The following is a 288,358-nucleotide window of genomic DNA, read 5'->3' on the forward strand; positions in this document are numbered from 1 at the left end:
TCCAAACTCATTGCGGAGAAGCTTGGAATTCCGTACAATCCCCATTGCAGAAGCTGTGGGGATCCTAAAGAAAAAGAGACTGTGGAACAGTTTCTCTGCAAATGTCCGGCTCTGGCGGCTAGGCGCTTGAGATTCCTTAGCGTGTCCTTTAGAGTTGGCTTGAGGGAATTCTCCAGACGAGATCCCTTTTCTCTCCACCACTGGATGGCTCTAGATGGTTTTCTCTTCCTTTAATTTTTCGCAGGTAGTGATCCACATTTTGGTATCAAAACGGCACGTAAGTGCTACTTGAAGTGTACCTGTGGTACTTTTGCCATTTAACCTACCTACCTAGCTGATTTCATTTATATCTAAAAATCTAGAGTCCTTATTGACAAACCCTCTATTTAGGCAGTGTCACAACTCTCTTAGCAACTTTCACCACATATTGTCGTTGAGCATTTCTTTCATTTAGACGCTAGCTTTTAATTTCATGTTTGGCCTTCCTTATTCTTCGATGGGCAACATGAGCCCAATTAAATTAACATCTAATTAACATTTGAATAATTCATAGCCTTTTTAAATACATATTTGCCTTGGCAGAAGAGCCCGTTAACAGTCGCCATGGACGGATGAGGCAATGGAAATAACCAACAAGTTGGCAAACAAACAAACACGGAATTGAGTACACGCACAAATCACAAAGGACATTCGTGAGCTGTAGTTTGAAGGTAGCAGCAAAGCAGCCAGCCAACAGGCGAACGCAAATACGGCGATGTGTACTTGCATGCAGGCAGGCCAAGGCAATTATAATTAACTTGTCGAGTGCATGCAATAGACTAATGTTTTAGGGCTAATTTATTTATGCCATAAGCATGACAGCAAATAATGTACTTGACACATTAGAATATGGTTTCGATTGTAGCCCACCAGGCGAAATGTATGAGTATTATGCGGGAAGCGTATAACGGATAATTATGAGGGAAGACTACGGGCCACAGGAAGACGAGCACCAAAAAACTGCCAGCCACAGATATGTACCGTGCAACACATTAAAGCGCAAGCACATGCCAAGTACAACAACAATTCGAAGTAGGAGTCAAATAAATTTAATGAGCAGCAGTCAAACGCCAAAGGACAACACACAAAAGCGTCAACAAAATGAAAAAAATTGAGGTGAAAAACTGAGATAAAAAAAATGTATAATAAAATCAAACAATTCTGGGTACATGTAATGAAACGGCAACAGAAGTGGGGGGAATAAAAAAAAACGTACGAGAAAAGTGAAAAATCGTGTTTAAAGCATTCATCTTCTGCAACATCCATCATAAAAATGTAAGATGAAGTGAAAAAAAAACGATATGATATCTACAATCAACGCCATAATAACATAGCAGGTCTCGCCCTTATTTCGGCAGCAACAGCAGCAAGAAAATAATTTTTGCGAGCAGATAACAAGCAATAGAAGCATTAAGTTGGGGGAGCGGGGGAAACAAACTCGAACGGGAAAACTTTTCGCCAACTGTAATAATAAAATGAGATTATGCAGCTCGTACAAAACAACGCCGTCCAAGTACAGTGGGAGAGAAAAAGGAAAAGCCCAGGAAAAGTACTATTGATCATCAACGCGAAGGGAAAGGAAAAGTAACTTAATAACGATTTATTTTTGTCGGGACTAACTAGCGACTACAGCACTCAGACAACATTAAGTCCATTTTTTTCCCCGTGAGGAGTCTCCTGATCTCCCATCGGACGTGTCCCAGGAGGTGGATAGGGAAGCCCTGGCATCACACGAGTGGCCTTCCTTGATGCGGTAGGTTCAACACTCGTGTGGCACAGAATCAGGGTGGAGTCCAGAATAAAAACCTTCCTCGGGAATGGACAACGGAAAGGGTAATACTCCAGGTGGAACCCACACAAGTGGCCATCCGCCCGCTTCGGCGGCAGGGGCATGGATTCTGGAGGCCCCAACCATTACGCAAGTCACTCAGATATATGAGCGAGAACTCATCCTGGCGGAGACGGGGGTTGCTATCGCAATCGCATCTTCTTCAGAGACTGAAAAACGTTTCCCAGTTTCGGAGGGTCTGAGTTGTGAAGGCACTTCGGTAGCGTTATGACCTCCCAAAGAAGCCGGGAAATCGAAGAGCGTGGCAAGGCGGGAAAGAAGAAAGCGGCAAGCAAGGACCATGCGGCAGAAATCCTCATGTGGCTCTGCCGGCCCTTCTGCGTTTGTGTCCTCTAAAAATTCTCGGTCGGCGGAAGTGACACCCACGGAAACTACCGAGTCCTCGGTATGCACGGATGCTCCCAAATTGTCTTGCTCTCGAGGTATGCGAAGAAGGACGGTAGCTGATGGCCGAGGTACCATGGTAGGTTGGGTCAACCTCCGAAGAAATCTCTGAAGAAATCTGAGTAGATGTGATGGTGCCAAGGAGCTTAGGTGTTGGCTTCTTAACACATCAGTGCCAAAGACCTCAAGTCTGATTCGAGCGAAGGCCAGGCAGACGCACAGAAAGTGGTCCGCCGTCTCATCCTCTTCTCCACATGCTGGTCAGAGTACACTGCCTACCTTTTCCCTGTGCTTTGGCCATGAAAAGTGGCCGTCATCAGTCCAACCAGCTACCTACACGGTCTTCTGCTTAATAATAGGAGAATCTGCGACAATCGATCGGACATGACAGGTAACATCAGTTTTGTCCATCTGCAGCCTCGCTCAGTCTACCAAGATCGCTTGTGGGTTGAAGTAACCCGTTCGTCTCAGTGCCCATACTAGCTAAAGAGCAGAGATCTCGTTACCCGCGATACCCACGTGCCCCGGGCCCCATGTTAGCATCAGGATATGATGTCTACCGACGTAGTTCAGCCTGGATTCAGAGAACGCAACAACCCAGGACTCAACTACGGATAACTAAATCCGATGAAACGACGCTTGGAGTGTTTGAGATAAAGATTCTGCGCAAGATTTTTGGACAATTGCTCGTTTGCAATGACGAATATCGCAGGCGATGGAACGAGGAGCTGTATAAGCTTTACGACGACATAGACATAGCGAAGCGCATAATGATCCAGCGGCTACGTTGGCTGGGTCATGTCGCTGCGGATATAGATACCAACGCTCCGGCTTTGAAAGTATTCGATGCGGTACCCGCTGGTGGTGGCAGAGGAAGAGGAAGGCCTCCTTTTCGTTGGAAAGATCAGATGGAGAAGGACTTGGCTTCACTTGGTGTGTCCAGCTGGTATCGGTTAGCACTAGAAAGAAACGCCTGGAGCGCTTTGTTAAACTCGGCCAAAATCGCGTAAGCATTAATTGCGCCAATTAAGAAGAAGAAGAAGAAGAACCATCCTTGAAGTGGTTGAGGGGCTGCCTAAGGTCATGAGCGTAGCTGCAGACACCTACAAACCTACCTCTCCATCTGTTTTCCATTTTTATAATATAATTTGAAAATAAGTACATAAAGAACACTCCTTATTGGGAGCCTGGCCGAACTCTTCCTACTATTTGTGGTGCCTGTCTTTATATTTTTCAACAAATAGAAAGATCTATGAGCTTTTTCTGTCAGAAATACTCTCGGAGGTTTGCCATTGCCTTCCGAGGGGCGAGCGCTATACGAAAAACCTTTTCTATCAGTTGATGTTTCATGTCCGGAGACTCGCACCTGGGCACTTCCAAATAATAATCACGCACTAACCCATTCGGTTATGGAGGACGCCATATAAAGATCGTAACCGTTGATGTGATATGTCCGCGATCAGACCACGCCACAAAAAGAAAATGTGTAAAAGTAATCGACGTACATGAGTACTCTGGGATTATGGTCCAATATCTGATAAAGTGTTTAATCTGAACTTAATCGGTAAATGGTCAAAGCTAACTATTTTCTCAATTTGCGAGATTAGTTCGAATTAAGTTTATTAGAAGATGACCCTAGCTTCTTATCAAAGCTAAGTTGAGAACTAACAGCAGAGAACTGAAATTAAAAATACGTTTTTCTTCATTTTCCACTTTCGGTCAAATGAGCGCAAGATCAAAATATGATCTCAATGGAGCGTAACAACTCAGAGGAACTGGAACACAAAAAGTACCATTTCTTGCCCGAAAAAACAGTTTAAGATATTTGTTGTTATTTACCTGGATTTTTTTTCCTTTTAATAGATTTAGAGAGAGGGAGATAATGACCGAACGATTGCTGAATTACGCACGTGTCAACACTTTAAGCTACTGATGAAATTCATTAGGGCTGTGTTATCTAAACTTGCTATATCCGCAGCTGTAGCAAAACAGCAAAAGCCAAGAAGCCTTAAACTCAGCTTAGCGTGAGCAGGACAACTCTCGACAGCAGGACAGCCAGAAAGTACTCGTAACAATACCCAGTCTCACCGCAGGGAGGGTCCTAACGGACAATGTGCAGGAAGGAAAGCCAAAAAACTCGAGAGGTGAGCCTTTGCTAGCCTTAGAAGTACGATTGAGTGTATTCGATCAACCTGAGCACTTAACCAGCGGTCGCTGAGCTGGCAGGGAGTCAACCTTACCAGAAGCCCACCACAAGTTTTTAGGGAACCCCAATTCTCTAATTTTAGCGCGAAACAATCTCGGTGGTCCCCTGTGTAGCTACGACCCCACCTAGAAGTTTCTCACCACATTCTTGTAGCCGGGGATCCGAATGAGTCTAATATCGAAGTATTCGGATGTAGTCAAGAAAGAAGTCAGACATTCCCTAACTAATTTCGACTACACTAACAATCAGCCTAGAGCCCTAATTTATGCTGGACTGTCAGGGTGAATGTTTGTTTTCCTGACAGTAGGTACACAAGTAAGCAATCAATCAACTGCTTCTTTGATCGCGACTACTCGCGCTCGGAAAACACTGCAGTGGTCGAGTAGACTAAATTTTAGCTTCTTGGGGAGCTCCTCGCTGAATACTCTGAAGTTTACCATGCCCTATCTCCAAATGCTGTACCCTGCCCGCTCCGTCCTGTACCCTGACCGCTTCCTTCCGTCCTGCTCGGAACCAGCGAGAATTGGCATTGATCAATCAGCATGGGGATAAACCCAAAGTTTATAAAAGATACCAGAGTGTCCAATGCCAATGCCTAGTATCGAAATTCAATGTGCTATAAAACTGCATACTTGAAATTTTTCTAAAATTTTTGATTAAATAATGTGAAATTTTGATGAAAATTTGTTGAATTTTTTTGATTTCCCTAAAGTTTAAAACTTCGATTTATATGGTTTGTGTAGAAGAGTGAACTGTAATATCATAAAAAATTATTAAAATTAAATAAGAAACAAATAAATTGTTCAAAACTTGTCAAAAGTTGAGATTCTAACTGTGCCACCCTTTACGAGATCTGAACCACTGTGCGTTGCCAAGGACGCGGCAAGGCCAACATATTCCGGTCGTAAGATTTCCGCTTGCCGCAAACCACGTGCACTATGAAATTGGAGCTGAGCTGTGTATGCACGATAAACTTTAACAAAACTTCACGTCGTACGACCGCAGCCAGCAGCTTCTTAACTGGCATTTACCTTGAATACGTTCGACGCCACTTCACCACTTCATTGCTGCTATTTTGACATTTACTTCAACACGTTGCTGTCTATACTTTTCGTGCTTTACAAAGCGACTGTCGGTGACAAAGTTTCAGCTTAACAAATTCATCATTTGCTGTTTAAATACTGCCATCTATACATTTAGTTATTAATTAAATTGAGCCTTCAGCTGCCGATTGGACAGTTAGTCTTTGTAGATGTTACCTATGTATTTTTTTCTTTGTCTTTTACCCAAGGGCGTAGTCAGTATTTCGAATAGCCAGGAGCCAAATGTCGGTAATGCATTCTAATTTTATATTTCTAATTTTCTTCTCAGGGTGATTTAGGACCAATTTATTTTCACACCGACAGCTTTGTCGTACCCGAAATCTTGGCCGTCTGGCAAAGTCATACTCGACGGAACTAATCGCCTAACGCATTGAAAAATATCAGTGCTTCCTGTAGGGTGTTCTGAAAAGTTGATCCTATGCAGCAGTGCGGAACTGCTGAAAGTGAATATCGTCCGCGCCAGTCAGGAGATAAAGCCGCGAGCTGTCAAAAGGTTATTAAAAATTGGGTTACAGAATGCGCTGCTGCAAAGTTAGTAGATGCAGCTACATGAATGAAAATATATTCCATAAATAATGGACCCAATATAGACTCAATGCAACAGCAATGCCGTGATTCCAATGGCTTTGTTCTGGTATGCCAATCGTTGAAGATGAGGATAAAATCATGGAAATTCTCGAGGCGGTCCGACACGTGTGCCCAGAGTTTGATGATTAGTCAGAAAACTGTTTGGAATAATTAGTATACTGATCATTTTGACTACATAGATTAATTTCACCGCCGATTTCATGATTTCGAGGTTGTAAGCGTCTACGCATATCTAAGAACCAGGATTAACACCGATAATAATGTCAGCCTTGAAATCCAACGGAGAATCTCTCTAGCCAACAAGTGATACTTTGTAGGCAACTACTACTTAAGTAGACAACGGAGTAGTAAAACCCTCTCTCGACGACGATATCAATATCCGATGAGGCGTCCCTTGGGGTGTTATGTGGGAGATTTCCGGACCTTTGGCAACGGCGAATATCACAGGCAAGGGATCAATGAGCTGTATGAGCTTTACGACGTCATAGACATAGCGCAGCGAGTAAAGATCCAGCGGCTACGTTGGCTGGGTCATGCCATCCGAATGGATACAAACGGTTCGGCTCTGAAAAAATTCTATGCGGTACCAGCTGGTGGTAGCAGAGAAAGAGGAAGGCTTCCTTTGCGTTGGAAAGATCAGGTGGAGGGAACTTGGTTTCATTTGGTGGCTCTGCCTTGCGCCGGTTAGCACGAGAAAGAACTGACTGGCGCGCTTTTTTTAAATTCGGCCAAAATCGCTGAAACAGTTATCGCGCCAATCAAGAAGAAGAAGAATTTCATCTCCCAAATAAGGCGAAAAACTTTGAGAATTTTTTAACTCGCCTGACATGCAGTGTTTGTCAGGTTGAATTGATGGCAATAATGAAAGTCGTGGCACTGAAACAGTGTGAGACTGGATACAGGAAAATAATAGCTACATTTTCACTGATAGCCAGGCGGCGATCGAAACGCCCACAAAGCAGTCGGCAACACCGAAGGTAGCCATGAAATGCCGCACATCTCTCAAAGAGATAACTGAGTAATTTCGTCCAAATGAGACATGTGTTCCCTGGCTATTGTGCGGCTGATGTGAAATGTAGGGCCGACGAGATATCGAAACATTTCCTAACAAGAATATTAGCTTGATCAAAAAGTTCCCGGAATGTATGAGGAAAATTCAAAATACAAGTTTATTCCCCAATTTATCGCCTTCAAGGTGCTCCCCAGAGCATTTGATCCAGCTCTGAAAACATTTCTGGAACTCTATTTTCGATATAGCCATCAGAGCCGACTTCGATTTTTCCATTACAATCTTCCGACTCTTAAAAAAACACGTGCACCGAATGGTTTTTTGACCCCATCAAACAGAAAAAAAATTTAAGGGAGCCATATCAGGTGAATCGATGGTTGTTAGAAGCTCTCCACTCACTTGTTTGATATTTAGATTTCTAAATTGCGTACCGTACTCATAAACATAGACATGATGTGTTTGATGAAATTCGGATCATTAGGGACCAACTTTGCAGCGAACTTAAATCCTTACTTATAATCTTCTGAATGGATACATTAGTAATGTTCTAGTCCTCTGCCAGGTCTTTGATGGTTAATTTGTGGTTTTTGATCAACTTTTTCAACTTTCCATTTATTGATGTTTTCATCAGTTTTCGATGTCGACGGGCAGACACTCGAGCGTGATCCTCAATGGACTCACGATCTCTTCTGAAGCGTTCCTCGTAATGGTCTGCTTTTTTTAGTGTATCATTAACGAATCAGTTTCCCAACATTTCTAAGGTTTTCGCACCATTGAATCCATTTTTGGCGCAAAATTTAATCAAATTCATTGTTGCGAATTCAAATCCATTTTTTAAACCGTAAAAAATCGGAAACACATACAGGGGTACATAAATCTCAGTGCTACTGAAATCAGAGATCTTCTAAAACTGTTGAAAAGTTCACTTTTTTTTAGAGAGCCCAGTAGAAGTTAGCCGGTATACGGTGTCACAATGGATTATGAGCCTAAGTGTGTCTCATAGAGGGCAGCCGCTACAATCTAACAACCAAACTTACCTCGTTTAATATACTGAAACAAATCTTATATATAAAAATGGAGACGTTTTTTTGTGTTCGTTAGTCGCCGATTCACGCCTAAACGCATTCACCGATTTCAATCAAACTTTCACAGATCATTGGTATTGGCCCATAGATGGTTTATGTGAAGTTTTAAAGAAATCGGTAAAAGTATGCGTGCGTTGTGTAAGTGTGAAAAATACAATATTTGCGTGTTTCCCTTATACGGACATTACGTATACGGAATGAGAATACACGCAAATGAATAGAATATACACAGACATGAATAACATTGTTTCGATGTCAAGTGACGTATGCGACTGTATTATTCGTAACGCAATAGTTGTCCTCTCTTTTCTTTCCTTTTTATGCATGCATGACACGGCATCAAAAATATTTTGAGCTTCATTTGAACGTTTTATGATTTAGATAAAATAAAAATTCGTTAAATATATTTGATTCCATTAATAACCATAAGCATGTATTCAAGTTCAAAGTATCGAAGTTCAAAGTTTTTGGACAAATATTGAAACCTTTACTTAAACTAAATGTTAAATACATATATGTATATAAATGCGCAAATATATTATAAAAGTTTAGATGGATTTAAAATATACGAAGTTATTCAGCGGTTGAATCCGTACATTTTTTGAAATCCATGAATATGGATCGACAGTCGCCATAAATGTTCTTTTAAAAAATAAAATGTGTTAATTTGATGGTAGCTCGAGTATTAAGATCAGGTTTCTATTAGTATAACTTTGATCATAGGTTTGCGTAATTTTTTTGTGGTGAAAGTCTAAAACCAAGAAAAGAAAACGCGAAAGCCGACGAGCAAGTGTAAAAAATGAATCCTCCTGTATGTATATATACTCGAAAAAGTTATGCTAACACTTTTTTCATGCATTTAGGTAGACAATTTTATATGGGCAAACGTACGTTTACGAGATAAATGCCTAAAAGCAGGTATAACTAAAATAGCGCTCTCAGGGATTTCTGTTACAATACTTCTGTAAATTTCATGCTCCAAGTGTTCGAGCATTGGTATAGCGCTGAAGACAAATGCTCAGGATGTAATACAAAAATGCATATTAAAAGAGAACAAGTTTGTATTAGGTAATAATTAAATAATGCAACCTTATGTGCTGCTTTGACGAGTGGAAAACCCAAAATAAATAATTATATTTGTATATTATGTGTGTTTAAAAGAGTTGGATTATTTTGTGAGTGTAAGCAGTTTAAAAGCCAAAGAATAGTTGCAACATTAAAAAATACCTGAAACACATTTTCATTTAACAACTAAAATAGCAAATATGAGCAAAATATGTACTTTCTTCAATTTTCTTCTATTGGCAACTTTCTGAAAAACGTGAATTCACCGCGATGCGATATAGAAACAAAAAGACAGCGCGCAGAGGGTTTTGAGCAATAATATAAATTTGTATCAAACAACGCATTAAATAGTCATTTTAGTATACTTTTAGTCTTTGCTTATTCAAGTAAATGCATGTATTAGTTTTTCTTTAAGAATTTTCTCTAAAATTTGCAACTTTTTTTATGATTTCTAAAGATTACTTTATTTTTGCCAAAGAGCAACCTTGCGTACAGAAAATTGTGTTGTACTTAAAACTTCACCACTATAAACTTGGTCCTTATAAAGGACTTTCACCACAGTTTGTTTACTGGATATACTGAGGTCAACATAATCAGCTGTATCAAAACCATTTGGTGAGTGGTCAACAATTTTAAAGTGTGTTTTTCATTGTTGTTGTTTTTTTTTTTGGGAAAAAATTTATGAAAATAAAATATATTGTGCGTAAAATTTTAATAATCAGTGAAAATAAAAAAACGGTGGCTTCGTTGTTGTTGTCAGCGATTGTAATGCACATTGTAAGTTTTTCATATTTTTTTTATTAAATTCATTACTTTTCAATTATTTTGTTTTAACTTATTTGAAATCAACTTATATGGCCAAAAGAATTAGAAATTTAATTTCAACAATAGAAAAAAGAAAATTATATTACTTATATTTTCATCGCTGTATTTTAGAAATGCCTCGCCCGCGAAGAAATGATATTGGTCGTCGGTCGCGTAGAACGCAAAATAGATCAAATGAAAGGCAAAATCAATCACAAGAAGAGCGAGAAATTCAAAACCAAAATCAAAGGGAACGTATGGCCAGATCACGTTCAGGCCATTCACCTGAAAAACGTATACAACGTAATGAGCAAGATAAATTAAAACAAACACAATAAACAAAGCACAAGGACAATCGCTGGAATTATGCGGAATTGACTTAGAATATCCATGCTACTCCCACGGCAATTATATGTATCATGCTCACGTGTAGGAAAGCCATCAGTTCTGTTTATTTATACCACAACTCAGGGCAAAACAAAAAATGTAGTTTACGAAAAGGCTTTGCGTTAGTTTAAGTTTAAAATTAACATTAATTTTATATTGTAAAAAAAGAATAAATACACATGAGTGAATTTAAATCGAGTGTTCATTACTCATTTCTAATTTTGATATGCCTAGCGAAGCAGGCATAGGGTCCGCTAGTATATTATACAAGGTGAAGTCTAAAGTAAACAAAACTGGCGTCATAAAAATGTTTTTGATGACGCCATCTTTTTAATGAGTTAGTGTGTTGGAAGTTACATCCTTAGCTGACTTCCAGTGAAAGCTTGGTGACACTCGCTTCAGTGGAAGCGAAGTTTTTGCGTCTAAAGTGTCAGTATATTTGTGTCATCGGTACAAAAATGATTTTCAAATAAAGAGAATTCTGGAGTGGTTTACAGGTTTCAGAGATGATTGCGAGGACACAAATGAGAACCAAAAATTGCTCAGAATTCAACATTCGAAAGACTTCATTATAGAGGCGAGAAAAGACGAGAACGAAACGTGTTTCCAAAATGAACCTGAAAAAAAGTCAAAGAGCCGAATGGAAGGCCCCAGACGAGGCACCAAATAAAAAATCGCATTTGGAGAAGTCAAAAATCAAGTCGATGCGCATTTGTTTTTACGATTCCTAGGGAATTGTCTACAAAAAGTTCATGGCAATGGGCCAAACCGCCAATGCAATTTTCTATCTTGGCATTTTGAAGCGTTTGTTTCATCGCATTCGTCGAATTCGCCCTGAATAACGCGAAGGAGGAACCTGGTGCTTATTGCATGATAAATCACCATCTCATCGATCAACTTTTGTGACTGATTTTTTGACTAGAAATCGCATTTTAACCATCAATCACTGACCGCATTCGCCTCACTGGTTCCCTGTGACTTCTATATTTGGCCATGAAAGGAAAACGGTTTGCGTACGTAGATGCCAAAACAGTGTATCGTGGCCACAGGGGACTATTTTGATTAAAAAAACTCGAAGTTATCAGAACAAATCTGCTGTCGTTTCTATTTCGGCTCAGTCTTCTTTATTTTGAACTTCATCTTGTATGCCTTAATTTATTTTATTTTTGAACAACAGAATTAAATTGTAACCATAGATACAAGCTAAATCCAACTTTTAACGATGCTTGCAGGAAATGTAATGAGCCGGGAGCAAGAGAAACCTTGGATCATCTTCTATGCTACGCTCCGGCCTTCTCGGAAACTAGACTATGCTACGTGGGTGCTTACAGCTTTGAAAGGCTAGAATCTATCCCTGAACTGGAGCACGAGCGACTTTTAAAATTCGCGAACAGTAAGCGCATCTTGAGTGATTTGTACTCTCGCTAAAACAAAGGCCAAATTGGTTTCTGCATGGCTTCGGCCAGCCAGTACAACCTATTGACACTTCTAATAAACTAATCGAAATAAGAGTCAAACATCGTGAATCCGCGAATCGTCCTTAACCATATTTCTTCACCCAGCCTTCTTACCCTAGCGACGCCCTTTACTCTGCCTCATCTGCAGTTTCGTGTTTCGTCAATTCCCGTTGCATGCCCATACATTTACTGTATTTACTATAGATGGAACGGGTATGTAGATATAAATACTACACCGATGTCTACGAGCACAGGGAATGCGTGTTAATAAGGCGTTTGGTGTTGATTGTGACAAAAAGTTGAAATTCTAGTCGTGCATGTGTCGTGCGTGAATGTGAATAGCAAATTGCTGGCTACTTATGCTCGTATACATCAAATTACGTTAAATACGTGTCATGGCTAGAATCAAAGCAAAATACGTGTACAACAAAAAAAAAAAATACTTAATGAATTTCAAGAAATTTCGTAGATGCTTCTCACATTGCGAGAAACTTGGATAAACTGAAGATTGTTGTGACTGTAATTACAAGAAAATATAATTATTTTGTGCTCCGTGGCTGCTTCGCTGTCACATTCGATGCTTTGCAATTTCAAACAAACTCTGGCAGGAATTCAGTATAATTCAGGCAGGAATTCAGTATATGGCAAGGCTGAATAAGAATCTGGCTTTAAGTGAAAGGCTAAAGGCCTTTTTAAGGCAAGTTTGTCGCCACTAAACGTCTTAGAAACCCCTTCAACCTCTTCAAAAAATTTTCAGGAATGCAAGTTGAAGTTGAACTCTATTGCAAGGCGGAGTGAGCCGAATGGGTTGCTGCGTAACTATCATTCGGAAGTGCATAGGTTCAAATCTCCATGCATGAACATCAAATAAAATAATAGTTTTTTGTGATAGTGGTCGCCCCTCTGACATGAAAAAGCTCCTCATAATAAATCATTTGCCAAGCGGAGTAGGCTTAAAACACAGCCCAGAACCGATTAGCATAAAAGATGCCATTTTGATACGCCATGTAAAGGGTTTTCCAATAAGAGGTGTTCTTCTGATATTCAAAGAAAAATGATATTTTTTATTATAAATGATCGGATGTTTATTTCATTATAAAGAGGAGGGTATGCCGGTAATAGTGGAAAATAACCACCACGATCACGCTTACAGGACAATATCCTTTTCATAAAATTTTCCATTACCGAATTGCAAAGTGGCTGCCCTATGTCCTCGATAGCCTCACGAATTCCATCTTTGAGGTCTTGAATCGACCCTGGGCTGTTGGCATAGACCTTCTCTTTCACTTGGCCCCAAGGAAAAAAGTCACAAGGTGTTAAATCACAAGATCTCGGTGGCCAATTGTGATCACCTCTTCGAAAGATAACACGGTTCGGAAACTTTTCCCGTAAAAGATCAATGGTTTCGTTGCTTGTGTGACACATAGCGCCGTCTTGTTGAAAATAAACGTTGTCCAGATCAATATCATCCAATTCCGGGCATAAAAAATCGTTAATCATCTCTCGATAGCGCAATCCATTTACCTGTCACACCTATTATTGGAAAACCTTTTAGAACCACTGTGTTTTATTAGTCGAACAATCCTGATTTGACTATGAATCTGCCCTGTCATCTATTTTATTTTGTTTTCTGCAATTGCAAGTTAACCATCGAGAATTTCCCCAGCGTTCTATATTGTATAGCACCTGTTTCTTTGGATTCTTCTTGCAGCTTCTGCATCTATCGTTGTACGGCCATCCCCTCCTCCCGTCATGGTCTCCCAAAGGCCAGTGGCTGGTTTTTGTTGGTGTAATTCGAAATACGTCTGCTCGTGGATTTCTTAACAACTCGTAAATTCGGGATTTGTTGAAATTGGGCCACGTTTATTTAGTTAATTTGCAGGTATCCGCGTTAGTCCATCTGTAAACGGCCTGCTTCTGGAATAGCACTAAAGTGTTAATCTCTTCTTTACTTTGTCTGACTATTAATGTATGAGTCATTTACATCTATCATATAGCGGAAGCAGTTGGTGCGTTAAAGCTCAGTAATAAGTCCCATGAGAACCGTTGGTGCAGTACTGACACCTGCAGAACTACCGAGTGCTTCCTGAAAGGGCCTCGCAGAGTGGAAACAACGTTCCTTCTCAGACAGAGGAGGAGCGAGCTACAAACCCTGATAGGATTAATTACGCGGAACAATTCATGGGTGCGACATACATTCTGTCAAAAAAGTACCGGGAATTGTTCACTTAAAAAACGCGCGTTTCAAATATGTCGAAATTTTCATTTTGTTAACTTGTTGGTACAACTGTCCTCTATAGTGTCGTAGAGTTAGAGCCTGGTCTGTCAATTAGCTTGTTTTTGGCCATTAAGTATATCAGTAAAGCAGGTGTGCTCTGCGATTTTTACCATGGATAAAAACATCGATCAAAGAATTTGTCCTAAATTTTGTGTTTTGAACGGAATTTCGTGTGCCGAATCGTTGAAAATGTTGCAGAAAGCCGAGTGGCGAATGTGCTTTATCAAAAACACGGATCTACGAGTGGTATAAGGATTTTGCAGAGGACCGAGAAGTCGTGACAGATTTGCACCGATCTGGTCGCCCATCAACGTCTTCAACGGATGAAAATGTCGACAAAGTCAAGGAAATGGTACTGGAAAACCATCATTTAAGTTTGAGGGAGGTAGCTCGTGACCTTAACGTGTCTCACGAATCAATTCGCAACATTTTACACACTCAATTGGGCATGAGGCGCGTGTCTGCTCGACTCGTTCCAAAAGAGAGTTGAATGGCTGAAGACATGCATGAGGAAGGGAATTCGGACCCAACGTTTATCCTGCGCATCAGCGCATCATAACAGGTGATGAGATGTGGGTATATGAGTTTGACATGCAAACCAGTCAACAGTCAACAGGCGGCTGAATGGCGCTATCCACATGTGCCGAAACCCAAGAACCCAGGTCAAAGTCGGTCAAAAGAGAAAGTCATGCTAATCGTTTTCTGTGATTATCAGGGTGTTGTGCACTCAAAATTCGTTCCAATTGGTTCTACGGTAATTAAAGAATATTATTTGGAAGTTCGGCCGCCGTAGCCGAATGGGTTGGTGCGTGATTACTATTCGGAGTTCACAGAGAGGTCGTTGGTTCGACTCTCGGTGAAGGCAAAATTAATAAAAAAACATTTTTCTAATAGCGGTCGCCCCTCGGCAGGCAATGGCAAACCTCCGAGTGATTTTTGCCATGAAAAAGCTCCTCATAAAAATATCTGCCGTTCGGAGTCGGCTTGAAACTGTAGGTCCCTCCATTTGTGGAACAACATCAAGACGCACAGCACAAATAGGAGGAGGAGCTGGGCCAAACACCTAACTGAAGTGTATGCGCCAATTATTTATTTTTATTTTTTATTTGGAAGTTATGTGACGTTTGAGAGAGAATGTGCGTAGGAAAAGGTCCAATTGTGGAAAGAACTTTTAGATTATGCACCATGATAACGCACAGTCTGACAAGGCTCATATTGTGAACACTTTTTTGACCAAAAACTAGACAGATATCATCGAACAACCACCGTATTCACCGGATTTAGCCCCCTTTTCCTTTTCCCAAAACTTAAATAGCCACTCCGCGGACGCCGATGCCGCTTTGAGTCGATAGAGGCTATTCAGGAGAATTCGCTGAAGGAGCTGAAGAAGATCTCTTCAAACGCATTTAAAAGGTGCTTTGATGACTGGACAAATCGTTGGCATTTGTATATTGCTTGGAGCCTATTTTGAAGGCGACAAAATAAATTTTGATGATTAAATAATTATTTTGCATTTTATTGAACAATTCCCGGTACTTTTCTGACAGAATCTATGGCCACCATAGGCATCATCGACAATCCATGGAGCACATCTTGCTTGGAGAATGAGGATCGTACGAAGCATTTTCTGTGCCGCCATCCGGCTATCACTAGACTTAAGCTCAAAGTAGAGGTGCCATACGATAATGCCATAATCTTAACAGTGGTATTATCATAACTATATTTATGTCATCAATTATTGGAGTCATATCCATAAGCAGCTGATATTGGCGTTATATATCTCAATGCAGCAAATCAAAATGCAACTGGTTATGGCTGACAGCGAAACACCAACACTCAATTGGCCTATACGCTTATGGTTATGACTGCGGAATTATGTCATGTCATCTCTAATCGATTACAGTGTTGCCCATCTATCGGCTCGATCTGCAAATTTATGGCGTTATGGTTATGGCACCAAGCAGTCAGCAAGGTTAGACGGTGGTCTAGCGTAAGTGCATTAGACTGCCATCCCAGAGGTTGTGGGTTCGAGTCCCACGTAAAGCACGGTCCTCGCACTTTCCCAAACTTAACTGCTTTCCTAGTTTCTAAAAAACCAACAAAAAAATTTTCATTCCTCAACCCAAAAAACCTTACCCCGCCAATCCTTACTCCCGCACGAAAGTCAGTGCATTACTTGCATTGTGGGTGCTAAAACAAAGAAAAAGACACAGTTACACAGCAAGAGGAAGCGGGAAATCGCGGTAATAGCGCATACACACCAAAATTTAGCGAAGTCCTCAACCATCTTTGTGATCCTTCTGGCAGAGAGATGTGGAACACAGATGGCGCTCTAAACAGTTAGATGGCGTTGTTCCTAAGCAACGAGAGTTGGGCATTCCCACTATTTAGGACTGGTAGCGGCAGACTAATCACCTACCCTGCCAGAAAACAAAATAGATTAACGAAACCAACGTAATACTGAGTCTTGTCGAGGCCCTATGCACCCGAGTGGAGTGAACAACAAAAAAAAAAATGGTTATGGCACCTCTACTTTTGACTTTAGATAGTACATTTTTGGATCGGATGCATTGACAGTGAATGCGCTACACTATCTTCCCTCGGCAAACTGCTAAGATTCGTAAAAGAAATCTGGTAAGTTTGCTGAGGAGTAATGAGCCCCCAACTCACCTGCCCCTCTCTATCCCATCTTATCTCTTGGTCGTAAGTGTAAGGTGCAATATTGCCTTAGCGGTTAAGAGAAACATTTCCACCTTTCTAAAATTCCATGCTATTCCATTTCTTAGTTTGCCTAAGGTTCCTTATTTAAAAATATAAGGCAAATAAAATACATCTCTTCAGAATTAATTGGCTTATCTGCTTAATTGGCTAAATCTAACAAAATTCGTAAGATTAATGGGATAAAAACCTAAATGCTGGAATAGCTCAAAATCATACCAAAACGTGCATGGCGAAAGTGCTTCGTATAATTCGCTACGACTGATGGGATGAGTGCGTGAATACATTTGAAATGATCGTGCAGACTTCGGGTGCCGAATACCCTGTGGCGTGACAGCTGAAGCCTCCCTCATTATTTCGTTTTTCGCCATGGTTATTGGACAAACCTACCCTTTGAGAATGAGTTCCAAATTCACTGACCCTTACACTCGTAAATTCTGTAAATAATCTTACAAAAATCTATTTTTTTTTCTTAAATAGGCTCTACGTTCATTGAGCTTTGTTGAGCTAATTCCTTTCCACAAACCTCGTTTCCGTTTGATCAACCTAAAATTTTGGAAGTAAAGATCGATCCTCCTGCTTTCACTTATTTATAACCTCATCAATGGCAGTATTGACTGCTCCTTTCTTTTGGAAATAATTAATTTCAATATACCGCAAGGTGGCCGCCGGGGTTAGTGCGGAATTCACAGAGAAAACGTTGGTTGGAATCTCGGTGAAACACCAAAATTAAGAAAAACATGTTTCTAATAGCGATCGCTCCTCAGCAGGCAATGGCAAACCTCCGAGTGTATTTCTGCCATGAAAAAGCTCCTCGTAAAAAATATCTGCCGTTCGGAGTCGGCTTGACGCCGTAGGTCCTTCCATTTGTGGAACAACATCAAGACGCACACCACAAATAGGAGGAGAAGCTCGGCCAAACACCCAAAAAGGGTGTACGCGCCAATTATATATACATATATATATACCACAGTGTAATCTTCGCAACTCTTACCTCACTATGGGGCTAAAAGTAAAACGGAGTATCTGCGCAATGCTCCTCTTGTTCGAGCTTTAAGTGGATTTATTGGGTTGGGGAATAAGTTTTTAATAATTTAAAATAATTTTTATAATTTCTTTTATTTTTTACGACTTGTTTGGCAAAGGTTAAGTATTCATTCGATAGAACTCTTTCTGCTCTACAAGACTATGTTAATTATATTTTTGAGTTATTTAGTTTTTTATTAGTTTTGAGGCTTATAAATTGAATACCCAGGAGGCAAAATTCAACAATTTCGACACCTGCTCTTCTTTCCTTTTCATTGAGGTCAAAAAGCTGCCGAAACAGCCAAGGATATTTGCAATGTGTATGGAGAAAGTGTCAGAGACGAGTCTATGGGAAATGGTTGGCAAAGTTCAAGAATGGCGACTTTGACGTCAATGACACGTCTCGCAGCGGAAAGCTTTCTGAATTCGATGAAGAACGTCTCAAATCAATATTGAAGAAGAACGGTCGCCAAACCAGTCGTGTATTGGCGGAAAAAATGAACTGCGATCATAAAACGATTATCAATCACCTTCATTCAATGGAATTTACCTTCAGGAATTGGGAGCCAGGGTGCCTCACGAGCTCAACAAAAAAAAAAAAACAAATAAAGTGGACTTCAAATTGCTTCTTAGCATCTCGCCCGCCATCGAGCAACTCGCGGTCATAAACAACGCTTTTTCTACCGAATCGTCACGGAAGATGAGAAATGGTGTCTAAACATCAATATGAAGCAAAGTAAGGAGTGAGCGGTTCCAGAAGATACGCCACAATGAAGAGTTAAGCGGGATCTCCATTCAAAGAAGGTCATGATATGTATTTGGTGGAACTGGGAGTGCATGGTGCACTAGAAAATGCTCCAAAAGAATGCCATGGTCAACAAGGAGCTTAGCTACACCGCTTGAATGAAGCTGTTCGGGGGAAAAGAGCTGATCGACATGGCCAAACCATACTCCTTCACGACAACGCCAGGCTCCATGCTGCACAAATCGTTAAAGCCGCACTCCAAGAACTCGAATGAGAGGTCCTTCAGCATCCGCCGTATACACCGGACCTTGCACCTACCGATTACCATCTTTTCCGCTCTCTGTTAACTGAATTAAGGGCGTTACCTTCGATAACAAAGAGGTCCTTAAAAGCTGGCTCAACAACCAGGCGATGTTTGGCGGAACGGCATCAAGAAATTGATCGAGAGGGGGGACGAAGTTATAGCAGCAAGGACGAATATTTTGTTTTCCTTGTTCACTCCTCTCGGGAGCATAGGGCCTCGACAAGACCCTTTCATCGTACACGGTTCTGTGCTGTTGTTTTTGCGTCCCGAGATGTCGGCATCTGCTAGTTCGCAACATCTCCAAATGTATTTTGGTCGACAGCGACCTCTTTTCCAGTGCGTCCAGTGCCATGCTCGAGATGCTATCTGGTGTTTTTCTCAACGTGTGACCTATCCATCGCCACTTTCTGCGTTTGATTTGCCTAAGAATGGGTTCCTCGTTCATTAATCTTCACAGTGCTTCGTTACTGATGGTGTTTGGTCAGAATATTTTGCAGATGTGTAAGGCATCGCCCTCGATGACGTCATGAGCCAACTGATCTTGCATAAAAAAGGCATCGTAGGGAGTTTCACCGGACATCTTGAGGACCTGCACATCGCCGATGACATCTGTCGCCTCCTCTCTCACAACCTCACTGACATGCAAGCGAAGGCGGACAGACTAGTCGCGCTGCACGCGCTGTCGAACTGGAGGTCAACATCGCCAAGACCAAGGATATGAGAGTTAACCACAATAACGCAAGGCAGATATTGGTTGATGGATGCCCGGTGAAATTTGTCGAAAGCTTCTGCTACCTCGGTTGCATCATCACGCAGATGGTGGAGCAGATGTAGATGTCAACTGCAGGCTAAACAAAGCAAGGGCGGCATTAGGGCCAATGGGGGAGTTCGCAAATTTCCAGGCGCTCTTAGCAACGATGAATATATAATTGATGGACTTATTGATATAATTATTGTTTTTTGTTTAAATAAAATTCTGCGGTCAAAACGCCACGAACTTATTCCCCAACTTAGATGTTTATCTCCGATTTCGTTATAATTTATTTGTAAGTTGCTTGTGTTCATAGACCAACTAATAGGTTAGGTTAGGTTAGTATGGTTGCCCAGGGAGTGGGCACACTTGGACGAAGAAAGGTTCGTCCTTTGTAGACCAACTAAAAATAAATAAATAAAATAAATAAAAAAAAATATATGGGATGCTTAGTGATCGAATATTAATATTAAAAATTCCAATTCCTATTGCACTATTTTTTATCTCATAAAAGCAACCTTTTGTATTCGTGATTTCATACTAAGAGTCGCTTATAAAGAACGCGACCTTTTAAAGATTAATAGAAATCAGTCACCCAGAAAAGAAGTGGTAATATGCAGTGCATATGTGTTGGTGAATTGGTTTAAAACAAACAGTTAATGGTCTATGGGTTAAGAGCGAATAATAGAAAACACTGTTATCCTTCACTTCACTACATTCCAAGCCAGATTACAAACAACTGTTATTTACTCAGCAAAAAACTGTTCAATCAGCAAACTTTTCGATTTATGGTAATTCCATCAGCTACTAGTAATTTAACTACATTTGCATAAGTTCATTCTGAATACAGTAACTTACATTGGTGCCGACCTAAATACACTCATACGTATGCATGTATGCATGTATGTGTGTATGTATGAATGTATGTAGGGCTAGTCAAATTCTCTAGTGTATTTACAAATTCCACTTTGGTAATCGCATAAGCGCGCTGCTCCAACACAATCTGAATGAAATTGCAGTATTTTTTCATTGATAAATTTTCTATCCCTGAATACTCATAGAGAATACTAATGAAATTGTAGGATTAGTTGAAAGTGAATTGCATTCATTGAAGAGAGGCAAATAGTAACGCACGCTCACGGATGAGTTGTCTAAAAACACGAAAGCCGGGTGTGCACAAACATACATTCATACCTGTATGTATGCACTTATAGTACGCATGGCCCTGCAGGAAAAATTTGAAGTTGTGAAGTAAATTTCTGGTTCAGAGAATAGATACCAAATAGATTCTGGATAGAGTTAACACAGGAAATGATGACTGCGGCATAAGTTGCTGGCATGAAAGGGGCTTTCAATTTTTTTTTATTTTTTTTATATTAACACATTTAAAATTATAAATTGAAGCACGGTGAGCTAAAAATTACCTTGAAAAAGATTTGAAGTCACATCTATTGTAGTTCATATTCCCAGATATCCAAGGGACTTTCACGGCATCATCTAAACAGATTTTCTCTTTAAGGGGACAGATACCTGTAAACGGCCATATTTTCCCTGATTTTGATTAAAATTATTTAAAATGAAAAAGTCAATATATTTTTCCCTAAATTGGCATACAGTTTATTTATACATTAAAATAATATAAAAAAGTTTTTGAAGTGAAACTTCTTTAGGCGCGTCGGGGGCCCCAAGGCAGATTGAAAATAGGCGAGTGAAACGGTAAGTTCGGAGCGTTACCGAAATCCGTCAAATGGGCGGGGCCAAGGAGCAGCTGCTCCTTCCCACTCTCGCCTATTCGCTCTCTCTCATTAATTTGTATATGCATGTTATGTTCCGCAATTATCTCTTTTATATACAAGTAAATAGCGTGTGGAGACTATAATAGAGGATTTTCGCTTTAAAAATTAGTTTGACACTGGTATTTGAACAAATTTCTATTGAAGAATACTTAGTTACACAACGAAATACTTCGTCTGGCCTTTTTCTTCTAGAAGATAAACCAGTGCAAAAGTCTCTAGCACACCCTGTAGCGAATAATTTCGAAATAATATGAACTGAAATGTATATAGCACACAAGTAAGCATTGAAGTAGACTGGCGACATGCAGGCAACCGACAATCGACAACCGACAACGGGTATTATAGATAGCCATAGCCCATGCAAATGAGTGCTGTGTGTGAGTATCAGATAAAGCGCCGATTAAATGTGTGTAAGCGGGAAAGCAATAAGAAACTGCTGTGAAGTAAATAGATGGTAGGTATGGAGGAGACGAAGCGATACAATGAGTGCGTTTGCCAAACGAGTGACGATAGTTGAAGTAGAAGGTTGTAAAATGACATTTCAACCGTTTCGGTGATCAAAGCAAATTGATTAACGCGCCAAAAGTAGGCAAAAAATACCATTGGAAGTGCAAAAAAATGTCAGCGTCAAGTGCAACACTGCACCCAAGTGTCAAATTTGAAGCTAATAAGGACAAAAATAAATAGTACAAATTTATGTGGAGTGATATAGAAAAAAAAATATGAAAACCTGAATTTAACACGAGAGAGGGGGGAGAGATCTAAACCGGGGCTCCCATGCATGGAACAACCAACTTAGAAGTTTCACTTCTACCGTGCGTGAGTCTGACAGACTCTAGTTTTTTTTTTTGAAGTGAAAACTTCTTTAGAATCGTTGGGAGTGATTTGAGACTCGATGAAACGAAAAAGCGACACCAAAAAGAAGAAGAAAAAAGATATACGTACATATATGTATGTATAGAAAATGCTTCTTTACCAGGCACACAGAAGGATGTCATAAGCAAATTTAAATTTGTGAATTTATATATGTATGTATATATGCGGGTATATGTATATATGTTGTGTGTATGTACGTACATATGTGCCTCGCCACAGCAAAACATACGGTAAAATTTCTCAAGAAATCCAGCGCGCATTCATAGGCACAGTGCACATTCATAGGCACAGCATTGCATGTACAGTAGGGCGGGTCGATTTAAAAATCGCTCATTGCTCTATGAAAATCGTATTCTAGGGATCAAAATAAGAAACTTTGCCGAAGGAACCATGCCTCTAAAACAAATTCTGATGTCCCCCAATTTCAAAATATCACCATTTTTGGCCTTTACATGAAAAAATCAGCTAAATGGCTATGTTTTTTCTTTATTTTTATTTATTTATACTATAATATTATCTATTTTTTCTCTTAAGAAATTTATTTAGTCAGAACATATGTAAATGAATGAATGTGAGTTATAGAAAAGAAACTAAAAAGTTCGACCCATATTGGGGGACATCAGAAATCGTTTTAGAGGTATGGTTCCTTCGGCAAAATTTCTTATTCTGATCCCTAGAATATGATTTTCACAGAGCAATGGGCGATTTTTTTGCCTTCCCACAAATCGACCCGGCCTAATGTACAGTAACCTTGAACAGGCAGCTGCGGTTGTCGAGCATTTAGAAACATATATTTACATACATATATGGGTGCAAACATATTTACGGAGCCGCGGGCACTCGACTTGACAAAAATTGAATATTGGCAAATAATTCTACGCGAAATATTCCAATATTGATTATTTTCGAATTGTCGAGAAAATTAGCATATGGGTGGCTCGTTTTATGAATGAAAGTACTTGCTCTTAGAACTATGAGCTCGAATTTATAAATCAATTTTTTGATGATGAGTTTTTGTTGCACAGTACAATAGTTGAAACTGTTCGGCGGCGCCGCGACTGTTCAGCGCTATGGCAACTAGGATGATGGCCGCTACGCCTGCGCCTATTAATGCATTTTGTTCTTGTAGTCGCTAGGCATAGAATTTTAGCTTTGGACGACATACGCATTTACAGGAATAAAGTGAGTGGCCTGTGTGTGCGGTTGTATGTAGATGCATATGTGTATATTAATAAGCATTGTTTTGCTGGAAGTTCAGAACACAAATATGTATGTACGTACATAGGCTAGGCCATAGTATAGCATACATACATATGTATAAAAAAATACCAGTCTAACGGTTAGACGCGATAGAAGTGAAACCTTCCGTAAAACAAACTGAGAGAGAATGAGACGAGAGCAGCATTAGGAGCGGGATAATTATAGGTTCATTGTAATATTGCTATAAAGTTCATATTTTATTTTCTTCATTTTATTATTATTCATCCTCAATGTTTTCAATTTCAACAAATGATACGAGTGGCTTATGATAGCTAAAATATGATACAAATGCTTTGGTTTCGATGTTGTCAACATATCTTTGAAATACCGCGTCAATTGTTGTTTTTGATCTCATTCTCTCTCAGTTTGTTTTACGGAAGGTTTCACTTCTATCGCGTCTAACCGTTAGACTGGTATTTTTTTTTCATTTTAATCATTTAAAATGGCGGATGTACACTCAATATTTCCAGAAAGGTCGCAGCGGGGCACACTGGGGATTTTTGTACAGAGATGCGGAAAAAAGTATACATCCCAAAAAATATTTACATTTTTACTACTAACGAAGTTGTATATATTTGTGTATGAAAAGAACATGTTTAAAAACTATTTTTTTTTTTAATTTTAAAAAACAATGTTTTTTAAAATTCATAAATTTTAATTTTTTTTTTATTAATATAAGCCAGCAAATATTTACGCACAGGATACATGTAAGTTCATAATTCTGAATTACACTCAAAATGTCGAAACAAAATTAAAAGTGTTTCGTTATCATTATGCACACACTAGAAAGCGTTTAGTTATTATCATTGCCAAAAAATAATCAGTGGCGCCTGGTGGCACCTGCAATTGATTAAAACTGAAAGAGACGCTATTAAGCAACACGTTGATACTAGTTTCTGACCGTAGGTAAATGTAGCTCAACTTGCAGATCCAAGAATATGAAGGAATATGATTTTTTTTTTTTTCGTAAAATTAATTATAAATAGATAATCAAATGCTTCACAGCCTTTGTTCTTCCGGCTAAAATATATAAAAATATCGTACCCTAAATGAAAAATAAAAAATTGGAAGTCGGCTCAAGCAAAAGGAAAAAAAAACCACCTTGGGCTTTGAAGTTGTTTCTTATTTATAGTTTATAGAAGTTTTTTCTAAATTATACTCTTGGCATATCTATAAAAAAAAACTGTAAGTTGGAGTTTAGTAATTCTTTTTGATTTTATTGTTGGTTCTATTCTGGAATTTAGAAATATCATTAAACATTGACTTTCTTCCGCTAAATCCCCAGTGTGCGGGGCTTCTCAATCGGCGGGCATTGTAGCTTCGGCGTCAGTGACCTGAATACAAAAAGCCAAAATTTTTTTTCTTTATTAATGTCATAATTTCCATATGAATTAAACAAAAATGGAAAAACAAAACAATTCGCGGAATAAAATACATCATAAACAAAAAAAACATGAGTTTTGGGGCGAATTTTCCTACTATTTTTGCTTCGAAAATATTATTTTTTCGAAAAATTTTCGGAAACTTGTATATTCACTTAGAAATTAATATCATAAAACAGATGTGTGCAAAATTTCAGGGAGATCGGTCAATAACTTTTCGAGTTATCGTGTGCACCAATTCGAAAAATATAGTTTTGAGAAAAACGCGTCTAAAGTTTGAATACAACGTAACTATACCTCCCCCAGAGCTCGAACGCAAAGAATAGAGTCGTCACGGTTGACGATCTATAATATAAGAAATACCTAAATTTACCTGCTAACATTTTTTTGACATATTCTTAAATGATTATATTATCATTTCATGAAAAAAAAAAATATTTTTTCGAAATTTGACAGGTATCTGTCCCCTTAAAAGAGTCTCCTATACCTCAGTTGCTGGCAAAAAAAGCTGTATTGGGTACCTGGTCACTGTGAGGTCGTCTATGACCTGAAAAGAAAAGGCTCATCAGCTATTGCGGTAGAACCGGAATCATTTTGTGGTATAAATGATTCACTGCTCGAAAACTGCTTTGAGAAGAAAATGAGAAGTATTTACTAGAACTTTCATGAGCACCTTGAAGACCTTGCCTATGCTAATGATATCTGCCTTCTTTCCATCAAAACACAAATTGACGATTTATTCTCAGCATCACTAAGTGAAAATTTAAATATAAACCGCGAGAAAACGAAAGCTATGAAAATTAGGTGTAGGAACAGCTACCCATTCCTCTTAAATTGTGATCAAATTGAGAACGCAGGCACCATTGTTTCCCTGGGTAGTATCATTGCCGCTGAAGATAGTGCGAAATTAGAGTCTATGCCCAGAATAAACAAAGCGATCGCACAACTCCAACCTATAAAGTACTCGAGTATTTTCAGCGTGCTTACAAAATTAAGAATTTCCAAGTCTAGTGTTCTATCGGTGCTCTTGTAGGGATAGGAAACCTGGCTCACTTACAATTGGATTGTAAACAAAATTCAAAACTGTGTCAACAGTTGTTTGCGTAGGATATTAAAGATTTAGTGGGCCAACACTAAAGGTAACGACGATCTATACAAAATATGCCAAACTCAATCGATACACATTTGTTAAAGCTGCGAAAGTAGAGATGAACTGGGCAATAACGCAAATGAAATCTGTCATCAAGCCCTGGATTGGAACACGCAAGGTGCTCGGAAGGTTTGTCGCCCCAAAATATCGTGGACCAGAATGGTTCACAAAGCAGTCAGAGCACCAGCAAAGACTTGGACCGAAATTAAGCTGCTTGCAAGAACAGAACCAGATGGAGATGTTTTATTGGGACGCTATACTCCGTCCCGAGAAATAGGAACCGATGATCATGACTAAATTACTTTAAGGGCTTCCTGGATATTCATAGAGAATACCCATGAAATTGCAGAATTAATGTAAAGTTTTTACTGTGCATGGTATACTCAGAGCACGGTATGGTAGGTAGGTAGAAGTGGCGTCGGTCTCTAAACCAACTCACTTAGACCGTCGCCGATCCATTGAGACACCACAGTAGCAATTTATCTGTTACTCCTCGTTAAATCATTTTGTTTGGCACTTAACTCGCATTGGCCTGACTCGCACTTTTTTTTTGGTGGGTAAGGTAGGGTTCAAAATGACTTCGCACTTAAGCGACCGTCGTCTACTGCGTCGTGTGGTGTGGCCACTAAAACGATCCCTCCTCTCCTAAGGTTATCTGTATCATTTACTAACGATGTGCCAAAGTATCTAAACCTAGTCGCATGCCACGCAGGACACTGACAGAGAAGCTGTCTGACAGACTCTTCCTCCTTCTATCAGCTTCTGCAATAGCCGAAATGAGGTGCATTCAAACTACGAGGGTCCAACACCTAAATTGCGCCATGGATTAGTTGCGGCGCAGTTAACACTGGATAGCTTTGAACAGCCTTAGACAAGCAAACCTCTTTCGATACACCCTCCAAAAAGAAGGTCGCAACTTGTTTGGGTAGAACCCTCTTAGAATTGCTTCCAAGTTACCTCATCAGCCATAATCGACTACGTAGGTATTCGCGCTGGATTCGTGCTGCCTACTGAGGCAAAGTGTACAATGATGTACGAGTATGTACAAATTTAGATTATTTCAGGCTTCACTATTTTTATTCAAAATATGGCTCTTAAAAAAAAAACTAGGGTCTGTCAGACTCACGCACGGTAAAAGTGAAACTTCTAAGTTGGTTGTTCCATGCATGGGAGCCCCGGTTCAGATCTCTCCCCCCTCTCTCGTGTTAAATTCAGGTTTTCATATTTTTTTTTCTATATCACTCCACATAAATTTGTACTATTTATTTTTGTCCTTATTAGCTTCAAATTTGACACTTGGGTGCAGTGTTGCACTTGACGCTGACATTTCTTTGCACTTCCAATGGTATTTTTTGCCTACTTTTGGCGCGTTAATCAATTTGCTTTGATTACCGAAACGGTTGAAATGTCATTTTACAACCTTCTACTTCAACTATCGTCACTCGTTTGGCAAACGCACTCATTGTATCGCTTCGTCTCCTCCATACCTACCATATATTTACTTCACAGCAGTTAAATCGGCGCTTTATCTGATACTCACACACAGCACTCATTTGCACGGGCTATGGCTATCTATAATACCCGTTGTCGGTTGCCTGCATGTCGCCAGTCTACTTCAATGCTTACTTGTGTGCTATATACATTTCGTTCAGCGCTTGCGATGCGAGAGAGCGACAGAGAGAGCGAATAGGCGAGAGTGGGAAGGAGCAGCTGCTCCTTGGCCCCGCCCATTTGACGGATTTCGGTAACGCTCCGAACTTACCGTTTCACTCGCCTATTTTCAATCTGCCTTGGGGCCCCCGACTCGCCTAAAGAAGTTTCACTTCAATTATATGTGAAATGTGATTTCATTAAATGCACACCATGAGCACGGCTACAGGTAACATCTGCCAAACAGTCGATTCGAATGCTTAACTGTTGAGAACGTTGAGAACTCCAAAATATCGGATATCGATGTCGAAGGTTGTTCAGCCACACTTTGCGCTACAGCAGCAACATTCTGAACATAACGCCCAGCTTTTGGTTCGCCAGGCAGTCCTTTTAGTATTCTCGACAGAAGCAGTTTCTTGAAATTTTTTCACCAACCTTTGAATTGTCGATTCATTCGGACGTTTATTTCCATCAAAAAAATTCACAAAGATCCACCATTTTCGTGATAAATTTTAGTAGCTTCAACACGTTATTCTATCGTATAAAATTGTGCATACGAGTACATCTGTCTACGTGACAAATTTTCACAGATGATATAAAGAAAGGCCCTTTATACAGGACCACGAAATGTCTCAAAATAAGTTTTTGTGAATGTCCGAACTTGGCTAGATTGTTTCCAATATCCTAGTACTGTTAGAAGGAATCCAGCAATCAAAGACCTTAAGCCGTCATTAAGGAGCCTGAAATTGCCTTAGGGATTTAAAATTAGGGACGTAAGTTGGGGATACAACTGATTTTGGGGCGTCAGTAACTCTCCGTTCTCTATTTATGTAAGTAAAAATCGAAGATTTTATTATATAAAAAGTTAAAAAAAAAAGTTAAACTAAAACGGCAAATGCTTTACGCCATATCGGCCATTACGACGGTGGCAGCAAAACTGGGGCCGCACTATCGAAAAAGGGAAGCAAAAAGAGGCAACTGATACTTTCTGCAACATTCACCCCATGCTTGTATGGAAAACAAAATAAATATAAACCAAACATGGATTTAAAATCGAATTCAGTCGAAGCGAAAAACTACGACGCTGGTGGATTTTCCTGCAGGGTGTTTGCTACCTTGTAGCATCTACTCGTATTGTGGATATTTAGAGCAGCTTGGTGCAAATCTTATTCCCTTTTTCGTAACTGTAATAAATAGAATTAGTGTTAAGCAAGCTAGATAATGCAGGCTGTATGTATGCTTGTGTGGCATTACGTGTACCTATGTACTCACACATATGCGCTTACTTAATACTTATGTGTGCCGGGTGTCTATACATAAGAGTGAGTCAATGCAAAGGATATATATGTAAGTATGTATACGAGTATACATATGTATAATTCAATGAATTGGGAAAGTGCATGCACTCTTGATGTCGCATATATTTGTGTGAATACTCGTAAATATAGGAAATGTTTATGCAGAGCTAAGTTGTATCGAATTTACAAAGCGAAAATCTTACTTTCACAGTCACATTAAAATGTGCTTTGATTTTTTCAATTATTCCACAAGTAAGATCTCAGTGAGAGTATGCAGAATAACAAATAGAGCTACGATAATACGGCCATTGCTTTATGCCATTTATACAGTGTTGAGTATTTGGCGATCACGCATCATCGCGTCTCAATTCGGCGCACGATTTAATTCTAAATGGAAACTATTTGTTTCGTTAAAGAACTTAAAGGGTGAAAAGGAATATGTACAAGAAATTGGGATTAGCTTGATTTTAGGTCAATGGGATGAGAGTAGGGTATAGTCCACATTTAAATAACTTTCGACGATTTTCTTAATGTAAGAGCCTGGCTGAAACGGTTCTGGATTTTTATTCGCTGCGCTGTGCTGCGGCCGCCGTAGCCGAATGGGTTGGTGCGTGACTACCATTCGGAATTCAGAGTGAACGTAGGTTTGAATCTCGATGAAAGACCAAAATGAAGAAAATGTTTTTTTCTAATAGCGGTCGCCCCTCGGCAGGCAATGGCAAACCTTCGAGTCTATTTCTGCTGTTCGGAATCGGCTTCAAACTGTAGGTCCCTCCATTTGTGGAACAACATCAATACGCACGCCACAAATAGGAGGAGGAGCTCGGCCAAACACATAAAAAGGGCAACTAAGTAATTTCGGATTTCACTCATAGATGGCTTCAGTTGAGTAGTACAAATGTAAAACACATTTTATTATTTGATAGTTGGCAATTCAGCTGTCAACCAATAAAAAAGTTTTTTGATCGGTTGCGTAGTTTTCGTTTGGCGTTCGTTGAAAAATGGAAGATCAAAAGAAATATTTTCGTGATGTTTTGCTTTTTTATTTCTGCAAAGGGAAAACCGCATCGCAAGCTCATAAAATGTTATGTGCTGTTTATGGTAACGAATCCTTAAAAGAACGGTAGTGTCAAAATTGGTTTGCCAAATTTCGTTCTGGTGATTTTTCACTCAAAGATGAAAAACGCTTTGGTCGTCCAGTTGAAGTTGATGACGCACTAATCAAAGCAATAATCGATTCGGGTCATCAAACAACTTGGCTATGTTCAAAAACTCGATATGTACATGGGCTGCTCACGAGCTGAAAGAAACGCATTAACAGCTGCAAATTTGCTAAAGAAACTTAATGAAAAGGATCCATTTTTAAAACGTCTGATAGCTGAAGATGAAAAATGGGTTGTTTACAACAAGCGGAAAAGATCATGGAGCAGGCCAGGTCAACGAGCTCAAACAACATCAATAGCTGATATTCATCAAAAGAAGGTTTTGTTTTCAGTTTGGTGGGATTACAAAGGAATTGCCTACTTTGAACTCTTACCACCCAACCGAACGAACAATTCTGATACTAATGAAATTCTGACAACTAATGAAATTAAAAAATGCAGTTGAATAAAGCGGCCCGAACTGACAAATCGAAAATCGCCATCATGACAATGCAAAGCCACACACATCTTTGGCCATTCGGCAAAAAGTATTGGAGCTTCGTTGGGATGTTTTGCCAAATCCACCCAGACCCGACGAGAGGGGGGAGGGGGGATCGGTCACTTTTTACCCCGGGCCCGGAGTTCTCAGAGGGGCCCGGACTCGAGAGTAATTCGAATTATATGTATTAGACATAATTGGAAAGGGCGCGCATATGCAATTTTCCCCCAGGGCCCGGATATGCTCTCTACGGCCCTGTATCCACCATATAGTCCTGACCTTGCACCATCTGATTACTTTTTGTTTCGATCTTTACAAAACTCCTTGAATGGTAAAAATTTCAATAACAATGATGATGTCAAATTGTAGGTACTTGATTCAGTTTTTTGCTAACAAAAACCAGAAGTTTTATAAACGTGGGACTATGATGCTGCCTGAAAGATGGCAAAAGGTCATTGATCAGAATGGGCAATACGTTACAGACTAAATTTATGCCGTTCCATGAACAAATTGTCTTTGATTTTATAAAAAAAAATCCGCAATTACTTAGTTGCCAACCCAATATTTATATGTCTATGTCGCCGTAAAGCTCATACTGCTCATTGTTCCACCGCCTACGATACTCGCCGTCACCAACGTGCAAAGGTCCAAAAATCTTCCGAAGAATCTTTCTCTCAAACCCCTCAAGGGACACCTCATCGGATATTGTCATCGCCAAGCTTCTGCGCCATACGTTAGGACGGGTACGTTGAGAGACTTGTTGATTGTTAGCTTTGGTCGCCGCGAGAGAACTTTACTACTCAATTGCCTATTTAGTCCAAAGCAGCAAGAGAGATCCTCCATTGGATTTCAAGGCTAACATTGTAATCGGTATTAATGCTGGTTCCTAACTACATGAAGCCCCTTACAGCCTCGAAATCACAACTGTCAACGGTGACGTGGGTGCCGATACGCGAGTGCGCCGACTGTTTGTTTGATGACAGGAGGTACTTCGTTTTGTCCTCGTTCACCATTAGACCTGTCCCTTCCCCCCACTTTGGCTAATTGCTATTGACGAAGTTCTAAAAATGCTAAATAAGGGTGAGGTTAAGGTAGTAGCGTACGCCGATGGCTTGGTCCTAATGGTACCGTTTTCCTCAGCCATGGCTGAGATTTTGGAAAGTTCACTGGCTGTACTCAGTCGCTGGGCTACCCCTTGCGGCCTCCGAGTCAACTCTGACAAAACGGAGCTGGTGCTTTTTACCAGAAAATATAAACCTCACCCTTTCGACTTCTCAAATTAAACAACCACGTTCTCCCGTGGTTCACTTCATCGGAAATTAGGTATATTGGAGTGATACTTGACTCCAGGCTCGATTGGAAGCTCTACATTGAAAATCGGGTAAAGAAGGCCAGTATAGCCTTCTACTCCTGCAAATCTATATTCATTAAAAATGGGGACTCAAGCCACAAGTCATACTGTGAATGTACAACGCAGTGGTTTTGCCAATTTTAACGTATGGATGTCTAGTTTGGTGAGAAGCTTTTCGAAAAGGCTACAATATCTCTAAACTGGGGAGGCTGCATGCATTGGCATCACCGGAGCATGCAAAACTTCGTTTTGCACTTACTTCCCATCGACTTTTACGTTATTTCCATCGCAACTCAAAGTGCAATCAGGTTAAAAGAGGTTGGCCTCTGGAGGCAGTCTCTCAAGGGACATGCTAGCAACTTCTGGCAGTTAACACCGTATTTCTCCGAACTTCGAACAGATCTCTCTATCCGCAAAAGAGAGCTTGAGGGTCGTGTTGGGGAAATCCTTCCAAATAGGCAGGTTTGGATCGAGGGAAAAATCTGCACCGAAGCTTGTTCCTCTCTCTTCACTGACGGTTTCAAGATGGAGTCGAGAGTCGGAGCAGGGGTTTTCTCTAAATTAGCCAATTTAACTATCTCCTTTAAACTGACGAATACTGCTAGTGTATTTCAGGCAGAAGTCTTTGCGACCTTGCAGGCTATAAAATGCTTAGAGAACGTGGGAGCGAGGGAGATATTAACATTTTCTCCGATAGTCAAGCCGCGAACGAAATTAGTAAACTCCTGTAAGGAGGAGATCAAATCTCTTGAGTGTGCAGGTAACATCTCTCTGATCTGGGTCCCAGGACATACATAGGAACAGAGAGGGAAATGAAATTGCTGATGAGCTTGCCAGGAAGGGGACTGAATTGACCTCAGAGACCTGCCACCCGGTCATCGGCATCCGCCTGACAGTTGTTAAAGGGGAACTGCACTTATTATTTCTCAGGAAAGTGTAGAAAAGATGGAGCCCATTTCTTCATGTGCTATTTCGAAAACCCTTTAGCCCCAATACGATATACGAACGACTCAGAAAGTCCTTTGGACTCCTCGCCATTCAATTTTCAAACTCGTAGCTGTGTTTACCGGCCACTGGACGATTCCCACACACGCGGAAAAGCGAGGTTTATCATTTAACCCCCAGCTGTGAAGAAGCTGTGGGGTCCTTTTTGAGAAGGACATTGTTGAACACTTTCTCTGTAAATGTCCGGGTTTGGCAGCTAGACGACTAAGATCACTGGGAGCTCATTTCTTCTACAGCCTGCGGCAGTGCGCCAACCTAAATCCGATCAATCTTCTCCATTATTTCAACAGCTCTGGCTGGCTGTAGATATCTACCTGTTGGAGGTCTCATAATAGTATCAAAACGGACGGCGCTTCATTGCTACGTGAGGAGTGCCAACTATTTTACCTACCTATCTACCTACCTACCTGCGTTGCAGCTTTAAAATCGACCAAAATATGTTTCGTGCCGATTATCCTTTCATGGATCTTTTCCAATACAGCGCAACCTGGAGAGTAATATTTACATAATAAGTAACCTATATCCTGCTTGAAAAACTGCCCAACCTATCTGTCAATCATTACCCCAACTCTTTCGTGGGAGAATACCCAACTATAATGACAGTAAAATTGCATATTACAACAAAAGTCACAAGTTCAGTTCTAATCAATTCACAACAGCATTGCTCTGATGCACTCTTAAGTGGACTAAGAAGAAATGCACAAGCGCAAACACCATAGTACAATAAGTTGTGGTTGAAATCACAATCGATGCGACATTTTCTCAGAGCAGCCATTCAGCACAGATGTTGGTCACCAGGGAGTCGTTGTCATGTGCCCTGCGTCAAGTTGCATATGGAACCATTTATTGTTAACCCACATACAGATGTACATATGCGTGTACATAATCGGAATTTCTGCAATGAAAAGTGGTTATTTATATTCACTTGTATTCATATAACGGTAAATGTGTGTGTGTGTGTGAACTCTGTTACGTGGATGTGTGCCAGAAATTGCATTTTGGTCGTTGTTATACAATTTTACTTTCTATCAAGAACTATCAATCCCAACAACAATTGTGTGCAATAAACCCCATGAATGCATACTCATATGTTTGTATGTACATTGAAAAGAGTCCATTTGTGTATGCACCACAACGCTTTGGTACGCCATTTGTGCAAAAGTTCAATTGCATTAAATCAATAAGTTACTAGAACATTTCGAAATGGCACATACGAATATGAAAATTCGCATTGCAAAACCAAGTAAAATATTATGGTGGACATCCACAATAGCTTCAAACGCATGGTGGCCTAGTTGAGAGAGGCTGAGAGTTTTTGACTAGTTGTGGCCTGCTCTTTAAAAGAGCACAGAACATGGACACTGGCTTACGGGTAGATTAAAGGCGGCCTATCAAACTAGTAACATTCGTTAGTGACAGTGAAGAGGATTCTTGACAAAATTGATGACAGGTGCATGAGACAAGGTCTTTCCGTTAATCCGAACAAAACAACCATCATCAGTCTTGTTTACGAGAAAACGGAAATTGGATGGACTCAGTCTTCCAACACTGAAAAGTGTGACACTTGGTCTTTCCGATGAAGTTAAATATCTAGGAGTAATCTTGTATAAGAAGCTGACTTGGGAGACACACGTTTCACTGAAGGTGAATCGCGCATTGAGGATTTTTCAGCAGAGCCTTTGGCAAAACCTGGGGTCTGAAACCTGCTGTGGTTCTATGAATATACACAGCACTTATCAGACCAATCGTCACTTACGCTTCTGTGGTATGGAACATGGTTAAGTCCACAATCCGGGAACTATACAGGCTACAAAGAAGTGTATGTTTATGCATCACGGGTGCCAACCTCTGGTGATGCCCTAAATGTTATGCCTGATTTGCTCCCCCTGGATCTTAAGATACAACAGGAAGTAATAAAAGCAATGTGTAGACTCCATAAATATGGTTTCTGGCACGAAGACGGAACTTCGGGACACAGAGAAATCTTTAGGTTGCTATCTGAGCGGTATCCACTATTTTTGGCACCTAAAGATGACCTGATACCCACAGTTTCATTTGGAAGGAAATTTGATGTCAGATTTCCATTGCGCGAGCAATGGAGCAATCCAGGAGGCATGCAGGGAGGTTTGACGGATATTTTCTTTACCGATGGGTCCAAGAATGAAATAGGGTCTGGAGCCGGATGGTACTTAAAGGATAGTAATAAGTAGATATGACTATGCTATGGGGGAAATGGCAACTGTTTTCCAAACGGAAGTTTTTGCCATCCTGAAAGTAGCCGAATGGATAATCGAGAGGAGATGGAGCAAGAAACAAATTGGAGTTCTCAGTGACAGTCAGGCTGCACTGAAGGCGCTGGAGAACGCGAAGCAACCCTCAAAGATTGTTGAAGAATGTAAGAAGAAGCTCAATTCTGTCACAAGACGAAACAGGCTTGTACTTATATGGGTTCCGGGACACTCCGGTGTTCAAGGTAACGAAATCGCCAACGAATTGGCCAACCGTGGATCAGCGGTGCCCACACAGGGGCCAGAGCCAATAATCGGAATCATTTTCGCAGGAATCATGAACTGGATCAGCGATTATGTAGGCAATCTGTATACAGAGCGATGGTCCGGTCTAGAACGCTGCAGAACTGCAAAGTGTTTTGTGACAAATCCGAACAGAAAACTGTCAAACTTTCTACTAAAACTTAGAAGACATTCGGTTGATGGTCAGTATCATTACAGAACACAACCCATGAGGTCAGCATATGACCACCATAGGAATCATTGAGGACCCGGTGTGCCTGTCATCCTTGGAGGAGGGGGATAGCACTGAGCACTTTCTCTGTGAGTGTCCTGCCTTTGCTAGAGCACGGCTACGAGTTTTGGGTTCCGATGTCATGAGAATGAGTAATATTCGTTCTCTAAAGCTGGAGGATATTTACAGATTTGTCAAAGCATCTGGAAAATTCTCACAGTACTAACTATCTCTATCTCTGTCTCTATTCTTTCCTGTCTTTTTCTCTGATACTTTTCTCCTTCCCTCCTTGACTATCCACCCACTTTCCTGAGCTTTAAATACAAAGGGCTTTTCAGCCTGAGTGGTTTAGGAGCCACCAAATCTCCTGGTGCTCCTTGGCTCGATCTTTTCAAATTTCAATTTCAATTTTTCGATAGTGATCTTAGCAGAACAATGGGCATTGCGAATAAAAACGTAGTACCAACAAATACCAGAAAATTTGGCGCTGAGGTGGATACCTACAAATTTGTTGCTTTTATGCATTTTTTCCAGCGTTGACTTAAAAAATGTGCAAAAAAAATCATTGTGCAGATCCATAAGTAAAAAACTCTCAATTGGTCGCCAGAAAATACCCACAACTCATATCACTTGATTCCAAACGATCTTTTATGTAAAACAGTTGATTAAAAAATTATTGAATTGCATACAAAAAAAGTATTAAAAAGTTTAAAAAATGTCGTACAAAGTTATATATTTCTCAATAAAGAAACATTATTATAGCTATGAAATATAATCAAAATATTTGTTATTGTACATTTTTCAAGTCATAATATATGTAAGTCATATTTGAATCTTTTTGGTCGATATTCTATTGATTTTAATGTAACCATAAAAATTCTAATTTGGCATCGCAACCCCACCAACACGCTCTAGCAAACAGACCAAGCACTCACCTGGGTGCCTGCCAAAAAAAGAGGAAGTAGTAGAGTGTTTTTACTTCCTATTTTGTACAATGATAAGGACCAAGGCACATTCAGTAAAGGTAGTAGCACTAGAACAACAACAATGTTTTGTACGTTTGATTGTCAAAATAAAGTAATGGGTAAGTAGAATACAAAGTATTAACCCATTCCCGCCGGCTGTACTTTATAAAGTACAGCAAATTGGGATTTTTTCCGAGATTTTTGTAGGACACACTGTAATCGATTTCGATCAAGTTGGCAATTCTGTGGTTAGTTGATAGCCTAATCTAAACCGTTAATTTTTTTTACCGTTATTGGACTGACATTGTGTCATTTGTGATGTGTCAAAGTCACTCAGTTACAAAAAGTTTTGATCTTTTAAGAGGTATGTGTCTGTGAAGTGAGAAAAAAGTAAACTGTGACTATTTAAATATATTTATTTATTAAAAACGTGTATAGAAAAGCATTAGAAAGAATACTACAAACAAGATTTTTGCGGTAAATTCAATTTTATACAATATATTTTTCTACCCCCCAAAGTTTGGGGTACTTTAAAAAGTACAGCCGGCGTATATGGTATACATTTTTTGTTTTTTCTCCACCGAATTTAGAAATGACTTTCCGCGGCAATAATAGCTTCCGAGGTCTTCAGGAAGTAGTTAATGCTCTTTTGTGTGATATCATTCCGGATTTGGTCATCATTCCTTCTGAGCTAGACCAACTAACTGACACGGAAGAGTTTGATGCAGATAATTTAGACGACAATATGATACCGACAGATGTGCCCGGACATATTAAACTAGACATTGTTGAGGGTATGATTGATTGCAATAAATCGACAGCCTCTGCATCAGCTGCAGTGATAGACTCAACACTAGATGGACCATCAACTTCTGCGGCTGCATCGCGACAGAACTCAATTTCAGAGAAATAATTTCGAATACGACAGTGTTTATGTTGAAACATTTGAGACATCAAAGGAAAGTTTTGATGAGTACACACCAGATACGATTTTTAAAGAGTTTTTTATATGCACGCTCCGATAAAAACGATCGAAACTTTACAATTGACGTAGAGGAGATGAGAATATTTATACGTATCTTGTTTTTAACCGGTTACCATGAGATACCAACTGAGCGTTCGTACTGGTCACTTGACGAGGATCTTGGACTCAATATTGTTTCAGAAGCCATGTCAAGAGATCCCTTTCTCGAAATAAAAAAATATCTACATCTTGCAGAAAACAATGAAATAAATAATTCTGCAGACAAAATGTTTAAGGTTAGACCACTAATGACTATGTTGATTGCACGCTTTCAGCAATTCGGTTATTTTCACTCGAATTTATCAATTGATGAATCAATGATAAAGTACTTCGGCAAGCACTCAGCAAAACAATTTATAAGAGGTAAACCCATACGTTTTGGTTACAAGGCATGGATGCTAGCTAGCTCTTCCGGGTATTGTTATGATTTGGATGTTTATTGTCGAAAAACTACGTCCGAAGCTCGAAATATTCCGCTAGGCGCAAGCGTTGTATTGAACTTTGTGGAGAGGATTCCCAATCTCGAGAGACATGCAATTTTTTCGACAACTATTTTACCACCCATTCCCTGATGAGACAGCTAGCAAACATGAAGTTCAAAGCAACTGGTACCGTTCGCGAAAACATAATTTCAAATTGCAAGCTTGATTTCAACAAGATTTTCAAAAAGCGTTCCCGTGGAACTTACGATTATCGTTACGATACTTCCAACGATATCCTCGCAGTTAAGTGGGTAGACAATAGCGTTTGCTCGATGCTCACCAACTTTGATACAATAACACCTGTGAATTATGTTAAGCGCTGGTCTCGCGGGAGTCAAAGCAAGATCAACGTTACACAACCAAATTTATATGCCACTTACAATAAACATATGGGTGGCGTCGATAATATAGACCAAAATGTAAATGCCTATCGTATAGCACTAAAGGGAAAGAAATGGTGGTGGGTAATTTTCACTTATCTCCTTGATTTGACCATGACAAATGCTTGGAAGTTTTATATATCACTCAATAACAAAAACGATTTATTTAATACACAACTGCAATTCAGACGTGCAATTGTTCGGAAATATTTGATAGAAGGCAAATCACGGGTCTCTAGGAAAAGGCGTGCACCTTCTTCATCTGCTGAAAGACACACCCATGGCCATATTCCACAAAAAAATGACTCGCAATTGCGTTGCGTCGTATGCCATCAACGCACAATTTGGTCATGCACCATATGCAGAAAAACCCTTTGCATAAAAAGAGATTGTTTCGCTCAATACCACACATAATATCTAAAACTATTTCTTTTTTCCTTTATTTATGAGATTTTCAATGTTAATAAACAGATATGGACTAGTAAGTGTAAGCACATTCTGTAAATTTATGTTTTAATGAAAATAAAACCGTTTGTTTGGCAAATCCCATTTTTAGTTTTTGAAATGAAAAAATGTATATACTAACGCCGGCTGTACTTTAAAAAGTACAGGCTGGGAAATGGGCGTGGCATGAAAAAAAAATTTTTTAAATCATTTTTTGCATCTAAACGTCAAAAGTAACTGGAGTATGAAAAATCATGACAATCGGGCCACGGGTTCTGTACCCCGGCGTTAATGGGTTAATCAAGGCGAATCTGTTACAGGTGGTGTTGGTAAATCAGCTGATTTGTTTCTATTTTCTTTCGCTCTGTCCATGTGGCTTGTATGCATAAAAAAGGGAATTCCTCTAAATTTGTGATATGAACATATTTCGCAAAAATTTAATTTGACAAAAAAAAATTAAGCACAAAAAATTTTAAATCGTGCTAAATGGAACCATGTAAAAAAAGACCGTGCAAAAACAGAATGAGGTGTAGTCTAAAGTTAAAAATACCCGTATTAACCCTTAGCGGTCGTATGCCTACTCTCAGCCCCCAGAGCAAGGAATCATATTAATTTAAACTGTATTTGCTTATAGAATTAATAAATATTGTTTATTCTTCATAATCCTGCATGTTTTTGTGTTTCTGCTCTTTCAACGGAAACTAATTCCGATCAGAATGACAGCCAAGCCCAAATGTAAAACGACTGAAAATGGTTAAATGCGCGTCACTTGCTGTGAATGCTGTGAACTGAACATTGAACTTTAATAAACATGAACTGTGTTTCGAATAAGGAAAAGCTAAATTAGTAAATTAAGTTCTTATATCTCAACGTCCAACTTCACATACAGTTTAAATGAAATGAAATGAATTAAGGGGTTAGGGGTAGTCAGAATTTTAAAAAAATTTTGATGTGAAACATCTATTGGCTCACTTGTAAACCGAATCGTTGCGATAATTTGGATTCTCGTGAGTGCTTAGTAAATGTTGGTGCGTTATGTGTTTTTGAATGTGTTCGGTAATTTGCTATGTAGGTAATAGGAATTCGATTACAGAGAATTCATGGGAAACTGGAAGGCTGGCTAGAGTGGGCACCTTTGAGGCGCGCTCTCTGTGCGAAGAAATGACGAAGGTCAGTGTTTGAGTTGAAAAATATCAACAGGTCACAGAAAGCAGAGCCACAGCAGAAAGAAGTTTCATTACTCAATTATTTAAACCAAGTGGAACTATTTTGCAATGCCAAATTTATTGCTTTATTAATTCGAAATGAAAAGTGCAAACTTAATATATTTAATAGCAAATTCGAGATATGCCAGCTCGTAATGAGCAAAAGTTGAAATTGAATAAAAAGTTTAAGCCTATGGAGGAAGGCATATTTTAAAGACACATTTTGATTATCATACAAAGTGACACAAAATTAATCATGCTATCGGATTGTTTATATTTTTTACAAATAGTGCAGTACGTCAATCATAATTGAAATTTGTGAAGTGTAGAGCTGCTGTATAAAAACAGACAAACAATGGCGGGCGTAAAGGTCAAAAGTCATCACTCAATATAATTTCTTTAGTTATTATTTTTTTAATTTTATTTAATAATTTTCAAATACAAATCTGGATGATTAATTTTGCGCCACCTGAAAATTCAAAAATTCCATCACCCAAATAAATTTTTTTATTTAATTTTTTTTTAATTTATTTAACAATTTTCATATACAAAACTGGATGATTAATTTTGCGCCACCTGAAAATTCAAAAAATTTCATCACTCAAAGTCATTTTTTTATTTAATTTTTTTTTAATTTTATTTAATAATTTTCAAATACAAAACTGGATGAATAATTTTGCGCCACCTGAAAATTCAAAAAATTTCAGCACTCAAAGCACACTTCAAAAAGAATTTCAATTGCAAATCAACAACAATCCAAGAGAATCTACTACCAAATATGCAACAACAATAGATGCTGTATTTGTGAGATATCTTGATAGAATTTCATCCAATACTTTTGTAACGTACTTTAGTTATCATCGACCAATCGTCACAGTAATACCGGCAGAGGAAACATCGAATATAACTATTACTGAAGTCACAGATGAAAATATTTAAATTGTGGCTTGATATTAATATCGAATTTTGATATCACATGTAAATAAATGTTTATTAAATAAAGTTACCATTTTCTGTAAGAAATTCGTAATACTTCATTTTTTCATTAGGCTATATTTGATTCCTGTAATAATATTATCTTTTATTCATATTACTTGTACACCCACGATGTTTCACATCTGCCAGGCGTCCCATGACGGCTCGCATTTTTTTTTATTTTTATGTATATTTTAGGTTCGGGACCAAAAATAAAGTCTACAGAATAATAATCTCTTTGAAGTTTATGTTTTTTGCATTTTACTATAGTACAAAATACGACAAGTACTTTTTGATTACTCGGTTATACCAGCTAAAATTAAAATGCCACACGTTATTAATTTTTGTAATTAAATATTTTAGTAATTTTTATTCCTTAACGAAAATAAAATTAAGTAATAATCTCGCTCATAATTTTCTGATCTCATCAAACAAGTTTTGCATACTAATTAACATGTCTTCATTATCACTTCGTTCAATAATAAATATTTCATCGCATTTCATGCACAGTCACTAGTGAGCTACTTCACTTTTAACGTTCTCTGCTGCCACATTCAACACATCCCTGATTCCTCAATTTAAAAATGCCAAAAATCCACCAGTGGCAGCTCGGCACGATCAGCTGTTTGTGTAGTTGCGAAATTGGCGCGCGCATATGTCAGTTCACGTGCGAATTTGAGTTTGTTTACATCAAACAAAACAATCGGGAGTTTTGTGGATGAGAATAGACGTGTACGTCGGTATAAAGTGTTAATTCGTGTAAATAAAGCGTTATTTCGTTAAATTAAAGTGAAAATTTGTCGTTCGTTTGTTGCGCGATGTCGATTTTGTTGGCGGATATCGATGCCACTTGTGCGGCGCTTGGCTACTACGACAACGATCGTTATCTGGCTGAGCCGGACGCACTGCAGGGTTTACGGGTATGCATTTACATTGAGCTTTAATTTCTAATCTCTCTTTAACAATTTCTCATTTCATTCAACATTTCGATTACAGCATTTGATATGGATTTTGCGACGTGATTTAGAAAATCATGAATATCGCCGTCATTTGGGCCACGCCAAAGTATTGCAAACAGATTTGGTGCATATGCTGCATGATTATGTGGAGAATGAAGAGTATGCAGATGCGCTTGTACGTTTGTTGGTCATCTTAACAAACCCAACATTGCTGTTGTATCGCGATGGACCACCAAAAGATTTTCATAGTCGAAAAGTTTTTATGGAACTAATTGAAATTCTGCAGGGCTATAAGAGTGCATTCACGCAAGCCAAAGTTTGGGTGCCACTCTATGGCATCATAAAAAAAGGATTGGAAATCGTAAGTAGCCAGCTGTTCTGCAGTGTACGAGTATGTGTTGTGTGTGCATATCGGAATATATGTAAATAAATGGGGGTTGAAGTGTTTGCTCGCCTCAAAAGCGCTAAGGACAGCAAAACTAGTTTTGAAATCAAATATGAGAAAGCTCGAAAACCAATGAACCGCAAAAAGGCGGTTAAATACTAGTTTTGAAAAAGAGATGTTGCTAACCGATGCGTCACTAAAGTTTAAGTGCAGTGTCTAGTTGCATTTTTTTTGTATGTACATGTACACACAAGCGTATGTACGTCATAGCCTTCCTGCGCTTTTTGCTCATTTCATCAGTATTTGTTTTTAAGCTTAAATAACAATAGAATTGTTAAATATACGCGGCGCTAGCAACGGAAGCTTTCAGCTGGCTGGTGAAAAATTCCAGTTTATAAACATATGTATGTGTCGTAGAAGATCAGAGTCCTTCAGAAATTTATAGATTTTGAAAATGTTGTAATTGGAAGGGTTAATTAGTAGCGATAGTGCATCATGACCGTCAAAATTCTAATTTCTTGGTCTATCTAGTCCAGGGCAAAATACAAATAAGTGCAGCCGACTGACTGGAGTATTACAAAATGGACACAGGCTTGGTTGCCCCCCTTGTAGTAGATAGGCATTAGTGATTAAACTGTCACCAATGCCTAGGCGAGTGTATGGCGTTAGTAGTAGTTAGATGGGAGGGATGATGGTTTTATCACGATAAGGATTAATCCTGAAGTAGTAATGTCTATAGTGAAATCAGTGAGCTACTGGTTTGGTTTGCCTATGCTGCTCTATAAGTCGATAAACATCATTTTTACATATAAGGTTTGTTGTGATAGTAGGAGTAATGCTCATATCCTTGTCGGTAGTATCAGCGATTGACAGGACATGCATATGATGTAGATATTTCCCCTTGGATTTTGACGAATACTGCATGGCGTAGAGAACAGCTGTTGCTTCAGCGGTGAAAATTGAGCTAAACAGAAGTAGTAGTCCATACGATATAGCCTATCCATTCTCTTTCACGACAGCAAAGGAAGTGTAATTCGCTTTGGAACCATCGGTGAAGTAATCGTCAGCCAAGACTGTTCACTAGACAGGGCTAGTTTACTGGTCGGGAAAAACCCGAGTCATTCCGGTAACGTAGAACCAGCTGCCATGGTAATGGTTCTCTTACTGTTACAACAACAACAACATTAGCTGCCAACTACAGCTTTTCAGGCGAGATGAAATTTCTAAAAAATGTGCGCAATACTCTGCCGATGTCGTATTAGATTTTTGCATTTAACTTAAGTCGCTTATAAAAGATGATTTTTTCAGCACCCATGGCGGGTGATGTCCATGTCTCGTGGATAATAATCTTAAGGGCAGTCCATTGTCTTTTGTAAGAGAGGCGCATTTGTAAATTGACGTAGCTATCTTAGGAATCCGTGTACGCACAGCTGCCGAATGAAAGAATTTTTATAGAAAATCTTTAGAAGTGAGAGCGAGTTTAGGATAAAGTTTCCTTATATTGTCCTCCATTAGTGATGGTAGATCTGATTCTGCTAACATGTTTTTTATTGGCGAAGTAGGGAATGCACGTAAAGATCGTTGGGCAGCAGTACGATAAGGAGACGCTAGCAGCTTGAGTTAATTTTTAGCATGTTGGCCATATAGTTCGACTTCACAGCTGATAGAGGATAAAAGAAGCACTTTTGTAATGTTGACCTCAGAAAACTAAGACGGCAATCAAATATCGAAGATAGAGTAAAAAGAGCAACTATAGCACTCTACTCTTGTAAGCAACTATAAGGACTAAATTGGTGTCTTTCCCCATCTATCCTATATTGGCTTTATACAGCAATTGCCAGACCAATCCGAACATACGGTATACTAGTATAGTGGCCGGCTTTAGATAAGTTATATATTAAAAAAACCATGGTAAATGTACAAAGAATGGCCAGTCTTTTCAACTGCGGTGGCCTTAGGACCACACCCATAGAGGCATTAAATTTTACGTTTAACCTATTACCAATAGAGCAATTCGGTAAGCAAACAGTTGCCAAGGCAGCTCTCAGATTAAGAGAAATCGGTCTACTCAGAATAAACCAGAGAGGGCACTCTTCAATTTTAGAAAAATTCCCCAGCATTCCTGGTACAACGGATTTCTGTAAGACCAAGGATATCAACTTGAATAAATCCTTCGTCACAGTATTTCCTTCCAAAGAGGACAAATAATATAAACACCTATACAGATGGCTCAAAACTAGACAACAGGGTAGGTGGAGGGGTTTACTCCGATAAACTCGGAGCTGGCCAATTATTTCGCCTACCTGATCATTGCAGTGTATTTCAGGTAGAAATCACTACCATAAAAGGCGGACTTACCCCAATAAAAACGAGAGTATTATCCACAAATGAAGTCTTCATACACCCGGACAGTCGAGCGGCAATAAAAGCGCTAGAATCTAAAAGACACTCGTCAAAAACAGTTATAGGATGTTTCAAACTTCTAAAGGACGTATCAAAATACTACAAAATACACCTTATTTGAGTGTCAGGCCACAGAAATATAGCAGGGAACTGCAAAGCAGATGAACTTCCTCGAATTTGTGCAACGCTTGAGCTCCAAGCGGATAATCCGCATGCTTTAGCCACTTGTAAGCTACTGATAGATAGGGAAACCATCAATACGGTAAATACAAGTTCGCAAAACCTCTCGAAATGCGAATTAAGCAGACAGACATGGCCGAAATGGAACAGTGGTCGATCAAAAAGCTTGTTAAGATTTAACAGAGAAACTATGGGATAAATGGTAGGGGTATTAACTGGTCATTGTCTGATAGGCAGCCACGTTAGAAGGTTAGGACTCCCGTACTTAGATTTCTGTAGAAGCTGTCTAAATACAGAAGAAGAGCAAACAGTCAGACACCTTTTATGTGAGTGTGAAAGCTTATCGACAAGGAGGCTCCGCACTCTTGACATGGCATTTTTAATCGATGTAGCGGACATAGCGCATCTAAAACTAACGAAGCTTTGCTCGTTTATTAAAGCTACCGGATGGTTTGAAAAGGAACCCATAGGGTAAGGATAAGTTCCAGTGGTATCACAATGGGCCTATGAAAGCTCTAAGTGTGTCATTGCGACAGCCACCCCGCCTACCTACCAACGTTGACCAGCAATTCAGTAATACACTCAAATTGCTTTGCCAGTAAATTGACGATGCTTGCAGCTAAAATTTTGTATTATCATCATCAACAAATTCAAAAATGGGAATTCAAAAATGTTAAATTCATACATATACCGTTTCAGGCTCTGCAAGCTACACTAAATTTTCTAAATACTGCACGCAAATTATCGTGAAAAGCTCATCCACGGGCATTTACGGCCTACACCTGCAGGCCAGCATTTACCGAACAATTACTTAAGCACACAAATGAAAAGAAAAGAAATAAATTCAAACATAATGCATAAAAAAGAATAATAAAAATGCGTTTTAACTTCGTTTTTAAATAAACAACCGAATAAAAACCCAAAGACTTGGAATACAAATCATTAGCTTTTATTGCTAACAAAAACCTACAAGATGCGGGGGGGGGAAATTTTGCAAAATAAAAATATAAAAATTACACGAATAAGTAGCGGCGCTTGCAAGCAAAGGCAAAAAATGAGGAAACTAAGAAAAAAAAAAAAGGAATGGAATGACCAACACAGTTGAGACCTTGCGGACGCGCGTTAAAAATGAGGGATAAAAGGAGCGCAGCATTTCGCTTTCAGTCGTCTTTGTGCAAGACCTGGCATGGCAAAAGTTTTTGCCTTCAACTTTGTACGCTTTCAACCAGCCAACCGACCAGAGATTCATTAGAATTAAGAAAAGAATTTCGCGCACACCGATTTGAATGGGTTCCTTTTCTTGTTGTTGTTGTTGTTGCTGAAAGGAATAGGGGGAAGTGAAATGTAAAAAGGCGCGAAATTCAACATGAAAAAAAACATGAGTAAATCTAGAGGGTATGCAGAAAAAAATAGCTGGCAGACTTTAGCCAACAAATTAAGTAAATGAAAGAGGTAAACTAGCAAGCGCAAAGCTGGGAGCGAGAAATTAAAAAAAAAAAACAAAACAGAGTACAAAAGAAAACAAGCGCGCGAAAGTGCATACAAAAAAAATAAACAAACTCACAATCAAAACTATATCTACGCAAACTTCGTTATCTTATCGTTGAGGAACAAATGCACTATGCTCCCAAACTGAAAAAAGATGAGCTGGCTGGCTGGTGCGTCTGCATCTCACTCAAATTAGTTATATACTTACTTTCCATTTATTTACTGCGCTGCTCGGTGGTAAAAACTAAAGAGAGAAAAAAATGTGTGAATACAGCAGCAAAAGTTAAGCTGTGCAATCTAATTTATGGACTTAATAGAACTCTGGAATTTTCGGTGCCCCCACAGACCCATTCGTGTGCTGCTTATGCACAACGTCATTTTCCAGCATGGCCGCCAACGCTTGACATTAAGTCAAGGATTACTAAATAGTTTTATAGCCGACAGTGCGCGCATTAGCAAATGTAAGCGAATTAATGCGCTAGAAAAAGTCGAGAGATACAAGGAAAAAAAAAAAAACCATGAAAGCAGGCATCTGCAATGAATAAGTTTTAAGTTTTTAATGATTTTTATGTGCTTCCTTTTATTTTAGCATTTTGTTGAATAGCAATATTGTGCTCGGGTTTTTTTTTTTTAATGCATAGATGCATAGAAAAAATGGCCATTTGATGTCATTAACAGGATTAATTAAAGAGTCGACCACGTACAGTTCGCTCGGCGTCTGATGCGCAGCACGATCTGACGGGTATCACTTCATAGAGTACACCAGCATGCAGTGACCCATTACTACGCTGACTGCGCACAGCTTAAAAGTTGGCATTTTAATTTTTCTATTTTTTTTTTATATTCACTCCTCTTTGCTGCTACTGATTTAACTTTGTTTTTTTTTGCATACCGTTCGAATACTTTGAATTGCGTTAACTGCCCTTGCGCTAAATACCGCGTATGCGGGCTCGTGAATGCCCCCTTGAAGTAGCATCAACGTTTTTTTTTTTTGTTTTTTCTGCGAGCCTGACGTTTTAATTGCATTCTGTGTGTGTAAAAATCACGGCCAACGACATCACTTGATAACGATGGCTGATAAAAAGTTAAAATTGCCACAGGATAAATTAGAAATGCGATTTTTATGCGCTCCAGCTGCACTAAAACTTCTGCTACAGTGGGCAGACGGACAGACAGGCAGTTGGGCGCAATGGTATTGAATGTGGCGCAGATATGGCAAAGTATGGGCATAAAATGTTATCGCAGTTGGAAATGTGTTGATGTGCAGACACTTAACAGTGCATTACACATACATATATATGTATGTATGCATGCATATGTATGTAAATTAATATTTAAATTTTCAAACAAAAAGATGTTTTTAGATATGAATGCCTTCCGATTGTGCCGTGCGTATTGACAGAGTTTAATTTTTCAACTCAAAAACTGCCACTAATTGTTGAAAATATTTCAAATAAATGCAGTGACCATCACTTTTGTAGTTGGCTTTTTTTTTTTGAACATATGCGAAACATAACATTAGAGCTGTAAAAGTGTGAAATCATTTCTACTTCGAAATCACTAATTATGATTTATTATCTTTTCGCTTTGTTTTTGTTCGTTAGCGAATGAGTTTTACTATATTTTAAATATGAATTAATACGTCAGCGTATTGAATGCAATAATGGAAAATAAAGAGTGCTGGAAAAAAAATGTTTAAGGCTGCATGGGCGGGCAAACAGATGAATGCCATCTTTGCAGTCGCGCATTCATTAATTCAGCGCAAATGTTTTGAAACCGCGATTGCATTGTTCTTAAAAAAGAAGATATTTTCCTAACTTATAAATTTAATTATACTTTTTTTAGTAGCAATTCCTTATTTATTTATAAATATTGCATCTTACATTTCAATAATTTATATAATAATTCATTTAAGGGGGAAGTCTACTGTGACAAGGGAAAAAACAGGCTTATTTTCCGGATTTTATTTCTAACAAAATATTGCTCGTACATAAAATCTATTTAAGTTTTGAAAAAAAAATTTTAAGTCAAAATATTCAAAATGGCCGCTGTGGCACTTCTACAAGCGCAGGTCCGCTTTTCTTAGGTGCCCAAACGGTGTACATGAAATCTTACGTTTCGGTGATCTAAAACAAAAAAACAAAATATTGTTATCATATACATAGTATTGACTCTCGTCTGACGTAGGATTATGTCGATAAAAAATTTTGGCTTTGAAAAAAAAATTCTTGAAATTTTTTTCTTTTTTTTTGCCTAAAATTGATGTTACTATTGTTTATAACAATTTAACAAATAACGATATCAAAAAAATCCTATGTCAGACGAGAGACACTATTACAGAGAATATATAATTAAATTTTTAAGCTGATTCATTTATCAGAACTCGAGATATCGTGTACACCGTATACAAAAACTTAATATAGTTTCGAGAAAAATGCGTTTAAAGTTTCAGTTTTCAGCGTTTAAAGCTTTGGAGCGCTTCGGGAAAAGGTCGAAATTTCCACGAAGAAAAATTTAGCCAGCTGTAACACATATTGTACCTTATTTAAGAGGGTTCAAAGTATTTTTTAAGCTAATAAAAAAAAATCGATTTTTTGAAAAATTCACAGTAGACTTCCCCCTTAAATATATAAGTTCATGCGTTTGTCGTGGTGAAATACAACTTTACGCCTATCCACTAAAGACGGTCGATTTTTGTTAAGTGCCTCATTCGGGTTTGATAGCTGGTGGGAATAATAATCAGCAAATCAGCAGTTATCGTCTGGTTTGGTTCCAGAAGTTCATAATAAACATATTCCACCAAATAGACAGGAGAATCTTCTTGGGGTGAAGGCCATCTCCAGGGGTTGGTTCATCTTTATTTAACCATTGGCGTTTGCAAACAGGATTATTGTAAAGGATCCATTTTTCATCACCAGTAACGATACGGTTCAAAAAACTTTCATTTTCAAGCCGTTGCAGCAGCTGAGAACACACATTAACTCTCTGCTTAAGGTTGGCGACGGAAAGTTTATGCGGAACGCATTTTCCCAGCTTTGAAACCTTTCCCAACTGAACCAGGTGCCTGTGAACTGTTCCATGCGATGAATTTAACCTCAGAGCTATCATATCGACTGTCAAATTTGGCTCAGCTTCCACGCGCTCAAGCAAGGAAAATTAAGTATCTATTTCTATCATCTATATCTATCATCTATTACTTCTGCTTCATTTAGCTTCGCTGCGTTTAGGTATCTTGTTCTGATCTCCTTCTGTACCGGACATCTTCCTAAGAAGTGCTGCATATCTTCTTTCCCGTTTAAATTGCAGAGGGTGCAAATTTTCTGGGTATTTCCATACGTGGCTGCATTTAGCTCTAGTAAACTACATTTTGCTCTGAAAATTGTTGTAATGCCAGCTAGTCGCACATCTTCTTTAATATGTGATTCCCCTTTTGCGTAGTCTAAATGTTTATAAATTTGCGTCTCGCGTAACTGTGCTTTTTGCCTTGCTATATGGATATCTTTTATTTTCATTTTGGTAAGAAGTTGCACACAGCGATTTTGCCAGTCTGTAGCGGTGATGTTTTTTTCAAACTTCAGATCGAACTTCATTCCCATGTCGTTCAGATGCTTTAGCCAAAACATATTTTTACTAAAGGGGACAGATACCTGCAAACGGCCATATTTTCTCTGATGTTCATTAAAATTATTTAAAATGAGGAAGTCAATATATTTTTTTTTTTCAAAATTGGCATACAGTTTATTCATACATTAGAATAATATAAAATTTTTCTTTTATTTTAATCATTTAAAATGGCGGATGTACACTCAATTCTTCCAGAAAGGTCGCAGCGGGGCTTCTGAATCGTCGGGCATTGTAGCATCGGCGTCAGTGACCTGAATACAAAAAAGCCAAAACTTTTTTGCTTATTAATGTCTCAATATCTATATGAATTAAATAGAAATGAAAATAAAATCGCGGAATAAAATGCTTAAAAAAAATAAATTTTGGGGCGAATTTTCCTAGTATGTCTGATTCGAAAAATTTTCGAAAACTTGTATTCACATAGAAAGTAATAGCATAAAAAAGATGTGTGCAAAATTTCAGGGATATCGATCAATAACTTTTCGAGTTATCGTGTACGCCAATTCAAAAAATATAGTTTTGAGAAAAACGCGTCTAAAGTTTGAATACAACGTAACTGTGCCTCTCCCAGTGCTCGAACACAAAGAATAAAGTCGTCACGTTGACGATCTATAATGTAAGAACTACTTATATTTACGTTGTAAAAATTTTTTTTACACATTCCCAAAGGATTATATTAACATTTTATGAAAAAAAAAAAAAAATTTCGAAATTTTACAGGTATCTGGCTCCTTAATGAATAAAAAAATAGTTTTTGAAAAAACACAAAATTCGCGATATTTTTTGAACACACCTCGTATATGGTAAGCAACTAGCTGCATTGAGGCTCAGTCAAGTCAGTTTGAGGCTTTGGGAGCTCGCTCTCCTAAAAACATTCAATAAAGGTCATTGGACTATATTAGACAAAATTTATACTATTCCAACTACTACAGATTTCTGTGGCCGTGTAGATCTTAATTTTAATAAACTCTAAACAGTGCTATGGAGGGGTTTACTCTGAATGGCTGGGCATCAGTTCATCCTTTCGCCGCCCTCATCACTAAGGTGCCTTTCAGGCAAAAGTTATCGCCATAAGAGAGGGCTTATTGATCTATGAAAAAAGAGCTCCCTAACGACGAGTGAAGTATATCCTAGTAGACGATATTCAGGCAACTCTGAAATCGTTAGAGCCAGCAAAACACTTGTCAAAAACGGTAGTTTAATGCCGCAATTTATTATGCAAAGCAATATTTTAAAATATAACTGACCTGGGTGCTGGGCCATAGAAATATAGAAGGTAATGGCAAAGCAGATGAGCTTGCAAGGGAAGGTATAAAGCGAGATATTCATCCAGATAATGTATCATACTAACACCGATTCCCTTAGCTCCGTTCAAATTATTAATAGACAAAACAGACCCCATATCAATGCTACGGGTATCCAACAGGAAAATATTCCAATAACTGTTCCTGTGTCTTCAGAAGTGCCTCCAGTGAGTTTGGGTGTGAGCTCAAGAATTTGTTGGAAGTTTTCAAACCACCTTTTAAGTTGCTCACTTAGATCAGTTAGAATCAGTTAGATCAGTTAAAAATCTTATTGTATTTAAAACTCTAGAAAGTAAAAGGGTGGATAGTCAAGGAGGGACGGGGAGAGTAATAGAAAGAAAGAGATATAGAGGTAGCTAGACCTGTGAGAATTTTCCCGTTTTCTGTTGTAGGTTTTTCTTTGGCAAATCTGAAAATATCCTTCAGTTTAAAAGAACGAATATTACTCATTCTCATGACATCGCAACCCAAAATTCGTAGCCTTGCTCTGGCAAGGGCCGGACATTCACAGACGAAATGCTCAGTGCTATCCGCCTCCTCTAAGCAAGACAGGCAAAACGGGTCCTCAATGATTCCAATGGTGGTCATATGCTGACCCCATAGATTGTGTCTTTTAATAATACCGACCATCAGCCGAACGTATTTTCGTACAGGTTTTAAAAGAAAGTTTCACAGTTTTCTGTTCGAGCTTGTCACAAAACTCTTTGTAGTTCTGCAGCGTTCTAGACCGGACCATCGCTCTTTATGTAATTTTCACACATAATCGCTGATTCAGTTCCTGATTTCTGCGGAACTGATTCTGATTATTGGCTCTGGTCCCTGTGGTTGCCCACTGATCCGCAGTTGGCCATTCATATCCATTTGTTTGCCAGACGTTTTCGGAGAATTAAGGAAAACCGACCGCCTAAGAAGAATCATCCTTCACCCAGACAATGCGGGCTCTCACGTATCGGCACTCACAAGAGAGTTTTTCAGCACCTAAAAGATTGAGTTAATGGGTCCTCTGCCTTACAGCCCTGATTTGGCGGCTAATGATTTCTGTTTTGTTCCCGAACATAAAAAAAAGCGAGATCAATGTTTTTCATTGAGCTCTCGTTAAAGATATATCCACTTCTGTGTAGCAAAAGTGCTTTGAAAATTAGTTCTAGCGATAAATATATACCAAGGCGCATTCATTACAGGTGGTGGCATTAGACCAACAACAATGTTCTGTACGTTTGATTGTCAAAGCAAAGTATTGAGAAACTAGAAAACAAATAATGAATTCGCCTTGTTTCATTCTGAGCTGACAGCCACAAGGACACAGCGAAAGAAAAAATAAATAAATCAGCTGATTTACCAACACCACCTTTAATATATTTGCCTTGAGTATACATCTCACGAAAAACGTATAAGTCCAATTACATTTCTCAAATTTTTATTATCAATTGAAGGCTAACGATTTATGTTTTAATATTTAAACTTTTAATAATAACCAGAAATAAGCACACATTCCTCGAAACTTAAATTAATTATTAAGAAATGTAAAATCTATAGTACCTGAGGCATCAATTTGATAAAGTTTTTATAATATTTTTATAAATTTTTAACCATTCCACATTAATCGCACTTTTAAGCAGCCTGCTAGCGCTATTAAGCTGTCTTTAAATTGGGTTAAGGCGGATACTGCAGGTAGGTCATTCTAGTTTTTCGCTGCCAAAATCTCTTTTCGTGCTTTCGAAGCATGAACAGTTACGTTGTCATGTGCGAAAATCCACTCCTCATCGAAATTATCATTAAAAAACGTATTAAGTATCTCGTCTAGAAATTATATTCTATTAATTTTTGATGGATATGAAACATGCAAACGTTTTGTCTTTGGCACTAATGGCTGCCCAAACCATGACAGAACCCCCTCCGAAATTGCGAACCATTCTCTCCTGCTTCCGTTTATCATGCCATGGAAACCATCTTGGACAGAGAAGATTGGATTTTTTTTCATCGGAAAAAATTCAGTTTTTCATTCCTCTTCCTAAAATTGGTACTGATATGAGTACTGTGTATCAGTTTCCATCATTCAATTCTTGCAGGGTGGTTAGTAAGAAAAAAGAAATATGTAAGCAAACGTCTAAAGTGACGTCAGCTCAATAAACGAGTCTGTCAAATTCACTGCAATTCACAACCATTTAGCGGTACCGCATTATTTGCAACCTCTGAACCGTTGAACCGCCATTCTAAAGATGGAATCCTATGAATTTACTATTCTTTTATTTCGGATCACCGAAAATTCAAAGGCAACTCTACTCATTTTGTACTTCAAAGCACATACACACATATATACATACTTACATATACCTGACATACTTATATTTTTAAAATCTTGCTCTATTTTTTGCAATCACCAAAATTACTTTCCAAGCGTGTGCACTGAATAATAAATGAAACGAAATTTCACCACCCAATTCAAACTCATCTACACCCGAATGCCTACCTATACACACACACACGCACACACACACACACACCGTAAATCAACTCATTTGTGGCCATAATAATTTACAAACTTTTCACATCGAAAATGAGAACTTTTGTCGCTTTGAATGCTAAATCGTTTACAGCTCAAAGTAAGTGGAAAGAAAACAAGTATTAAGGCACTCAGATATGACGTACATACACACGTATGGTTCTATGTGTGCACGAGCATAGTAGGCTCTAAAACTTATTAACAACCACAAGCTGCAAAAACAAATTTAATTTACAAAAAATTAAATCTCTACGCATGCACAAATAAATGTAGAAAAGCCGTCCTTATACGCGACTACAAAAGCGTCACACCACCTACGCAGATTTAAACCACAAATCCCTGCTCTATGCGCAGATTAAATTAAGCATAGCAAAGAAAAAAAACCAAAATCAACAAAGGCCGAATTCACACAATGTGGCCACAGTAAGCAGACGGGAATATTACACGGCGTTTTTTTTCTAGATAAGTGCTAAAGTCACCCAGCTGATTTTGGCTATTTGGCCTTTTCACAAAAAAGAAGCGATAAATGGTTGACGCCACAGCTGCTTCACTCGTAGTTTGGTTCAGAGAGCTTTCGCTTTTCGGAAGTGTTTGAAAGCATAATAGCAAAACAAAGAAAAAAAGAAGAGAAGCAGTGAATTCCAATTTGTCGTCCTAAGTGGCAGTGCAGCCGCAGCAGTAGCAGACCTGTGGTCACAAACCAGTTGCTATTCATAGCGCAGCGCCATGGCAGCAGAGTTTTTTAATGAAGGAGTCACAAATAAGCATCACAGTAGAAGATGTGCTCCACCATACTCATATTTATTAAATTTTATCTATCAGTAATCATTTTATAAGCTCAATTATTTAGAAAAGCAACATGCGGCCATCCATCCATGACTTCCGTTGTCAAGTTTATGCGTTCGATGCTGTAATTATAGCAAGAGGAAAATTTGAGAATACCTTTTCGATACATTGCAAAAAGTACTGAAACTGACAAAGACCTGGGGATGGTCTCAATGTAAAACACCTACCTAAACAGCCATCATCCCTTTCATCCCTAAAATACTCTTATCAGATATGAGAAAAATTACTGTGAACGGAGTCGAAGTTGACATACCCAGGCCTTAGCAGGTTAAACTCCTACCTATGCAGAATCGACCCCAATATTCTCAATATACATACATACGTCCGGCATGTGAAGGTACACCGCGCCCAATACTAACCTCCTATTCACATGTCCTTTTAATAAACCCACTCACATAACAGCCTTCTTCCCAACCTGTCGAAAAAGCACGTCTGCTGGACCTACCGTTAGGTGAGTTAGAAAATCAATGTCGTTCGGTGAATACACCACACTTGCAGGGCCTAGTGAAGTGCTACAAAAACAACAAGGCAGACCAGAGAGTTTCTTCTACTTTACCGAAAGCACCCAGATTTATACTAGGCCAGGGAATGTCACTGCCACAACAACCTAGGCTTGCTCTTGGACGCCAAGCTAAAATAAGAAAAATTTATTAATGCGATCCCATTTAAAACAACCAATGGAAAATGGTGTGTCTGGCCGAAAAATTCTGGGACTGCACCTCGAACCTATCCTGCGATGGATTTATACCATGACAATCAGACCAAACGTCTTTGCTTTTTTTCAGAGTAACATGTCGAGTCGAACATGTCAGAATCATGATCAAAGGTATGTGTCACACCAGTGGCATGCTCCAACTAACACTACAACATTGCTCCCTCTCGGCTGATTCCCCCCTGGGACTGCTAAAACTATTTCATCAAGGTGGAGCCGCGTTTGTGCTGTTTAGACAGCCCAGGTAGCGAGTTGCGTATGGGGGTTATACGCTATCAATAGCCTCCTCAATAGCCCTCTATTACGAATTTGTGACCAATGAATAAATGCATCGGAAAGTTGCAATATCTTTGCTTGATATCGATTTGTCATCTGTTTGGGTTCGTCTTGATGCTTACCTCAGGCGCTCGTGCTTGTCTTGCGAACTGCGCTGTCGATAGTTCTGGCAGCTTTGGCTAAGCTTCTGCGTTTAGTATAGTTGTGATGTGACGTGCCAAGTCGCGTGATCCTTCTGGCCACTGGTAGATCGGGGGCGCGCGAGGGAACTTCTGAGGCTAGCAAAGCCGCAGCTCTCGAATTTTGTATCCATGCGCTGAGACTTGGGATTGCTTAAGTCCTTTCTGCAGAAGCTATATGGGGGATGAGGTGGAATCATCTGAGCATCTTCTGCTCTGCTGTCCTGCTTTCGTTGGGCTAAGATTCCGACATCTAAATCCCTTCATACAAATGTAATTGGCTACCGTTGGTCGTCATGCAATCCAAAGAAATATAAAAACTTTTAGCTTGCAGCTCCAGCTAGCCAAATTCCTTAAAGGTGATATCATCAGTTTTAAAAAAAGTGCCTGATTAAATTAAACAACAAAAGAAAATTGAGCACCCATGGCCTTAAAAGAAAACTACAGACGGCTCGAAAACGCCGGCCCCAGGCATAGGCGCTGGAATATTTGTCGTTGTCAATGTGCAGTTTTCCAAGTCTCTTCCATTCGGACGTGTGTATGCCATTTGTATATGTAAAAAATTGAACTTCCGCAAATAGCGGATAGCCATTTTAAGCGGTAGCCAACCTGCATTCAAAGCTTTATTATCGTTTGAGTGCAAATCCGCTGTAGCTATTGAGTATAAAGAGAGACTTAATTCATTAGGGCAATTCAATGGCATAAAGCTTATAGAGGTCCTTGGTCAGCAGTGTATAACTGATAATGTGGTATCTGATGCATTGACTGGAGGGACTGCGGACTTGGAACTAATAGGACCTGAGCCTATTCAGACGGTGGGACAACACTTTAGAGGTAAAAAGTAAAGGCTACAGAACTCAAGTTGACGCCACACTGTTGGGTCACGTTAAGCATTGCTTGTACTGGGAAGTTACAATCAAGAAAAGATTCAAGCATCTTATAAACCTCTTCGAAGGTGTGTGTGCTATCGCTGTTGTTATTCAACTTAGGTCTGAACCAAGTAATGCGACGAGCTTTTGCGGAAAGTAGGGATATATCCTGTGGTCTGCCAACGATATCTGTTTCATGGCGCATAAACACTCGCATATATCAGCGAAGATTTTACAACCTAGACGACCTGAAAATCAACATAGCGGAGACAAAGTTAATGTGCATAAATACCACCGAAATGCAAGCTATCCATATTGCCACCGCTCACCTAGATGAAGTAGACGAGTTTTGTTATCTTGGCAGCATCATTACAAAAAAATGGCGAGTCAGCAACAGCCATACAGGACAGCAAAAGGACGAGCTGCCTTTGGCATGCTGAATAAAGTTTGGAGATCTGTGCGCATATCCAGACGTAAGAAGTTAAGAGTTTTCGATACCAACAAAAAGTCAGATGCAAGATAATGCGGATATTCTGGCTCAACGTGATAAGCAACGCCGACCCTTGGACAGCAACTAAGCAAACACCTATCGACCCTGAAGTACGGCGTCGTAAATGGAATTGGATCGGCCATACGTTGCCTAAACCCCAAGAGGATATTATAGGAGCTGCGTTAGACTGGAATCCACAAGCAAGCCGTAGGCGCGGAAGACCAGCCAACACTTGGAGACGACAGGTGAAGCAGAAGCACAGAAAGCCTCTTTAAGAACCAACTGAGCCTGTGAACATTTTTACAGCCTGCGAAGCCATCAGCACAAGATAAGGATATGGTCTATGATGATTTCCGTTGGTTCTGATACCTGCCATAGAGATATCATCATACTTGTTTCTCGAACACAATGTCATGCCCAGGAGATGTAGTAAACACCTCGGTCTGTTACAGCCGAAGGAGAGATACATAAGCTCAACTTCGCACAGTACCAGCCTGCGTTTATTGAAAGAACTGGGTCTGGATGAGGTATTGTGAACAGAGATCTCTGCTTCATTCACTTCACATGTTGAGACGATTTAAAGAGTGTCGAATTTAGAGGTATCGAATTTTAAATTGAAACAGAACAACGAAATCTCAAATTCATTGGGTAATCTTTAATAATTTTCTGTAGAACTATTCATGACATTTAAAGATTTTCCCTTTCAAATGTTGGCTACAACCGCGCCGTAATTCCGGCCGTCTGCAAACACCAATTTTGTAAATCTTGCTGGTGAATTTCGGTCGATTTTTCTTGAATAACTTTAGTTGGCTAAATTTGGACTTCCAATGCCTCAATCGAAGCTGGTTTATCCACAGACAAAAGTCCAAATGTGTGATATCACGCGATTTTGGTGTCTAACGCACTGGTCCAAGACGAGAGATAAATTGCTCACCGAAACCACGGCACAGTAAATCAATTGCTTCTGTACGGCACGGGCTGTATGGCAAATAGCGCCGTCCACCGTCTTGTTTGGGGAACCAAATGTTGTGGAGATAACGGGCTTCAATTTCCGGTATCAAAAAGTGGTTTATCATGACGCGATAGCTTTCGCCATTCACTGTTACATTGGCGTCAGCCTCGTCTTTGAAGAAATATGTGCCGATGATTCCTTCTGCACATAGGCCGCACCAAACGGTTGTTTGGTGATTTTCAACAGATGTCATGGCTGTTCTTGAATGACGTCAGGTTGCTCTTCAGCCCAAATATAGCAATTTTGCTAGCCATTAATCCGAAAATGGGCCTCATCGCTGAACAACCGTAAGTTGGCCTGAGCGCGCGATGAACACTTTTCACAGAGCGTCGATTTTCGTAATACAATTCTAAGGTTTTTAAACGTTGTCAGTGAACACTGAAAAAAAAACTATGTATTTAGTTTGCCGGTAGTCACGCGAGATCTGTTGAAAAACCCCAATTGGAAAAAGTACCTCCAATCTGATCACCTTTTGTATGGGAAGCACACATTTAGGCCCACAATAGCGCCAAGCGCCTACTTGCATTCCATCATGAAATTGATGGCCTCCTCCGCCCGTATAGTACAAAGCGAAAATGTTCAAAGAAATAGGAAGCCTAAAAAATTTAAAACAAATAAAAATAGAATAGAAAACTACCGCCCTTCTGCGCTTTACACACCCTTGCACCTGCCTTCGAACGATATTGTGAATATTGGCTCCCAGCTTTTTTTGTTGTTGTTGACTCCTTCTTTTTCTGTATATGATTTTTGTACTTCGCTTTAATTCGCCAAAAAGGCTCTGCGACTCTGCAATTTTTGCTACTTATTTACCAGTATTTTTGCTGCGTACCACCACGGCACTTCCTCACTCACTCCATTCGCTTGCCCCATTCGAATTACCAAGTGTAGAATGTTGTTTTTTTTTTTTTTTTTTGCGGTGGCCACTTGCTGCATTCAACGCACTTCAAAAGTCTGTTGCTCCTCTTGCAGCTGCGTTATTGGATGGCTGTTTATTTAGTCCAAGCCACACACAGGCGTCTGGCTCCTCTGGCTGCTTTCGCTGGACGAACTTACATATTTACTGGGGCATGCAAATATTAATAATTTTCAAAGAAATTGAGAGAAATTAAGTAGCGCGAATTTCGCAAAATTAAATATAGATTTGCATGTGGCACACACTGAATGTAGCCACTTAACGAAATAATGAAAGCGAGAAGACCTTGGCACTCATTTTTCGAGTGGGCATTTAAATTATGAATGCTTGGCTAATGCGAAAAAGTTGAGCGCTTCAATTGGATTTCGCAACAAAAAGTTTAATTGAAATTCTTTAAGATTCATGCGCCTACGCTGCCACCTAAAAGCACCTTGGACATATAAAGTTTTATTGTGCCTCCACTCCAACCTAGGTATAACAGTTTTTAAAAAACTTATTTAAATTTACTCTTCACATCTCCCCACTTTCGTTTTCTATGCGTATATATAGTAGGAGGCTGCAATAAATATTTTTAAACTCATTTTTGCTTAGCCTCTGCTGCCAATTTACACGCTGACCTCCAATCCATAAATTCATTTGGAGCCGATTGCCGTGACAGTCATATCACTCCAGGGAGCAATACAAAGGGATTTTCCACTTTTCCATTCTGCATGCTGTTATCTTTCATTTGGGTCTGTTTTGAGTTTACCACTTTTTTCTTCTTAATTTTGTTTTCTTTCTTCTTCTTTGACCTCCGAATGTTGTATCGCTGCGTGTTTCGTTCTTCGTTTTCCAGCTGCCTTATCGTATTGTCACATCCGCTTCGGCGTTAGTGTTGCTTTTGTCTGGCTGTAAGTTCTTTTTCATATATGCCAGTAGGAAAGTGGAAGCAAATATTTACTATTTTAAATTTGATTTTGAACTACAGAAACTCGGTAAAAAAGGCATGTTTTAAAGGTTTCTTTTTGCGATACATTTAGTGGTAGGTTATTCAGCCAATCTCCAATATGCCACATACAGATGCTGACGGTCTTTCAGCTATCTTGTTCAAGCCTTGTACGACGTTTTCAGACATCGGTGTCCCCTTGGCCGTCGTTAAAGGGAAACTACACAATTTCTTTCTTGAAAAAGCGCAAGACAGATGGAGGTATGTCTCATCGTGCGCTATTTCGAAAACACTATGGCCTCGATACGACAGAAACAGAACACTTGAGGTGCTGGGAATCACCCGCCATTCAACTTCCAAACTCATTGTGGTGTTCACTGGTCACTGGGTGATCGGTAGGCTCATGCGGAGAAGCTTGGAGTTCCATACAACCCCTATTGCAGAAGCTGCAGGGAAAGATACTGTTGAGCACTTTCTCTGCAAATGTGCGGCTCTGACAGCTAGGCGCTTGAGATTAGTTAGCGTGCCCTTTGGGGATGGCTTGAAGAAATTTTCCAGCCTAGATCCCTTTTCTCTCTTCCACTACATCAACAGCACTGGATGGCTGTAGACGGTTTTTTTCTTTTAATCTTTTCACAGGTGGTGGTCCACATTATGGTATCAAAACGTCACGTAAGTGCTACTTGAAGTGTACCTGTGGTACTCTTGCCATCATATCTACCTACCTACGACGTTGGCAATTCCCCTTGATATTTTCTTTAACAAATCTTTATATAAAGGCACTTTCTTACATCAATAAAAATTTACAATCATCACTTTTTGTTTTTAAAGCGGAAGAAAAAATTATGCTCGCAATTATAGGCCGATTTCCAAGCTATCAAACATCTCTAAACTGTTGGAATGCAGTGTAAAGAACAAAATTTATTTTGCGGTTAAGTCTTTGGTTAACCCAAACCAACATGGTTTTGTACTGACCGCTGGTTTTTAGTTTTCCCAAGTGATCCAAATTGATTGCATTTATACACCTGTTCTCTAAAACATTTGACAAAGTGTCGCACAAGATTCCAATAAATTTGCTTCTTGGGTTTTCAGTTCACCTTTCTGTTCGCAACCTAAAAAAAAAATGCTCACCGGCAAGAAACTTCGCTCGAATGAAGAGGTTATCGCGGAAACTGAGGCCACTTTTGAGGCGAAAGATAAATCGTTCCACAAAAATGCTATTGAAATGTTAGAGCGGCACTGAAATTATTGCGTTGTTTTTGATGGAAATCACGTTTATAAATAAATCAGCACCAACACCGATTACAATGTCAGCCTTGAAATCCAACGTAGAATCTCTCTTGCCAACAACTGCTGCTTTGGACTAAGTAGGCAATTAAGTAGTGAAGTCCTCTCTCAACGAACAAAACTAACTCTATAAAGCTCTCACCATGCCCATCCTAAAGTATGGCTCAGAAGCTTGGACGATCACAACACCCGATGAAGCGTCCCTTGGAGTGTTTGAAAGAAAGATTCTGCGTTAGCGACGGAGAATATCACAGGCAATGGATCAACAAGTTGTTTGAGCTTTACGACGACATAGACATAGCGCAGCGAATACAGGGTTTGATTGAAAAGTAATGAGCCTTCACGCGCGGAGCGTCTGCCAAGCGATCAACCGAATCAGCTGGTGGGGGAAAATGATCGTTGGACCTTCCCCTTCCACTAGAAACCGGTCCCAGTTCGCTGGCAACAGCGGTGCAGTCAACATCGCTCCGCGCGTGAAAGCTGCCGCGTTTCCAGTGCTTCCATGAGGTATAAACTCCTTGTGGACGATGCCTCGAGAGTCGAAAAAGATGATAAGCATTGGTTTTGACCTTGGATTTCGACATGCACGACGGTCAATGTTCAAAAATTCACGAACCCGGTTCACATCTTCGTCTGTTTGCGTCGTCGAAGGCCTTCCAGATCGCTGTTCGTCTTCCCGGCCTTCCTTGAACAACTTATGCCACCGTTATACCTGGGCACTGGACAGAGATTGGTCCCCGTAAGCCTCCTTGAGTAGCCCAATGGTTTCGGTACTCGTTTTGTTTAGCTTTACGCAAAATTTGATCGAGTAACGTTGCTCCAACGACCGCTGCTTTTTCGCCACTGCAAAATCCTAACACACTTGTAAAACAGCGCGGGAAGGCTCATTACTTTTCAATCAAACCCTGTAAAGATCCAGTGGCTTCGTTGGCTAGGTCATGTCGTCCGAATGGATACAAACGCTCAGGCTCTGAAAGTATTCGATGCGGTACCAGCTGGTGGTAAAAGAGTAAGAGGAAGGACTCCTTAGCATTGGAAAATCAGGTGGAGAAGGACTTGGTTTTACTTGGTGAATCCAACTAGCGCCGGTTAGTACGCGAAAGAAACGATTGACGCGCTTTGTTAAACTCGGCCAAAATCGCGTATGTGGTTATCGCGCCAATCAGCAAGAAGAAGAAGAATATTAATTACTCGAGAATCTCCAGAAAATAGAAGGGCAGTCCTTTCACTTTCATTTATTTTTAATGTTGTTAGTGGCATCGTTGACTGTCCAGTTCTACTTGAGCGGATAAGCTGTAATGTTCCATTACTTACATTCTTTGTTGGTTTTTTGACGAGCTCATCTTCTTTTTAGTAGTGGGCGTCTTGATATGGTTCCACATATGGGGGGATCTACAGTTTTAAGGAGTTTTACTAGGAGCATGACAGAAATACACTCGGAGGTTTGCCATTGCCTGATCACTGCTGGACGCGTGTTCTATCATTTTACGTGCCCACAGCTAGTTTCGAACCCGAAAACTACAGAGTGGTAGACGCGCTCCAATCAAATCGGCTACACCGGGTTTCATATAGTAATCCATTAATTGATGAATATTTTCCCAAATTTTCATTTTAATTGAATTAAAAGTTGAGCGATGACAGTAAATCTCCGGAGGCGTTTCGAAAACAGGTCCTTTTGCGGTGTATGTCAACTCACAACAGAAACATCGGAATCAAAAAGCTCAGAATGCATTTTTTAAATAAGTGATATTCCTGGCAGCATTTTTTTTCAGTTTTCAAATTTTTAGTAACTGCCAAAACACCGATTTTCGGCAAGTTTGTTACTGGGAAAAATTTCTCAACCTGCGACCCGGTACATAGATTATGGGAGTAGAGTTATGGTGCATTTTTTTAGTTTTTATTTATCAAGTAATCTAAACATTTAGATGACATTGCCAATTGAAAATAAACAAACTATTTAAGAAAAACATCATAATAAGAAAAACATCATTATATTGCGCCTAGTCGGAACATGGGCGGAAATAAATGTTCTCCAACGATTTCTGTAAGTCGCTTTGTGTCTGATTGGGTTTCAGGTGGCGGTGCAAGGACTCTCGTGGGAGTTTGTGCGTAACCAAGTTTGACCTGGTGAATTCCATTGAAAATCCATTTTGGCAACTTAATCGTCTTCTCTACGGGGAGTAGGTCCAATACAATTCCATTTTCGTTCTTTTCTTGGAGATTGTTCTCGGCCAAAAGCTAAGTAGTTCTAAGGCATTTGTTCACAAACGTTTGAAGACGTCGACTTATGTGGTCCGACACAAGCCAGGTCTTCAGAACCACATAGGAGGCCCGAATTATGGCGTATATGGATTTCAAAGTTGAGAAATTTCAGGAAAATGCTTTAAAGTCGCACAAAAACCCGACCCGGAGCAAAGGGCGCTTAAATAGTTATAACTTCGACAATTTATCTCGCAACGACTTGAAATGTTGACACAATAATCTCGAGAACATTATGTTTTCGTTAAAAAATGTAATATAGAAAAAGTATAATTATCTTAGTCGCTCCTCTTTAAATACAAAATTAAGCATCCAATATTGCTTTTGAAGAACTTTTACTAAATGAATTAAAAAAAAAAGGGTTTTAAATGATAGAAATCTTTGTTTTGACCCTTATGCGCAGTTTTGTTTGTCTGTTTGTCCACTGCAGCTGTCCAATTCACAAGTGTCAAATATGATTGTCGGACGACGCCATTTTCAATAATTGTGAGTCTTCCGAAAGGGTGATTAATTTTACGCCACCTTGTATATTGTTTAGCGGGTTGTTTGTTTCACTCTGAATTTAATTGAAAGCTTGCTGTACTCGATGAGCCAACTTGGCTAATCAGTAGCTAAATTTATGTTCGACGTCATTTTTGTTCTCTATGTTCTCCAGTTCCGAGAGGGTTATCCACGTATTTTATTACGAAATTTTAACTTCATTACTTTAACTGTACTCCTAGTCTGCAGTCCGAAATAACAGTAATACATTAGTAGCATAGATAACAAGAATCTGAATCCGAGTTGGTGAACGTCTTCTAGTAGGTGTACGAGTATGGGCGACGTGATGTGTTGGTGTGAGAAAATACGCACCCCTATGGGTGTGCGTATCATTGACCGCTTTGGAAGGCATTTCACTTTCTGAACTAAAGTAATCGCCATAACTAACAAATGTGTTATTAACTTTTTCGCAACTCGAGCTACTTAAATACATACATACATTTGCTTACATCCGTGCTCGAAATAATAGCAGCGTGAGATAGTGCAGAGAATTGACTATTTAAATATTATTTTACATATATATTACAAAATTTTACATCTATATTATAAAAAACAGATTTTTCTATTTCTTTTATTATTTTTATTTTTTTTATTCTTTTTATTTTTTTTATTCTTTTTTATTATTTTTTATTTTTTATATTTTTAATTTTTTTATGCTTCTCTAATTTTTATTATTATTATTTTGTTTTTTAATTTTTTTTATTTTATCTTTTTTTTAAATTTTTTTATTTTATCTTATTTTTTATCTTATTTTTTTTTTTTAATTTTTTTTATGTTTTTGTATACAAGTATAGTTCGTACTGCGACAAAAACTATATAACTCAAAGTTTCAAACTTTGCTCAGATTATATTAAAAAACTTTAACAAATTGTCAAAAAAAATTTCAGAATTTTTATTAGTCAGAACTTATTTTGTTGTCAGAACTTTTTTGGAGTTTGGTTATGCAGTTTTATAGCGCACTGAAGTTTGGTATTATAACAAATGCTTCAAATTTACATTTTATTCTATCAAAACTCATTGGCCTATTAACCTACAAACTCTAAATTTTTCTACAAACTCTCATTAAAAAACTTGAAATTTTCGAAGTTTTTTAAATTTTGTACTAAGTTTGAAACCTTGAACTATAAATTTTGCCTCCATCGACCTAAATATACTCCTGGTTGTCATCTTCTAGATATGTGGATCTATCGGGGTAACGTGTGTCAGTGCATTAAGAGTCTTCCAATGTTACGAACGGAATGTACCCACCGTTATTGCACAGTCTGATCTTTGTATTCTGCCAAGTAATTTTTTTATTGTAATTTCTTCCTAGAGTTTTCCGCCAAAAAACTGATCCGTATGATAAAATTAGTGGCCTAATCGCCTTATACTTACAGCCATAAAGTATACTTACGTTGAAGACCTACGTCTATGCCTGCAAGCCGCTTTCCATATCGGCTCTTCAATCTTCAGTTTCTAACTAAGTTTGGAGTCCAAGATTACTCTTACGAACTGTGCGCTAGACGAAATAGGGAAAGTTTGCCCGTTAGTTAGTGGTAAAGTAATATTGGGTACTTTGTATTTGGTGGTAAAAACCATGAGTTCTGTTTTACGTAGTTTCAAAGACTCCACCTCTCGTAGCCAAAGAGTCGAGCCCACCTCACAAGTGTTAGGACACAGTCTTGATGCCAATACCCCCGCAGCATCAGCGTACGCCACCCCTTTAACTCCACCTCTATTAAGTTTATTCATTTTCACGGATGGCTCCACGACCCAGCACGGTTCCGGCTCTGGTGTCTACGTGAAGTCCAGCCGGACAAAACTACACTTTGCTCTTGAAATGCACGCACCTGTGTTTCAAGCAGAGTTGCGCTATTCAAGAAGTAATGAACTTTGTTCCAGGGAACAGATGAAGAGGCAAATCTGTAGGTGTCTGCAGCGACAGCAAAGCTGCGCTCATGACCTGAGACAAACCTCCAACCACTTCAAGGGTAGTTGAGTCCTATAAGTCCAAGCTGAACTATGTTGGTAGACATAATATCCTGATACTAACACGGGGCCCGTGACACGTGGGTATCGCGCGTAACGAGACCTTTGACTCTTTAGCTGGGAGAGCCCTTCCTGAGGCCAATTTCTTTGGCCCGCAGCCCGTTCCACCTCTCCCTTCTGCAGGTATCAAAGCCACGGTTGGCAAACAGGTTACTTCAACCCAAAAGCGAGCTTGGTAAGCTGAGAGAGAGGCTGCAGATGGACAAAACTGATGTTACCTATCATGTCCGACCGACTGTCGCAGATCCTCTTGTCATTAGCAGAAGAGACTGTAGGCAGCTAAGTGGACTGATGACAGGCCACTTTCTATGGGCAAAGCACATGGACAAGGTAGGCATCATATTAGACAGTGCATTCTGCGCAGCATGTGGAGAGTAGGATGAGACGGCGGACCAGTTTCTGTGCACTTTTCTGCGGCATGGATGTGTTAAGAGTCACCTTAGCTCCTTGTCACCACAAGATCTACTCAAATTTCTTCGGAGGTCGAGTAGATTTAAAGAAAATTAAAAAGGAAATCCGAGTGCAATACAATGGACTTAATGTTGCTTGGGTGCTGTACTTGCTAGTTTGTCCCGACAAAAAAAAAAGTTTAATCAAGATTTTGTTTATCACGTATAACCAAATAAGTGGAGATAATGCCCCTCCCTCGTAGTTATGTTGACATTTTCCATATTAGCTTTGATGATCCTGGTTTCTAGCGTAGAAATGACCCAACTCCTAACGTAATTGTCCACCTTTAAGTCTATCAACGCCCGAAGGATGGCATCAGTACTAACGTTATTAAAGGCGCCTTCGAAGAATGCTGCCTATCGAAGAATATCGCCATGGTATGTTGTTGTTTTCTTAATGAGCCCTCCATTGTTCGAATTACCTCGTGAGGCGCTGTCGTCGTAGATTTGACTTTGAGGTATACCAGAATTCTCCATAGAACTTCTAAGTTGTATGTTCACAGCTCACAAAAAAAATTCTACCCAAATTTTTTTTCTCAATTTTGACTATTTTTCATCGAAATCTCACACTTTTTAATAAGAATTAAAAAAATGGATACGCAGGCTTATAACCCATTAAATTCTACTGAAACGTAGTACAAGTTTGCAGTTACTACAAATTTCCGTCAATTTTTAATAATTTTTTTTCCCTTGGCAATGTTGCGCATTTTCTCCACATAAAGAATAAACCACACTTTTTTTTTGAATGGAGAAAATGCGCATTACCGTCCGGGGAAGAAATTTATTAAAAATCATGGAGAATTTTCAGCCACGTAAAACTTGCACTTTATTATACTAAAATTTAATGGACTGTAAAACTGCATGCTCAATTTTTTTTTTTTCAAAATACTGAATAAAAATTTTGATGAAAATTGCTCTATCTTTTATAAATCTTGTACAAAATTTGAAACTTGTTTCCATGTGGTTTTTATTTTAGCATGAACTATGATTTTATAAAAAATGATTGAAATTAAATAATAAGTAAATAAAATAAGAAAACTTGTCAAAAGATTTAGATGCTAAATTTTTTTCGCGTGCTGTATCATTCCATTTTTTTTTTCTTGCGCTTTGCCGAACTTACTTCATTTGGTAGTACTTTCGGCTGCCGTACAGCTCATATATGAGTTCATTTTATAGTTAACAGAAAGCGCAACTTCTTTGCGAGCAAAAATCGGACTTCGCATCGTTTTTATTTTGCTTCAATGTATTTTAATTTTCCACCACCCGCTGTCATTTTGGTGCTGAGCGGCTTTGTTGTCCCCTTCGCCTAGGCGGAGGTAAATTGATTTCGACTTTAGATTTATAACGATTGCCTAACTAATGATAGCACATTCGTTCTGCCTGACAACAGCTTAATGGCCTAACGACAACAAAGTAGGCAGCTGCCGCCCATCTCCTTTTATTTTTACTTTTTTTCCTGTGCTTTTGCAAAAACACTTAAAATAAATTTCCATGTTTCTTACTTAATTTTATGTAGCTACTTAATTCATGGGATTTGCATAGAAACCAGACCGCTTTGTTGGACTGCTCAGAACAAAAAAAAAATATACTTCTTGCAAAATTTTAATTCCACACTTCTGTTTTATTTCGCATTTTATTTGCCATTGTATTTATAAACCATTTTTATTGCTGTTTACTTTTTTTTTTTTATATTTTCATTTTGATTTTAATTTTCAGGATTGGGCGATACGCAGTGAGGAGCAAAGTTTGATGATTGAACGCGTCCTTGTGCTGATACGAAACGTGCTTCAAGTACCAGCCAACCCGGAGGCGGAATGTCGTGCCGATAACGATGCCAGTCTGCATGACCAGGTTATCTGGGCGCTGCATCAATCGGGCCTCCTGGATTTGGTGTTGTTCGTGGTGTCATCGCCGGATGAGCATCAGTTTCATTTGCACGGCTTAGAGATTTTGTGTCTGCTTTATCGCGAACAAGTGAGTATGCCATGAGGAGGTTAAAATGAAGTTGAAAGATTGTTGCGTTGTTCGATGACAGTCACTAAGGGGTAGACGGTGTATGGAGTCGTGCAAAGAGTTTGACACTAAAGAGTTGCAAATAACAAAAGAAGTTGGGTGAAGCCAGGTAACGAGAGTGGTGCAGATGCTGAGTGATGTGGATACTGAGTGTGGCGGAGATATTGAGACTAGTGGGGATATGGAAGTTGGGGTAGAAATTGAGAATGGCTGGAAATCATTTAATAATGTTGAAGTACGGCGAGTGTTGTCATAAAATATGCTGGCTGTGCAGTTTTTCATCTTCAAGTCAAATTAAATTCCGAACTAAATAAGACTTAAAATGCTTAGAAACGAAGTTAAGCCTTAAGTAGCAACAGTATAAGTGAAGTGAGTGGTACTGTTATGCTAGGGTCACCACATATTGATAAGTGCTGACAATTTTTTTTTTTCGAATTTATTTGCTTTCTTTATAACAAAAACCATTTTTTTTTGTTATTGATTTGCTGTTTTTGCACTGCGACCTGAAGAGATCTATTGTGCAGCCATGTAGCCTACTCAAACAGTTTTAGGCTGTTAATAAATCCTAAAACTGCTGTAGGCTTAATTTCTACCAGGAGGTTTGTAGCTATAGCCCCATTTCCCAGGTAATTTGGTGTGCGTCGTGCCACTGCGGGCAGTCGCATAGAACGTGTTCTGCTGTTTCTTGTGCCTCTTTGCAGAGTCTACAAGAATTGCCCTCTATCGCACCTATCTTTTTCATGTGGCAATTAAGTTTACAGTGTCCTGTTAGTAGTTCAGTGTAAAGTTGTATGCCCTTTCGGCTTAGGTTAAGTATTGCTTCTGCCTTTATCCTTTCTCGATCTATGAGACTTTTCGACTGCCGCATGCCTGATTGGGCTCTCCAGTAGTCGATTAGGCCTCGTTGTTCCTGTTCTCGTAGAAAGCCACTTCTGATGCTGTTATTTACACCGCAGAATGGTTCAGGCCCTATGAAGAGAGTGTCTGCCCCCTTTTGCGCTAAAGTGACCGCAATTTCATTCCTTCGTGGCCCTTATGTCCCGGAACCCACACCAAGGTAACTGCGGAACCCACATCAAGGTAACAGAGTTTATTGGTGATAGGATGTTGAGGGTTTTAAAGCATTCCCAGACCAACCTTGATTGGAATGAAAAGCTATCCAGCGATTTTAGAGCTGCTTGACTTTCAGAGAGAATGTTAATATTGGCATCGTGCGTGCCTCTCCGTAGACATTCTCTGGCACACAGCTCTAAGACGTGGACCTCCACCTGGAAAATGGAAGTGGTTTTTCTCATTGCCATTGATTTTTTGAAATGTGGTCCGACAATTCCAGCGCCGGCACTACCGTCCTCCATTTTGAACCCATCAGTAAACCACACCTGTGCGCTCTGTTTTAGGGATATTTCATTGTTTCTCCACGCTGAGCGGTCACTAATGACCACTTTGAATTTCTTGTAGAATTCTAGTTTCACTTCCATCTTGTCGTGGACTGTCAGGCACGGAGAGTTCAGGATTGAACCCAGAATGTCAGACATGTCTTGTAAGATTGCCTTCTTTCAGATGGAATAGATTAGGAAGCCTTAGAGCTGCACTGACTGCCGACCCTTTGGCTACAAGATAGAGTGGAATGAGTCCAGTTACCATTCCTAAAACCGCTGTGGGGCATGTTCGCATTGCTTCCGTTAAGCTCAGACAGTCTATTGTGTATAACTTGTCAATTGTTATCTGAGTCCTAGTTTGGTCTACTTTTGGCCACCATACCAGAGGAGATCGTTGTCTATTATTGTCTTCAAAGACCGTGCCATCATCTTTGACCGCAGTTTTGTTTTGTATAAGCCTTGAGGCGGAAAAATTATCAAAATTCTACGAAAATTTTGTGTCATCTCAAACTTGCACTTTATTAGACTAAAATTTAGAGGGCTACAAAACCGTGTACTCAATTTTTTTTTTCAGAAATTCTGATTAAAAAATTTGAAATATTGATGGAAATGGGTAGATTTCTTTTTTCTATGGCTTTTGTAATAAAAAAAATAATTAAAATTAATTTAAAAACTCTCACTTTATGTCTCTTTAAGTACCAAAATGAGCAATGCACAGAAGGTTAGGTTAGGTTAGCCAGGTTGTTTGACTAAGACAAGACTCGTGTTGGTCCTAAGACTCATTGTGATACCTGCAATTGATTTCCATCCTTTAACTAAGTTGTTTAATCCACTTAGATCTGTTTAAGTAGGTAAATAGTCCCTCCCATGGAGACGCTGCAAATTTCCCAGGTGCTCAAGGACTTAATCGCCAATATATTTGTTTTAAAGTCCACGACATTTAAGATTCAGTTTTTGCCAGATGGCTTTGGAGATCCTACAGTTCGTAGTCAGAGACTAGCTTCTATTGGTTTCCGCGATTATGCTCAAGTCAGAGTTCGTTTAGAGGAATGCTAATGTTCTATATCCCTCGCTGAAGGTTAAGCGCAGAGCTTTTCCTTGCACACTCATCCGCTCTTTCATTCCCCTCCACTCCAGAATGCGCGGAGACCCAACAAAATGGGGTGTGCGTTGAGAAAACTTGTGTGCGGTCATCGGCTTTGGGAAAACTCTGTTATTTTTCTGATTTTCCATACGTAACCCTTTTGCATCACCGCTCGAAATGCGCGATGTAATTGAAATACCTTGCGTTCATAATACCTTCCGTTGGCTTTTACTTAAGACTTTTACTCCTTGTTCTAAAGAAAAAGAATGTTACAAAATTAGCAAAATTAATATATTTATTTTCTTCAAACTTCAACGAAAAAATGATTCATTCCGGATTATTCCGTTCATGGTGATAAGAGAGAGTTTTTATTCGCGGATTATTTCGTCGAATGATGCAAAAGGGTTAAGGGATAATGAAAAATTACTGTCATCTAATACGGACAGATTTGCCCTGTTTTTACAAATTTTTGGACGCGCAAGCAATGAAGTATCAGTGATCCTAAAATCCCGGTTGATATTTTCTTTCAATAGAAGCTTTCGTACAAGTACTCAAAAAATACTATTGTACAAAAACTAAAAGTTTATGCAGGTTTGAAGTAAACAAAAATTAAGGAAATGTTCTTCCAAAATTCGACGTTTTTTTTATCAAAAGCCGAGCGAAAACCAACCTGAACTGAACTTTTGTGGCGGTAGCCGAAAATTGGTCATTCTTTATGAATTATTACTCGATGTTGGTTCAAGGTTTTGAGTACTGATTTACCAAACATCAAATATTTAAATAATTATTTACTAAGTAACTCCACAATTGCGCATACTTGTTCACTTTGTCATGGCCTATCCAGGGCCACTTTAAAAGTCTCATTACCTAAAAATTTGCTTCAATTAATTTAAGCACTTTTTCATTTGCACCGCAACATTTCCGCTTGCAGCTGCTGACCATCAGCATGCGGCATCCTTTATCATTAGCTAATTCCACTTTGTGGCGCGCTAAAACACCTCGTCCAGCCATCACGAATTCCTAAACTATATGCATTTCCAAAGTTATCCGCGTCGTCGTGTTGTGATCGCTCTTAAACCGTTTCAGCCATCAACTTTTCAATTAAATCCTGCTGAGCGACGCATAACTTTGCACACTGATAGCTTTAACACTAACCAGTAAAACGCGTCTGCACCTCATGCGTTGCCAGCTGCATATAATTGCGAACGTAACGCAGATTTCTTGCTGCAGCTTGAAACCATCACACTTACGCAGCATCAACTAAGCTGCCACCTCGTACCTTTACACTATCCTGCAGCTGCATGGTGCGTGTGTCTTATTGTATATACAATATTTGTATATTTTTCCCTATTTTCCTGCACCTCCTCCAGCTCCTCTTCCTTCGCCTTCTCAACTCTTATGACTGCACATAGCTGCCATAAAATACTGCGTGTGCAACTGACGTTAATTTCCTATTTAACAGACAGCCGAATCCCTGGCGGATGCATCGTTACAACGCAGCATCACCGAGAAGCAACGCGATGAACAGGAATTGTTGGCAGCCCGCCGTCGTGAACGTCAACGGTATCAAACAAAACCGCCTACAGTGCGCCATTCACGTTTCGGCGGCACGTATGTAATACGGAATATGAAATCCGTGTCGGATCGCGACATCATTTGCCATCAGCCGTTGGAACGTGTTATGTCGATTGATTTTGATCGTGAGAAGAATCAGCAGAAGCGTTCATTTCGCCACGTTAAGGAGGAGATAGAGCTGACACGCCGCAGTGCATTCTCAGTGCGGTGAGTAAAAAATACAAACAAAAAACAAAAAATCCAAACAAGAAAAATTAAAACGGTAGAAATGAATAAGCGCCGCAAAACGACAGAAAATTCAATTAAGTGCGCTCTTATATTGCCACAAATGTATTTGAATAGCAATTTTTGTTTTTTTGCGGTGAAATTTTTCTTCCTAGTTTGTAAAAGGTGTTTCGTTTTAGAGGCGTGAGAAGCGAAATATCAATACATTGTTACTAAATAACTCCTACCATATAAAGACTACTTTGGCTGTGTCTTAGGAAGGCCGTTCAAGCGTCTTGATGTACTTCTACAAATAGAGGGAGCTACAGTTTTAGGCCACCACCGAACGGCAGATAGTTTTAAGTGGGAATCTTTTTCAAGGCAGAAATACTACTTGTAGACTTGCCATTGTTTGTCGAATAGCCGTCGCTTTAAAAAAAAATACTTTTTCTATCAATTGGTGCTTCGTGCTCGGGGTATCAAACCCTTGCGCTTCAGAATGACAGTCACACATTAATTCATTCGGCTACGGCGGCCACACAAAAGTTAGTACTTAGCAGTGAAATCAATTCATATAGAGGACATACCCATATCTTGAGAACATACCGAAATTTCGTCCTAACAGAGTTATGGTGTTGTGGGTTGAACTGTCATATCGGAAATAATTCAACAATTGGGCGATTGCTCGTGACGTGTGAGACCAACAGATCGCTGGTCGTTTGCCCTTAGCACTCCTTTTAAAGATGCAATTAGTTCGGTTCCCAGTTTTGAAAAGGTTGAACGAATGATGCTTGCAGCATGCAAACCACGCCAAAAAGTGATGCTGAGATGCTATGAGGACTCGAGTGTCGCGTGAAGATTATTTTCACTCCAAATACAAAAAGTTTGTTTATTTATTTATCCCATTCTTGTAGGTATTTATCCGATAAGTCAGAAGGAGAATTCAACCGGCCATATAATGACTACTGAAATGTTATTGATGATTTTTATTAACTGACATACCCTTTAACTAAAAACAAACAAAAAAATCGAAACCTTATTCCAGGTTAGGTTAGGTTAGGTTTGGTTATGGCAGTTGCCACTCTCCATGAGAATGTAGAGGGGCCACTAGTCTAAGTTCCCCTCTCTAATTCCCACTCTGTTGTAATCATTTGCTCCTCGGATAAATGATGAAATATTGGACAAAACTGATGTTACCTGTCATATACGACCGACTGTCGCAGTTACCCCTGTCACGAAGCAGAGGGGACTGTACTATAGGAGGCTGTTTGGACTGATGACGGGCCACTTTATATGATGACAAAGATGGGCATCTCAGACAGTGCACTCTGCCCAGCATGTGCAAAGGAGGATGAGACGGCGGACCACTTTCTGTGCGTCTGCCCGGCGTTCGCTCCAAGGTCTAGCTATCTTTGTCTCTGTTTCTACTCTATCCTATCTCTTTCTCTCTGTCACTTCTCACCTTTCCTCCTTGACTATCAACTCTATTACTTTCCAGCGCTTTGAATACAATGGACTTTTTAGCCAGTGGGTTTAGGAGTTATCAAATCTCCTCTGCTTCTTGGCTCGACTTTCTTGCAAACTATATTTTTATAAAAAAATAATTCAAATTACAAAATAAATTAATAAGTACGAGTATCAATGGGTGGTGCATACTTTATTTTCACGCTGACTGTATACTATATATCTGGCGTCCTTACTAGGTTTACCACATGTTGTAGTCTTCAGCTATGCAGAAGCGAGAGCTTAAACTTTTTTTGTATAAATAGTGGGCATCTGTTTTCATACTTTTATTATCAAGTGGATCACAAATATCAAGTGCTTAGGAGACATACAGGAAAGGCAATTAAGACTCATCAAATAGGCGAGTTGAGGCTCAGTTGAAGTGATTCTGTCTTTAATACCGATTTCAGTTGATTTTGTCAAAATTGAAAAAAGAAAAAATATTGCAGCGCCTTCACGATGGCGCCTTAAGTAAGGATCTGAGTTAAACTTGTCTTGATCTGGCCAACGTGGGTACCATTTTTTCAGAGGAATACGAAACTAATGTGAATAGTTTAGCAAAGGCGACTAGTTTAGTAATAATTGCATTATTTTTGCTCTTACGGTATGGTGGACAAACACTACTTATGAAGTGGCTCCGGTTTAGAACATTATATAAGTAGATAAAATAGTTAAAACGCTAGTTGAAAACCTGTCACAGCACACTGATTTTCCAACACAATGCGGCACCGTATCACAGAGTTGCCACTGATTTTAACAACATTAATTTTCGTGCCAAATTTACACGATTCTTTTTTCGTATGTACTTTGATCTTCGACAGCGGCCGCCGCAGCCGAATGGGTTGGTGTGTGACTACCATTTGGAAGTGCGTAGGTTCGAATCTCCGCGCATGAACACCCAAGAATAGAAAAAGTTTTTACTAATAACTAGTGGTCGCTCCTAGGCAGGTGTGTGAAAACCATGAAAAAGCTCCTCATAAAAAAAAATTGTTTATTTCTGGTTAATTTTTTATTTTGATTTTTTATTTTTTATTTTGATTTTTGAAGATTGAAAAATTTGAAATCTTCGAAAAAATTTTTTTTTTGTTTTTTTTTCAAACACAGATTTTTTTATCGTTGTTCGAAGATTTCAATCATCAAACATCAAAATAAAAAATAAAAAAAATTTTTTTTTTTGTTTTTTTTTTTAGTTTTTGTTTAGTTTTTTTTAGCTTTTTTTAGTTTTTTTTATTTGAAAAAATCTTGTTTGTTTTTTTCTTATTTTTATTTTTTTATTTGAAAACAAAAAAAAATTTTTTTTTAAATTTATTTTTTTATTTGAAAAACATTTTTTTTAACGAGCTGGCACTAGTTCTTTCCTATGTATTTCAATCTTCGATCAACGATAAAAAAATTTGTGTTGAAAAAAAAAATAAAAATAAATTTTTTTGTTTTTTTCTAGTTTATTTTTTATTTTATTTTAATCTTCCAACAACGATACAAAATCTGTGTTTGAAAAAACAAAAAAATAAAAACACTTTTTATTCGTTGTTTTAGTTTATTTTTTATTCGAAAAAAAAGAAAAAAATGCAAGAAAAATTTTTTATTTTTTTTTTATTTTTGGGCTAGTCCCTTACATGTTCATTTTGAGCTGGCGTTTTTTATTTTTATGTAAAGGATGGTTAAATTTCAAGGGCCGATGTTGAATGTGAACCACACCTAAACGTCAATGACGCCGTTGGACTTCTTTCTTTGGGGCTATTTGAAAGAAAGGTGTACGCCGATAAGTCAGCTACAATTCAAGAGCTAAAGGATGAGATAATTCGGCACATTAACGGCATAGAACCTCAATTATGCCTCAGCGGCAACGAAAATTTGGACCATCGGATGAAGGTGTGCCGCCAAGGCCCCGGCGGCCATTTGGCCGATATTTTGTTCCATACGTAATTGAGCCATACCAATATTATCATAATAAAGAGAAATGACAATAGTTTCCTAAAAAATTTGTATTTTATTCAAAATCAACAGCGGCCCTTGAAACTTAACCACCCTTTATATCCACCTCCAAACAAAAATAATTTCTTTTTTCTAGAATAAATTTGTATATTTATTTTGTTTCCTCCTTATTCATCCTTTGTTTAATTTAAACCCGGCTTCTTATTATTCTATTATGTGTCCTTTAAAAATATTCAATTGTATGAGCTTAAAGTGGCGCAAAATTAATCATCCAATTTTATTCTTGGATAACTTTTACTAAATAAAAACTATGATTTTGAGCTTTACGCACTTCATTGCTTGTCTGTTTGTTTATTTGTATACCGCAGCTGTCTAATTCAAAAGTGTCACATATGATTGACTTATGACGCCATTTGTTAAATTATAAATATTTCGCCAAATTTGCGCCGACTTGTCTCAAACATTGTTTGTTCCTTTTTGTATTATTTCTTTTTTTTTTGATTTAAAATTAAATATTAAATTTTCATCTCAAACTGCCACCTTTTTCTGCTTATGCACTACTTCAATCTCCGAACCACAAAAATAAATACAAAACTTTTTGCATTGTTTTATTTTTTTTATTTCCTAGTGTAATTAATTGCATTAGTCTTGTTATTATTTTTTATTTAAAAATGTTTACTTCAAATTGATTCAAAATTATAACAAAGAATTCTATCACAAATTCTACATGCCTAGAAGAAACACCCGTTACATGTTTACACAGAGTTTACTATTTACATGCGCCTTCGTGTTGCACATTTTTCGTTTGCTTTGTAAATTAGCTTCATTTCAAATTCAATCAAATCAACGAAAAGTATTCAATTACTTTTGCTGTGGACAAATTCCCGTTTTCGCTACCTTCGTTTCAAATTACGATTCTACCTGACTTTTGCCGGCAGCTGCCAACAGCAAAGCAATTCGATTGAATTAATCCTGCAAAACTCAAAACTTAAAGGTAAATGCCCTCAATAAGCCGCAATCAGGCTTGGCATAGGGCATGCCCATATTTCGATGTTTTTTGTTGAAATGAGTGCAAGCCACTGCATATCCGAATTGCGATGCTTGGATAAACGTCGAGCATTTTTATTGGAAGAGTACCTCGTAAAAAAAATGGTGATTTAGTGAGTGATAGAGAAGAAGTGCTAAATATCTGGAAAGAACATTTTAATGAGCTCTTAAATCGTAATGAAGATGGCGCGTATTTTGATACTGTATACACAGTAGAAAATAGGCTAGAAGACCCCGACCGTAGTGACATGAAAAGAGCAAAAGAGAAGCTGAAAAACTACATGCCTGGTGATGAAGACTGCATGCAGAGCTCATAAAATATGGCGGAGAAGAGTTGATAAGACAGATATCTCATGTGAATACTTCAAATTTGGAGAGCAGAAAACAAGTCTGAAGAATGGTATAAAAAACTAAAATTGTGTAATTAGCTTTTCTCAACGTGAGCTACAAAATTCTATGAAACGTACTGTATGAGGAACTAAATCTGTATTCAGAAGAGATCGTGGGACATTATCAATGCGGTTTTAGAATCGGACGCTCGACAACAGATGCATTTTTTATTATGTCGCAGATATTCGAAAAATGTTATGAGTTCAACATTAATCTTCACTGGCTCTTTATAGACATTCAGCAAGCGTTTGATGAGGTAGATAGGTGAAATGGTTGAAGTGCCGGTCTGGCACTCCTCAAGTAGCACTGAAGCGACGTTTTGATACCGTTATAAGACCTCCAATAGGCAGAGATCTACAGCCAGTCAAAGCTGTTGATATAATGGAGAAGATTTATGGGACTTAGGTTGGCGGACTGACCCAAGCTGCCGAATAAAGGAATGCCCAGTGACCTAAGTCGTCTAGCTGCCAAACCCGGACATTTACAGAGAAAATGCTCTACAGTCTCCTTCTCTGAAAGATCTCCACAGCTTTTGCAATGGGAGTTAAATGGTAACCCTAGCTTTTCCGCGTGTATGGCGATCGTCCAATGACCGGTAAATACAGCTACGAGTTTGGAAATTGAATGGCGAGGAGTCCATAGGACTTTCTGAATCCTTCGTATATCGTATAGGGACCAGAGGAGGCTTCTATGCAAGCACTTTTTTCATATAAAAGAAAAACTTAAACCATGAAATTTTTGGGAAAATATCTTGAACAAGGTTCACCATGCAGTATGCATAACCCAGGCGAATGACCACACGGAACTCGTACTCACATTTATAAAGAGATACAAGATTATCTTCCCGTCAAGGGAAGAGTGGAACACTAACCCAACTTGGCTAAATGATGACACACGAAAATTGTACACAGATGGTTCGAAAAAGGCCCAAGGAGTAGGAGCAGGAATAGTGGAGCCTAGAGCACACAAATCGCTAACACTAAGTACAGATACCACCATTGTCCATGCGGAGCTCTTCGCCATAATGGAAGCAGTGGAAATCGTATCCGAAATAGGGTTCGCAGAAGTAGAAATTAAAATACTTACGGACAGCCAATCGGTTCTCAAAGCCTTGAATAGCTTCACATTCAAGTCAAAAATCCTATAAGAGTGTAACAACATACTCAATAAACTGGTCACTCATAATCAGGTCTCACTGATTTGGGTACTAGGACATGAGGGACACGAAGGAAACGAGAAGGCAGACTTCGGTGGCAAAAAAGGAGCAAAAGGGCTATTTATTGGACCAACCCCATTTTCGGCTTTAACAAAAATAATATAAAACAGGAAACCTAAAAATGGATCGAAACTAAAATCAGGGAACACTGGAATAGCACAAGCGGCCTTAATCACTCCAAAAAGTTTTTGAACTTCAATGCCAGCAGAGCAAAATCTGCTCTAACCCTAGATAAAAAGGACCTCAGATTACTCTGTGGAGCACTTACAGGTCACTTTGCTTGTAATAAACACTTTAACACAACAGGGCTATCTGATACAAGATCATGCAGGTTCCTACTAGAAGAGGAATACCTACAATTGCTCCCTCCTAAGGAGCAAACTCTGAAGGATTAAGAAGGAGAGACTGACCAAGGAGACGGTGGTTGCAAAACGTAGAATACGACATACGAAAGATGAGAAGCTCACAGCATAGAGCGAAAGCGAACTGTCGAGAAGAATGAAGGCGTACTGTAGAGGAAGCAATGGTCAATCTCGGACTGCAATGCCAAGAAGATGATGGTACCTCCTATTTTCGGAGCATTTCGACATTTTATTCATTTTATTTGCTACTTCACATTTCATGAAATACTCGCGCCTCACAATAATTAATGATGTTTTGAGGCTGGGTATACTTTTTGATTCAAAATTCCCATTTCTGAGTCATTTAAATTAAACAGTGTTTGAGTCATATACAACACAAGCATGCAGTTTGTGCTCCATGGTATATTAGGACGCAAGACCTAGAACGTGACCTCAATATTGATTCGGTTACGGCAATCATAAAGAAATTTGCAAAGTCGCACGCAGAGCGACTAAGCAAGCATGTGAACAATGAAGCCTTAATTCTTAACGATAATACAAAATGGAAACAAAGGCTCAAACGTAAAAAACCTCTAGATTTAAACTAATAAATAAATAAAAATCAGTTAAAGTATATTATGAATTGTATTTTGCTGAGGATTAACTTATATTATTTGTTGTAACAAAACTACACAAAAATTGCTCATTAGTATATATATGTAATGTTATACTAGTTGCAATGAAAATACTAATAATAAAAAAAAAAAGAAAAAAAATACAAAATACAACACTTGCCGTTATCCGGTAATGTGGTTCAGACTTTATTGCTCCGTATACCCCACAGTTTACTATTTAATTCACGTGTACGATCAACATTGGAATGCTGTCTTTATATGGTGGTCGCCTCACACTTGTCATATTAATAGACTGGAACGAACTCGAAAGAATTTTCTTCATTTCGCTCCCAGATCGCTTAATTTTGTTGATCCATTGCCTTCGTATGACGCAAGATGCGACTTAATAAATTTGAAGTCGTTACAGAATAGAAGAAATATTCTTTGTTATCATCAGTGGTGCAGTTGACTTTCCTCTTCCTTTAGAGCGTATTTATTTTTACATTCCACAAACAAACCTGCGGAGTAATGATTTATTCTTTCTGGAGCGGCATAGAATGGCTGATGACTCTTATGCTGCATTGAATGAATGAAAGAATTCAGTAAGACTTACAAATCTTTGGCTTTTGATTTTTCATCTTCTAAGCAATGTATATTGTCAGCGATTAAATATGAATGAAAACTTAGCAAACTAAAATTGAAAATGGCTTTACAGATCAGACAAATTCGCTTTGATAATTGTTCGAGAGCAGCCCACATTTGTTTTCCTTCGAGTTTTTGCATAACTCTTGCCCAAACATTTTCAACAGGTTTGGCATCAGGCGCCTCTGAAGGTCAATCCCATTTTACTGCTTCCGCTCTACACAGCTTAGGCTTTGATGCTAGGGATCGTTATCCTCTAGTAAAACCCACGGTTGGCTACTTCTTCCAAACATCTTCGCAGCTGACAGTAGTAACACTTTTTGATAAATTTCATTCATCAAAAGTGAATTTGGCCAAATTCTTTTTCGGAGAAGCAACTCCAAACATAAACCTTAACTCCTTAATTGGATGCTTAAGAGTACGTTGAAGTTATTGATGATCAGCAATGCAGCAGAACCGACGTATGCAACCATTCGCCCAAAAAGAAGATTCATCCGTGAGCATTTCGTTTGCTCAATTTCGTTCTGATTTTTCCTTAGCCCATGCAAGTCTTAGTTCAATGCGCTGCGGAATTTGAGTTCTTCAGCACATAAACAACCTCGAGTCCTGACTTTGGATACATTAACGCCACTTTTTATTAAAACTGCCACAACTTCACTCGACAATAAGTTCACCTTTGTCATAAAGAAATCAATTCTCTGATCTTTCTTTGGAGAGACAATTTTTTGTGGACCTCGTCTAGGGCAGTTCTAAACGTTTTTAACTTCACCCACCGTCGACTTTTTCAAATATTTTGCTACAGATGCACGTGACATTTTTGGACCTTTAAGGTGGTTTGTTATCTCTTAAACTCTTAAATACTTGATTCAAAGAGAACTAGAGAGCGGTAGAACTAAAAAAAAACAGGTTGCTTAAACCAGAGAAGATATCGTCCACTGACACTTGACGTTTCTGCGAACAATCCCAGCAGACTCCAATGCACCTTCTCCATGAATGCAACTCCATAGCGCGGAGAAATTTGAGACACACGCTCAGCTCAACCCAGCACTATCTTAAATTAAATAAGGGAACTGGGTCTGGGTGAGGTACAGTGATGAGTAGAGGCACATAGAACCATGAGTTTGAAGTGCAAACCTGCAATAAATCGAAATCTAATCTAACCAGAGAAGATACAGCACGCATTGAATTCGTGTTGCTTATGGATAGTTTTGCTTTTAAGGATGGATTGTTTTTGAATAACTGTTTAACTAAATAAAAACAAAATGATTTTGATTGATGAAAATCTTTATTCCAACCTTTACGCGCTCCCACACGAGCGGCCTCGGTAGTCTAGCGTAAGTGCACTAGCCTGCCATCCAGAGGTTGTGGATCCGAATCCCACGTAAAGCACGGTCCTCGTACTTTTACAAATTTACCTACATTCTCTGTTGCTAAAAAAAAAACCATCCCATTATTCAAACCCAAAAACTTATGCTTTCCATCCTTACTTCCGCACAATAGTCAGCGCATTTTTTGCATTGTGGCTGCTGAAACACGCTGAAACAAAGAAACACATAGTTACACATTGCATCAGTGGCGCCAGCAAGAGGAAGAGGTCGACCGCGGTAATAGCGCAGACACTCCAAATTTAGCGATGCCCCCAACCATCTGTGTGATTCTTCCGGAAGAAAAATGTGACGCACAGATGGCGCTCCATGCAGTAAGAAGGCGTTGTACCTAAGCAACGGCAGGTAGGCATTTCCACTATTTAGGACTGGTACCGGGAGGCTAATAACCTACCCTGTCAGACATCAAAATATATTAACGAAACCAGAAACTATGCTCCCGAGAGGAGTGAATAAGGCAAAAAAAAAAACGTGATCCCTTCATTGCCCGTTTGAATGGTGCAGCTGTCCACTCCACAAGGGTGATTCATTTTGCACCAGCTATAAGAATTTTTGCCTATATAAGGAAATTGTTTGTTAAACAACCAATTTTTTAACTCCGTTTGGGTTGTGCTAAATGGATAAACTCCTTGCGGGCGGGGCTGCGGGTGACATCTGAAAATAGAAATTAGAAAATAAATCCTATTTCCTTAGAATGATGCCGCAAATTTTACCCATCACTGTATTTATTCGTTTGCGTACAAGACACATTTTTTATCCCCTTTCTTTTTCCACAAATCACTGCATTGTAGAGACACAAACAAAAAGAAAAACAAAATTACTGTGTGAACGTGGGGAAATAGAAAATATAAGAGCTTCCACAAAACACGTGACTTTGATGAACCTTAGCGATGTGACTGCCTGACTGGTAGCTGGTGTTGTTGTACATGTTGTTGATATGCATCAGCTAAAGTGCGGAGCACACAAAACACGGGTTGGCTTAACCGCAGCTATTATTAGCTGGCAAAGCGCAAACATACGGCTATTATTCGAGAGGTTCCACATACGCCCTGGTGGCTAGCAGCAACAGTGATTGAGCTTTATTTGCCGGGTTATTTGTGTTGGCAGAGAGGTGTGAATAGAAAAAGTATACAGAATTTTACAATTTCGAAATGATTATGGAGGAGTTATAAATGGGATTACTACGCTAATGAAATAAATGCTTTGATATTTAAAAGTGTAAATGATTACACGCACGCAAGTATCGATATTTTTCCTTTCGCTTTTGTGAGGAAATGTTAAACAAATGTGTATACTAAATTTTTTAGGGGTTTTTATATTCGTATTTAGTTTTGGATTCTATTTTATCTCTTTCGCAAGTATTTCCTTATTACCCTCGTTTTTTTTCCCACTCACTGCCTTTTATCGGCATTTTATTGTTGTAGTTCTGGTAGTTACCACATTGCAATATCTGCAAGTGAAACGTGCGTCCGCATAATAAGCGTATAAGAATACCAAGAGAAAAGTCAAGTAAAGCTAATCGAAGCGATCCATTGCAAATGACAAGCAATACAACATAGCAGCATAAAATCCTTAACAACGATAATAACAATAACGTTGACCATGAAACGCCACATCGCATGGCAATAAAAATAGCCACAAGTAATAATAAAATGGCACAAATAATTTTCTTTCATTTTGTAGCACAACTCTCGTTCGCCTCAATTGCTTTGAACCCACCTTGAACCGTGATGATGGGCAATATGCAGCTGTCGCTTGCAGTTGTGTGCGGCAGCAGGCTACACCAGAGCAAATCACAACAATGCAACAACTTCAAACACAAGCAACGCTACTGATATGAGAGCAGCTAGGATAAAAAAGGACGATGAAAAAAAAATAATAAAAAAATAGTAGAAAAAAAACTGCTAAGATAAAATCAAACAATAAGTATTTGAGAGAGTTCTCTATATACGCAAACACACATACACACATACTAGTACACAAGTGACAAAGAGTCCCTTCCTTTCTTCACCGTTAAATCAATACTCTAATTGAGTACTTTTCTGCCTTTACTCCAGCGTGCCAAAGCCGTTGTGCCGCCCTTGCAACCCACGGGTGTGCTGAGTTGCGCTTACGTGTTGAGGATAAAGGAGCCATAAAACAAGTTGCAGCACGCCTTACATGCCGGGTCGTGATAAAGCAGCAACAACAATAAGATTCGAGAGTAATTGCTGCAAAAATAGATTACTTGGTGAGCAACTGCAAATTTATTTAGTTGCTTTGAAGATGAAATCGCTTGTAACTGCCTTAGAGTTTGCACATAAATACCAGCCTGCTTTTTGTACCTACGCCCATCCCAAAAAAACCCACATTTCTTGTGATTATAAATTTTAAAATTAAAATTTTTTTAGTTTAAATTTAATTGATTTACAATTAATATTGAGTGCATTCCCTAATAAAAATCATTCGAATCAAAATTTTAAACTTTGTACGAAATTGGAAAAATTCAACAAATTATTATAAAAATTTCCAGCTTTTCAATCAGAATTTTTAGAAAACTATAAAAAAGTGTAAAATTTTTTTGTGTATTAAGTTTTCATCTAATGAATCTACTTGAATTTTGAATTATTGCAAAAACCAAAAAAATAAAAAGAAAAAGAAAAAAAGGAAACAAAAAAAAAAAAAATCTTTGAGTACACAGTTTTATAGCCCATTCTTAGTGAAGGTTTTAAGTGCCTCAAAAATCTCGTTCATTTCTGACAGTTTTTTTTGCTCACGGTGTTGAATTTTTCTTCCAAATAAAAAATGTGTTTTATAAGGCAGAAAATTCACAATGTCATCACCAAAGAAAAAAAAAGAAAACCATTGTTAAAAATCTACGCGTTTTTAGAGGCCCTTCAAACTATCAGTGCACTAGAGAACTGTCTCTAATTTTTTTTTTTTTTTTTTTTCAAAATTTTCAAAATCAACGCAGCTTTTGAACTTCTTTAAATTTGCAATTTATTGCACCAAAATTTTATACACCATAAAACTGTATACTCAAATGTTTTCTAAAATTCTGTTTAAGAAGTGAGAAATTATAATGAAAATTTGTTCATTAAGTTTTGCGGTTCGCTAAGAAAAGCACAATTTTATGGCTTGAATACACTTTAATATTCAGTCTAGTCGCCCTGAACATCAATACACTTGTTCCAACAAGATTCCAATTTATGAATTCCATTCCTGAAGCGAGAATGTGGAAGTGCTGCAAAATACGCTTCCACAGCTGTTATGACCTCATCATTTGATGAAAAACGTTTTCCACGCATGAAAATTTTTAAGTCTATCAACAGATGGAAGTCGCTAGGGGCCAACTCTAGTAAATACGGGGGCCAAAATAGTGAATGCTCCTGCGAAGCGGTCTATCTTGAGCTGTTGCTTCGTAGTTAAGTATCCCCAGCTTCTTAAGATCGTGTTCCACTGCGTCTATCCAACCCTCTTTAGCCTCTTCTTTTTGTTTGGGATCATGGTGATAGACCCAAGTCTCATTCAAGGTGGTGAATCGACGCACAAAATCCACTTTTCCCTTTTGAAAACGCTCTAAATCTTGCTGAGAAAATCGCTTTCAAATGTATTTTTGTTCCATTGCTAGCGAATGCGGCATCCATTGCGCATCCATAGGTCCGAGACCTAATACCTCAGTCAAATTATTGCTTACGCTGCCCGATGAAATGCCTATGGCTTATACTATCGTCCTTTTCTGAAAATAAGTAGTATTCTGTTAAGAGAAGATGCTGGATCTCCATATGGTTTGTAAATGGCCTGTTTGCATGCTTCTCTGATCGCTAAAAGTTTTGCCTGGAAAACGCTGGCATAGTCAGGAAGTCGAATTGACTGAAATAGGTTGAGCGGCTCCGAATGGAAGCCAGCTCCCACACAACAGTTCATCTTAGAAACGTCTGTGTAGATTTCAATATCGAATCTTCAATCACCTTCAATTCGCCCCATTCGGCTCTCGGTGGAAAACATACCGTAAAGGCTTTCTTGAAGTTAAGGTCGGGGAGTGTGTAGTCTGATCTGTTTTTGAGCAGCGAGGGTCCTTGTAGGAGTATCTTGCTGTGAGCGTACGATCTTGTTGACCAGCTTCCAATGTCTCTGAAACTCACGCGAGTTATGTGGAATGGCCCCGCTCCCACACATAAAGTTATGAAAAAGAAAACAATCATATTTTAATAGAAATTTATGATTGTAAAAGGTTTCCTCATAATTGGAAACATAACTCGCGCGTGGCGATTGGTTTTATATGTAAGTTCAATGGAAATGGATGAGTTAGTACAATACATTGAGCGCTCCTGTGCTTAAGACACACGCTGTTCTTTGTATCTTGTTCAGCTTAGTTTTATTGTATTTATTTTCTGTTGCAGGCCACTAAACTAGTGCCGCATATGTTAGTATTGGCCTTACAATGGCTGTGTAGGACCAATTGGTTAGTTTTGGTTGGATACCCCATTTTTTACCTTACATCAGATCTCTTACACGTGTAAAGTGCTATATTCGGGGTCTAGGGTCTAGGATAACACCTAGTCATTTTGTCTGTTGGGCTAACGTAAGACTAACGCCGTTTAGTTTTGGGAGACTAAAGTTTGGTATCTTGGTTTTCTTAGTGAATATCATCTCTTCAGTTTTGCTTGGGTTTACACTTAAACCACAGTCTGTGGCCCAATTGCTGAGTAATACCAGAGCTCCTTCCATAATCTCACTGATTATTGTTGGAAACATTCCTGAAACCATAAGCACTATGACATCCGCATACGTCACTACTTTAATGCCCTTTCGGTTGAATTTGGTAGGGATATTGTTGACAAGTAGTAACCACAGCAAAGGGGATAAGATCCCTTGCTGAGGGGTTCGCCTGTTGACAGAGTATTTTACCGTGCTGCTGCCGTCATTATTTTTTAATTAAACAAATAGCCGATGTAAGCAAATTTTTCTAATTTTACTCAATATCACCTCATAAGAGCATAGACTTCCGATGCTTAATGCAGACATACACATATAAATATATCTAAATATGTATACATACAAGTACGTATATGTTACTTGCTCTTATAACTACTTCGCTCTGCGTTATGGATCATTTAATTTGTAATGGTTTTTTTTTATTTTTTTTTATTGTAATGGATGCAGTTGCCCGTCGGCAACGCACACTCGCAAACACATACGAATCTCCTTGGTTTAACCTCTTATTGCACAACAAAAGAAAATACTCAACTCACTTTTACTTGTATTTATTATTTATTTAATTTGTATCTTCTTCAAGTAAAATCTCCGTAGCTCTTTAACTTCCGCCACATGTGTGGCTGCTCATACGTGGGAGAAGAATGTTGATAACTTTAGTGTTAAGGGGTATGTCCTAAAGATTTGGATAAATTGTTTTCAAATATTTTTGAAGGATAGTGTCGAATGTCTAAAAGGAGGATGGTTCTATATGTAGAAGTCCATGCAAGTGGGGACTGTCACTCTGGTTATGATTCACTTGGGAGTGGCCAGGACAATTCTTCTACATACCGTCCAAGCAGCTCACAACACTAATCCGCATCAAAGCGAGATTTTTCAACCACACAACAAAAAAACATTAATAGGCATTTTTATAACCCATTAATTTTACTGTAATAAAGAAAAGTTTGAAGTGCCTCAAAACCGCATTGGCTGTAGAAATTTTTGTTCTGCTTACAGTGATAAAATTTTCTTGCTTATAAAGAAGTGCTTTTTAAGAAAAAAATTGAAAACTAATGCAACAAAAAAATCGTTAGAAATCTACGCGACTTTTGAGGCACTTCAAACTGTCAGTGCAATATAAAACTGCCAAGGCGAATCTATTAAAGGAGGTGTTGGTAAATCAGCTGAGTTGTTTTTTTTTCTTTCGCCGTGTCCATGTGGCTGTCAGCTTAGAATGAAACAAGGCGAATTTATTATTAGCCTTCTAGTTTCCCAATATTTTACTTTGACAATCAAACCTACTGAAAAGTGTTGTTGGTATAGAGCCACCACCTTTAATGAATGCGCCTTGAAAACCGCCTATTAAATTTTTTTTTCGAAAATTCAAAATTTTAAAATCAACGCATTTTTGGAAGTACTTGAAACTTGCACTTAACTTTTTCAAAATTTAATGCACCATAAAATTGTATAATCAAAAGTTTTCTAAAAATTAGGGAAAACAAAATATCTCACCTTAACATTTTAACATGTTTGCTTACTTAATTATTTATTTGTTTATTTAAATAATTGTGTTGTATAAAAATATTATGCATTAGGTTAGATTGAAGCGATTCCGAGAGATTGAAGCGGTTAGAGTAACCCTTCAGAAGAGTTCGCCTACCATGCCGAAATTGGATGCCACCTCGTCGTCTGTGTGATTGTCTAACGCAACCGTGATCTCCGTCGCAGATGAGGTCCTGTTTCTTGCGGAGTCGCTTTTACTGGCCACATCCTGTCTGTAGACATAGAGTGTCAGTGATTGAAAGCCGTAATTTACCTTCCATTTCTGGTTGGCTAGTGGATCCAGTGATTCCTCATTCAAGATGATCACCGCTAGCTTTCTCTTGCCATCCACTTCAGCAATCTTTGCTACTTTCCAATCGCTGGTAGGTAGCTCAGGGTTGCCTAGTATGAGCACTTCGAACACTTCCTCTGGGTCGGTGTGGAAGTCTGGTATCCAGGCTCTGGATCTTGGCCGATTGGCGATGACTTCTCGGAGGACCACATCGAGGCGGGCCCCCAGCCAAGGCTCCCCTATGCGCTTTATTGCAATTGATCGTTGATCAGTGCAACTAATTAATTTGACGCGTGTTTGAAGCCAACCCACATCCGAGAAACTGGGTAGGAGTCCTGGATTTTCTTACGGGATGTCTCTGTAAACTTTCCCGAGACTGCTGTATATCAGGCCCCAGTTTGCTTGCGTGATCGCATCGTTATGGGAATTGCGAGCAATCACCACCCTTATGTGGCTTTCTTTTGCTATTTCCGCAAAAGATTTCTTCAACGTGGTGTTAGGTGTCTGAGTGGTGAACACCTTAGTTTTTTAGGCTTCAGCCGAGGTCCCCTCACTCGATCTTTTCCGCTTCCCTTTCGAATTTCCATTTCCATTTAAGCCTTCTCCCGATCTTCGGCCGGCTTCAGCCCACGTCTCGGAGTCTGACTATTCCTCCGTCAGATCTTCTAATTTGATATTCTGCAGTCGCTCCCGGATCCCTAAGACTGAACACTTGGTGGGATAGTACCTTTCTGAAGCACTAATTTGCTTTCGGGGGTGGGTACTACCGGGGGCTGTGATTGTGTCAGGAGGGCGAGCTCCAGTAACCATTGGATGTGCTATGTGGTCCGATGCCGCCGACGTTGTTAGGGGTGTTACTCCTTCTGGAGTTCCCGTGTCACCTGGAATGACGGAGACAGCAAGCCCAGCTTGTCTTAAGTTTTTGGTTTCCGAGAGTTTAGTTGCGAGGGGGGGTCTGCTTCTGGCACCAGACGTGGATGGAATGTCTTGAAATAGAGTTGGGATGGTGACCAGTAATGGGCCTCCCTGCCACGGAGGCAGCCCCTGAAGAGACGGAGTGAGAGCTGGGCCTTGGCTTAGTTACAGTCTTGGCACCACTCGTGTGTGTGGTCTTTCCTATCGAAAAACCTGACCTTCCTGTAGTATTGGGTCTTGTCTTAATTCTGCCTTTATCTGAGGCTACGATTTTCTTAAACACTATGCATTTCATGATCGCCCGTGCTGCTCGACATGGCAAGCGTGGCGGACTAAACTTTTTAGGGGGCGAAAGGGTAAACGTCGACCATGGCAGTGCCCTCTACCATGACAAGGTCATTCTACCTCCAGAGGTGACCCAGTTTCAGATGAGCGCTGTTATAATACAGCTGGATACCCTTGACTGTAAATCATCCAGTGGGCACGGTAACGCATAACAACCTGAATTAGGGGGGGCGCAGGGGAAGGATACGATGGGATGCCAGGGTTAGGAACAACTAGGGAGAGTATCACTATGGTGATCTCCTCATGGGGATTGGAGCCAATTCCGGCGTTCCAAGTATGAATGGCTAGCCAATCCCCATATGGAGCTTCCCTCTTAGCTCTTGGTGAGTTAGCCTTCATGATATGGGGGTTAAATCGTCACTTAAGCCTCATCCCCGCTACAAGGAGGCCAACATAATCATAAGATTTATAAAAATTCGACAACTATTAATCAATATTTCAAAATTTTTAATCAGAAGCTCTAAAAAACTTGCAGTACCCAGTTCGCATTCCATCAAATTTTAGTCTAATAAAGTGAAAATTTGAAGCGGCTGAAAATTCTCGTTGAGTTGTGATAAACCAAAATTTCGTGGGTTTGTTATATCGAGAAAATACGCACGACCATCAAGAAAAAAAGCTGTAAAAAATCGACGGGATTTTGTAGCAACTTCAAACTCACATTTTATTATATTGAATTTAATTGGGCTATAAAACTGCGTACCCAATTTTGTTTTATTCTGATTAAAAATTTGAAATTTTGATGTCAATTTGCTGAATATTTCTAATTTTGGTGAGAAACAAAAAATTACCATTAAAAAAGAAGAAAACTGGTCAAAACTGTTCGAAGTGCGAGTTGCTATAGCTTCCATGCGATCTGTATTTTTATGCGTACCATTTATTAATTTAACTGTTCGCAGTGAAGAAACGCCTTACAGGATCCACTAAATAGTTGGAAAATAAAAGCATATTGAAAATAAACAATATTAAAAAAACGCAATCATATTTTTATTTTACCCCAAATTTAGAGTTTAGCTCTCCGAAGTCAGTCACACCCCTTACGCGTATACTCTGGCGCCGTATTGGTTTGCACACATCTCTACACTACGGCATACGAACAAATTATAACTGCACATGTGCGCTTGAAGTATTTGAAGCTACTCGTATCATAAATAAGCGTTTGCCCTTGCCGCGTCCGCTCGGCGAAACGTTTTCGTTTTCATTTTCCTTTCTAATGCATTTTTAAGCATTTTGAAAATATTGCACTCTGCCAGTGGCTGAAAATAAAGCACTCGTAAGTCTTAAGTTGACCTTGTGGCATTTATCATTTCAGTTGAAATATTAAGTGTGCCATTTGAAATTCAGAATTCAATCAGAGCTGCGAATAAGTTTTGATTAGTTGGTGTGAGTTAAAAGGTCAGTGTTATGTTTTAAGTAATTTTTCAACATTTAGCTATGAGAAATTATTAAAAAAAATGTATATGAATAACACTAAATAAGAACTTAATGAAAGCAAGCTTGAAGATGCTTAATAACAGACAGGGTGGACCATATACATGTAATTTATTTGAAAATTTTAAGAAAACGACGACTAGATTTTTTCTTTGTATTGGAGAAAGAAGTAATGGAAAATATGGTAATTTTTTATGGTGACGAAGCTGCTAATACTCCAGCCGAGGCCGCTAGTGTCTTTGCTGAGTTCTTTTTTGTCTTGGATCAAATCATATTTGTCCAACAGACACTGCGTTGTAGCCGTCGATAATACGACATCCCGTGCATTTATTGCATCCTCCGGTGTCCCACAGGGAAGTATTCTAGGACCCCTCCTCTTTATACTCTTTATTAACGATATTGGTTCTTGCTTTTCATTTGCAGAACACTTGTTGTATGCTGATGATCTTAAAATATTTGCGGTGATTAACAGTGTTAGGGACTCTGAAAAGTTGCAAACCGACTTGCACAATGTCCGGAACTGGTGCTATTTAAACCATCTGTCACTAAATATTAGCAAATGCTTTCACGTAAAATATGCTAAATCAAACAACACTTTGCATACTTCGTATAATATTGCTGGCTTACCCTTGCAATCCGTTGAGGAAATTAAAGACTTAGGCGTTATTTTCGACTCTAAGCTGAATTTCACCAGCCATGTTAACCACGTCATAAGACGATCATATGCGATGCTAGCATTCGTTCGCCGAAATTGTTCTGCATTTACCAACCCACACACTCTCAAAACATTGTATTGTGCTTTTGTTAGATCAAGATTAGAGTATGCCGCTATTATTTGGAGACCGTACCAAATAGGTCTGTCTAATCGGATTGAGAGAGTGCAGAAAGTCTTTCTTCGTTTTGCGCTCCGATCTTTAAACTTTTCTGAACCTGTACCATCGTACCGCTCTCGATGTTTACTAATTGACTTAAAACCACTTGACAGCAGACGGTCTATTCTATCGTGCTCATTTATTATTCGTATTATTTCTGGATCTATTGATTGTCCTTCCCTCTTAAGTAAAATTCAATTTAACATACCCAATATGAGGCTCCGACAGTACGAAACCTTTAAAATTGGCTTCTCGAGAACCAACTATGGGATGAATGCTCCGATTCCTAGGGCATGTTCAGATTTAAATATGTTTTTCAATTCTTCTGGTGCTGATTTTACATGGCCGTATGGCATCTTAGTCAATCATCTTAAATCGTTCTTTTCTTAGTAACTAATAAACTATTGTACATTAGCTTAATATAGTCTGTAAGAATGTATCCATTCAAAGACAATAAATAAATAAATAAATAAAATAAATTTTGCATCGGCCTCTGACAGTGAGGCAAATGTTTTCTTCGATATACCTACAGCCACCTATTGACTTCGGCAAGCTAGTATTGTCCACTGAAGATGTCTTCAGAGGTATTACTCGTCTTAAATCTTCTTCAAACACTGATTTTGATGGTTTGTCTGCGGTGTTATTCAAGCAGTGTGACTCTTTGCTTTACTCTTTATTGTTAATATTTAACAAATCACTAACTTCGGGTACTTTTATTGGTGCCTGGAAATTGATTTTCGTTTCAGCCATTTTCAAGAGTGGTAATGAAAACGATATTAGTAACTAGAGGCCACTGCAACGCTTTTTGAATGCATCATCCAGGACAAATTGCTTTTTGCTGTCAGGAAACATGGTGCGTTCGGAGCAGTATGACTTCTTTCCGGGCCCTTCAACAGTGTCTAATTTAGCTGTATTTTCGGATGATTGTATCGCTGCCTTCCAATCAGGGCACCAGGTTGCCACCGCTTATACCGACTTCTTTAAGGCATTTGATTCCCCACATATTACTAATAAAAGAATTATCCTATATTGACTTCCACTCAGCCTTCTTAAGTTGGATCTCATCTTAATTGCAGAATCGCCATTGTTTGGGCGTCATCGACAACGTTAGATCTCTTCCCTTCGTTGCTTGCTGTGGGGTTCCGCAAGATAGTATTCTGTGCCCGCTTCTTTTTGCTCTGTTTATCAACGATATTTACTCTTGCTTTTCGTCAGCTTTCGTCTTTTTCGGATGTAAATCTGTCTTAGCAGTTCTTCGTGTCCGTTTATTCGGAGAGAGCCACAGCCTTTTGCGTTTGAGACTATCACACAGGACCCATTTTTCATCTTCAGTGATAAAGCAATCAAAAAACCAGTCCGGTATTGTACAGGCGGCCGCCGTAGCCAAATGGATTGGTGCGCGACTACCTGAAGTGCGTAGATTCGAATCTCCATTCAAATAGCGATCGCCTCTCGGCAGGCAATGGCAACCTCCAAATGTACTTCTGACATAAAGAAACTTCTCATAAAAATCATATGTCGGTCGGAATCCGCTTAAAACTATGGTTTCCTCCATTTTGTGGAACAATGTCAAGAAGCACGACACAAATAGGAGGAGGAGCTCGGCCAAACTCCTAATTTTATTAATACTAATTATTTTTCATGTAGCCACTGAGCCAAAAATTGGGTCTCGCTTATTTGACGAAAATCCGGATTCATAGTTTAATGCTAGTTTCCGGGTTTAGTATTTCTGTATAGCTGAGCCTAAGTTTCGCATATACAAGGAGGCGCAAAATTAATCATCCAATTTTGTTTTTGAACAACGGTTTTACTAAATAAAAAAATAATAATTTTGGATGATGGAAATCTTCCTTTGACGTAAATCCCTTCATATTTTGTCTGCTTGTATGCAGCAGCTGTCTAGTTCACAAGTGTCAAATATGATTGATACACGACGCCATTTGTAAAAATTATAAATCCTCCGATAGGGTGATTAATTTTGCGCCACCTTATATTTGGTGCTTGATAATTTACAGTCTTTTGGAAGCCGTGAAACGACACCTGATCGCATTGCAAGCCTCATTGTAGGTATATCTTGCCATCCGGATGTCATTGATAAATTTAACGGCTGTTAAAATCTAACAATAAGAAAAATTGTCATTATTTTCTTACCACTATTTACGATATGCCCAATTTTATATAAGATTACAAGTTTTTAATAGAACATTACCTGTACTTATTAAAGGATTTCGGATAGAAGAAGTGAGAATTCCGGATTGGAAGGTGTCAGCATTAACAGAGGGCACTCTCCTTCTTCTAGATTGGCGCGATAACCGCTTAAGCGATTTTTGTCGAGTTTAACAGCGTGCCAGTCTTTTCTTTCGCGTGCTAATCGGCGCCAGTTGGACACACCAAGTGAAATCAAGTCCTTCTCCATCTGATCTTTCCAACGCAAATGAGTCCTTCCTCTTCCTCTGCTACCATCATCAGCTGGTACTGCATCGAATACTTTCAGAGCCGGAGCGTTTGTATCCATTCGGGCATGGCCAATAAAGCCACTGGATTTTTATTTGCTGCGCTATGTCTATTTCTTCGTAAAGCTCATACAGCTCATTGTACAACGGACCGAAAATCTTCCGCAGAAACACTCCAAGGGACGCTTCATCGGGTGTTGTGATCGTCCAAGCTTCTGAGCCATACGATAGGATGGGCAGGATGAGAGACTTATAGAGAGTTAGTTTTGTTCGTCGCTAGAGGAATTTACTACTCAATTACCTTTTTTTGCCTTGTTCACTCCTCTCGGGAGATGTCCGGTTCGCGCAACATCGACCTATTTTTTGGTCGAACGCGACCTTTGCTCCCTTGCGGGTTCCAGTCCAGTCCGATTGCTGTGATGCTATCTGGTGGGTTTCTAAGCCTCTTATTCGTTAATCTCCACAGCGCGTCGTTGCTGATGGTGTTTGCCCATAATATTCTACAGATGATGCGGAGGCATTTGTCGACGAAAGATTCTAGCCTCTGTGTGATGGTGTTAGAGACCAGCCATGTTTCGCTACGGTACAACAATACGGACTTCACGCATGAGCCGAATATTCGTAGTTAAGTGCGCCTGGAGATTTGCGAATTCCCCCATTTATTATTATTATTAGAAGGCCATTACGTACTGCGACCAGAGCTGATCTATTGTGAAAAGCATATTTTGATAACCCCAAAGTTTTATCCTTTTTAAAAATTTTAGCACAATTTTGGGTTTGTTGTTCCAAAGATTGCATGGAGATACTACGATACCACCAAGGTGATGAAGTCTCTGTCTGCCCAACGCAGGACATTCACAAAGCACATGTTCTGAGCTTTCTGTGTTCATTTCGCAAAACCGGCAGACATTGGTCTTGGATAGACCAATATTATTTAGATGATACCTCAGGCTGCAGTGATCTGTAAGGTATCCTGTTAAAAGACGCAGATCTACTCTGTTTAGTGAGAGAAGTTTGTCAGATATTCCTTTGTTGGGACTTCGGAATAGTTTGGCTTGACGCTGACCGGCACAGTTTAGCCAGTGTGCAGCAAATTTTCTTTCTTCCCATTTCCTAAGGAATTTATTAATGTGGCCTTTTGTGAGTCCACAGAAAGGCTCAGGACCAGTAAGTTGCATACTTGCTCCTTATTTTGCAAGGTCATCAGCCATTTCATTTCCTTCATGTCCTTCATGTTCCGGAATCCAGCCTAGTGTTACTATGTTGAGGTTTCCTAACGTGTTGAGAAGGTTTAGGCAATCATTTCTTCAACTCTCCCATATTGAATGCATTCGCCCGAATGCCGTCCTTGCTTTGTTTAGCCTGCAGTTGACATCTTTATCTGCTCCACGATCTGACGTGATGATGCAGCCGGGAATTGCCTATTTAGTCCAAAGTAGCACCGTTGGATTTCAATGCTGAATAGCGGGCACTGAAAATTGGAACGATATGCATTTGCCTTCAATTTAGCCAAAACTATCCTGTGTTCCATATAAGAAGTTTAATCATATTGCAATCTTTTATGATTAAATAAAGTTTATTCAACAATTTGTTATAAAATAAAATTAGAGCAGTTAAGTAGAACATAGAATTGTTCTTGTATGGTTACGTGGTTATTCACTACCTCCGTACAGATACTACAAATAGTAAATACGACAGCGTAATTGCACAGACTCTCCATTACTTACATATACAAATAAAGCAATTTATTTTTCCTATTCCCCCACAAATGTAAATACCTTCTGCCATTTAATCCATAATTCATGCTAAACATTCATTTATTTATATCATTTATACCTTCGCATTCCTTTCATATGCCACGGCGGATGTGGCAGTTTCATCACAAATCGCAAACCTCAGCGACCTGCTGCGATACAATCCCATTTAAGCACGCCTTCGTGCCTTCAATTTAGTTCATTCTTATTCATACTTATTTGTGCCTTTATTCTTTATCCCATTGTATTTGCTTTTTTCCAATTTTATTTCTCTTGCAATCTATTTATGCTCTGCTTCTTTTTTTTGCAGTTTGTGTCTGCGCGAGTTCTGCATTGAAGTCCTGCGTTCGGCTTACAATACATTGGTGCGTCAGGTCAGGCGAGTGTTGGAACGCAATGCTGGTACGGGCAATCATGATGATTCGTACCTTTTGTGGGCGATACGATTCTTCATGGAATTCAATCGGCTGAGCGGAATGCAACTGGAGCTGGTGAGGTGAGTAGAAAAGCCGCAGAAATACGAGTAAAAATATATTGGCTAAAATAGTTGAGTTGGAATACTGATGGACGCCAGTTTAGATGAAAGCTGGTTTGTTTGACAGGCATATGAATTGTTGTTGCCCGCCCGAGAAAGGGCGTTGAGGGCAGTCAAGTCTGTATTGTAGTCAAGTGTAAGTCAGCTGGAATCAGCTTATTGACCACTGGTTGCTATTCTACGTCGTAAAATGGACGTACTTCGAAATAATGAAATGCAGAAAAATTCTGCAAATTCTGCGAATTTTCCTCGGAGCTAAAGTTAAGTTTTCTATTTCTTTTATTTTTTCTAGCGAGTTTTCACAAGCAGACGTGTAAAATGCATTTGAGTGATTTAGTATTGTTTTGAGTTGCACTTTTCATGTACTTTCTCGCCGGTATTGTTGTGTTGGTGCAAGTCGTTAAATTCTGTTTTTATGACTTAACCTCAAAGAACGCATTAAATTTTTAAGTGCTCCATTTTGTGCATTCTTTCTAGTTTGTCATATCTTTTTTCAGTTTGGTTTGGGTCGCAAAGTGTATTTCTCTTGACAACGTTGCGGCAAATATTTTTTCATTGCATTAACAGTGTGTAGAAAAAGTAAGTGAATTACACGAGAATGAGAGTGAACTTTTTGTGAGTGACTTAGGAGAAGTCGTAGATTTGGGCGAGGAATTCGCAAAAATGTGTTTGAATATTTTCCAACTCTCTGAAATTCTTCACTTATTCATAAAAACCAATGCAACAAAAAAAATGCAACCGAGGGCGGACAGACAACATCGCCAAGACGAATACCACGAAAAAGCAAGACATGCAATAATTGACGAGGTGATGTGGAGATCAACGCATAAGGAACCCCTCCTGGGGTAAAATAAATGCAGAAAGTGGCGATGAATAGGTCACACATTGAGAAAACTACCAGCTAGCATCACTGGAACCCGCAAGGGAGCAGAGGTTGCGGTTGACCAAAGATTCCTTGGGTAATGTCGATGTTGCACGAGCTTGCAGATGCCGACATGCTATGGGACGGCGCAAATACAACAGCTCAGAACCGTTTTTTAAAAAGAGTGGAATAAAAAAATTTTAACTGCAATTGAGAATGTCGGTTTCAGTGCAAGTTTTGGAGAAAATGAAGAATGAACTGTTAATAGTGCCATTTACATTATGTCAAAAAAGTATCGGGAAAATTAATTTTGTCGTCTTGAAAATAGGCTGCATTCGATTCAAAACGATTAGTCCAATCATCAAAGCAGCTTTTAAACTTGTTTGAAGAGATCTTCTTTAGCTCCTTCAGCGAATTCTCCTTAATGGCCTCTATTGACCCAAAGGAAAAAGTAACAGCGGACTAAATCCGGTGGTTGTTCGATGATATTTGTCGAGTTTTTGGTCAAAAAAGTGTTCATAATATGAGCCTTGTGCGACGGTGCGTTTCCAAACGGGGCTCTTTCACACGCACATTCTCTCTCAAACGTCGCACAACTTCCAAATAATATTCTTTATTTACCGTAGAACCATTTGGAACGAATTTCGAGTGCACAATACCCTGATAATCACAGAAAATGAGTAGCATGACTTTTACTTTTGACCGACTTCGACGTGGTTTTTTGGGTTTCGGCACATGTGGATAGCGCCATTCAGCCGCTTGTTGACTGGTTTGCATGTGAAACTCATATACCAACGTCTAATCACCTGTGATGATGCGCTCATGCGCTGGATTAGCGTTGGGTCCGAATCCACTTGCTCAAGCATGTCTTCAGCCAACTTCTTCCGATGAATTTTTTGAAAGAAATTCAACTCTCTTGGAACGAGTCGAACAGCCACGTGTCTTGGCGTCTCATGCCCAATTGATGGTGTAAAATGTTGCGAATTGATTCGTGGGACATGCTAGGTCACGAACTACCTGCCTCAAACTGAAATTATGGTTTTCCAGCACGATTTCCTTGACTTTGTCGACGTGTTGAAGACTTTGATGGGCGACCAGATCGGGGCAAAGATTCCGCGACTTCTCGGCCTTCTGCAAAAGTCGTATACCATTCGTAGACCTGTGTTTTTGATAAAGACACTCGCCATAGGCTTTCTGCAACATTTTGAACGATTCGGCACATGAAAACCCGTTCGAAATACAAAATTTAAGACAAATTATTTTTTTTTTTGGAGTTTGGCCGAGCTCCTCCTCCAATTTGTGGTGCGTCTTGGTGTTGTTCCGCAAATGGAGGGACCTATAGGACTATGAATAAGTTCGTGCGGTTTTTTTTCGAAATTTGAAACTTTATTGACGTAAAATGGTTACAAATTTAATATTCAAAATATTGTCCATCGCTTACTACTACTTTTTCCCATCTTTCTGGCAATTCACGGATTCCCTTTGTGAAAAATTCGGTCGGTTTTGCCGCAATCCACGAATCGATCCATTTTTTGACTTCATCGTAATTACGGAAGTGCTGGTCAGCCAGGCCATGTTGCATCGATCGGAAGAGATAGTAATCGGATGGCGCAAGGTCTGGACTATACGGCGGGTGGGGTAGGACATCCCATTTGAGCGTTTCTAAGTATGTTTTGACCACTTGTGCAACATGTGGCCGAGCATTGTCATGTTGCAAAATAACTTTGTCGTGTCTATCGGCGTATTGCGGCCGTTTTTCTCGCAGTGCTCGGCTCAAACGCATCAATTGTCGTCGGTAGACATCCCCCGTAATCGTTTCATTCGGTTTCAGTAGCTCATAATACACAACACCCAGCTGGTCCCACCAGATACACAGCATAACCTTCAGGCCATGAATATTCTGCGCCGACGTCGATGTTGAAGCATGGCCAGGGTATCCATACGTTGCCCGACGTTTTGGATTGTCGTAATGGACCCACTTTTCATCGCCAGTCACAATTCGATGCAAAAAACCCTTTCTTTTGTGCCGTTGAAGCAGTTGTTCGCATGCCATAAAACGGCGTTCAACGTCTCTTGGCTTCAATTCATACGGCACCCAATGGCCTACCTTTCGGATCATTCCCATGGCTTTTAAACGTTTGGAAATGGTTGATTGATCAACTCCCAAAGTTTTTGCAACCTCTTCTTGCGTTTGAGCCGGATCTTGATCGAGCAATTCCTCCAATTCGGTATCCATGAACTTTGGCGGCGCACCCTCGCGTTCTTCGTCTTCCAAGCCAAAATCACCACTTTTCAAGCGTGCAAACCACTTCTGGCACGTTCGCTCAGATAGAGCATGCTCACCATAAACTTCCACCAAGATACGATGACTTTCGGCTGCTTTTTTCTTCATATTAAAATAATGAAGAAGAATTCCCCGCAAAAACACATTATTTGGCACGAAATTCGACATTTTCAAGTGTGGTAAAAATATTGTTGTTTACGCTTCAAATAAAAAACTTATACTGACGTTTGTGCCTTACGACAGTAGCTCTCCAATGAATGTTTGGAAATGTGGATCGATGGAATAATAATCAAGTTACGCCATCTGTTGTAAAACCGAAACGAACTTATTCATAGTCCTATTACAATTCTAGGCTGATTCCGAACGGCAGATATTTTTTATGAGAAGCCTTTTCGGGGCAGGAATACACTCGGCGGTTTGCCATTGTCTGCCAAGGGGCGACCAATATTAGGAAAGCTTTTTCTATTATTTTGGTGTTTCATGCACGCAGATTCGAATCTACGTACACCGAATGGTATTCACGCAAGGCGAATTGAGTATCTAAAGCGACGCCTTTGAAAAACAGTTACCTTATTTTTCGTGATTTTGACAAGTCTGACGTCAGCTCCTTTCGCAATACAAAACAAACGGAAGTAGGAGAAATTTCATGTTTGTGAAAATTCAGTGAATGGCTTGGTGGGATTGTGATTTGTGAGATTTGAGCTAATCACACTAATGAAAACGAAATGCCGTGTGTTAAAATGGGAACCACAAATTTATATAAAGCCCCCGAATGCAGTTTATTTGTGCTTTTATGCGGTAGACGCCTTGGCAAGAAAGTATGTCTGTGTGCGTGTAATTTCATGTGATTGGTTTTTTCCATTGTGACACTACCCATGTCTCCAGGCTTTATGCTTTATGGCGCAGAAGCATGGGTAGTGTCACAAAGCGATGCAGCCGCTCTTGGGGTGTTCGAGAGAAAAGTTCTTCGCAAGATCTTCGGTCCTGTGCGCGTTGGCGAAGACTACCGTTCAAGAATGAACCACGAGCTGTATGAGCTCTACGCCGACATTGACGTAGTTCAACGCATCGCCATCCAACGCCTGCGTTGGCTAGGGCATGTCGTGCGTATGGACGAAGAAGCTCCAGCAAAGAAGGTGTTCGAGGGCGAAGTCCAAGGGAGCCGACGCAGAGGAAGACCATTGCTCCGGTGGAAAGACCAGGTAGAGTAAACCCTATGCTCGCTTGGTGTACAGAGTTGGAGAAGGCGCGCGCGGAACAAAGGCGCCTGGAGAGAGCTAGTGAGTTCGGCCGTAACTCGGTAACGGGTTGTTATGGCCACCTAAGTAAGTAAATAAGGTTGTTTCCATTGCTTTCGCCTAATTTTTTTCTTCATAAACAAGTAATTCATGAGATTCATTGAGATTCAGAATCCGATAAATTCTTCTCTTGGGGCCATTTTTTGAAGAGCGAGGTACGAACTAAAAGATTCACTAGTCTCGAGGCGCGGAAAAAATTCATTGTCCTTGAGTGGGCCAAAATACCTGCAAGTCACATTCGGGCAGCTTGGGATTCGTTTCTGGGCCGTCTCAAGGCCATAGTCAAGGCAAAAAGGGGTCATATCGAGGAAAAAAAAGTTGATTTTTAAATTTGTACTTTTACATTTTTTACTTTGAATTGAATAAAAGTAATTTCACAAACTAAATTTATGCCCCTTTTTAATTGGTTACACTTCGAGTGCCGGACTCTATGTACTTCTCTTGGATAATACAAGATTCACTTGTTTAGCTTAATTTTTTAGATCAATTTGGCTCGCTTCATAAGTTTACATCAATCCACGGTGCAGCTACTTCAGAGCCATTTTTTCTAACGAAATATAAACTTCCAATTGCACTTTCATTAAATCCTTCACACCTCTACTTTTAAGAGTTACTGTACATTGAAAATTACAGTCGCTCTTGGTCAAACCAATAAAATGAAAAAAAAAAAAATAAATAAAAAAATTTCGCTTCTACTTTAACAGCCAGAAGAAAGCTTGTTGGTTTTTTTTTTTTTTTTGCCCACACTTTAACGATCTCAATGTACTTCTTGGTCAAATTTTATTGTCTGCTGCTACATTAAATTTATTTAGTGCGCGCGCGGAAGTTTCTGACAAAATGCTTTCACTCACATCCGATTTTCAGCCCAACCACAATACTGTCTAGACCCTTGTCCCCCAACTCGCTCCGCACTGCTGAACTGTTTCATGATTCTTTGTGTTTGGTAGGGGGTAGAACAACAATCGGAAGTGGTCGAAAGTTGGTGAATGTATTTTTTTTGTTTTTATTCTCTTCCGCTTGAAACTACAAAGATTCTATTGTTTCAGTGCTTCACTTGCGCATAGACGAATAGGCGACCAGGCAGGCAGGCCAAGCGCAATTGGACGGCCGTTGGTGTTGCACTTCATTGCTCAGCATGCCCCTTGCGACGGCAGCTGTTTGCTGTTTTGTTCAGCTTTCTACTACGAGTAGGATTGTCCATTGTAGTTGTCGCTTTGTGTGGCATTGTCCATTCATAACTAACGAAATTTCGCAAATTTCTTTATACTCTAGTATTTTGTTGTCTTCATCGTCCTACGTTGTGTTCATCACAACATCGTTGTCGTCCTTGCCATCGCTCATTGGTGCGCTTGCATATGGTCCAGGCGCTATCCGTTAGCTGGCAGACAATTTACTTGGTTCACTGCAATTTCTCTTCGTGAGATTTTTTTGTATACCCTTTTTGTGTGCACCCTTCGTACGTGCATTTTGCTGGTTGTTGGTATAACAAAAATTTCTTTAAAATTGTTTTGGTTACTTCCAAATTAGTTTCTGCATACCAACAATGGCGCTTTATAAAAATGTTGTCATTTGTTGCTCTCACCCGCTCACCCGCTCATTCACTTATTTATCCATTCTTTAATTTGTGCATTGTTGCTGTGCATTGCGTCGCTCAACTGTGCCAAATAGTTATGAAGTCTAAGCTGGGCAGTCTTCTGGTAGGCCACTTCTGGCAGAAGTCTTGTGGACAGCCGCCAGTTGCTTGTTGCTTGTAGTTTGCTAAACTTTGCATGTCGCCGTTAATACAATTTGTTTAGGGGTTTGCCCCAAGTTCCTCTACTGTACCAGAGTATTCTTATTTTGTGATGTTTTTAAAAGTTTCTCTTGGAGAATTTTCAACAAAAATTTAAGTTAAAGAAATGTTTGTGTACAACAATGCGCCAATTTGTTTTGTACACTATTCAATTGTGTTGCTAACTACAGCCGTGTGATGGAGTATTATTTTGAAAAACTTAGCTCAAATTATGCTTACATACATACATACGTCTATGACAATAGTTGTGTACCAACGGTCAGTGATCGGTTAGGTTAGAGTAGGTTGTACTTGGCTGATCCTGTAGATCGCACTTAGGCCAGAAACTGATTCATAGGGACACCAAGTGTTTGTATAGAGATTTTAAGAACTTTATATTTTGCCCTTACAGGGTCCGGCACTCGAAGTGTAACCAATTATATACATATATCGATGGTTTTTGAGAAAAGCGACACAACTCAAAATTAACTCAAATTCGGAGTTTTGCCGTTAAAAGCAAAAATCAACTACAGTGTTTATATATTTTTATCTGGAAAAGCTTCTTAAGCGAATCTTGAAGCAATGCTGAGAGATGGCGTTGGTGTCGTTTTGTCAGGTGATTGAATTGGCGTGTAACTTATCTAGAAAACTGACCCAACTCAGTATTTTGTATTTTTGAATTATGTCACTTTTCTCGAAAACCATCGATATATATATAATTGGCGCGAACACCCTTTTTGGGTGTTTGGCCGAGCTCCTCCTCCTATTTGTGGTGTGCGTCTTGATGTTGTTCCACAAATGGAGGGACCTACAGTTTCAAACCGACTCCGAACGGCAAATATTTTTTATGAGGAGCTTTTTCATGGCAGAAATACACTCGGAGGTTGGCCAATGCCTGCCGAGGGGCGACCGCGATTAGAAAAATGTTTTTCTGAATTTTGGTGTTTCACCGAGATTCGAACCAACGTTCTCTCTGTGAATTCCGAATGGTAATCACGCACCAACCCATTCGGCTACGGCGGCCGCCTGTAACCAATTAAAAAGGGCAATAAATTTAGTTTGGAAAATTACTTTTATTCAATTCAAAGTAAAAAATGTGTAAAAATAATTTAAAATTAAGAATCAATTTGCTTTTGCTCGATATGCCCACCTTTTGCCTTGACCATGGCCTTGAGACGGTCGAGAAACGAATCGCAACCTGCCTGAATATAACTTGCAGGTATTTTGGTCCATTTGCGGACAATGGATGCTTTCAGCGCCTCGAGACTGGTGAATCTTTTAGTTTGGACCTTCCTCTCCAAAATGGCATAAAGAGAATAATACATCGCCTTCGCGTCCGGTGAATTTGGGAGCCATTGTGTGGACTTTATGAAGTTCGGAACGTTGTTTTTTAGCCATTCTTGGTTCACTCGAACTTTGTGAGACGGTGTCGAGTCCTGTTGAAACGTCCATGGTCTGCTACCAAAATCTTCGTCTTCAAAGCAACCTCCAGAATACTTTCCCGATAATATTTTGCATTGGAATTGACGCCAGGCTCGATGAAAAAGATTGGATAGCGCCCATCTGCGGTTACAGCGGCCCAAACCATTACCTGTGGCGGGTGCTGCCGTTTGGTGGCCAATCGATGACTCAAATTCTCATCGGGCGGTTAAATAAACCCTGCCGTTTTGAGAGTTTACGAATTGCTTAATGCGAAAAATTTTCTCGTCAGAAAACACAATGTTCGAAAATTGGCCGCTTTCGGTCAAGCAAAGCCACTTCTTCGCTCTCTCAAGTCAGACTTGTTGCTGCTTTGGTGTGAGTTCATGCGCCTTTTGGAGCTTGTAAGGCTTGCCTTTGAGATCATTGAACCATTTCACGTGGCATGGCAGTCTTTTGATGCCCGCCTTCATGACGTTTCGCAATGCTACCGGTATCATTGTAACGAGTAATGGCGCGATAAAAAAAAACTTTATTTACTTTAAAGTGCTCGAGCTCACGAACAATTGCTGGTTGTGAGTTTCCAGCGAAATATAATGCGAGCGGTCTGTAGTTGGTTACGCTTGAGTGTGCGGGACCTTGTAAGATTTGCGATTGCTTTGGCTGTACCTTGTGCGCTGGAACCTAGTAGATTGTGGCTTGTTTCTCAGTTCCTAGGTCATCCGCCCTGTTCCGTCGTATGCAGTGTGAGTTTGTCATTACAGCTGCTATTGCTTTGATGGCTGATTGACTGTTAATGTAAAAGTTTATTTGAGATATAAACGCCGCTTGATTAGAGACCGCTGATGCGAACTTCGCGGGGTCCTAACCAGTTAAGGTGCAGGATGGCGCAACATTGATCACCCTCTCCTTAGATTATTTTTTTTTGTAAATGTCGTCGTAGTCCATCATATTTGATGAGTGAAGCGCACAAAAATGAAAATAAAGGTTTTTATCACACAAAATCTTTTTTTATGATTTATTTAAAAAGTTATTCGAAAACAAAACTGTATGATTAATTTTACCGCTCCTTGTATTTTCTTCTTCGGCAATCGACTCCTGCGCCAGACAGTGTGTGCCTATTTCTCTTAGTGATGACTGAAAAGTGCCGAGGTGCCAGCTATACCATCTTATTCAAGTAAATGCTTAAGATTCTACCCTTTTTTGAAACCTAATATTACATTTCTCTTTTAACTATTTGCATTTGGTTGCGATTAGAGTTGGATAAACCATTTAAGTAATTACCACAAGCGAATGAGAACTGTTTCCAGTCTCAACTCATTTTCACATAATAGCAACTACGAAAGTTCCTCAACTTACCTACATTCATTTACCGTATGCCGCGTTTCCTCGGAACTTACGTGGCTGCAACTTCAAGTACTTACACGCAGTTTTACATACGTAACTGTCTGTAATTTCGTTAATGTCGTCAGCTACAATTCGCCAATACTACTGCCACATACACTGGGACGGTTCCATACAAGAAAGTGCTCAAAAGGCGATTTTTAAATATTTACTTCATTAAAAATAGCGCTATAATTTCTTTAAAATGGATGTAATTCGCAATAGCGCTTTGGAAATGTCGAAGGTGATTATTTTTTAATTTTTTTTTGGTGGTAAAAATTCGAGAGAACTTGAAGCGCATCACATCCAGTACTTATACATTCGACTATTTCTATTTCCTTTAGCAATAAAACGCCTTATGGGAATCTTCTATTATCCGAAGTAGAACTAAAAGTCTTCTTCTGTAAGTTTCATCATTACTTGTGCCGCTTTCTGTTTCACGCCTTCACTGCCTTAATTTCTTCCATTTAAAGGAAATTTAACCTCAAGAAACAAAAAGACATCGCACGCCACAATTCGCGAATTCGGCAAATAAAGGGGACCTCAGGGACTCTGTTCCTCTTGAACGCGTATACAATCTTTTGTCCCTTGTCATACCGTTGTGAGCGCAAAAGAGAGAAGGAAAGAAAGGATTGGGAAAAGAAGTTATGTTGAAAGGTTATGAAGAAGAAAATCGAACGATTGCTATGATATTTATTTGTGTTAACCGCTTCGAACTGCTGTTCAAATTCATCAGGTGTGTAGTATATTCGTAGGCGTAACAAAAAAGTGATAGCTATGGTGTCTGAAACTCAGCCCGGCAAAAGCAGGATAGCAGAGGAGAAGGTAGTGAGATGATTCCACCTCACCCTCCTGACAGTTGCTGCAGCAAACATTCGAAGCAATACCCAGTCTCACCGTGTCTATACCTAATAGACAATGCTTAGAAAATACATTCACAAAATTCGAGAGCTGTGGCTTTGTAAGACTTAGAAGTTCACTCGAGTGATCTCGATGTACCCGTGGCCAGAAGGATCTTGAAGCTTGGCACGGTTGTTCACTAATCCAGCGCTCGCTAAGTTAACGTGAAGCCCATCTTTCCAGGAACAGATCATAGCCTTTCAAGGGTACCTGAGTCCTTTCGATACGCGGAGAAATAATCTCGAAGCTCCCTTGTTTAGCTGGTGCATCCGCCCTGCAGTTTTCCGTTATGTCCTTGTTAAGGCGAACCCAAATCAACCTAATATAGGATATAGTTGAAGGAAATGTCTGGCATTTTCCGACTAATTTCGTGGACACCAATAATGAGCCCGGGACTCTATCTGACGCTTGGTTGTTGGTTTAAGTCAGTCATTTGTCCTGTCTCCAAATTCTACACCCTGCCCACCCTTCTCTTAAGGGAATATGGGTGGAAAATGTCCCGCTCGGACGCAGACATGATGCACCCTTGAGCAGTAATCATATGAAGAACTTAAAGTTTCTCAAAGTATACTAAAATGACCATAGCTTAAATCTAACTTGTGGTCAGAGCACCTTCATCTGGTTGCGGCATTTTGCCTGTGTTGTCCAAGAACACCACATGCAACATTGCGTCAAGTGCTAGAGTAAGGGTGGTCCGAAGCACCCCACATATTCCAATGCGTGCAGATCTTTAGACTCTCTCCGGCTTCTTAAAAAACAACGTCTTCTCCAGCGAGTTCCACGAGACGAGGACTTCATACAACAAAATTGTCTTTTTCCAAATTTAACATTTTATCGGTGAAGTAAAGAAGGAAAATTCTAATGCAAATGAAGGCAATGACTATACTGATTTGCTTACTCCACAGCTGGTGGTTGTTGGCGGTTGCCGTATGAGTTAGGTTAGGTTAGGTTATGGTGGTAGTCGGTCTGCACGACCAACTCACTTAGACCTTACAGGTCCGTTGTGATACCACTGTGCTACACGGGAACCTCATTTATCTTCCTTCGTGGAACCATTTCGTGGCTCTTATGAAGCGTAGTATTGATGCCAACCCCACGCCAGACAGTTCTGTAAGAGAATTAAAAAAGTATTTACCTAGACAACCTGCTCTGATTTTAGCTAGGGCTGGACAATTGCAAAGGAAGTGCTCAACTGTTTCTTCCTCTTCCTCATCTCTGCAGCTTCTGCAATATTCATGGGAGAAAACTCCTAGTCTCGAGGAATGCCTGCCAAATAGCCAGTGACCGGTTAAACAAGCCACGACCTTCGATATATTGTCTCTTGAGAGACTAAGCAGTTCCTTTGTTCTTTTCTTGTTTATTTGCGGCCATAGTAGCCTAGCTGTTAGACACGTATCTTCATTTCTCCATGACCTATTGGCCTCTTGGATAAAGTGGTTTTTTATTATTAGTTTACTCGTGGCCATGGGTATTCCAATGGTACTTTTATCACTCAGCAGTTGGAGAGCGGTACCCTTTCTGGCTAGCTCATCTGCTTTACAGTTTCCCTCAATATCTCTATGTCCCGGAACCCAAATAAGGCTGACCTTGAATACGTCACTAATATCATTTAGAGCTGCCCGGCATTCCTGTGCAACCTTCGATCTTAGTAAAGCCGCATTCATTGATTTGATGGCCGCCTGGCTATCCGAGAATATATTTATAATCGTTTTTGTTACGGCGTGCGTGTTTAGGTATGTAGCCACTTCTTTTATAGCTGGTACCTCTGCCTGATAGACGCTGCAGTGGTCTGGTAGTCGAACGGATAGTTCCAGTCCTAATTCCTTCGAGAAAACTCCGTAGCCAACCTTATCGTCTAGCTTGGAGCCATCTGTATAAAAGTTTAATTCTCCCCTTCTCCATGGCCTTGTTGTATGCCACTCCCTTCTTGACGGTATACTCGTCTTGAAGAGCCTTTCGAAGGTGAGTCTAGGGATAGAGTAGTCTATTTCTTGTTTGTGACTATTCAGAGAGTGTAAAATGGAAGCGTGGCCAAAGCACCGGTTTGCCGTATGAGTACTTCGCACATATTTTTATCAACGAAATTATCAACTTCATTTAATGATTAAAAATATGTTCTAACACCTCAACACTTGACTCAATGTAGCTTTTTAGGGTGCTAAGTAATGAAGTTGCCTCCTTTGAATATGGAATTTTTAAAATGGTTTCGATTTTAGCACCATTCGCAAAAAGTGCCTTGATACCTCGATGCTCTCGTGTTTGCTCTCCGACATAAAGTTTAGAAAGTAGGATTTAGAACGGATAACTTCATAAACAACTCGACGGTTAAGACCGTTAGAAACATTAAGTTCCCTCGCGAGGGTTGTCATTGGCTTTGATTCGCGTCAATGATCGCTTGCACTTGTTGAATAAATTCTGCAGCTCGGATAATGTCAGAACGTTCTACGTGTTTTTTATGTTTTGGAATCGCCACCTGATGTTTCTAAAAAAAAACACTGGTTGGTTGAAGAGTAAGGAAGCAGAAGAAAAAAATGTGAATTATTAAGTGAACTACTTTTTTCATCCGATGTAATCTCTCTTCAATTTCAATACACTTACACTTACCTATTAAAATGATCCTCTACTGATTTTATACCACTTCTGATTTTCCGAAAGCTCTGCAGATTTTTATTGATTTGTTCATTAATCTGAAATGCATTTGGTATCAGAAATCCCACGCTTAATCAAACTAGGAGTTTTAAATGATTTTTGGTGTTATTGCACTCTTTGAACGCCTTGTTTTCACTTCACGATACAAAGTTGGTAATGACTAGCAGATTCATTTCGTATTTTCAAAATTTTCTACGAGTTTCTGTTGATTTAATAAATCTACCAAAATAAAACATTTTATCACTACAATTTTTCCTTTACATTGACACGTCAACTTCGAATGGCGTGTAAGCGACAAATAAATTCGCAGATCAAAAAAAATTTGTTTGTGCGTTCTATTGAATGAAGGTGAAGTCCAAAATAGACAAAACTGGCGTCATACAAATGTTTTTGATGGTCCCATCTTTTTAAAGAGTTAGTGCGTTGGAACTTACATTCTTAGCTGACTTCCAGTGAAAGCTTGATGGCATTCGGTTCAGTGGAAGCGAAGTTATTGCGTCTAAAGTGTCAGTATATTTGTGTCATCGGTACAAAAATGAGTTTCGAACAATCCTTTTGAATTGGTTAAACGTTTACGAATCCTTTGAATTGATGAAAAAAGTCCATGGCGATGATTGTCTATTTCGTACCAGAGTTCATGAGTGGTTTACACGTTTCAGAGATGGTTGAGAGGGCATAAATGACAATGAAAAAAGTCAGTAATCACTGAAAACTCCATCGAACCGAAATAATCGTTGAAATTCATGGACTCGGAGTTGAGTATCTCCAAAATGTCGATTTATCGCATTTTAAATGATCATTTGGGTTTAAGAAAGGTCTGTGCGCGTTTCATTCCGCGCAGGTTAACTGAGAACCAAAAATTGCTGAGAATTCAACATTCATTAAAGAGGCAAAAATAGACGAGAACTTCCTTTACAACGTTGTAACGGGTGATGAAATGTAGTGCTTCCAACATGAACTTGAAACGAAGCGTCAAAGTGCCAAATGGAAGGCCCCAGACGAGCCACAACCCAAGAAATCGCGCTTGGAGGAATCCAAAATCAATTCGATGCTCATTCGTTTTTACGATTCTAAGGGAGTTGTCCACAAGGAGTTCGTGCCAACGGGCCAAACCGTCAATGCAATTTTCTATCTTCGTCCAATTCGCCCTTAATACCACGAAGGAGAAAGTAGGCGCCTGTTGAACGATAATGCATCATCTCATCCATCCACTCTTGTGACTGATTTTTTGACTACAAATCGCATTTTAACCATCAATCACTCACCATATTCGCCTAATATGACTCCCTGTGACATTTGCCTATTTGGAAAATTGCATTTGGCCATGAAAGGAGAAAGGCTGGTACCGACATCCTGAAGGACATTACCGTTAATGACCTGAAACACTCTTTCGAAAAGCTTTTAGAGGGGACTATATATAATAAATAAACTCGAAGTTATGAGTATAAAGCTTCTGTCGTTTCTATATTAGCTCAGTCTTGTTTACTTTGGTCTTCACTTTATACCTATTAAAATGGCGTCTACATTTTGATTCCTCTTCACTATCAATACTTTTCAACCAATCTGTAAGTACAAGTACGTGTTTACTATATTGTTGGTTAGTACCAATACTTTTTTTTAATATAATATTTTTTTTTAATATAATATTTTTTTTTAATATAATATTTTTTTTAATATAATTTTTTTGTTTGAAATAATATTTTTTTAATATACTATTTTTGTTTAATATAATATTTTTTTAATATAATTTTTTTGTTTTAAATAATATTTTTTTTAATATAATAATTTTTTAATGTAATATAATATATTTTTTTAATATATATTTTTTTTTAATATAATATTTTTTAATATAATAATTTTTTTTAATATAATATTTTTTTAATATAATAATTTTTTATTTTTTTATTTAATACGTATTTTTTTAATATACATTTTATTTAATATTATATAATTTTTTAATATAATATTTTTTTTAATATAATCGTTTTTTTTTAATATAATATATTTTTGATGTAATATTTTTTTAATATATATTTTTTTTTTATTTAATTTTTTTTTTTAATATTATATAATATTTTTTTGTAATATATTTTTTAACATATTATTGTTTTAATTGCTTGCATGTGTTTGAAAATTTTTAGTTAAACCTCTCATTCACATTTTTTTACTTTTGAGCATCGAATTTTATGCAGCGGTCCCAATGTGCGCCGCATTTCCGCGTTTTACAGCGCAGCGACTGAGGAGTTCTAGTTTTTCACAAAGACTCCACTTCCTTTCACTTGTTCTTTTTGTTCTTTTTGTCCTTTTTGTTCTTTTTGTCCTTTTTGTTGTATTTGAATTTTAATTTCTTAACACTTAAACTCATCATTTGCACGCTATGCTTTTACACCGCCTTATGTATGTAGGAGCATCTCCTTTGTGCATTTTCCGCACTTCTTAATACGTTTTTATGTATGTTTGGATAATAACGTTTTTTTTCTTTCTTTGCTATTTCAGTGAGTCGCTGAGTGTGCAATGCTTCCACTGGGTGTTAACGCGCATGCAACACGATATGGATATGATAATCAGCGACAAGAAGCAAGCGCGCGTCTGGTCGAAGCGCTTGCATGTCGCACTACAGGTGAGTATCTGCAAGTACTTGAAAATGCTTATTTACATATCTACGTATGCGACTGCAAATTTACTTACCTACTATGAATATAACCGGTTGCACTTTTCGCTGTAGCACAGTTGGAGATTTGGCTGCAGTGGCGTGTCTAAAAACTTCTAAGTGAAGACGCACAGAGCTTGTGATTTATTAGCTAGCAAAAAATTAGTTTAAGCGAGTTGTGCTTAGTATTTTTATTGCTGCTGAGTATGTTATTCTTGGCCCGGAAGATTGACCTAGAAGATTGCCCGGAAAAATTGGCTTAAGACGTTTTTGATAAGTTTTAGAACATCACTCGAGCTTGATTGGTTACTGGTCTCACATCCACCATAATAACTTTGTACGAAATATGCTACTATTAATAGCGAATTCCTATGTTTGAACTACTGGTTCAGTTTTTTGCTGATTAAGATCAGAAGCTTTACTAGCGCGATTAGAAGTTCTAAGAGGCCGAGCGTGCTTAACTATTTTACTAAAGATGATTACTGAACTGTTAGAACTTGTCGTGGCGACAAAATTGTACTGTGTCTTAAATCAAACATGTCTACGGATGACTAGACGGAGGGAAGAGTTGGTGGGGGACTATTCTGTAAGAAGCTCCTCATAAAGTCCAAATTTAGCTTTCCGGACCGCTGTAGTGTTTTCCAAGCGGAGGTAGCTGCAATTAAGCAAGCATTGGATTGGTTGCTTACTTCTGTAATAACTGTAAAGAATTTAAACATCTACTCCGACAGCCAAGAGGCAATTAGGGCTTTGTGCTCGTTGTTTGTGCCTTCGAAATTAGTCGAATGAAGTGTCAGGCTTCTCTCTCGACTGCATCTGAATACTTCGTGATTAAGCTCATCTCGGTTTCCGGCCACAGCGGCATAGAGGGAAACTATTGGGCTGATGAGCTGGCTAGACAAGGACCCTGGAGACGGTTTCATCGCCAAATGAGAGGATTAGGGTTCCTCTGAGGACCTGTGGTCTACTCCCGGAGAGATGGGCCTCGCGCCAACTCAGCAAGCGCTGGAATAGTGCGCAAACGTGCAAAGTCGCGAGATCTTACTAGCCATGGGTGGATCGGGGCGCTCGAGGGAACTTCTAGGCCCAACAAAGCCGGAGATCTCAAATTTGGTGGGTATCCTTACCGGTCGTTGCCTGTTAAGTGTCCATGCGCTGAGACTTGGGACTGCTTGAAGCCATTTCTGCAGAAGTTGTCTGGAGCATGAGGTGGAATCATCTCAGCATCCTTTTTTTGACTGACATCTCGCCTCTCATTTTTTTGCTGAGCTTGCGGTTGTTGCGGGTTTAAATATCATGTGCCAGGTGAATTTCATCTGTAGCTTGAAGCAGTTAATTAAAAAGTAATTAGCCACTGTTGGTCGTCATCCTTCTTTTTTCCACCTGTTTGGTTCTTTTCCCCCTTCTTTATTTTTCCACTTTTTTGGTTCTTTTCCCTTTGTTTTTTTCCGCTCCTGTGTTGTATTTTCCCCTAAGGTATTACAAGAAATGCATTTCGATTCTTTGTCCAAGTAGGCCTCCTCGCACGGGCACCCATTTATCCTATTCTAAATCAGTCACTGAAGGGCAGATCATCATAACCATTTACACCGGAAATCGGATCAAATAAGGGCAATAGTAATCCCAAAATCGGTAAAAGTATGGAACACTTACCTGATGATCTTTATATCCATAAGTTTCTCGCAACTTTAGCTCAAGGCTCTGTAACGCATATGAGAGTCCCCAATCATCAGAAATGAAGACGAGCATTTACTCTGTCGTTGTCTGGCTTTCGCTAGACTTACATTTTTGGGTCGGAGCATGGACGAGCTACATTCTCTTTCCTTCGACAAACTGCTAAGATTCTTAAAAACTCTGGGAAGTTTGCTGAGGATTGAATTTGAAAAGGTCGAGCCAAGGAGCACCAGGAGATTTGGTGGCTCCTAAAACACTCAGGCTAAAAAAGCCCATTGTATTTAAAGCTCTGGAAAGGGGGTAGATAGTCAAGGAGGGAGGGAGAAAAGTATCATAGAAAGAGATAGGAAAGAATAGAGACAGAGATAGAGATAGTTAGTCCTGTGAGAATTTTCCAGATTCTTTGACAAATTTGTAAATATCCTCCAGTTTTAGAGAACGAATAATACTCATTCTCATGACATTGGAACCCAATACTCGTAGTCGCGCTCTAGCAAAGGCAGGACACTCACAGAGAAAGTGCTCAGTGCTATCCGCCTCCTCCAAGCACGACAGGCATACCGGGTCCTCGATGATTCCAATGGTGGCCATATGCTGACCCCATGGGTTGTGTCCTGTAATGATGCCGACCATCAACCGAATGTCTTTCCTTCTAAGTTTTAGTAGAAAGTTTGACAGTTTTCTGTTCGGACTCGTCACAAAACACTTTGCAGTTCTGCAGCGTTCTAGACCGGACCATCGCTCTTTATGTAGATTGCCTACATAATCGTTGATCCAGTTCTTGATTCCTGCGGGACTGATTCCGATTATTGGCTCTGGCCCCTGTGGAGGCACCGCTGATCCACGGTTGGCCAATTCGTCGGCAATTTCGTTTCCTTGAACACCGGAGTGTCCTGGAACCCATATAAGTACAAGCCTGTTCTGTTTTGCGACAGAATTAAGCTTCTTCTTACATTCTTGAACAATCTTTGAGGTTTGCTTCGCGTTCTCCAGGGCCTTCAATGCAGCCTGATTGTCACTGAAGACTCCAATCTGTTTCCCGCTCCATCTCCTCTCGATTATCCATTCGGCTACTTTTAGGATGGCAAAAACTTCTGTTTGGAAGACAGTTGCCATTCCCCCCATAGCGTAGTGATACTTATTACTATCGTTTAAGTACCATCCGGCTCCAGACCCTATTTCAGTCTTGGACCCATCGGTAAAGAAAATATCCGTCAAACCTCCCTGCATGCCTCCTGGATTGCTCCATTGCTCACGCAATGGAAATCTGACATCAAATTTCCTTCCGAATGAAACTGTGGGTATCAGGTCATCTTTAGGTGCCAAAAACAGTGGATACTGCTCCGACAGCAACTTAAAGATTTCTCTGTGTCCCGAAGCTCCATCTTCGTGCCAGAAACCATATTTATGGAGTCTACACATAGCTTTTATTGCTTCCTGTTGTATCTTAAGATCCAGGGGGAGCAAATCAAGCATAGCATTTAGGGCATCTCCAGAGGTTGTACTCATGGCACCCGTGATGCATAAACATACACTTCTTTGCAGCGTGTATAGTTCCCGGATTGTGGACTTAACCATGCTCCGTCGCCACCAGACCACAGAAGCGTAAGTGATGATTGGTCTGATAAGTGCCGTGTATATCCATAGGACCACAGCAGGTTTCAGACCCCAAGTTTTGCCAAAGGCTCTACGGCATTGCTGAAAAATCTTCAATGCACGATTCACCTTCAGTGAAACGTGTGTCTCCCAAGTCAGCTTCTTATCCAAGATTACTCCTAGATATTTAACTTCGTTGGAAAGACCAAGTGTCACACCTTTCAGTGTTGGAAGACTGAGTCCCTCCAATTTCCGTTTTCTCGTAAACAAGACTATAGTTGTTTTGTTCGGATTAACGGAAAGACCTTGTCTCATGCACCAATCATCGATTTTGTCAAGAATCCTCTGCACTTTCGTGCAAAGCCTCCTTAAGGATTTATCCGATGTTAGCGCACAGACGTCGTCCGCATATGCTTGGACGTGAAAGCCGAGTTCCTGCATCTCCACTAATAGGGAGTCTACGACGAAGCACCACAGCAGCGGAGAAAGAAGGATTAAAGAATCACCACCCCACCTGCCCATCCTTATTCTTCGAGATTGTGTCTCTTAGTCTTAAGTGCAATGGGCAAGAGTGCTTTTCGGCCATCCACAATTCCATTCAAATATATATCAAATCATAATAAACACTTTTCTAGGGATCCGTGAAGTGATTACCACGCGAAATGAAAATATTAATTACCTGTGATCTGCTACTGGAAGGAGGGGTTTCGCGTCAACTTAGCGATTTGCAAATTCGCCATATTCTTCTGTCCACAGGTGCATGGGAGACTCCTGAAGGAACTTCTAGGGATAAGAAAGCTTTAGTTTTCGAATTTTGTCGGTAGCCTTTCAACACACTATCCGTGGGGCATCTACGCAGTGAGACTCGGCATTAGTTTACAGCAGCTAGCTGGAGGATGACGAGTAATCATCTTGACACCTTTTCCTCAGCTGTCCTATCCTTGTGCCGATAAGGTTTTAGCATAATGACTCTCTCTTTTACGCTACATCTGCGCTTATAGTAGGTTTAGATACCTATTAACCATCTGATGATGGTTTTGCCACTCCCTTCTGCGGCCATCACAGCCACGGTTAGCAAATGGGTAACTACCACCCACAAGCGAGCTTGGCAGGCTGACAGAGGCTGCAGATGGACTAAACTGATGTTACCTGTCATGCCCGATCGACTGTCGCAAACCCTTCTGTCATTAAGCAGACTTGGACTTGGACTGATGACGGGCCACTTTCTGTGGGCAAAGCTCATAGAAAGGTTGGGCATCTCAGACAGTGTACTCTGCCCAGCTTGTGAAGAGGAGGATGAGACGGGGGACTACTTCCTGTGCGTCTGCCCCGCCTTCGCTCGAATCAGGTTTGAGGTCTTTGGCACTGATGTGTTAAGAAGCGACCATCTTGGCTCCTTGGCACCACAAGATCTACTCAGATTTCTTCGGAGATCGGGTAGATTTAAAGAAAATTAAAAGGGAATCCAAGTGTAGTACAAAGGAGTTAATTAATGTCTGAGTGCTGCATTTGCTAGTTGTCCCGACAAAAAAAAACCATCTGATGAATTTTATCAAATGTACGAAGTGATTAGCTTAAATAAATATCCATCGTTCCGACTTTTTCATAACCTACCTAACCTTTTTTTTTCTTGATTCCTCTCCCTTTTCAGCCTTGCAATGGTATCGCAAAGGTCGTGTGCCCTTGCATGGCTAACCATTTGACCTAATATAAGCATGTCTCGTTATTTTATGGCTATACCTCGTATGTTCGTATCCTTTCCAAAACTCAGCCTTTAGATATTTACTTTTATTTCGATAGAAAATTTATCCAGTTTAAAGCCACACTGTCACTAAAAAGGTCTTTGACACAATACCCTCAATAGAAACCCGCATTGACAGTTGGCTAAGATTGCAGAATCAACTTTGGGGTGAACTATCATACTCTCAAACCCCAGCATACCGACACGCAATCGACCACATAGCGCATTCAGGTTTCAATAGCGCCGCTAAAGTATTTGAATAGTTCAATATTAAATTCGCAAGATTGCGTAGCATAGTTGTTTTCTGGGCCTAAGTTTCTTGCCATACCCAGCTTGTGGAGTATGGATTCCGTCGCCAGTGATGGTGCTTTTCGTAGGTTTCACTGCAGCCACCATTTCAGCAAAGTGGAAAAGTGCTGCTACTTCGACCTTCTTATTACAAAAAAAAAACAAAAAAACATACTTCACTCTTGTTTTCGAGCTCCTAATAACTCCATTAAGTAGCTCGCATGGTAGCTGGCTTCAAACCCGTTCTTTCTTTCAAATACCGACTAGTTTTTTGGAGATGAAGAGTTAAAAATATTTTGGAGCTTACCAATTATATTTCTGAAGCAGCTATGGAAAAAGAAAACACCCCTAAAAAGAATTGCATTTGGCTTAGGCGGAGAGATGGAGAGCGGGAGGCTCTAAACCCCTTTACCTAAGCTCTTTTTTTGTGATTTCTGGCCCCGCACGCAACTTTGCAACATTTTGTGCTATCTTATCTACTTTGTTAGGCTTCTACTAGAGCTACTGCCTTCAACTTATAACACAGCTGATGCAATTTTGGTGGTACTTCAAAATACGCGTCCCTTAGGGTAAACTTACGCATCGCCATCTATGCATGCATACAACTTTGAATGCCTGCTGGCCTCCCCCTGTTTGCAAAGAGCGATTCACTTGTCAGATTCATTTCGATGTTGCTCTTTCTCATTATTTTATCCAGCCTTTGTTCCCTTTTCCTCTACTCAACTTCCTGTATCCTATATCTCCTGTTGATGCAGCCTGCCACAAATTTGCTTGCATATCTCTGTCTTCAAGAGGAGTGGAGTGTACAGCAGGCGCATGCGAGTTGAAATACCGGCAAATTGGAGTCTTGCCAACCAACATCAGCAGCAGTGACTTATCACATTTTACGGTTATTAGGTGAAAGCGCAGAGGTTTGGGTTTACCCTGAAATCAAAAGTTACAAAGAAAAAAACGAAAAAATTGCCAGCAACACAGAAAAATTCACTATTCAAAGAAGTCAAAGTGGGAAAAATTCAAGAAGAAGAAGCGGCGAGGCAAGCACTAGCTGGTTGGCTGATTGGCGGCTGGCTGGAAGAAAACTAAAATAGCAAAGGTAGCAAATACGTAGACGAAGCGATACGAAGATCCAGTAACTAGCAGCAAGAGAAAATGTCAAGTATTTGCTAAGGCATAGTCACGTGTGGCATTTTACAGGAAGATTATTTTGCAGGAAAAGCTGCTTTTGCAGTTCATTGCATTTACGTGCCACAATGCCGTTCCCGCTGCCGTCGTGGCCGTTGTAGCTGCCACTACAACTATTGCTGCCACTATCTCTGCGTCTGTGCTTGCCTCTACACTCGTTGCTTCTCTTACTTACTTGCCTGTAGTACTTAGAATCTGGTGTCGATAGCTGCTGTTGATGTTATCAAGTTTGTTGAAGGATTCACTCGCCGGCTTGCCGCTTTTATTGCCACAGCTGGTTCATTAACACGAATCGAATTCAGTGCATGTCTTGGGCTGGAGCTGGCGTTAATTAATACTATCGCCGCCACCACCACCACGACCACCACCACCACCAACACTTTGGCCTCTCAAGATAGCTGGCTGGCTCACCAACATTTGCATTACTCGTTATGTGTCCTGTGCTTCGTCTTGCGCGCTTGCCATTCAGTTAAGTACTAAAAAGTGCCAAAGGATCGTGTTAAATAACTTAAACTCACATCCTCGGTCTATGCGCACACCTGATTGTGAATGAGTGATTCATATCTACCTACACTTGGTATGACGCCACACTCCTTGGCGGCGCTTGACTTGTCAAGTCTAAGTTGGCGCTCATTAGAAATGCACGAGAATGCCCATATACTTTTATTGTTGCTTCCGCTTCTTTAGCCACGTTTTGCTTAATTAGATGTTTTGTAAGAGAGCTTCATTGTGTAGAACTTAAGTGAGTTCGATGTCTAGATAGTTGGTGCGCTGTCTTGTAAGTGAAAGAGGTGAAAAGAAAAGGAACAGGTATTTTCGTATTTCACTTAGTTAAGTTAATTGAAGAATGCATTCAACTTAAATGAAGTATTTGCATGGATGTTGTTGAAAAGGTCCTTAAGAGAAAATAAAAAAATCTATCTACATTTTTTCTATTGTTCTATACTAATCTTACCCTTTCCAATAAATGGTATTTGGGAAGTTTTGCAAAATGCGAGACTTCTAAACGAAATACTATGAAATAGAGAAAATAACGGTTGGCCCATATAGTGTTTTTGTTTTTTAATCATGTGTTATTTTGATAGTGTCAGGTCTTTCCTTGAAATCTTGACAGAAAGTATCATATCTGCGCGGTTGGAATTGAATCGCTTTACGTTTGAAAAATGTTGCAATCAAACCCCAAAGAAATCCATTCTCATCTCGACGGCTATGTTAACAAGCAAAACTACCGCCTTTGGAGATCCGAAAATGCGCACGTGATCATCGAGAAACCAATGCATACTCAGTCTTTGACCATTTGGTGCTGATTTTGAGCGGTGGCATCATTGGCCAATTTTGTTTCTTTGAAACTCCATTTCGGTCAACGGAGCTGTGAAGGATCGCTGTTCTTTGAATAATCCATTAACGTTTCATGCCCTTAAGGCGCCATAAATACAATAGTTATCAATATTTTAGAAAACTTAGAAAACTGCGTTAACAGAGCGTGTTACTACGGCGTCAACCGAATCCGCCACATGAATGAAGTGATGTTTCATCACAAGTTACTGAGCGTCAACTTGAACTCCAGTTTGCGATGCACCCCCAAATACCACCTACGTAGCGAGGTGTGTATGAAACCTGACGTGATGAGTCATCTCTACCAACAATTTTATTTAATGTGGAAAACTTTTGTAAAGTATTTTTTTAAGGCAAATTTTCTTTGATTTTTTTTTTATTTTTTAGATATTATATTAAATACTTAAAACTTTTTTTTTCTTTGAAAAATTTAATATTTTTTCGAAACATATTTAATGTTTTTTTTAAATTATTAATCTTTTTTAATTTTTTTTTGTGGGATTTTTATTTTTTAAGACAAAATATACTTAAAACAATATTTTTTTCCCAATAAATGTTTTTTTAAAGGATATATATTTTATCCTAAAAAATAAAAAACAGAAAAAAAATTTAATTTTTAGAAAAAAATTAAGAAACAGAAAAAAAATTAAATTTTTTTCTAAAAATTTTGTTTTTACATATTTTATTAAATTTTGTTTCGCTTTTTTTTAAGTATATTTTATCCTACAAAATAAAACATAAACATTTTTAGAAAATTTATTTTGTTTCTAATAATTTTTCGAAAAATACTTATTTTTTTAATTTTGAAAAAAAAAAACTTTTGATTTTCTTAATTTTTTAGAAGAAAATATGTATTTTTTTAAGTACAATATATATATTTTCCTATAAAATAAGAAAACGAAAAAAGTAAAATTTTTTTCTTAAATTTTTTTTTTTAACAATATCTTTTATTAAATTTTTTTCAATTTTTTTAAGTATGTTTTAACCTAATTTAAAAAAAAATAAAATTTTTTCTTATTTAAAAAAAAAATTTTTTTTCTAAGAAATTTTCCACATAAACTTATTTTTTTTTTAATTTAAAAAAAAAAATTGTTTGACTCTTAATTTTCAAAAAAATTTTGTTTGGCGTTCTTAATTTTGTAGAAAAAAATATATATATTTTTAATGTATATGGGCATTTTCACAAAAAGGTCAACCACGAGTGCAAAAGTCAAACTGTTCCTGAAAACTTTTTGTTGATGAATAATAAATCTCAAATGTGTTTACTTTATAAATATAAAAGAATTTTTCTTTTCTTTTAATTTTGAGCCGAAATATACAACGAATATACAAAATTTACAAAAATCTAACTCTTTTGACCAAATATACCAACTTTTTTCCTTGTAATATTCCCTTATTCAAAGCAATACTATGATGTTTTTATAATTTAAAAATCTTCTACTGATAGTAACGTAATGTTTAACAAGCAGAGAGACTTAGTGGAGATCGATTAACGGTAGTTTTTTTTTGATTACTTCTGCTTATATTCGTATGTCGCGTCCGTTACCGAAAAATAGCATTTATTGTTCTCATTAGTGCAAAAAGTGTTGAAGTATAAAATGCTTTCAGACTTTAAGTAAATAACTTATTTCACTTAGGAAAAGTAGCCATTGACTCTCGATAAAAACGATTAATAAAATTTATTGGTGTTTGAAATTTGTCGCGTCCGTTACCGCGAACCTTAAATTTTAAATAAAGTCGTAGAAATTGCACAAGATTAAAATTTTATAGATGGCAAAAACGGCAAAAGAAACAAGAAAAGCAATAACAACGAAATATAGAGAGAAAATGAAAGAAGACGTCGAGAAATGGCAGGAATACAAGAAGAAAGAAGCTAAACGAAAGCAAGAGTATCGAAAAAGATTATCGCAAAAAATGAAAAGTGATAGCAATTTATTAGAAAAGAAGAAAGAAAAGGACCGTGTTAGGCAGCAAGTTTTGCGTCAAAAAAAAAACGTAAATAATATTGATAGTTTGAATTGCGATATTTACAGCTGTAAGCAAACGATGGGAAAAGCAATAAAAAAAGTTGAGCGTGCGTTACCTAAAAACCTGAATAGAAAAATAGCTATCCTCAAATCTTTATGCAATAAATATCTTAGGCCAACAGAAACGATGGATGAAAATACTACCAAGTCATCAAAAAGCCTGATGCGTGAAAATTAATTGAAAAATTATTTTTGCAAGATGGAATCAGCGTTCAAGCTCCTGGGAGAAAGGATACAATGCTAATCAATGGGAAAGTAGTCTCAAAACGTTTTATGCTTATGACCTTAGCAGAAGCATATCAACTCTTCAAAGCCGAATATACCGAGGAAAAAGTCTGCAAAACTATTTTTATTCGTTCTAAGCCGACTTACATTCAGTTAATCAATAATTTACGACACAATATGTGTATCTGTAAGTACCATGCAAATTTTATTTTCTTACTAGAAGGCTGTGCAAAGATTATACCGCAGATTCCTGCCAAAGCTGATTTATTTCTTACAAGAGTTTGCTGCGACGTTATGAATGAAAAGTGCATGGCTAATACTTGTGACAGCTGTGTACGCGATATTAAAGACGATCTAGTTCCAATACAGCTTATTAATCAATTTGATACGCAAATCAAATGGAAACAGTGGAGAAAAGTAGACGATCGCATAACTTTAAACTACACTATAGGTCCTTTAAGCGACTTAATTTATGATGTAGAGATGCAGCTACCAGCTTTTAAAATGCATTGTTTTATTAAACGTCACCAACAAAATTACTTTGAAATTAAAAAGAAAAATTTAGCAGCTAATGAAATTGTTATTCAAGTTGATTTTGCTGAAAATTATCGCTTGACATGCCAAAACGAAATTCAAGACGCCCACTTTGTTTATAACCAAGTAACAGTGTTTACGTGCGTAGCTTGGGTTCTTGGTGAAACCAAGTCCAATGCTGTTATCAGTGATAGATTGACTCACAGTAAATTCGACGTTTACTGCTTTATTTCCAAAATTATCAATATCTTACAAAACCAGTACAAAGGAGTTACCAGCATTTATATTTTCTCTGATGGAAGCACTTCCCAATTCAAAAATAAATTTATTCCTTCTAGTATTCCAAGACTAGCAGCTGAATTTCATTGCGGAATCTTAGAGTGGAATTTTTTCGCCACTTCACATGGCAAAGGTGCTGTAGACGGAATAGGTGCCGTAGTTAAACGAAAAGTCTGGCAAATCATTAAAGCAAGAAATATCATTCTCGGTGATGCCTTATGCTTCTATGAATGTGCTAAGAACAACATTGATGGAGTTAAAATTTTGTATATCTCTGGAACACAAATTGATAGTTTTTCTAATCAACTGTCAGAGTTATGGCAAAATGTTCCAAATATCAAAGGAGTTAAAAGTATGCATTGGTTTTCATATTTCGACAGTAAATGTATTGAAGTTGCTCGGACGGCCTATTCATTAAAGAAAATATTGTAATTAAAATAGACCATCCTAAAAACTAATAACTTTCTTCTTAATTTTTGAAGCCGTTTTTACTGTAATATTACTTAAGTTTTTATTTTCAATAAAATTGAAGTGTTATAAAGAAAAAAATTTTATTTCCTAGCTCATGGAAAATTTTGTCGCGTCCGCTATGTCGCGTCCGTATTTCTTCTATACTCAATTAAAAAAAACGAAGAGAAAATTATCATATTTCATAAGCCTACGAATAACAGTCAACTGTTCGCATTTATTAACATATATATTGTATATATATAAAAATCCTTAATGTGCTGAATTTTGTATATTTCTGAATGCACCTCAAAAAAACTTCTATTTTTTGTCGCGTCCGTATCACTTTATAATTGCTTATAACTACGTACTTATTTGTAAAAGATCTTTCCCGTATATACTAAAATCTAGCACTCCGTCAGCCCTTTAAAACAATATCAATATACAGGTAACCCTCCTATAACGCGGTACTTCTATAGCGCGATTTCGCTACAACGCGGTTTGCGAATTGCGGAATGTTTCTTATAACGCGACTCCTACAACGCGATTTTTAAGCATTTTTTAAATACATATTCTATAAACTGTATTCTATAAACACACAATTATCAAAAATTAATTGTGTATATGTGTATATCTATTATTCGTAGTCTCATAAAGAAATAATAATATGTTTGTATTATACATATGTACATACTAAAAGTGTTTGAATGTTTGTATGCACTATGGAATTTTGCAAACCGCAATTTTTTCAAACATTTACACACACGTTTTCAGATAAAACAAGGGGTTTCCCCGAAAATTAACTCTTGAGCACTGTTGCCAACTCCCTCTGAGTAACGAGAGCTAAAACACCTCAAAAAAGAGCTAGATCTAGCTCTGAAAGAGCTAAATTGGCAACAGTGCTCTTGAGAATGTTTTTGGAAATTTGATTTGGTTTAGTCATTCACAGTAAGTCGTGAAGAGGAGTTGAAACAAATTTTAAAACTTTTGTGAAACCATTTTTCGTATAATAATAATTTTGTAAAAATCAAGATAAATAGATTTTATAATCGGTGAGTTTCTGTTAAACTTTTTTTATAACTTAAATTAATTAATTTGTAATTTAGGCCATAAAAATGCCAAAAGCAAAGGAAAACGCATCATTAAAACGAAAGTTTATCACGATTGAAACCAAAATTCAAATTTTGAATCGGATTCAAAATCAAGAGAGAATAGCTGATGTTGCTAGACATTTTAAATTAAACGAGTCCACGATAAGAACCATAAAAAAAAACGAAGATAAAATTAGAAATTCGGTATCATCCGGATCATCGGTCCTCGCAAAAATCACTTCTCGGCCAAGGACGAAGATAATAGAAAAAATGGAACAATCGCTAACGGTATGGATAGAAGATATGACGCAAAAGCGGTTGCCTTTGGATGGGAATATAATTAAACAGAAAGCATTAAAAATATTCAATTATTTAAAGGAAACAGGACAATCAACAACCGACGAAGATAACCACCAATTCGTGGCTAGCAAAGGTTGGTTTGAAAAGTTCAAAAAACGGCATGCTCTACACAATTTGAAAATTCAGGGTGAAACAGCATCCGCAGATGCTGATGCGGCGAATAAATATCCTGAACAGTTCATAAAAATTATTGAAGAACATGGTTATTTGCCAGATCAAATATTTAACGCTGATGAGACAGGTTTGTGGTGGAAAAAAATGCCATCAAGAACTTTTATTTCGAGGAACGAAAGAGGAGCTCCTGGCTCTAAGGTTTCTAAGGACCGAATAACATTGTTACTTTGCAGTAATGCATCTGGTGATTTTATAACAAAACCAATGTTTATTAACAAGTCATTAAATCCACGCTGCATGAAAGGAAACAATAAAAACAATCTTCCAGTGTATTGGAGAGCGAACAAAAAAGCATGGATGACTGCCAAACTATTTAATGATTGGTTCTATCATTGCTTTGTTCCGGACGTAGAAAACTATCTAAAAAAAAAGAACTTGGCATTTAAAGTTTTGCTACTTTTAGATAATGCACCAGCTCATGCAACTGATTTAAGTCATCCAAATATTCAAGTTGAGTTTTTACCGCCCAATACTACATCAATATTACAACCTTTAGATCAAGGAATAATATCAACCTTTAAAGCATACTACATACGCAAATCATTTGAATTAATATTAGAGAAGATAGAATCATTGAATATAACGGTCAAAGAAGTCTGGAAACAGTTCTCAATTTTAGATTGCTGTGAAATCGTCGGCAAATCACTCAAAGACATTCGTCAATCAACACTGAGAGCTTGCTGGAAAGCACTTTTGCCAGAGGTTGTAGTACAGGAAACTGTTGTTAATCTCGTTGAGGATGAATATGAAAACGTAGTGAGACTGGCAAACGTAATAAAAGGCGATGGATTTGACGAAATAAATCTGACTGATATTCGAGAATTAGTTGTGGACGACGAATTAAATGAAGTAGATTTAGCAGCAATGACAAGTGAAGCATTATCGATTGAAGAAAGCTCTGACGACCTCTCTGACACCGAAATCAAAAACTTTTCGCTAAAAAGTGTGGAGAAACTTTTAAATCTGGCGAAGGAGTTGGAAGAGTATGTTTTGGAAAACGATCCTCTAAATAGTAGAGCAGAAATGTTCAAAAGAAATCTTGAACATGATTTATCTGCCTACCAGGAAATCTATAAAGATTTACGAAGTAGGACAAAGCAGACATCAATAAAATATTTTTTAAGACCAGCAATAATAGCTGAACCGGATCAATGTGATAGTGGGTCAAGCTCGGATTTTGAAATAGGACGACCAAGAGCAAAACGTTTGAAGCAAATTATAATAAGCGAGGACGAGGAAGCGGATTTGTAGAAGGTTGAGATTTAAAATCCTCTGAAATATGTAGATTTGAAAATCCGTGTCCATTTTTCCCAGATTTTATTTTCCTTCATTTTATGTTATTTAAATAAATGAATTGCTTTTTGCTGGTAAATTAAATGAATTAATTTATGTTATTATATTGAAATAGACAAATAGAAAAATATCTTTGAAAAAATAAATTTTTTTTATTCGATGAAAGGTCTAATATAATTAATTCGGCTGAGAAAACTTTAAAATGTTACTTGCGTGATATTGTTTAAGAAAAGGAAAAAAGGAGGAAAAAAAAGTTTCCTACAACGCGATTTTCCTACAACGCGGAGTTTTTCAGGAACCAATTAATCGCGTTGTAGGAGGGTTACCTGTATATAAACTTTTACTTTACCTTCATTGTTTTGGACGCACTTAAAAGCGTACAAATGTCGCGTCCGTTACCGTGAAAATGCCTATATTATTAACCTAAAAAATAAGAAAACGAAAAAAAAATATATGTTTTGTAATTTTTTTAGCAACATATTTTATTAAATCTTGTTTCTATTGTTTTTTTAAGTATGTTTCATCCTATAAAATAAAATATAAAGCTTTTCGAAAAAATTTGATTAAAAAAAATATTTTTCTAATAATGTTTCGAAATTTTTTTTTTTTTTTTAATATTGAAAAACAAAAATAAAATTTTTATTTTCTTAATTTTTTAGAAAAAATTTAAATATTTTTTTAAGTATACATATATATTTTATCCTAAATAATGAGTAAATTTTTTTTCTAATTTTTAATTTGAAAAAAATAATAATTTTGTTTCTAACAATTTTTCGAAAAACATTTAATTAAAAAAAAATTTTTTTTTGATATTGTAATTTTTCGAAAAAAACTTATTTTTTTGATTTTCTTTTTTTTTGGAAAAAAATTTATATATTTTTCAAAGTATATATATTTTATCCTAAAAAATAAGAAAACGAAAAAAATTAGGTTTTTTTCTAAGTTGTAATACAATTTTTTTCTTAAAATTAAAAAAAAAAAAATTTTGTCAAGCTCTTGCATTTTGGGAAAAAAAGTTGGATATCATTTCACGGTAGCGCTCACCATTCACAGTTATGTTACGATTCGCAGCATCTTTGAAGAAGTATGGACCAATGATACCTCCAGCCCATAAACCGCACCAAACTGTGACGTTTTCTGGATACATTGGTAGCTCTTGCAATTCTTCAGGCTGATCTTTGCTCCAAAATCGACTATTCTGCTTATTTACGTACCCATTGATCCAAAACTGAGCTTCGTCGCTCAACACAATTTTCCATAAAAAGGTGGATCTTCGGCCAACTTTCCAAGATCCCATTCACCAAAAATTCTGCGTTGCGGTAGGTCGTTCGGCTTCAATTATATGGACTGTACTATCGATTTAAATAAAAACTTCATACATTTTTCTGAATTTTACGTGTGTTTGTTTGAGAAACTTTCCTATAGCTCTTAAAAAATCACTCTTTAGCAGTTAGAAAGGTTGAGAAAGTTTAGCTATGATTTTTATGTAAAAGCATAATATAATACACCTGCTAATGTAGCTCCTAGTGGGCTAATAAAAGTAAAACCAAAAATGTGTTACTCAATTACGAATTGATTCATGCGACCTTAACTCCCGGCGCTTCAGTTTACTTATATAAATATATCTACTTTGCCACGTATGTACATACATATGTATATACAGTAGGTTCTGTTTTTATGCGGTAGATACGTTCCGCAAGAAACAGCATAAAAAAAGCTAATAGTTCTATAGTAAAACTATAGATACGTTTCAAAAGTGCTAAAACCGCATAAATCTGAAATAATGTAATAAAATCGCATAAAAAAGGGCACTAGTCCCATATTATTACTATAGATACGTTCCATAGACCGCATGAATCTGAAATAATTAAATAAAATCGCATAAACAAAATATTGTATTTTTGAAAATTATATCTTTATTTAAGAAACGTCAGAATCGAAAAATAAATTTAAGTCAGAAATAGAATCAGACAATACCCACATGTTGCGCGTTCGTTTAGGACTTGGCGTAAAATCACTTTCGTCACTTGAGGAAATGTACACGTCTGATCTGGATAGTGATGCAGGCGGTTCCATACTTGTAGGGTTAGCATTTCTGATGTAATCTGTGAAGAGTTTTTGCTTAGCTGGTTTAGAATCTTGTTTATATGTACAATTCCCGATAGGTCGACATGCATTTTGTAATTTAAAAAAAACCGCACTATTTCAAAACCGCATAAAAAAAGCCGCATAAAAACAGAACCTACTGTATGTGCATATTTAGTTAGATTGTCGAAGATCTTATATTTTACTTCAGTTGATTTTATTTGTTTACTCGCAGTCTATTTTTTTCTATCCAAGTGTCTACATACTTTTTTCTACTCTACTGATTTGCTTTGCTCCCTACTTATTTTTGCTTGTTTATTATTTTTAATTAAAGACATTCCGTGAATTGTTGTTGAGTTTGGTGGCGTTGCAGAAAGTAAAGGACGACCGAGCTTTGGCCCTCTTCGATATGCTATTGAATAATGTCTGCTATGTGCTGGAATATCGAGAGACAATATTGCATCTGTTAATGAACTACAATGAGGCACACAGTACCAAGTGAGTATATCCCAGTGAAACATAAAAATAATAACCTACACAAATAAATACATATGCTCACATAGTTGACTAGTGCAAAGATAAATTAGGTATATGTGACACCATAAAATAATACTAAAATATTTTCCCTGAAAGCCACCCAAACGACCCGTAGGTAAATTATTGAATGGAGTGGAGGGTCTCGCAGTACTCCACATAAAATTTTTCAACATATTTTATTTCTCAGGCGTACAAATTTTGTGTTTTCATATGTCACTTCAACCTTAGAAGGTAAACTTTGGCTCCCCCAAAAAATTAGACTTTTGATAATTGATAAAAAAAAATAGTTTTCCTTTAAAAACTTTGTAATATTTTTGGTGTTATACGACTTTATGAATGAACAACAAAATTATTTTCAATAACATCAACTTCATCACCGTATGAAATGTGAATTTCAATCACAAAATCACAATATCATTACGTATGACGAAATGGAAGTTGAGCTAATACGTGAATGTGAAGTGCTAACGCATGAAAACAGATATTCGTTAGTTACCGTAAGCATTTTATTGTCGGGCTAAGCGATCAGAATACAAATGTCTCGGAAGATCAAGGTATGAAAACAAGTGATAGGAATTAGGATCGCAGACAAGTTCGTCATGATTTTAAAATTTTTTGTAGATGCTTTTTTTGTCATATCTTTACTTAAAGAATGAGGCTAGGCTGCGCCTAGACGCGCAAACTTATTTTGTTCCGTTTTTCTGCACCAGGTTTTTTTTTCCTTGTTCACTCCTCTCGGGAGCATAGGGCCTCGACAAGACTCTTACATCGTACACGATTCTGTGCTGTTTGTGTTTGCACCGTCCCATGAGATATCGGCATTTGCTATTTCGCGCAGCATCGACCTTCACCAAGTGTTTTTTGGTCGATTGCGCCCTCTGCTCCCTTGCGAGTTCCAGTGCAGCGCCATTCGCGTGATGCTATCTGGTGGTTTTCTCAATGTGTGACCAATCCATTGCCACTTTTTACGTTTGATTTGCCTAAGGATGGATTCCTCGTTCGTTAATCTCCACAGTGCGTTGTTACTTATGGCGTTTTGAATATTCTGCGGATGATGCAAAGGCATTTGTTGATAAAGTATTGTAGTCCCTGTGTGATGGTGTTAAATACCAGCCATGTTTCGCTTCTGTACAACAATACGGGCTTAACGCATGAGCCGAATATTCGTAGTTTAGTGCGCCTGGAGATTTGCGAACTCCCCCATACTGAATGCATTCGCTCGAATGCTACCCCAGCTTTGTTTAGCCTGCAGTTGACATCTACATCTGCTCCACCATCTGCGTGATGATGCAATCGAGGTAGCAGGAGCTTTCAACGAATTCCACCGGGCATCCGTCAACCAATATGTGTCCTGCGTTATTGTAGTTAACTCTCATAGCCTTGGTCTTGGCGATGTTAACCTCCAGTCCGACAGTGCGTGCCAGCGCGACTAGTTTGTCCGCCTTCGCGTGCAAGCCAGAGAGTTTGTGAGAGAGGGGGCAGATGTCTTCGGTGAAGCCCAGTCACTCAAGACATCGGTTGAAACTCCATACGATGTTTTTTTTTGTGCAGGCTTAGTTTGCTTATGACGCCATTAAGGACGATGGCGAAGAGAAGGGGCGACAGGGACAACCCTACTTTACGCATCTAGAGAATATTCTGGCTAAACACCATCAGTAACACGGCATTGTGGAGATTAACGAATGAGGAACCCATTCTTAGGCAAATCAAACGAAGAAAGTGGCGATGGATAGGTCACACGTTGAGAAAATCACCAGATAGCATCACGAGAATGGCACTGAGCTGGAACCCGTAAGGGAGAAGAGGTCGCGGTCGACCAAAAAATAGGTCGAGAAGGTCGATGTTGCGCGGACATCTCCCGAGAGGAGTGAACAAGGAAAAAAAATATTCGTCGTTGCTGCTTATAACTTCGTCCCACCTCTCGACTAAATTTTTTGATGCCGCTCCGCCAAAAACCGCCTGGTTGTTCAGCCAGTTTTTAAGGACCTCTTTGTTATCGAAGGTAACGCCCTACATTGGTAGTGAATGGATCGCTGATATCGCCTCCGTGAATTACTGCCAGTTCGGAGTTCTCGTAAAGGGCTTTGATGAGGCGGCTTATCTTGGCGGGAACTCCCTTTCTACGCAGTGCCAGCCATATTGCGTCTCGTTTGATAGTGTCGAACGCCTTCTTAAAGTCTACGAACAGCATGTAGAGCGCGGAGCGCCACTTAACTGATTGTTCTGTTATAATCCGAACAGTGTTGACTTGGTCAACACAGCTTCGGTGAGGGCGAATACCAGCTTGCTCGTCTCTTAACCCCTTGCCTTACGATTTAATTTCGAAGAAACATGCGTGCTCAGACTATTTAATTTTAATGCAACTCTGTGGGGGTGTTATCAGAAAATAAAACTAAACTATTATAACGGTTGTTTTTAAGTTTATTAAATTTACTACTACTACTACTACTACTACTACTACTAGCCCGTCAATGTCGAATTTGGCAGAGAAAATGTTTGCGCGCGACACTCGTCATTTCGACTTAAGGGGTTAAGGAGCGCTCGATATCTTAAAGCCTGCTTTGAATGATTGCTTCTACAATTTTGTAGGTGGCGTTTAGTAGGGTTATTTCTCGCCAGTTGCCGCAGTTACCCAGGTCGCCTTTCTTGGGCAGCTCCACTATGATGCCTTTTGTCCAGGACGGAGGCAGCTTTTCATTGCTTGCATGATGTTGTTGTTTTATTGTTGGTTGTCGTTGTTATTTTATTGCTGGTTCTGCACCAGGTAATTAACTAAAAATATTGCAGTTCTAAGTTTGAATTGTCTCTCAAGCGATTTATCGATTATTTTTGAACAGACAACAAAGAGTCGTAGTCGCTGCGAAGAGAATTGACACTATGCGACCGGATTTCTGTTGGTCGATTGTAAGCGAAAAACGTGTAATTCGAAAAAATTTAATACAAAATTTAAATAGTAAAAATTTAATAGAAAAAAAAATTTAATTAAGTTTAATAATATGGCGGCCACCTTAGCCGAATGGGTTGGTGCGTGATTACCATTCGGAATTCACAGAGAGAATCTCGGTGAAACACCAAAATTCAGAAAAACATTTTTCTAACAGCGGTCTCCCTCGGCAGGCAATGGCAAACCTCCGAGTGTATTTCTGCCATGAAAAAGTTGCTCATAAAATATCTGCCGCTCGGAGTCCGCTTGAAATTGCTGCTTCCTCCATTTGTGGAACAACATCAAGACGCACACCACAAATAGGAGGAGGAGCTCGGCCAAACACCCAAAAAAGGGTGTATGCTCCAATTATATATATACATCTATATAATATAAGGTGGCGCAAAATTAGTCATCATTTTGTATAATTTTTTAAATAACTACAATAAATAAAAAAAGTTATTTTGTGTGAGGGAAATATTTATTTTGACCTTTACGCGCTCCATCATGTCTCCAATTGTATACTGCAGGTGCCCAATTCACAAGTACCTATCAAATAATTGCAAAATGTTTTCTTTTTTTCTAATGCCCTAAGTACAACAAAGCGTCTTTTACACCTTTAGTCCAACTTGCGTTAGAACGAAGCCAAATCTCTTGTTACTTAGTAAGCATATCCAAGAAATCTAGAGTAAACCACCAAGTACTATAGCTGGTTATTATTGCTCTGAATCATGGGACTTCAAAGAATATCTCTCTCTCTTTTTCTCTCGAAGGTTGCCTCTTTTTATATAACAGGCACCTTCGATTCACCACTACTCGGCTCGCTATCTCTAGGCTCTGCGCACTTAACGATGAATTTGCATGCGAAAGCAACAACGAAGCTATCGGGTAAGATTCGCCGCTAGCGATAACCTCACAGAACTAGCCTAACTCACTATTTTAAATGCTGCCAACTCTCTTTTAAGAGAGCTTCATTAGACTGCATACTGCATCATACAGGGAGACTTTTGTTGTTTTAAATTTCCGTATTCTCTTTTGATGTTCACGTCGTGTTCGCACTTCGTGCAATTGTTGGTCTTTAGTCTACAGTCAAAAACAACACTGAGAAGAACGAAAGCACAAAGGGTGTTCACAGGGTGCACGAGCATCACAAGTAACGAGTTGAAGTAACAAATGTTTCCCTGTATAAACGCGGTCTTATCCATACTCATTAAGCGCTGTTGTGGTCAAACTGACACTGTGGACTGATGCGTGTTAACCGATTAGACGATGTATACCACAATCGAAGTATTATATGACATTTTTTCTGACATTTCAATACACCGAGATTCGAAAGCAACAGCGGGACTAACATCGCTAGTGCGGAAATATGTTATGTGATACGATTTAGTAGCAAATTGTTGGGACACCGTGTGCAAGTCTTGAAAATAATGCACAACCTCTTATGCGCTTGAGTGTTGTACCTCTTTCCAACTCACATCGCTAACTACCGCCTTCTCCACTCTTCTGAATATCCTTGCTGCGTAATGGGATTGTTTACATTGTTGGCAATAAATGTGCGAGATGACTAAAATCGTTTCTATGTAAGCCAAGCAATGCCATCAACGCCATCGAAGTGGAATGTCAGCTATATGTTAGCTAGTTAGATTGTGGACGTGGCAGCAGTGACAACAATTTCGCGCAGCTTATGGGAACATTTTTGCGCTTGACGCTTTCTCTACTTTTCATGCCATCGAATTTCGCCGGAGTCTGTCAAACTTTCGCTGCAACTATTCTGATAAAATTGTGGTTGTTGCTTTTGCCTGATGTTGCTCAGTTTAATTTAGAATTTTAATTCATTTTGCTCGTATCGAAGAAAAGTTTAATTGATTTTGCAAATATGTTGCGTGCTCGAGCATTAAATTATTATTTGTATAGGAATATTTATGGTGTGTGTGTGTGTGTGTGCGTGCGCTTGTGCTGGGACCATGGCGTGTGGTAATGGCAAGCAGTCACACTTGCAGGGATTTAAGCAAAGCTATAAACTATAAACTATTATGCATATTTGTATGTTCCATACTTGCCGAAAACTTTACTTGAATTTTAATTGCACTCCAGCCGGTTGTTGGGCTGATTGTTTACTTAAATGAATGAATGAATGAATGAGACTGACTGCCTGCCTGCCTGCCTACCCGTCGGCTCAGCACTGCCGCTTGGCGGCTGGTTGCTAGTCTGTGCGCGTGCCAGCAGCCAACCTTGATCTCCGAACGAATTGTTGTCTGGCTTTCAGCTTTGGAAGGATATTCAACCTGACCTTCTCCCATCACTCGAATCCATTGTCCTGTCTGCCTGCCTGCCTGCACGTCTTTTTTGTTTGGATGCCAGTTAGCGCATCCGATACTTTGGGAACACAATATAATTTAGTTCAATTGTTTGTTATACATATAAATTGTTGTTGTTGTAGTTATATGTGTGTAATTCTCAGTTTTGTCATAATTGCATGCAGTAATCGGCCAGCGTTAGGCAAACATCGCCATGCCAATGCTCAGATCTAAGTTATTGCATTTCGCTCATACATTTCTGGCCACTCCAAAGCCATAAATATTTACTTGTAGGTTGGGTGGAATTCATAAATGAGTAAGTAAATGGTGTTGTGGTATTCTCAACGCTCAACTCCCAGTTGCCAATAGTTGCTGATACATATTTACATACCTAATATATTGCCTGTTTACGGGCCACAGTGGCTCACTAGTAAGTAATTGCTGTATGTATTATGCAAGTAAAGTATTACCTGGATATAAGCACCATGAAAGACTTCTATATCAGCATTACGGGTGCATCTAATTGAATGAAATGAAAATTAAATAAATTTCGCTTTAAAGCAAGGGCAAATTGAGATTTAATTTACTTAAAATAAATATATTGGGTTGTTCGGAAAGTAATCTAGTTTTTCCCCGAGAGTGGATTTAATTGTATTTTTTGACAGCAAACTTCACACTTAAGTCGCCAGTGTCAGAGCTGGTTTGCAAAATTTTGATCCCGCTCTTTTGATGTCGAAGATGCGCCAAGTACTGGAAGGCCGGTTGAAGCTGATAAAGATGCGCTAAAGGCATTAGTTGATGCAATCCGGCGAATAACAACACGTGAGATCGGTGCGAGGTTAAATTTATCGAACTCAACTGCTTATGACCACCAGAAAGGCCTGGGTTGAAGATCCTCTTTCATTTTCACCACAAAGAACGAAATTACTTTCCGAACAACCCAATATTTATATGCAGCAAAGAGATCACAGAGATCAATAAATAGTCATACTCTGAATTTTGGTTCATTCATTGGGCTCTATACCATACGATTATTTATATTAAGTACGGATACGTTAGTTGGTAGTTCTACAAAGCCTGCAATTTCCGACTGAATGCTCATAGTGGCGAGGCCAAAATGGTATGGTACTTGCTCAATATATGAAGCTCAAGCATAATTTTATTGGCGGCGCTCGTCTTATCGTACCTGCTGCTCATATTTTTATTTTTGGCTTTGTTGTTTTTCAAAATATTCTCCTTGGAAGTTAGTACACTCCTGCATACGCTTGAACCGATTTTCGAAGCACTTTTACCGCTCAGAATAGAAGTGCTTAAAAATTTTCTTGTGTGCGCCGATATGTGAGAGCTTGCATTGTCTGGGCGAAGTATGATTCGTCTTCGGCGGTTGGTATTCTCTAATCCCCTGAAAACTTCTGGCTAACAAAAGGTTGTGCACCACCCAATTGAGTGATTGACTGTTTTAAGTTTCTCTAGTGGTACAGGTGTGACATAACCAGATAACAAATTTTCGAAAAAATCGGGCGACTATTTGGTTTGAGGTGCTCTTTCCGCGAACAACTTTTGTTGCATTAAGCTCGTCTTGAAACACCCACAATTTTTTTGTTTCCATAGAGCTAAGATTCGTCACATTTAACGATGTCATAGACGAGTTTTGCTTGATTTAGTAATTATAGTAGTCCCTCCATGGGCTCTTCCATCAAGATGGTTTGTCACATACGAGATGTGTTCAAAAATATCGCGAATTTTGAATTTTCGCAGGATACATATATTCGAATTTCGGTCATGTTGGTACTCATGTCTCTCACTCAAGCAGACGAGTTCGGCCATTTTGAATGTTCAGTTAATTGTTGACAGCTGCTTTGCTTGCACGTGTTTCGGATCTGGCCCCCTGTGACTTTTTTCTTGTTCCCGAAACTGAAGAGGCACATGAAAGGATGAGGCTACGCTACGATTGACGAAATAGAGGCGGCATCGAAGGAGCTAAACAAGATAAAAAAATGATTTTTTGAAGTGCTTCGAAAACGTTGGCACAAGTGCATAATATCTCGCAGAGATTACTTTGCAGGGGATAAAATAGATATTAATGAATAAAAAAAAATTTTTTTTGAAATAACGCAAAATTCGCGATACTTTTTGAACACACCTCGTACACTCTATATGTAGGAAATTTCACAAGACTTGTGTCAGTGAAGTGTGTTTCTGCAATCAATGCTATGCCAATTTCTTTGCCAACTAAACATTGTTTTAGCTCTAAATAGGGTTGTGTTAGACCATTTGCATTCCAAATTAGAATTTTAATTTTATCACTTTTGTCATATTCTCTAAAAAAGCATTGTAATTATATTTATTATATTTGTCATTTGGTTGACTACAGATTTTGCCATGTCTTTAAACTATTCAATATCTTTGTTGTTTTCAGATTTGTTAGTCAATTCCTGTTCGGGTTTATGTTCCCTTAAGGGGTTATACGCAGTTATGACTTTCAAAAAAATCGATTTTTTATTGCATTTTTGTAATGTACATATATTCAAAAGTATACGCACGAAATTTGAAGTAGATCTAAGCAATACTTTCGGAGTTATAACTAAATATGTAGAGATGCCTCGGTAGAGATGTCAACCGGTATTGAAACTTTAAACGTGTTTTTTTCAAAACGGCATTTTTCAAGTCGGTGTACACGATATCTCGAAAACGGCTTGTTTGATCGGTCAACCGTTTTAACTCAATCTTTAAAGATACATTTTCTAGTAATTAATCGTTCCTTTTGTAAATCTGATACTTATTTTCCATTTTATAATCAATTTACGGCCAAATTTTAACGTAAAAATCGAAATCATTTCTCTTAAAAGCTGCCATTTTATGAAAATTCACTATTTTGATTAGCCGAACGATTAATTACTAGATAATCTAATATATTAACAAAATTTGTTTGGTTTTTTTGATTTCAGATAATCCAATCCTGAGTTACGATGTACACCGTAAATCGTCTTTTTTTAAAGGAGGTTCCAGAAATCGCCTGCAGCGCGCTCTGTAATCAACATTTTCATAAATAAAAAATTTTGTTACGTTCTTGAAGGATGCTTTTATAACCGCCAAAAATGTTCAAATTAAAATATTCTGAAGTTTCTTCAGGATAAATCCTTGACAACCCCTCTTTTATTTGCTTCATAACTGCGTATAACCCCTTAAAGAAGATGCCAGCTTAGCTTACTCCGGGAATTATGTTTGCTAAGGCTGCTGTTATTGGTGTATTCATTTTATTTGTGTTTAATGTTAGTTCTTTAATACTAGAGCTGTGATAGTCATGCAAAATAAAAGGCCAAAATATGCAATATGAACGAAAAAATGCAAAAAAAGACAAAATATGCTTGAAAATATCTATGAAAACATGCAAAAAAGCTTAAAATAATATTCGAGAATCTCTCAAAAAATACCGAAAATGCAAAAAAGGTAGTTTTTACTCCTGGGCTAGTAAACATTTTTATTTCAGTTAGCCAGATACTTATAGTAATTCATTGTTGCAAGTCAAAACAAGATGTTGTTTTAGATTATCGAACGACAAACACCGCCGTTTTTCAGTTAAAATTGTCTTGTAGGTTGAGAAGAAACGTTCTAATTCCACCGTTGTAGCAACAGCAAATTTAAAAAATCTTATTTCACATGGTGTCAATACTGTTATATATTCATTTGAAGCGCTAGCTCGTGAATCTCAATTCAAAATATCATTAATTTCAAGCGAAGAACTATATCCAATATTCCGAGATAACACTTCTTCGAACTTCTTCAAACAACGGTCGTCGGTCTTAAGCACAATGATAGAATGAACTTCTTCATACAGCTCTATACACTTTTTCAATTCAAGTCCTTTCGATTCTAATATTTTGATCTTGTCTGCGATGAACATGAAGTTAGCTTTTATGAATGCCAAATCTTGTCGAATATTGGACGCTCGAAACGCTTTTTTTGCATCTCGAATACATTCCGAATCTGCATCATTTGAATAATCAACAACCGATTTTAAAGCGTCAAATTTGTCAGCATAGTAATCGCATGCTTGTAGACAAGTTCCCCATCTAGTGACAATTGTTCGGGTGGCAGTGGAATGTTCGGATTTGCTTGCTTAAACAGCTGTCGTCGCGCTGCTGACTGTGAAGGAATTTAATGGTTTTTTCAATATAAGAAGTTGAACTATAGATAAAAATAGCAATACGTACTTTAACGAAGGTAGCCTTTACTTTTGATATCAACAAATTTACTTTATGGAACTCTGAACGAATAAATTCTACCAATCGATGCAATCCATGGGCAAAACATGTAACGTGTAGCATTTTTGGGAATAAAACTTGAAGAGACTTCATTGCCGAAATCATATATGCAGCAGCATCGGTAGTAACGAGCATAACATTTTCATATTGAATTCCTTCAATACAAAAGAAACGCCAAAAAAAGGTGTTTAGGTAAAGACTTACATACCTTTAGGCCATAAAAGTAACAATGATTCAGTAAAAAATGTTGCGATCGTGCTAGCGTTGCATTTGTCTATAACTTTAACGTTCAACAAATAAGATTTTCCGCGCTCATTTTCATCATCCAATATGCCAAAAACAAAATTCGCAACTGATCTTTTTTTCAATATCCGTTGTTTCATCCAGAGTAACCCAAATATTTTTTCCATCAGCTTTTAAACGCAATTTTTCAATCGATTTTTCATACAAATGTGGCACATAATTACGACGAAGTGTAGTTTGATCTGGAACTGATTGTGAAGTGTATTTTTCTATGAATTGTACTACACTCGGATGATTCACTTTACTTAATGGAATGTTGGCTTCGATTGAAGTTTTACATAAATCCATATTGAATTCCGAAAGATTTGGCCCATGTTTCTGTTGATGATTTGATATTAACAATTAGCTCATTTCACGTTGAGAATTCTGTTTTTTTCTTTCTTGAGCATCCTTGTGTTTCGCTGAATCAATGTGCTGTTTGACTTGAAATATTTTTTTCGCAAAACATTGGGAAATTGGTTTTTCAAACGCACAATAAATTCACCCGGCGTTTCTTTTCTATGCTTTGGCATCTTATCCCAATTTTCAATCAACCGATTACTTCAAATACCATGCAATAACTGAGAAGAATATAATGGAACTTACTTTTACTGCATTTCATACTAACAAGTGACGCATAGCACTTGTCGTTGTGCTCTCTTCGAAAATCATAAAAAAAAAAATAAATAATTGGCGCGTACACTTCTGTTAGGTGTTTGGCCGAGCTCCTCCTCTTATTTGTGGTGTGCGTCTTGATGTTGTTCCACAAATGGAGGGACCTACAGTTTCAAGCCGACTCCGAACGGCAGATATTTTTATGAGGAGCTTTTTCATGGCAGAAATACACTCGGAGGTTTGCCATTGCCTGCCGAGGGGCGACCTGTATTAGAAAAATGTTTTTATTAATTTTGCTTTGCGCGAGATTCGAACCAATGACCTCTCTGTGAATTCCGAATGGTAATCACGCACCAACCCATTCGGCTACGGCGGCCGCGAAAATCATAGTAACCAATAATTGCGCCAAACTCATTTCGTGGAAATTTTCGAGTCTCATTTTTATAAACAAATTTGTCGCCTCATTGGAGAAAGCAAATAAAAAAATTTTTAAACAGATGGGCGCATAAAATGTTATAGATCTGTTGTTGAAACAAGAGTTTAGCTGCGAATTGTTTTTCTTTATGTTTTGGTTAGAAGAATGATTTACATTTCTTAAAATTACTCAAAAAATATGCAAACCAGCATTTTAAATCGAAATATGCTTTTATGGAGGAAACATGCAAAATATGCATGCAACATGCATTTGCATGACTATCACAGCTCTATTTATTACGCAGAGGTGGAAATCTTTGGATTTTAAGTGCTAAAGTTTCTTTGCTGCATAGAGTTTCGCTAATCTCGAGCTTCAGAGACTTATTGATTCACCCTCGTATGAAGATGAGCTCTTACATCTACATTTAATAAATGTTGTAAAGCCTAAATTCAAGTAAATGCATGCAATTTGCATCAGTTGCATGTGTGAAATTAAGATCTTTTATTCAAATGGTTAATGCAATATGCAGAGTCTATAGACATACACGCATACAAGGATATTAGTGTAGATAATTCTATTTCAGAGTGCTGGTGTAAATGCTTTCTGGTAATATTCAAAATAAATTTGTTGATTTAATCTAACATTTGCTGTGAATTTTGGTTTAATAATTAAGTAATCATTTGCTTCTCCAGTTGACATTAATTTGACTTTTCGTGTAAGATAGGACTTTTAGTACATTTGTAACTGTATTGGCTGCAGGTTCAATATTAAGTTCAAGACAAATTTGTTTGCCGTGAAACATGCAATGGATATTTGCTTATACTTGACTGCGAATTTCCTTGTAATTGTGATTCTACCCAGTGTGCGCATCATTTCCTTACACAGCCAAATGCTTTCTCGTAATTGTTATACGCATAGCTCTTATGCGCCTCAGGCAGTCATTGCTAGAGTATTACAATTTTGCAACTCTCTTTTTAAGTATTCGTTCTTAAATCAAGAAAGTCAAGTTGTAAACTTTGCCGTTGTGTTATTTGGTAGTATTGTCCAGTTTTTCCTGTTCACAAAAGTTGCGTGTTTTAAACACTTCTGCATACATTTAAATTTGTTGGTATTTTTGTATTCGTTTTATAATATTTCTGGTTTAACATTTGACGGTTTAAAATTTTTCTTAATTTTTCGCTTCATTGTTATTGTCCTTCCGTGGTCTCCCATTGTCTTTGGAAGGGCTTGTTTGCTGGCACCAGGCGCGTCGCTGCCGTAGCGAAAATAATTGTGGAAATAACATTTTAAGGGGGCAGATACCTGTAAACGGCCACATTTTCCCTGATTTTCATTAAAATTATTTAAAATGAAGAAGTTAAAATATTTTTTTTCAAAATTGGCGTACAGTTTACGTATACATTAAAATAATATAAATTTTTTTTTATTTTAATCATTTAAAATGGCGGATGTACACTCAATTCTTCCAGGAAGGTCGCAGCGGGGCTTCTCAAACCGCGGGCATTGTATTATAGCATCGGCGTCAGTGACCTGAATACAAAAAACCAAAATTTTTTTCGTTTATTAATGTCATAATTTCTATATGAATTAAAGAAAAATAAAAAAAAAAATCGCGGAATAAAATGATGAAAAACAAAAAAAAAAAGAATTTTGCGGCGAATTTTCCTACTATTTCGGCATCGAAAACATTATTTTTAGAAACATTTTCGAAAACTTGTAAATTCACATAGAAAGTAATATCATAAAAAAGATGTGTGCAAAATTTCAGGGAGATCGGTCAATAACTTTTCGAGTCATGGTGTACGCCAATTCGCAAAACATAGTTTTGAAAAAAACGCGTCTAAAGTTGTAATACAACATAACTACAGGGTTGCCCATATTCGACGGACCCGACGGATTTCGATGACTCTTTGTGCCCATTCCAATCGACGAAGCTTGTCCTTAGGCAACAATCTTTGCGTCAATTGAATCTTATACGGGAACAAATACAAATCTATGCGGATAATTCGTTGTAAAGTGGTCCGAGCAATGCCCAACTGCTAAGAACGGCGATTTTGGGATGTCCTTGGCGACGCCTTGGTCGGTTTTGATTTGGCCTCTTTGGATTAGAAAAAGCATTACCAGTCGAAAACTTTTCGTACAAACGTTTAATGGTGTTCTTAGAAGGCACTTTTTTCACATTATTTAATTTTTTATACGCACGTTGAGTTTTCACAATTGGTTGCTTTTGTTGAAAGTAAATTTCAACAATTTGGGAGCGCTCGCGTGGCGTGTACTGTTCCATGGTAAAAATCTGCTTGAACTGACGCTTCCAACGCGGTATGTCATTAAGCGGTCTGCGGTCTCTGTCAAAAGATACAGGGTTGCCAGAAGGGTCCGTCGAATATTGGCAACCCTTTATACCTCTCCCAGCGCTCGAACGCAAAGAAAAGAGTCGTCACGGTTGACGATCTACAATATAAGAAATACTTAAATTTACGTTCTGAACGTTTTTTCACTTATTCTTAAATTATAATATTAACATTTTATGAAAAAAAAAATTTCGAAACTTTACAGGTATCTGTCCCCTTAAATGAAATTTGAGAATGAAATTTGAGAATGAAATTTGTAATGACAGCCAAATGAAGTCCGAACGACTCCCGAAAGTGGAACTACAAAACAACTCACGGTGGAGAGAATTTAGAAGGCATAGCCTTCATCGACCATTAAGAGGCTCGCGGCGATTTTGAAGAAATCTGCTGATTTGCTTTCTCATTAAGGGTGCCAGTCCACAAAACAGAGATCGCCTTGGTTCTGTCAAAAATGTACCGGGAATTCTTCAATGAAACGCAAAATAATTGTTTTATCATCAAAATTTATTAAGTCGCCTTCAAAACAGGCTCCATTCGATGCAATGCAGATATGCCAACGATTAGTCAATCCATCAAAACAACTTTTAAACGCGTTTGAAGAGATCTTCTTCAGCTTCTTCAGCGAATTCTCCGTAATGGCCTCTATCGACTCATAGCGGCATCGGCATTCGGCGTGAAAAAGTCACAGGGGCCTAGATCCGTTGAAAACGGTGGTTGTTCGATGATATTTGTCGAGTTTTTGGTCAGAAAACTGTTCATAATATGAGCCTTGTGAGACGGTGCATTATCATGGTGCCAGATCCATGAGTTTTCTGTTCACAATTGGGGCCATTTTATAGGAACATTCCCTCTTAAACGTCGCACAACTTCCAAATAATATTCTTTATTTACCGTAGAACCATGTGGAACGAGTTTCGAGTGCACAACACCCTGATAATCACAGAAAACGATTAGTACGACTTTCTCTTTTGACCGACTTTGATGTGGGTTTTTGGGTTTCGGTAAATGTGGATAGCGCCATCAGCCGCCTGTTGACTGTTGACTGGTTTGCATTTCAAACTCATATACCCACATCTCATCACCTGTTATGATGCGCTGATGCGCAGGATGAACGTTGGGTCCGAATTCCCTTCCTCATGCATGTCTTCAGCCACTTTCTTCCGATGAATTTTTGTAGGAAATTCAACTCTCTTTTGGAACGAGTCGAGCAGCCACGCGTCTCATGCCCAATTGATGGTGTAAAATGTTGCGAATTGATCGTGAGACTCGCTAAGGTTACAAGCAACCCCCTCACACTTAAGGGGGGAAGCTGGTCTAGAGCGCAAAAAATGGGCATATTATATGAATTTATTTTGACTCAACAAAGGAATCAATCGAAAATCTGTGAAATAGGTTTAATAATATAGCTCTCATGGTACAAATACAAAATTTTTCGTCTGAATTAATTTCAAAATGGCCGCTGTCCAGCAGTTCTCCTAAGGCGCCTTTTTTTCTAGTGGGTCCATTGCCGAAGACGTAAACTCCTTAATTTTTGTCCTGGATCAAAAAATAAAATTTTTTTAGTTTCTATATAACAACAGAAAGAGACGTACGTAGGATTTTTTCGATATTTTGTTTTTTCGCGAAATGGTGCACGTTTGAACAAAAAGTTACAATTTTCACTATAAAGAACGACATAAAATTGTTGATTAAAAAAAAAACTATGTAATATAAATAAAAAATCCTACGTACGTCTCCGGAGAAAGGTATTTCGAATGTATTATCAAAATTTCGTAAGAATCGGTAAAGATTTGTTCGAGTTATGTCTTCGGCCAGTTTAAAAAAAGTGATTTCGAGAAAAACGCGTTTAAAGTTGTAAGTAGGTACTGCCGTCGAATGAAAAATTTGGGCATTTAGACATTTTTGCTGGCATCCCCCATTTGGCGTTTTCATGCGTTAAAGACGTTGATGGGCGACCAGATCGGGGCAAATCTTCCACGACTTCTCGACCCTCCGCAAAAGTCTTATACCACTCGTAGACCCGTGTTTTTGATAAAGCACACTCGCCATAGGTTTTCTGCAACATTTTCAACGTTTGGGCAAACGAAATTCCATTCAAAGCAGAAAATTTAAGACAAATTCTTTGTTCGATATTTTTATCCTTAGTGAAAATCACAGAGCACACCTGCGGTTGACTGATATAATTAAATGCCAAAAATAAGCTAATTCACAAATCACCTCAAGCTCTGCCGCACCATAGAGGGCAGTTGTACCAACAATCCAGCAAAAGAAAATACCGGTCTAACGGTTAGACGCGATAGAAGTGAAACCTTCCGTAAAACAAACTGAGAGAGAATGAGACGAAAGCAGCATTAGGAGCGGGATAATTATAGGTTCATTATAATATTGCTATAAAGTTCACATTTTATTTTCTTCATTATTATTCATCCTCAATGTTTTCAGTTTCAACAAATGATACGAGTGGCTTATGATAGCTAAAATATGATACAAATGCTTTGGTTTTGATGTTGTCAACATATCTTTGAAATACCGCGTCAATTGTTGTTTGTGATCGTGTTGTCGATTCAGTGCGATTGTTACACATTTTTAAATTGAATGTTGTATTGACAAAGTCTATTAAAGGAACCGCTTTGTCCAATGCAAAATTGACGTTAAAATCGCCACTTAAAATCATTGGAACCAAGGCGAATTTATTACAGGTGACAGCAAACACATATAAGTAAAACCCTACATGTATTTGTTGTTGCGTTTGGTGCAAGCATCATGTCAAAATCAGCAAGCAAATGTAAACATACGAATGTAAACATACCAATACATACAAACAAAGCATATCATTTTGACGTAAGCCATACCTACGGCGAAAAATTCAGCTGGGTGAATGCTGTCACCTTATTAAATCCACCTTGATTGGAACTTTATCGTAATCTTTTCTAAGTATCCGCGATACTTCTAGTGTATACTTTATTAAATTTTCGTGAATGAATTCCGTGACGCTATTTATTGATTGATTCGGTGAAATATAAATTGCCACAATTAAAACTGTTTTTCCATTGCTCAATCTGGTTTCGCATGCACATATTTCTCCCACTTTAGACAGCTGAACAGACAGTGTTTCTAGTTGCTGTGCATTCAGATCTATCTGTGGAGTTACAATACGAGCACCGTCATTTTAATTGGTGTGTATTTCAACACCGCCTGCTCTCGTTTGTGGTCTTTTAAATTGAACTACAACATCAAAATTGGGAAAGTCGAAAATGTTTTCATTATCCAACCAAGTCTCGGAAAGAATTAGAAAATTTGACGATGTTGCTACTTTGTCTAACTGCAGATCGTGTACACGAGCGCGCAAACTTTGGCAATTAAATCTAAATAATGGCAACCCTTCCCTAGCTGCTATAAAATCACAGTTCCCTATATTTTTTTGACTGAATGTAAGTAAACAATTAAATAATATATGATATTATGTGAAGTATGTGCCATTGGAAGCTACAACTTTACTCGCATCTTCCAGCAGCATACGGATTCCTCTGACGAAAAATTCGAGTTCTTTTGACTTGATCCATTCATTGAGCCAGTTTGGGATGCATTGATCGGAGCAGATGGTAATCCGAGGATGCAATATGGCGGTCAAGATTTCCCAATTCAGCACCTCTAAACGTTTCTGGACCGAGTTTACCAAACCTTCTGATCCCACCCAAGGCACTACATAATCTTTGAAGCATAGACTTTTTTTTTCGCTGCTGACGGACCTGGCATCCTCCAACATTTTCGACGCCTAAGGTTATCATAATAGATCCATTTTTCATCGCCAGTGGCGTTGCGATGCAGAAAACCTTTACTTTTCTGCCGTTCAAGAAGCATCGCACACGTCACCAATCGTCTTTCGCTATACCTCTCCCCTTCTATTGATGTGACACTCAGTTACCTGCTTTCTGGATCATTCCCATCGCCTGCAAAGGTACGTAAAGCGTTAATCCCATAATTAAATTCGATTCAAGCGAAGTGAAAACTAGATCACTAGGTTTAAGTTTATATATTTTCCCCTTCTATCTCCGTTTCTTAATAAATGCCCGACTTTTTTTAAAGGGCGAAGCATGAGCGCACATTTTCGAAATTATTTTGTTTCTTTTTTTTGTATTGTTATTTGTCAAAACGAACTGAACGTGTGCCAATTTCCGTGTGAATGCATTCAACTGACACCAGTCAAAGTGCAACTGTAGATATGCAGATGCTTACACAAATACGTCAACGAATATGCAGCGCAGCTACAAACATACTTACGCACGTATGTATGTATGTAAACATGTGCTCTATGTGCATTTGTGCGTCAATGCGTTTCACTGGAAATCGGTTTAATGCAACATATGAATAGCTGCAGCAAATAGTGAAAATTGACTGATAGCACAGCAAATGAACGGGTGAGGTATAAAAATACAAATGTGCATATGTAAGTGTGTATGTGTGTATAGGTATGCGTATACAGAGCAGCTACGCACACACACACACATTTACATGCAACGTTGAAAGATGTAGACATACAAATTACCATACATATGAACCACCCTGTGTATTTTCATTTCCGCAAACGAAACACCCTTTGATGCGAATAAATTTAGCTGATGCACTCGCAGCAATTGGAAACGTCGCACGAAATGTGAATGTGTGCTGACAACTGAAACAACAAAATTAGCGGAAAATTCACAGAATGTCGGCGAAATGGGATCCAGCAGCAGATAGTGTGTGTCAATAAGTATGTATTTACATGTGTTTGTGTTGGTGTGTGTGAAGTTGATATATTTTCTAGCGCAACTAACGAATTTCACCCAATTTACAAATGCTCGTTCGTGTACCCATCTAAGCAAAGCCTGTAAATATGACTATTTTTTGTCAGTACTCAGAATTGGAGCGTTAATAATTTTCACTCGTCGGTTGAGTATCAAAGCAATGATAGCGTAAAAAATACACTTAAATATCAACATCAACAAGAGTGGCAATAGCAAAGTGCAAAAGGATATTCATTGGAAACACAAGTTGGCACAACGAATACTTCTATGTTTATGTGAAATGGTGGTGCATATTTTTAGCAAAAAAAAACTTAGACTTGTCTAAAACTATGCCATAAAATAAATATAGAAAGCGTAAAAGGGATTGGCGGAGCGCCTATTTCAGGTAGGTTACGTTAGGTTAGGTTAGCCTGTGATACCAGATGGAGACTGATCTCTATGAATCCCTAAAGTAGACATCCTGTGGGATGTCAACGCTTTTGGCGAATCTAAGCAGAGCTGGGACGTCCTTCAGACCCTCAAACAGTGGCGCTCCCAGGCAGTTTAAACGCGTTTTTAATAATGCCGTATAAACGCACAGAAGGTGTTCTAAAGTTTCCTCAACATCTTCTCTGCATTTCCTGCATTTGTCCTGTCAGCATACCTACAATAGCTCTGCAGTCCTTTCGTGAAAGCGTAACCACGAATTGGGTCAGTGTTTTGTACTTTGTTCTATACATAACTTTTGCTGTCTTGCATGTGGCCAGATTAGTCCACCTAGCATCCACTCGCTTTTTCATGTAGTCGTCCATTTCGTTGCGTACTGTATTTAGCGGTTTTTGTATGTCGTTTTCTTGTTGAAATGGTAGTCTATCAGCACTTTTTGCTATCTCATCTACTATTTCGTTCCCCATACTGCCTTTGTGAGCAGGTACCCAATAGATATGCAGCCTTTCTATGGCCTCCCTGCTCCGTTGAGCATTATTTGGCTGAATACAATATGAGCCTATTGCTTTAATTGCTGCTTGACTGTCCAGGCATATATTATATTAATTGTTGAGTTCCTTCTTGTTCTTGTGTAGACTAGTTCCGCGGCTTTCCCCACAGCAAAAACTTCCGTTTGGAAAGTACTGCTATGGTCTGGCAGCTTGATAGGCTGCCTTATACCTAGTTTTGAGCAGTAAATGCCCGGTCCCACTCCGTTCAAAGTTTTAGAGCCATCTGTGTAGATGTGAAAAGTCGCCTAGACTTAATGCTTTTGTGCCATCCCTTCTCTTCAATTTTAGTACGAGAAACCTTGTTTCCCAATTAAAGTACGGAGTCATGTAGTCTGTGCAACCTAAACTCCATTTTCCTATTGAGCTGTGTCCGAGGTTCTACAGGTGAATCTCCTCGCGGATTTCGCTGCTAGGTTTTTCGCCATAAGGTCAACAGGTGACATGCTGAGTATCATTTCCGGCGCCGCCGTTGCAGTGGTTTTCATCGCTCCTGTTATGCACAGAGCAGCGAGTCGCTGAATCCTTTCCAGCGATATTAAGTATGCCCGTTTTTTTGTCGCAGTCCACCATACTAAGGTTCCATAGAGCAATATCGGTCTGACTACTGCCATGTAGCACCAATGCGTCAGTGAGGGCGATAGATCCCAAGTAACGCCCAGCATTCCTTTACGTGCCTACAACGCATTACTGACCTTTTTCGACCCTTTCCTCAACATTGTGCTTCCACAGCAATTTATTGTCCAGTATTACTCCGAGGTACCTCGCATGATCTTTGAGAAGTAGTTCGTTGTTGCCTAGCTTCGGGAGGTTCCACGCCGGGACTCCTATTTCAGGTAAGTATTTTATGAAATGATAGCTCCAGTGGCATACCAGCATAACTGGCAAAAAAGGCAGGCTCCGTTTGTGACTGACTACCATTCGGATTCGGGTTCAAAGCCAATTGTGTGCCGCAAACATCAAAATATTTTCTACTTATAATACCTGTCGCCCCTCGGCAGAGAATCGCAAGCCTTCGAGTGCATTTCTGCCTTGAAAAACTTCTGATAAAAACCAGCTGGTTGAGTTGGCATAAAACTGTAGGCCCCACCATTTGTAGAATCAAATCAAGACGCGCTTCGTGAATTGGTGTATGTGTAATAAGAGATTTACAGTCCTGCAAGTTTTCGAAAAATTGTCTGGCTAGAAGAGAAAGCCGTCCCATTTCTTCTTCTGCTAGGCGGCTTACTAAAAAACAACTCATTTGTCTCTATGCCTAGTCAGTAGGGCTTTGAAACCATACATAAAAAACTGAAGGAGCAGTGAGTCTAAAATTTTGGCTCTATTCGCGTCAAGGGAAACCTATTCGTCAAACAAGCAGTGAAAGTCAATGATTGGAACAGATATGAATTGCGCTCTACTGTAAGAAAAGTGCCACAAAGCAATGAACCTGCTGCGGCAACAAGAATAAGTTTAAAAATGACGTAATAACAAGGAGCTGGTAAGGTGCATGCATCAGCTCCTATGCAAAATATGGTCGGATGAAAGCATGCCTGCCGATTGGAATTTAAGTGTGCTCTGCCCAATCCATAAGAAGGGCGATCCTGCAATTTGTGCCAATTACCGCGGGATTAGTCTTCTAAATATCGCCTATAAGGTTTTAGCGAGCGTATTGTGTGAAAGGCTGAAGCCCACCGTCAACCAAATGATTGGACCTTATCAGTGTGGCTTCAAACCTGGAAAGTCTACCATCGACCAAATATTCACAATACGCCAAATCTTGGAAAAGACCCACGAAAGGAGAATCGACACACACCATCTCTTCATCGACTTCAAAGCTGCATTCGACAGTACGGAAAGGAGTTACCTGTATGCCGCTATGTCTGAATTTGGTATCCCCGCAAAACTAATACGGCTATGTAAGATGACGTTGTTCAACACCAGCAGCGCCGTCAGAATTGGGAAGGACCTCTCCGAGCCGTTTGATACCAAACGAGGTTTCAGACAGGGTGACTCGCTGTCGTGTGACTTCTTTAACCTGATATTGGAGAGCATCGTACGAGCCGCAGAACTTAATCGCTCAGGCACAACGTTTTATAAGAGCGTACAATTGTTGGCGTATGCCGATGATATTGATATCATCGGCTTTAACAACCGCGCTGTTAGTTCTGCCTTCTCCAAACTGGATAAAGAGGCAAAGCGAATGGGTTTGGTGGTGAACGAGGACAAAACGAAGTACCTCCTGTCTTCAAACAAACAGTCGGCGCACTCGCGTATCGGCACCCACGTCACTGTTGACAGTTATAATTTCGAGGTTGTAAAAGACTTCGTTTATTTAGGAACCAGCATTAACACCGATAACAATGTCAGCCTTGAAATCCAACGTAGAATCTCTCTTGCCAACAAGTGCTACTTTGGACTAAGTAGGCAACTGAGCAGTAAAGTCCTCTCTCGACGAACAAAACTAACACTCTACAAGACTCTCATCATGCCCGTCCTAACGTATGGCGCAGAAGCGTGGACGATGACAACATCCGATGAAGCGACGCTTGGAGTGTTCGAGAGAAAGATTCTTCTTGATTGGCGCGAAAACCGCCCACGCGACTTTGGCCAAGTTTAACAAAGAGCGTCAGTCGTTTCCTTCTCGTGCTAACTGGCGCCAGCTGGAAACACCAAGTGAAGCCAAGTCCTTTTCCACTTGATCTTTCCAACGCAGAAGAGGCCTTCCTTTTACTCTGCTACTACAAGCTGATACCGCGTCGAGCTGAAGCGTTTGTATCCATTCGGGAGACATAGCCCAGCCAACGAAGCCGCTAAATTTTTATTCGCTGCTCTATGTCTATGTTGTTGTACAGCACATATAGCTCATTGTACCATCGCTTTCGATACTCGCCGTAGCCAAAGTGCAAAGATCTACAAATCTCCCGCAAAATCTTTTTCTCAAACGCGCCAAGGGACGCTTCATCGGATGTTGTGATCGTCCAGGCTTCTGTGACATACGTTAGTACGGGCATGATGAGAGCCTTGCAGAGTGTTATATTAGTTTTATTCGTCGAGAGAGGACTTTACTTTGTTGTTTTGTTTTTTGTCGGCACAGACTAGCAAGCACAATACTTAGACACAGTTAAGTCCATTGTACTGCACTCGGGTTCCCTGTTTAATTTTTTTTTAAATCTACTCGGCCTCCGAAGAAATCTGAGTAGATGTTGTGGTGCCAAAGAGCTGGTCGCTTCTTAACACAGCAGTGCCTAAGACCTCAAATCTGATTAGAGCGAAGGCTGGGCAGGCGCGCAGAAAGCGCTCCGCCGTCTCATTCTCCTCTCTATATGCTGGGCAGAGCGCACTGTCTGAGACGCCCATCTTTTCCATGTGCTTAGTCCATAGAAAGTGACCCGTCATCAATCCCACCAGTCGCCTACAGTCTCCTCTGCTTAGTGGTAGGAGGAACTGCGAAAGTCGGTCGGACACGAAAGGTAGCATCAGTTTTGTCCATCTGCAGCCTCTCTCAGCCTGTCAAGCTCGCTTGTGGGTTCGAGTAACCCATTTGCTAACCGTAGCCTTGATGGCTGAAGAAGGGAGTTGCAGAACGGGCTCCAGACCAAGGAAGTTGTCCTCAGAGCCCATCGTAGCTAAGTAGTCAGAGATCTCGTTATCCGCGATACCCACGTGTCCCGAGACGCATGTTAGCATTAGGCTATTATGTCTACTTGCATAGTTCAGCCTGGATTTACAAGACTGGACTACCCTTGATGTGGGTGGAGGGCTGTCTCAGGCCATGGGCGCAACTTGGATCTGCCTCTCTATCTGTTTTCCGAAACAAAGTTCATCGATTCTTGAACAGCAAACATCTCCGCTACTCTGTTGCCTACTTAGTCCAAAGCAGCACTTGTTGGCAAAAGAGGTTATCCGCTGACAGTGTTAATGGGGTTAATGTGGTTCCTGGATAAACGTACTTGGACGCTCTACTTCCATTTACACGTCCTGTAGAAAGCAAAGCATTTTTTGGGCTTTTGGATCGTTGGATTGTAGAAAGAGATTTGACTGTAGTTAGAATGGATCAAAGGGCAGACTATTTGCGGGTCATTTCGATTCGTACGTCATTTCGTGGTACAGTGGAGGGATCTTGAAAACCGCTCAACGGTTTACAAGTGTCTTGTCCTATGAAGTACAGCGTAGAGAGCCGAAAGACTCCTAGTGGCTGAAAGAAGCAGAACTTCATTTCGTCTCGAATTTTCAGTTAAAATAGATTGCCCAAAGAAAGCAAAAAGTTCTTTATTTTAATATTTCTGAATAGTCACAAAATTTACGAAACTTCTTCGAAACTTTGCTTCGGATTCCATTGTTACATTCCATCCCATGAGCATTTCAAAGGTAATTACATTTCAAAAAGTTCATTGTAAAGCGCTGATAAGACGCTTATTTGAAATTATTGAATACAAATGCAAAATTTCGCAAAATTCCATGTCCTTCAGGCTGCTTTCATCCTAATTAGTAGCCAGCGAAGCAGATCAAAGTGTACGTTTCCATACATTTGCAGGTACAATCAGTGTGAATTTTAATTTTTAACTTTTCCATTAGTAAATTGTTGATTGTTGTTGTTGTCGACGAACAACCAGGAATACAATGGCGAGTACTGCCAGTTGTTTTTGTTGGCATTTACAGTTGACGGTGCTATGTTTTCACGCACATTGAAATGCCAACTTTTTTGCTTTTATTTGCTTTGTGCTCGTATTAGCGATTCTACTACAATAGTGAAAGTTTCATTAATTAATTGCTTTGAGTAAAAATGAAAGCAAACAATTTGGTTGTATTTTGATAAATATTTTTTTGAATTTATTTAAGTACGCGTAAAAAAGCGTTGTTTTAAGCAAAAGGTAAATATTGGACATTCCCGTTAAAAAATTGTTTTAAAAAAATGTTTTCGTATCAGCAACTTATTTTTTTGTTTGTTTGCTTTGGAACACAAAGGCAGTCGAAATTTATAGGTTAAACACAAGCGAATAAATGTATAATAAAGTGAATATATTTCAAAAATGAAATGTTAATATATACACAAGCCAATGAAAGCGTGAATTTAGGATTGAGGATGAAAATCATCCATGCAATGGTAGGTGTTTGGCATGCACGAGGGTTGCCTTTTAACAAGGTCGCCTTTGCAACGCTACGTGTGATAAGCTGTGATGCAATATTTTTATCGAAAAGTTGTGCATTTTTTAAAATAAACTTACATACATTTTTTTCTGTTATGAGTTTTATTTGTTCTTTTTTCAATGAGTTCAAAAATTACTCTCACCGAGAAGCTGAAAACAAATCGTGAAAATTTTCGTGCGCTGATTTATTACGATTGTCGACGTGGCCTATCGAAACAGGATTACATTGATCAACGGACTTTTGACGTTGAAGCACCACACTTGACCACTGGACTTTTTGCGACGGTTACAGTGGCATTATGCCACAACTTCTCGAAAAGCATATAAACTAAGTTTTTTAAAAATTTCCACTCAACTTAGTTTTAAAAATCACGCAACAGAATTAATCAATACGGCTTGCTGCGCTTGTTTCAAATGGTCCATTCGCCCTCATGAGGGACAATCAAGTACAGTGGGTCAATTAAGAACTCGGACATGCATAGCGAGCAGCTTCACATTCAAAATTTTTGTAAGAAATGGAAGTTGAATATTTTTATTTTTCAATTGGGTTGTTGTAGTTGTTATTGAAGTGGTAGTGAGATCCAAGTCGTGCCCTGGCTAACCCTGGGAATTCACATAAGTAGTGGAAAAGACTTTCCTTCACCCATTCCGCTTGACAACTTCTGCAGGTTGGATTGAAAGGAAGGTTGAGTCTTGCTGCATGATCCCAATGACTTGTAAGGGTGGCAGTGATGCGTGAAATGTTCGGTTGAGAGCATCCTAATACGTAATTCGTCCTTTGGATTTTATACGACGGCCATATGTTGCATATGTTTTTGTTGCAGTGCATGTAGTTAATTGCTTCTACCTTCTTTCGGCTAAAGCATGATAGTGTGAAGCAATGGATGCTTTTATTGTGTTGAGTGGGGTGGAAACTGCCACCGCTTCTGCTAATTATAGTGTCGAACCTCTTCTTGCTAGCTCATCCTCTATCTCATTACCCCGGGACCGGGAACCCATATCAGAGTGATTTCAAGCCAATGACTAAGTATTTCCAGCTCCTCTCTATACTGTAAGACTAGTTTGGATGAAATTGAGTTGGAGTCTAAGGCCTTGATAGCTGCTTGACTGTCTGAAAAGATGTCGTAGATGTACTCTTGCACCAACTTCCTTGTAGAGTTTTAGTGATTTGTATGATGACATTAACCGGCAAATTTGCAAAGCGTCATAGGGATAAGGATTTCGAGTTCAGGAAGCACGTTTTATTTACAGATGAAAGCAAGATTGACACATTCAGGTCGTATGAACAATCATATGAGCGGAGGAGACCGAATGAAGAGTTGCTGGAAGAAAACTTACGTCCAACACCAAAAAACTTACGACCACAACTGCCCTAAAGTACTTCAAACACCTCCACAATGTCCAGACATCATTGAACATCTGTGGGCTCATTTGGAAAACCAATTGAAAAAGCATGTTATTAGAAGGAAGAAAGACCTAGAAGATACTATTAAAACAGTGGGGGAAAATAGATCCCTTAACATGCAAGAAGCTGGTCGAATCCATGCCAAGAAGACTGAATGATGTGAGAAAGAGAAGGCTTGCCGACTAAATATTAATTATACATATATTTTTTTTTAATATTACACTTGTCTACAAGGAAAAGTATCCGAAATAATTTAAACTAATATCTGCTTCTCTGTCCATGCAAAATTCGGATTGATAACTAAAATTAATTTATTAGTTTGAGTTTTCGAGATATCCTAACCTAAAAGTGCAAAAAACCCCATTTTTGCCCATATTTGAGGTTATGTAGCCTTGCAGATGTTTTCTTTCGCCAAAATTAAAGGATGACATCTTTAAATACAATCCTTCTTTTTTCAAATGGCGTTTTGTTTGCTCAAATATCATTTTTTTTCGCAGAGATATCGCATTTTGAAATTTTCATGTTTCGAAATTTTCCTACACCTGAAAATCGATTAAGATAACATAGACATGATATAGTCGATTACTAATTTTCTTGAATTGAGTCTTATTTTTCTTAAAATTTTGTCTCACACCATAAGTGTGCTGACTCACAACACCTCTACACTATCTAACCTTTGGGTACCGAGTCACACACAGCCCTAACCCCTAGAAACCATCCCTATCATACCGCGAGCAGGCTAACCCACATAACCGCAAGCAGGCTTTCCCACAAACTCCAAATTTACATACTATTAATCCATATATTTCAGGCCCTCAAACCCAAGAAAATTAGTAAGCGACTATATCATGTCTGAAAATTTCATGAAAATTTCAAAATGCGATATCTCTGCGAAAAAAAATGATATTTGAGCAAACAAAACGCCATTTGAAAAAAGAAGGATTGTATTTAAAGATGCCATCCTTTAATTTTGGTGAAAGAAAACATCTGCAAGGCTACATAACCTCAAATATGGGCAAAAATGGGGTTTTTTGCACTTTTAGGTTAGGATATCTCGAAAACTCAAACTAATAGAGCAATTCTGAGGCCAGATTTGGATTCAGCGCATCATAAACCTTCGGAAATATATAGTCTGGTTTCTGGGTCTGAATGTTGGTTAAATTTTGTCGGCCTGTGTTATTTGCCTAACTTTACTTTATGGGGGTTTTTTGCATTTTATTAAATAAAGGGCGCTCGGACGCTCCGCAGCAGATAGCAAAACTTTAAATGCGTGTTTCTCAAAACTGTGTTTTTTGAACTGGTGATTACTGTAACTTAAAAAACGCTTGGTAGATTTCAATAAAGTTTATACTGCTTTTGAAAACCATGAAAAACTCGTGTCTGATCGAATGATTTTTTTTTTCAAAAATTTCGATTTTTTTAAACAATTAATTGTCGGTTTTTTTTCTCGAAAATCTGAAAAATATTTCCCGAGGCCGCCATATTGTTAATTTTGAAAAGAAAAGAAAACAAAAAGGCTTCGATCAGGCACAATATTATCTATTAATAAAATTAATTTCTCTTGTCCGATTCTGGTCCATGGTTCTTGGATGAGCACGATATCCTCTTCTCTTTCTGCGAGACGGAGGATGAGTGCGGCTGAGGCCGCCTTACTGTGGTGAAGATTGATTTGTACAATCTTCACCATCGCTTTTGTAGGTTATTGAAGGGCAGCCAACCATAGTTTGGTCTGCGTTCTCTTCATCGGATATAGGGAGGAGAGACTCCTCATCCTCCATAGCAGAGAGATCGGAGTATTCCCCCTCCACGTCCTCTAAGGTAACCCTTTCGAAGAGTTCGCCTACCATGCCGGAGTTGGAAGCCACCTCATCGTTGTCTGTGACAACCTCGTTCGCTTCCGCAGATGAAGTTATATTTTCTGCGGAGGTGCTCTTGCTAGCTACATCCTGTTTGTAGACATGGAGAGTCAGCGTTTGGAAGCCGCAATTGATCTTCCATTTCCTGTTGGCAAGTGGTTCCAAAGACTCCTCATTGAGGATTATCACGGCCAGTCTCCTCTTGCCGTCCACTTCGCCAATCTTTGCTACCTTCCAGTCGCTGGTAGGTAGTTCGGGGTTGCCTACCTTTATCAGGGACTTTCTCTGGATCAGAATGGAAGTCTGGTATCCAGGCTCTAGATCTTGGCCGGTTGGGGATGTCTTCTCGGCGGACCACATCAAGGCGGGCCCCCGGCCAAGGTTCCCCTATGCGATTAATCGCTAGGGTGTATAGGTCCACTGAACGTTGTTCAGCGCACCTTATTAATTTGACGCGGGATTGAAACCATCCCGCATCCGAGCAACTGGGTGGAGGTCCTGGATTTTCTTTCAGGATGTCCCTATACACCTTCCAGAGGCTCCTATTGATTAAGTCCCAGTTTGCTTGAGAGATCGCACCATCATGGGAACTGCGATCAATCACTGCCCGTACATGGCTTCCTTTCGCTACTTCCGCGAAAGACCTCTTCGGCGTGACTTTAGTCATTTGAGTGGCGAACACCTTGGTTCGTTTGGCCTCAGCCGATGTCCCTTCACTCGATCTCTTCCGCTTGCCTTGTGCGGAGTCTATTTTGGCCTTCTCCCGGTGTTCAGTAATGAAGGCTTCAGCCCACGCCTTGGAGTCTGGTTGTTCCTCCGTCAGATCCTCTTTTCTAGTGTCCTTCAGTCTCTCCAGGATTCTGAAGGCCGATCGCCTGGTACGATAGTACCTTTCTGACGCACTTATTTGCTTCCGGGGGTGGGTACTACCCGGGGCAGTGATAGTGCCAGAAGGGCAGACATCGGAAGCCATTGGCTTAGCTATGTGGTCCGATGCTGCCAACGTTGATGGGGGTGTTTCTCCTTTCGGAGTTCCCGTGCCACCTGGAGTGAGAGGGACAGCAAGGTCTGCTTGTCTTTTGACAGGGCAGTTCTTGCTTCCCGAGGATTTTGTTGCGAGGGGGGGTCTATTGCTGGCACCAGACGTAGATGGAGTGTCATCCTCAACTTGTCTTAAGACAGGGTTGGGATTGTTGCCAGTTAGAGGTCTCGCTGCCGTAGAGGCAGTCCCTGAAGGGATGGAGCGGGAGTCAGGCCCTGGCTTAGCCACAGGCTTCACTCCGCTTTCATTAGTGGTCTTCCTTATTGAAAGACCTAACCTTCTTGAGAGATTTGGTCTTGATTTGTGGGTGCCTTGGTTGTCCGAGGCTAGGTTTTTTTTGGTGTTCATTTTTTCATTTCATAATCGTCCGCACTGCTCGACGTGGCGAGCGTGGCGGACTAGGAGTTTTTAGGGGGGAAAGGGGAGGTGTCGACCATGGCAGACCCTCTACCATGGCAAGGTCATTCTACCTCTTGAGGTGACCCAGTTTCAGAAGGGCGCCGTTAAAATACAGCCGGATACCCCTGGCTGCAAACCATCCATTGGGCACGGTGACGCATAACGCCCTGGATTAGGGGGGTACAGGAGAGGAGATGATAGGATACCAGGTTAGGGATAACAGTGGGGAGGTCGTCGGTACGGTACTCTCCGCATGGTGATTGACTGGCCTCCGCCGTTCTCCGGATGGTTGGCCAGCCAAAACCCATGTGGAGCTTCCCTCTTAGTTCGTGGTTGGTTAACCCTTATGATATGGGGGCTAAACCAGCACTTAAGCCTCATCCCCGCGGCAAGGAGACCAACTTGAAGAGGGGCATGAACTAAAAACAAAAAATTCTAATAGAAATTTGTAATCTTTATTTTAAATTTCCATACGTAAATCTATTACCCGTTTAGCAATTTGAATCATTTAAAATTACGCAAATGCCAATAGTGACCTACATAATTGCACAGCATCACCATAACTAACGGCCCTGCGGAAGTTGCAAGCCAAGTATTGATAGTTTCACGAAAGTTTTGCTCTAAATTTGAGTGCGACATGTGACAGGCCCCCATTCACTTCGACAAGCGCAACAACATAAAACGTACTAGCTCGCCACTTGCATGCATACTTACATACAAACGTCATACTTTTGCAAATTTCTATTGCATATACTTTACTATTCTCAGCTATCACCGCCTGCAGCGTCGTTCAAAATAAAGACTGCTGACCTCAATTAGCCATCAACATTTTGACAAAAAGTTCGTCCACCCAAATGGCGAATAGCCGCCTTGTCGTTGGCGCTCATGCCACTTCCTGTTCAAATTTACTTAAGTAACTTTTTCCATTGGAATATTTTGCAACAACAACTGGGTTAATGTGGTTTTTAGACTACGAATTCTTCATTGTAATCAGTTTGCACATTTTTCGCCTGTCATTGTCTGCTTGATTATTTTATCACATTTTTGCTCGGCATATCCACTATGGTTGGATGTTTGGATGTATATGGAGTGATTTTCTATCTCTATTTCTATTATATTTTTCCCTTTACTATGACCTTTTATACGGATTGCTTGTGTCTTATTTCCATTTGTTAATTCGTTGCAATGATTGATTGCTTCATTGCTTCATATCTGCTTTCTCTTCAATTAGGTATAAATTTAGAATACTACTCACACACATACATACATACATACATATATTTTTGTTGTTTCTTAGGATATAGTCAGTGTATGCATTCACTTTCGATTGACTTCAACTTGCATTTCGTTTTCGATGACAATTTAATACAAAAGTGTTGCACTGATTGAATATTAAATCAATTTAAAATTAATGGTTTTTAGTTTTGCTGTGGGGTTCTTGGGAAGAGTGATGGACTAAAAGATTGCGCCATCCCCAGAGCGCTGATTTCAGTGCAGAAAGTGAAGCACGGAAAGATGAGGAAAAAGAAGAAAAAGCCAAGGAAAGTGGAAATCCACGAATGAATAGGTCTCTTGTGTTGTCTTGTGGTGTTCTAAGCAAGCTTCGCTGAGGAATATTAAACTTAATTTTTTCCCCCACTTTTTTTTTCCTTGCTCACTCCGCTCGGGAGTATAGGGCTTCAACAAGACTCTTCCATCTGGTCTTCACGGTTCTGCTCGGTTGTTTTTGCGTCGTCTAACCATCGCGACTTTCTGCGTTATTAACCATAGGATGGGTTCCTTATTCGTTGATCTCCACAGCGCGTTGTTGTTGATGGTGTTCGGCCACGATACTCTACAGATGATGATGCGAGGCATTTGTTGACGACAGATTATAGCCTCTGTGTGATAGGGTTGCAGACCATGGCTGGTCACTACCGTACAACAGCACTGACTTCACCCAAGAGCGGAATATTAGCAGTTTAGAGCACCTGGAGATTTGCGAACTCGCCCATACTGTGCACATTCGTCCGAACGTCGCCTTGGCATTGTTTAGCCTGCAGTTGGTTTCTCCATCTGCTCCACCGTCTGTTGTCATAGTGCAGCCGAGGTAGCAGAAGCTTAAGACAAATTCCACTCGGCACCCGTTACCTATTGCATATCTTGCATTATTATGGTTGATTCTCATAGTTGACCTCCAGTCTGACAATGCGTGCCAGCGTGACCAGTCTGCCCGCCTTCGCTTGTATGTCAGTGAGTTTTTGAGAGAGGAGGCAGATGCCATCGACGAAGTCCAGCTGCTCAATATGTTTGGTCAAACTCGATACGATGCCTCTTTTGTGCAGAATCAATTGGTTAATGACGTCACCCGGGACGATGGCGAAGAGAAGGGTCGACATGAGCAAATTTGCATTACGCCTGCGTTCGTGATGCATGGGTCGCTGATATTGCCATTGTCTAGCACTGGCAGTTTGGAGATCTCTTAAAGCGCTCTAACGAATTTAGCTTTTCTTACTTTCTAACTGCTCTAATTTTGAATCAGATTCGAGCTTGTAATTTTTAGTTTTTCTGAAATAGTGAAAAGGCGGCGTACGTTCAATTTTGAGTATGTCGACCTAGAAGACAGTGTCCTGTGATCAAAGCAACTATAAGAGAAATGTTTTTCCTTGACTGATTAAGTAGCGCCTGATGTCCCTATGTCCCTTTTTGGCTAAATTCTCTTTGTAGCGTTACGATCCTGATTCATGGTAAACTTTTGGATTTTTGCGCTTACCTGCTTACCCACTGACATCATAAGTGGTATTAGAAAGACTTCTAGAACTGACTGAAAAGGCAATGTAATTTCGGCTATCTTACTGAAAACCTGTTTTTGTTTTATGAAGGCTCTTACAATAGTTTTTAACAAATCATGCAACTCTGTTATCTTTGTGGCTGACTAGAAATTGAAAATTGCATCAATAAGTTTTCAATCTGCGATTTTGCTGTTGACCAAGTCATATTTATCCAAACCGTTGTCCATTTCACCCGTTCATTTACTGCATCCTCTGGTATTCCGTAGGTTGGCATTCTATGTAGGACCCCTCAGTGTTAATGATATTTGCTCATTTTCCTCGTTTTCCGAATTCTTATTATTTGTTGATGAGCTTAGAATATTCGCGGTTGCTAACATTGCCCACAATTGCTGCTTTTAAATCGTTCATCGCTAATCATTAATAAATATTTTCATCTAACGTTTGTTAAAACCAAAGTATCTAAACCTAGTGGCATGCCACGCAGCGCAGTAACAAAAAATTTCTCTGACAGACTCTTCTTCCTCCTCATTCTACCAGCTTCTACAATAGTCAAAAGGCGGGGTACGTTCAATCTTTGAGTATGTCGACCTAGAAGACAGTGCCCTGTGATCAAAGCAACTATAATAGAAATGTTTTTCCTTGACCGATAAAGTGGCGCCTGATGTCCCTTTCTGGCTAAATTCTTTTTGTAGCGTTAATGTCAGATTACCAATCCATTTCGTGTCGGCTAATGTTATAATGCTACTTGTACCACGCCATTTGAGGGTTGGGTATATCTCCATAACAAGAGGGCGACGAGTGGTAGTTCACTTTGTCCCTAATTTGTCTGCCTTACAATACCCTGGTATATCACTTCGTATGCCCTGTCACCCATATCAAATGGATGTGGAAATATTCCGCCATCTCGTTAAGAGAATAGTGCAAACCCCACTAAGATCTAATGTGTCTGGTCTGAAATTTCAGCAGGATATCTGAAGATCATTCATCAACGTATTTACGAAGTAATTCATAGACAGGATGGCAGCACAAACTATTAAGCTTTGAGTAATAAATGTAAAAAAATAAAATTTCCTATATTTGTTACTTTTTGTTCTTATTTGGTTAGTGCCTCTACTAAAGCTCGAGAGATATAGTCCCCTCTCGTCTCGCTACTCTGTTTTGCGCGATCTAAAAGATTTTGAAAGAGTGTTTTAGGCCAATGACCGGAATGTCCTTCAGTATGTCGCTGCAAGCCTTTTGGATGGTCTCTACGGAACAAAACGTTTTCCTTTCATGGCCATATGCAATTTTCCGAATAGGCAAAAGTCACAGGGAGCGAGATGAGGCGAATACGGGGTTAGTTAAAATGTGATTTCTCGTCAAAAAATCAGTCACAAGAGTGAATGGATGAGATGGTGCATTGGCATGCAATAAGTGCCAGCTTCCTCTTTCGCGGTATTTAGGGCAAATTTGACGAATGCGATGCAACAAACGCTTCAAAACGCACAATATAGAAAATTGGATTGACGGTTTGGCTCGTTGCCACGAACTCCTTGTGGACAATTCTCCTGGAATCGTAAAAACAAATGAGTATCGAATTGATTTTTGATTTCTCCAAACACGATTTTTTGGGTGGTGGCTCGTCTGGCGCTTTCCATTCGGTACTTTCACGCTTCGTTTTAGGTTCATGTTGGAAACATTACGTTTCATCACAAGTTACAACGTGAATGTGAAGGAAGTTCTCGTCTTTTCTCGCCTCTTTAAACAGGTCTTTCGAATGTTGAACTCTGAGCAATTTTTAGTTCTCAGTTAACTTGTGCAGCATAAAACGTGCACAGACCTTTCGTAAACCCAAATGATCATTTAAAATGCGATAAATCGAAGTTTTGGAGATACTCAACTCCGATTCCATGGATTTCAACTATGGTTTCGGTTCATTTTTGAAAATTAACGAACAATTTCGATGTGATTTTCAGTGATTACTGATTTTGGGCGGCCCGTATGTTCATTGTCATTTACGTCCTCTCAACCATCTCTGAACTCTGGCTTGAGATAGACAATCATCGCCGTAAACTTTTTTCATCAATTCAAATGTTTCGGTAAATGTTTTACCGATTTTAAAACAAAATTTGATATAAGCTCTTTGTTCGAAACTCACTTTTATACCGATGACATAAACGTACTGACACTTTAGACGTAATAACTTCGCTTCCACTGAACCCAATGGTACCAAGCTGCCAGGGATGTAACTTTCAACACACTAACTCACTGAAAAGATGGCGCCATTAAAAACAAAACGGTATGCCCGTCTTGACGCCTGAAGTTCATTTTTCACAGCATCTCCTCCCCAATCACCCTTCAAAACGCCTGTCGCCTAACAATTACATGACTGGCACCTTTTGTGCTCTGGTTAGCGTTCAACGTCAATTACAATAACCCTGGTCTGCGTTGACTGGATTTTGCTGCCAATTCATGGTAAAATTTACCATTGGAAAATACTGTTGAAAACTGATGCCATAGAAACAATACCTACTTGCACAAAATGACTTGTGATTCGTGAAAGTGCAAGTGAAGTTTTTTTTTTTCTTTGTGGTCATTTAAGTAAACTAAAAAGTTAAATTACTTTTTGCACTCTAAAAACAATTGTTGCCGAATTAAAATGTGACGTAGTGATTAATGATTGCTCAACTCATCAAAATTACAATTGGAAAATTTTCTAAATTTGCTTACTAATCAGTTTACTTTAGCTCGTCGCTATGAATTTTCGCTAATTAGCGACCAAAGGGAAGCTTCTAATTAAAGCAAAGAAAAATTCATCTAAATCAGATAATTAATATTAATTTCTTCATCGAAATAAAGCGAAAAATTACTGACAATTTTTTATTTATATTAACTTCATACGAAATGTATTATAGACAAGGAAGTGCTGGGCACAACATACCCCATCTCTCCAATGCTGGGTTAAGTGTCGTATATCCAATTCACGCATCAGTTTCAAATTGCCAAATTGCCAAATCGCTAATTACATTTACATTTTGCCAGTAGCCAAACAATGCCGCAATTGTTAAAGTCGTAATTAAAGCGAAATTTCGGCAAATTGTCATATGCGATGCGTACTTGTACAATAATTACGCCAAGCGTGTGATCTATTATAAATACGAGTTTACCGTACACACACAGTAATACCTAGGCGCATACAATGCCTTTGCATGTATATGTGAATATGCGCCAATGTGTGACAGGTGACATATTCGAATTTGTGTAGAGGTATTAAAAAAACATGTTAAAGCACATGCCAGTTTATATTACGCCAATGGGATGTCATAAATCACATACGCTCATACAGGGTGATTCAATACTAAATGTCAAAACCAATTGCAATCCAATTTCAACCTACCCATTAGTAGCTATGTACACAGTATGTTCAATAAATAACAGAACTTTTTATTTAAATCATGGAACACGTAGAGCCATCTATTAAACTTTGATCATATTGAAAAGGTCCAAGCGTCAAAACATGCAACTTTGGTATCTTTGTGGCTGACTAGCTTTCAACCGCAGCCAACTTCATGTAAATCGTTTCACAGGTTAAAAAGTTACGCGCCTTTTATTGGCAGTATATTTCGTGCTTGTGTCGTAAAAATACAATGGAGCAAAGAGCAAATATTAAATTCTGTGTTAAATTTGGAAAAACATTTACCGAGACGTACGAATTGATGCAAAAAGTTTATCGTGATGATTGTTTAGCTCGTTCAAATGCATATAATTGGTTTAAACGATTTAAAAATGGTCGTGCAGATTTGAATGATGATGAAAGACCTGGTCGTCCAGAAGCAAGTAATCGTGCTGAATTAGTGGAAAAAGTCCGCGAAATCATTGCTGTTGACTGAAATTTCACTGTAAGAATGTTGGCTGAAGAATTAAACTCATCTACTGGTACTATTTGGAAAATTTTAACTGACGATTTGGGTAAAAGAAAGGTTTGTGCACGCTTTGTTCCACACAGATTAAATGAAGATCAAAACATCGTTCGTGTAGAGCATTGTAAAGACATCATTTCAACAGCTGAAAACGATCCAGATTTTCTTGATTCGCTCATAACTGGTGACGAAACATGGTGCTTCAAATATGACCCCGAAACTAAGCGTCAATCTGCAGAATGGAAAACGAAAGGGGAGCCAAAAGCAAACAAATTGCGTTTTCAGAAGTCAAGAATCAAAACAATGTTGTTCACGTTCTACGATTCCAAGGGTATTGTACACAAGGAATTTGTTGCAGAAGGTCAAACTATTAATGGAGAATACTATTTACAAGTTTTACATCGTTTGTGGCCAAGAATTGTTCGTGTAAGACCTGAATATCCAGAGGGGAAACAGCTGTTTTTATTGCATGATAATGTACCACCTCACAAAACGAAAAATGCTCGTGAATTTGTGATGCAAAAACATATTTGTGTCATCGACTACCCTCCGTATTCTCCTACTCTATCACCATGCGACTATTTTCTCTTCCCTAAATTGAAAACTGCCATGAAAGGTGCGTTTTATGATGATATTCCAGCCATTCAAGCAGACGTGACACAGGTGTTAAAGAACATTCCCTTAGATGACATAAAAAAGTCCATGCAGAAATTGGTTGATCGTTCTGAGCGTTGTATCGAGTTAAATGGAGACTATTTTGAATAAAAAATAACTTTCAAACACAGTACGATACGTGTTTTATTCTACATCTGAAAAGTTATGTTATTTATTGAACATACTGTGTATGTAGATAGGGGAAATGGTTGAAGCCAAGTATTTAGTACTAAGGCGTCGTTTTGATACCATTTTGAGAACCCCAAGATATCTGCAACCAGCCTGAGCTGTTGATATAATGGAGAAGATTGATGGGACTTACGTTGGCGCACTGCCACAGGCTGTCGAAGAAAGGAGAACCCAGTGACCTTAATCGTCTAGCTGCCAAATCCGGACATTTACAGAGACAATGCTCAGCAGTCTTCTTTTCTGAAAGATCCCCACAGCTTCTGCAATGAGTGTTAAATGGTAGCCCAAGCTTTTGCGCGTGTATGCCGATAGTTCATTGAACCGATAAACAAAGCTACGAGTTTGTAAATTGAATGGCGTGGAGTACCTAAGATTTTCTGAGTTCTCTGTCTATTGTTTTTGAAATAGCGCATGAAGAAATGGAGCTCCATTTTGTCTGTGCTTTCCTGAGAAATATGTAAGTTGTGCGATTTGCATTTTAACAACTGTTAAAGTCATACCGATGACCGGGTAGGAGGTCTCTAAGACTAATTCAGTCCTCTTCCTGGCAAGCTCACCAGCGATTTCGTTTCCCTCTATGTTCCTATGTCGTGGAACCCAGGTCAGAGAAATGCTACCCATACCCAAGAGATTTGATCGCGTCTTGACTATCTCCCTTGCTCTCTCGTTGCCTCAGCATTTTGCGCCCAATTCCCAGGGCTGGGTATGGATTTTGGGTATTGCACGATTGCACGATTGCGATAACGCGTAAATAGCCTCAATCTGACCTCACTTTGTTGTTTTAAAACAAACCTTAGAATATAAAATATCATAATGGCTATTTAATATTTCTCATGGACTTATAGGATGCCAATACACTGTTGGAAAATATAATAAAAACAAATATTATCATGTAATTAATGACATTTTTTTTTTTTGAAAACTCCGTAAATTTTGTATCTTGAAAAGGTTAAACAAGTAATGCAAATTAAGAAAATAAATAGTCACTTTGCGAAATATTTCACAACATACTAAAATTTTATTGAGTTTAAGAAACGATCCCTAAATAAAAATATTAGAAATTTTCGCCACAAAAAGTCAGTGCTTTTTTGATTAATCTCACTTATAGAGAATTAATTTAGTATTTCGTAGCACTTCCTACTTGTTTTATGACTGTTTCACGTATTCCATGCACTGATTTTACTAAATTTGCACAATTAAATAAATAATTGGCGCGTACACTTCTGTTAGGTGTTTGGCCGAGCTCCTCCTCCTATTTGTGGTGTGCGTCTTGATGTTGTTCCACAAATGGAGGGCCCTACAGTTTCAAGCCGACTCCGAACGGCAGATATTTTTATGAGGAGCTTTTTCATGGCAGAAATACACTCGGAGGTTTGCCATTGCCTGCCGAGAGGCGACCGCTATTAGAAAAATGTTTTTATTAATTTTGCCTTCACCGAGATTCGAACTAACGACCTCTCGGCGAATTCCGAATGGTAATCACGCACCAACCCATTCGGCTACGGCGGCCGCAATTTGCACAATTATCCGGACAAATATAGCATCAAGGATTTTGAATTTGGTTTCATATTTAATTCCCTGTTTGCGGCTTTGAAAAGTCCGATTATCTTTTTCAGTTCTGCACAATTTAAGTTATGAGACAGCGACGGTCATTCACATTTTCTTTCTTAAACTTCCCCTTTGCTAATTTTGATGAATGCGTGGACTGCTTATCCTGCATAAACTCCCATCTTAAAGACATTTCCTCTCTGGCATCGAGAAAATGTTCAATAGTCTCTACTTCCCATTGGTTCTGCAGCCATCACTAGAAGAAAACCCTTACGCTTGCTGTGTGTTTCCATTAGGCTGTACGCGGTGATAATACCAACCGTTGCACTAATGGAAGGTCCGTCTAGATTGATGAGGCATATTCAAGTAGTTCTGTTTTCATTCATTCTAGACCAGCTAATAGGTGGGCTCCATGGTCCATTTATCAGAGCTTGCTTGATGATAACATATGCCCACATATTGGCAGTGATTTACGTTCAGTTCCTCTGCTAGTCAACTCATTATTGATGAAGTTTCCAGGAATGTTTCTGTGTCCAGAGATCCAGATAAAGTTCGTGGTGCACCGCCTAGTTAGATAATTTAGAATAGCTTTGCATTACATTGCCACTTTGGAGCAAGTATTATTGCATTGTAGAGGTTTAATGGCTATGGCTCAAAACGCAATATCTTTTATTGCTATTAAGGGGTTAGGTGGGTTTCAGAGGTTGAAAAAAAGAACATTTTCACAATTTTTTTTTTAGTATATAAAATCATATATTTTATTTAAACAATCCACTATATCTAAGATACATATATAAACAGTATTTTGTGAAATTTTTATTGAATAATTTCGAAAACTCAGCCGTTGGTACCTCATCTTCCTTGACGCCTCAAAACAAAAAATGCTCTTGCCGTGGACAGCGTAACTCATTATTGGTTCATCTAAAATTAAAATACCAAACGGATTTCGTTAGTACATGGATAAATCTCGTTATTGTACGAAGGAGAAAAAAAAATCAAATTTGAAATTTTGACAGGCTTTGAACCAAAAAACACATTTTTCGACACCTAACCCCTTAACTCAGTTTAAAAGACGCTCCGGTAGTCAGGTGGCCATGGACTTAGCCAACATTGTGAACGTTTTTATGAGAATCTCTCTTCTTAGATTTCTTACTCTTTTGATCTATAATTAAGTCAATTCTCGCTAATTTTTTTCCCTTGATCTGCTTAATTTTGCATTCTATCGTTTTTGGTATTAGTATAAATCGCCTTTATGAGTTTTAGATTTTGCTTTCCGGGTGATGTGTCACATAAAAGTGATTTGCATACAGTATACCAATATTTTCTTAAAAATATAATACCTCGTACCAGTTATCTCAGTGATAGACTGATTTGGGTAGCTGAGCGCGAAAATTAGTTTCGTTTATTTTTCGAAAGAAACCCATTCGATATATGTAAACGTAAAAATATGGCTGCTGAGTCTTTTTGCCAAAAACAAAAACAGCAAAAAGAAGAAACAAAAAAAAAAATAAAAAAATAAAATAAAATAAAAAAATTAAATTATTTATTTCAGTTTTTCGTTTAATTAAAATTGTTGAAAATGCGCAAGTTTGAAACGCACAATTTTAAGCTCAAGAGCGTTCAAATCGGACCAAGTTGAAAATCTGCCAGATACATATTCATATTTATCATTTCTCCAGTTGAAACGAGCGAATGTGAAAGAAATTTTAGTTGGGCGCTTCTATTTATTTTATTATAACTTTTAATTTTTCGGCCCGATTTAGGTGCGCTTAGGATTAAAATTTTCTTAAGGAAATTTTCTCTAACATTTTTTATTATTATTTTGTTTTTTACAAAAATCATATCTAAATAATATATATTAGAATCAATAAAAATTAAAAAAAATTGCATTCGGTTTTCTGAAGTAGTTTTTTGGCAATTACTGCAAACATGGACTAGATAGTAAATAACAGTTTTTTGCCTATGTCTCGAAAATGCTTCTAGTTGAAATGTTGTCTAAATTGGTACGCCGCGTTCATTCCGTTGGCAATTGCGATCTCAGACTCAACTCTGATAATACGGAGCTGATGTTATTTACCAGAAAATAAAAACCTTTAGACTCCCCAGTTTAAATAACCACGTTCTTCCGCTTTATTGGAAATTAAGTATCTTGAAGTGATACTTGACTGCAAACCTCTTGTACTTCACTCATTTCTGCTGCTGTAAATCTATTTTTGTTCTCTGGATGTACAACGTAATGGTTCTGCCGATTTTCATTTATGGATGCTGTGGTAGCTCCTCGGAAGGTCTACAATATCACCAAACTAAGAAGTGTGCAAAAGACTGCATCAACGGAGCTTGTAGAAAACCCTGTGGCCCCAGTACAAAAGACAGAGGATTCAGAAAGTCCTGTGGACTCCACGCCATTCAATTTTCAAATTCGTAGCTGTATTTACCGGTCAGTAGATTTACCATTTAGCCCCCATTGTATGTAGAAGCTGTGGGGACCTTTCAGTTAGAAAACTGCTGAGCACTTTCTCTGTAAAGTTCACTGGGTGCTCCTTTCTTCGAAAGTCTGAGGTACTGCTCCAACCTAGATCCCATCAAACTTCTGTATTACATCAATAGCTCCGGTTTCCTGTAAATATCTGCCCGTTGGTGGTCTCGAAATGCCGCTTTAGTGCTACTTGGGGAGTGTCTGAGTGGTACTTCAGCTAAGAGAAACATAGCTGACTTCCAACACCATTACACAGAGGATACAAGCTTTCGTCAAAAAATGACAGAAAGTGGCGATGGGTTGGTCATATGCTTAGAAGACTACCAGATAGTCATCGGAAAATGTCACTGGCCTGGAACCCAAAAAGAGCAGAGGTTGCTGTCGGTCAGTGCCGGCATCATATCGGACGGCGCTAAAACAACACAGCAGAACTGTGTGCGATGGAAGTGTCTTGTTGAAGTCCCACACTCCCGAGTGGAGTGAGAAAGGAAAAAAAAAAAATGGGGAGAAACAATTAATTTTAATATTCCACACCGACCTCTAGAGCTTTTAGAGAATTTAATTCGCTTTCAAACCATATTAGCACAGATTTTGCTTTCACAAAATCGAAATTCAAAAGGTTGCTAACTGAATTGTTTAACTAGATTCTAAATATTCTCTAATATTGTCTAATATTCTTTCTCTGTAAACTGTGAGAAATGTTTCTTCATTAAAATGAAAGAAGTAAAGTATGCACTTTAATTAATTGTGATTGAATTGTTTACCTTGTTTTTAACCTTAAATGTTAATAGAAAATTTTGAATAAGTAGTTCCTAAATGAATTTAAAGCGAAAAAGTTATTCTAAATCCTATAACCTGTATCCGCGTACCCTGTGTCCTTTATTCCCTTAATTTAATTTAGTTTTTATACTTGTTTTCTCACTGAATAACTGCTTTTTGCACTGTTCGCCCATCTGTCCATCATTGTCCGCAGTGGCTTTGTGGTCCTGACAACTATTACCTGTACAACAATAACAGTTCTAACCAAGTATTTGAGAGTGTGTGTGTATAAATATTTTGTATACATGCATACATACATTCGAAGCACTAACATATGTGGCTTGTTTTCCAACATTACAACAACGCGTTTGACCCTAATTGATTCAAATGTTTTTGTGGTCATTTGTATAGATATTAATTGAATACATAAAATATCTGTTATGTTGTTGACCTCTGCATTTGACCAACTCGCTCGTCTATGCATTAAAAGGCTCTGCAAACTATGTTTTTACAGCTATTTGTAGATATGTATGTATGTATGTATGTGTGCAGGCACATGATCACGCATAACATCCTGCAGTGAAACACCAGAAAAACTACTGGTTTACAACTAGAATTTTCTAACTGAAATAGAACTAGTTCGAAAAAAACCAGATTTGTACCGATTACAAAACGATTAATTCATGAATATTGATTTTTTGTAATTCAGCAAAAAATAGCAGCTGCTTGCACGGACTAGCTGGACCCTCGGCTCATACAAGTTGTCAAGGTAGTTTGTACAGGGGTGGACTGTATCAAAAGTAATAAGTGCAATTAAGTAATAAAATTCAGGTGAAAAAAGAAAATAAGTGTGTCTTAAGCTTAATTTCGCAAAGGGTTGCCACCTGTTTGAAAAATTAAGTTCAAGTAAAAATAATAAAATATGTTGAATATTATAATACAGATGTCAAATGCAAACGATTTTATAGAACTTAATTTCGAAAATACTTTTGAAGAGGGTTGCCACCTGTTTGAAAAATTAAGTTCAAGTAAAAATAATGAAATAAGTTAAATATAAAAATTTGTTAAAGGCGGCTTAATTGATTTTGGAAAAAACTTTTGAAGAGAGTTGCCACCTGTTTCAAAAATCAAGTTGAAGTAAAAATAATGAAATAAGTTAAATATTATAATACAAGCAATATTATGAAGAGGGTTGCCGCCTGTTCGAAAAATTAAGTTCAACTAAAAATTATGAAATATCTTCAATATGAACAGGAGTTTAAGGGGGCTTAATTTCGCAAATACTTTTGAAAAGTGTTGCCACCTGTTTGAAAAATTAAGTCCTAGTAAAAAAAGTAAAGTATGTTAAATATTATAATAATAACCTGTTTAAATATTATAATACAGGTTTCAAATGAAAATAGGTGTATCTTAAGTTTAATTATGAAAATACTTTTGAAGAGAGTTGCCACCTGTTTGAAGAATTAAGTTCAAATAAAAATTATAAACTAAGTTCAATATGAAAATGGGTTTAAGATGGCTTAGTTACGTAAGTACTTTTCAAGAGCGTTGCCACCTGTTTAAAAAATTAAGTTCAAGTAAAAACGATAAAATAAATTAAATATGAAAATGGATTTAAGAGGGCCTAATTTCAAAAATACTTTGTTAAAAAAATCCGTTCAGTAAATTAAATAATTCATAATACATATATATGAAATGAAAGTAATTTAAGAAAGCTCATTTTAGAAAATATTTTTGGTTGTCGGTTGTCACCAGCTTGAAACAGTTGTTCATTCAATTGAACAAATAAGTTAACTTAAATGCTGTTAAATGGGTGCCAAACAAAAGAGGTATAATATATTTTTAGTTTAAAATATTTTTGATTTTGGTTGCCACCTGTTAAAAAACTTTAGTTCAGTAAAATTCAGCACAATAACCATATTAATGAATACTATTCGAAGGTCTTCAAAATTACGCAAAGCATTCGCCGTATTTTGTTAAAAAAATATTGGTAATGTATAAAGAGCAGTTATTAAGTCCCTCCATTTGTGGAACAACATCAGGGCGCACGCCACCTAGCCACCTCAGTTGTAATATTCCCTAACCGAACAGTAATATATTACAAAATAAATAAAGAACCTTTTCTTCTATGCTTTGCTTAAATAGTTTTAATAACCCACAAACTTCAGAATTTCCATCCATTCAGAAGTCATTTAGATGTGGCGTTATTTGAAAATGAAAAATGCTCCAGAACAGATTTAATAATGTTGGATTGGGCTTAGAAATATTAGTTCGGGGAAAAAGAAATCCATTATTTTTGCGTAAAATTCAAAACTTTATTTAAGATATTTCGGATTGTTCGATTTGGGGCAAATATGCATCGTTTTGTTGCATTATTTGTTGCCATTTCAAAGTAGCTTTATAAAGCCTCTCTCATGCCTCCTTGGTCCTTGGTCCTTCCTCCTTATTGGCGAAAAACCCTATTAATCGATTTTCACAATCTTCTTTTGATACCAATTTCTTATGGCTCAAGAAGCTTTGCAATGAGGGAAAAAGCTGGTAAGCGCTTGGTGTCAGGACCGGACCATATGGTGGATGCATTAAAACTTCCCAACCAAGATCCCGAGTTTTTTATCGAGTCACTACAGGCGTGTGTGGCTTTGCGTTGTCCTGCTGAAACACAACAACTCTTCTGTGGTTCTCTCTGAATTCCGAATGGTAGTCACACACCAACCCATTCGGCTACGGCGGCCAATATACCAATAGACGAGCCGATAAACCTATATTTATAGTTCAAAGAAGGTTCGCAGTCACGATCGCAATCTGCTACAGTGGCTAGTGTGTCGTTGCCATAACTCCTTCACAATAACCACGCACTGCACAAATTGTGAACCACATTAAAGACTACCTATCCTAATTTTTACACCAGGTTTTCGTTCATGCTCTTGCACCTGCGCTAATCCTTCAACTACGTACCAACTATTTATGAGTGCGTCCGCAATTGCCCTATTTAACGCTACAATTGTGCACACTAATCCACTTGTAGACCGCAAGCGCCGCCAATGCGGTTTTTGTGTACTGCGTTGCAGCGTGATAAACGCACGGTCCAATACATACATATACAGCGGCGCACGCAAAATCCCTTTCATAGTTCAACACCCACACAGAGAAGTGTGCGCGCGCAGGTGTTACTGTTGCAATACCCAAATTTCTCTTAACTGGCTAATTAGTTGCATTGACAGTTAGTTGCACTGCGACTACGATTTGTGAATACTTCTGTGCGCACATTTGTAGGTGTGTATGTATATATGTATAAATACGCATGGCTGCATGTGTGAAGGTGTGTAGGTGTACAGCTGGACAGGAGGTTGTTGTACTTTGCATGGCTTTTGACGTAGAAAAGCTGCCGCATTATTGCGCTAATTTGTCGTTTAATGCGCCGCAGCGACTTTGAATGTGCGTATTTATAAATTTAATGCAGCAACGCGTGGCTTCCACTTTGGCTGGTTTAAGCCAAATGCACGGTGTTTTGACAGGAAATTAATATGGTTTTAAATTTTGATATCCTTTTTTGCTGTTAATCTAAAATTTGATTTATTCGATTTATTCGCCAGGTATTATTTTGAAGGATACGAATTAGGATATTAAGCACACGTATATCCGGATTGTTTGCCAAAAAATATAATAAGTACTTGTGAAATAAATGATGTTTAGGCGCGTAAATATTGGGTGAAATTAAAAGTTCTTAACGCTTTTCCCTTTTGTTTCCTAGACGAAGTTATCGCCTGAGCGATTTAATGGCAAGTGATCCAGATATTTTGGTCATTGCCGTCATTCTTTTGACAATTTCTTATGTAGTTGTAGGTTTGAGTATAATAAGAAGTAAACTGAAATAATTATAAGAACAATAATTTAAAAATTTGTATATTTACTGAATGTTGAAAACTTTGGTAGAGAGTTTTTAAAGTGAAATATCGCCGATTGCTTTTATAAATTATTTTAGCTTAAAATATACTTTAAAAACAGTTTTGTTTGGAAGAAAAAATTAAAAAACTAAAAAAAAACTAAAAAATTAACATTTATTTTTTATTTTCATATATATTTTTAATTTTTTAGAAGAAATAAAATAAAATTTTTTGTTTAAAATTTTTGAAAAAATAAATTTTTTGCTTTTAGTTTAAGATATACTTTAAAAAATGTTTTGTTTGGAAAAAACTTTAAAAAAAATTTCTTAACAACTAAAGAACAAAAAAAAAATGTAAATTTAGATTTATTTTAATTTTTTTGGAATAACTCAAAAAATTTTTTGTTTAAAATATTTGAAAAAAAAAAAACAATTTATTTTTGTAACTTTTTAAGATCACGTTTTCCCTCTAAAAAAATTATTTTTGGAAAAAAATTAAATAAAAATATGGTTGGATAAAAATTTAGATTTTTTTGGTTACACATTTTTTGGGAAAAAGATTCAATAAAAATTTTTTTCGAAGAAAAATTTTTTGTTGAAAATTAAAAAAAACCAATTTATTTTTGTAATTTTTCAAGAACACATACTGTCTCTAAAAAAATTATTTGTGGAAAAAAAATTACAATAGATAAATTTTTTTAGATAAAGTAAATAACAAAAAAAGTTGGAAAAAAATAAAATACAAATATTTTAAGAAAAACTAAATTTTTATTTTGTTTTAGCTTAAAATATACTTTAAAAACAGTTTTGTGTGGGAAAAAATTAAAAAAAGGAAAGACATTGCAACACAATTTTTTTAGAAAAAATTAAAAATCTTAAAAATTAAAATTTAGAAAAAATAACTTAAAAATTTAAATCTAAATGTATTTTAAATTTTTTAGGAGAAAAAATTAAATAACAATTTTTTTGGATAAATTTTGGGTTTTTGGATAAAAAACAAATTTTTGGAAAGAAATAAAAGTAAAATTTTTTGGGAAAAATAAAATTTTTTATTTTTGTTTAAGGTAAAAGTTTTAAAGTATATAAAATTTAGTTTGAAAAAGAATTGAAAATAAAATGTTTTGAAAAAAAGCCTAAAGATAAAAAAATTTTTTTGAGAACAAAACTCTAAAAACTTTTAATTTAAATTTACATTTGAATTTATTTTAAATTTGTTGGAAGTAATAAAAAAATTTTTTGTTCAAAAACTCTGAAAAATTAAATTTATTTTTTAATTTTTCAAGAACATATTTTCTCTCTACAATTTTTTTTCCAAAATAATAAAAAAAAAAAATGCTTTTTTGGAAAAAAATAAAAATCTTCAAGATTAAAAGAAAAATTTTTTTTTGGAAACAAATAAAAATTTTAAAGATCAAAAAAAAAAAAATTTTAGAACAAAAAAATAATAAATTTAAATGTAAATTTTTTGAAAGAAACAAAAAAAAACTTAGCTTCAAAGTTAAAAAAAAAACAAATTTATTTTTGTTTAATTATAATTAATAAGTTTTTTGGATACAAATTTTTTTGAAAAAAAAAAACAATTTTTTGGCATCAAAAATTATTAATTTTTTGAAAAAAATATAAATTTTTTATTTGAACAAAAATGGAAAAAAGAAACAAAAAAATTTAGCTTCAAAATTAAAAAAAAAAACAAAAATAAAAAATTTAAATTTAAATTTTTTGAAAGAAACAAAAAAAAATTTAGCTTCAAAATTAAAAAAAGAAAAAACAAATTTAGTTTTGTAATATTTCAAGAACACATTTTTTCTCTAAAAAATTCAATAATAAGTTTTTTGGATACAAATTGTTTTGAAAAAAAAAAAACAAACTTTTTGGGAACAAAAATTATAAATTTTTTGAAAAAAATATAAATTTTTTTTTGGAAAAAAATGGAATAAAATTAAATTTTTTTGTTCAAAATTTTTGAAAAAAAAATGTATTTTTGTAATTATTCAAAAACACTTTTTTTTTACTTTTTTCGCTAATAGCTGAGGATATGGTTTAAGGGATTGTCTGCAAGTTTCATAATGTGATTGCCATAGTTTTTCGAGTGATCTTGAAATATGTACATCAAATCAGTGAAATTTACTTCTCTATCGAAACACTAGGATACAAGGGTCGTATGAAAAATTCGTGCAGAATCAGGGAGATGAGGCTACTGGCACGTATCGAGGTTACTTTTAGTTAGTAGCATCTCTTGGAAGAACGCACACTAAGCTTCAGCTAGATCGGTATATGTCTTTGTGTTTGGCATTCGTTTGAATCGAGAGAGTCGAGTGATTTTCAAAAAATGGAAAATTATTTTGCATCACGAAAACGCACCTGCCCATGCCTCAGCAGTTGGCTCGCACAATTAATGGACATAGGGTCCGAACTCGTTTTACATCCCCTATCTTTTCTCCAGGCTTGGCTCCCTTGGATCCCTCATGGGTATTTTTCAGGCTTAGACAAATCCTATTATTCAGAAGGGGTCAGCAAACTACAACATTGTTGGACGAAGTATATGAGCCTAAAAAGAGACTATGTTGAGAAATGGAAAAGGTTTACGCAAACAATTAAGTAGTTTTTATTTTTGCACGGACTTTTCAAACCATTCTCGTACATACTAAGGGCTATGAGAATGCGAAAGGTTGACGATCAGCAAATTGTTAATCGACTCTCAGCGAATTCGTAAAAAGGGTAGTGATAGCGGCTTGTTTCTAACAGAGGTCGGCAAAACTAAAATTGTATAGGCAGTATAGGAAAAAATGAACGCAGCCACCGTCCATCTTACTTCGTTGCCGTCTGCACAAAGACTGATTAGAAGAGCATAAGAATACGTGCGGGCACAATTCATTTTCCTTCCCCTATGACGTAGCAGCCAAAGTTAATCTCACAATTTTCCTGGCGTGCGTCTTCATGTAGTTCCACCAATGGAGGGACTTTCAGTTTTAAGCCGACTTTGAATGGAAAATTGGTTTTAATGAAGAGCTCTTTCATGGCAGAAGTAAATTGCCTGCCGCGGGCCGACCGGAATTTTCGGGATTTGTCATCTCTTATCAATCAAATGAAAATGGAGACCAAACATGTGGTCTTAATACCAAAAAGCAACACTGAAAAGCATGTTGCGTTTACAACACCTCACTTCAGGTACGCATAGAAATAATAAAATTAAGTTCTGACTCTCATTTCATGTTCAAACCGTAGGTATAACGTACAGATGCAATTTTGTCCAGTTAAGATTTTTGCAAAGTAATAGGTATCTATATCTCGGCATTGTATTAGAGCTATCCCGATAATTTCGGAAAACCGGGATTTTAAGAGCGGCATTCTGAATATTCCGGAATTTTAAAGACCGATACATAACTATCATACGTTTTTAAAATACCATATTTACTCAAATTCAATTAAATTTTTAATTTTTAAGACAAATTCATTTTATGTTTATATTCTCAATACCTGTCATTTCTTTCTTTGAACAGAGCTTATCTGCGCGATGTTATCGAAACTGCCAATATCTTCATTAAAATGATGGAAAAATTCTGCAAGGACACAGTACTGTTGCAGGAGAAGAAGCGCACTAAGAATCGCGGTCACAAGCCAAAAGCAAATAAAAAACCCGAACCTAAACCACAACTCACTGAGGTAAGTAGAGGCGGAAAAAAGGAAGCCGCGGGCATTGCAGGTCAACTGAAAATTAATTTACAGTAAAACATAAACTACCAACGAACGGCAAAAGCACTGCAAAACTATTAAAGTTAATTATGTCTTTGCAACTCTGCGTAAAAAAATATTTAAATTTTTTTTTTGTAATCCTTTTGAAAGGCAACATCCTACAATTAGCTTGATTTTTGTTTTTTTTTTTATTTTCCACGTAACTGCAATAAATTCTCAATGCAGACAATTTACGCCACATCCCCTCGTACATTCTCCATCCGTCGCCATTTTATTGACGAAAAGTCGTAAGCCTTTTGCAAAATTTATAACGAGACATCAAGTTTAATTGAGTGAAAATAAAGCAAACTCAGCGACAATTGCTTAACTGGATGGTCGAGAGCGGCGAACTTCATTGCGCGCACGCAAGTGTGCCTACTTATCTGCACACATACATACACACATATACTCGTGTATACGTATATACATAGGCGTGCGCTCAATCAATGGGAGCGGGGGCATTTTAGGGCTCAAAGCCTCCCAAATATCAGTTTAGAGAAGAAGATATCCATTGTTTTCTCAGTATTTGGCTGTAGTGGTCGATGGATGCAAGGATGGAAGGATGCCACTCTTCATCGTTATTAGCAGGAACAAGAAATAAAATTTACCAGCATTGGCTAAACAAAAATTGGCTACTAAAAAATAATGGTGACATTTTATTTAAAAAATTATGCAGTAATGCTGGAAAGAAAGTTGAAATTAATGAAACAAATGGCCGTCGTAGCCGAATAGACTAGTGTCTGGGTACCATTCAAAAGTCGCAGGGTTCGAAGCCTGAAATCTGCTACGAAAAAGCCGAGTGTGTTTTTACCATGAAAAAATTCCTTATAAAAACCAACTACATCAAACTATTGATCCTTCCAACTGTGGGAAAACACTAAAAAGGAGAAATCAACAACACCACAAATAGGAGGAGAAGCTCGGCCAACACAACGACCCACCAAACGCTGTGCATTTAAAAGCAATTCCTGAAACACTAAACACTGAAGCTCAGTTTATACAATTCTTCGCTTATTCGTAATCCAAAATATAGTTTTTTTAAATCACAAAGAAATATTCCTTGGCTTTCCAAAACTCTACTCCTGTGTTAAATAAAAAAAAAACTTTCATATTTTTTATGCTGATGATGTCAAAGGAGATTTTGAGGAAGTTAAGATGTAATTAAATCTTTGGTAAAAATAGCTTTTCGAAAGAGTGTTTCCGGTCATTAACCGGGCTCTACGGACGCAAAACGCTTTTCTTTCATGGCCAAATGCAATTTTCCGAATAGTATTAGAAATCTCAGGAACCCATATCAGGCGAATACGATGAGTGATTGATGGTTAAAATGCGACTTCTAGTCAAAATCTCATTCAATAAGGGCCAGCTTCCTCCTTCGGTGTATTCAGGGCGAATTCGACGATGCGATGCAACAAACGCTTCAAAACGCCAAGATGGAAAAATGCATTGACGGACTGGCCCGTTGCCACGAACTCCTTATGGACAACAAATGAGCATCGACTTGATTTTTCACTTCTCCAAACGCGATTTTTTGGGTGGTGGCTCGTCTGGGGCCTTCCACGTTCATGACTTAGTTTCAGGTTCATCACCAGTTAGAACGTGAATGTAAAGGAAGTTCTCGTCTTTTCTCGCCTCTTTAATGAGGTCTTTCGAATGTTGAATTCTGAGCAATTTTTGGTCCTCAGTTAATTTGTGCGGGATGAAACGTGCACAGACCTTTCGGAATTAAATTTCAAAGGAGATTTTGGCTTGCCTTTCGTAAGCCGAAATGATTAGTTAAAATGCGATAAATCGATGTTTTGGAGATACTCAACTCCGATTTCATAAATTTCAATGATGATTTCGGTTCATTTTTGATAAATTAACGTACAATTTCGATAGAGTTTTCGGTGATTACTAATTTTGGGCGGCCCGTATGTTCATTGTCATTTATGTCCTCTCAACTATCTCTGAACTCTGGCACGAGGTACACAATCTTCGCCGTAAACTTTCTTCATCAATTCAAAGGATGCGGTAAACGTCTTATCGATTTTAAAACAAAATTGGATATTAGCTCTTTGTTCGAAACTCATTTTTGTACCGATGTCACAAATATACTAAAACTTTAGATGCAATAACTTCGCTTCCACTGAACCGAAAGTCACCAAGCTTTCACTCAAAAATATATTTATGACGCTAGTCTTGTTTATTTTGGACTTCCCCTTGTATAAACATAATTTACTAACTATTTTTGCAACTCTTCCCTTTTTAACTTACGATACACTAAATTTCATTAATTCAAGCGGACTGCTGCCTGATTTCTTTAAACTACCTGGTGGCCGCCGTAGCCGAATGGGTTGGTGCGTGACTACCATTCGGAATTCACAGAGAGAACGTTGGTTCGAATCTCGGTGAAAAAACACCAAAATTAAGAAAAAGAGTTTTGTAATAGCGGTCGCCCCTCGGCAGGCAATGGCAAACCTCTGAGTGTATTTCTGTCACGAAAAAGCTCCTCATAAAAATATCTGCCGTTCGGAGTCGGCTTGAAACTGTAGGTCCCTCCATTTGTGGAACAACATCAAGGCGCACACCACAAATAGGAGGAGGAGCTCGGCCAAACACCCAAAAAGGGTGTACGCGCCAATTATATATATATATATATACCTGAAATCATTTTATAACTCCGAACTCCACTTTCATACTAATCTACTACGAGTATACATCCTAAATGTAGTAATCTATTTATCACTTACATAATCATCATTTTATTTTGTATGTATTGAGTTGACTCAAGGAAAATCTATTGAATGTGATATCCGTAAATCAGCTGATTCGTTTTTTTGTTTTCTTTTGCTGAGTCCATGTGGCCGTCAGCACAGGATGAAACAAGTCGAATTCGTTATTTCTGTTCTACTTTGCCAACACTTTGCCCTGTCAATGAATGTACTTTGAATTGACTTATGTTAAACATTTTTCACTTCCAATAAGTGACTCGATCTGCTAACTGGGAAACTTAACAGACGATATTTGCTTATTATTCATTGGAATACCTAATGATAAGCATAGCCAATTCTTACTGAAGAAATATTTTTGAGTCGTTTTTTTTTTATTAGCTTAGTTAAAGGGTATTGATCATTTGCAATTACACTGTGCGACAATTTTGGGGTCATCAAAATCAAACCACACCGGACCTTTTTTTTCTGAAAATGTACCTATTCAATAGCAAAACCCTCGCTGTGTTTTTAAAAGTTAGCTCGATTTTTTTTTTTATAGCGTTTTGAAGTTTTCTATTTTCATGAGATTTTGGAGTTTTACCTGTACGCTAAATTTGACTTATAAATCGACCTTTGTTTGATTTAATCGATTTATTTTGTCATAGCTTGATGCAGAAATTTCGTACATGTACAAATAAACTTATTTTGAGAAGAACCTATATCTCAATACGCAATTTTGAATACCAAAATTTCGAAAAATTGTATGTTTTTACCATTTTTTACTGTAATTATGAAAATAATTTTATACGTAACCACCCGTTATACACATTTTCAGATTTTTCTATTTTTGCTAGTATTTTTTCCAGATACGGTTTTCCAATGAATGGATATAACAAAATGTGATCGTGAGTAGTGAAAAGCATGATTGGTCTCACAAGACTTTTAGCCTGTTAAGTACATAGAAAAGTGGCTAGCACACATTCCAAAATAAAAAGTATAATGAAGGTTGTAGTCTGTCTTATCAGGAAATGTTTGTTTTAGAAATTCCAAAATTTGTTCCCAACGATTTTACCTGTTCTAAGATCGCAGCAGTCTTGAGAGATCAGGTTCGTGCATAACAACTCCTAAAACACATTTGACGCGCTAAATATTTTGTGAACAATACGGTTTTTGTTAACATATTTGAATTTATTAATTTCATTTACGTGAATTTTTTATGAATTAAGAAAATAAAAAATGTACAATTGTCCTGCAAATATTAACGTTTTCTGCTATTGTTGTGGACGTTTCACACCAGCGAGTGAAAAGCATGGATCAATCAGTGATGATTTTACTGTGGCATACAGACATTATTTTGATCGTGAAGTTATTTTGAATGTACCTTGGGCGCCAAACATAGTGTGTAGAGCTTGTTATGTTGGTTTAGTTAATTGGTTGCACAAAAAACAAAGCAGAATGCCTTTTGGAATGCCAATGCTATGGCACAATCCAGAAGAACATGATACAAAAAATTGTTATAGTTATGTATTATAAGAATTCAAGTCTATATTCTTTTTACTTAATCTATTTAATATTTTTACTTACAGAGTTTTTAGATATTTAAAAAAAAAATTTAAAGCAGAGTATAAAAAAATTATTTTTATGAAGAAAAATCTTGTTAAAAATTTATTTTTTTAGAAAATAACAAACTTAAAGTTCAGTTTTATGTTTTTATCTTATAAATGACTTTTTTAGTACATTTTGCAACATTTTTGCTAGAAGAAATAGTGAGAAATTTTAATTATTTTCATAATTACAGTAAAAAATGGTAAAAACATACAATTTTTCGAAATTTTGGTATTCAAAATTGCGTATTGAGATATAGGTTCTTCTCAAAATAAGTTTATTTGTACATGTACGAAATTTCTGCATCAAGCTATGACAAAATAAATCGATTAAATCAAACAAAGGTCGATTTATAAGTCAAATTTAGCGTACAGGTAAAACTCCAAAATCTCATGAAAATAGAAAACTTCAAAACGCTATAAAAAAAAAAATCGAGCTAACTTTTAAACACCCAGCGAGGGTTTTGCTATTGAATAGGTATATTTTCAGAAAAAAAAGGTCCGGTGCGATTTGATTTTTGATGTCGCACTGTGTTATTGATCCACATTGTTTTACGGTAATTACGGTCAAGTGAGTTATAGGTGTAGTGCAGTAGGCGCCAATTGAAGCTCTTATGGCCGCAATTCGAATGATTTTTAATTAGTTATTAATTAATTGATTAATATAAACTTTGGAGAGTATCCAAATATTAAATATTAATTTTGGAAACAATTCAGGCTTTGTACTCCGATCTTAATTGTTTTTATTTTCGTAAAAATTTAGAGAATTTCATACTAAAACCCTCCCGAAACAAAATCCTGCTAGCGCTCCTGCTACATATAAGTACATATACGAGTATATGTACGCGTTGGAAGTTGCGTCTGAATATCGGCGAGTTTTTGTTGGCTTTGTTGTTTTAAATTGCGCATCGCCAGCTTTAGGCTCATTCAAATTTTAATAGAGACGTCGCTGCGGCCAAGTCCGCCATACACATCGGCTGTATGCTCTATATAAATTGCATGCTGAATATATATATTTATTATACTTACACACACACACACACACACACACATTATATTTGAGTACTTTCCTTCACATAAAAAAATATTTTTAATACTTACATTTATTTATCACCAGCGCAATGACTCGCAATAATGGCTTCCCCAATGCCGCCTTCGCGCTTCTGACCGCTCAGCTGATGGATTGATTGCCACGATGTGCCGCCATTGCGCGGATTTAAAAACTATCGCCAGTATTTTCCTCTTAGCCCCTCTGGCTACCTTATGTATATATGTATGTATGTGTATGTCGGTATTTGCTTGCCCTGCCATCTGTCCTCTGGCCTTCTGCGCTCTGTTACCTATCCAATCAGAAGAGGCATTCCATTTTACCACTTTTCTTCGGTCACTTCACTACATTTCATTTGCCCTTTTACATTTTATTCACTATCATTGGCAGCTGTGTCCTTTCGCACTGCATTCACTTGCGTTTCCATGTCGGTGTTACCCTAGCGGGCGTTCTGCGTTGTGTCAACTGTTGGCTGCGTTTCGTTTACCTCTTGTCGCGTTGGCTGGACTTTATTTATTTTATTGATAAATTTAAATATTAACTGTAATAATAGTTGGCCATTTAGTGCAGTGGTGGCGGCAGTCCGGACAAATAAACACGTCTGGGGTTGATGTGAAGTGGGCGGTGGCTGTCAGCCCCCCCTGCAAGCTATGGTTAACCGCTGAGTGCATTTCTGCCATGAAAATGTTTCGCTCAAAAGCCAGCTACGATTCGAGAGTCATGTAAAGCGGCCATAAATCTGCGGGCTTTTCCTCCAGTTCCTGATGGGTATCTACATTTTTTTCTACAATTACAAACCTTAGAATTTCGTGTATCCTCCGATAGTTGTTGCCTTGTAAGGTATTCGTGTAAAAGAGCCACATTTGTCCTAATATTTACAAAACGCCATGTTTTGAAAAAGACCCTTGAAATCGGCAAAAAAAGGTGTCTTTTTAAAGCTAAATTCAACGGCACGAAAACAATTTGCTCATATGTCGCTATGTTTGGATTTGGTATCCCCGAATGTGATGGCAAAATTGGAGAAGACGTATCCGAGCCATTTGATACCAAACTAGGTTTCAGACAGGGTGATTCGCTGTCGTGTGATTTCCTTAATTTGATGCTAGAAAAGTTTGGTCAATACTTTTTTGTGTTGCTTTTTTAGAGTGCCATGTATTGAGAGCCATGTAGGTTTCTTACGCATATTGCGTAAAGTTGGAACCGTGGTGACTATGGACGCCTGTTGGCGAAAGTAACCACAAACTGCGTCGTCCACTCCTTGTGTATCTTAAGACAAGCGCTGGTTTTAACACATAACACATAACCCAGTAAAGTTTGGATGAAGCCTTCTCTGATAAGCGCCGCTGCAGGTATGCACTCAAGGGATTGCACTCAAAGTCAGCATTCATCAGATGTATACCAAGACAATCCGCTGACAGGTGTCGCTCCAGTGGCGAAAGACTAGAGCTTACGACAAACATTGCCAAAATGGGTGGTTGCACTTTTTCTGGACAACTTTGTATGGACGTAGATTTACCGCCAGTAGTCGGAGCGGTATACACTGTTCTCGATGCCAGTGGACAATCGGGTGCCTTTCGTTAGCTTCGGTAGGAAATATGATGTTCTGATCCCAGATAGAAATCAATGGATCCCAGCGAACTTATTAACGGGATATCATCGGGGCCAGAGGGGACTATTTTGAATAAATAAACTCGAAGTTATCAGAACAAAGCTCCTGTCGTTTCTATTTTAGTTCAGTCTTGTTTATTTTGGACTTCACCTTGTATATAATGTAATAAAATTTATTGATTTACTTCCATTTTTTGTGGAGTTAGAGTTTTCGCGCAGCTGATTTATCGAACTTGTGTATGCTGTTAAATTCAAATCAGCTGCACAACTTTCACCCACATTTTTTGTAATGGGTAGAATATTTGCACATTTGCCCTGTTAGAGTGCAATATTTTGAGAAAAGAACAGGGAAGTTTAACAGCCACAGGTGCACTGTAGATTAAATGCAACACTATAACAGCTAAATAAAATGATATTAGTATAGGATTTCTCGCTTTTCTGCCATTATGCAAGTCGTTGAGAAGCCCCCCTGCTGTGCATCCCAAAGTGTTAGAATAAGCTGCCCACTTAATATAGAAAACCACTTTGCTTGCTAGCGGGATATCCATATGTATGTATGTATATTTGTACAACATTAGCCTTGTTGTTGATTTTCTAAAAAACGGCACCCGCCGCACCCAAGTCCACCACCGCAACGCTGAAAAAACTCAAAGGACTCAGCACATGCAGCCTTGGCGGATGCACTTCCTATTAACGATATTTAATTTCTCTTTTGGATAATTTCATTTTTGCATCTGATTTTTAAATTACCAAAAGCAAATTGCGTGGCAACATTAAACCGGAATTAATAAATGAAATCGCCGGGATGGCAGTTGATAGTCGTTTTTTTAATTGCTTACATAACTGTCGAGTATGCACGTGTGTGTGTTTATGTGTGTCTATATTTATTTGTATGTATGCGTAGATCGGTGTAACTGTTTTTAATTAACTATAGGCGAGCGCATTGTGTAATGCAAAAATTTGCTGGAAAATAGTCTGTTTTGCTGCAAGCGTTGCCAAACAAATAAAAATTCTCAAATGCAAATAAATAAAAAGGTGCGGAAAACGGAAGCAAAATGTACGTACAGTTAAATAATCGAAAATTTATCAAAAACAAAACCTTATTTTTTATTTTGCACGAACACTGCAATTAAGTATGTAAATTTTGGTAGAGAGAATGAAAACACGGCGCAAAAATTAGTTTTGGTTTTTGTGTAGAGAAATTAGAAGTTTTAATTGAAGCAAGCGAATAGCAATTGGAAATTGAAAAGCACTATTGACGGGTACAAAAATCAAAAACAAAGAGAAAAAATAGACCATAAAATTTAAATCTTTAATAATAGGGATAAAGACTATTGTTTTGAAATACGTATGTGTGATGGCAAATGTTTATAGCGGTCGCTATTCGGCAGGCAAAAACAAACCTTCGAATTTCATATGTTTTTGTTTCTCCTTGTTTACTATTCTCGGGAGCATAGGGCCTCGACAAAACTCTTCCATCGTACGCGATTCTGTGCTGTTGTTTTCGCACCGTCCCATGAGATGTCGGCATCTGGTAGTACGCGCAGCATCGACCTTCTCCAAGTAATTTTTGGTCGACCGCGACCTCTGCTCCCTTGCGGGTTCCAGTCCAGTGCCATTCTCGTGATGCTAACTGGTGGTTTTCGCAATGTGTGACCTAACCATCGTCACTTTCTGTGCTTGATTTGCCTAAGGATGAGCTCCTTGTTTTTAATTTCATATACATACATGTTGTGAATTTTGCAGAATAATACTGCCATTACCTCTTGCTATCAAATGCGACTCTGTCGACTCTATTAATTTCAAACATGACAGATAGAGTGCAAACTCAATTTTTGCACGTACTAAGTTCTAGTTTTTTACTGATAGCAATCAAAGTTTTTGGCAATCCAAACGGCCGAATGGGTTGGTGAGTGACTACGCCAAAATGTAGAAAAAGCTTCTTTTTGTGAACGGTCGCCCCTCGGGAAGCAATGGCAAACCTTCGAATGTATTTCTGACATGAAAAATCTGCCGCTCGGAGTCGGCTTGAAACTGTGGATCCTTCCATTTTTGGAACAACTTCAAGGTACACGCCGCAAAAGGAGAATTTTTTTTGTTTATACTTTTATTAATACACTTTAAACCGATAAGTTTAATTTGAAATTAAAGAAATTTTCGGCTTTGGTTTAATTTGTACACACTCGCTTTTTCAGTACCACACTGTTTCTGAGTCTCTGCAGCGTGCTATCATCGTTTGAGCAAACATTGATTCCATTGTTCCAATCCAAACATTTTGTTTTTTGTTTGTTTGTCGGGACAGACGAGCAACTACAGCACTCAGCCACAATTAAGTCCATTGTACTGCACTCGGGTTCCCTTTCTAATTTTATTTAAATCTACTCAACCTCAGAAGAATTCTGAGTAGATCTAGTGATGCGAAGAAGCCAAGGTGGTCGCTTCCTAATACACCAGTGCCAAAGACCTCAAGCCTGATTCGAGCGAAGGTTGGGCAGACGCACAGGAAGTGTTCAGCAGTATTATCCTCCTCTCCACATGCTGTGCAGAGTGCACTGTCTAGATGCCCACCATTTCCATATGTCTTGCCCATAGAAAGTGGCCTGTCATCAGTCCAACCAGTCTCCTACAGTCCGCTCTGCTTAGTGACAGGAGGAACTGCGACAGGCGTTCGAGCATGAGTAGCATCAGTTTTGTCCATCTGCAGCCTGCCAAGCTCAATTGTGGGTTAGAATAACCCGTTTGCTAACCGTGGCTTTGATGGCTGTAGAAGGGAGTTGCAGAATGGGCTCCGGGTCAAGGAAGTTGGCCTCAGAGTCAGAGATCTCGTTACCCGCGATATCCACGAGTCCCGGGACTCAAGCATCCGGCTGTTATGTCTACTTAGTTTAGCCTGGATTTACAGCACTCGACTACCCTTGAAGTGATTGGAGGGCTGTCTAAGGTCATGAGCGCAGCTTGGCTGTCGCTGCAGACACATATAGATCTGAGTTTCCATCTGTTTTCCAAAACAAAGTTTATCGCTTCTTGAACAGCATGCACCTCCGCCTGAAACACAGATGGGTACATTCGAAAAGCGAAGTGCAGTTTTGTCCCACTGGAATCCACGTAGACCCCAGAGCCGGATCCGGGCACGTTCCTGGAGCCATCCGTGAAAATGCAAGAACAGTGTTTGTCGAGCTCATTTTCTGAGTTTGACCACAGTTGAATCTCTGGCAGCAAAATACTCTATCTCTTGTCAAGCACGACTCTGAATGGCATGGAGTCAAGGGGCATGGCGAGGATCGTTGGATCGAAGTCCATGCTTACACTGTTGTCCAATGCTGGACAGGAGCCGTATCGATTGCCCTTGTGTTTCAGCCTGCAGGTGACCTTGAATGATGAAAATATCAAGCGGTGGTAGACTAACCAGAGCATCTAATGACGAACCTGAATCCAAGCATATATTGCATCCTGATATTGCCTCCTCCGACGATGTAATTTTATTCGTATTTAGCATCTCTTCGTTAGTACCTTCACCGGCTGTTTCGACGCCTTCGTTTCAGTATTCCTCATTAAAGTTGTGTGTTCCGAATGAGGTTCAACAATCCATTAGTCGATTTCAGATAGGGAGACTTGCTACAGTGGTTGTACTTCCCGCACCAAAGTTGCAATGAACTGGATATTGAAAGAGGAATGCTTTCGTCACTATACCAGTCGGACGCTTTTTCAAACAGTTTTTGGAACGATGACTGAATTGAAGTTGCAGTAAGAGCATCCCATGCACCAGCTAAAAAGTATATTGCAGTTTTCAGGTCGATATTGCGCAGTGACTCATCCATAGTTTCTCCACGAGCAACAATGTGATTTAAGAGGAATTCTTTGTAACTCAGTCGAGTAGGCCTTATAACGTTTTGATCCATGGGCTGTATTAGAGCCGTACAGTTTGGAAGAAAGCACATTACCGATATTTGGTCGTCGTAGCGCTGGTATGGAACATTATCAATAAGATTATCATTATCAGGAATTGTTTTTCCGAAAGATTTTGCTCCTATTTGCTAATGTCGCAAATACTAGGTTAGGTTAGGATAGATTGAAGCGGTTGGCCGCTGTAGGACGCACTCAAGCTCATGGCCCATTGTGATGTCGCGTGGGGAACTAGCCCTTGTCCCTCCTAAAACCAATGTGTACTAAAGCCGACAGAGCCGAGCTCTTCTAATTCATTAAGGGATTGTCACAGGACAGTGACACAGTAGGTGCGGGATCGTTTCTTCCTCTTCCTCGTCTAGACAACTACTGCAGAAGTCATGTATTTGCACACCAATTCTCTGGGCGTGCCTACCAATTAGGCAGTGCCCCGTAATAACTGAAATTAGTGTGTGAAGACCGTGCGGCTCTCTTTTTAGTAGAAGTTGCTTGCGTTTAGCATTGAGAATCGACCACAGCTGACGGGCGATTTTGCAGATGGCTTCATTACGCCATCTTTCGTTTGCTCTCCGTACGATGTCTTCAAGGATACATGTGAGGCTATACCTACCCAGCAAGAAGAGTGGTGGTCAGGTTACCCTGCACATAACCGCCACGCGTGGTCGTTAAACTATCACTAACCACGCCCCTTTACAATCACTTTGTTAAAAGCGTTGGGAAAATTGTGCCAAATTTTTTGTGTACGTGTGATTTTTTATCCCTTTCATACATATGGATTCGTTTGCCAGTGCCAGTTTCATATAAACGTAGCGGCGAACAAAATAACTTTTAGGCCAGCGCCGGCAGCACAGCGCGATAGCCCAGCGGCTAGCAATGTGGGCTTCCGATCCGAAAACCTTGGTTCGAATCACAAAAAAAAATTTTTTTTATACATTTATTTTATTTTGTTTTATGATATGTTTATGAGGAGATTTTTTTCATGGCAGAAATACACTCGGTGTTTTGCCATTGCCTGCTGATGGGCGACCGCTATTAGAAAAATGTTTTTAATAATTTTGCTTTCACCGAGATTCGAACTGACGTTCTCTGTGTCAATTCTGAATAGTAGTCACGGACCAACCCATTCGGCTACGGCGCTTGTTTACTTTGACTGATGCAAAAATGAGGAAAAATATTTGAATGAAGTTTGCTTGCTGCTTACACATTTGCCAAAGGTTGACAATTTGATTCTCGGCCTACTTTGATATCAAAAAGAGAGAAAAGATATCTTTTTGACTTATTGCTTTGACAGCCACTTGCCGTTTTTTTTTTGTTTTTTTTTCTATTGATGCAAAAATGAGAAAAAATATATGAATGAAGTTTGCTTACTGCTTACACAGTTTCCAAAGGTGACGGAGAATCAAAAAAAAGTCGATTGTGTTAGAGTTTCGGAGACGCCCCAGCAAAACCTGCGTGCATATGTGTTTGTAACAAATAAAAAAGTGTAATTGTGTTAGAGTTTCGGGCACGCAGGTTTTGCTGGGTAGGTATATCATTGTCTATGTACTCATCAGCCAATTCGGTACTGAGTCTCCCTAGTTCATCGGCTCCGCAGTTCCCTCAATGTCGCAATGGCCAGGAACCCATGCTATCATTAGGTGAAATGACTCAGCCACCTCGTTCAGAGATGCGCGGCATTTCATGACTACCTTGGAGGTTGTCGACTGTTTTATGAAGGATTTTATCGCCGCCTGGCTATCAAAGAAAATGTAGATTTCATCTTCAGGTATCGTATCACACTGTACCAGTGTCACGATTTCATTATTGCCATCAGTTCAACCTGAAAGATACTACAGTAGTCGGGAAGTCAAAAACTAAAGGAGATCCCCAGATGCTCGGAATATACACCTCCGCCGACCGTGTTTTCGACCTTTGAGCCATCAGTGTACACATGGATAGACTCGCCTTGTCTTACCATGTCTTGTTCCCACTCTTCCCTCGTGGCTGGGATGGTCGCGAACGTTGTAGTGGCAAGTATAGACGGGACTGTATAGTCCACCAGTCCGGGAAGCCCCAATGTGGCATCCAGGATTTTACCGAGGCCATAGTCTGTGCTTGACCACTTACTTAAAGTGTTCAGCCTTATTGCTGCACTGCGCGCAATGCACTTTGCCTGCAGGTCTAACGGAAGGAAGTTTAATATCACATGCCTATAGTGCTTTCGATGGTGTGATTGACATTGCACCGCAAGTCTTTGGACTCTGTCAACTCTTTTAATATTCACACCCTACTCCAAGGCATTCCACCATATTGCAATACTGTAGTAGAGAATTGGTCGAATTACTGCTGTGTACAACCAAAGTATCATTCTGGGTTTCAAACCCCATTTTTTCCCCATGAGCCTACCGCAGGAGTACAGCGCCGCCGTAGCTTTACGTACTCTATCTGCTACTGTGAGCCCCCAATTTAGCTTCCTATTTAGCGCTTTCTGTTATCTTAAAAGGTTTTCCCCCCTAAAAGTATTTGTTGAGCAAGTGCTTTATGTTTTCTGGGAATATTATCAGTTCAGTTTTTACTGGATTTACTTCTAGTCTTCGACTTTTGCACCATAGTGTTAGTCTGTTGAGAGCTCTTTGTTGAAGATCTCACAGTGCTCGCAGGTGTTTGCTAGAGATTGTTATTACAATATCATCGGCGTTTGAAATTATCTTACTTCCAATTTTTTCCAGTTCCTGAAGGAGACTATTGACGGTCAGGTTCCACAGAAGTGGAGAGAGTACCCCTCTCTGTTGTGTACCCCCGATCGGAACATTCTTAATGTATATTTTTTTCCTTACTTCCGGTTTTGCTGCAATCTAAAGCTCAAGTTTTTCTATACACCCTAAAGCTGTATGAACAGAAGTCAAAGATAAAAAAGAGTGCTATTTTTTGCACTTTTTGTTTTGCAATTTTCGAAAAATTTAATTTATTTTCAATGTCAGAACTCATTCTTGACATACTGTATTTTGCTAATCAGTATATGAATACAAACGAAAATTCATCACAGATTTTATTTTCACAGTTAGCAGTTGTTCTCACGGTGTTTTACTTGTAAGCAAATCTAATTACATAAATTGAAAAAAGAAACATGCAATTCGTGTAAATATGTAAGCGTAAACTAATGTATGTGAAAAAAGCAACAACAAAAAAACTATATTATGAAAACGGATATGCAAGCACAATAAATTAATGATAAAATAAAACTTCACAAATTCACACTTTTCTCTCGTTTTAATTTGTTTTAATCATATTAATTTTCCGTAAGTGCTTTTCAGATGATAAATGCACCCCATTTCCTTTATTTTGTCAAGGCAAACTTTAAAATTTGTGCTAATTTGTAGTTTGATCAAACATTCAGTTGCTATAAAAATGATAATTGTAATGCTGGCTTTTATTTTTTACAAAATGTTCTATGAGCACACAACCAATTGTGCTTTATTTTTGAAAAAAAAAAAAAATTTTAACAATTTTGCTATTTAAATTTTATTCCCTATTTCCAGGAGGAATTGTCAACTAAATGGGCTGAAATCGCCGCTGAAGTAAGTGAAGCACTCACCACTGAGGTCCAGTTGCCAGAGGAAGAGCAACCATTGCCATTCGATGCGGCAGCTGAGAAAAGCATCGATGATCAAAAGTAAGCTATTTGTGGATATGTGAATCAAATTTTATTAAAGTTATTTTGTATTAAAGCTTCAAACACGTGTATGTGTGTGTGTATGCTTCTGTTTATTACAAACTTCGTGTGAATACTTTGATGTAGGTACGTTAATTGGATTTTTTTCCATTTACACAAAATGTGATATACAGCCCTAGAAATTGTTTTTTTGTTTTTTTTAATTTTGAGAAAGTTTGATTATTTATTTATACATTTTTTAATTGAAATTATTTTTTTATAAAAAAAGTTCCTTTTATAACAAAACGCATAATAATCAAAGTTTCAAACTTTGTACAATTCGACGAATTTTCATAAAAATTTGAAGATTTTTATAAAAATTTCAACATTTTTAATCAGAATTAAAAAAAGTAGATACGCAGTTTTATAGATCACTTAATTTTATTATAACAAAGTGTTGGTGTGAAGTTGCTCGAAATTCTCGTTCGTTTTTGTTACTTTTTCCTTGACGGTGTCGCCTATTTTCTTTACTAAAAAACTTTCGTGGATTTGTTATATGGCGAAAATGCGCAATACCATAAAGAAAAAACAGTTTTGTAGATCATTAAGTTTTAGTCTAACAAAGTGCAAGTTTAAGGTGGCTTAAAATTCTCGTTAATTTTTGGTATTTTTTTTCTTGACGGTGTTGCCTATTTTCTCTAACTTGTTATATGAAAAAAAAAATGCGCAACACTGTAAAGAAAAAAAATTATTTTGACGGTATATTCTAGCAACTTCAAACTTCCACTTTGTTATATTAAAATTTAGTGATCTATAAAACAAAATGTTTATAAAAATTTCAAAATTTTTGATCAGAACTAAAAAAAAACATAGGCATGCAGTTTTATAGGTTATTAAATTTTAGTATAACAAAGTGCAAGTTTAAAGTGGTTTAAAATTGTCGTTCATTTTTCGTATTTTTTCCTTGACGCTGTTGCCTATTTTCTCTAGTAAAAAATTTCCTGGGCCTGTAATATGAAAAAAATGCGCAATACCATAAAGAAAAAAATTATATAATATTAACAGTATTGATTAGTAACTTCAAACTTTCACTTCGTTATATTAAAATTCAATGATCTATAAAAACAAATTTTTTAAAATTTCAAAATTTTTAATCAGATAAGCGGAAAAAATTGACATGCAGTTTTGTAGATCATTAAATTTTAGTCTAACAAAGTGCAAGTTAAAGTGGCTTAAAATTCTCGTTGATTTTTTGGAATTTTTTACTTGACGCTGTTGCCTATTTTCTCTATTAAAAAAAGTTCGTGGAATTGTTATATGAAAAAAAAATGCGCAATGCCATCAAGGAAAAAATAATTATATCAACTTTGTTTTATCAACACAAAACCTGCACTTTTATATTAAAATTTATTTATCTACAAAACTGCGTACACTTTTTTGTTTCAATCTGATTAACATTTTTTAAACTTTTAGGAACATTTGTCGAATTTTACTTCAAACTTGGATTATTGTGGTCTTTGTTATAAAATTAACTATATTTTTGTAATAAAAATCATTTAAATTAAAAATCAAATAAATAAATAGTCAGAACTTGTCGAAAAAATTTTTCGAAGTTTTTTTAAGCCTGAATAAATATTTGCTTAATTTTTCTAATTTTTGTATGAAATTTGAACTTTGGTTTTATGTAGATTTTTAGACAATGAACTATACTTCTATAAAAAAAAGTAAAGAACATTAAGAAAAAAGGAAAAATAGAAAACCTGGCAAAAATACTGAGATACTACAAATTGTTCAACCAATTTTGGTTTTTGATAACTTTTTCATAAAAAAAAAATATATATATTGTATATTTTGAGTGATGGATACCTTTACTGTAATATTTTCGCACTCCATTACCTGTCTGCTTGTATACGGAAGCTGTCCCGTTCACAAGCCCCAAATATGATTGACTTACCATTTGCAAAAGTTATAAATCTTCCAAAAGGTTGATTAATTTTGCCCCACCTAGGGTAAATATGAACATGGGATAATTCCGAACAAACGCCGTTAGAGCTCCTATGGGCAGTGCAGAAACCGAAAGGCCTTAAATTGTGATGCTTCATCACTCGATTGATAGTTAACATCTGTTTTCCGCGAGTTTCACAACACTGATTACGCCATTCCAGTTATTATCAAAGTTTATATCTGCGAAAAGTAAAAAATCATTGTGTTGCGTGTGCAATTTCGTGACTGCCTCAACACAAGAACTCTAACCATCTTCATCAATTTCCCTTCCCACCTAATCGATCAACTCCAATCACTGGACAAGTTTGGTTTTGGCCCAATGACGGCAGAATGGGACAAACTCTTGCTTTCCATTGGTAAAGCAAAAACTTTCAGCATACTAAGACAGTTTTGGAATAAAATAAGAATGGTTAACACTGTGGAAGGCTTCGAGTCAATTAGGTTCTTTCTAGTTGATGAAAGTAAAATGATCGAAAATTTCTTTCATCCACATGACCTGACCGGGTACAAACAACGGAAAGCCATCATCTAGCAAAATATTCAACCAGAAACACACAATGAGAACGATGATAGTGAAAATAGAAATGAGGAGCCTGTTCTTCCAATAAGCAGCGGAACGATAACTACCTACCAGGAGAAATAATTCCCTCAGAAAATTTTTTTGAGTTTGAGCATCTGGAAACACTGGATTTATTTTTGTAAAGGAGGTCGAATTCGGTACCACCAAAAGCCGAGTCAGCAAAAGGAGATATTTATAAGTTCAGTGGCAGTGTGAATGTGAAAAAGCAGTGATGTGTGGAAAAGTTCTCGTTGTTTGACCGCCCCATTAACTGGGTATTTACGAAAATGTATGTTTTGATCTTCAAACCAAAGCGGTTTTTGTTTAAATCATGATTTTCGGATAACTTTAACCTCAGATTGGGTGAATCTCGGGGCAAATATGAACTACTTACTTTGGCCGAATCCAAAATGATGCGCCCGATATTTCTGCCTTGCGCTCGTTGGGGCCAGTTGAAAATCTCAAGTGAAGGCAGGCCGCACTGCCGCACTTGGTCCTTCCAACGGAGATATGGTCTTCCTCGGCAGGCTTTTCGTTTTGGGCTACCATATCTATGAAGATGGAGCATCTTCTTTCATACGGTTGACATGACCAAGCCAGCGTAGCCGCTGTGTTTTTTGACACGCTTAAGGTAGTGGTCCGGTGTAACGACCGAAATTTCGACGTTTTTTCAAGAATCTTTTTTAAATAGAAAATAAAATGCAATCGTTTTAAAGTTTTTACATGTTTTTGTTGGTGTTTTGAAGTATATAAAAAAAAAAATTTTAAGTTAATTTTTTATTAATTTGTTTAAAAATTTTGCCGTCAAAGTGGAGCCCTTAAAAAAAGATGAGTTGGTTCGAGGAAACACACAGCCTTCCAAAGTCATCTGAAATAAAAAATTCAAAGAAATTATTATTCTGTAGACTTTATTTTAGGTCCCGAAAATAAAATATACGCAAAAACAAGAACAAAATGGCGGACTTGTGAAAAAAGTTCTCAAAATCTAATTTTTTTCTTCATAAATTGTATTAATTAAATAGATTGATTATTATTAAAAAATTAAATGCTTTAAAGGTCCTGGACCTAGATATGTGTGTCTAGAATAACGGGTTAAATTTTTAGTCAAATTGGTTGAATAGTTTTGAATCAGTGATTCCCCGAAATTTCGAAAACATGGTTTTGAGAAAAACGCGTTTAAAGTTTCGACAACAGCTGCTGCTGGCGTGTCACACGCTTTCATACACACTACGGCGCGCTTTCTTATTTTAGCTATAACTTTAAAAATAATTAAAATTTCTGTCTGAAATTTTTATAATATATTTTAAAGATATTTTTCTCCCGAAAAATGTAAAAACAAAAATCGATTTTTTGAACCCGTCGCACTGGGCTACTACCTTAACAATGTCCATGCCCCTATACAGCTCATACAACTCGCTGTGCCACCGTTTGCGGTGCTCCTCACTACCGTGGAGGGGGTCAAAGATCTTACGTAGAATTTTTCTCTCGAAGGCTCCCAAATCTTTTTCATCTGCTGTTGATATCGTCCTTGCTTCGGTGCCTTATAGCAGGACGGTAATGAAGAGCGTTTTGTAAAATGACAGTTTGGTCCTTCGAGAGAGAGAGCTCTACTTCTCAATTGCCTTCTGAGCGTAAACTAGCACCTGTTGGCAAGAGTTATTCTCCACTTGATCTCCAGGCTGGCGTCATTTCTGTTGTCAATGCCGGCCCCAAGGTAGACAAAGTCATTCCCGACTTCAATTGACGCGGGAAGTCCTGTATGTTGCTAGTAGGTACTTTATTTTGCCCTCATTCACCTACATTGCTTACCTCGCTCTTTAGACTGGAATGTGCCGAGCATACAGCGCGTTTGGGTTCGCCGATAAGTCGAAGTCGTCGGTATATGTTAGTGGCATGGCTGTCTTATGAAATATGAATTACATTCCGGGAAATTATGGTAATCGTGCAGTGTAACTAATCTTGGTTTTCAAGTATCTCATCCCAAGACGAGAATCAATGTTCACAATTACCCCATACAAACTGGGGTAAATATGAACTTGGGGTTAATTATGAATGGTCATTTTAAGGCCGCTTTACTGCAAGGCATTAAGGTCACAAACATTACAGATTGAAGTAGAGTAATAAAACATTCGTTTTTGATGACTTTCCAGAACTTCTTCATGGATGAAAGATTTCTGTTAGTATTTGAAATTTATAAAGTTTATTCATAATTACCCCATTTGGCCCTTTCTTGTTTAGCAGACTGTTTCTTTCACCCTGCTTTTAAATTTAAGTTTGCTGTACTCGATGTTCCAGATAGTTGGATGAAGTGACACTGTGATTTAAAATTCCTAAATGGACTACCACAATAATTCAACCCAACTTCATCCTTGGCCTTTTAAGACTATGACTATGATAACACTGCGTTACAAAAACTGACTTTTTTTCTGTCCTATGAACCAAATATACTTTTTCGGAAAGGGGAGAAAAAATAAAAATACACGTATCCGCGATTTTCATGTACACGTCAGAATTTTTTTTTATGTATAAAATATAGAGCTCGTAGTCCGCCTGTGTGAAAAAGTTTGGATCAATTTTTAACCCTTTTTCCGTGATCCAATCGCGCTGAATTTCTGCAGGCAGACTCGTGGAAATGTTTTTATGTAAAATTAAAAAAATTTTTTTTTATCAATTCTCAGATTTTCTTGAATTTTTTTTTCTAAAAAAAAAAACAAATTTTTTCTAAATTTTCGGCATAACTTGAAGGGACTCCAAATTTTTAAACAACTTATTAACCTTTAATTTATTGTTTCATACAACACACTCTGTGCCGTTTGTGTGTTTGTTACAGTTCCGGAAGTTCCGAATGATGTGTATAATTTAAGGTGTTTTCAAGGGTCCGCAGATAAAAAAAATAGTTCTAAGTTATGAATTTTCATCAAAATTGAATGCTATCGAACGACGTGCATGGAAAGGCACAGTTGCCGTTATTGAGCAGTTTCTTGGCAACAAACGAGCTGACAATTATAAAAATATTGTTGCAGAAATGATTTCGGCATATGGCGAAATGGGCATATTAATGTCGCTAAAGATCCATTTCCTTCACAATCATTTAGATTATTTCCCTGGTGATTTAGGAGCTTGTAGCGATAAATATGACGAAAGGTCCCATCAGGACATTGCGGCTATTGAAAAGCGCTTTAAAGGACAAGACATTACGCATATGCTTGGCAAATGCTGTTGGTCTATTTGTCGCGATACTGACACAAATGCGTACTAACGCAAAAATAAAAGGCCTACGTTTCTTTAAAAGCATTAAAATTTTTAATGTAACAATTTTTAATTTTAATATAATAAAATAAATAAAAAAAATCGGGGTTTTATATCTCTATTGTAATGCGGAGTGAAATACCTTTCTTTTGATACCCACATCGGCATATCTCATGCAATTTTTTTTTTAATTTCGAACAGGTGGCAACCCTGTGAAACATTGTCAGTGGCAACACCTAGGGGAAAAGTCTAGAAATGTGATACACTATCTGTGGGCCCAATTTCATTCAAATCCGTTAAGCTAATCCTGAGATCGTGTGGCTATACATACAGATATGCATACAAGAATTGCTCCTTTAAAGTTATAAAATACAAAAAAAAAAAATGTTACGTGTACATGAAAATCGCCGATACACGTTTATTTTTATTTTTTATCCCCTTTCCGAAAAAGTATATTATATTTGGTTCATAGGACAGAATGTGTGTAATGCGGTGTAATATACTAAGGTTCTGTTTTGTCCAAACTTAAACACATCTCTACCAGTTAACTCACATTCTCGTTTATTTTTTGATTTTTTCCTCTGAAATCTGAAGCTGCCTGCATCCTACAAACATTTGACCTATGCTAAACGTCAATGGAAGAGGCAAACACGCTCAGCATTTCCTTAATAACATCCCGTGCACATTTTACATGCTTCGTATTTCTTTTGTTTCCCTGCTCAACATTCACTTCATACCACTAAAATACGAGTATGCCCAGTGATGATGCCTTAAGACACAGACACATATACATATATGGTATACCTAGTAAGTGTATTGCTTTTCATGATTGCTTAATTCATGTAAGGCTTTGGCAACTATTTGCCTTCGTCCCTTTTAGCAGTTCGATAGCAATACTTTGGTTTTTCGTCGAATTTTTTGCTGCATTTCTAAGTAAATTTTTTAGTAGCTTACATTAGGAGCTGTGTTTGATTTGAGTAGATGAAACAGAAAATCAATCCGTGCTTAAGCTTTTCCTTTTTTCTTCATACACAAACACATAAATAAACAAGTAGCCTACATACATATATACATCCTCATAACTACAGGATGTCGCCATAAAAATAATTTCACTGTAAAGTGTGAGATATTGTTTTTGTTTTCGGGTTATTTATGTAACAGAGTAAATTTGTAATATAAAAACAATCGAGAGCTTGTTTGAGGGCGTTTGGGGAAAGAATATATCCGCGGTAAGGCACGCCTGTTGTAAGAGGCGATTAAAATCCGGCAAAAGAGGAAGGGGCTCGGCTCGAGAGGCCTCATATACTCCAACGGCACGGCTGTAAAGCTCACTTGTGAAGCTCCTGATTACGGTATACTGGAAAAATTAGCCTATCAGCCATTTCGGTGAGGTGTCACCATCCTGTACTGAGGTGATAGAATACTACTTTCACCCGCCCATAGACTTCTTACTCTAAGAATATTTTTAATTTTTTTATTTTTATTTTTTTTTCTTAGATTAAGAAGTCTATGGGTTGGTAAAAGTATTATTTAACACCTCAGTACGGGTGACACCTCACCTAAATGGCTGATAGGCTAGTGTTACAATCGTCTCCGTCCCGTTAAAACTCTGGCAAGCCTTCAGGTACGTTCCTTGCACGTCACAATTAAGTTGGTGGTGCAGGCTCAGTTGAGAAATCCTGACTAATTCCTGTCCTGGCTCTGAACTCTATTGCGCATGAAGCGTAGAGCAACCTTCGCATGGCCTCCCTGCTCGCATAGATAACCATGGGGACACTTAAGGAAACTGCACTTTCGTGTAAGTATAGCGGCCTGAAAGCGGGACTCAAAAGAATTGATTATGAATACCCAAAATCAAAAACAAACCACCGAGCAAAGAACAGAAGAAGGAATCAGAGATGACTACGTGGATCCAAGAGCAGCCTTCAGAAAAGTACTACTTACTGCTAAGATCCCCGCCGGCAAAGAATGCACCAATCCTTAATGCATGTACATGGAGGACATACAGGTACGCCTTTTTTAATTGGCGCGGCATCACAATGGGCTATAAGCTCAAGTGTGTCCCACAGGACCACCGCTTCAACCTAACCTAACCTAATTCATTCTGCATTTCCTTTTATTCTCCTTTCGTTGCGTTCTTGGTCAAAAATTCTTGGTGAAAAATTCACAACTTGTTTCCCCCCAAATCTTCTCTGGTTTGGCGAATCCCTTGACGTAAACGTGTCATAACGCCCAAATAACAGCCCTTATTAACTGTCTGATCTTTTGACCAAAAATTCGTGGTGTACAATATCGCTGTAATCCATAAAAGCCGTGAGCATGGCTTTCTTCTTCGACTGAAAACGACATGGGTTTTTGGTCTTGGGTTCATTCGGAGCTCTCCACTCACTCGCCTGTTGTGTGGACCGCATGTCGTAATCATAAACCCACGTCCCGTCTCCAGTAATGCAGCAATGCGTTCGATGAATGTTTGTTCGAATGCAGCCTTGGAAATCATGTCTTTGGCGATATCAGCGCGGTCCCTCTTTTGTAGGAAATTCAGATTTTTGGGACCAACTTTGCTGCAACACGGCGCTAACCAAAATCAGTAACTATAAGACCCTGAACGGATCCATAGCTAATGTTCAAATCCTCTTCCAGCTTTCTGGTGGTTAATATTCCGGTTATTGATCAATTTTTCTTTGACTTATTGATGTTTTCATCAGTTTTCCATGTCGATGGCCTACCACTACGTTCGATGGACACACGATCTTTGCTGAAGACTTCATGCCACTTGTAAAAGGCTGTTTTATTTAGAATATCATTACCGAAACTGTTTCTCAACATTTCTAAGGTTCTCCCACCATTGAACCCATTTTTAACGCAAAACTTAATACGAACTTGTTGTTGTAAATTCAAATCCATTTTAAGAACTTGCAGAGGTACATTTACTCAAGATGGTGCAACTTTTACAAATGTCAAGCAATGATGATTAAATCTTGGTGGGAACGTGAATCACAGATGTGGCAACCTAACCAGCTTAGTAAACATAACCGAAGTGAAACTTTCAAGGCAGACAAAGAAGGAGGGAGAGACCAGAGAGAGAAAGAATATATATCTAAATAAACTCCCAACATTTGCAGCAAATACAAATAGACAAAACTTACACGGAGAAGGGTCGACCGGTGTAGGTAAACGCCGGACACAAGCCGTGGCAACCCCGCACAAACGCAGCGATTCCAGGACCGCAGCCACGGCACAAATTACCACAAGGCAAACCAATAAATCCGAGGCCGGAATGGATAGCACTTTATAGTACGCACAAGCACCAGCCAAGAAACGGAAATAAGAGCCAAAAAGTAGGCGCCAAAACACGCCAAAAAATAGGGACCAAAAACGCCCCAAGCAGTATGGACCAAGGAAATATAACGCCAAAAAGTAGGCACCAACAAACAAGCGCCAAAAAGTAGGCAGTGTTATTTCTCACTAGAAATTAGCAACCACAAGGAAAAACTCAGGAAAAATAACCTATACACTACCTTAGATATATATAGGGTATAGCTCTCTCTCTTCCTTTTCCTGTACGTTATATCTTTCTTCTCTCTCGCGGAACGAAAATGCCCAAAACGTTGCATAGCCTTGAAATTTTATTCTCCATTCTCGCTCGTCCATGGACGCCTAAGAAGTTTCACTGTAAAAAACAGAAGTGAAAGCAGTTCACTTAGTGCATCATCTGGCGTTTTCTCCGGGAACTTTTTGATCAAGCTGGTATTCGTTTATCTGTAAATCCACCTCTTACAAAGAAGCTTTTATAAACTATGGTTGTTTTAATTTTTTGTGGACCTACTGCCGTCATTTTTTCATCCTTTCTTGTGCACTTTCGGCAAATTTGGAAAATTGAATTCCTGTTATAATTTAATTGGCTTTGTTTACCTGCCGGTACGTCACCTACCTATATATCCATATACCTACATATTTACATACAAACACTGTAGTAGCCCATAAAGTAAATACACCAGAATGTACACTGCCACACAAAATTCAACGTACCTCAGTAATGTTGACAAATAAATTTGAAAGATGATGGCGTCTAGCTGCTGGTATCTTAGCTTTAAGTTTACTATTATAAATTATTCCTCTATAATTTATTCATGAAAATAAACGGAAAATATGATAATAATATTAATAATTTTGAAAGTATACTACAAAGTTCAAAATTAAAAGGATTGAAGTTTTCCAAATACTGAGTTAGCCGGGAAGATACTGGCAGTCAGTTATGCTCGTACGCTTGTGTTCACCATACGAAGAGGGTTTAATAAATACCCCCATTTTTTTAATTAATTTTTTATTTTTCAACACAGCCTTTTAGAAAGATCCACTTCTCTCTACGTTCCAGTCATATTTTAAACCCCTCCAAAAAATAGGATTTGTCGAACTCTTTAAAATGTGCCTCGGTCTCGCCGATGACTTCCTCGTTTGAACTAAATTTTTTCCCGCGACCCATTTCTTTATATTAGGGAACAAGAAAAAGGCGCAGGGAGCCAGTTCGGGTGAATAGAGCTTTGCGGGAGCAATTCATAACGCAATTCGTGCAATTTGGTGGCGACAACTCCGGATGAATGTGATGGTGCATTGTCGTGGTGGAACAGCGCCTTCTTCGTCGCCTAATGCGGTCGTGTCTCCTTAAATTTTTTGTGAAACTGATCCAGTAACTCACTGTAGTATTGTCCAGAGATGGTTCTTCCTTTTTCTAAAAAATCCATGTGGACTTTTCCGGCCAATGGGATTGTCTTCGCCTTCTTTGGAGCAGATTCACTGGAATGAATCCACTGTTTTGTTGTTGCTTAGTTTCTGCTGTCTAATAATGAATCCGGGTTTCATCAACGGTGACAAAACGACGCAAAAATTCGGATCCCGCTTAAATTGCTCCAAACTGATTCGAAGTTAACGCCGTATCCACTTGCTGTTGCTTGTGAGCAATCCCGGCACCCATCGGGACAACAATTTTTCCATCGCCAACACATCATGTAAAATATTAATTGCCGTTCCGATCGACACACCTATGGCCTCTGTTACTTCGTGCACTGTCAATCGTCGAACAGCGAGAATCATGTCGTGGACTTCTTGAACGGTTTCCTCGGTAACCACATCTGCCGAGCGTGCTGTGGTCGGCCCTCATCATCAATCGATCAGCAGTCGCCCACGCTTAAAATCGTTGAACCAATAACTGTGGGCATAGATGGCGAAGCGTCCCCATAGACCGCGCCCAAGTTTGCTTTTATCTCCTCGAATTTTTCTCATCTAAAAACAAAAATCGATTTACCGAACCAAACTGCTCTTTTTCCATCCTAGCGAAAATCACAAAACACGTCTCACTCGAATAGCTCCAAATCCAAACTAACCCTATCAATCAGTCCGGAATTTGTTTTGCCTTTGTTTGATAGATGGCAGCACCCGATGCTAACACCAACCTCCCTCAGGAACGCCCTCTGTCTTCAAGCACGGGTACTTATTGAACCGCGCTCGTACATATTTATGTATCTTAAGGTTCGTATGCCGATGATATTGGAGCGTTTGAGAGAAAGATTCTGCGTAAGATTTTTGGACCTTTACACGTTGGTGACGGTACGCAGCGAATAAAGATCCAGCGTCTTCGTTGGATGGGTCATGTCGTCCGAATAGATACAAATGCTCCGGCTCTGAAAGTATTAGATGCGATACCAGCTGGTGGTAGCAGAGGAAGTGGAAGGTCTCCTGTGCGTTGGAAACATCAGGTGGAAAGAGACTTGACTTCACTTGGTGTGTCCAACTGGTTTCGGTTAGCACGAGAAACTCGCTTTGTTAAAGCGGTTATCGCGCCAATTAAGAAGAAGAAGGTTCCAAGTTGGAACAAAAGGCCACAACAAGATTTCTCCATTCGGGTCGATTGTACGCCAAAGCTTTCACTCCATCACTTTCATTCCATCTCAGGTTAATGGAGCGGATCTGCGCTGAATATGGCCAATCCATCGCCGTTTTAGTTTTCTTATCTTAATGATTTAACGTGCGGTGTTTTTTTTTTTCAAAGGGACCTCAAGTTTTTTTTGAAAAGGGTTTCTAAAAATCGGAAATTCATAAGGGCCCCCTAATTTTATTAATTTTTTGCCTCTTTTTTTAGAAAAATATTGTTTATATTAGTTAAACCAAAGTTTTAAACTTTACATAAAATTTTGAAAAATTCAACAGATTTTCATAAAAATTTCAAATTTTTAAAATAATTTTTTTTCAAATTCTCGGTATGCAGTTTAATAGTTCCTTCAATTGTGGTATAATATTGTGCCAGTATCAAGTGGCTCTGAATTCGCGTTGATTTTTGATAATTTTTCTTGTTGACGGTGTTATGCATTTTCTGCCATATAAAGAATGGTTGAAATTTTGCCTATATGGAGAAAATGTAAAAGACCATCGCAAAAAAAGGGAATCTGTTTTTATACCTAAATTCATTGGACTATTAAACTGCATAATTTAAATTTTGTTGCGTACTTCGTAAAACAATTTTGCGCAATTTTAGTATACGCTTTGAAATCAAAGAAAAAAATGCGTTAATTTATAATCTTTGAAGTAGCGGCGTTGCCTACTGCGAGTAATTCTTTTTTCAGAAGAAACTTCTTCCTTGAACTCTATCAAACTTGTTGCTGCACATAGAGCATTTAATCTTATCCAAAATTTTTTGAAAAAAAGCACGGCAGATTGGGGGTTGATGTATGGGCCAGATGTACGGGGTTTATACAATTCAAATTTTAATTTCCGTCCATACGGCGATTTGTGCAAAAAAAAAAAAAAATTAAATAATATTATTCTTAAATTCGCATTACAAATCTCTATAAAGGCGCTCATTTAGTTTCGATTTGAAAAACCATCTTTACTGTGCGTGAAATTTTTGTATGCAGTGTAAACTTATATTCGTGTGTATGTGTATTTATTGCTGAAATCTTATTCTATTGCATGCCACCCACTAAAACATTTATCCGTCATACCTTCAGCTGTAATCCTTTGAATATCTGTGAACATTTTTATTGCATATGTGTGTGTGTGTGTGGTTGTGCACGCCTTATAGTCTTTTTAGGTTTCTATGTTGTATTGTTTCTATGCCCTTCTACATTATTGTGCCGATTTTGCATTTCGTGTAGTTTAAATTAATTTTGATTTTCCTTTTATGTTTATTTCTGTTTTTTTTTCATTTTTAAATTGGAATTTGATTTTCTCTTCTACCTTTTTATACCTTTTTAGAGAAGACTGTATGTTGCGTTTGCATCGGTTTTTGCGCGATCAGCAATTTGAAAAGGCGATTGCGCTACTGCGGGCCGCCAGGTAAGTAACTAAAAGTTTATTTTTCTTGAAACTGTGAAATTTAAATTTAAGTGTTTTTTTTTTAATTTTTCTTATTAGTTAAATGTGTATATTCTGGATTTCATTCATAAAATTTGTGTTGCCAGGTAGTTTGTTCAGCAAAGCTTTAGTGTTTTTTTGGTGGGTTACCTGTATGTAGGAATCAGAATGCCTTTGCACTTGCAGCGACCGTCGTCTACTGCGTCGAGTGGTAGTGTAGTGTAGTGGCCAACAATCACTCATCTTCTTCCCGGCACTACTTTCTGCATTACTTCGAGAGGACCCAGAAAGGCATCCATAAAAGGAATCAATTCTATTCACACACGTCTGTGTCCACCATATTTGTAGCCAGCTTCATGCTATAGGCGCGTCTTCTTGTGTCTCTACGTCAAGTAGTACATCATTGCGAGTCCTTGATTCAAGTGTGTGTGTGGTTGTCGTCGGCCCGTCAGCCTCCACTGCACTGCTGCTAATGGTGATGCTCCGTCTGGTGCTGCTACGAGTGCTATTGATTGTTGCCGTGCGTTTCGCGCCCAAGCGATATGGCGGAGACGCGTAACGATTTTTTCTGCAAAAGCTCGAACTGTGTCCCACTTCTCGCTGGTTGACCACATATTTCTCGTGAGGGTGTTTAAGGCTATACCTTTGTGTTGCCATCTTGACCAACATCACTGTCTCTAGCTCGTCATTGACTACAAGAATCTGCAGTCTAGTTGTTTGCCGCGCCAATATCGAACGAGCCGACACGGCCTGCTCACATCGACAAAGTGTGATTTTTTTTTAAGAAAGAGTAGCAAAAGGAACGCTTTTGCGTTTCGCCCTGGTCTGTTGTCGTTTTCGTTTTTTTATGGGTCGCTGGAAAAGATCTCGGTACGGACTCAAGGTCTACAGCATCAAAGTATCTGCCTTCCCTGAAAAATTTTTTATATAACAGTCCGAATGTGTATATACTCATATGGAGGATGGCGAGATTTGTCAAAATCTAGCACTTTTGGCCTTCACAATGAGCCTATTTTGGGTGGCTGCCATACCTCTATCTGATTAGGTCACACAATCCACACAATATCGACTATGAAAAAGATTCTTTTAAAATAGAAAATACAAAAATTTCACAAATATCACAAATCGCATGAGAAGCACGGCCTAAATACCGAACAAAGGATGCATACCCACGTCATATGATTATTTTTGGATATTTTGTTTAGTCCCAAGACCATCGAGCTATTACGCACTGTGGAACTTATTGTTAATACATATTTAAAGTACATGGCGGTCTCCTTATTCCAAGAGAAGTTTCCAACAGAATCTGCAAGCTGGGATGAGCGTTTCAGTGAAATCCACTCGTCTTCTGTCATTAGTTCCCCTGCACAAAAGTGTGAATAATCACTACTTGGTCGTGGTGGAGGGGTTGCCTGAATGACACGGCCCATAACCAATTGGCACAAAAGATGCAATTTTCACAGCCTGCTTGTAGAACCACAGCTTTTTAGTAGTCTTGATTTAACTATGAATCTGCCTATGTCGCCTATTTTTCTTCCTGCAATTTCCAACCATCAATCAAGTTAACCATCAAGAATTCCCCCAGTATTCTATGTCATAGAGCACTCTGACGTGGGCACTCAGACAGATAGTGAAGGACTGCTTCCTTATATTCTTCTTGCAGCTTCTGCATCTATCGTTGTACGGCCACCCCATCTTCCTGGCATGGTCTCCCAAAGGCCAGTGACCGGTCTGTCTGCTCGTGGCTTTCTTAACAACTCGCCAGTTCGGGCTTTGTTTATTTATTTTGCCGGCATCCGTTTTCGTCCATCTGTCAACGGCCTGCTTCTGGAATAGCGAGAAGATCCCCTTTTGCGCACTTCTTGGATACAGCCTATTTGTGCCGCTTCGGAATCGTTATAGGATGCCACCTGCCTTGCGAGTTCATCAGCTTTCACATTTCCTTCTATGTTCTATGGCCAGGTAACCCAGATGAGAGTGATATCTGTCGTGCGCGTTGAAGCATTCAGTTTTTCTTTGCATTGTCTGACGATTTTTTAATTGGTTTTAGGTGGCTTTAAAGCTAAGTGGCTGCTTGACTATCTGAATTTCTAGTGCTTAGCAGAAGCTGTAACAAAAGTCTGATAGTTGTTGTAGATGCTTTCCAATTATCCTGCAAGCTTCCCTTATACCGAGAACTTCTGCTTGAAAAATACTATTCCAACTGCTTGCCTCGAGGTCTTTCGAATATACACTGACGCCAACCCTGCAATCCATCTTGGATCCGTCAGTGTAAAGTACAGGTTTATTTTCTTTGGCCACTGTATGCAAATCCCATTTCTTTTCCGTGGGGAACTTTACCTTAAACTCTATTCTAAAGTCGAAGAAATCAGTAGTAAAATCTAGACAATTGCTACTTAACAGACACAAGAAATTGTACTCCGTTTGAATTTTATATAAAATTTGTATTGTTTGTGAATCAAAATCTATCCGAACTCCACGCTCACTTCTTCAACCGCGAAAACCTTAAGCTTCAGCGATTTAAGTTACCATTAGTAAACAACTTTCTTGACCTCCAGCGAAGAACCACTCCTGCAAACAAGCGTCTTCCTAGACTGATTATGGAACTAAGTTCTCTTTCGAAACCCACTTTCTCTTTTTTAGCTTCCCATTAGGACCGCCGTAGCGGAATGGATTTGTGGGTGACTATCATTAGGTATTCCTCTGGTTGGAACCCTTCGGGTTTGAAACACCAATGCCATAGAAACGATTTTTTCCAACGGCGGTCGCCCCTCGGCAGGCAATGGCAAACCTCCGAGTGTATCTCTGTCATGAAAAAGCTCCTTATAAAAAACTATCTGCCTTCCGGCCATAAGGGCTACAAATCAGTAGGTCCCGTCATCTGTGGAAAAACATCAATACGCGCGCCAAAAATAGGATTCGGAGATCAGTCAAACAGTCCGATTTATTCGATAATGTGAAAGTCGGCCTCATCCCACATTAAGACCTTCACGCTTTTTCAATGTCGAGTGTCGCAAAACATAGACAGAGCGGTTTCGTTATACTTCCAATAGTTGCACAATATGCACTAGCCAGACATTGAAACACTATCATGATCCCTTGTTTAGAATGTCATTACTCCTTGATCCCTTAATCACGTACGGGTACGCATGCCTTCGCGAACATGCCAGTTAGCCGAACTGTGGCTACTTGTGATCTCATTCCCATAATATCTGCGGGAACACCTTCCATGTTCTTGCAATGAAATGCAAGAAAATACAGTTTGAGAAGTTAGAATGCCTCTCAGGGTTTGAGCTTCAGGGCTTACTTAGATTCGCAAAGGATGCAGGCTTATTACAAGAAGTCTACTACACAGAAACGTAAAGGTCAAGCTCTATCTGATACTACTAAGGATCAATAGGTCTATGTAATGGCCTTCAGCCAACTAGGTCAATCTAGACTAACCATATTAGGTTGTCTAGTGTGGGACACACTCAGGCTCACGGTCAATTGTGATGCCGCGTGGGGAACTAGACCTTATCCCTCCTACTGTTCAAAAATTTTGTAAGATCCTTAATTTTGACAGAGCCGAGATCTTCCAATTCATTAAAGGATTCTCTTCTTAATTGGCGCGATAACCGCTTACGCGATTTTGGCCGAGTTTAACAAAGTCGACGGATGCGAATGATAGTTAAAAGCTGAAAACTCAGGGTCGTAGCATGTTAGATCTCGTACTTGCGTTCGAGATGTGAGGGAATATCGTACGACTCTAACCACCTTTTCACATGCCCTCTCAAACCCACTCATCAAACACGCGATCTCCGTTTGAACGTACACAGTCGAAACAGCATATTTCTCGGGCCTAGGGTTAGATGACATTGACAACGATGACCGGTGACTTCACCACGACCGGTAGGGCTTGATAAATTGCTACAACACCAACAACAACATGTGGTATTGGTAAGCATGAAAGGCCTCCCTGGAGCTAGAGAGATTACTTGGGCTTAGCTTGCATTTTCTAATAGACAGTAGCTGAGGCAATGAGGAATGCGGGACTTGTGTGCTTCTCAATGGGGTCGCACAATTAAAGTTTTCTTAATTTTCATGTTGCTTTCTAGCGATCAATGAAATGCCGTCGAGGGGTTCGAGGTGTGAACAGTATTAGAATTTTTTTTTAATTATTTTAGTACGCTAGTGTGAATAAAACTCTGAATAGCAAAAGAAAAATTGGGATTGAACATCAAGAGAATGAATTTTATATAAAAAATTCGTATTCTCAGTGGCCAACAAGCAAAGAATAACTAAAGAATTAACTTCTAAACTACTACGTTTTCCGTCTTGCACCAAAGTATTATCAATTTTAAACTGCAAAAAAATCACCAAAGTACATCACCATACATACGCACACACACACACACATACATGCCTAACACATTATCACTGCATTTTGAATTTTCTACTCACTTAAAGTGCATCACTCCTCTAATAAATCCACGTTTAACTCCCTTTCTACTACTTTTCTGCCCTTATTTCACATGCTTTCTTCACTTTGCTACTAAATTTACACAAAGATATTTGGCGTAATAAATTAACTTGCTTCGTGAAGAAATTCCTTGCAGCAGCTTTTGTGCAAATTTTCTCCAATACTTTTATGTTGTCTTCCTACGGCGCTATCAACCTACTACTACTCCTGATCTTGTATAGCTGCGTGTGAGTGTGAGTGCATCTACTGCTCGCACTCGAGCTTCCAGCATCCAGCCTTGTACTTACGTAAGTATTACCTTTAGTCCTACGAAATTCCTTTTTATTGGCCGTCCTTTGAATGCAATCCGCAACCATAAAATATGCTTACCGCATTCGTTGCAGGGTAACCGAGCGCCCAACCGGCAGTTGCTTAAGTACAGCGCTGGACGGGCCGTGGGCTGAGCGTGTTGGGGTATCAACGCAATCGTATCGGGTTTAAAGTGGGTACAGATACATGTGAAGATAGTAAGTGCAAGGCTGGTGTGGCTGGCTCCTTGAGACAGGTTGGTGCGCTGCTATTGTTGGAGCTATGAATGTAGGTGCGATGGTTTATTTGTCAAGGTGATGGTAGATTAAATATTTAGTCAGTATTTATAGGTAAATACGTTTAGAGAAAACTTCAAGTTTTAAGAAACAAGTAAGGAAAACTAAATTCAGTCCGAACCGAACTTTATATAACCGCGCATATTTTTTTGTATAATTGGCGTGTACTCCCCTTTTGGGTATGTGACCAGCTCCTCCTTCCATTTGTGACGTGCGTCTTGATGTTGTTCTACGAATGGAGAGACTTACAGTTTCGAGACGACTCCGAACGGCAGATATTTTTTATGAGGAAGTTTTTCGTGGCAGAAATACACTCGGAGGTTTGCCATTGCCTGCCGAGAGGCGACCGCGATTAGAAAAATGTTTTCTTCATTTTGTTCTTTCACCGCGAGTCGAACCTACGTTCTCTCTGAGTTCCGAATGGTAGTCACGCACCAGCCCATTCGGCTACGGCTACCGTCAATATTTTATTAAAATTTAATTTGTACTGGCTGTTAATTTTTAGAATCAAAACACACTCAAATACAATGAGAGCCGTGGCTTGTAACATCAGAGGGATCAGAGCAGTGGGCGTTCTGGTAAGAGCGGTATAGTCGCAGTGTGTTTAACCCTCTGCACCTCCTCCTCGTTCCTGCAGCTGCGACAGGAGGCATATCATTCAGTCGTCAGTATCATTCAAGAATGATGAGCTAAAGTATTGAAACCATGCGGGACAGTAACAGAGAAGATGTCCTCCTCGCTCGTTTAGCCTCTGCAGAAAGATTGAAAGAGCAATGTCGATCTAAGAGACAGTGGATTGTGATCAACGCAACCAAGACGCTTTTCCTGGAACGATTAACAAATTATTTTTATGGCGTTACATCTTAGGTAATGTAAAGCTCATCTGGGTACCTGGTCATAGCGACATTACAGGACTCTGCGAGGCAGATGAGCTGGCTCGACAGGAGACCTGTGGGGTAGTTGCCCCGTGGGGTAGTCTGTTGACTACCTGCTCCTGCTCCTGATGAGGTGAGCTTTGCGTCAACTCAGCGAACGCTGGGCCCGTACACAAGGCCTTGTAAGGCCACGAAATCTATCTGGCCACGAGTGGATCGTACGCGCTCAAGGGGTCTCCTGAGGTTAACAAAATCTCAGCTCTCAAATTTCGTGGGTGTCCTTACAGGACATTGGCCGCGAGGTAAACATGCTATGAGACTCGGCATTACTTCCAGTCCTTTTTGTATCAGTTGTATGGTGGATGAGTTGAAGTCGTCTCAGAACTTAACTGACCTGTTAAGATTTAAGTATCTGGCCTCTTATCTCTTTGGCATGCCTGCTGACATGAAAAACCTGATAAATTTCCCTAGTAATACGAAGCAGCATTCGTCATAGGAACATAGAAGAAAATGAAATTGCTTATGAACTTGCCAGGAAGGGGACTGAATTGCCCTCAGAAACCTCCTACCTGGTCATCGGTATCCCCTGACAGTTGTGAAAGGGGAACTGTACAAATTATTTCTCAGGAAAGCGCAAAAAAGATGGAGCTCCATTTCTTCATGTGCTATTTCGAAAACCTTTTGGCCCCAATATGATATACGAAGGACTCGAAAAGTCCTTTGCGCTCCTCGCAATTCAATTTCCAAACCCGTAACTGTGTTTACCCGTCAGGGAGACCTTTCAAAGGAGACTGTGGAGCATTTTCTCTGTAAATGTCCGGGTTTGGCAGCTAGACGACTAAGGTTACTGGGCGCTCCTTTCTTCTACAGCCTGGGGCAGTGCGCCAACCTAAATCCTATTAATCTTCTCCATTATACCAACAGCTCTGACTGGCTGTGGATGTCTCATATTGGTATCAAAACGTCGCTTCAGTGCTACTTGAGGATTGCCAGACTGGCACTTTAACCATTTTACCTACCTACCTACGAATCGGCAAGCATCACCGCAAATCAGTCACCGTTCGGGTGTCTTCACCCAATGCACATCTCTTCTGTTGGCTGAAATCACAACGATACTAAGTTTAAGCGCTTGTACGATTTGAATTTTGAAAGGGTGAAGTCTAAGATCCTTTTTTAATATTTTATGTACACTAGTTGTTGGAAATCCCAGGACAGCCGCTCTCTCACGAACGGACTGACCTGGACTAATGTGCAAACTTCGTAGCGACGAGTGCAATATTTTCATTTGTTCTCAATGTCTGATTGGGCCCCGGCCGTGAGTTATTTGTCGCCGAATATTTTACTTGGTTCCGAGCATCCGGGAATGAATGAAACCTTCACCTGGGGGATCACGTAAGGGTCGAATATTGTAATGTGAACAAAATCTACGATGAGCAGTGGCACAAAAATAGTGGGCCTTGAAAGACGTTTCGATTGCGAACGGTCGAGGTTCATCCGTTCACTGCGACTTCGTGACTCCAAATATTTCGCACGAATAGCGAAGCTAATGAGGTAGAGAGAAGGGAGAAACTTTAAACTTCAAACCTCATTCTGCCACCGGACATTCGGCTTATCTAGGTAGTTTGTTTTCTGTGCTACTGGAAACAAGTCATGCTCGAGTGTGTTCTTCGAATTCTCTTTTATGACTTCAATTGTCTCAAAATGTTTTCCACGGAGCGGCAACTTGAGCTTGGGAAACAGGAAAAAGTCACATGGAGCTATATCAGGCGAATACGGTGCTTGCGGAACGATATTAACATTATTTTTGTTCAAATAATCGCGAACTAGACGAGATGTGTGAGCTGGTGCATTATCGTGATGCAAGAACCATGACTTGTTGTCCCACAATTCCTTCCTTTTAAGACGAATGCTCTCGCGCAAACGCTTTAAAACGTCTAAATAATATGCAGCGTTAACCGATTTTGCGATTTGTGCGATTTTCAAGCACAATTTCCTTTAGTTTTCCGATGTTATCGTCGTTTACTGATGTTGCTGGACGACGTTCATGAGGCAAGTTTTCAACCGATGTACGGCCCTCTTTGAACGATTTGTACCACTGGAAAACACGTGCTCGCGATAGAGCAGAGTCCCCATAGGTTGTCTGCAACATTTTTAAGGCGTCTGAAGCCGAAATTTTTTTGGAATAACAAAATTTCAAACAAATTCTTTGTTCAACTTGAATTTCCATCGTTAAATTCGAAGAACACACTCGAGCTTGACTTGTTTACAGTAGCACAGAAAACAAACTATGTGACATATCACGCTGAAATTTGCCATGTAAGCTTATAACAGCCCTATCAAAAAACAAAAAATTTATTTTTGCCATATGTCATCCGCGGACCGTCCGGATCGATTCCTTTAGGCTGTTATACAGGACCCCTAATGTGCACAAATTTAGAATACCTTTGGCCACGGGTATAGAAATTAAAGTTTGTATTAAAATGCCTGCAAAATTTTTAGTGAATAAGACAACTGTAGCTCATTTTTGTTCGCTGGCTCTTTTAACTTCAGCGAAAGTTAGTTGACTGTTGGCGGCCGCTGCGCTTTTGCCGACTTATTCTTAAGGCTTTAAACCAATTTTTTATCGCATGAATGTCTTTCTGCACCAAAATTACGAGTGCATTGTGTGTATGGAATAGCAATGCGCTCCCTGTTGCACATTTTTCATAATTTAATTTCTGAAATTTTTACAAATTTTACGACTTCATATTTCGATATTAAATAGCGCTACTTAGTTGTTTGGCGAAATATATGGAAAATATATTTGCATTTATAAAAAATATTCAGGCAGGACTTTGTTCTAAAAGCTGCACGTTAATGCATTGAAAGTTAAAATCAGCGCGTTTTTGTTAGTAGTGGCTCAGATAAATTTTGCGCATTTTGTTATTTTCCCTCCAGCACATTTTTCTTTATTCCTACAATTTACTATTACTCTACATTTTAGCTGGTTTACAGTTCAATTATTGTTTTTTTTGTTTGATTTTTTTTTTTTTTGTTTTTCTTTTTTTGGTTTTTTTGTTTTTTTTTTTTTTTGGCGGTTTTCATAATCATTAGGCATAACTATTTCACTCTCATATTCGGGGAATTTTTTTCGAAAAAATTTCTAAAATACTTTGTGTACATTTGAATTATTTTTTTCTCTCATTTTTTCGTCTTTGTTTTTGTGCTGCCGTGGCTAACTACGTTATAATTGCGCGAGAAGTTGTTTTATATTTTTTTTTGTGCTGTTCAATTTACAATTTTCAAATTTGTCTGTAGTAATTTTTCACACTTTTTAATTTCCAACAATACGCGTTTTAATTTGCAAATTTATTTTTCATGTTCGAGTTGTGAAATGTAAAATTTTTATTTATTATATTTTTAGCTGTTATTATTGAGTAATCAAATTTTGTTATACGATGAATAGCAAATTCTTTGGTTGTGAACAATAAACCGCAAAACTTTTTTTAAAAATAATATTTAATTATAATTAAAATTGACTATTCAAGCTTATAATTATGGAAATACAAATATTAGTTACACAAACAACAAATACAAATTCTAAAGGAGAGTTGTGAATTCAAGCCAATTCAGTCTTCTGCAAAACTAAGGGTGTGAATTAGAAGCCAGGGTACTCGCCATGAAACTATCATGCAACTGATTTTGTCATCTTACAAGAGAAGCTAAAAAATTGAAAATGGACGTGAAACGGCGCAGAAATGCAAAGTGAACAAATACGTTGGCTCTGCATACAAAAGATGCATACCGATGTGAGTTTGAATATATTAGTTGAGGTAAAGATATCTCAATCGGGCGGCCGCCATAGCCGAATGGGTTGGTGCGTGACTACCAATCGGAATTCAGAGGGAACGTAGGTTCGACTCTCGGTGAAACACCAAAATGATGAAAGAGGTTCTCTAATAGCGGTCGCCCCTCGGCAGACAATGGCAAACCTTCGAATGTATTCCTGTCATGAAAAAGCTCCTCATAAAAATGTCTGCCGTTCAGAGTCAGCTTGAAACAGTAGGTCCCTCCATTTGTGGAACAACATCAAGACGCACGTCACAAATAGAAGAAGGAGCTCGGCCAAACAGCCAAAAGGGTGTACGCGCCAATTATATAATAGGACTATCAATAAGTTCGTGCGGTTTTTTTTCGAAATTTGAAACTTTATTGACGTAAAATGGTTACAAATTTAATATTCAAAATATTGTCCATCGCTTACTACTACTTTTTCCCATCTTTCTGGCAATTCACGGATTCCCTTTGTGAAAAATTCGGTCGGTTTTGCCGCAATCCACGAATCGATCCATTTTTTGACTTCATCGTAATTACGGAAGTGCTGGTCAGCCAGGCCATGTTGCATCGATCGGAAGAGATAGTAATCGGATGGCGCAAGGTCTGGACTATACGGCGGGTGGGGTAGGACATCCCATTTGAGCGTTTCTAAGTATGTTTTGACCACTTGTGCAACATGTGGCCGAGCATTGTCATGTTGCAAAATAACTTTGTCGTGTCTATCGGCGTATTGCGGCCGTTTTTCTCGCAGTGCTCGGCTCAAACGCATCAATTGTCGTCGGTAGACATCCCCCGTAATCGTTTCATTCGGTTTCAGTAGCTCATAATACACAACACCCAGCTGGTCCCACCAGATACACAGCATAACCTTCAGGCCATGAATATTCTGCGCCGACGTCGATGTTGAAGCATGGCCAGGGTATCCATACGTTGCCCGACGTTTTGGATTGTCGTAATGGACCCACTTTTCATCGCCAGTAACAATTCGATGCAAAAAACCCTTTCTTTTGTGCCGTTGAAGCAGTTGTTCGCATGCCATAAAACGGCGTTCAACGTCTCTTGGCTTCAATTCATACGGCACCCAATGGCCTACCTTTCGGATCATTCCCATGGCTTTTAAACGTTTGGAAATGGTTGATTGATCAACTCCCAAAGTTTTTGCAACCTCTTCTTGCGTTTGAGCCGGATCTTGATCGAGCAATTCCTCCAATTCGGTATCCATGAACTTTGGCGGCGCACCCTCGCGTTCTTCGTCTTCCAAGCCAAAATCACCACTTTTAAAGCGTGCAAACCACTTCTGGCACGTTCGCTCAGATAGAGCATGCTCACCATAAACTTCCACCAAGATACGATGACTTTCGGCTGCTTTTTTCTTCATATTAAAATAATGAAGAAGAATTCCCCGCAAAAACACATTATTTGGCACGAAATTCGACATTTTCAAGTGTGGTAAAAATATTGTTGTTTACGCTTCAAATAAAAAACTTATACTGACGTTTGTGCCTTACGACAGTAGCTCTCCAATGAATGTTTGGAAATGTGGATCGATGGAATAATAATCAAGTTACGCCATCTGTTGTAAAACCGCACGAACTTATTGATAGTCCTATTAAATATATATATATAAACATATTTCAAAGTCAATCTGTATATGCACAAGCACTTTGCTACATGTCTAAAAATGCTTCTCCTCCAATTTGTGGTGTGTGCCTTTATGATGTTCTACGAATACAGAGATTTACAGTTATATGCCACTTCTAAATGGTTCTAAGTGGTTTTTACGTGAAGCCGTTTAATGAGCGAAATCCTCGCTTAGCAGCTGACTACTGCAAAGTTTTTTATACTTTTTTTTATATATACGAAGGTTTCCTTTATGTAAAATAATAATGAAAATGACTTTATTGTTTTTCAAAATATTCTCCTTGGAAGTCAAGGTTTGGTCTCGCATTTTATTTTGATATTTGGCAACAGGGAGAAATCTTTAGGTGCCAAATCAGTGCTGTAAGGCGGATGACCCATTTATTCGGTCGATTTAGTGCTCAAAAACTCCCTTGTGTCAGCCGATACGTGAAAGCTTGCATTGTCTTGGTAAAGTATAAATGATTCGTCTTTGACGGTTGGTTTACCTTAATTCTACCAAAACTTTTGCCAATTAAATGGTTGTGCACCGTTATGATGTCATAGACGTGGTTTAAACCAGCGCTGCTGAATTTCTTCAACATTTCTTTATACCTGTCGAAACGAGTGCTTTTTTGGGCAACTAGAACAAATCTTCATGCTGATCGATATTGAATATGTGCTGGTTCCACTAATGCCCAAGATAGGGGTATCTGGCGCTATGTCACTTGACGATCCTTCGTTATCAATTGACGCACAGCATCGATTGTTTCTGACACAACAACCGGTTTTCGACATCCTTCATGAAATTCATCCTGCAAGTATCGACTGCCACATTGGAACTCGTTAAACCAGCGTAGCGTTTCTCAACGGCTAAGTGGAGTACTTCAAAAATTTGAAGTAAGTTCACCAATACACAATTGTCAGTTGCCTACTTCATCCAAACTGCAAATTGTAAAAGATGGAGACTGAATGAGTTCGCGTTAGTCAAAAGTCACAGGATAGGCGGTTAACTTTCGAGGTTATAAACGCCCTCTGTAGGAAGCTCGTTCGTGTGCTGTCAAAAGCAGATTTAAAATCGGAGAAGCTCGTGTATATCGTTACTTGTTTTGTAAACCTTTTCCACGAATTGGCATATCGCCAATGGTAATCTAGAATCATTCTGGTGAATTCCAGTTAGTTGTTTCACGGTGGGCTTTAGTCTTGTAGGTAACTGATACAATCGAGTAGAATCCCTTTCCATTCGGAAGGCGTACATTCGTCTGACCATTTTCTGTATGCATCCAAATGCTCAAAGATGTGATATTTGGTATCGGCGTCCTTATGTGCCAAAGCGGCGGTGGCTCAAACGATCAACATGTTAAGAATTTCTTTTTGTTATAGACTGTGAGATCTTCTTTCAAAGTACGTGGTGACGAAGTCTCCATTCTATTAAAAATCCGGCAGCGTCTTTAGGGCTTCAGTAGGGCTTCAGGGACCAAAATTCTTCTCATTCTTTTCTTATCCTTTCTTGCCCATCGCATTTGTCAGACTTCGATGAATCCTCCAGCCGTATACATCGGCGTGGCTCCTACAGTTTTCGCCTTCTCATTTAAGCTTGTCTCCAAAAAGGGGCCATAGAACATTTAGTACTTAATAATAACCGGAAATTGTGAGCTGCATGAGGTGAATGACAGCCATCATTTGTTTTTTTTTTTTCTAAACTTTACTACTGCTCTCTCCTGCTCGTAGGTAATCTACATGCCACTATAATTTCAATGTTTCTTCTCTTGTCATTACCCTTAATGTATAGCAGTTTCTGCTTCAACTTCCTCCTCCCATCAACGCCGAGAAAATAGGGCTTATGAAAATTTATATTCTTGTTAAAAAGCAAAAGTTATGCTAATGGCATTACTACTTTACATTGCACACCGAAACCCGTTATTTCAACTCCTACAATGTAAAGCCGCTACTAATACCAACGGTTGATAAATTACCCTGTAGGAACGTTCTGAAGTTGTCAGGCATACTACTGTGTGCGATCGAGTTAAGTTCAATATTGTTGATTCGGCTTTGATGTCGCGACACTGAGAGTTGTTGTCAAAGTAGTCCAATAGTAGTTACTACAGACACCGTATGTTCCTAGTGTGTCATCATTAGATAAACCAAATTTTTTTATTGTTTTTTCAAATTCTTTGGCATGTCAACCAAGTAGTTCGAGGTTTTGAGACCTACACCCTTTGGCGCTTTCATCCTAGCGCTTTGACTATTTGGCTCCTCCTCCCATTTGTGCTGTACGTCTTGATATTGTTCCACAAGGCATGAAGGCACCTACAGTTTCAAGCTGAGTTTCTTATGAGGAGCTTTTTCATGCCAGAAATACAACTAACTGCCCGCCGAAGGGTGACCTTACTTACTTACTTAGCTGGAACCTACAATCGATGGTCGGTCTTGGCCGCTCCAAAAATGTTGCGCTAATTGCCTCTGCATTGCGCGCATTGTCGCCAGTTAGGAGCACTAAGGCGGTCAGGTCGTCGTCGATTTGGTCGCTCCAACGTAGATGAGGATGTCCTTTTTTACGAGTTCCACTTGTACATTTCGATAAAAGCAACTTCTTTGCTGAAGCGTTATTATCCATTCGCTCAACATGAATTTATTTTAATGCTCTTCAATAAGTCAATCTCGGTATACTGCTCGTACTGCTCGTGGTTCTATCTTATACGGTATGCATCATTCGCGCAAATTGGTCCATAGGTCTTGCGCAGAATTTTTCTCTCGACAGCTCCTAATAACCGCCCATCGGTGTTCGTCAATGCCCAGGACTCAGCGCCATACAGTAAGACCGGAAGGATGAGTGATGGATTGAACTTTTTTTCGTGCGTCGAGAGAGCGCACTGCTCTTCAATTGCCTACCTAGCCCAAAGTAATACCTGTTGTCAAGAGTTATTTTGCGCGGGACGTTGTTGAAGATGTTGATGCTGGATCCTAGGTAGACAAAGTTCTTGATCACACCGAACTCGTGATTGTTAATCACAACCTGCTGTCCAATACGTGTAGACTTTTTGGTTGTTGACAGAAGGTACTTTGTCTTGTCCTCGTTTACAGCAAGACCTACTCGACGCGATTCTTTTTGAAGACTAGAGAAAATTGCACTGACGGTCCACTGACAAATGCCAACAACAACACTTTTATGGAAAATAGTGCCGGAGATGTCGATATTGGCAATGGGAATAATTTTCTTCATCATCAAATTGAAAAGATCGCATGATAAGGAATCGCCTTGTCTGAAACCACCATTTCAATTCAAATGGTTTGGAAATATCTTTGCCAATTCTCACTGCGCTGGTGATGTTTGTTAGGGTCTTCCTGCAAAGCCGGTTGAGCTTTACGGGAATGCCAAATTCAGACATGGCGACATACAGGAGATCCTTTATCTCACTTCCAAGTGCAGTTTTATAATCGACGAAAAGGTGGCGGGGGTCGATCTGCTTCCCTTGATCTTCTCCGCGGGCGACTGCTGTTGGGAAAAATCTTTTCTATCATTTGGTGTTTCATTATCGGAAATTTGAACCAGGGATCTTCCGAATGTCGTCACGCACCAATAAACGCGGCTAAGCAAAATTAGCTAAGGAAAAAGTATAGTAAGCAATTTTTTTCGGGTGTCTCAAAAATCGAACTTGGGAGCGCGTCAACAGCACGAGCTCGCTAAAGTTTTGCAATAAATTGTTATATAGTTTGTCGAATTTAACACTAGTGGGCAACTAGTGCCAATGGGATGCGGAGCGTACTAGTCCGCATCTCACGATTTTACTATTTAAAAGTTCCAAACTATCGAAAAAATGTATGCAGACAACTGACACTTCCGATGTTGGCGTTGTGTAAGAAATTGTTCGATTTCCGGTTGTTATCGAAACTAAATGCGTTTTCGTTTTCAATATATATTTAATTTATTATGTAAAAGTAGGAAATCTCTTTAGAAAAAAATTCGTCTTTTACTGGAGACGTATCAGTTGTGCACCAATGGATTTTCCTGCAGGGTTTTTACCCCAACTTCTTACGGCGCACCATGTACATTTGGCTACAAAGGGCATTTTTTGTTGTTGTTGTGCATTTATTTGCATTTTGCTTGCAACGCAGCTGTTGTTGTAAATGCTACAGTGGAATTTCGCCAGAGTTATAATTTTACTTTACATACTTTTAAGTTTTCACATACCCAGTGAGGCTAAGGAAAAAAAAATAATAGAAAAACAAAAAACCAGCAACGTTAAAAGTAGCAAATTTTTATGCGGGTACTCAAGTCGTCGCCGGGGAAGCTCATATGTACTTATCGCTCATGGGAGTGAGGCAAAAGTTCTTTTCCCATTAAAACTATCATTTGCAAGTGTGTGCGAGAGGGAGTGTGTGAGTGTATTTATTTTTTATTTATTTAGAAGCATCTGTGAGTAAATAAATTAAAATGAGCAGCAAAATGCCATCGGATAAGAATCCACATACAATACAACAACTACTTGCGTGTGTGTATGTGTGGATTAGAGGAAGTTTGAGGAATGCTATGGCTCATCTGCCCTCCCAAGGGATTAATAAGTCAAACCTTGCCGCGCTCAAGTGATTGGCTTGGACGAATGTGCGAAAGTGTCACAAAAAGGTTTTCACAGCATTTTACTGAATAAATAAATAAATGCAACAACTGAAAAAAAAACTTACTTAAACTTGGCGTCTCACTTTTTACAGCTTCATTTCTGCCTTGTGCTTGCCTGTTTTCTCTTTTTCTGCTGAGTAGTCAGTTTGTTTACCAGTTCTGCTTCCACTTCGTTTCTATATTTTAAAACCTTTGCTCTTTTATTGCTCCACGTTGCTCCGTTTTGCCTTGGCTTTGGCAATGACACTAGTGTCGTCTGCGGCATTTCACTTAATGCAAAGCTTAGTGCGACTTTCACAACCTTCCATAGCCGTTGTTGCTATTTTTTTCGTCTTGTTCTCTTTGCTTGTTTGCATTTTATTATAAAACATAACAAACTCGTAACCATATATGAACAAAAGCGCACACATACATACATACGTATGTGCATATGGATGTGTGTACACTAGCCCACGAGTTTGTTGTGTTGTTATTTGTAGTGTGAGCAAGTCCACTCCAGCTGCTTTACTACTTTCGCACAAAAGTTTTATGCTACGATGAATAAAATAGAATAAAAATGCAAGAGTCAAAAAGGCCATGAAGCCAACTACGTGAATAATAGCCGAGTTATTCGTCATCTGCAGCTGGAATAAAAATGGCGCCCCTCAAAAAATACGAGTTCCAGAAAAAAGTGATGAAGGGAAAGTGGTATAATGCACAAACATGCAGTTTTATAGTGAAATTTTGATTTATGATCAACGATCTGGTAAGACTTGAAATATACTGAAAAAATACGCGCGATTTTTAAATTTTCTTTTGCAGCGAACATCAAAATAATAAAGAGTGGTTTAATTTCAAGGGCCGATGTTGAATATGAACAACACCTAAACGTCAAGCTCTTTCTGCATTCTATTTAAGATTTTTCAATTTCAGACTAACTCAATTTGAACCATGGAAAGATACACAATCGAGCAACGCGTTAAAGTTATTCAGGCTTATTATGAAATGGGCGTTCAAATCAAAATGCATAACGCGCACTTCGTGAAGAAAATCATCTTCAGTGATGAGGCACATTTTCACCTCAGTGGATTCGTCAACAAGCAGAATTGCCGCATTTGGGCGAATGATAATCCAAGAGTGATTGCCAAAAAACCAATATACCCACAAAGAGTGACTGTTTGGTGCGATTTATGGGCCGGCGGCATCATTGGACCGTATTTTTTTCGAAAATGAGGCCGGTCAGGCAGTTACTGTGAATAGTGTTCGCTATCGTGAGATGATAACGAACTTTGTATGGCCCGAATTGGAAGATATGGATGTGGACGATATGTGGTTTCAACTGGACGGTGCCACTTGTCACACAGCTAACGAAACAATGGCTCTTTTGCGCGAAAAATTTGATGGCCGAATAATCTCACGTCGCGGCGATGTCAATTGGCCGCCAAGATCATGCGATTTGACACCGTTAGCCTTCTTTCTTTCGGGTTATTTGAAAGAAAAGGTGTACGTCGATAAGCCAGCAACAATTCAAGAGCTAAAGTATGAGATAATTCGGCACATTAACGACATAGAACCTCAATTATGCCTCAGCATGATCGAAAATTTGGCCATACCAATATTATCATAATAAGGAGAAATTACAATAATTTCCTAAAAAAATTGTATTTGATTCAAAGTCAACACCGGCCCTTGAAACTTAACCACCCTTTATAAGGAAGTATAAAATAATATATTTTTTAACCTAAAAACCGACCTAACAAAACAAATTTTCTTTTGTTCCAAATTAGCTTTATTCATCAACGTAATTTCCATCGAGAACAACGCAATAATTCCAACGCCGCTCTAACATTTCTAAACCATTTTTGTAGAACGATTTATTTTTTGCCTCAAAATAGGCCTCAGTTTCAACGATAACCACTTCATTCGAGCAAAATCTTTTACTGGCGCGTATTTTTTTAAGCCTGCAAACAGCTAATAGTCGCAGGGGGCCAAATATGGAAGCAATTTGAAGCTCAATTCATATGGTTTTGAGATTGTTTTGATTCATTTGTGACCTCTTGTTTTCGGTCAACAGTGAGCAAACGCGCCACCTACTTTTAACCAAGCTTTCTCACAGTCAAATGCTGGTGCAGTATAAAGCCAAGGCATTCTTGTGATATATTTTCCATCATTCAAAATGATTTTGCCGATTTGTTTGATGTTTTCTGGTGTTACTGCCTCATTTGGACGTGCACTGCGTTGTACATCATCGGTGTCTCTACGCCCACGTCAGCAAACCATCTGTTTATTGTGGTTTCATAACACTTTTCAAGCCATTGCTTCGCTTCAACGGTGTTTTTTCCCATCAACCCATCAAGAAGAAGTGTAAAATTAAAACACGAATTTTTTTTGATCCATTATTTTGAAAATAACAAAAGTCGCGCTACTTTTAACGCAATAACTCACGAACTAATAAATAGAATATCGTGAAATTTTAACAGCTATATTTTTAAGGTTCGTACTAACTGAACAAGAGGTGAATGCAATAAAACTGGTGTGCCAGCTATATGCTAGGCCAGGGACTTTTCAACCCATGTGTTAACTTCCTTTCCTTGTTTTTTTGTTTGTTCGTTTTTGATAGCAACCTTTGTCGCTTCTAAACAGAGAAGCTTTTTCAGAACAGAAATGCACTTGTCCCTACAAGCTTTGTACTCCTCCTACTGATAGACGCATGGGAAAGAGAATCTATACCCTCTGATTGGCTAGGACGCATAATCTTCCCAGTATACAAAAAAGGAGACAAGAGAGTATGTGAAAATTATCGTGGTATTTCACTGCTTAACTCTGCTTATAAGGTTTTTACTAATGTCCTCTATCATCGTATCAATGAATATACAGAGACCATTATTGAAGACTATCAGTGTGGACTCCGCAAGGGAAAATCCACAATCGACCAGTGCTTTGTCCTCAGTCAAATCTTTGAAAAACACCACGAATATGAAAAGGATTTTCACTGACTTTTTATAGATTTCAAACAAGCGTTTGATAGCGTCACGAAAGATATAATTTTTTACGTACTGCTTAGCTCAGTAATTCCAGCAAAACTTGTAAGGCTAATCATCGTTACGCTCACGGATACAAAAGCAAAAGTAATCATCCAAGGGAAGCTCACAGAGTCATTCTCAATTGAATCTGGTGTCAAACAAGGGGATGCACTATCCTGTGCCATATTCAATTTGATGCTGCATTTTGTTATAAAAGAAGTCAACAAAGGTGGTACATTACTAATTAAAACAACGCAAATATGTGCCTATGCAGACGATATCGCCATTCTTTCGAGGAACATGAACGACTTAAATGAAACCTTTTTAAAAATTGACAAGATTGCCAACGATATTGGGCTCTTCGTTAACGAGTGTAAAACGAAATACATGCTGAAATCAAGACGGCACACAAATGCACAGAATCTTCATGTAGGTGCATATACTTTTGAAGCGGTGCAACAATTTAAATATCTAGGTGTTATGTTCACTTGTAGCGGTAACTCAACACCCGCAATCAAAGATCGCGTCAACGCGGCCAATAGAGCGTACTATTCACACCCTAGTTTGTTCAGGTCTCGTCTTTTATCTAGATCTACGATGCTGACCTACATGGTCTATTATACGACCAATTTTGCCATATGGTTGCGAGGTGTGGACTATGAAAATTAATGACAGTGCGTTTATTGCTAACTTCGAAAGGAAAATTTTAAGGAAAGTGTTCGGACCCATTAAAAATGAAGATGGCAGCTACAGAATTAGGTACAACTCGGAATTGAACGAACTTTTACCATATCCAAGACGAGACAGCTGTGCGTTTTGTAAAGGCGCAGCGTATGCGGTGGCTAGGTCACGTGCTCCGTATACCTGCTGAATCCCCTGTAAGGAAAGCCATGACTGGAAAGATAACTGGGGCGAAGGTGAAGGGAAGACCGAGTAACCGATGGATAGACGCATTAGGAAGCGATCTCACAGCAATGGGAATTCGCAACCACGAAGGAAAACCAAGCGATAGAACACTTTGGAGGAGTTTTGTGAAGAAAGCTTTGACGCATCCCGCGTTGTAATGCTGTGAATGATGATGATGACTCTCCCCCTACATCAAGAGTCTACATCTGCAGGTTTACATGTCCCGTGCGACTTAATTTAGAGCTTTGCAAGGATGAACATTCCAAATCATCGCCTCTCATCCAGCAAAATGTCCAGGTATTTGACCTCGTCCGAGCACTTTCACTGTCCCACTTGAATTGGCCAAATCTATGTTAGACTTATAGTGCAAGTTATCTAATTCACTTTCGTATGAATTTTATTGAAATTTTCGTTCAACTGCAGGTTCCGTAAATCACCGCCGAGTGAACTTCATTGAACTTTTCTTGCAACTGCAAAGAAATTCACTCGAAAGTAAATTACAGAATCTGCCTGGTTATCTTTTCGTGAACGGTACAAGAACTGTTGTTCTGCAAGTGTCCATTGGACTCGCTTGGGGTATAAGTAAATCCAGAAAATTCTGTAATGGTAAAAAAGTTAAGTAGGTTAAACAGAACTTCTGAATGAGGTCGTATTTCTATTGTATTGTTATGATTCCCAAGAGCTCCAAAATGCATTTATATTGCAGCCTTTGTGACTCTGAGGCTACCCGGTTGTCATTTTCTTTTTCGTTTTTTTTTTTTTTTTTACTGTTTGAGAGAAAAATCAAAGTCTATGACAATCGCCGCCGTAGGCTTTAGCTATGAATAACTTTTTAAATCATTCATTCCTCAAACTCTTTAAATGCTTAGCTGTTTTTGAGTTTGACGTTTCTCAAAGGGTCTGCTAATAATCCTACTTATTTTAAAACTTTAGTCAATAATGCATAAATACTGTCATGCGGTCGTCGGTTGACTGTCGCATATGTGCCTTGAGACATGTCTGCTTCCCCGGAATACTCTCATATCTTCACGAATTCTCATGTGCAGGGACATGTGAGAACTTTTTTGTGCGCTTGTAATTGTCACAACTTAATTTGTGTACAATAGAGTCTAGACATTTCAAACGCGCAAAAATGTCAACCAACAAAATAAAACCAAAGAGAAAATGAATTAAAACTAACTGCAACCAGACAAACAATTCAACCAAAATCCTTCCGCTGTTTGCAATTTTTAGGTTATGCATTTTCCTATTCTTCGCTCTCTCCTTGTGCTGGCTTCTCTATTAGACTCTCTTGTTGTTTATTTAAAAATTTGGTGATTTGCTGCAGACATCCGGTTGTTTGTATGCAAGTATTTATGTACTCCTTTCTAAATGCTTCCAATTGTTTTGTTGCACTTCCGGTCGGATCGAAATAAAATAGTTGGGGAAATTCTCTTTTGCTTCCGAAGACAATTAAGGTCATGTCGTAATGTGCGGGGCGAGCCAAAGGAAGCCACACGAATTTCTGATAAATAATTTATGTTTTTAAGGTTTATATAACATTTTAATTCTTACTATATATTTATTTGTATGGTAACGCAGCGCTATCATCGGAGGCCTTCGGCTTTAATGTGCCGAATATTTAAAAAATAAATATTTAAAAAATTTAATATAAGTTTTTAGAAAAACGCAAAACAAATTTTATTATTTTGAAAAGTGCAATTTTATAGCTAATTACAATAAAACCGAGAGTGTCACGGCAAGTTGGAAGGTAGGAAAGTGAAATGTAAATATTGGGTAGTCGGAAAAGTCTTTTCGTACTTTGTCAATAGATGTCGTTGGAGTCATCTATCTCCAGTGCTACCAATCACATTGCGCCATATCATATAGTGTTAGAAAGGTGACATTTTAAGCTTCATTTAACCAAAACAAAATGAAATTCGGAGAAGTTGAAAAAAAGTTATAGCTGTTCAAAAATGAGTGAAAATAGCGAAGAAATTCGCTAGATTTTGAAATTTTTGTATAAAAAAGGGAAGAATGCCACGCAAGCCCCCAATGAAATTTGTGAAGTCTACGTAGACGATCCTGTATCAGTTCGTGTAGCACAACAATGGTTCACTCGCTTCCGTGAAAGATGCACCTCGCTCCGGTTGACCTATCGTTGAAAAAGTCGATGAAATTATGGAAAAGATTGACCAGGACCGTCACATAAGCTGCCATGACATCGCCAAGGCACTAAACATTCATCATCAAACGATTTTGAACTATTTAAAAAAGGCTGTTTACAAAAAGAAGCTCGATGTTTGGGTACCACATGAATTCTCTGTGAACAATTTAATGGACCGAATTAAAATCTGCGATTCTTTGCTGAAACGAAATGAAATCGAACCATTTCTGAAGCGAATGGTAACAGGAGACGAAAAGTGGACCAAATACGACAAAATGTGCGAAAAGGATGATGGTGCAAGGGTGGTGAAGCTCAACAAATGGTCGCAAAGCCAGGAATGACGCCTCGAAAGATTATGCTGCGTGTTTGGTGGGATTGGAAAGGATTCATCCACTATGAGCTGCTCCAGCCTGCTCGAACGATTGATTCTACACTTTACTGTCAACAACTGATGAGATTGAAGCAAGCAATCGAAAAAAAAAACGGGCAGAACTGATCAGCAGAAAGGGCGTCGTCTTTCATCAGGACAACGCTATGGCCACACACATCTTTGATGACTCGGCAAAAACTGGGAGAGCTTGGCTGGGAAATTTTGATGCATCCACCATATAGCCCTGACCTTGCACCATCGGACTACCATTTGTTTCGCTCAATGCAGAACTCCTTTAATGGAGTAAAGTTGGCTTCAAGAGAAGCCTGTGAAAATTACTTGTCGCAGTTTTTCGCCGAGAAACCACAAAAGTTTTACACTGATGGAATAATGTCTCTTGAAGAAAAATGGCAAAAGGTGGTCGACCAAAAGGGTACATATTAGGTTTAATAAAGTTCATTAAAAATACAAAAAAAAAAAAAATGAGTTGAAGTTGGATTAGAAATACGAAAAGACGTTTTCGACTACCCAATATTAGTTTGGGAAGAAAAGAAATACAAAAATTTTTGGTAGATGGCTGTGGTGATCGATATGTTTTATTTATTTTTTTGTTTGTTTTTTAATTTATTTTATTGTAGGGGAAAATGGGGAGTTGTGAGACACAGGGAGTTGTGAGACATTGTTACCTTTCGGCATTATTCATTTGTTTACATTCGATTTTAAGTGTCAACAAGTGTTCTCGATGCGATCTCTCTTTTCAGCTAGCATTGGTCATATTTACACGCATTCGACGCGTCTCTCCAGTTACTGTGTTTTGGAACTTCTCTGTAAGTTTTTTTCATCATTTGTTTTGCGATACATTCGATCAGTTGTTGAAGCGAATTGCAAATGTTAATATATACAAATTATTAATTGTCCTATTAGCTTTGAATTTACACATTCACTTCGGCATGAACGTTCGATGTGTTTATGACTACGCGGCCATTTATAAAAAAAACGATTTGGGGAGTTGTAAGACACCATTTTTTTCGACGTTTTAACGCATCTTTCATAAGTACCTCGCAATATTCATGCATTGTTTGTATATATATCATGCAATTTTTGGTTAAATTTGAGTTTTTATTGTTTTAAGTTAAGCAGAAACAACTCCATTCATTGCAATGTATGCGATCGAGCTGTGCACCTAAAGTGTGCCAATTTACGAACTGGTTATTATACATGTTCTCACTGCGAATCATCAGATTGATGGCATTGCATTTTTTATACACTTTTTTATAACAATTGTCTTTTCTTTTTTATTTTTCATCTTAATAAAGAACTAACAACTAAAATAAGTCATTTTTATTGATTTAAACCATGGTGTCTCACAACTCCCCACATTTTTGTATTTTGTATTATATTTTATATTATTATATACAATTTTAATTTTAAGGAAAATTGTAGTTTTGTTAAATAGGCCATACCAATAGCTTCCAGTATTCATTGACTAAAGATTCCATCGTTGACATATGCAGAATATTAAGATTTTGAGTAATACGGGTCCAAAAACAAAACCCGTCTCAAAACTCCCCATTCTCCCTTATATACTAGATATTTTTTTTTTTTTTATATATGGTTTTTTGTTTATAATTTTTTATTTTTTATATATTTTTATATTTTTTATATATTTTTACTATTTTCTTTATTTTGTGTATTTTATTTTTTTTGCCTGCTCTGCCCAGGTGTATTTAAGGGGTCCCGGTGGTCTAGAGCTCGAAAATTTAGAGTATTTTTTTGGATTTTTGTTTATTATAGTTTGGGGAGAAAGTAAGTACATCGGTAGATGGCTGGAGTGATCGATATTTTTTATATATTTTTTTATATTTTATATCTTTGATATTTTTTATATTTTTGATATATTTGATATATTTTCATAATGTGTTTTATATATGTATATTTTTTATTTTGTTTATAATTTTTTATATATTTTTTTATTCTTATTTTTTTTATATTTCTTTTATTTTTTTGGTGCCCAGGTGCATTTTTTTTGTTTTTTTTTTTAATTTTTTCTTATATATTTGATTTTGTTTTTCTTTTTTTATATATCTTTTTTTGCTTATAATTTTTTTATTTTTTATATATTTCTTTTATTTTTTTGCCTCCTCTGCCTAGGTGCGCATTTAAGGAGTCCCGGTGGTCTAGAACTTGAAAATTTAGGGTATTTTCAGGAATGTTTTTTACAATAGAAAACTGAGAAACCATATTTAAATATTTTAGGCTTTTTATTTAACTTCTTTTACATATAATAATTAAAAAAAAAATTTATTTTTTAATTTTAATTATTTTAAAAATGGCGCTGATGTTGACCCTCCCGAAAAATTGCACCTGGAATTGGTTGTCCATTTTGGCTCCTCTATTTATCTAAAACACATAAACCAAAAAATTATTAATCAGTGTTACTGTAGCTACAGTGAATCAGAAAAGTATTGGCACACTCGAAAAATCAAAGTTCTCAGTGCTATAACTTTTCTTCTAATGAAAGTATAAAAAAATAGAAAACGGTATTTTCTAAATGTATTTATTTATTACTTATCTGAACAAAAAAGTTAATTACTACTAAGGTTTGCAAGCTCATCCTTGAAAGGTAAAATAAGACACAAATTCACATCAAAAAAGTATTGGCACATGTAGCGTAATCAGCTTGCTCCATTGCAGCTGTGTCGAGCTAATACTTTGTGGGTCTTTCTTTAGACTGAATAACGGCCTGCAAACGTCTCCTCATACTATCAGACTTACCAGATTTGAAGATTCGAAAGGTGTTGTTTTATTCCATTCAGCGATTCTTGGTTCCTCTTTTAGAGAATCCTTTAACGTTATGTGATGAGATCGTATCTTCCGTTCCAGAAGATGCCACACATGCTCAATAGAATTTAAGCCTGGCGATTGGGGGAAAGTTTTAAGCCGTTTGCAATAGTATATAAACCACTCCAGCACGAGATAAGACGAATGTTTTGGGCCATTCTCTTGTGGAAATTGCTAAATTGACCCATTAAGCCCAAGTTTTACGACACTTGCACTTAAATTTTCTTTAAGAATATCGCGATACACATGCTAATCCCTTGTCTCATCTATGAACACGAGCTTTCCGACACCAGATGCCACGAAACACCCCCAAACCATCACATTTCCTCCACCGTGTTTAACTGTTTTGAGCAGGTGGTATTCTTGAAGCTCTTCGTTTAGCTTTCACCGAATCTTTTGTGCTTCATCTAACCCAAATAAATTGAATTTTGATTCATCCCTAAATATTGTGGTGTTCCAAAAAGCGTCGGGCTTATTTAAATGCTGTTTACCAAATTCTAGCCTCTTTTTTTTATTTACCTTCGAAATGAAGGGATTGCGTCGAGGAACTCGGCCATGATACCCAACCTTATATAGGGTATTCCGAACAGTTTGGGGGTTGAAATTGATTTCACATGAATTTTGCACGGTCTCGCACAATTTGACAGCCGAAGTTTTTGGATTTTGTGCCAGATCTGCTCTCCGGAGCTATTTTGCCAATATTGCAATAATGCTTGACGATGTTTCGAACGCTGGACCATGAAGTCATCGACAATCCTGACAATCCAGTCATTCCTGATCAATCGATAAGTTTGACTTTTCAATAGATTTTTTTTTTTAATTTTTTTAAATTTAAAATGTTAATGAAACTGAGTTACAAATCTGATGTGGAAAAGTGTAATCTATTGTTTGGGGCAAATAAATCCATAAGTTTCTCGGCAGATGGCTGTAGTGATCGATATCTCATAAAGTATCGATCCAACAACTTAAAGTTTATGCTCAAGGTCAAGGTGACATTTCGCACTAACACAATTATTTCGCTGTTTGTTGTTTGTTCCCCCATTCAGTTGAGAGTTACAGGGTGCTAGCAATGGAAGTCAGCAAAGAGAAAATTATTTTTTTCCTCAAACTGATATTATTAGGTAGCGCAAAATTAATCATTCATTTTTGTTTGTTCGTTTTGAATAACATTTTTTACTAAATAAAAATTACTTTGAGCGATGGAAGTCATTATTTTGACTTTTCGCGTCTGCCGCAGCTTTTTAGTTGGTAAACGCCAAATATGATTAACGGACGACGCCAATGTTGCGAAGAGAGCAGAAAACTTCTTTTGGTGGAATAAGTAGACGTGACCCACATCTACATAATTCATTGATTTCAAACATTTACGATTTTAAATTTCAGCGTTTTGCAAGACTCGCCGGAAATTCAAGGACCTTTGTAAGAGTGGCCATCCATCCATCTTTCGTTGCTGGTAGGTCCAACGTGCACACACATCAATAAGGTGCCAATGGCTGTAGAAACATTCGTAATTGCGCAAATAATTTCACGCATTAAAAATCGCTTAATTTCCAGTGGGAAAGAACTTAAAAACAAGTGGATAACAAATCTTTGTGGTGGCAGCAAATGGCATTAGTCTTTATGGCCATAAGCCAATAATTTCACGAATATCAAAAGTTTTCACATAAATTACATGGCAAGCACTGTGAAATTAAACTAAATGCTGTCGCAAAGATCCCTGCTATAATTGCCGTAAAATGCGTTAAATGCAAATTCATACATACTGACATACATACATATACACATAAGAAACATACGAACATACCTAAGTAGCATAATAACACACCGAAAATAACTTTTCTTTCGCTAGCAAAAGCAATTATTCAACGCAAAGTAAATATATCGCCAAAGTAAAATGGAAAATATTTATGCAAATAATAAGCGGGCGCAAATACCATAAAACACATTTTACTGTCCGCTCGTAACTTTCGCTGTTTGCTGTTTACATTTCTATTCATATTCAGAAATAAGTTTGCACCATTTACATTTTGGTATTCTTTTGGAACTCCTAAGAAGTCGGAGGTTAGTAATACAGTTATTATTTGGAATGCCAGAAGTTGGAGTGCTTTATTTTACAAAAATAAAAACAGCATTAATAGATCATGTTTCGACTTGACTTAAGCAAAATTTCAACAAAAAAAATTAATAATTGTAAAAGTTATCGCTGTATGTGTGGAACCCGTTTCTCCAGAAGTCGCTTGCGGTGGTCATCACAAGCTCTTGGATATTCATCTAAAACCAAGCGGACAAGAGAAATTAGCTTTATTAACAGATTCATCTAAAACCAAGCGGACAAGAGAAATTAGCTTTATTAACAGATAATCGTGTGCCTGATCGAAGTTTTTTTTTCTAAATTAACCATATGGCGGCCTCAGGAAATAAACAAACACGAGATAACCATCAACAAAGATATTAGAAATATTAGGAGAAAAAAGAAAAGTAAGAAAAAAGTGGCAATCAACAAAGGTGCCCGCCAAGAATACTGAACTAAACAGATTAACAAAATTGCTCAGAGAAAAAATACAGGAGCATAAAAACAATATCATAAAAAACACTCTGAAAAACTTATCAGCAGAAAAAACAGGTGATTTCTCGCTTTGGAAAGCGATGACGGGTGTCAAGCGACCAATTCAACATAATCCGCCAATAAAACAGCAAAATGGTATTCACATTTGGGTTAAAAGCGATGCAGAAAAAGCTGACGTATTTGCCAACCACCTGCAGAATATCTTTCAACCGCACCGAAAAACAATAAATTTCACTCCGCCATCAACTGTACAAGAGTTCGTTAAAATAAAGCATTTCAGTATAGCTGAAGTTGCTACCGAAATTTCCAATTTAAAATTAAGGAAGAGTCCAGGGTTCGACTTAATAGCCGCCGAAGTTTTGAGAAATATATCAATTAAGGCGCTAATGAAATTTACTTTTATAATGAATGCATGCCTAGATTGGAAATATATACCCTTCCAATGGAAAGTATCCGAAATAGTAATGATACCTAAACCAGGCAAAAATCCGAATGAAGTGACATCTTACCGGCCAATCGCTATGCTTCCAGTAATGGGTAAACTTTTCGAAAAGCTGTTCTCCAAACGCTTAAAATCTATAATTGCATGTAGAAACTTCATACCCTCACATCAGTTTGGCTTCCGGGAAAAACACTCTACCGTCGAACAAATACACAGGATAACACGTACAGCTAGAGAGTAATAAAGTCTGCTCAGCAATATTCCTTGACGTTGCCCAGGCATTTGATAAAGTATGGCACGAAGGACTACTTTGTAAATTAAAAGCCCTGCTTCCGTTGCAGTTCACTGACATTTTGGAATCGTATATAACAGATAGGTACTTTAGAGTAAAGCAAAAGCAGGCGTATTCGGAAATAAAACAAATTTGGCCGGAGTACCACAAGGCAGCATACTCGCCCCAGTACTGTACCTACTCTATACCGCAGACCTGCCAGTACCGAAAATGTGCAAAGTAGCTACATTCGCTGACGATACATGCATCTGAGCTGTTGGATCAACTGAAAACGAATCCATCCAGAAACTGCAGAAGTCCATTGACGAAGTAGTCACATGGACTGAAAATTGGAACATAAAGCTAAATGAAACTAAATCAGTTCACGTGGATTTTACTAATAAAAAATTATCTACAAACCAGTTCATATTTTGTCAGCAATAGTGCCAAATGCTAATAGTGCAAATTATCTAGGCATGACTTTAGATGTAAAGCTCAAGTGGAAAGAGCACGTGAAAATCAAAGCTGCTGAGCTGAATCTAAAGACGCAAAAACTCCAATGGCTAATTGGCAAAAACTCTGAGCTATCAAATCAAAATAAACTCCTCAATAACCAAGTGCTAAAGCCAGTGTGGACCTATGGCCTCCAATTATGGGGATGTACTGCAAAGACCAACATCGACATTATACAGCGTCTCCAAAATAGAGTAATCAGGGGAATCGTCAAAGCTCCCTGGTACGTGCGTAATGAAGATCTGCACAAGGATTTAAATTTAAAAACCGTCTCAGACACAGCCCATCTCTGTGCAGTTAAGCATGCTGAAAAGTTAAAAAAACACATTAACGCAGAAGCTTCCGTACTAAGCGATGAAGCAACTATAAAAAGAAGATTAAAAAGAAAGAAACCTCAAGAGTTAGTCGTCAATATTGTTTAAGCTACACTTCAAATTGGGAAATGAAAATTACTAATTAGTTTTATGCTAGGTGTAATTTTTATGGAATGTAAATAAAACTTTATAACATTTCAATAAAAAAAAAGGAAATATTTGTTAGATTTTCGAAAAAAAATCAGCAATTAGTTATTAAAAAAAATCCAAATTAAAAAAAAAAATCCTTCGATCAGACACGGGTTTTTTTATGTTTTTAAAAAAGCAGTATAAATTTTATTGAAATCTACCAAGCGGTTTTTAAGTTACAGTGATCACCAGTTCAAAAAACAAAGTTTTGAGAAAAACGCATTTAAAGTTTTGCCATCTGTTCCGCAGCGCCCGAGCGCCCTTTGTTAATTGTTGAATAACTCGAAAAGTATTTGTCGGATTCACTTTAAAATTTCACACAATATTTTTAAGATATTATACTTGAAGATAATGAAAAAATAAATCCCATTTTTTTTGAAAATTCTGACTACCCTTAACCTCTTATTCTTGTGCTCTAGCCTCTGAGTTTTATTTCTAGCTTCAGAACGTTTGTCTAATCTTTGTTACTTAAAATAGAAATTTGAATAGTATGTAAAATGGGTCTTCAATAATTCATCCAAAGGTAATTGCACAAAGCGAAATAGCTTTATGGGACACTGAACAAATAACAATTTTTTTTTTTGTTATAAAATAATCAGACAAGGTTGGTTGGTAGAGCTGCTATTTGAGTGACACATCTCAGACTAATTTAGCAAAAACGCAACCATTTTGGTACACCACTGTCGTTACTTATTAAACTATCTTGATTCGACCAAAAATCTGCTTACGTCATCTATTTTCTTTCCTGCAGTTTCTACCGAGTTGTTCATTGAGAATTGCCCCATCATTCTGCTGGGTCCGGCACTCGAAGTGTAACCTATTAAAAAGGCCATTCTTTTAGTTTCGAAAATTACTTCTATTCAATGCACAGCAAAAAAATGCGTGAAAATAATAGAAAATTAAAAATCCTTATTTACTTTTGCTCAATATGACCACCTTTTGCCTTGACTATGGCCTTGAGATGGTCGAGAAACGAATCGCGAGCTGCCAGAATGCGACTTGCAAGTATTTTAGTCCACTCGCGGGCAAAGGTTTTTTTTTTTAGCTCCCCAAAGTTGGTGAATCTTTTAGTTCGGACCTTGATCTCCAAAATGGCCCAAAGAGAATAGTCCATCGGATTCGCGTTTGGTGAATTTGGGAGTCATTGTGCGGACGTTTTGAAGTTCGGAACGTTGTTGTTTAGCCATTCTCGGGTCACTCGAGCTTTGCGAGATGCTGCCTAGCCCTGTTGAAACGTCCATGGTCTGCCACCGAAATCTTTGTCTGTCCACGGCTTCAAATCAACCTCCAGAATACTTTCCCGATACTATTTAGCATTTACCTTGAAGCCAGGCTCGATGAAAACGATTGGAGAGCGCTCATCTGCGGTTACAGCGGCCCAAACCATTACCTGTGGCGGGTGCTGCCGTTTGGTGGCCAATCGATGACTCAAATTCTCGTTTGAGCGGTCGGTCAAATAAACCGTATCGTTTTGGGAGTTTACGAATTGCTCAATTCGAAAAATTTTCTCGTCAGAACACAATGTTCGAAAATTTACCGCTTTCGGCCAAGCAAAGCAACTCCTTCGCTCTCTCAAGTTTGACTTGTTGCTGCTTTGGTGTGAGATCATGCGCCTTTTGGATCTTGTAAGGCTTTCAAGCAGCGCTCAAACGTAACGGGCTTGAAACAAAAAGAAGCGTGACCGCCTTAACTTAGAAACTATTTAACCAATTCAATTCTAACAAACTGCATCGTATCGGCTTTTAATATTTATTATACGCAATTTATTCAATAAAATGAATAGTCACCCCATTAGCTTTAATAGTTTCTCATCGTCTAGTCATATTTTGCGTTAACTTCTGCGCACATTGTGGAGGCAATGGGCTTCAACTCAGCCGAACGTCCGCATTTCTTTTCCTTTAAATCTTTTCTCAACTGTTCCCAAATATTTTCAGTAGGGCTGACATCAAGCGACTGTGAAGGCCAGCTTAACATTTCAATCCCATTTTACTGCTGCCACTTTACGCACCTTCGGCTTCGATGCTTGGGATCGTCGTGCCCTTTTAAAATCAAAGGTTGGTTAGTTCTTCTGAAAATCTTCGCAGCTGGCAGTAATAATCCTTTTTTTTTTGTACTTTTTTTTATCAGAACTTCATTCAAATGGGCGGTAAACACAAATAAACGGTCCAATTCTTTTCCAGAGAAGCAGTTCCAAATATGAACCATAACTGGATGCTTAACAGTTCGCTGAAGTTGTGATTATCAGCACTAGGACTGACATATGCAACTATTCGCGCAAAACGGAGATTCATTTGCGAATATTATAGGGTTTGATTGAAAAGTAATGAGCCTTATTTTTTTTAAGCAGTTTTATTAAACCTTTTGGCTTATACAACTAATATTCTTCAAAATAGGACTCTTGAGTGTCAATACACCGCTGGTAGCGATCCTTCCACTGCAGGAAACATTTTTTACACTAATCCGCCAGAATCGCGTTCAATTCGGCTGTTACAGTTTTTTGGATCGCCTCGATGGAGTCGAAACGCCTCCCCTTCAGCTTTCTTTTCAGGCGCGGGAACAAGAAGAAGTCTGGAGGGGGGCGGTTTTTTCAATACTATCCGGAATTTGAGGTCTTCTACATGTAAATGTACTCGAATCGTGTCTTTAGATGCATTAACAACATTTTGCCTGAAAACTGCTTGAGCTTCGGGCAATGATAAGTTCGGCTTTTTCCCAAACAAACTCGGTTGAACCATTGCGCCCATTTACCGATGAACGTCTGCGACTTTTTAAAATACCATACTTTGCTACAGCAGCACGTTGAATTTTTGGACCTTGAGGGAGTGGACATAGCAGCACTGCTTCAAATCGGTATTCATACGTGAAACTTATTTTCTAAATTTCTCAAAAAATTAACAAATTATACAAGTAAGATATTTTTCGCTAGCCCGTGAATTTTTGCGACGGACTTTCATCCTCATCATCGTCAGGAATGCCTAAGTTTCCGCAAACTTTTTAAATTTTTTCTAGCTGAGAAAGATTTGTCTGAGACTGTTTTTTACTACAAAAATACAAAGTTGAAAAATGAACTCACTGGCTGCTATCAGTTAAGATAAACAAACACCAACAAAGCAATGCAGTTGAAGAGAAAAACCTTCAGTAGAAAAACTCGAATTGAGCAAGAGACTTGAGAAAATGCAGCGAAATCGTAATAAAGATAACAGAAAGAGAACGAAAAAGTTAAAGGAAAACTTAATTGTGGAAATGAAAGAAGCAAAATAAACAAAAATAAAATAAATTTATACAACTTTAACGGTGCTAAGAAAACAGAGCGAAAGTTAATGTGCCTGTGAAAAAAATATGAACTTAAGAAAATTGAATGGAAATATGTAAATATATTTTAATTGGCATCGCTTTAGTTATTTGACTTTTATTAAAGTATAATTTCGAGAATGCAAAGAATCACTATTGAGAAAGTAAAAGCAAGAACAAACTGTGCATGAAGACGAACGCGTAGAAGGCGAACCCTAGAAAGTCTTTAACAACAAACTGTGTTTTCTTTTCGTGCTCTTCTTTTGGGCGAAATGAAAAGCAATGGACTTCAGGACGTTTGCCAGCGGGCAACAATTGCCTGGTGAAGACCTGGCGTCGCTGAAAGTCAGTCCGCCAACCAGTCGAGCGATCAGGTTGAGCGCCTGACATCGGAGCGCGTCACTGTATTCTACGCATTTGACCCCTGACCATTTGTTAACTGTGCCATATAAATTTTATTTATATATACTTTGTGTGCATGTCGTCCACCTATACATGCACATATATATGTGTGTGTTTGTGTGCATGCGAATAAAAATACATTTCCAAGTCATTTAATTACAACATCATTAAAATTTTCCACCTGATGAGCAACATGAAACGACGAGTGAAACCTAAGTTGGCGGGAGTGATGAGAAAGCCAAAGGCAGCGAGGAGCCAGCAGCCAGCAGCCAGCAGAAATAGTCGACTACAACAGCGCCGCAGATGAAGGCTTCAAGGGCGTAATTACGCACACCGTGCAATGGGAAAATATGATAATGAAACCCACTGAGACAATGCATATATGTACGTGTGTATGTGTGTGTGTGTGTATGTCTGTGTGCGTATACAAACACATATATAACTTTGCACACATGCACACTGAATTGTCGTACAACAAAGTATATTTTCATCGGGTTAAGCGCGCCATTCAACTCATTTGCTGCAGGCTTTCTTCCTACCACTCACCACCGCCCAGTCGCCATTCACGCGAATTGTTATTTTACTCTGCGTCCCAAGTGAGTGAAAAATACCGGAAATGACGTTGAAATTCTCGCTGGATACACGTAATCTGAGCTGTCGCAGCACGCCAGCAGAGAGCTGTGAAATGCACTTCCCTGCAGGAAAAAGCGTTGCTGGCAAACTGATGCGTTTTGTGGTGAATTTATCTCTCTCTCTCTCTAGTTTTTCTCTATAGGTAACGGATGGATGGCTCACGATGTTGATAACCCGTGGCAATTGTACGCTGCTGAGGCTCCTTATTTGGGTACCTCCTTACCCGTTCCAGTTTAAAGTGCTGCTGCTGTCGGAATAGTCGAAGCGGTAGATAGATTGGCATGCCACTCAGAAGCTCCGAAGTTCGATTTCTGAACGAAAATTATTTTATAATTTATACTTTATTCATAATTTTCAAATGTGATACAAATACGTAGATTAGGTTTGCCAGTCGTGTTTATTTTAAAACTGACAAAAATCAACCGTATTTTGTAGTTAGTTGAAACTCGCACAGTAGAATTCAATAATCTATTAAACTGCATACCCAGAAAATTTCTAAAAATTCTGGTTTTTGATAAAATTTTAACCATTTTTTAAACATTTTGTAAAAATTTTCAAGCTTTCCGTTATATAGTTTTCGTTTTGGTATGAACTATATTTTTATACAATAAAAAAAAGTGCGTGTAGCGTAGTACACATAACAGAAGTGAAACTATCAAGGCAGACAAAGAAAGAAGGAGAGACCAGAGAGAGAATGAGAGAGAGAGAGAAAGAATATATATCTAAATAAATTCACAACATTTGCAGAGAATACAATTAGACAAAACTTATAAAAAACGGAGAAGGGTCGACCGGTGTAGGTAAACGCCGGACACAAACCGTGGCAACAACGCGCACTACTCCGAGCGTTTAGCACCCGCACAAACGCAGCGATTCCAGGATCGCAGCAACGGCACAAATTACAGCAAGGCAATACCAATAAATCAAACGCCGGAATGCATAGCACTTTATAGTACGCACAAGCACTAGCCAGGAAACGGAAATAAGCGCCAAAAAGTAGGCAATGAAAAAAACGCTAAAAAATAGGGGCCAAAAAACGCCTCAACCAGTAGGCACCAAGAACATATAAAAAAAAAATATTTCCTACAAGTGTGCACCAGCAATCAAGCGCCAAAAAGTAGGCAGCGTTATTTCTCACTAGAAATTAGCAACCACAAGAAAAAACTCAGGAAAAGTGGCCTAAAGTGTATCTAAGATATATATAAGGTATAGTTCTCTCTCTCCTTTTCCTCTACGTTATATCATTTTTCTCTCTCGCGGAACGAAAATGCCCAAAACGTTGCATAACCTTGAAATTTTACTCTCCATTCTCGCTCGTCCATCGACGCCTAAGAAGTTTCACTTCAAAAAGAGTGACAAAGGTGTGAGTACATATAGATATATATATATATATATATGGTATAATAAGTTGTGCAATAAGTTTTGAGGATCGATAAGAAAAACACAATTTTATGGTTTGGAAAACACTTTATTATTCAGTCAGTCAATACGATATTCCAATTTATGAATTCCATCCCTGAAGTGAGTATCTGGAGGTGCTGCAAACTGCGCTTCCACGGTTGTTATGACCTCATCATTTGATGAAAAACGCTTTCCACTCAAGAATTTTTTTAGGCCTAGAAACAGATGCAAGTCGCTAGGGGCCAAATGTGGTGAATACGGTGGGTGCTCCAACAATTTGAACTTTAATTCATGGAGTTTAGCCGTTGTCCAAATGCGCTTGTGACTGGGTGGATTGTCCTGATGAAAAATATTTTTTTCTTTTGCAAACTGGATCTTTTTTCGTGAACTTTTTTCTTTCAACTGGTCTAAAAAGTTACAATAATATTCAGAATTTCTTGTTTTATCAGTTCGGAAGTAATCCGCAAATAAAATTCTTTTCGCATTCCAAAAAGCTGAAGCTAACACCTTCTTGACTGATTTCCTTATACGAACTTGTTTCGGTGTCAAAGAACCAGTGTGAACCTGCCTCTTCAGCCTCTTATTTTGATTTAGGATCATTGTGATAGACTCAAGTCTTATTCAGGGTGGTGAATCGATGCACAAAATCCACTTTATCTTTTCGAAAATGCTCTACATGTAGCTGAGAGCGTTTTCACACTGACTAATGAGATGTCTAGGGCTTCTACTAAATCTCTTTCAGCCACTTAACGATTTTCCAGCCCTTTATTTTTTTCTGCGATTTCTGGTGTTGTTGCTCTTTTTGGGCGTCCTTGATGTGGATCGTCTTCAAGCCCCGGTTGAATTCAGCAACCCCTATTTCTACTAGGGTCCTTGTCATCCCTTTCGTCACTCGTTCATAAATTGCCTTTGGTTTTAAAGCTTCCAAAAATAAACATTTAATCACGGCAAAACTTATTTAACAACCTATAAATATTATATAAAATATATATAATTTGCATGCCCATCCTTCGAGGATCTCCAGTTATATGACGACTCCTAATAGTTGGCGGTTTTCTGAACAGATTTTTCTTGGTCCATGTTTTCCAATTGTCTGCCAAGGAGTGACCACCACAAGTTGTTTCTATATTTTTTAAAGTTCGTTAACGAGTTTCGAACCGCGATCCATCAACCCACTTAGCTACGCCTTTGTGATGTCTTAGAGAGTCTAAGAGCTCTAAATAAATTTCACAAGAGTTTTTATATTCATGGAACAGAGATCCGACAAGTCACTGGAGAAATGTATGTGCTTCGAGCGTTCGCGCCTTTTGTGTGCGATAGTGCCGGTTAATGGCAAGAGCTCAGACTACTTCTCGCTCACATCGTGACAAGTTTTACAGAAGTCATGACGAAGAACATACAAGCTGGCAACGCTTAACCCAATCAGAGTTCGAACGTCCGTAATGTTCAGTAAAGACCGCAATTGTTACCTGAATGTTATGTCTGACCAGAGTGAGTTCAGATTTTGTGCGTTTTGCGTTCAGTTAAACTTGCAGATCGGCTGCCCACGTGGTCTTTCTTCTATCAGCAAAGGCAGACATACACCTTTTTATAGATTTGTATAGTGGTACCTGATATTAGCAGCAGGTAAGATGATGTCACTGTCCAAACTGGATAACGATGCAATGCAAATGGGTCTGATGGTGAACGAGGACCAAACGAAGTACGTCCTGTCATCAAACAAACAGTCGGGACACTCGAGTATCGGCACCCACGTCACTGTAGACAGCTATGATTTGGAGGTTGAAGTATACTTCATTTATCTAGAAACCAGTCTTGAAATCGAACGGAGAATCTCTCTTGCAAACAAGTGCTACTTGTAACTACTTGACTAAGTAGGCAATCGAGTAATGAAGTTCTCTCTGGGCGACCAAAACAAACACTCTACAAGGCTCGCATCATGCCGGTCCTAATGTATAGCGCAGGAGCATGGACGATGATGACAACATCCAATGCGGTGTTCCTCGGAGTGTTTGAAAGAATGATTCCGCGGAAGATTTTTGGACCTTTGCTCGTTGGCAACGGCGAATATCGCAGGCGATGGAACGATGAGCTGTATGAGCTTTACGATTACATAGACATAGCGCAGCGAATAAAGATCCAGGGGCTTCATTGGCTGGGTCATGTCATCCGATTGGATACAAACGCTCCGGCTCTGAGAATTTTCGATGCGGAACCAGCTGGTGGTAGTAGAGGAAGAGAAAATACTCCTCTACGTTGGAAAGATCAGGTGGAGAAGAACTTGGTTTCACTTGGTGTGTCCAACTGGCTCGCTTTGTTAAAATCGCCCAAAATCGCTTAAGAAGTTATTGCGTCAATCAAGAAGAAGAAGGCAATGTCGCGGCGGGCGGGTAGTTAGCTAACTTACGTCACAATAGTTTAGAAGCGATCAAATGAGCGTACGAGGTATGTGAGTCCTCTCAGTAAGGGCTTATATACAGTTAAAAGGCCGAAAAGAAGCGAATTTTTCAGAATTTTTTCTGAAAAAACTTTTAAGTTTATTGACCTAAAAATTTGTAGGTTTAAAATGATATATTTTAACTGGATTTAAAGACTGTATTTTAAGTACTAGTAAAAATATTTATTTGGAAAGGGGCTACAGCTGATCTCCGGGAGCTCTTCTCAAAAAAGACGTTATTCGGTGACCACTATATCTCTGAACTGAATCCTCTTAAATTGAAAAAAAAAACCAAACAGATTTCGTAAAAGTAATGTTAAATCTAGTCATAAATCGAAGGAATAAGCAAAATAAATGGCAGTTTCTGAAAAAAAATCGATTTTTGACCAAAATTTCGGCCTGCAGTTTCATAGTCACGTTTGAAGGCAGCAGCCAGAGTCGCGGCAGCCTTGTAACTATCAATAAAAAATGTTGATTTCAGAGCACAAAGGCGCACCATTGAGGCAGTCTAGTCATGCGCTCGACGGCAAGCGATTCGTACATGCGAAAACCGAAAGATATGCCTAAGTGTACCGAATTGACAACGAATGCGTGGCCTCCGATCCAGCGTAGGCCTATCTACATATTTATTGAATTCAAAGCTGATAAACTTCCAGTCCGCGGCAGTCAGTATCCGTAGTTTGATTTTTTGGTGTTGTTTTAATACGAGTACGAAATTTGTTTCCCTAGGTCAGATTTGTCCTACTTGGTTGTTGTCGTATAATATTCGCATATTTACATCCATAGCCATTACAATAGCGGCCATAATCTGTTGCATTCATACACACATACAGGCACATGTGTATGTATGTGTGCCCATATGTGTGTATATGCAGGTATCCACCTCCTCCGTACGCAGTTGCCTGTAGCCGGCCGATGTGTCGAGCATTTTAATTACAAAAGAAAAGAGCACGGTTTGAGTGGCAAAAGGTAGGCGAAAATGAAATGCAAGTGAAATGGAAATGGAAAACATTGCTGAATAAATTTAAAAAATTGCAAAAGAATATGACAATCCAGCGACGTGCACCTTGAAACATCTGCGCAAACAGAGAGGCGGAAAAGCAATAGACAGGCAAATAAGCTCAAGAAGTGCAAGTGTAATGGGAAAAGCGGTTAAATAAAATATGATAATTATAACATCTGTATAAATAACTGTATAAATAAATAAAAACTGAAGGTCTGTTTGGCTTCTTCGATTTAGTATACACTTTTGAGCTTTTAATTTTATACCTTTGTTGGGTGAGTTTGTACAAAAATTGTGTGAAAATTGAAAAATGTATGCTTGCATTTAAGAAAACTAAGTGAGGGCGGCCGCCGTGTGCGTATGGTTTGGTGCGTGACTACCATTCGGAATTCAGAGAGGGAACGTCGGTTCGAATCTCGATGAACGATCAAAAAATTAAGAAAACATTTTTTCTAATAGCGGTCGCCCCTCGGCAGGCAATGGCAAACCTTCGAGTGTATTTCTGTCATAAAAAACTCCTCATAAAAAAGAAAATATCTCCCGTTCGGAGTCGGCTTGAAACTGTAGGTCGCTCCATTTATGCAACAACATCAAGACGCACACCACAAATAGGAGGAGGAGCCCGGCCAAACACCCAAAAAGGGTGTACGCGTCAATTATATATATGTATAAGTGAGGAAGTGCTAAATTCGACTTAAACTGAGCTTAATTCACCCGTGTACATTTAAGTAAATTTAATTTGGGCTGGCTTCCAATTTTTGGAATTAAACAAAGTCGTAGCCAATTACAGTTATAGCTTGTAACATCAAAGGGACGGACGGAAATTTAGTTTTGACATAAAAAAACATTTAAAAGTTTAGGTTAGGTTAAGGGGCTATATACAGTTAGAAGGCCGAAAAAACCGAATTTTCCAGAATTTTTTCTGAGAAAACTTTTAAATTTATTGATCTAAAATTTGTGCACATTTTGCGTTCTCTTTTAACAGTAATTTAAAACTTAGTACTAGTAAAAATATTTATTTGGAAAGGAGCTACAGCTGATCTCCGGGAGCTCCTCACCAAAAAGACGTTTTGTGGTGACCACTATATCTCTGAACTGGATCCTCTGAAGTTAAAAAACCAAACAGATTTCGTTAAAGTACGGTTAAATCTAGTAATTAATCGGAATAAGAAAAATAAATTTTTCAGGCAAAATGGCGGTTACTCAAAAAAAAACAAAAAAAAAACAAAAATCGATTTTCGACCAAAATTTCGACCTTAAATTGCTTATGAATAGTTATCGGTAAGAAAAGATCTTCGATTAATTTCTAAAAATATTTAAGAAGCTGGTGCTAAAAATTTGAGACTAATCGGTTTAACCGTTCGACGAATGTTGGTCACCGTCTTTGAAAACACCATTTTGAGAAAAAACGCGTTTGAAGTTTGGAAAGCACTTTACATACAGTGCCGCTCAACTGAATAGGTTGGAGAATTATTTCTTCTATTTTTTCTTCTTCCTTTGTTCCTATGGCATTTTTTCCTTCTTTCTTTTTGTTTTGAAGATTCACTTGTTTACTCATAATATGTATGACAAAAAAATGTAACGGTTTCTATGCAACGGTAAATCAGAATTTTGCTTTTATCGTGAAGTTCGTTAAATGTGTGGTCTATTTTTGGCTCATCTGATTAGGTTTGACAGCTTTGACTTCACTTTTTGATCGACTGCGTGATTGAAAACATATAATTTCTTTGGTATACTTAAATTTAAAGTAATTGCTACCATTTTTTTTAATATGGGTCGGGAAAAATCTTTAACCGTTTTTAAAAAGGTCAAATTAAAGGCTATATTGATTTTGGCCTAAAACATAATGAAGTAGCAAAGAAGATTGGTCGAAGCCAAAACGTGGTAAGCAAGTTTCTTCGTAATGAAGCCGATTACGGGGAAAAAATGAAAGGAGAAAAAAATATGCTACAACGGCATCAGAGAGGCGTTTAATCCTTCGAACTGCTTCGAATTCCCACCTCTCTGCCAGTAAAATCAGGGATGAATGCGGTGTAAATGCTAGTTTGGCAACGGTAAAACGAGTTATTCGGAGTGCTAAACACTTAAAGAGATTAAAAATAAAAAAAAACCTCCTCTCAATGATGCACGGAAGGAAGCGCGACTTCGGTTTGCGCGGATCACATGACATGGAACAAGGAGTGGAAGGCTGTGGTCTTCTCCGACGAAAAAGAGTTCAATCTCGACGGACCGGATGGCTACAACTATTATTTTCACGGTATGCGAAAAGAGGAATGCTTTTTGAGTCGTCATCATTCCTATACAGAAGGCGAAATGGTCTGGGGAGCCATATCGTTTTATGGAACTTGCGAGCTGCAGTTTGTTTCATCAAAGATGAATGCAAATGTCTACAAGACTGTGCTCCAAAAGGCTTTTCCCCAGTTTTCCGACATTTTTGGACCTATTCAATGGACGTACCAACAAGAAAACGCCCCCATCCATACAGCCCGGGTTACAAAACAGTAGATTAAGGACCAGAATGTCAACTTGCTCGAGTGGCCGGCATACTCCCTAGACATAAATATTATCGAGAACATTTGGGGACTTTTATCCAGCAGAGTATATGAAAGGGGAAGACAATTTCAAGACTCGGCGACCCTGGTTGAAGCGATTAAAAAAGCCTGGTCAACTATTTCACTGAGTGAAATTCAAAAATATTACGATTCCTTATCAACTCGAATGTTTGAAATAATTAAGAATAAAGGTGGTCATACCCAATATTAAATAATTCAGAAATAGATAGTGTCTTTTATTATTTAAGTTACCAAGTGCCTTGAAATATTGCTGTGAATAAATTTTATTTATAGTTTTGTTGGTCAAACCTATGCACTTGAGCCAAAAATAATGTAGATTTTCAGCTATGAAAATATAATAAAAAAAAATATAAAAACCAAACCAAAAAAAAAGGAGGTTGTCTGTAAAGTCGGTTTACTGACGATAGTTTAACGTGATAACGTCATAAGAAAATACTGATTGAATGGTTGCATTTTTCAAAAGAAAATTATAATTTTATTTGTTTGATAGATATTTTGTATGGATATAGAGAATGAGTTAACATTAACATAACATATATTAATATACTTTAACATAACATAACATAACATAACACAACACAACATAACATAACATAACATAACATAATATACTTTAACATAACATAACATAACATAACATAACATAACATACCATAACATAACATAACATAACAGCCTGTGCGTGCAGCCTGTTAAATCGAATTATAAGACGTTATTACGTCAAAAAAACTTTTGTATTTTATAAATAATTGATTGTTTTACTTAACAAAATTTATTTGGTTTAAATCCGAGTGCTCGTTATGAAAATATTATGTTCTAAGTCTAAAAAAGAAGTCAAACCTATTCAGTTGAGCGGCACTGTATACATGAATCGCCTCGCTGCCCGAGATTTCTATCTTATAAGCATACGCTGCCATGTTACGTCAGCACGCCTGTCATAGTTACACAATCTCTTCGTGTTAGTAAGGCCGATGAATAGGCCAACCGTGGATCAGCAGTTCCCCCACAAGGGCCAGAACCAGTAATCGGAATCAGTTCCGCAGGAATCATGCATTGGATCAGCGATTATGCATGCAATTTACAGTGCGATGGTCCGGTCTAGAACGCTGCAGAACTTCAAAATGTTTCGTGACAAGTCCGAACAGAAAACTGTCAAACTTTCTACTAAAACTTCGAAGGAAAGACGTTCGGTTGATGGTCGCTATTATTACAGGACACATCCCATTGGGTCAGCATATGACCATCATTAGAACTATTGAGAACCCAATGTGCCTGTTTTGCTTAGAGAAGGCGGATAGCACTGAGAACTTTCTATGTGAGTGCCCTGAGTGAGTAATATTCGTTCTCTAAAACTGATGGATATTTACAGATTTGTCAAAGAATCTGGAAGACTCTCACAGGACTAACTAACTACCTTTGTCTCAGTCTCTATTCTTTCCTATATCTTTCTCTGATAATTTTCTCCTTTCCTTCTTGACTATCTACTCTCTTTCCAGAGCTCTAAATACAATGGGCTTTTTAGCCTGAGTGTTTTATGTGTCACCGAATCTGTTGGTGCTCCTTGGCTCGACCTATTCAAATTTCAATTTCAAGCGTATAAATCAAATATGACTGTAATTGTCTTGTTTACACAGGATCTTAGCATTCCGGCAAGTGGACAAGCTCTGCCACCTTGCCTGAATTGTCTCCCGTTTTTCGCTATATCGTCTCCTTCCACGTCCTTCTCGCAATCAATTCAATGTTCTTAAGGTCAGCTCACAATATGCAGCCTCCTTTGCTTTTTACTGCCTCCCTGCTTTGAAGAAACAATCTTGGACGTTATACTAAACGATGTAATTGCTTCAATGGCTGCCTGACAATCTACGTAAAAGTGAACCTTGAAGTTGATCCCAGTAGTATCACAAGCAAAGTCAACTAGCTGCCTTTCCAACTGCGAAAAGCTCAGCCCGAAATACACTGCAGTGATCTAACGAACGACTAACTAAGGACTTCCTCAGGTATAGGTCTGGACAGTATATCTCAACGCCTACTCTGCAAGCCATTTTAGAACCGTCCATATAAAAGTTAAGTGTAATGTGTTTGGAGCCCCATATGCCATGCTCATCTTTTCGATAGTGGTCTTGGACCTTTTTCCCCTTTTAAAACCGGAGCCATTAAGTTGAATGGCTTATTGAGCTTTGTCCACAGGTCAAGCATGAAAGTTCGTTTAGGGTTTTAATCTTCCTGCAGATTTTCCTGCAAGGGTTTCTGCAAAAAAATTTATCGGTGGTAGGTCAGGTATGTATTCGAGGCCGCTGTTGGAGCCATTCTTAGCGCTCCCGTAATGCATAAAGCAGCTAGTCGTTGCACCTTTGTCATAGGCGCAATGTATGAAGATTTTTTAGTACGGTTCACCACTCCAGAGTACCTTAAAGTAGTATTGGTCCGGTCCCCCGGATCGCCATAAGCATCCTAGCATATAAAAAGTCCGGTGGATGAAGGTCTGGGAAGTAAGGCGGTCATAAGTATGGTGTTCTCAGGCGCTTCAGTTTGTTTAATTTTGTTTAGAAGCGAGTAAACCGGCTTTTCCGCTGCTTGCTCCGATGTCCTGTCTTCTGCTTATAACCTATGATTTATACCGGAGGTCTCCATAGACAACTCGACGTAATGACATCTTCGTGTTGTTTTGCAACAGATCGTCGCCCAATAGGGAGGGTAACCTGCCTGTCTCTTCATTTCTTGAGTTGAGTTGTAGTCCTCGGTGTCTTATTTGGAAAAAAGGAAAGAGATAAATAATGATTTCGGGGAGTTATAACCACATATATGCATGCTCTCAAATACCGTACGTCCTTTATTAGATATTTGGCCGAGCTCGTTCTTCTGTTTGTGGTGGGCGTCTTGATGTTTTTTCCCCGCCTCCTAATGGCAGATAGGTTTTTATGAGAAGCTTTTTAATGGCAGAAATACACTCGAAGCTTTTGTCATTGCTAGCTGTAGAAGTGCCCTTCTTCTTCTTAATTGACGCGATAATCGCTGGGCGAGTTTATCAAAACGCGCCAGTCGTTTCTTTCTCGCCTTTCTAACACGCGTCAGTTGGACACACCAAGCGAAGCAAAGTCCTTCTCCACCTGATCTTTCCAACGTGGAGGAGGCCTTCCTCTTCCTCTGCCACCACCAGCTGGTACCGCATCGAATACTTTCAAAGCCGGAGCATTTGTTTCCCTTCGGACGACATGACCCAGCCAACAAAACTCATACAAAAAAAAAGCTCATACAGCTCTTTGTTGCATCGCCTGCGATATTCGCCTTCGTCTACGTGCAAAGGTCTAAAACTTTTCCGCAGAATTTTTCTCTTAAACACTCCAATGGACGCCTCATCGGATATTGTCGACGTTTAAGCTTCTGCGCTCCCTATGATAGGACGGGCATGATGAGAGCCTTATAAAGAGTTAGTTTTGTTCGTTGAGAGAGGACTTCAATGAAGAAGAGAAATGTCGATTAAATTGTCGCTGCGTTAGGGTCAACTGGCATCGCCGAAACGGCTTATCGAATTTAGCGCGCAAAGGATCGCTGGTAGACCGATTTGTATGACTTTGGGGCAGGTGACAGTTGAAACCAGATGTTCCATGTGCTGGCAAAAGAAAAGGGGTTATTATGTTGCTGTGGCACTCCCCTACGACTAGATGCCCCAAAGATGCCAATTTTGCTTTTTAACTTAACCTGTGAGATGAAAATGCGGTCATATAAACAAAGTCGCTATGATTTGACAGTTCTATTGTTGCATTTCCGATCATTTAGCGGTTGAATTTTTCTACATTTTAGCTACCTTCTGTATGCTGCATTACAATGTAGGCTAAAGACGGAATTGACAAAAAAAAAATCATGTGTCTGGTGTCCGAGAAAATATTTCAAATGTACGCACTTGCATATAGATGTGACCGGTTGTCTACTTTTTAGTTTTTAGCAACAGCACCAACACATACTCATATTTGATTATCGCTTTTATCGTCCCTCACTAAGCCCTGAACTACCCGGTGGTGGTTGGCTAGTGAAAAATAGTTAAGTGCCATGCTGCACGATAATAATTCCCTGGACAATAATCAACATTTGTGCGCCTGCAGATATGCTGGTTTATATGTATGTCAAACACTTGTGAAATTGTGTAATACATACATACATACATACATATGTACATATGTACATATGTTCGCTACTAGCATACATTTGATAACTGTACCGGCTGACCTTTGCTTTATTGAGCTTGTGGCCGTACCGTTGCGTGGCAAGTGCAAATGCATCATCTTAACGGCTTTGAGCCATATCTGCTTGATGTGGTCACTAGGCGACGAGGGACACACTTGCACTTATACTGCACGAATATTTGCTTTCAGTTATATCTGTATTTTATTATTTACTATGCACTCGCATTATGTGTTTGTGTGCATGTGTACGTGTGTGTGTGATTCTCATTTGCATTCGGGTAATGTTAACATTTCACGGTAGAAGTGTTTTTGTCTCCCTGTGTGCATTTAACCTCGGCATTGTTATTGCTGCAGCTGTTTGTCATTTTCCATACCGTTCATTATTGTTCTCCATTCGCTCACGTTCACTCTGCTGTCCACATATGCGCGAGCATTTGTATAATATATGTATGGTATGCTTGTATGTGAGCACATGTGAGTACATACATATGGTGCGTGTTTATAACCGCTCAATCTCATGCTTTTGTGGCTAATTCAAAGAAATAATTAAATAGGCAAATGGTGGAAGAGTCAAGGACTCTAGGTTGTTATGATTGTCAAAAAACAAAAAAAAAAAACAAATGCTCGTGAGATAAAATATTAATAGCATTTTTAGTAGCAATTCTTGTGTGGATGTTATTTAACATAATCTTCTGATCTTCTGTATAATTAAGTAGTGAGAGCATTAACGGCAGTTGAGGAAAAACAGCATCGAACTTTAAATATTAATTGCATTTTTTTATGTTGTTGGCTCTCGGATATTTTGTAATATGATATTAAATAGAATACCTTTTGCAGGGACCAGATACTTAGGTGTGAAGGCAATTCATTTATGAAGTTTGGTTAAATTTGTGAGACTAGTTTTTGAGTTCTATAAATATATTTTAAAGTGAATTTGTTTACAAGATTTTTATAGAAATAGATATTTTTTGTATCGTAATTACTACACTTCTCAACAAATATTTTTGATTGAAATCTACTTGAGCTGCGACTGATAGGCAATAGGTTTCTTAAGGGGGAGTCTGCTTTAGAGGCTTCAAAAAATCTATTTTTTCGTGGATTTTTTTGGGAAGGAAAGAAATATTCGACTGGAACGAAACTTTCTGGTTTTATAGTTATATATTTCAAGAGTCTTTTCACATTTTTTCATTAAAATATATGTCATATTATGCCTGGTACAAGCATTTTGCCGAGGCGCCTCGAGTGTGCATGTGTCGTGCGGCGGAAAAGATGCAGGTCGCAATTTTCATTCCAAATCAAAAACCCTAAAGTATAATATACAATAGCTTCTGGTTAAACCAATAAAATTAAATAAAAAGTGAGAAATTCAACAATTTTTCGCTAATTAAAAAAAAAATTAATTTTGTTGGAAAAGAAATTCACTTCAGATTGTTTAAAAAGTAGGTTAATCATAACTTTCTTAAGGTTTCTTAGGTTCAACTAGAAGATAATTTAATTCCGAATACAATCCATGTTCCAACAGCTACTACTTCAACACTCCTTTATTTGTCGGTTATATTTTCAATGTAGCATCGCAAAAACGCAAAAAAAAAAAAATGCATTCACCAAAACAAAAACGATCAGTGCTCAAATAACAGCTATGGGAGTAGTAGCAGAGCAACAGAAACGAGAGCAGTAGCGGTAGCTGGAGCACCGATGGATATTTGCGCAAGTAGCGCTCCGGTCTATGCTAAGTTTTCTGCTACTATTGCAACTACAGAGAGCACTTAAAATTTGTTTGGCTATGGCTCTGAATTACCACAAGTAACGAAACGTAGCTTGGAGCAGAGCAAAACAGTTGCTTGCGCGCTTTGCGCTAACTGCTCTACTACTCATCTGTTCTGGTTCAGAGCAGTAGCGAGAGTAGAGCAGATTTCTCGTTGCTGCGAAGGAAATAATTTTTTATTTAATTTATTGCTTTGTATAAATTAGTTAGATTGAAAAAAACTTTATTTTATAAGATTTTTAGTAAAAAAATAATTTTATTAAATAAAATTAAATCCATTTTTGACGCGGAAACGCGCGCCATAAAAAGTATGTAAAATAAATAGGCAAGTTTTATTGCATTCCGATGCCAAATATCAGTCACTTTATATTTAATAATTGAACATTCTTTTAATAAAAGTTCTGTATATAAACTAAAATTACTAAGATAATATAAGTGGAAAGTTGTTAATGATTTCTCAACTTCACCACGCGCAGAGGAATATATTTAATATCAAATAGGTTTTATAATTTGGAATGTGAATCAGTGCTTTGTATGACTACTCCGAGCATGATTTTGTATATGCCATCAAGCCTTCGTCAGTAATCAATTTGAAAGCACTACTTACGAAACCATTTAGCATAGGCAGTTGGACCCGATGCCCCCTTGAATGCAGTATAACCTGGAATCTAACTACATCCCTACTTTCCTTCAATGTCTTCCATGAAGTCCCACCAGCAGCTTTTTCTGTGGGAATTTCTCCGCTTATTGCTAGGAGCTATATAAAAATGATTCTCTTCTTCACTACTCGAAGATGCAGTGCGATTGACTTCCTCCGCTATTTCACTTTGGTGATTTTGTTTCGTTTTTTTTTAGTAACCACGAACTCAGTAAATGAGTTTGGACCTATTACCACCTATGCACCAGCGGTCTGGATGAGTAGACTCCCTCTCGTGGGAGTCAGAAGAACTTTATCGAGACTACAACGCTTTGTGACAATCTGTTGCGTCGGAGCTTTTCCGACTACTTCAGGCCCGGTATTAGATGCTCTGGTTAGTCTACCACCACTTGATGTTTTCAACCAAGGAGAGACCTTGCGGGCCATCTGTAGGCTGAAACACAATGAGAATTGGTACGGCTCTTGTACGGCATTGGACAAGAGAGTAGGCGTGGACTTCGATCCAACGATCCTTGCCATGCCCCTGCCAGAGGCTCAACTGGGGTCAAACTAAGAAAATGAGCCCAGCAAACACTGTTTTCGCATTTTCACGGATGGCTCCAGGACCGAACACGGCTCCGGCTCTGGGGTCTACATGGAATCCAGCGGGAATGCATGCATCTGTGCTTCCAGCGGAGGTGTATGCTGTTGCTATGAACTTTTTTGTTGTGGAAAACAGATGGAGAGTCAGATCTATATGTGTCTGCAGCGACAGCCAAGCTGCGCTCATGACCTTAGACAGCCCTCCAACGACTTCAAAGGTAGTTGAGTTCTGTAAATCCAGGCTGAACTATGTCGGTAGACATAATAGCCTGATGCTAAAATGGCTGCCGGAACACGTGGGTATCGCGCGTAACGAGATCTCTGACTCTTTAGCCAGAATGGGCTTTGAGGGCAACTTGTTTGGCCCGGAGCCCGTCCTGTCACTCCCTTCTGCAGCCATCAAAGCCACGGTTAACAAGCCGGTTACTCTAACCCACAAGCGAGCTTGTCAGGCTGAAAGAGGCTGCAGATGGACAAAACTAAGGTTACCTATCGTGTACGACCGACTGTCGCAGTTCCTCCTGTCACTAAGCAGAGGGGACTGTAGGAGGCTGGGTGGACTGATGACAGGCCACTTTCTATGGGCAAAGTACATTGAAAAGTTGGACATCTCAGACAGTGCACTTTGCCCAGCATGTGGATAAGAGGATGATACGGTGAACCACTTTCTATGCGTCTGCCCGCCCTTTGCTCGAATCAGGCTTGAGGTTTTTGGTACTGATGTGTTAAGAAGCGACCACTTTGGCTTCTTGGCACCACCAGATCTACGCAGATTCCTTCGGAGGTCAAGTATATTTAAAGAACATTAAACAGGGAACCCGAGTGCAGTGCAATGGACTTAATTGTGTCTGAGTGCTGCACGTGCTAGTCTGTGCCACCAAAAAAAAACCAACAAAGGGCAGGAGTGGTTCAAGGCACCCCACTGATTCCAATGCATGCAGAAAAAAGAGGTTTTCTGTAAAGTCGGTTTACTGGCGATAGCTTAGCGTGACAACGTCATAAGAAAATACTGATGGAATGGTGGCATTTTTCAAAAGAAAATTTTAATTTTATTTGTTTGATAGATATTTTGTTAAGTCAACAACACCAAGAAGCAACATCATCGATTTGCCTTTTTCAAGACACATTACACTCGAAACACCCTTTTTCATTTCCTACTTTTCCTATCATGTTCCTATTCTCAACAGAGAAATGGTTCATTACCATGCACATATACATACATATATATGCTCACTCAAGTAGGAGAGAGCCAGATGCCGAACGTTACCGAATGCGGGGGCCGATTGTGCTCATTGTCGTTCGTTTCGCTTGCAGTTCAAGCAAGGTAACGACGAATCAGCAAGATAACCACGATTGAGCAAGATAACGACGAATCAGCAAGATAACGACGATTGAGCAAGATACCGACACATTTTTTCGTGCGTGCAGCCGGCTAAATCGAATTATAAGACGTTATCACGTCAAAAACTGCATATAAGAGTTTTAATTTGTCAAAATAAAGGGCTTTTTATTTTATCGTTTTTGTTATTTTACCGATGAATCTACTTACTTTTGTTCAGCTATGAAAGATGAAATAAAAATAGTTGATTCTCGCCATGCTTAGACGATTTGTGATGGAAACCCATGCGTTTTTTGTTTTGATAAATTTTAATTGGACACATTTTCTTTAATTAAGGGCAGCAACTGCGCCATAAACTAATTAAATTGTTCTGTATTGGGAATTGTTTAGTGCATCAACAATTTTGTGTGCCATGCCAAACCACTAAAAGTTATTAAAAACAATCCGTTCAAAAGATACAATGTTTACACAAGTTTTGCCAACAACTTTTGCTATTCCTGCCGCACCGATAAAAAGCACAACAAATAATTTGTTGCCATAAATAAAATTCTGAAAATTCTCGCACACTAAAAATATGTAGGTACGGACAACAAAACAGTGTGCAGCAACAAATAGTTGCAACAAAAAAAGTAAATATATATAAAAAAAATAAAAATCGCGTAATAACTTTATCAGCGAATTTGAAGCGGCAGGCAGGCGAGTGGATGCAGTCTCACAGTGGCGAGTACTCACCGTCAGCAGCGAATGGATGGATGTATGGGCCAAGGTAGATTGCACAAATAGGCAAAAAGCGGTGCGGGGAGTTAGGTAAGTTGGTTGAGTGTGCCGCAGCAAACTGGAAATTTGTATTTATAGCTGTGAAAGAGAAATAATAGATGGCAGGTGAGGCAACAAAAACAATATGAAAAGTTGCTTAGGTGCCTTGTTTGTAGTTTTGTGCGAGTTCGAAATTATGGTTGTATGTCTGTTTACCGGTGTTTTGAGAGATAACGTAACAGTAGAGGTGGTAATAAAATGTTTTAAATGCCACACGACACCAGTTGTGGCGGTAACAGAAAAGCGCGGCCGCAGTGGCATCGACGGACGAAAGAACGACCACTAAACAAGCAATGGCAACAAACGATTTGGCAAGCGGAGCATTTAGGGCGTTGTATTGCGGAGTCTGCGGTTGCACACACGCGTGCTTTACTAAATATTTCGGGCAACAAATAGTTGTGCATGTGTCAATGTATGTAGGTGTGTGTGTGTGTGTAGGTGCGCAACTGATATCGATGCAATGCAGCAAGTGTGAGTACGCATAAGTGCAAGAGCACTTAATTAAACAGCAACGGATGGACGGGCGGTCAGATGACCGGCCGCTGGCTTGATTACAATTGCGTGTATGGCCGCCTTTCAGGCGCAAAGGCTGTGTAAATGTAAATGTAAATGTGTGCATGCGTTGTTGCTTGCTGTTATTGTGTCAGTATTGTGGCCGGTTGATGCTTGACAGAGCTTTAATTGCAACCAGTAAATCGAGATATGTTGAAAATACAGCTCAGCTTTTAACGGCTTATTAAAGAAGTTGTCACTTAAAGTGAATAAGAATTTTTTATTATTAATTGCTTGGAGAGCATTAACATCGTTTTACTTGCCAATCCTTTTTTTTATCATAATGATTATGTTTAAGATCTAAGTAGTCATACTTGGAGCGCAGATCTGTTGTGATATCACAAATAAAAAGAATGACTTTTTTGAAGGCTGGCAACTTTTTGAACGAACCTAGTATGACCCAATTTTTTTTTTTATTTTTTAACAATGGATCAAAAAATAAAATACTCAAAACAAGAATAAAAAATCATTTTTCGTTTCCGTTTCACACTCTTTTGAAAAACACCCAACAAAAACCATTTCAATTGAGGCTTTCCTTAAAGAAGAGTGGGAAGCAATAAGTCCAGAAATAATGCAAAATTAACTGGGTAATGCAAAATTAACGGGTCAATAGAAAATGGCCTTCTAGAGTTCACCAGAAGACATGGCTCCTGAATTTCTATAATATTTTTGTATTTCCCCGTAATAAAATGCAAACAGCTTTATGGGACAATTTTGCTGGTATGCAGAGATCTTTTCTCATCACTGGATAGGATTTGTGACTTGTGTTGCATACTCCTATAATGCGATAACTGCGTTGTATGGAACCAGCGATATATGTATGATATAGCGGAGAAGGCTAATGCGATCTAAGTTGGCGCACTACCGTAAACCGTCGAAGAAAAGAACACCAGTAAACGCAATCATATGCTCGTCAACCCGTACATTTACAGAAAAGGTGTTCAGTAGTCTACTTCTCTGACAGGTCCCCACAGCTTCTGCGATGAGGATTACATGGTAAACCTAACGTTTCTGCGTGAGTGCCGATCGTTCAATGGCCGGTAAACACAGCGAAAAGCTTGTAAATTGAATGACGTGGAGTGCCCAGAACTTTCTGAGTCCTCCATCTATTGTACTGGGCCCCCAAGGGTTTTGAAAATAGTACATGAAGAATTGCAGCTCTATCTTTTCTGCGCTTTCATGAGAAATAAGTTGCTCTAAAAAGAGTCAGGGATGCCGATGACGGGCTGGGATACCTCTGAGACCCATTCAGTCGACCCCTTCCTAGCAAGCTCATCACCAATTTCCTTTCCCTTTATGTTCCTATGTCCTGGAACACAGAGAATCACAGAAATGTTACCTACACATCCAAGAAATGTGATATGCTACTCACCGGACTTGACCAATTTGGATCTGCACCATGGCGTAGTCATGCCTCGATCGCAGCTTGACTATCTGAGAAACTTTAGCAGTATTCGGCAGTTTTAAGGAAATTGATGAATTTGCTGATTAAGAATAAAACCCTGCTCTCACTCCCGACTCCATTTTGGAGTGAAGATAGAGGTAACGGTCTCGTTATAGATTTTCCTCTCATTCGAATCCTGGCTTCTTGGAAAAATTGTCCCAGCACGACTCTCAAACAGTGGTTTGCGGATGGAGAGATCTGCACGAAGTTCAAAGAAATGAAACTGAATGAAAATGAAGCTTTGTAGAGTTGGAAGATCTCCTGAGCTAACATATCTCACGTATATTTTCTGAGATATTTGTGTCGTTTTGTTTGCTCTGCCGGTTCTTCATCGAATCACTCCTAAAACAAGATTCATTGAAGCTGGAGAAGATGCTTTCATCACCTCAGAGCAGCGGCCGAATAATGAATAGTGGCATGTATGTACTTTCACGACCTTCAGTAAGTGAGTCACAGATGCTTAATGAACGTCAGACGGCAAAGCAGCTAAGCTAACAGTCTGATAGTTCATTCCAAGCCCGACTTTGAGGGAGGTTTCCAATGTCTCTACTCTGCTTTAAAATAAGACGATGTGATGTGGCATCACACAGACGACCAAGAAGCTCTTTTGATTCTGTATAACACGCCCCGAAAACTTAATATTGAAGGCACCCTGAGCCTGTCTAATGCAGTTCAAGCCGGTCTCACCTCCGAGGCCATTAGGTAGATGTGTTGCCTCGCAGCCCTGTTGCCTGCCCCTTGATTGTTGACGTGCGCGTCAGGCGCATAGTGTTGCATGCAACAGCGTAAAATATTACATGTTGCACGCCATCAGCCAGCCAACCAGCTAGCGAGCCAGCGAGCGCTCAATCGTTTTGAGCCAAGCTGTGCCGCCTCATCCCACGTGTGGCATTCACAGCGAATAAATTTAATGCATCAATTTAATTTTCTGTTGCTCTTGACGCTTATGTTGTACAGATTGCTGCTTTGATGCTGATGCTGTTGTTACTGTTGCACTTGTTGTTGGAACTCACGCTGTGTGTTGCAACGAAGCCTTAATGCCGTGCCAAGGCTTTTGCGTTCCGGGCCGCCGTCATGCATGCCACATCATTGCCTGCTGTTGCGCCTTGCAATATTAATACATGAACACGCTCACACAAGCGCAAAAACATAAATTACCACACACATACATATGCAAGTATACACTCACATATGTACAAAAATGTGGTGCAATTCCGTACTCGGCGCGGAAAAATTGCATGCGCTTAATTGTATTGAAAACTTTACTGAAAGCATATTAAATGGAATTTTAATAAGGATTTATGTATGAAATTTTAAATTAATGACATTCTGCTTTTGCACGCAGCCATACGCACGCGAATAAAAACATACACGCAAACACAACAACAATACTGCATCGATATTACGCAAGAGTCGAGGAGTCTATGCACCACTTAATTGTCCTTGATAATTTTCGTCCTTTTCTTAACTAAACTTTCCCTTCGCCGCTTTTCATCTCGTTTCGATATCTTGCCTGCTCGCTCTCTTTCTCTCTTGTTTTTCGATAAATACAATTCGCACTCACTTTTTATCCGCCTCGCTTTGCCAAAGTAGGAAAATAAAACAAATGCGGCCTTTGTGTTCGTCATCTTGATGAGTTTGCAAATTAATTGCGATTGAAAGGAGATTTATTGAATCGACCTAAATACGAAGTAATAAAATAAAAGTGACGGAAAACGCACAGTTTGGCTTTCGAAAGGCGACAGCTGATGAAATGACACAATCAGCAGAGGGCTAGTAATTTTTCTGTATGACGGGAATGGTGTATGGCATATAAGGCTAATGGGGATAGTTGCCGCCGTAGTCAATTGAGTTGTGCTGAATGACCTTAGATTGGTTCCATGCTTTAAACCGCCTTTCGAAGAAAAATACTCAAGAATGAATTTTTGTACCTTTACGTTGTGGGGACTCAAGCCACAGGTCGTGTTGTAGATGTACAACGCAGTGGTTTTGCCAATTTTAACGTATGGATACCTGGTTTGGTGCGAAGCTCTCGGAAGGGCTATAATATCACTAAACTGGGGAGGCTGCGAAGGACTGCATGCATTGGCATCAGAGGAGCATGTAAAACTTGCCTCAGTGCTGCCCTGAATGTCCTTTTGCACTTACTTCCCATCGAGTTTTCCGTCATTTCCATCGCAGCTCAAAGTGCAATCAGGTTAAAGGAGACTCGCCTCTGGAGACAATCTCTCAAGGGATATGGTAGCATTTTCAGGCAGTTAACTCCGTATTTCTTCGAACTTCGAACAGATCTCTCTATCCGCAAACTAGAGCTTGAGGGTCGTGCTAGAGCAATCTTTCCAAATAGGCAGGATTGGATCGAGGGGAAAATCTGCACCGAAGCTTGCACCTCTGTCTTCACTGACGGTTCCAAGATGGAATCGGGAGTCGGAGCAGAGGTTTTCTCTAAATCAGCCAATATATCTATCTCCTTTAAACTGCGGAATACTGCTACCTTTTTTCAAGCAGAAGTCTTTGCGATCCTACTGGCATGCAAAATGCTTAGGAATATTAACATTTTCTCCGATAGTCAAGCTGCGATCAAGGCTCTGATGACGCCATGGTGCAGAACGAAATTAGTAAACTCCTGTAAGAAGTAGATCAAATCTCTTGGCTGGCTGTGCAGGTAAATTTTCTCTGATCTGGGTTCCAGGACATGAAATTGTTGATGTGCTTGCCTGGAGGGGCACTGAATTGGTCTCAGAGACCTCCTACCTGGTCATCGGCATCCCCCTCACAGTTGTTAAAGGGGAGCTGCACAAATTATTTCTCAGGAAAACGCAGAAAAGATGGAGCTCCATTTCTTCATGTGCTATTTCGAAAACTCTTTGGCCCCAATACGGTATGCGAAGGAAAGTCCTTTGGACTCGTCGCCATTCAATTTTCAAACTCGTAGCTGTGTTTACCGGCCACTGGATGATTGCCACACACGCGGAAAAGCGAGGTTTATCATTTAACCCCCATTGAAGAAGCTGTGGGGTCCTTTTTGAGAAGGACATTGTTGAACACTTTCTCTGTAAATGTCCGGGTTTGGCAGCTAGACGACTAAGGTCACTGGGCGCTCCTTTCTTCGACAGCCTGTGGTAGTGCGCCAACCTAAATCCCATCAATCTTCTCCATTATATCAACAGCTCTGGCTGGCTGTAGATATCAGCCTGTTGGAGATCTCATAATGGTATCAAAACGGCGTTTTAGTGCTACTTGAGGAGTGCCAGACTAGCACTTCAACCATTTCACCTACCTGCCTACGCCAGCATATCCCGAAAAGTTGACCTCAATTAGTACCGTGAAAAGTTTGCAATTGGGTTATCGGTTAAATCCTTGTATCGGCTTGAGTAATCAACTACTTATCTTCGTCCACAGCAGCATTCATAAATTTGATTGTACCGGCCACGCTTTCAATGTTAGATTCGTAAACATCTGTGTTCTTTTTTTACTAACTTTTTCCGTTTAACGCCACGAAATTGTGGGACCTGTGAAGAAATGACATTCGTTCTCTGGTCAAATCAGCAAAATCCCTATTTCCAGCACTGCACAATAAAGTTGTATTTCTGAAATATTTCTCCCATGCCAGATGGTTTGAAATACTTGAAATATTTTGTGTGGGAGTTTCGGTTAACAGCTTCAAAAGTGCAATGGCTGGTTGGTTGAAGTGGTGATTCATCCAAAATCCAACTAGTGCTTTCGCACCATTTTGTTGCCACATCCATCAGACTATATCCAGTCTGTGCAGTTTAAGAGCCTTATTAGGTTGTTGACATCTAAGCCAGATAATTGTTCGATACTCTCGAGTATTTTGAGGAAATTGTGTTCTTGATTGCACTCAGTGGTGTAAATAGCGATTCTGCAAGAATGTTACTCATGGCAGATCCCCCAGTTCATACGTTCCTTCCAGTTCATCTGCTTTTTCGTTACATTCAATATTCCGATGACCCAGTTGAAGGTTACTTTATGGTTTTCACTCGAGGTGGTTAGGCTATTCCTACTTTGTTCCACCACCATAGTGGTTGTTGTACCCGAATTCAGTGCCTGGATTGCAGCTTGGTTATCCAAAAGAATACCGACATTGCCTTTAAAAGAGAAACCTGCGATTAGGAGCCTACAAGCTTCCCCGATTGCCAGTACTTCCGTCTGGAAGACACTGTTGGTATTAGGGAGACGCACAAATTTTTCAATTTTAAGTCTATGAGAATATTTCACAATAGTGCCATGTTACGCACTAAAATGAAATTGGAGAGTTGGTCAGTTATTACGATATGGATTGGCTTTAGTTAGTAATACCTTTTCATTTTGGATCTTAATGCTCCGCTAATTCGAATTCCAAATTAAACGAAGGCTCTACAGTAGACTGAAATTGTGTCAGTGTTTCTCGGGGATGGTAAATTTTGAATATCTTTGCTGAAATTTCGGTACCATCGTCTTTTAAAGCAACATAAAATCCGGGTGTCGAAATTGTGACCAAAGTTGCTTGGTTGTCAAAGGTTTTGTATTAATTCTAATATTTCATGTTTCATTTGAACACAAACTACATTTGATTGCGAGAGACAATCATTCTTTGTCTACAAGTCATTTGAGGGTGACGTCGCAGTGTAATGAAAACAAAAAAAAAGAAAACCGAATGTCATGCAGTGATAAGATTCCTTGATATGGAAGCTTTAACAGATCAAATGACCTTCATAAAAAATAGTAAAAATGTAAAATGAATCTGAAATTCATTTCTAATTATTCCTCCATGGCTCCTAGACTTTAAAACTAGTCGGTCGGAAAAACCGCACAGATGAGCCAGGTAGTGAGCGTCCAAAAACTTCAAAAAAAAAGTCATTAAGCAAGAATATGGTATTGTATTACCCAGGTGTTGTCATGCACTCTGAGAGGCTGTTAACCGCAGAACAGTGACGAATTAATCACCGTCAGGACCAGGTAAGGATATTTCCAAGGATGTGTTCTTTCTCCGCTGCTGTGGTGTTTGGTCATAGACTCTCTACTAGCGGAGATGCAGGGACTCCGTTTTCATGTCCAAGCATATACGGACGATGTCTGTGCGCTAACATCTGATAAACCCCTAAGGAGACTTTGCACGAAAGTGCAGAAGATTCTAGACAAAATCTATAACTGGTGTATGAGACAAGGTCTTATTCACGAGAAAACGGAAATCAGATGGACTTAGTCTTTCAACACTGAAAAGTGTGACACTTGGTCTTTCCGATGAAGTTAACTGTCTAGGAGTAATCTTGGATAAAAAGCTGGCTTGGGAGACACACGCTTCACTGAAGTTGAATCGCGTATTAAGCATTTTTCAGCAATGCCGCAGAGTCTTTGGTAAAACCTGGGTTCTGAAACCTGCTGTGGTCCTATGGATATACACAGCACTTATCAGACCAATCATCACTTACGCTTCTGTGGTATGGTGGCGATAGAACATGGTTAAGTCCCCATCCGTGAACTATACAGGCTACAAAGAAGTGTATGTTTATGCATCACGGGTGCCATGAGTACAATTTTTGGTGATGCCCTTAATACTATGCTTGATTTGCTCCCCCTGGATCTTAAGATACAACAGGAAGCAATAAAAGCAATGTGTAGACTCCATAAATATGGTTTCTGGCATGAAGACAGGACTTCGGGACACAGAGAAATCTTTAAGTTGCTATCTGAGTAGTGTCCACTATTTTTGGCACCTAAAGACGGCCTCATACCCATATTTTCATTTGGAAGGAAATTTCATGTCAGATTTGCGTGAGCAATGGAGCAATCCAGAATGCATTCTTTCCTATCTCTTTCACTGATACTTTTTTCCTTCCCTCCTAGACTATCTACCCTCTTTCCAGAGCTCTAAATACAATACAATTGGATTTTTAGCTAAATCTCTTGGCTCGACCTATTCAAATTTCAATTTCAATAGGTGTTGCACATCCTCGCTTCGAGTCCGAGCGATATTTACTACATTCATATTCCATCAGAAGAGGAGTGGCCAGGGTGCAACATGCGGACAGGACGAGGGAGCTTCGATTGGACATTTGCTAATGGGTAGCTCGAGATTGGACACAAGGGTTGGTGGAGAACTTTTTTCCGGAGAACTCTCCATCAAAATTAAACTCAAGCGACCGCGGACCACAGTAGTGTTTTCCAAGCAGAGATAGCTGCAATTGAGAAAGCAGTGGATTGGTTGCCTTTAGGTGAAATGGCTCATCTATCTACTTGAGAGGCGTCCACCATTTCATGGCTGCCTTAGAGATTGTCGACTGATTTGTAAGGGGTTGTCTCGCCTCCTGGCTATCAGGGAAAATGTAGATATTATCTCTAGGTATTGCATCACACCACGCATCACCAGTTCAGCCTGAAAGACACTACAGTAGTCGCGAAACCAGAAAACTTGGTAAGTAGCCTAAAGCGGTTTGGTCGGTTTTCCCGCTTTTCTGTTCTTGTGCCCTCTGTTTGCCTCTGTATTACAATGGACGAATCTGATTCTTTGTCCAGGTGGGCTCCCGCATGGGCAGCCATTTATCCTAGCCTAACCTAACCTAACCTGATCTAACCCGGTATTATTTGCAAAGGTCGAAGTTTGATTAACCATGAAATTGCTCGAATCGAAGGCATCTGAAATGAATGACTGCTCCATATTTTATATGAAGAATTACATGTCGGAAAGTTAGTGCTGCATTTGTTAACAATTCAATGAAAGTATTTTGCAGAGCTTCCGGAAAATCATTGCGGAGCGGGGGATGACATTATTGTACAATAGCATAATTGGAATGAGTTGCATTGAAGTTTAGAGTGAGGTTAACTTGAATACATAATCTAATTTTATTTAAAAATTCTCAATCTTTTATGTCTGTTTTCCTACTCTTCAACGAATTTGCATTTATTTAGTAAATCGGTAATTATTTTGGTATTTGTAGTAATTTACTTTATTTGTGAAGAAAATTTGCCCTCAGTTACCTTCGAAATTTAAATGAAAAAAAAACTACACTTTTTTATTTATTCACCAATATTTCTTTAATTACAGAGAAGTATGGCCGGAAAACGATGCATTCGGCGCCATGTCCGCCGCACCAGAAGATGAATTGCTGCTGCTACGCGAGATCTACATGCACAACATAGAATCAGGTAAGCACAACGAAACCGACAGTGGGTGGCGCTCCGTATACTTAAGCAACTACTCGCTGGCCAGGTTTGCCATTATATTCAATTTACTATTTTGCGCAAGGGGTGTTCAAAAAAACAAAAAAAAAAACAAAAGGTGGCTTCAAATTGCGCTGTCAACGTACATACGATTTTCTATTTTTTGTTAGCTGTGTTGGCAAACTTGCCCACAGTTTCAATTAATGACATATTTGGTTTATTTTTGATGGGTTCAAAGCTTTTCTGTTATAGAAAAAATTGATCAAGGCATTGGTATATTATTTTTAGCCAAAAGCAACACTGAAATCGTGCACCTGGTAATCAGTCACCCTATACCGCCTCTTGAGTCACAACGACTTTCATTTTATACTCAAAACTTAAGTGCTCCATGAAAGGTCATGGATTTTTCACAAGTGAAAAGATAAAGACCGTAGAGCCCAGGGCCATACCACGGTAGGTATATTTGCTGCGTGGATTGAGAAAAGCGCTACTACAAGTATAAAATATCTTAATAGATAGATAATTAGATATTGATGAATAAATAAATATTTTTCGCGAAACCTAAAAAGGCACCTTACTTTTTGAAAAAAAAAAAAAAAGTCACCTTGTACTTGTGCTCAAATTGCTCAATTCATATTTTTAGTTAATTTACTTAGCAAAGTAGCAAATTTTATAAAAAACTCAGAAAACACCAACCAATTTCAAAAAATTGCCATCAAAATTTTCAACTTTTAATCAGAAATTTTGAAAAATGCTGGGCATGTAGTTTTATAGTCGTTTGAATTTTAGCATAACTAAAAGTAACTTTGAAGTCGATGACGTGAATTTTCACTATTTTTTTAGCGCACGATTCAGCATTTTCTGCTATGTAAAAGACTTCCGAACATGGAAGAAATTTGTATCAAGGAAAATTGTCAACAGTGTATGCACAGAAAAGAATTGTCAAAAATCAACACGATTTCTTAGCGACTTCAAACTTGCGCTTCATTGCACTAGAATTAAATGGGCTATAAAACTGAATACTCAAGAATTTTCTGAATACTCTGATTAATTTTTTTTAAGTACTAATGACAACTTTCCTATTTTTTTCTAATTTTTGTGAACTTCAAATGAAGACTGGAACTTTGATTGTAAGCCTCTTCCTATCGTTGGTTGGGTGAAAATCGAACTAGTGCTTCTGCACCATTTTGTTGCCACATCCACGTTACCAACTTGTTTAACAGTTATTTACAGCAAGACTATATCCAGTCTGTGCGGTTTAAGAACCTTATTAGGTTGTTGACGTCCTTGCCAGACGTTCAAGACTCTCGAACAGTGGTTTGCCAAGGGTTAATATTCTGTCCTTCCCTAGGGCAGGGCATTCACGGAGGAAATGGAAAATCGTTTCCTTTTCCTCCGGTCGTTTACAACTGTCGCAGTGTGTGTTGTGAGCGATGTCCATTTTGGCTGCTTGTGAGGCTCCAGGCGTCTCGTCGTTTCACATTTGTCAATGCTAACGTTTGTTTGAGATTGTAAGCGGGCTATAACGTTGTGATAATATTGCATGTCGTCTCGGTTTCTCCATCTACAATCCGCGATTCGGAGGTATATCGAGGAAATTGTATTCTTGATTGCATTCAGTGAGATCCCCCTCTTTCCAGTCCATCTACTTTTTCGTTACCTTCAATGATCCGATGTCCCGAGACCCAAACTAAGGTTACTTTGTGGTTTTCACTTAAGTTGGTTAGGCTATTCCTACTTTGTTCCACCACCATAGAGGTTGTTGTAGCCGAATTCAGTGCCTGGATTGCAGCTTGGTTATCCAAAAGGTTACCGATATTGCCCTTAAAAGAGAAATCTGCGATTAATGCTATAAGCTAAAAGCTTCCCCAAAAGCCACTAATTCCGCCTGAGAGACTATGTAGGCATTAGGAAGACGTACAGGTTTTTCAATTCTAGGTCTTTAAGAATATATGCCTGCTCCAACCCCGAAATTTGTGAAGCATATAGACTGTAGTATCGAAGCCGTGTAGTGAAAATCCCTTACTCTATTCCTCTCGAGATGGAAAGAGAGTGGGGAAATTCCTCTTGAATGTCACCGTTGGGGCGAAGCAATCAGCCTCCCTGAGGTGTAATGAGTTTGTCGCAATAATGGACTGGCATGGCTATAAGTTGTTTCCCTTCAGCGACCCGCTTCATTTAACGTAAGTGCATCCATAGTTGCCACCTTCTGGATATGTATATCTATCGGAATAACGTGTGTCAGTGCATTAAGAGCATCCCTGTTACATGATCTGATTGCATCTTTACCCGTTCTTCAATGTTTCCAGCTAAGTTTGGAGTCCAGAATTGCCTTTAAGTTCTTTGCACTGCGGGAAAGTGAGGAAGTTTATCCTTTGAAATTTGGTAGAGTAAAAATTGATACCTCGTATCTGGTGGTAAAAAGTATAAGTTCTGTTTTACGCGTTAGCTTAAGCCACAGCCTAAAAGTTAAGCTCGCCTAGCGCCCTTTGAATGATCCCGCTGGTCGTGTTGAGACGCAGTCCTGATGCGTTTAGCTCCACATCATCAGCGTACGGCACCAGTTATACTTCTCCTCCATTAAGTTTTATTAAGATTTTGCTAATCAGACATAACTTAAAACGTGGAGATGATACTCCTCCTGATGATGGAATACCTTTATGGACCCTCTTAGCTATGTTGATATTACCCATGTTAGCTTTCATGATCGTGGTTTCTAGGATAGAGATGATCCAATTGCTGATACAATTTTCTACCCCTAAGTCCATTAACGCCCTTTGGATAGCATTAGTGCTAACGTTATTAATGCGCCTTCTATGTCTAGGAAAAGCTGGCATGGTATACTGTTTGTTTACTAGAGACCCCACTCCTCTATTGTTCGAATTACCTAGTAGAGCGCTGTCTCCGTAGTTTTGCCTTTGAGGTAAGCGTATTGCGCAATTGAGCGAGCTTCTAATGTGTATATCTAAAAGTCTTTGAAAAGTTTTTAAAAGGTAAGGCGAAAGACTAATTGTCCTTCGCTGATTCATGCCCTCTTCCACCTGCTTTTGGTATGAAGACGACTCTAACAAGTTTCCTACTTTTTGGAATATAATCTAGGTTTAGACACGCTTTGAAAATTATTAAATATATAAAAATACCATTAGCCATGGTAGAATACTATCAAGCGTTTCGTGTAAAATCTTAGGAAAGATCCCATCAGGACCTTGAGATTTGAAAAGTGAGAATGATTTGACTGACCATGCAACCTTCTCTTTCGTAGCTATTAAATCGACAAGATGCTGTGGGTCATATCGGCCCCGCCGAATTCTCCCAACATCACTGTCATGGGCGTTACATCCCGGAAAATGAGTATTTAAAAGAAGTTCTAGAGACTCTTCTGCCGTAGAAGTCCAACTACCATCTGACCTCGTGACCGAAGAAGTTATTGAACAAAATACTGCTAAGTCTCGCAGAATCTATGGTAGATTCGATATAAGAGCAGAAATCTCTCCAGCTCTCTTTCTTGGCGGCCCTAGTTGCCTTCTGGTACTGTCTCAGACTTTCTGTACGGTTTCGAATTAACTGTTGAGTAGCTGAGATTAAAATTTGATCTGGTTCCTTCCCTTAATTTTGAGAATTCATTACTCCACAAAGGAGGATAGGAATTTTTGCTATATTTAATTGGACACGACGTTTTGTAGGCCCTACTGAATGTCTTCTTCAATATTGTTACCCTATTCTCAATGTTTTCTGTGAGTGAGTGAGTGATTTGATGATGTGAGTGATTTGATTGATCGGAATCCTTCCTACCCTGTTCCCTCCTACATTTTTGAACCGTTTCCAACTGGTTGTAAGTGGATTATGATACGGTAAGGTAGATCCCTCGGCAATCACGGAAAAATACTTTTTGCTTGAGGCGCTCTAATTTTTTACCCTCACTGAGATATTTTTAGACAGTAAACATTGCGCGCTTGCAAAGGTAAAAATCATAGTATTACCCCTGTTAGGTTAGTATTAATGATGAACTCATTTAAGAAGGTATGTCTCGCATTGGCGTCACATCCTGGTAGCAGGATAGTGTTTTTGCTATCAAGCACGAGCCCGTGCCATGTAGACGGAAGCAATTTTGATTCTGACGACGTCACCTGCCTACATTTGAAAGACTGTCACATCCGATGAGCTATAGGATGGGACTACAAATATGTTTAGATATTTCTTTGCTACAAAATTATACACTGAGATTACCCTGGGTCCGCTTATAGTACAAGTTGTAGTTTTCTAGGTCCCTGTATCAAAGCGATGTCGACGTCGTCCGCCGATATGAGAACGCTTAGGTTGTGCGTTACAGTCGTAGAGTGCTGCAGATAGATCTGCACAACCTTGGCCTATTACTATGCAATGAATTATATTTTTATAAATAAGATTACGAACAAATTCTGCATGAAAAATATTGCGAATGTTGTAAAAAGATGAAGTGCCGCTCGCAATTTTGACTGCAATATTTTCTCTTTACTTAGCAAAGCATTCCGTTTCCCTTCACTCCTTTGCTGAGTTGCCTTGCTTTCTTTCTTGCGTTCCTGCTGTCAGAGATTGCATTCGAAAGCTTTGCGCTGCGGCATTGGACAGTGGCCGAGGAGGGGTAGGCGTGAATGTAAATTGTCAGTGAATTTGTAAATTGTCAGTGAAAGCTGTGCGCGGCATTCCGGTTGCCAACTTGCAACCTGCAACTTGCAGCAGTGCGAGAGTGCAGTGCGGCACAGCGGAAATTGGTTTGCTGCAGGAAATGAATGAAAATCGTAATTACTGCGTTAATTAAAATAAAAATCGTGCTGTTTGAGCATCTTAATGGTGCCACTGCAGTGTGGTGGCAGCATGGCACTACACACACACACAAGCATACATAGAACGCAGTAGGATGAACGTGCATTCGCATTCATCTTATTGCGTTGTCAGTAGTTGACTATTTCCTCGACATCTCACTTTGCTGTGAAAAAAACTATAAATGCATATAAAAAATTCAATTTTTTTTTTTCGAAAAAAAGCCATAATGATAGCTGCTGTGCAACATTAAATTATTTTATGCTCGTTTGCTTCCCTTCCTTCTTGCCGTTCGCTGTGTGGCTGTCGCATATCCGTACGCTGAGGCGCTGGGTCAAAGCAGCAGTCAGTTAACTAATGCAAGCGCACTTTGTTGGTTGTTTTTTTTTTTTGCTTTTTTAATTTTTTTATTATTATTTTTTTTGCTTTGCATGCCACTATCTTCCGCTGTTGCGTGCCATTTGTAATGTGCAGGTTAGTGGAATGCAAGCAACAAATTATCTCAAACAAATTGTTACGGTTCATTAAAATTAAACGAAAGCAAAGCGAAGCAAAGACGAAGAACAATAGAAGCTAAAAAGAATATTTCATTCGCAAAAGAAAAGCTAAAATGCCGGCATTGTCATCGTCATAGTCCTGTCGTACACTTAGCAAAAGCAGCCGAGGGGCAGCGCCAGTGGCAATGAAGTGCGTCGTGAGAAAGAAAAATGTAGTCATTTTCAGTTGAGCAAAAAATAAACGTCTGTGCACTTAGTTGCCGTCATTTGGTAATTTCTTATGCAAAGCAGGTAATAGACATAATATTTGGCGAAAGAAGAAGAAGGCGAAGCACTGAAGAAGAAACACTGGAAGTGCCTAGTTGGCAACTCTGCAAATGGCCGCTGCAAAGTGGCATTAGTTGGGTTTAATTATCATTGTCACCGTTGTTGTTTTTGTGCGCTGCGAAGACTTGCACCAAATCGACATTGAATGGTGTAGCGCTAAACAAGAAGATAAATAGGAAGAAGAAGAAGAAGAAGAAAAAAATTGGATTAAGTGCACAAAAAAAAAGCGAAAATCGCACTTGCGAAAGAACAACTTGATTTTTCACAGCGAGTTTATTAAAAAAACAGTGACGTAGGTCATGTTGTTGTTGTTGTTGTTGTAGCAGCATGAACATTCCCCATACATATACGGAGAATTCTGCTGAAGTGACAGTTTTTGGCCGGATATAAATCCGTGTCGTTCCGGTTACGTAGAACCGATTGTCGTGGGCGTTGCTTGAGTCAATTTTTAAATGCAGAAATGGCGCAGTGTGAGTTTGCTAATAATGGGTTTTTCAATTGGCGCGGGTCGATTTTGGCGCCCTGTGGTAGCCATTTTGTTTTGGTGACATCTGTCAAATCTTTTGTTTATTATTCAGTTGTTTATGCCAAATCATCATGGCAAGTTACACGATTGAACAGCACGTGTTCATTAACGCAAACGTTGCGCGCATTGCGCCCATTTTTCAGTACACGTGGTGGCCCTTCCAATTTCTTATGGCCCATATTGCACGATATGGACCTAGACGACATGTGGTTCCAGCAGGATGGCGCTACGTGCCACACAGCAACGCCATTTTATTCCAATTCAACATCTATTGAAAAACCCTTTATAACAAATACAAAAGTAATTTATCCTAAAAGAAGGGCCAGTGAAGAAACGCGAAGGAGCTGCAGAATTTATCAAAGTTTTCACTCCCTTATAGTTTAGATAAAACGTTTCAGTAGATAAGCAAAGGGTTTCAAAGTTTCAAAAAGTTTAAAATCTACGAAACTAGGTTTACAAGAAATTTATTCAGCCCAATAGGCAGTTCTCTTTGGAAAAATTACCAGCATTGCATGAAGAAACCGAACTGTTTCGAGAGGTTCCTTTACAGAAATTACATTGCTAGTTTTAAATAAGTATAAAGTCGAACCCAGAGACGCTTTGGAATTTCATAAAATAGAAAAAAGTCTGCTCGTTGATTCCCTCATCTCTCTTTTTCAATAATAAATTTGCAAGCACTTCTAGTGGAGGAAGCTTATGAGGAGTTTTTTCATGGTAGAAATACACTCAAAGGCTTGCCATTGCCTACCGAGAAGCCAAACCTTTTCTATTATTTTACTCTTTCATGCACGGAGATTCGACCCTACGTACTTCCGAATGGTAGCCATGCACCAACTTATTTGGCTTATAACAAATGCCGGTTCATTATTACTTTTCGATTGCGTGTCTTATATTAATACCCGATGCCAAATAAAAAAAATATTAATATTACAATTGGTGGTGAACAAACGAAGTTAAGTTGGGTGCCTGCTCACACTGAACCTATGGAACTGCAGACAAGAGTAGAAATCTTTACAAGCCACCATATTTGAGTGGCTTTCTATGCATGCAACTGAGTAGGTGCAACGCGTACATTGACCTTGATTTGCAATGATTTCGCATAAAATTTTGTAAACGTCTGCAAAGATTTCACATTGAATTTGATTTTTGTGGGCGAATTTTTTCAATTTTGTTGGCGAGTTTGCCGCTTAATCGAGTGCAACGACACAAAGCGCACGGATTTTACGTTTATGGCTGAGTGGTGAAAGAACATAATTTTTCTAATTTAAGAACCTTTTGTGCTGATTTGCGTGTTGATAGCTAAAAGACGATTTAGCAGATTTGCGAATGAGCAAAATTATTTATGTCTGTACATTAGGGCGGTATGTAAATTTTTGCTCTGTCGTCAGTCAATAGTAAACCTCGCATAGAAACTCATCTGCCGTTCGAAACCGTACACCACAAGAAGAGGGAGGAAGAGCTCGTTCAAATGTATATATCTCTTTAATGAATGCGAATCAGAGCACAATATGGGGATTGCAAGACAGCATCAGAACCAACGCAGCTGTTCGGTAAGGATGTTTACTTTCGTCGATTCTCTTTCGTGTTTTTATTGCTGACATCCTACACAATTTTGTGGATGGATGACAAGAGAAGTGCCATGTACTGGAACTTCACCGAACATCTAGACGGCCATGCTTATGCGAATGACATTTGCTTATTAACGGTGAAGCATGCAAGCAGCACTCGACGTCGAGTCAGATAAATTTGGCCCTAAAATCAATATTGGCAAAACGAAATAAATACAACTGAAGAATTTTATTATCTGCTGAGAATCCTCCAGGAAGGATATCTCGGCCAGAATAAATAACAAAGCTAGCGCCAGTCCGGGCAAACATCACAAATATCCTTCCTAACAAAAATTAGACTGTCTAAATGAAATGTCATATCAGTACTCCCTTGTGGATGCGAGACCTGGCTTGTAACCAATCATATAACCGAAAAAATTCAAATTTTCTTAAGAGATATCTCCAGCCTATTCTCATGGAGTGTTGTCTAAACGTCATATACAAAAAGCGCAAATCGCAGCCAATTGCCAACCATATAAAATTACGAAAGAGGCGGTGGATAGGCCACACACTGCGAAAAGGTGCAAGGAAAGTGTGCCGACAAGCTCTTGATTAGAACCCCCAAGGATCCGCAAAAGGGATCGAACTAAGACTACATGGACAAGATGGCTACAAAAACAAGTCAATGGATACAGGAAATCGTGAAACGCACTAAAATTGCTAGCCAAAAAGAGGACCAGGTGAAAATGCTTTATTGAACCCCTATGCTGCAATGGGAGATAAAAGATTATTATATTGAATTAATACGCAGTTAAAATGAAGATTAAACGGAGAATCACTCTTGCTAATAGGTGTTACTATGGGCTAAGTAAGCAATTGAGTAGTCGAGCCCTCTCTCGCATGACCAAACTGACACTTTACAAGACGCTCATCATACCCGTGTTGCTTTATGGCGCAGAGGCATGGGTCGTGTCACAAAGCGATGCAGCCGCTCTTGGGGTTTTCGAGAGAAAAGTTCTTCTTAAGATCTTCGGTCCTGTGCGCGTTGGCGAAGACTACCGTTCAAGAATGAACCACAAGCTGTATGAGCTTTACGCCGACATTGACGTAGTTCAACGCATCGCCATCCAACGCCTGCGTTGGCTAGGGCATGTCGTGCGTATGGACGAAGAAGCTCCAGCAAAGAAGGTGTTCGAGGGCGAAGTCCAAGGGAGCCGACGCAGAGGAAGACCATTGCTCCGGTGGAAAGACCAGGTAGAGTAAACCCTATGCTCGCTTGGTGTACAGAGTTGGAGAAGGCGCGAGCGGAACAAAGGCGCCTGGAGAGAGCTAGTGAGTTCGGCCGTAACTCGGTAACGGGTTGTTATGGCCACCTAAGTAAAGTAAGTAATATTTATTTATTAATATTTATTCATACACAAGGTTGTGGATCGGTCATGCACTGCGAGAACCTCTAGATGACGTCACAAGAGCTGCGCTGGATTGGAACCTCCAAGGGAGTCGCAGACGCGGGAGACCAGCAAACACTTGGAGGTGACAGGTGGATGTAGAAGCGCAGAAAGCAGGCTATTCGTGGAAACAAATACAATTTCTAGCTTCAGATATATTAAATTATAATCTCTGTGTTGAGGTCCGATGTTCCACCTAGGAACCATGGGAAAAATATATATTTATTTTGTATGTATTCAAGAAATGATATTTTGTTAAAACAATTTTATTTTTTATTTAAAGAAGCGCAAGGAATTTAAGAAAATTAAGAAAAAAAAAATTAGTTTTATTTTCATATAAAAAAATTACATGCAGCTGGTAAAAGACTTTCGAACATGCGTTTTATATGGAAAAAAAATCTCAAAAATACTGTGGAAAAAATCTCAAAAATATGGAAGAAAATTGGCAATATCGCATAAAAAACAAAATTATCGAAAAAATATGGAAAAAAATTGTCAACATCGCATGTAAAAAATCTCAAAAATATGGAAGAAAATTGTGAACATCGCATTTATAAAACAAAAATTATCTAAAAAATATGGAAGAACATTGTCAACGTCGCTTTAAAAACAAATCTCAAAAATATGGAAAAAAGTATCTAAAAAATATGTAAGAAAATTGCCAACATCGCATAAAAAAAAATTATTTCAAACATATGGAAGAAAATTGTCAACATCGTATGTAGAAAAAACCTCAAACACGTGGAAAGAAAATTGTCAACATCGCATCTAAAAAGAACAACAATCTCAAAAATATCGAAGGAAATGATCAACATCGCGTGAAAATATCTCAAAGATATGGAAGAAAATGCCATTTGAAAAACAAGTATCTAAAAAATATGGAAGAACATTGTCAACGTCGTTTAAAAAAAAAATCTCTAAAATATGGAAGAAGCTGGCATCTGAACACAAGTATCTAAAAAATATGGAACAAAATGGCCAACATCGCATGCAGAAAAAATTACTTCAAACGTATGGAAGAAAATTGTCAACATCGCATGTAAAAAGAGTCTCAAAAATATGGAAGAAAATTGCCAACATCGCATGTAAATGCAAAAATTCTCAAAAATATGGCAGAAAATTGTCAACATCGCGTGTAAAAAAAACCCCGAACACGTGGAAGGAGAATTATTAACATCGCATCTAAAAAGAACAATAATCTCAAGCATATGGAAGAAAATTGTCAACATCGCGTAAAAAATCTCCAAAATATGGAAGAAAATTGTGAACATCGCATTTAAAAAACAAAAATTATCTAAAAAATGTGAAAGAAAAGTATGAATATCGCCTGTAAAAAAAGCCTCAAAAATATGGAAGAAAATTGTCACCATCGTATGTAATAAAAATTATCTGAAAAATGTGGAAGAAAAGTGTCAACATCGCATGTAATAAAAAAATCTCCAAAATGTGGAAGATAATTGTCAACATCGCATGTAAAAAGAATTATCTCAAACATATGGAAGAAAATTATTAACATCGCATCAAAAAAGATCAATAATCTCAAACATATGGAAAAAAATTGTGAACATCGCATTTGAAAAACAAAAATTATCTAAAAAATATGGAAGATAATTATCAACATCGCATCTAAAACAAAAATTATCTTAAAAATACGGAAGATAATTGGCAACATCGCATATAAAAAAAATTCTGAAAAATATGAAAGAAAATTGTCAATATCGCATGCAAAAAAAATATTAAAAATGAACGCGATTTTTAAGCGACTTTAGATTTCCTCTTAATTGCATTAGAATTAAATGGGCTATATAGTATAACTGCATACCCAGAAGTCTTCTGAAAATTCTTATGAATAAATAAGAAGTTAGTATTAAGTTTTTAAAAGTTGTTAAATTTTTGTGAATTTTTACAAAGTTTGAAACTTTGATTTGTAAGGTCTTTGTTATACAATAAGCTCTATTTTTGTAAAAGATAACGAAAAAAGTATGAAAAAACATTCGAATATTGCAAAAAAGATTGAGTGACTGAATTATGTGAGTACCTTTTTTCAAATTTGGCTTAAGAGCTTAAGTCAATTTCGAGCCGCCTAAATTTGAAAAAAGTTACTCACATAATTCTCTAAGGAATGCTCAAGGGAATGTTTGTCTTATAATTTTACGTAGAATTCGAAGCTGCTAGTAACAATGTCGGAAAAAATTCCAGTACCATACAAATTGACCCACCCTAATGCACATACATACATTAACATCTGTGTATGTATGTGTAAACTTTTTCAAGCGGCAACGCCTTTAAACGTCTAAAATCTCAGCAAAAAATAACGTTGAATGCAACAACAATAAGTATAATTTTACACTCACAGGTGTAAAATAAATGCAAAAGCATCGAAGCTTTAAGAGAAATCAATAGTTGTCTGTAGGAGCTACGTCGATCGACCACCACTTTATCGCCCGGGTGAGCAAGGGTGGTAGGCGGCAGTACATAAAAGCCCCGACGCACGTCTTCCTGTAGGTGGCTAACGTTTTGTAGGTGTGCAGGTGCAAAGGAGGAGTGTGTGTGTGTGTGTATTCACACTTTTGGGCACCACAAATAAATTCATTTGATATTATAGATGGGTGTGCATGCAAATGAAAGGCAAAATGCGAAAAAGAAAAGTAAACAAAATAAATTTAGGTACAAAAATGTTGTAAAGATAAAAGTTGGCGCTTTCTCCCCCCACACCGTCACACACACACACATATACATAAATAAAGTTGAGTAGAAGTAAAAAAAAAAATGGTTGCATGTAACCAACCATGGAGCATGATAGTGAGGGCGTGGTACGCATAGATGCCAACGTCGTGATAACAGTTAAGTGGTTGTCGCCAGTCGGCGCGTATTTCCCAGCTGTGCGATCGCCTTGAAGTAGGCACCGCGACAGCTTCTGGCAGCCACAGCCGCATGTCTGTTCGCTGGTGCAGGTTGGTGCGCCAAATACATGTCTCGTTTCAAACACACACACACACACCCACATATGCAGAATATATTTTTATAATATTTTATGTGTGTATGGGCACTTTTCTCCGTCGACTGAAACATGATTTTTTAATTTTGTTGCTGGTGTTTGGCATTTTCGGTGCGATAGCGTTGATAGCACGTATTTTGGAGTTTTTTTTTGTTTTTCTTGCGGCTGTCGCTTTTGTACCTTTATTTTGAACATCTCACTTTCGGATACGCTTGTGCACATTCACACTTAAGTATTTATGTATGCATCTGCTTGTAAGATCTACCGCTACATTTTATTTATTTACGTACACACCTACATTAGCATGCGTGAGCTCGCTTTCTGTAAATATTTGCGCTCTCGCTTCAGTGACATTTTAATATAAAATTAATTTTTTTAAATTATTTACTTTTCACAGGTAGACAATGGAGCCATTTGTCATAAGCCGCCTTTTTATTGTATGTGTACATATATGTAAATACATACACATATGCAATATATGCGCACTTATGTTGCCACATTCAGAAGTGGAAATTTAGACTTCAACTATCTGCGTAGAAAAGTCACTCGAATCGAAAGAAAAGTCACCTGCTACTGAAAATAGAGTTACCGTTTTTTTCTGCTTCTTCATTAGCGCAGTATCCCCTTGACCGATTTATTCAGACCTTTATCCACTCTAGGGCTAACGGCAATCACAATTATCAAGTCAAGTCAAGTCAAGTCAAGTCAAGTCAAGTCAAGTCAAGTCAAGTCAAGTCAAGTCAAGTCAAGTCAAGTCAAGTCAAGTCAAGTCAAGTCAAGTCAAGTCAAGTCAAGTCAAGTCAAGTCAAGTCAAGTCAAGTCAAGTCAAGTCAAGTCAAGTCAAGTCAAGTCAAGTCAAGTCAAGTCAAGCCAAGTCAAGTCAAGTCCTTCTCACCTCAAGTCCTCACGCAATTAAAACAATCGCTACCTGTAGCGCGGTGAGACTTAGAGGCATGAGAAGATGGATAACAAGATCGTACAATTTCAGCAAGATCCCCCAAAGGGACCCCCAAATCAGACTTCACAATCCCTAACATTAACTTTAAGAAACATTTTACGGTACGTTTACCACCGAGAGCGGGGTGGAGGAAAGGGAAAGTGATTGGTAGATTCGCCATTTATATCTACACTGACAGTTCTAAGATAAACTGTTGTATAGACGCTAACCTCAAGTTATCCAAATCAATTCGACTTCCTGACTATGCCGGTGTGTTCCAGAGAGAACTATTAGGAATTAGCGAAGCTTGCAAATCACTAAAATACCGCAAAAGACAATGAAACAGCTACCAAGGTCCTAGATTCCAAGTCCACTTCATCCAAACATGTTTTACATTGTAGAGAGGAACTAAAATTTATTGGTTATTGGCTTCAAATTACTCTGATATGGGTTCGCGGTCATAGCAATATAGAGGGCTATGAGATAGCGGATGAGCTAGCAAGAAAAAGTTTGTCACTAGCCATAGCAGAGACGGTGGCAGTTGATACAATAAAAACATCCATTGCTTAACACTACTTTGCTTCAGCCGAAAGAATGTGTAGCAATTAACTGCATGCACTACAACAAGAAAATCATGGCCGTCGTAGAACACCCAGACGACAAATTGTCTGTTAGGATACACTCATCAAAACATCTCATGTATCACTGCAACCCTCACAGGTCATTGAAAGGTAGGATCAAGCTGCCAAGCTTAACCCTCCTTTTAACCCCATCTACGAAAGGTGTCAGGCGGAGCGAGTATTTATGCGAATGTCCAGGTCTAGCTAGAGGAAGGCTTCGCTCAAGATACAAAAAGTTTGCTGCTATACTTGAATCTCACTAAATGGATCTGATTCCACAAGAAAAAGGAAAAAAAATAACTTTTTGCTGCTTGCTTTCTCGCCTGCTGTTGATGTAGTGGAGGAGAGAGAAGGGATTTAAGCTGGAGAATTCCTTTAAGTCATCCCCAAAGGGTAAGCTATGGAATCTCAAAAGCCTAGCCGCCAGAGCCGGACATTTTCAGAGAAAGTGCTCAACAGTCTGTTTCTCTGCAGGATCCCCACAGCTTCTGCAATAAGAGTTGAACGGAATTCCAAGCTTCTCCGCATGAGTACCGATCACCCAGTTTGGAAATTGAATAGCGGGGAATTGCTTTCAGGATCGCGAATACCTCTGCTATTGGCTGAAGTGGATACAGAAGTACCTATATCCGTGCCGACTCTCCCCTCTTTCCGATCTTGCCTGCTCGGAAAGATAGACCTAGCACAACCTTCAAAACCCAATTTGCGGATGAAGAGATCAGTGCAAAGTACAGAGAAGGAAGGGAAGATCTGCTTCAAGAGGCTACTATGCCCTACAGGAAGCTGCCTCCAGAGGCCATTCTCCTTCAATAAACAGCGCTCTGAGCAGCAATTGATTTAACTTGCAGATCCACGGGAAGTAAGTGCAGAATGACGTTGAGGGCAGCAGTGGGACATATTCTACAAGCATCAAGGGCCCATAGAGTTTCTCCGAATTTTCCTGCATCGAACTTTTCAAAGTGATTTTTCATAAGCTGTTGTCATCGTTTATGCTTGAGTGCCATACTTTAGTTCCAGTTTTGAGATAAAAATTTACTACTAAATTGCCTACTCAGCGCAAAGTAATACTGTTTAAATTTAAAGAAGTTATAAGAGTGAAATGGTTGCCGAGACGCGAGAGCGCTGACTGTGTTTTTTTTTTGTTTTTTTGGGTTTCTTCCTGATAGCAAATAGATGGCCTTCTCGTAGTTCGCTCTTGCAATCACTTTACGCAAGGCGGAAGTAACCGCTTGGGACAAACCGAAACTCCAAGTGCCGTCATTTTGTAGCATAACTTCCAAATACACAGCAAATTGATGGAGTTTCTCAGATAAGCAACTACCACAGGATGTACTGCGCGGTTTTTTTTTTTTTGCCGATTTCATCCATATCATCGATTTAAACCTTCAAGAAACTTGCTTGAGTTCCTTAGTACTGCAGATAAAACAATTTTTCCTATAACAAATTTTAGTAAACCAAGCACAGGGCAGTCAACAAAGCATATAATGCTAATCAAAAATTGCTCAGATTTAAAATATTATCGCGTGAGCAAAAATTCAGAATGTATAAAGAACTGATACGACCTGTGCTTACATATGGCTGTGAACTATGTACGCTGAAAGCTAACGAGACAAAACAGCTAATGTGTTTTGAAAGAAGATTGCTCCGAAAGATCTATTTTCCGCTTGGACCGGCAGATGGCACTTATCGCATTAGATGCAATGCCGAACTCGAAGACATAGTTAAGAAAGAAACTCTAATAAGTTTTATTAAGTCTCAACGACTTGGATATCTGGGACATGTGGCTAGAATGCCAAGTGAGCCATCAACGAGAAAGGCACCAGATCTTCGCCCAATTGGATAAAGAAACAGGAGACGCCCGAGGAAAAGGTGGCTAGAAGTTGTGGAAGCGGATCTTAGGAAAATGCGCATGCAATGTTGGAGGAAATTGGCTGTAAATCGAGACCGTTGACAAGAAGCTGTGAAGGAAGCAATGGACTGTGACGCTAAGAAGAAGCAGAAGAGTGCATCTCTCAGAAATTTGGTTTTGAAAAATCGCACAGTTCACAGAATACAGAAAATTAGGCGGTATTGTCAAGTATTTTTACATCTTTCGGATTGGTCTCTTTTCTATTCCCTTGCAGTGTTTTAATTAACCTACCCTAATTTTTCTTTGCTATTTGCAATATTACTTTCTTAATATTTTTTTCTCAATTCTCTTTCACAGCTTCCTTAAATATAGGTCTCTTTTTAACACACTTTTATTAGCTCGGGTTGTATGTATGTAACGGAATCTTTGAGCTTAATTTTCATTGGCTTCTAAAAATCTGATCGACTTGGAATTTTGCACACCTATCAACGACCGATGACAAAGCCATAAATTGGATAAAAGTTTTCCATTATCCTTATTTGGATTGCCAGGATTAATATTTGCGGTCTGCGCATGCCTGCACTCTCCGAGTTACTCTTACTGATTTCGGGAGTCTACGACTTACTCTTTCGAACTCAAACTTCTACTTTTTAGTTCGATTAGCAATAAAAGCGTGTTTTTTAGTTTTTTTAAACTATTTTTTATTAAAAATTGTTTTTGGGATCGTTTCGGGATTTCGGGATTGCATTAAATAAACTTCGTCATTTCGAAATTGTAATTTAAATTATTTTTATTCCTGATATAAAAATTATTATCGGGATAAATTCGGGATTTCGGGATACCATTTAAAAAAATTCGAAATTTCGGGATGGTAAATAATATCTATATATTATTATTATTCCAGATATCAAATAATCCTAATATAAAATTTCGGGATTGGATTAAAAAAAATTCAACATATCGGGACTGTAAATAATATATATATATTGTTCTTATTCCTGATATCAAATATTTGGTACATCGTACGCACAAAGTTAATTTTGCATTGCATTGCCGGCACTGACCTGCAGCTAGAAAAATATGAGTGGCAACCCATACAGCGACATCAATGGAAATAACTGCCGCTAACTAAAATCAACTTTCAGCTGCGATGCGTTTACAAATGCTTAAATACTTAAATATATTTTAATAAGTATATTTGTCTAACACATTTTTTCCACTTCTTCTCACCATTCGCATGCCGCAATTCAAGGTTGGCTTCATGTAAGTGTTTTTCCTTGTAATGAAATTTGTGCCTGTTGAATTATATTATTTATAATTTTACTTGTGAGGAAATCATGATTTGTGAGTGAGCACGTGTGGCACGCACACATATACAGTTGATATACAGGTGATTTTTTACAAACAAAATTTCTCAGCTCCACTCATAGCTCTGTCAGTGGTGTGATTTAAGATGATTTTTGTGTTCTGTCAAATTTTTTTATTAACGCAGACGGAGTAAAATTAGGCAATAATGCATAATAAGTTAAATTAAGCTGAAGGATATAGAAGAACACCACGTGCAAATTTTCAAAAGCGCACAGTAACGTGGCTGGCAATTAAATATAATGTAGAGTACCTCCACTTCACTTTCAAACTTCTTTCGAATTCTTTAAATATATTTTTAATACTCAAACTCAAATTATATAAACCATTTCAATTCACTCTACTCTTCAATTTCAATGACATAATTCTTTTCATTTCAACTTGCTCTACTTCAATGACACAATTCTTTTCATTTCAATTTACTCTACTCTTTAATTTCAATGACAAAAATTCTTTTCCTTTTTTTTGAAACCCGAAACATAAGTAAACACATGGCACACACCAAATACATATTTTTGTCATATGATACCCCACTCCAAAGCAAAGTCATAGCTCAGTCAGCTCAGTCTGTACCTGATAGTTGGAAGGCAGTTATTTGCCCTAACTAAAAAAATAAATCTTTTATTTACAAAGGAATCTTTAGTCGGCAGGTTTGCCCTAAAGCTCTTCCATAAAATAATAGCACCTACACATTGACGATCCTGCATCACCTTTACAATAACCTGCAGAATGAGTTTTAAAATATGTGACCTGGTCTAAGAAAAGGTACCTTACGTATCAAAAAATCATTTTTCACTTTTTTGTTGATTCGGAACCAGAAAGTCATAATTTGCTTAAAAGTTTGTTAAAGTAAAAAAAAGAAAAGTTCAAATACGAAAAAGACTGATTTTTTTAGAAGTTTAAACTTTAACTGCTATTTTTTCGAAAACTTGTTTTCGCACGTAAGGTACCTTTTCGTAGACCAGCTCACATATATTGAAATATTGTTTAAAATCCCGAAAAAGTTACATATTTCTTTTATTGGAATTTTTGCATTTAGAATAGTAAAAGCAGTGCCCGCTGTAGTGCGTTTTAGAGTTTACAGAATTAAACACAGAATTAAAAACACACATACTCAATAAGCTTACAAGGACTCACTGTTTCATAAAGATTTTAATAAAGAAATTTCAACAATAATTTTCTAGCTCAGAAAGCCTCAAAAGCGTTAGGTCGAACTTGCACAGCATAATAGTGCTATGCAAGGTGGTGCAAATTTTTTTTGTTTTTTCTTGTTCACTCCGCTCGGAAGCATAGGGCCTCGACAAAACCCATCTTGCATTGGTTTCGTTAATCTATTTTGATTTCTGATAGGGTTAGGTGATTAGCCTGCCGCTTAATCAGCCAATTTTTTTCAGGAATAACTCTTTTACTTAATAAAAACAACCAAAAAAAAAATGATTTTGTGTGATTAAAATCTTTATTGTGACCTCTACGCGTTCCTTTGCTTGTCTGTTTGTATACTGGAACTGTCTAGTGCACAAATCATCATAGTTGACGTTTGGCATACGACAGCGTTTTTGAAAATTTAAAGTAAATTTCAAGGGCTTCAAAAAAACTAACTGGCGAAAACTACCGCCATTTCGAATTTCGTAAATCTTAGTTGGGTTCTTGATCAGTGAACTCCAAAATGTAAATTTTCCACGAATTTGAAACTGTTTTCGCCTACGTTATTTCGGCTTTTGTAAATTTCAGCTTAGTATCAGAGTTATTTCTCTTCTAAATGTAATTTAATCGAATTTCAGAAATATTCGAAAACTCTTTTCACCCATCGGCTCTTATTTTGAGTTGGAAAATCCAAACTCTTTCTCATAACTTAAGTTTACAACCAAAAACCCAAGAAGCAGACCATCCAATTTCTATATAAAATCTGTCGCTTTAGTCGAAGCTCCTCATAATTCGTTTTCTATAATGTAGTTTTCGAGATATCGCCAAATAACAAGTTTGGATTTGAGAAATAAAAGTAGATGAAGCAAATTACTAATAGTTGAAAAACCTCTTAACCGATCAAAACAGGTGATACATCAAATTGAAGGTAATTAAATTTGCTATTTTGCGTTCGTGTACCATTTTTTAGTAACATTAAAAGTTTTCAAGATGTTTACAAAGTTAATAAAAAAATTCGTTTTATTGCAAGAATACATACGTACATATAAATTGAAAAAAAAAAAAAAAAAAAAAAAATCCTCTAACAGATATTAGAATTATTCGCATGAGGTAGGTAGGTAGGTGAAATGGTTGAATTGCCAGTCCGGTACTCCTCAAGTAGCATTGAAGCACCGTTTTGATACCATTTTGAGACCTCCAACGGGCAGATATCTACAGCCAGCCAAAACTGTTGATATAATGGAGAAGATTGATGGGATTTAGGTTGACGCACTGTCCCAGGCTGTCTAGGAAAGAGGCACCCAGTCACCTTCATCGTCTAGCTGCCAAACCATTACAGAGAAAGTGCTCAACAGTCTCCGTCCCCACAGCTTCTGCAATGGGGGTGAGATGGTAACCCTAGGTTTTCCGCATGTGATTCGATCGTCCAGTGATCGGTAAACACAGCTACGAGTTTGGAAATTGAATGGCGAGGAGTCCAAAAGACTTTCTGAGTCCTTCGTATATTGTACTGGGGCCAAAGGGTTTTCGAAATAGCAGATGAAGAAATGGAACTCCATCTTTTCTGCACTTTCCTCAGAAAAAATTTGTGTAGTTCCCCTTTAACAACTGTCAGGCGGATGCCGATGACCGGATAGTAGGTCTCTGAGACCATTTCAGCCCCTTCCAGGCAAACTCATCTGCAAATTCATTTCCCTCTATGTTCCTATGTCCTGGAACCTAGATCAGAGAAATGTTACCTGCACACTTAAGATATTCGATCTCCTCCTTACAGGAGTTTAAAGATTTCGTTCCGCACCATGATGTCGTCAGAGCCTTGATCCCGCGTTCCATAAGCATTTTGCATGCTTGCAGGATCGCAAAGACTTCTGTTTGAAAAACATTAGCAGTATTCTGCAGTTTAAAGGAGATACATAAATTGGCTGATTTAGAGAAAACCCCTGCTCTGACTCCAGATTCCATCTTGGAACCGTCAGTGAAAGCAGGTTATATTGGCCTTCTTTACCCGATTTTCAATGTGCAGCTTCTAATGGAGTTTGGAGTCAATTATCACTCCAAGTCACCTAACTTCCGATGTGGTTGCTTAATTTAAAAGTCGAAAGGGTGGAGGTTTATATATTCTGGTAAGTAGCCCCTGCTCCGTTTTGTCAGAGTTGACTCGGAGGCCGCAAGTGCCAGCCCAGCGACTGAGTACAGCCAGTGACCGTTCCAAAATCTTAACCATGACTGAGGTCAATAGCAACTAGCCAAAATAGGGGTGAAATGACACCACATTCGCATGAAAATAAAAATACAAATTTTTGCACTGATCTAATGCTTAAACCGCTTAGAATGTGGCCGGTGGCCGGGTGTAGCATACCGACTCTGTTACTTAGTAGAATTTTAATTTTAGTGTTTGAAGCATTAAGTATAAATCTGTTTTGTTCGTTCTATTGCGTAAAGCTTATTCTATATTTTAAGGCTTTTTAATAATTTGACCACTCTCTGGGATTTATTGTTGAATAATTTGTATGGAGGCATGGCAGTACCACCAAGGTGGTTTCGCCGTTTTTTGACTAGTGCCGGATATTTACAAAGAATGTGTTGAGTGTCCATTTCACAGATTCGCCAGATGATGGTCTCAGACAGACTCATTTTGTGAAACTTCGCGCTAAAATGGTTAAAAGTCAACTCTGCTGGGCGTAAGCAGCTTATCAAAAATTCCTCTGTCCTTCATTAATAATTGTTTCGCTTGTCGCTGACCAATAGAATTTCGCCAATATTCAATAAATTTGTTGTGTTTCAACTTTCTAAGAAATTCAATAATGTGGCCTTTTGTAAGTCCACAGAAAGGCTCAGTACCGATTACGAGCATTTTACCCCTTTTTTAGCAAGATGATCAGCCATTTCAGTTCTCCCATATCACTCATGTCCAGGAACCCAATCTTATAATAATGTCTTGAAGTTCCCTAACAAGTTGAGAAGATTCTGGCAGTCATATGCCATTTTTGAGGTGAATGCAGTTGATAGAAGAGCTTTCAAAGTCACCTGACTATCTCAATTTATGTAAATGTAAGTTCATCTTATTCTTCTGCGCAGACATTCCCTCACACTTATCGCAATGGAATGTATTTCTGCCTGGAAGATAGTTTGGTAGAGGCCCATGGGAATCGAAGTTTTGAACTTAGGCGCATTGATTCCCACCGCTATTCTTCTTCTTCTTAATTGGCGCGATAACCGCTTACGCTATTTTGGCCGAGTTTAATAAAGCGCTCCAATTGGACACACCAAGTGAAGCCAAGTACTTTTCCACCTGATCTTTCCAACGCAGAGGAGGCCTTCCCTTCCCCTGCTACCATCATCAGCTGGTACCGCATCGAATACTTTCAAAGCCGTTTGTATCCATCCGGATGACATGACCCAGCCAACGTAGCTGCTGGATCTTTATTCGCTGCGCTATGTCTATGTCGTCGTAAAGCTCATACAGCTCATCGTTCCATCGTCTGCGATATTCGCCGTTGCCAACGTGCAAAGGTCCAAAAATCTTACGCAGAATCTTTCTCTCGAACACTCCAAGCGTCGCTTCATCGGATGTTGTCATCGTCAAAGCTTCTGCGCCATACGTTAGGACGGGCATGATGAGATCCTTGTAGAGTGTTACTTATGGTTTCATGAGTAGAAGTCCACGCAAGTGGGGAAAGTTACTGACCCCCATTCACTTGGGAGTGGCCAGGACGATTCTTCTGCATATGGTTCAAGCAGCTCACAATGTCCGGGATTAGCCCACGTATCCTCTGGGTAGCTTCCGAACACCCGCTCGGGAGTTAGCTAACGTGAGAAGGCGAAGCATTCCAGGATAGCTGGTTGTGCGCTGGGTTTGGGACCCGCCACTTAAAAAGCCCCCCCAATGAAAATAGCAACAAAGCCACCGCTGTTCTACCATCTTTTTATTTCGATCTGTCAAAGTAACATATCTGGGATCCGGGCTTGAAGGTGATACATTTGTATCATATTTCCAGGCCGCACGTTCATTAAGGAAAACTTGGAAGTTTCTGAAGAGAATGAGTTTGGGAGATAATGCATCCACCCTGCAAAGAATAGGAGTGTGTCAGACGACTTCTAAGATCTTTAGATGTTCTCTTATACGGGAAGCAGTGGTATGCATAGGAGCGCAACCTAATGAGTCAATTGGGCATGCTTTCATTGCTCCTGTTATACTGACACAGAAAAGGCGGAACAATTTGTATACCTCCTATAGCTAACTGTGGGTTTAACAACTGTAGTGAATGTTCAGTAAGTCATTCTGGCGTTCAGTCGCTAAGTTTGTCCAAAAAGCCTTGTACAGGCAGCTTAGTATTTAGCTTGCGTTGATGCGATCCGTGTTAATAAAACTAGAGCTCCACACCATGCGTCGTAAGCGTCATAACCTAATACTATTGCTGAATAAAGCCCTCGTACGTCGTACTCTGCCACATACCCTTTGTGACATTTTGTCCTCACACTGCTGCCGCAACATTATTTAAGTAATGTTTAACAAGTGGCCAACACAGAATGCAGGTATCAAACCTGAGGCACAAACAATGCCCCCCGATAACATTGACCATTGAAACTATTGACTCGATTTCAAATCAAGAAAAACGACCATTTAAAATGACAAACGACTTTTCAAAGGTATTTTGTAGTTGTCTAAATTTTCACTCTATGCTTGCAACACTAAACTATGTGTACCATGTGTCTGGTAATGTTGCCGAAACCTAGTTTTATCATTTTGATGCAGAGCTCAAGAACTTAGCGTCTTTAGTCAGTCAGTATGGCAGCGTAAACCACACTCGACTAAGAAGCCCACACTTCGGCCAACATAACGCGGCCAATTTATTAACTTACACGTAATTTCATAGCACTGCGGTCATGCAAGTTGTCTGCCACAAAGAGTATTCATTCACATAGCTTCAGCTTAAAATTTCGAAAACTACTT

General features: G+C 38.6%; 1 protein-coding gene across 1 annotated transcript; it reads left to right on the forward strand.

Moving 5' to 3' along the window:
- The first annotated feature begins 42,098 nt into the window (after nt 1-42,098).
- Nucleotides 42,099-205,563, forward strand: LOC128855461 (protein timeless homolog). The gene is made up of 10 exons (XM_054090387.1): nt 42,099-42,344; nt 42,421-42,744; nt 68,772-69,029; nt 72,994-73,313; nt 96,972-97,157; nt 112,259-112,382; nt 129,078-129,241; nt 177,700-177,862; nt 192,306-192,439; nt 205,479-205,563. Exons 1-10 carry the CDS (start codon nt 42,243-42,245, stop codon nt 205,561-205,563), a joined length of 1,860 nt encoding a protein of 619 aa, XP_053946362.1. The 5' UTR covers nt 42,099-42,242.
- The last annotated feature ends 82,795 nt before the right edge of the window (nt 205,564-288,358 follow it).

This window comes from Anastrepha ludens, chromosome 2 (assembly GCF_028408465.1).
Source record: "Anastrepha ludens isolate Willacy chromosome 2, idAnaLude1.1, whole genome shotgun sequence".
NCBI lineage: Eukaryota > Metazoa > Arthropoda > Insecta > Diptera > Tephritidae > Anastrepha > Anastrepha ludens.

Coding starts and splice junctions, on each gene's coding strand:
- LOC128855461 (XM_054090387.1), top strand. CDS start 42,243: ATGTCGATTTTGTTGGCGGATATCGATGCCACTTGTGCGGCGCTTGGC. Junction 129,242..177,699: donor AATGAGGCACACAGTACCAA/GTGAGTATATCC, acceptor TTCTTTGAACAG/AGCTTATCTGCGCGATGTTA. Junction 177,863..192,305: donor CTAAACCACAACTCACTGAG/GTAAGTAGAGGC, acceptor CCCTATTTCCAG/GAGGAATTGTCAACTAAATG.